We start from the raw sequence: 288,358 nt of genomic DNA on the forward strand, positions 1-288,358 counted from the left end.
TCAACATTTCATGCTTAATACTTTAGCTAGTAATGTCGTTTTACCATATCTTGGTCAACATTTCATGTTTAATACTTTAGCTAGTAATGTCGTTTTACCATATCTTGGTCAACATTTCACACTTAATACTTTAGCTAGTAATGTCATCTTACCATATCTTGGTCAACATTTCATGTTTAATACTTTAGCTAGTAATGTCGTTTTACCATATCTTGGTCAACATTTCATGCTTAATACTTTAGCTAGTAATGTCGTTTTACCATATCTTGGTCAACATTTCATGCTTAATACTTTAGCTAGTAATGTCGTTTTACCATATCTTGGTCAACATTTCATGTGTAATACTTTAGCTAGTAATGTCATTTTATCATATCTTGGTCAACATTTCATGCTTAATACTTTAGCTAGTAATGTCGTTTTACCATATCTTGGTCAACATTTCATGCTTAATACTTTAGCTAGTAATGTCGTTTTACCATATCTTGGTCAACATTTCATGCTTAATACTTTAGCTAGTAATGTCGTCTTACCATATCTTGGTCAACATTTCATGCTTAATACTTTAGCTAGTAATGTCGTTTTACCATATCTTGGTCAACATTTCATGTTTAATACTTTAGCTAGTAATGTCGTTTTACCATATCTTGGTCAACATTTCACACTTAATACTTTAGCTAGTAATGTCATCTTACCATATCTTGGTCAACATTTCATGTTTAATACTTTAGCTAGTAATGTCGTTTTACCATATCTTGGTCAACATTTCATGCTTAATATTTTAGCTAGTAATGTCGTTTTACCATATCTTGGTCAACATTTCATGTGTAATACTTTAGCTAGAAATGTCGTTTTACCATATCTTGGTCAACATTTCATGTGTAATACTTTAGCTAGTAATGTCGTTTTACCATATCTTGGTCAACATTTCATGTGTAATACTTTAGCTAGTAATGTCATTTTACCATATCTTGGTCAACATTTCACACTTAATACTTTAGCTAGTAATGTCGTTTTACCATATCTTGGTCAACATTTCATGTTTAATACTTTAGCTAGTAATGTCGTTTTACCATATCTTGGTCAACATTTCATGTGTAATACTTTAGCTAGTAATGTCGTTTTACCATATCTTGGTCAACATTTCATGTGTAATACTTTAGCTAGTAATGTCATTTTACCATATCTTGGTCAACATTTCATGTTTAATACTTTAGCTAGTAATGTCGTTTTACCATATCTTGGTCAACATTTCATGTGTAATACTTTAGCTAGTAATGTCGTTTTACCATATCTTGGTCAACATTTCATGTGTAATACTTTAGCTAGTAATGTCGTTTTACCATATCTTGGTCAAGATTTCATGTTTAATACTTTAGCGAGTAATGTCATTTTACCATATCTTGGTCAAGATTTCATGTTTAATACCGGTACTCTAGCTAGTAATGTCATTTTACCATATCTTGGTCAAGATTTCATGCTTAATACTTAATGTCGTTTTACCTTAGTTTAGGTAGCATTTCATGTTTAATATTTTAGCTAGTAATGTCATTTTACCAAATCTCGGGCCGCTCCTACCCGGGGTCTGCAGAAAATGTAATTTTTCTGCCACTTTCCTCAACAGCCCGAAAAGGTTGATCCATTTTTTTTGTAGCCAGGACGCTCCTCAAGAATCTAAAAAGTTTGTGTGTGTGGGTGTGTGGGGGGGGGGGGGTGTGAGGGTAAAAAAAATTCGAAACAATTTTTTTCATTAGTGGGCCTAGGCCTAACCGCAGGCTACAAATTTTACATTTACACCAAGTGCAAACTTTTTAGGTAGAGGGCCTATAGTTTTTCATTTTTAAAACCTTTTCAATTCTTTTTTCAGCCCTTTTTCATCAATAATTCTTCCTGCCGCCCCATCTGCCCCGCTTTTTTTTCTTTGATAATTCTTCTTTATAGTCCTACCGCTCCTTTTCTCTGGCTTCTTTTTCCGCCACGGGTTCCGCCACCCTTACCTTTTTCCCCGACCCTGCATTTACACCAAACACCCCCCCCTCCCCACCTAAAAAAAAACGCTTCCGAAAATGTGCATCTATCTTTTTTATTTTCTAGTAATGTCGTTGTTCCATATCCTGGTCAACCAAAAAAAGGCCTAGTAATCTTGGCTTTCACTGATTGGTGTTGTGCGCCCTTAAACTCATAGCCAGCTGTCGCCCAGAGGAATCAGGCTGTGGATACCGGTTCAAATTTTCGAAGATCGGAAATTGGAAAAATACTGAAAAATACTGTCAAGAAACATAGTAAGTTTGATACTTGAACACGTTATACATCATAATGGTTGCTTTGAGTGGAAGTAACGTTTAGTAACAATTAGCTAACTAGTTCTAGGTTATGAGTCATTTATTTTTATGCCAATTTTGGTTCATCAATTAAAAATCTGTTGACTATGAGATTTGACTGTCTGTCATGTCTGTGTTGTATATCTGGTTCCATACAGCAATACGCAGTATTGCTGTCTGGTAAGCAGGTACGAATTGAGACGTCGTGAATTGAGACGTCGGAGCCGGTCAAACACAGAGGACTAGCCTACATCCCGTATCCTACTATCACTCAAACAAGCAAATCTCTTCACGAATTCACTCACCTTGCGATCCTACATCATCAGTTGAAACAAACATCTAAGTTTCCAAAAACAACTTTGTCATTCCTCAAAACTACAAGTAACTTCATTAATAAAAATTGAAATCATACTATTACCCGTTATTGAAAATTTTGTTCGATTTATGTGAACCAAAAGAACGCACGAGTCGAGTTCAGTTTACCAAAATGGTAGCTCCTGCCTCCTGGTCACCTCAGATATGACGTCAGTATCAAGCTGCTTATTAAACGGTGTCGGTGGATCGGATTGGTTGAAATCAACGCCACGTTTTGACCTTACAGGGGTCAGAGATATGCATATATTCATGTATGAAAACAGCGATGCGGATATCATCAGACATCACCGGAACTGAGAATTGCGACATTTTCGATGTTTGTACCGGGGAATTTCAGACACGGAGACTCCGCGGAAATTTCGAAAAATTCGTCCAAAGGTAACCAAAGGGTTGGGGATCGCATTTTTAACTATCACTAAATGTTTCGGAATTGAGGTCGGCTAAAAAGTAGACAGTTTCGGGGACTGTAATTGGTGTAGATGTCACATTTTGAACAGTGAGCGATAAGTGACCAATTTGATGCTCAGCACAAGTGACTATCTTTACTCAAGGTAGTCTGTGTTGTATTCTAAAGCTTAAAATTAAAAATCCAGTTCCAGAACAAAATACATCACTTTTTTAATACAGTACTGTACTACTGATGATGACATAGTCGTGTTTTGGGCCTGAAACGTTTTGCTTCTAAATATTGATGGCAAACTGGACAAAAGAAACAGACACATGGAAATTTAGCCTGAGGTAAAAAGTTCTATTCAGATTTCCTTACAAATTAAGCGTACTGCTAGCCGTCCAGCGCGTATTATTTGCACAAGGTCCAATGCACATGCTTGACGTCATGCACGCGCACATATACGAAGGTTAAGCTGTCGAAGGAAATATACTTTACTCGCACCTCCGTCACTACGATTTCCACTGTCCTTCTCCGTACGAAGGTCTGAGATGTCCACTTTTTCTCATAAAAATACCACTTCCTACTATTCCTCACGTGAAGATGAGACTTAAACAAAACATATTTGGTGCATGTTCGTAAATTTTGAGCATATTTGAGGATGTAAAAGACCAGACTTGTGACTGTTCTTCCTATAAATAGCAGCACCGTCAATCACCGCGACATGAGTTCAGGGTGCCCCGTTTCTACGTCGTACAGCATTCATGGCCCTATGGTGAGGAAGGAATAACTAAGCCTAGGGCCATGATGTTTCGGGCTAATGGAAATTAATGCTTGCACTTCACAGCTTTTTATTTTTAATGTGCAGCCAGGGGGGTGTACTATGGTTGAAATGAAATTCTGACCCGGTAAGAGCCATTACGGGCCCGGGGTAAAATGTTCGCCCGGGACCTCTTTTTACGGCCCCCCTGAGGTCACTTTTCTTTGCTTTTATGGGCCAAACTTTAAATTTTCGGGCTTCCAGGACCCCGGGCCCGGGGGTACACACAACCTTAACCCCCCTTGTCGGCAGCACTGGGTCTTTCAGGTAGATATGTGTACCGTATGTAGTATTCTCAGCATAGAAAACACCAATTTACTATAAATTCCTTGAAATAAATGTATTATTGGGAGTTTTCCCCTGGTTAGAAATCAAACTTTTGAATTGTTTCACCATATTTTATACATGTACATACATAAATACCGGTAACATGTTTTGCATGTCCCCACCCCCATTGAGCTGCTGAGACGAGTGCAGTGGAAATTACTGTTCTTGTGTTCCCTTCGTGTTGTCTCGAGATTCTTCAAATTTGCAGACAAATAGTTAAACGCATTCAATGCTAGAGTATGTTGCTATCGTTTTTCGGTCCGACAGCGTTGACATTTTTTGCAACGGATGTTATTTATTCTGTTGATGTTGAAATTTGGATGATTCAAGAATGAGTTAACTGTATCCTGGCCAAAACAACAATGGGATGAAGCTTAGTGATCTATCTCGAGCGACCTCATGCCAACCAACCGAACCCTTCATTATACATAATACTTCAGGTACTGAGCATGCTGATATAACAGCTAATAACCGGAACAGCTTGACAGGTGTTTAGTCTACATGTACCTCCAAGTTGTAAACTGCAGGACAATTGTACATACTCCTTGCCAAATTGGAAAGGGTAGGCCTACAGTGTACACCCCTAAAGAAGCTTTTAAAAGCTGACATTTCTCTCGGTCAGAGTTTCATCAATGATACTACCCATTTCTTATGCAGGCCTGTCATGCCTGTCAAAGGGAACACCTCGCGAAATGCATATTGGTTTGTACCTGAGCAGTAGCGTAGCCAGCAAGGGAGGGTAGAGTGCCACCCTGACAAAAAATTAAAGAAAAAAGTGCCCCTCTGACAAAAAAATGAAAAGAAAATCTGGAGGGCAAAGGAAAAGAAAAGGGCAATGAGCCCCCTTTTCACCAAAATTCAACCAGATCATGGGCCAAAATGGTGTAAAATACAAAACTTTTGCGTGTTATGCGCGTGCACATCGTCCCCATAAAGCATTTTTGGAAGCTCCAAGACATATACAGTCTCTCTAAAAAACAAAACCGGTTTATGTATGTTGCAATTTTTTTTTCTGTGCCCTCGAAATTTTATTTTGCCACCACTGACCAAGAAAGCTGGCTACGCCCCTGTACATGTACCTGGGGCCTTTCAGTCCCAGTCAATTTTCTCCACATGGAAAATCCCAATTGCCATTTCTTTTGTAATTATTGGTATATTACCAATTCGGTATCGCATTCATTTCAAACTCCTTCTCACCTGAAAAGCGCTCCATGACATGGCACCTTCTTATATCAGTGAACTTATCAATTTAATCCATCACGTAAACTTACATGTAGATCATCGGATAAGCATCTTCTTTTAGTTCCACAGACTTCTTCTTCATTTGGCGACCGGGCCTTCTATGCTTGTGCACGGTCTGCACTTTGGAACTTGCTTCCTTTAAATCTGCGTATTTGTGATTCACTTGATATTTTCAAAAAGACTTTAAATACTCATCTGTTTAAGATTGCTTAAATGACAATTGACTTCTATATGTGACTGTTTTTATAATTATGTGTTAATTTGTAATTGTTCAATGTTTGCGCCTCGGAATAGGTTGTCTAGATTATAAATGCATTATTATTATTGTTGTTGTTGTTGTTGTTGTTGTTGTTGTTGTTGTTGTTGTTGTTGTTGTTGTTGTTGTTGTTGTTATTATTATATTGTAATAACGGCATTTTTCGCTAGAGGCCAAAATCCAAAATGGCCGCCGCCACCATTTTGAAAATTTAAGTTTTGAACCAGAGCACCTATAATAATGCACAAAGACACTTTTTCGGATATGTCGAGTACAAGGATTCCGATTCTGACATTAGTTTGACATTACGGCATCATTTTCACCCAGAAATCCAAGATGGTGGCCGGCACCATCTTGAAAAATTTAGTTTTGAACAAGAGGACCTAAAATCGTGTACAAGACACTTTTTTGGATAAGTCGACCACAAGGATTCCAAATTTGACTTTACTTTGACATTATGAACTCATATTTACCCAGAAATCCAAGATGGTGGCTGCGCGCCATCTTGAAAAAAAATAAGTTTTGAACCAGATTACCTAAAATCGTGTACAAAGACACTTTTTCCGGTAAGTCGACCTCAAGAAATCCGAATTTGACATTAATTTGATGTTACAAAATAATTTTTGCCCAGAAATCCAAGATGGCCCCCATTTGGTAGAGCGTAAATGTGATTTTTGAATGAGAGCAGAAGCATAAGTGTGTCATTTCCGCCTTATCTGGGGTTCATGTCTCTATATGGGGTTTAAACTGCCTTATCTTGGGTTTACATCCCTTATCTAGGGATAAGGCGCCTTATCTGTGGTATAGACGGCCTTATCCTGGGTTTACGTTCCTTACCTGTGGCTAAGATGCCTTAACCTTAGCATATCGCAGTCTAAACCCAGATAAGGCATATAAACCCCAGATAATGCGCCAGTAACCCCAGATAAGCAACGAGACCCCAGATAAAGCAGTCTAAACCCCAAATAAGGCGCCTTAACCCTAAATAAACATAAACCCCAGAAAAGGCATCTACACCCCACATAAGGTGCCTTAACTCTAGATAAGGGTTGTTAACCCCAGATAAGTGTCGTAAACCTCAGATAAGGCATCTAAACCCAAGATAAGGCGCCTTAACCCCAGATAAGAGACGTAAACTCAGATATGGCAGTCTAAGGCTAATGGAACTCGATTGTTAGTTTCCTATTGACCGCCCGCATCACTTTTTCAATTTGACCAAAACTTTCATTATTTTCATAAAAAAGTCAAGTATCTGAACATTGAAATGGAAATAATCAAAATTGAAACTCTCAAAATGTCTGACATCCCCTGCTGATCATAATCAGCACTTTTTCTTAGTTGTAGGGGTAGAGGATGTAGTAAATAATGGAAATTTAAGGATTACCTCATCATGTTTCTAGTGATTACAAAAATTGCTAATTTCTTTTCATTTTTATGAAAACAAATTCAAATCTTTAAATCTGTAAAGATGATCTAAGCATACTAATACCTCTTTTGCAGCGTCTTAGCTTGCTAGCCACCCGTCTGGCCGTCATTTTAGACGGCCAGTTTGCTCCTGGGACGGGCAAAATTAATGCCTTTGACAGATGCTATATTATAAATTGTATGTTTTGAGAAGCTAATTGCCCTTTTTAGTAGACCCAATTTGTAGAACAAGGTCATATCAGCACATATATTTGAACTCTTTGAACCCCCAATGGGCTATAGATGTCTGGTAAATATTGTAAAGGTCAAATTAGGACAGGCAATTTTATTCAAATGACGGGCAACCCTCAATTTCTAGCTAAGACCCTGCTCTTTTGAGATGGTCTTTCATCAACAATATATACTTTGGTACTGGTGGGGTACCTAAATTTGGAGAAAGCTGTTCATAAAATCATTGATTTTGTTGACATAATGGATAATGAAAAGAGACCGAATAATGAATAATGAAATAGCGACCTCGTCCTTTTTTTTAAACATCCAATCGGAAACTAATAATCGAGTTCCATTGGCCTAAACCCCATATAAGGCGCCGTCTGGGGTTTACTTCTCTTATCTTATGTTTATGTTCCTTATTTAGGGTTAAGACACCTTATTTGGGGTTGAGACTGGTTTATCTGAGGTGTACGTCCCTTATCTGGGGTTACGGCGCCTTATCGGGGTTTAGACTGCCATATCTGAGTTTACGTCTCTTATCTGGGGTTAAGGCACCTTATCTTGGGTTTAGCTGTCTTATCTGATGTTTACGACCCTTATCTGGGGTTAACAACCCTTATCTAGAGTTAGGGCACCTTATGTGGGGTTTAGATGCCTTTTCTGGGGTTCATGTTCCTTATTTAGGGTTAAAATGCCTTATTTGGGGTTTAGACTGCTTTGTCTGGGGTCTACATCGCTTATCTGGGGTTACGGCGCATTATCTGGGGTTTATATACCTTATCTGGGTTTAGACTGCGATATGCTAAGGTTAAGGCATCTTAGCCACATGTAAGGAACGTAAATCCAGGATAAGGCCGTCTAAACCACAGGTAAGGCGCCTTATCCCTAGAAAAGGGATGTAAACCCAAGATAAGACAGTTTAAACCCCATATAAGGGACATGACCCCAGATAAGGCGGAAATGACACACTTATGCTTCTGCTCTCATTCAAAAATCACATTACGCTCTACCAAATGGGGGCCATCTTGGATTTCTGGGCAAAAATTATTTTGTAACGTCAAATTAATGTCAGATTCGGATTTCTTGAGGTCGACTTACCGGAAAAAGTGTCTTTGTACCAGTGTTGTAGTCAAGACCTCTATGTCCGAGACCGAGACCTGCCCATCCGAGACCGAGACCGAGACCAAACCTTCCGAGACCAAGACCATCCCTTCCGAGACCGAGACCTCTAAGTTCCGAGACCGAGATCGAGACCGAGACCTTTGTTTAATCATGAACTGATATCGGAAGCTCGCATCTGATCCTGAACATGACCACTTTATTGATCCATTTATTGTTAACTCATCATACACGTTATTATCATATGATTTCTGTATCTTTATTCTTAACAATTATGTTTACTCTTTATGAAACTCAACTTCCACGTAAGAATTCCGCTGTTGCATCAGCCCCAGACATTCTCTGGTTCAATCTGAAGTTGAACCTATAGTAGATTTTATTTTAAATCACTAAAAGCAACAACGAAAGTGACAAACTGTTTTGCACTCAAGGCATTAGCCAGAGGGGTGTCCACTGTCAGTGTCCAGGTGTCATTTGGACGCGCTGTTTTCAATTTGGACACCCTAAAATTTTGATTTTCATAATGGAGTGAATAGGAAGTGGCCACCCTGATTTTGTAGAACAAGGTATTTTTGACACCCTAAAGACACCCCTCTCTGGCTATTGCTTTGATTGCATTAAAATATCACTGATAACTTAAACTGGTAAATTTAACCATAGGGCCTATATGATACTGTATAATGCAGTTCTGAACATGAACAGTACTTATTCAAGTTGAGTGTATTTCAATACAATGATTATTTTCAACATTCAATGAAATTTTGGTACAAAATAAGTTATAAAGAACAACAGAAAATTATATTTTTTCTTCAGGTCTCGACAGGTCTCGAACTTAAAATCATCCGAGACCGAGACTTTTGATGTCCGAGACCGAGACCAGACCGAGACCGAGACCTTGACATCCGAGACCCGAGACCTACAAAATCAGGTCTCGAGATGGTCTCGAGACCGAGACCTGGTCTCGAGACCTACAACACTGCTTTGTACACGATTTTAGGTAATCTGGTTCAAAACTTATTTTTTTCAAGATGGCGCCGCAGCCACCATCTTGGATTTCTGGGTAAATATGAGTTCGTAATGTCAAAGTAATGTCAAATTTGAAATCCTTGTGGTCGACTTATCCAAAAAAGTGTCTTTGTACACGATTTTAGGTCCTCTTGTTCAAAACTAAATTTTTCAAGATGGTGCCGGCCACCATCTTGGATTTCTGGGTGAAAATGATGCCGTAATGTCAAACTAATGTCAGAATCGAATCCTTGTGCTCGACATATCCGAAAAAGTGTCTTTGTGCATGATTATAGGTGCTCTGGTTCAAAACTTAAATTTTCAAAATGGTGGCGGCGGCCATTTTGGATTTTGGCCTCTAGCGAAAAATGCCGGGATTTTCGCGAGGGACATGGTGGCTATTTTTTTTCTAAATGGTCCATAGAAGTCGAATCAATCGTCAAACCTTACTAGCCAGAGAGTGGTCACCAGATTGAACTTTTTCACCTAACTAGGTGTATTGCACGAGTTCAACCAGAAGTACAAAGTATGTACTACTGTATAAGTGATAATTTTCATGAGGGTTTTATTTTTGTGAATTTTGCGATTAGAGCTCCAACCGCGAAAATAACACTACACAAATGTATGCAATAATGTATTACAAGTATAGGGAAGGACTGGGCAATTGCGAAAAATAACAATCTTGAAAATGTGCCTCTCACTCCAAATCGCGAAAATAACTATACATGGAAATTACCACTTAAGCGGGCTTCAGACTCCGTATTGTACGTACAATATTGTATGTACAATACTTTTCGTGACGTCAAAAAGTATTACACATGCAATAAATATACGTGCCACGCACGAGTTGAATCAGATTAAATAACGCGCTATAACCCTGACGGTTCATTGTTTGCTAAATCCAAGCGAGGTCACCAGAAAATCTATGCAAGAGAAATTTCTACTGTTGCTGATGAAAAATCCTAGAGTGCGTTTGGAGGTTTTTCTGCACTTTACCAGCAGGCCTAATAAATTCATAAAAAAATCAAAATCAAATAAAGATTTAGGGCGAATGTTTTTACTCACTGCTCATCTGATCCACTTTCCCAGGAAACTAAATACCGAATACTCCTTAGTTTTCCCCTGACTTTCCAGACATAATTATGAGTAAACATCAAATTTAATGTTTACAAAACAATCAAATATATATACATTCGTTTGCATTTTGTACATAAATATTAATATTAATAATGTACAAACATTAAAAAAGGGGGCCTAAGAGTATGTCTATTTTTAATCATATACTAATTCCGCCATGCCCAAACATATTTTATATATATGAAATCGTGTAATGGAACCCAAATTCCAATCAAAAATAAAAACAATTTTGCCCGGCAATTTTGTTATCAAATACACTAGGCCTATACATTGTATTACAGGAATTTAATAGATGGTGCATTTTAATAAATAAATAGATTAACACGGGTAATGGGCTAGAAATATTTGGCAATACCGGATTTACCACAGAGCCAGTGGATAAAGAAATTAATTAAAATTAAAACAAATTAAATGAGAAAATGAAAGCAAGGACATTTGGTGAAGTATTGTTTTAGAATTCGAAGGAGTCCTAAAGTTATCCTGGCCCATGACACTGATTAAATTCGACCCATAGTTATTTTATCAACTTTTGCCAGCATTCAACTGTTCAATGTGATTTATGCCTATTTTAAATAAAATTCCAAAATCTGACGTATCAATGTTGTATCGTGCACAAATTATGATTCGAGACTATTTCATTTGACACGGTTGTATGGATTTCAAAAGATCGGTCCTATAATAGATATCGATTAGAGAATTACAGCAAGAGGCTTTGAGGATGCCGTAATCCTCTTGACAATCAACCAATCAGAGAGACATATTTCAGAAATATATTTGTAGAGCTGAAACTCTTTCAACTCTGAAATATATATTTCAAGTAATCTCGCTTCACATTTAGCAGCACTTTGGCTTGCAATAAAGCCACGAAGGGGCGGTAATGCTAAATATACGATTTCAGTCAAATATTGGTGCAAATATACGATTTCGGTCAACCATTTGGCTATCCTTTGCCCAAAATTATGAAATGTTTATTAGTAACAACAACTCTTAGGAGGGTTTTCGAGTAATTTTAGCGAAATAATGAGGTAAAATAAAAGAAAACCTACTTACAATTTTGGACGCTTAACTGTGGTGTTCTAGGTGAATTAAAATATCACAATTAACATGTTTAATTCAAAATCGTTGTCCTACAAGCACATGTTAAATGGCTCGATTCATATTAGGTATAAGTTGGGACATTGTCAGATTGTGTGAACATTACAAATACAAACAATAAGGTTGAAAAAAAAATAGCCATTTAAAAATGATTTTGAAAGATCGTCTATTTTGTAGCTTTATGACACTGAATAGACCAAATATTTGCCTCTGACGAAAAAAAAATGTTTTCCATGCTGATTTGTTTTTGTAACAAGTACCGTATGTCATTTCAAAAAGAAAAAAAAAAAGGCGGATATTACTTTTTAAAAACTCGACGCATTACTATTAATACGCTTATTATTAATGAAAAAGTATAGAAGGCTTTGCATCCGGTTCTGATGAGGGGGGAGGGGCACAAGCCGTTTTCGGCAGTTTTCCTATGGAATTTTCTAAAATTTCAGATCAATGGGGGGTGGGGGGGGGCTTCCGTGCCCCTATAACGCTATGGTTACTGCATTAACACGTTTATGGATGTATTGTGATGATCATAAGTAGGCCTATAACATACACCATCATAACATGCCTCAACGATATCAATATGTAAAAAAGTGTTGCAAATTCATAACACAGCGTGTTATAATGTAACGAATGCTAGGCCTATGCCATTTATATTATTATTACAATTTTAATATTATTAATATTAGTATTAATATTATTAACTTTAAAAAGGTGCCCATTGATTATATAATAATTCAAGTACAGTTGAATACAAGAAGACATTAAAAGATGTTCATCATTCCGTGCACTCACTAAATTTACCACTCTTAGAAATTTGGCAACTCCGTATCAATAGCAACCAATGATTGTAGCAAAATATATATTTTCCCGGTACATACTATTTATTGCACGTGTAATACTTTTTGACGTCACAAAAAATATTGTACATACAATATTGTACGTACAATACGGAGTCTGAAGCGCGCTTTATAAAGTATATGTACAATGTAGGCCTACTACCTGTAAGGTGATTGCATAAAAGGTCATTAGTTCAAATCATCCTCCAGAAGACATGTATGCAAATGCATGGAGTACAAAAGAATCAATACCACTTTAACAGGTAATTGGTATTGTCTTCTGAAGGACGATTTGAACTAATGACCTTCCGTGCAACTGCCCTATACGACACCAGGATGGGGCATTGTTATGCACATTTTTGCTTCTCATATCAAAACCGCTGCCAGAGCAATATTAGTAGTAGTAGGCCTCAATGTAAGATAGAATAAAGAACATGAAAAAATTGGACTGGTCAATTGATCGCATCCCTTTTTTTTTCAGAATACCAGTATGACTAAGAATGACAAATAACCATGCACACATACCATCATGAGTGGTCCACTAAGACGAGTAGCAACACGTAAGAGATCATCTGGTCCTTATTCCAGAGAAGTTGACAAAAGAGCCCGGAGTGATGATGTAACAAACCAATCCCTGATGACAGTCAGCCAAAGGTGTGATGTGACAGACCAATCACTGGTAACAGTCAGCCAGAGGTGTGATGATGTGGATGAATTAGGTGCTGGGTTTAGGTGCCAAGGATCTTCTCAGTGGGTAAGTCAATTTAACCCCATGAGAACTACATGTACCTGCCGATTGACCAAATAAATATTGTGTCCAATTTTGAACCAATCAAGGAGGGTATTAATAAGATCATCTGCAAATGCAAGTTTGACCATAAATAGTTTAAAAGCTTAGTCATAATTGGCAATTGAAATGAGCATTTCAAGTTATTGACCAATCAGAAACAGGGTTTTCTTTAAGCATTTTGCTGAAGGGGTATTTTCAAATTTTTTGGACCCTTTCAATTGTGAATTTTTCCACTGAAGGGGTCCAAAACATTGGCCAAGGGATATTTTATTTTTATTTTATAAAACGTTTTTAACAATATTGGGTGTTTATATTCAAATCTTGTAACATTTGAATGCGTACGTTTTCAAGATTTTGTACGTGTTGGACTTTGAAATTTGGATTTGAAGGGGTCTGCAAAGTGTGTGAATGCTTAAATATGTGTATTTTATGCGTTAAAGTAAACCTGATCAGAAATGCTGTTAGAGGACCAGTAGTGGCTAGAGGGTTAACATAATCTGGTCCATGGAGGCCAAGGGCGGCATATTTGAAATTGAGATAAAGACAAAAAATATGCAAAAAAAAACACTAAAAAAATGTATAAGAAAAAAGACATCACAATTAAAACTTTATAATTAAACCAAGTATGCTACATGTATAATAGTCCAGTAATACCTTTGGTATTTTCAGTATGATAGCCTACATGTAATGTTTTTATAAGCTAGGTAATCCTTATAGTAACTCAATTTTCAATAATAAGGTCGAATACAGCATATATTTTGTATGTTAATCCCATTGTTACAAAACTTAGCACAACCGGTATATCATGTATATTGAGCCAATCAGAGATGGGGTGAGAATAGTCAGTGAACTGATGAGCGATGAAGTGGATTCAGAGCTTTAAATTGCTAAGAAATCTAAAACCTCTATTTTGATGGTTTTATCATGTAATTAAACAATTGTTTAACCAAACCGAGGCATATAAAGATAGGTAGTAGTGCCTGGCCATGATGAGGTTAAGTCAATTAAGACCAATTTATGCAATTCTATATTAAACCCTTTTTGTCCCCCAATGCAAGCCTCCATGAAATTTGTAGCTAAAGTAATCACCAAAAATAGATTATGCATCTTGATCACTTTCCATAGGACAAACCAACCCAAAGCAGTCCAGGAACCACACCAACAAAGATTTACAGTCAGCACAGAAACATCCCAAATATACCAAACAAGCGCCCTCTATTCCGACCACTGAAGAAGACCAACGTCATACACACACAGTCACCTTTGACATCGAGTGGACTAGTAACGGCAACACAAAGAGATGATGAAGGAGGATGGATAGAGAGCACTCGGCATCCACAAGGTGATCCCAATCCTACAGGTGGATTTACAGATGATATAGAGGAGTGGGCTGAGGATGAATTCAGAGCTGATGATGATCTATTTAGTATTACATCAACACCTTCTACTTCATCTCATGTTGAGGTATGAGTCCATTGCTGAAACTTTCATAACACTTTTATGTGTATGAAGAAAAGGTTTTAGGGAAGGTAATTCTAATGCTGGATTCATACATGTATACTATGATCAGCTCGTAATAGGCGAGAATTATTCGGTTTTTGTTACTGTGCAAGCCAATTAAGTCCCAACTTATGCCTACGTAAAATCACAAAAGCGTGTGTCAGTCACACAATACGCAACGCGCAGTTCGTGTAGGTACTTCACCCAGCTGCGTGTGCGCCATTCTATATCAATCCACGATGTTATGAGGTCAGCCTAAATACGAGCTGATCAGAGTATAGTGTCTTGCTTGCTGCCAGGGCTGTCAACTCTCACACATTGAGTGCAAGACAAGCATATTCTGGCACTTTCTCATTAATTTAGCTTTCATCAGAAGCACGCTATATGCTTTATAGACGAGGTTTTATGGTGTGCCTCTAAATTCATGACTGTTTTTTATTGAAAGAGACAAAAGGACGACAGACAGTCAGACACCCTTCACAAAAACATTATTGTAGTTTGAGCAACTATATTCTTGATGTATGCATCGGCTGTACAAATATGAATTATTGTAAGACCAATCTATTGTAATGTTTTTGTGGAGGGTATCTGCCTTTCATCTCTTTCAAATCAACCAAAATCAAAAAACAAAAAACACTCATTTTATACATGCTTGTAGATGGAATTCTAAGGTTTGTTAGTTCACCCGAGTTTTTCTTTCTATTTTCATTACAAATATTCTAACAGGTGATTCAACCGGAGACAGTGTGCAACAATTTAAGTCCTGTTGTGAACAAACATCTACACCAGAAAAACATCGCAGGTACGGTACAGCTGGACAACTACAGGGTAAACAGTGTGACAGGTACAACAGACACGAGATGCGTTGCTAAGGAGACAGAAGATGACTGGGATGGGGAGGATTCACTGTTTGAGAAGATTGACTTGAGCAGAATTGTCGCCGAATCTCAGAAACTTGGCAAGAGGGATGGACTCCAGAATGATGTAGCTCAAACTGCTGGATCTAGGGGTGGTTGCCAACAAGCCAATGATGAGCCTGACAATGTGGGAATTCATTTACGTGGGGAAACGGGTTCAGTTAGTATATCAAATTTGAATAAAAATGTTGATGTGGAATTTGATGTCAATAATCGGAATAGTAATCCTTTAAACAAGTGTAGTGTATCTGAGACAACTGTTGCAATTGGTAACAGTGGTAAATCTAGTAGTGGTCATCGTGGAGAAACAAGAAATGATAATGTGCAATCTGTATCCGGTGCTCAGTCATCTACCTCTGTAACACCCGCCCAAGAAAAGTGGTTCAGTCACATCGGACAATATGAAGACAATTCATCAATGCATGCAGGGACTTCAGAGAGAACTCCAAAGCAACTTGCATCAAATACAAATTTGAATGCAAGAAATACTGAAGCTATGGCACCATCAACAAGTAGGTCAACTGTATCAAATACAGGCAATAGTACTATGCAAAGAACTGCACCACATGCAAAGTCATTAACACCAAATCACAGTAGTAAAGGAGTCAGTAGACAACCTTGTGAGACTCCTCAAACTTCCATCGCTAATAGACTAAAACAGAGACTGCACAATAATGCAAAGGTAGTTACTCCAGTACAGAACAGGGCTGCACAGTTAAGGAAGGCCTCCATTGATGTCGCTATGAGTGAAGCTATGGAGGTGCAGAATAGAGTAATGGACAAAGATGTGGGGCCATTTTATGGACTGCCGAGTAAGGTTCAGGAACTGCTGAAAGGTCATCGAGGAATTGACCAATTATATGGTAAGTATTTCAAGAAAGTTGTTGACTTTGAAAATTGTTGGTTTGAAAATGGCACAAATGTGGATCAGTAAAACATAACAATTTTTCTGTGTTAAAATGTCTGGAGAAATTTCCAAACATTTAAAACATTATCATCATAGTTTTCTTCAATGAACAATCCGTATGAATACCACATCGGGTTAAAGTTTATGCGTTATCTAGATAATAATAATCTATTTTGAGGTCATTGTGTAGCTGAAATTAGATGAAATATACAGAGGCCAAAAACAAAACCCAACAATTGCAGAAAATTAACTCGAAGCAGTTGGTGCAATGTTATTTCTGCCATAAAATGCTGTTAAATGTAAAAAGTTTTAATTATTATTATAACTTACCCAACAAAAAAATCGATCAGGGATACGTGCAAGAGCTACCAATCACAGAAGCGCGATGGCATTGTTGGGCGTGGGCCGTGTACTGTGACTTGACTACCCTGTTTTCTCCATACATTTGTACCTCTTCATCTCATAGATTGGCAGCATTCGTGTCTGACCCTACCAGCCATCCAGGAAGGTCATAATCTCATCTACTCATTACCAACCAGTGGAGGGAAGACACTTGTAGCAGAGATCCTCATTATGCAGCAGCTATTGGGCCATAAGAAAGATGCAATTTTAGTTGTGCCATATGTAGCCATTGTCCAAGAAAAGGTAGGGTTTCAAGATTTCAATAACATCTTATAGAAAGCAAGGTTTAAATATGTGATGAAATCAACAGCTATATCTTCCACAGACGGTGTCTGGATTTCAACTAGAATAGCCCATTATCCAAGAGAAGGCTATTCCATTTGAAAGCCATACACCCCTGTTAAATCCAACCATAATACCATAATAGAAAAGTGATTATTAGCTTGGTGTCAATTCAAAAAGGAATTGTGCTCAGCTATTGGCCTGCTTGCTTCACCAGCACCTAGTGAGATTCACAATTGAAAACAGATCAAGTGATTTGTTTTGATATCATACTAGCTGTGTACACATGCCAGGTAAGACCTGTGTAGGTCATATGTGACCATCCACCACAAAGTGGTAGTAAAGTCGGCTCTAGATCATTTTCTGTTTATTGCAGATTTTGAAAGAATTCACTTTCAGCTTCACACCTCAACCAGCTTCATCGGACATCTGGAAGTGAAGTTATAGTTCATCAAAGGTCAAATTCGTAGTATATTCAACATACAAATCCAATTACTGTTTTTGATTGTATCTCAAAATGGAAAATGCAGACTTTACGACCAGTTTGTGGTGGATGGGCACATATGTGTACATACTACAATGTACATCAAACAAGAAAATATCTTGACAACTTAATGTATCATCTATTGTACTGACCCCACCTTTTCATCCTGTTGCATTTTAATTTGATGTCATGACGCAAACTACAACTGCTATATTTTGATGTGATGGTTCACATATATCATATATGTGACATGATCAAGGGGAATGAGTCACATGTCGACCCTGGTCAAAAATGAGTTTTACACATGTTTCTAAAGAGGACATTTAGAGCTTTCTGAAACTGAAAATTCCATGTTGATACGACTTTTCATTGCAAAGTCACATCAATTTATTACCGTACTGACGCGAGTATAGTCCCACCTTCGAGTAAAGTCCCACCCCCAACTTTTCGAAAAATTTCAGAAATTAAAAAAAAAATTTTTTTTTTGTTTTTTTTGATTTTATTTGTTTTTAAGTTATTTTTTTTTCAGCTTTGGAGTGTCCCAGGACCTAGACCTAAATGCTAATAAGATAATTAATAAAAAAAAAAAAAAAAAAAAATTCAAGATGTTTTGTATTTTTAATATGAAAATTGATACTTGGTATTCATGTCATAATCTATTCATGATTTCAAAATGCATTCAAATTCAATGCATTTTGAAATCATTAATAGACTATGACATGAATACAAATTATCAATTTTCATATTAAAATACAAAATATCTTGAATTTTTTTTTTTTTTTTTTTTTTTTTTTAGGTCAACCATGAATGATCCTAGCATTTAGGTCCAGGTCTAGGGACACTACAAAACCGAAAAAATAAAAACTTTAAAAAAAATAATTTTTTTTTTTTTTTTTTTTTTTTTGAATTCGAGTATAGTCCCACCCCCAATTTTGAAAAATGTTCACCCAAAAACGGGGTGGGACTATACTCGCGTCAGTACGGTAATAGCTGAAAACAATATAAAACAAAAGAATTTTAACACTTGCTTTGCAAATATCTCAAAATCAATATTAGCGACATCCGACTCATTTCCTTTGATCGTGTCACATATGATTAGTGCTGCCGCTGTCCTCAACATGCCTCATGTTAACATTATGTGGACATAACAAATAACCCAACATGTCAACATAAATTTGGAGATGTCAGAAAAAACGTGGGATTAAGTACCAAAAAACCCTCGACCTGCAGTACTGTTTAGTATTTGTTGTCTGCTTAATTTTGGCCCAGTAAAAATTATATTTGGCGCACAATTTGGAATTTTGTATTATAATTAGTCAGTTTTAGGAATTTTTAAGCCCAATTGGGGGAAAATATGTCTTCATTTGGTGCACAAATTTTGAGAGGGTTTACAAACACTGGACACCACCTAACATCAAAAATTCATCTTGACAACGGCACTTCATATGATGTTGTTCTCTTGTTTCTTCTCAGGTAACCAACCTGTCTGTGTTTGCAGTAGAACTAGGTTTCCTAGTGGAGGAATATGCAGGGAGTAAAGGGGCAATACCACCAAGGAAACGTCGTAAGAAGAGGACATTGTACATAGCAACCATAGAGAAAGCACACAGCCTGGTCAATAGTCTGATTCAAGAACAGAGGATTGCTGATGTTGGCTTGGTGGTGGTAGATGAGGTAATGGAGTGTACTGTACTCTGCATTCTGATCATAGGCTTCATCATATGAAGTCCTAGTTTTCCAAAATATCAAGAGTTATCTCAAGAACTACTGAACCAATACTAGGCTTGTTTGTACTCATTTTGATGCATTTTTCATGCTGATTCCAAATATGGTCATGAAAATGTACAATTCTGAAATTTCTCAATTAAAAAAAATGAAATTTGTTGTCTACAGCTGACTTGCCAAGTACAAAAATCTTGTACAAAAAACGCTTGTAAAGTCCAATGATCTTGCCTAATTGTGCTTTATATCTGTTGCATTTTTATAGCTGCATATGTTAGGTGACGGCCGACGTGGCGCAACGCTAGAGATGTGCTTATCCAAATTAATATACACTAATACAGCTCAAGTCATTGGGATGAGTGCTACACTTAGTAACATACAAGACCTGTGTGCATTCATGAAGGCAGAGTTGTACACCAGTGACTTCAGACCAGTAAGTTGATCACAAATCAGATTTGTGGTTTGTTGATAGAAGTATTTATCAAGTGGTCAGTGACACAAAGATGTAACTCCATAAAGGAGTTACGTCTTTGTGTCACTGACCCCTCGATATAGGTGTGCTAACATTAGGCCTGTATTGGCACTGTTTTTCATGTTGGCATGTGTGGAAAAAAAAACAACGTCGACAAGATGTTGACAAAGTCAAAGTTGAAAAGTCTCAATTAAAATGCACATGCAATTTGGTTCAAAGTGTACCCAATTTGGCAGGTCTGCATAGCTCTGATCTTTTTCGCTCCATTAAAAGTTGATACATAACTAATTAAGTATAGGACTACATGAAAAAACACTATTGCTTTAAAAAGGAAAAAAGAATAAACTTTTTCATTTATCTTACAAGCAGCTAAAATTCCTTGCATAAACAAGTTAACCCCATAAGAACTACCTGCCGATTGGTTAGAATGGATGTTGTTTCATTTATTGAACCAATCAGTGATCTTTTAAGAATAATGCCAACTTTTTAAATGAATGCGGTGAAATATTTTCAAAACTGTATTCTTATTGGCTATTCAACTGAATATTTCTTGTCAGCAACCAATCAAAGTTGTTGTTAGAAAGGCAGTAGTGCTCAGGGGGTTAACATGTAAATTGTTAGTGCAGATTGAACTTTCTCCTGCATTGCACTGTGACTCCTTGTTGACTGTATCCCTTTTTGTCACCAAGAATTATTCAGTGTTGTGAAACATTTTTTTGTCAACAAGACTTTGTCAATGATGGCTCTACACAATTTATGTCAAGTAGGTTTTAGTAGGAGTATGTAACTTTATATAAATATATATGTGTGTGTGTTATTTTTGTGCCTGTATGCCCACTTGTAAAATGTGGAAAAGTAAACCTAGTTATCCATGTCCAACTTAGTTTCATCAGCAGACATTGATCATACTGACACTTGTTTAACAGAATACTATTCACTAAGTTGGACAATAAGCAGTCGTGAAACATGTAGTGGATCATGATGGTCCCAGAAAGTTTATCCGCACAGCATGTTATGACTACGGGCTGGAGCCAACTTGACACAGAGAACCTGCTAGTTTTGTTTGGGGTCCAAAATGTACACAACAAATTCCCACCGTAGCGAGATAGACACCCATATGATAAAGGACGCAACGGTGGGATATTTCTCACTAAGTAAACCCCTCATGAAAATATTAGCATATACAGTACCCTGAAGGTGTTATGACCAAAAGCTGATTAAGAATAACATTTTTACATCCTAGGTGGTCAAAGGTGGTGTATCTATAGGGCACAGCCAAATGGACTTCATTTAGTATTGCTTGTTTAACTTTGTCCCCACTCTGTCTTGCAGGTTGAATTACGGGAGTATGTCAAAGTGGAGGACAACATATTTGAGGTGAAGCCTGGCAGTGGACTGGGTCCGGATGAGAAGTTTGTTCATGCAAGGACGGTGACATTTCCTGTAAGTGAAGAGTTCGGATACAAAATGTGATTAATTGCTGCCTTCTGTATTTTTGTATTAATATTGTTATGCAATGAAATATTTCCCTATTGAATGCTTGTGATCATTATAAGAAATTAGGGATGTGATTCTTAAGGATTTTTCCTGATTTCAGGATTTTTTGTAGCCAAAATTTATGCATTTTTGTTGATTTTAGCACAAATTCATGCTGTTTTTGGAATTTTGATATTTCACAAGCTTTGAATCACCTCCCTGTTAGAAATGAACACTAAAATAATTATATAATAACAGTATCAATAACAATATTGCTTATAAAAAGGCATAAGGCAGCAGTTGTGAATGAAGTGTTTTAGGTCGCCTATTTCTACACATCTTATTCACACACACTTTCTAATACTCTCTTTTGTGCTCCTAAATTTATATTGATCAATAACAATTTTCTTCTTTTCAGTATTCCAAAGGGTTACTCAAGACAGACCCTGATCATATTTCTACACATCTCTTTCACACACACTCTAACTCTCATGCTTCATGCTCCCAGTAACCCAATCTGATATAATTGATCAATAACAATCTTCTTTTCAGTACTCCAAAGGGTTACTCAAGACAGACCCTGATCATCTGATAGGCTTGGCCCTGGAAGTCATCCCAGATTTCTCTTGCCTCATCTTTTGTGCTACTAAGAAGAATTGCCAGAATGTAGCAGAGATTATATGTAAACATATGCCAAGGTAGGCATGCTGTTCAATCTTTCTCACTGTCAATAATTTAGGCCTAAAATATTGTTTGATTGGCCTAACATAAATAATTAGGGTAGGTAGGTAGGTAGGTAGGGATTTTTTTAATTTTATTTTTTTACACACACTTTTAAAGCTGTAAATTGTGTTTGATATAGAGGCCTTGGAACTTTTTGTTCGGACCTACTTTCGGGGTCGATCGGGTTACGCCAATTAAACAATTGTTTTTAGGACTTACTAGCAACAATGCAGTCATACAAGCTAGAATAGCCTATGTTATTGAAGAATTTGCCTGATCAATATCTAAGAGATATCTTGATCAATTAAATATTATATTATTAAATCATTTCTATAATATCGTTACGAATACGGCAGAGTGACGAATCCGCAAAATCGCTGTTCTGAGTAAACGGCGTTTGAAAATATTGGAACCATTCTATCGGCCCTTCTAAAATATGAGAACATTCGTGAGCACTCATTTGAAATGTATATTATAGAAGTGAATGTTCACTAATTATTTGCAATACTTATATGTTCTGAAACAATCGATATATCCCTCAAAACAGGTATAATTTACAGTTATTCGGCTTTTTGCTAAATCCAAAAAGTGTCAACTGCTGCGCAAAGAGTTACATACGGGGACGAATCCGCATTCAACTACGTGTAAACTATAGCACTCATCCTTGATTTGGGGATTTTATGTAAAAATTGCTGGTTGTCCTAAGGCTATAGATTCTAAACTTGGTATACAAGTTATAATTTGTCATCTCCGTAATATTTAGTGAAAACTCCGGTTGAAATCAAGGATTTTAGAGTAGATATAACAATATTGGCCTATATTTTGTGTATAATTTTCTGTGATTTCCCAATTTTGTGACGGCGCTCTGACATAATTACGCCATAGCGATATCGTGTGGGGAATGTTTGTACTTATTTTGGCATCACTGGATAGAAGATACCTATAGCTACCCATTGGTATCAAAAATAACTGTATATGACATGTAATATAGAAAATTCGGAGTTTCCAGCTATACTATACAATTTATCAACCTGATTTGTACAGCTAAGTATACGATTAGTCTTTTGGTCAAATTCATTAATCGCACTTAGGCGCGATTAAGTCCTAATCACAATTTCAATATCTACGTCGGGAAGTAAGATTTATCGTTAATTTTTGGTGGAAATGAAAGATCGCCTGATACATAATCACAAGCATACAATAACTCAATTTGCTCAAAATGCTCGATTCGTCACTCTGCCGAATTCATAACGATATCATTATTGTGCTTCCACCATGCAGGGAATTTGCCAAGAAAATTATGGCGCACAAAACTAAAGAGAAGAAAGAACTATTGCTGTCCTTGAGAAGAGAATGTGACAACCATCTCTGCCCAACTCTGAAGAAGACGGTACCATATGGATTAGCATATCATCACAGTGGCTTGACTATGGATGAGAGAAAGCTTGTGGAAGATGCTTATTCAGAGGGGACGCTATGCATGTTGACGTGCACCTCTACTCTAGCAGCAGGGGTTAACTTGCCTGCCAAGAGGTTGGTTAGATTTAAATAAAAGGGGGATATGTACTGCACTTTGTTTATCCTTGATTGTGGTAGTCACAGTGTTTATGCAGTTGTGTCACAAGCGAGCAGACAAACATTCCTTGTACATGGGTGTATACGGCTATACGCTCTGCAGGGTTTGGTTAGCATGCACGATATGATACAGCATGCGCACCTATGTCACAACTGAACTAGAGATTGAACAAAGTATATGTAATCACAAATATTAATGGTCTATGAATGCAAACGACTAAATCAGTAACAGTAAAGCCAAGCGTTAATGCATATGTGTGTGCCAGTCCTGTGAAGAAGCAGTGTCAACCCTGCATGAGCATGACGCACATTCTAAGAAGCACAGCATCAAAATATTATGTGGTGTATATTGTTCACAAATATGTAAGACCATATCTCAAAATTATTAGAAGGGGGTAGGTTAAATGTCCTGAAGATGATACTTGTAACTATTACTTGTTTACCCTGTATTGTACGGTCATTCTAAGGAGTCCATATATAGCCAAGGACCTGTTGGCCAGTAGTCGATACAAGCAGATGGCAGGCAGAACAGACATTGATACTTCACTATTTACTTGTTTACCCTGTATTGTAGGGTCATTCTAAGGAGTCCATATATATGCCAAGGACCTGTTGACAAGTAGCCGTTAGGCCGTGTAAAATTAATATTTTGGTTCTCGTCCCTCCCTCCTCAATTACTGGGATTTGTCAGATTTTTTTTTTTTTTTTTTAGATTTTTCAATTTTGTAGACTTTGGAATGATTTATGAAATCTTCATACATACAAATGTATAAATAAGTTTATTAGAGAACAAGCATCACTTCCAAGTCTTTTGTGGTACTCTAGGGGTTTATCCTCAGAATCTCACATTTGAAAAAAAAAAAAAAAAGGCCTCATCGCTTCCTCGAGCACTGTTGGAGAAGACCGAAAACTACTGACAATGCTAATTTTACATTGAAAAAAAAAAAAAAAAAAAAAACACCTCCCTCCCTCATCAATTCATGAAAATCCTCTGGACGAGAACCAAAACATTAATTTTATACGGCCTTATGTAGGCAGAGCAGGCAATGATACTTTACTATTACTTGTTCACCCTGTATTAGAGTCATTCTAAGGAGTCCATATATAGCCAAGGACCTGTTGACCAGTAGTCGTTACAAAGCAGATGGTAGGCCGAGCAGGCAGAGCTGGCATTGATACTTTACTATTTACTTGTTTACCCTGTATTAGAGTCATTCTAAGGAGTCCATATATAGCCAAGGACCTGTTGACCAGTAGCCGTTACAAGCAGATGGTAGGCCGAGCAGGCAGAGCTGGCATTGATACTTCTGTTTGTTCAACAACTTTTCCTATACCTTATGTACAGGATGAATCCGTGATGAATCCACACTTTGCCAGTAGCGTATACGCGAACGCAAGTTAATGGAAGTGCGTATACGCGAATACGCGTCAGAAATTTGCCATAACTGGAACTTGTGTGCGCTACATGTTGTTATTGGAGGAAGCGGCTAAATACTGCTCTTTTATTCTGTAGTTCTTTTGCTGCTGTCAACAGGAAAGCATCTATTTTCTTGTGTTTAGTGGCATTGACTAAACTGGTCATTCATCACGAATTAATTGTGTGAATTAAACGATATTTAGCTTGTTTTCGCTGTTGAAAGGGATTCGACCATGTTTCGCCGTTGTTCATCATCAATTAACAACGATGCGTCTGCGTCGTCTGCATGATTTACTTCGCGAGGGCAGCTAAAGCTAGATTTAAATAAAAGGGGGATATGTACTGCACTTTGTTTATCCTTGATTGTGGTAGTCACAGTGTTTATGCAGTTGTGTCACAAGCGAGCAGACAAACATTCCTTGTACATGGGTGTATACGGCTATACGCTCTGCAGGGTTTGGTTAGCATGCACGATATGATACAGCATGCGCACCTATGTCACAACTGAACTAGAGATTGAACAAAGTATATGTAATCACAAATATTAATGGTCTATGAATGCAAACGACTAAATCAGTAACAGTAAAGCCAAGCGTTAATGCATATGTGTGTGCCAGTCCTGTGAAGAAGCAGTGTCAACCCTGCATGAGCATGACGCACATTCTAAGAAGCACAGCATCAAAATATTATGTGGTGTATATTGTTCACAAATATGTAAGACCATATCTCAAAATTATTAGAAGGGGTAGGTTAAATGTCCTGAAGATGATACTTGTAACTATTACTTGTTTACCCTGTATTGTACGGTCATTCTAAGGAGTCCATATATAGCCAAGGACCTGTTGGCCAGTATCGATACAAGCAGATGGCAGGCAGAACAGACATTGATACTTCACCATTTACTTGTTTACCCTGTATTGTAGGGTCATTCTAAGGAGTCCATATATATGCCAAGGACCTGTTGACAAGTAGCCGTTATGTAGGCAGAGCAGGCAATGATACTTTACTATTACTTGTTCACCCTGTATTAGAGTCATTCTAAGGAGTCCATATATAGCCAAGGACCTGTTGACCAGTAGTCGTTACAAGCAGATGGTAGGCCGAGCAGGCAGAGCTGGCATTGATACTTTACTATTTACTTGTTTACCCTGTATTAGAGTCATTCTAAGGAGTCCATATATAGCCAAGGACCTGTTGACCAGTAGCCGTTACAAGCAGATGGTAGGCCGAGCAGGCAGAGCTGGCATTGATACTTCTGGAGAGAGCATCATGATCATAAAGCCTCAGGAAAAACCACAGGTAAGTAAGTCAGTTCAGGTTTTTTGTGTGTTTACAATGTATGCTTGTATGAATTTACATACTGTTCCTTCTAAGGCCACATGATGCTCAATTGGGCAATTCCAGTTAAAATCTATACACCCCCTTATGGAAGATATGACCTTAATCTCCAACACAGGGAGTATGAATTTCAAATGGGGTTACCTGAATGGGTTACTCCGTTTGTAAAGATTAAGGTCATTTCTTTCATACGGTGTGTATGGATTTCAAGTGGAATAGCCCATTGGCCAGCAAGGTGTAAATTGGCCCAGATGAATTTGAAAAAAACAAAACAAAGAAAGTGATATAACATTGATTTTTGACAGCAATTGGGTCAGATATTAGCCAAATGACCAAATTAGCCCATGATGAAATATTCTTGAAGGAACACTAGAAAACACTACTTTTACACAATTAGTCATATGTACACATAGTTAATAAAATGATGTCAGATCTAGGTCCTTCAGAGGAGAGTGTGACTTAGCAGTGTTTGCACTCAAATATTGAGACAAATAAGTAAAGTGGATACACAAGAGGAATGGTATGGTTTCTATTGAGGATATTTCAAGGCTTGATTGATACAAGGGGTGGCATTTCCGTCCATTCTCGGGTGTTGGAAAATGCCTATACAGTATTTAGTCAAATAAACGCCCCGGTTATGCTTACATTTTCCCAAGGGGGGGCGTTTATTAGAGGTCATTTTAGCATGACAATTCCGTTAAAATCATTAGGTAAGCTTAAAAGTCACACTAAAATGACGAACTATGAACTTTTGACACTGACTTTTGGTTCACTTCCGGGTTTCTGATACAGATTTTCGCCATTTATTGCTGCTATTACCGACCGTGTGAGCAACTTGGTAAGCTTACTACACAAGATAGCATGGAAATATCGAATTTTTAAACATCTTGGTTGAAAAAAGTGGTGGGGGGCGTTTATTTGAGGGGGGGCGACTATTTGACGAAATACAGTAAATGCGATTACTGGCTTCCTTGACTCATTTTGTATAAGATAAATGTATTTATATTAAGAAATACACTCCAGTTTTTTTTTAGTTAAACAGCTAAAACTGGAAAAACTGCCATCCCTCTTGCATTAAGGCAGTATAAAAACAATGAAATGGATATGTTTTCACATTGCATGATTTTCCCATTTTGTCTGAAATCCCTCTAGGTTACAGACATGTTAAGTGGTCCATTGGAAGGTTGCTATAGCAGTTTAATGCATGATGATGGGAAAGGACTTAGAGGACTTGTACTCACACTAGTAGCATTAAAGGTAAGTCGGTATTTGATTATACCCTTCATTTTTTGGCCCCCACATATATGTGGGACTTATATCGCCCAGACAGTTGTTTGCTTCTTTGTTTGTTTCTTTGTTTGTTTGGCTGTCCAGGCGGAAGCAAATTCATTAATCCACTATGCAGCTCCAACGCAATGGCCGATCAACTTCATTATTATGTCTTCAGAATCTTGCATCCCATACCTTTGTACATAACCTAGCTGTCCGATAAATTTGTGTATCGGTCTGTAACCTCTTCATAGAGTGCACAGTTCATATACTTTATATGCAAAAGTCACCATGTATATCTCTTTTGGTGTGATTTTTTTGCTATGCCATGACCAAAAATCACATTTTTGAGCAGAAATCACAATTTCAAGCAAAGTCACGTTTTTGACCAAAAAATATTTTCTGCTAAAAATTGTGTTTTTTTACTAAAAATCATGTTTTTAAACAAAAAAGATTCTGAAGACTGAATAATAATGATAAAATTGGACAGATACTTTCACATGATACCTGAATTTATCGATCTAGCTCGAATTTATGTATCATGCTCAATCCGTCCAATTTTATATCAAACTTGGTACAATCATAGTATATGGTGGCCTAAAGTGCTGTATACTTTTGTGTCACATTATTTGCATATTTATGAATATTAATGAGCTCATTAGCATATTTTGCCTACATTGTCATTAATCCACTCTGTAGCTTAAACGCAATTGCAGATTAACTTCAAACTTGGTATGGTGATAGTATATGGTGGCCTCATGTGCTGTATACTTTTATGCCATGTTATTTACATATTTATGAATATCAATGAGTTCATTTGCATATTTGGCCTACATTGTCATAAATCCACTCTGCAGCTTAAACGCAATCACCGATTAGCTTCATTATTATGTTTTCAGGGTTATTAGGAGTTAAGAAAACCTAATAATGATAATATTGGATGGCTTATTTCGCATGATACCATAACATATCAGATTCGTCATACAAATATCGAACTCGCCGTTGGCTCGTCCGATATTTTTATATGACTCATCCGATATGTTATGGTATCATGCTCAGCCATCCAATATTATATCAAACTTGGTACGGTGATAGGATATGGTTGCCTGATGTGCTGAATAGTTTTGTGTCATTTTATTTGCATATTTTTTAATATTAATGAGCTCATTTGCATATTTTGGGTTCATTTCCATTAATCCACTCTCCTGCTTAAACGCAATCACCGATCAACTTCAAAGTTGGTCTTGTGAGAGTATTCTTTATATTTACCTACCATTGTTGTGGGGGCCACCTTAATTACGAACCGCGTAATTCTAATTTTTCAATTTCATGTCTGAACTATGCAAGGCCTTAACAGCTGCTATCAGTGTGATAGTGTGATCAGTGTGATATGTTGTTAACATGCCGTTTGAAGCTTATTAGCCGATTGTGGATGGAGGTAATTGAATCAAGTAGAGCATTCCATAAGTGAGGCGAGGATGGAAGGAATGATCTCTGGTGGCTGATCAGGTTGGATTTTGGAATTCTGACAGCATAGGCATGGGATAAAAATAATATAATATAATAATAAGCATCATTTATTGAGTGCCTTTTCATGTACAAAGGGCTTTACAACACAAATTGTACATAAAATTAACAAAAATATCATTACATGGCAAGAAAAAAGAAATCCAACAATTTAGGAAGAGATACAATATAATAAAAGTTTTTAAATACATAGCGAGAAAAGTTTAAAATACATAGCAAGACCAGCTCAATATTTAAAAGAGCAGGAAATCATGCAAACAGTATAAATCTGATCAAAATGAAACGTAGCTAGGCATGGCTGGGATCTCATGGAACACCACAGATGAGTATCAATGATGATGATCATCATCAGTCAGCTGTGGAGCAGGCAACTACAAGCTTCTCCACGACGCACCGCAAGAGTGCTGGCAAGCCGCACTTGTAAGCATAATATAATTGTATACGCTCTGCAGGGTTAGGTTGCCATGCACAATCAAATTGATTTAAATCGTGCCAACCCTGATATTAACCACACTTTGATTTTGCATCTCTGCAGATAACCAAGGATCGACAGTCACTAGTTGATTTCATGCAACTCACATTACTTGGTGTACAGACTCAGGAATCAGAGGAAGACCTGGCTGAACTCACTCATATTGCATTGCAGCAAATCATAGAGCTGAAATTGGTGAAAGAGAAACAAGATGATGATGGCAAGATGGTGTTGGAGGTTACCAAGCTTGGACATGCTGCTTTCAAAGGTGAACTAAATAGTTGGGTTTTTTTTTTCAAAAATTAAAATTATGAATTGTTATGTACAAAATTTGAATGTGTGTTTGTAAACATGGGCAAATATGGACACACACACATACACATGAGAAATCTATTTAAAGCCATATTGTACGATCTTATAATATGAAATTGGTTAATTTTTCAAACCTGATTTTTTTGGCATATTTGTAATGTTTATGCATGTCCCAACTTGCACCAAAATGAATCCGCCAAATTTGTTGTTTTCGTAGGTCAACAGAGCAAAGTTAGACATGAAGTCATAGAACTGCATGTTAAATGACCAAGATAACCAGTAGAGTTTTTTTCACCTTACCTTGTTATTTCAGCTCAAAATGGACGGAAACCCTTCCCGACCATTATTACATGTACTAGTTATATTTCAGCATTTGAGTATAGAATAACAAATTTAAAATTGAAGGAAATCATACAATGTACATAATTAAAAGCATGGTTCCTTTATTGGTGCAACCTATAGCATTTTTAAGCCAACTTCATTTTGGAGTACAGAGCAGCATGCTTTCGTATGGGTGTTGAGGGTTTTAGGATATAGATCAGCACACTACAGGAGTCACACCTGCAAATGAGGAACCATGACTAACCATGATCTGCCTGTATGTTCCCTTTCCATTTGTAATGAACTAGAAACACTGTAAAAATGCAGAATGACAGGGGCTTTGTTATTTCATGTTTTTACAATTTCTACACAATGCTCACAGGATGTTGATTGACTATATCACCATCCACACTTGCATAGTCCTAAAAATGTACATCATCTGTGATTAGAACTGAAAAAAATATATAGGTGTGTGTACGAATGGGGTACACATGTGCATATGCTTACCATTAAACTCCATATATATCTGTTACTATTTCTGTAGGTTCAATTGATATCGATCTGTGTTCCACGGTATACAAGGACTTGAAGTTTGCCTGTGATCAAGGCTTAGTTCTGGCCAATGCATTACATCTGTTATACTTAGTTACCCCATATGATCAGGTAGAGAACACACAACCAAACTGGATCATCTATGATAGGCAGGTTAGTAATTTAGAGATTTCTTATTCCTATCTTATGCTAGCAATCCATATCTCAAGTTGACAATCTGAGCATGTTAACTTTGGACATATCTCTAATGCCCCCGTCAGACTTTCCTGCCGCTGCGGCATGACATATCAACCAATGACAAGCCTTCATTGTGTCCATTTGTCTGCAATGCGTGTCCGCCACGCCGCTCAGCAGCAAGCGGCAGGGTAGTATGAAACCAGCATAAATCATAATTTCTCAACTTAATCCGGGTTCCGTGGGAGCAGGTCTCATTTGATTACCCTGCCATGATGCACCTTGATTTTGGCTTTCTGCAAGTCCCAGCAGCTCAGTTTCAGATAGTTCCAATAATTCCTGACAATTGGTGCATTGCTTTGCTTTGTGCATATTAAAAATGCTGATAGAAGAGTTAAAATTGAAAAGAAACATCTCGTACAGAGGGAGTAGGATTTTGAAATGGAATTGGCTAGGGTTACTTAGTTTAAAACTCATAATCTGTCAGTACATGGCTTTACCTATATTTTCTGCAACTGGGGTGAGTATTTCAAACGGAAGTTACCCAATTGTCTATTTGAAACCCACACTCCCTCTTTGCAAGACTTATGTTAAATCTTCCACAGGTGGAGTGTGGATTTCAAATGGAATAGCCCATTATTTTGATGAATAGAACACATGGATGGTGCTGTATTGGGATGTGACTCCCATTAGGCTATTCCAGTTGAAATCCACACACCCCATGGAAGACATGACCTTACTCTTCTACACAGGGAATGTGCATTTCAAATGGGGTTACCTGAATGGGTGACTCTATTTACAATCTACACCTGTGTGGGAGATGTCTTCCATAGGTGGTGTATGATTTAAACTGGAATAGCCCATACAATATTAACAACAAGAACACGGATGTACTGTATGGATGATCTAGGTGACATACATTCCAACATTTCTTTTTTTGTTTTGTATTTTGTTTGTTTGCAGCATTCAAGACTAGGTGAATGTGAGCGCAAGGTATCTGACATGATAGGAGTGACTGAGTTGTATCTAAGTTGTAAGATTACAGGCAAGAGAGTTAGAGCTGTGAGTACATCATTATATAGGTTATTACTTTTATCAAATATGGGAATAATGTGATATAAGGAAACCATTTTGTATGGTGTGTATCATCAGAAGAAAATCTTTTACTGTATCTCATGTATGTGTTCATCACAAACCCAGTGTAAAGTTGGCAGTGCTTATTTATAGAGGTTAATAATTGGGCATCGGTTATTTGGAGGGCATTGTGAAAAATCTTAACTGAGAATGCGCCCGACGGATATTCCAAGGTAAAAACCAAAGTGTTTAGATTTTTCACAATGCCCGACATATTACCGATTCAAAGCTACTAACCTCATTCATAAACGTCACTTTCATCTCTTCACTTTACAAAATATCACACAATTTTCCTCAAAAATAAACAATTTTTATGTTTTGCCTTTCCAAATATCGATCAGGCTAAAACAGAACGACCAATAACAGAAGTGCGAATCACACTCTGTGCAAATATGGTAGTGCGCAATCCAAATACTGTGGCCAGCGCTCTCGCAATTTGTTTAACGCACAACACGGCGCACGCGGAGGTTACTAATATTTACACTGACAGCACGTAGGTCCACTGTCAAATATTGGTAACCTCGTTCAGCGTTTGCATTTTGGTAAATAAAAATGATTAGATCGCAATGCATCGCATATATTAATGAGGTTATGAATCGGATATATTGGCCAATAAAGGTTACAAAATCAATATGAGCACCTATTCAATTATGAAAAGTAATCTATTTTAAATCTTGTTTTAAAAAGATTTCAACTGTCCACAGAGGGAGTATGAATTGAAATGAACACATTAGGCAGTTCCATTTGAATTTCATACATCCTCTGAAAAAGATTCAACTTGAATCTTCTACAAAGGGAGGGTGAGTTTCAAATGGAGCTGCCTAATGTGGTCATCCCATTTGAAATTCACACTCCCACTGTAGAAGATATTTCCAAGATCTTCAACAGGGGCAGTGTGGATTTTAAATGGAATAGTTCAATATATTTGTGTGTTGTTATTTTTGTGGTAGCTGCATAGAATACAAAAAGCGTGAAAATAAGTGTAGTGTGAAAATGTCCACTTAAACACTTTTACAGTAAGAGATCATTGATTTGATTTTCAGGATGATGACACCCACTTCCGAGTGCAGCGTTTCTATCTCACATTAATCTTATGGAGTCTACTCAACCAGAAGAGTATATGGGATGTATCGTCAAGATTTGAGGTACCCAGAGGTTTCATACAGAACTTGTTTTCATCTGCTGCAAGTTTTGCCTCCAGTGTACAAAGATTTTGTGAGGTAAGGGACTAGCTAATATTTACACCAGGGGGGGATGATAATAATAATATAGTAGATCCAGTAGGAGTCACAAACATAACTATAGCACTAATTGAAGGCAAGTGGCAGTTCCTATCATATATGGAATAGGAATGGTTGAGTCTACTGAACCAGAAGAGTATATGGGATGTGTCATCAAGATTTAAGGTGCCCAGAGGCTGCAAGTTTTGTCTCCAGTATACAAAGATTTTGTGAGGTAAGGGACTAGCTTATATGAAGGTAGTGAGAATGGTGGGGTCTACTGAACCAGAAGAGCATATGGGTTGTGTTGTCAAGATATGAAGTGCCCAGAGGTTTCATACAAATCTAAGTTTTGCTGCGAGTTTTGCCTCCAGTGTACAAAGATTTTGTGAGGTAAGGGACTAGCTAATATTTATGCTGATGGGAGGATTGTGGTGTCTACTGAGCCTGAAGAGCATATGTGACCTGCTACCACGAACTCAGCGTAAAGTCACCACGACTTTATACTCATTTTGTTGAGTTTGTAGTTCGAGATATTTGGTCCGACTAAGTGATGTTCTTTGTTTGCCGCCACCTGTACAAGCCAGTAGTATTATCCTTTGTGAATGGCCCATTGTGCCCCATTCACAAAGGACATACAGACATACTTAGTGGCTTTAACAGGTGAGTGAACACCAACACAATAGTCAGGGCGTTTTGTGTGACTAACACCTTGCGACTTTACGCTGATTTCATGGTAGCAGGTCACATATGGGATGTTTTGTCAATATGGAGGTCGCAGGTGCCCAGAGGGTTTGTACAGAACTTGTTTTCATCTGCTGCAAGTTTCGCCTAGAAATACAAAGATTTTGTGAGGTAAGGGACTAGCCAATATTTACGCTGATGGGGGATTATGGTGTCTACTGAACCAGAAGAGCATACAGGATGTTTTGTCAATATTTGAGGTCACAGGTGCCCAGAGGGTTTGTACAGAACTTGTTTTCATCTGCTGCAAGTTTCGCCTCCAGTATACAAAGATTTTGAAAGGTAAAGGACTGGTTAATATGGGGAATGGTGGAATCTATTGAACCATGGCACCACTGAATACATTCATCAGGTTTTTAGGTAAACTGAATAAATGTGACCCGATCAAAACCGACCACTTCGTGGCTGACTTCATTGGCAGATAACAATGAAAGAAGATGAGAAAATATAAAGAAAATAAATAGAAATTTGAGCTTGTTTTGCCTCATAAAAACATTTTTACTGTATCTGATTTCAACAAGTAAGGTGTCATTTTAAAGCTAAAAAACAGCAGTTTATCCTCGTGTTTAAATCTCAATTTTCATTTCTGCCGCAAGGTGGTTGGTTTTGATGTGATGGGTCACAAATTTCTTTCTTTTACACAAAAAAGAATTTTACTCATGATTAACGATTTAGCCCATTATGGGCGATGTACATCTTCAGGATAACGATGTTCGATCCTTACTTCCGGTGTGCACAATTAGTCTAATCTCTTTTATTTATCTTTCTTTTATTTCATCATTATTATTTCAGGATTTGCCAGAGTTTTGGGCATTTCAACAGCTCCTTGCCAAGGTTGTATATGACCTCACCTACCTAGCTACTCCAGATCTGGTCGCCTTGCTGGAAATTCCTGGTGTCAAACAGGTAAGATAAGAGATAAGATAAGATAAACTTTTGAGACCGCAAACCGGTCTCACCCCACTCAAATCTGGTAGATATTTACAAAATAAATAGTGAATATTTACAAACAAATTATACAGTATTTACTGAAGTGGAATTGATACATTGTATCTGCGTCCCAACACCAGTTAGTCCCACTCTGGCTGCAGTAGTTCATTGAAAACCAGAGTGGGGCTTATTGGTGAGTAGATGACTATACCAGATTGGAGTGGGTGGCCTCATAGAGTGAGCATGGTAAGGTTGGTTTGTGCTCTTATACCATATTCACATTCTTAAATATCAATAACCTAAGAGATTCTAGGAGGTTTATGAGACCTGCGCTTTAACCGCTTGGCCACAGGAGCTTCTTGATTAGGCAGACTGGAAATTCAACACATAAACAGTTACGCAACCCTACCTCCTTAGTTCAAATCATCCCATAGTATCTAGGGCTTGAATTGACAAGTGTAAATATCATGGTTCAATTCCCTCCCAGACGGGAACACATTTCCTGTTTCCTCTTTCAAGAATTGCTTGCTGGCGAACTTATAAAATTTCATCATAGTTTGCTTATTCCTGTTGAAAAAGCCACTGTTTTCATGTTACGTTCTTGAGGACGGCTCAATTGATGCTTGTTGAAGCCCTAGATACTGTGGGATGGCTTGCACAAAGGAGGTATGGTTGAGTGACTGCTTATAAGTTAATTTCCAGTCTGCTTAATCATGAAGCTTAATTCTGTGGCCAAGTTGTTAAGCTTCAGGTCTCATAAACCTGAGGATCTGGGTTCATCCAATTCCCAGGCAGGATCACTTTTCATGTTTCATCCTTCAATAATTGCTCGGCAGGGAACTTATAAAATATCATCATAGTTTGCGTATTCCCGTCGAAAAAGCAACCATGTTTCATGTTCCTCTACTGTGAACACGGTTCAAATTATGCTTGTTTTTTTTTATGTTTCCTCCTTTCATAGTTTGCTTATTTCCATCAAAAAAAAGACACTGTTTTTCAACTTTTTATATGTTCATTTTCTTATCAAACTGTGTAGACTCTCATTCATCTGGGTACACATGTATATGTTGAAATTAAGATTTAATTTAAAACTGAAGGTTTCAGTCGCAGAGTCGGTTCAACCGTCAAAAATAGGTATGTCTGGTTGACCAGATTTAAATTAAATCTTAATTTCATTTTCTTATGTTTGTTTGCTCCTTGTTTTTGCCTATATCTCAGTTTCAATATTTGGTCTGATCAGACCAGACTGTGTCACCTATAATTAAAGACAGAATTAAAAAGACTAGTTTGCGTCTAATGTCATCTGTCAATCAGACTCGAGCAAGGTTTGTTTACAAGTGTTGTGATGATGAATTGTCTTTTTAATTATGTCTTTAATTATAGTGACAGATTTGTTTACGGCAGGTATGTTTTATTTGTACTTTCAGGGTCGTGCTAAACAGTTGGTGAAGGCGGGTTACAAGACGCTGCGGCACCTAGCACATGCCGATATTAATACACTAGTACAGGAAGTGGAACACATGCCTCGCAAAATGGCTCTCCAAATTGTGTCTGCAGCCAAGGTATGTTGAAAACGTTCTGGCATTGATGCCAACGTTCATCTTTTGCTCCCGAATTAGACTACTTGAAGATCACTTGGCGAGGCTCAGAAAACCATGATATGACTTGACTTAATTTGGGTTACATTTGCAATGTTCAGGCAACGGTATTATTTTTGATTTAGTGTCCTTTTAAGCTGATTTTTAAATAATTTTGAGTCTGCATAAACTGCCCCTATGGAATGACTGCTGCCACCCAAGCTGAGATAAGTAGGTGTAAAGTTGTGAAAATTATTCGTTTTTTATTACTGCACAAGTTCATAAAGTCCCAACTCACACAATTTCACATATAAATGTGCGTCAGTCACACATTACACAACGCGTAACTGGCATCAGTGCGGTGTGCACACCTTTTATATCAATACACAATGCTATAAGTCATATCCAGGGCATAGCCAGGGGGAGCCGGGGGCAAACTGCCCCCACATAAAAAATTTTTAGGGGTACAATGGGAATAGAAAGAGTAAAGTTTTTTAAAATGACTAAAAATGGGACAACAAATTGACAAATGGGAATGAAAATTTGGCTTTGCCCCTAACACTAAAATCCTGGCTATGCTACTGTACAAGTCATATTTTTTTCGCCAATTATATGCTGAACAAATTTTAGTGCCTCATTGTGGCATGTATAGGGTGTGCGATTCTTAGCTGCAAGTCCCTTGCAATCATATGGTGCATCTGGGGCCAAAGTGGACAGTGAATTCCTGTAAAGTGTGCTGAGGCTTGTGGGCATGCCTACACTGCACAATCACTGCACTTTTTTCTTTGTATTTAGGATTAGGGTTGGCATGTGAGTTGGGGTTGCAATTATGAATAGGATTCCGGTTGAGGGTGGCAACTGCTTTTCTAATTTTGCTCTGAAAAGTCATCTCTTGTTCTTTTGATATGGACTTATATTTTGTTTGTTTTTGTTATTTTTAGATGGAATTGTCCGAGCGGGCAGAAGCTTTGAGGGAAGAAGCAGAAGAAATGGCCAGTAAACCAATGCTCAATACTACTCAATGAGTCATCCATAGTACAGATGGCATGGACTAACCCTCTCCATGGGTGTCGATTGCAGACAACAAATTTCCAATTTTCTTTAAAATTCAAAAATTTTAGAATTGCATATTTCAATGACCATATTTGAAATCAGTATGACAAATGCATTAAAATGAGTACAAACAAGCCTAGTATTGGTTCAGTGGTTCTTGAGAAAGCACTTGATATTTTGAGAAAATATTTCAGAACTTGGGAGTTTTAATGTTGAAGACGTATGCAGAGCATTAATGGTACTGATTACATGTGAGGAAAAGATCATATGCCATCTCCCACATGTGATGCTGAATGATTATGAAAAGATAGCCAGAAAACCAATGTTTAATACTAGTCAATGAGTCCATCCATGGTACAGATGCCGTCATGGAATTGAAATTGCTCCTTCGCATAGAATATGCATGCTGAGGTTATTAACTGTTGTTTATTAGTAACGGCACAGTTTTGGCAAATATACAAGTTTGATTTGGTCTTGTGAATCATGTATATTCAGGTTATGAATATTTATTAAACAATGAAGACATGTGCGATGGAGATATGTATTGTAGGTGAAATTAGATTGGAATATTATTATGCCATATTATTGTAATGATTTACTCAGGGTGTGGTATATGGATGATGCGTGATTTCCTGATAAATAACTCAGAGAACGGAAAATATGGAGCAAAACGACAATGGAAGTACAATCACAAAATAACACGATTTATTAATAAAACACGAATCCTAACCATACAGAGACTGCCGCTTATATTGAAAGTCATGTCTCTAAACAAATGGTCAAGCCGTCTTTGCACAGAAACAAATGCACGTGTTAACTCAACAAGCTCCAAATCATAAGTGAAGGTGCATCGGATGACTGGCCCACGCCAAGCACGCTCATGGCACGCTCCTCTCACATGCCAGTCGACCCAGCAACAGCACCAACCAATCAGGGCACGGCGACGTAAAAGTGCGACGCAAAAGTGCGTCGACATAGTCGCCATAGCGCCGCATCTCTCCGTCCCCATTGCAGAAATGCGTCTACCTTCCGCTGCATAATGCATACCACAAATGCAGACGCATCCACAATAACGAGGAAGACAAGTGATGGGCCAACTTATAAGCAACTGGCGTCAATTAATTAACAAAAGGAATAATTTGGGTTTCATTTAATATGAAAGTCCAAAATACATAAACAATCAGGAATGTGCGCCTTGTGCAAATACAGCAAGTAAACAAGTCAACAAACTCTCCTGGGTCAATGTCCGTTCGTCAGTCAGTCGAAGGCGGACAAAAATTACATCGCCAAAGTCATTATATTTGATGAAAGTTTCATACACAAGAAAAAAGGTAAAGCCTGAAAAAGATAGAGAGACAAACGTAGGCTCAGGGCATTTCACTCTCCAAACCTATAAAAAAAGATTTGTACTCAAATCTTGTACAATAAATCGAATTTCAAAGATGCATTTAAAAATTAATTTTTCCACAGAAACAAGTATTTACATTAAAAGCAATAATTTTGGTAGCTCACACAGTGGCCAAAATGTAATTCAATATTTCATTTTAATCAAAAATACAGCGGCGGCAAAGCCCCGCAAATTTGCGTCTACTGATACTAAATTTGTTACTGTCATTCAATTTCAACATGTTCAAACAAAGTGCATATAAAAACAACATAATGCCGAAAACATTTCAAGAAAAACGGGCCTAAATTTGGGGTGCCTACAAATTTGGAATTTTCAATTAAAAATCTTAAAATTACGCCCTAAACTCAACCTAAAGGCCTAACGTTGAGTTGTGTCAAGTCAGCGGTGCCTAAAGATTTGGATAGGTGTAACTCGCTAGCTGTTGTTCACGGGTAAACAGATGAGACTTCGTCTTCGGATACAATTTCACGAACATGACCAATTTTATGTGGACGCATAAATGCGTCTACTCGGGGAATGAAAACAACAACAGCCGCGCCTAGGGGAAAATACAACAATAATTAATTCAAAAAGGGGAGCGAGTTACACTTACCCTACATACAACTTTATACACTAGTCGTCATAATAATTAATTTCAATCTGGTAAAATCCAGTCCGAAGAGTTCAAAAACATATAATAATCGGCGATCGTTGTCGTTGAACGTGGCATGGCGATGCTAGCCTAGGGCTTCGACAGTCATGACAGTCAATGTTCGTTGCATGCATCGTGCATGCATGCAAATTCACAACTTCAAGTTCATCGGTAGAAATACAAATCATTGTCCAAAGGCGGTGAAAGGTAGTTCAGCTTCAGGAGATTATATAAAAATTCCACGGCACTTCGTCGATATATCCATAGAGAGAAACTTACAAGCTCACGCCAGTAAGCTTGTATTTAAAAGTTCCCATCAGTCATGCAAGTTCAATGGCAATTTTGCGTCTCCATTAATGTCCATGTAAATGAATAGCAAATGTTCAAAATCCAATTGAAGCCACAGAAACCATCATCACAGCAGCGTCAGCATTTACCATAGTCATTCAGGGTCTTGTAGCCTCGGTGTCCGCACTTTTGCGTCGACATTTTCGTCAAGTTCTTCATCACAAGTTGTTGTTTTCCACGGCGACATGCAGCTGTTGTCATCAATGTTGCAAACTCGCTCTGCATCGCCAAATTTCGCGGTACAGGAGCTGTTTGCTTCCGGGGTGACATTACTGAAAATGCGTAATTTCGCATGTAGACAGCTTTTGGTGCCTTTTTCTATAAACTTCATAGAAAACTTCAAAACTTCTTGTGCGTTTTGGTTATGCATGTACAGCATGTAGGTTATTAAAACATCTTGATTTGGCTTCAACTTTTCAATTTCAAATTCACATCTTCTCGCTTGAATGACTAGACAAACCAAACTTGCATTATCAATCAATTAGATTTCTTTTAAGTTCTCTTATAAAACTCGACCAGCAAGTTCAGAACTTTTAATTAAATCTGATGAACATACATTGCATATGGCATCCAGAACATTTGCGCGCTTGCTCTGAATGCCAATTTCAGCAATACCTTAAGGCTTTCAAGTTCATCATAACAATCATATAGGCCACAACCCATTTCACTACAAGTTGGTTGTCATCTTCAATCGTTTTCATTCAATCAAGCAACTTTATCATGCGTTAAAGCCAACATCAATTTTCATATACATGCATAGACCTACAGGCCTAAAAATTATATTCCGACTTGTTTTCACGGAATAATCAAACATCCACGCACATGAAGGGTCTTCAAAGACTTCAATTCAACCCCACAAAATGGGTATAGGCCCTATGGAGAAATTTTTATCTCCATTCTTCATGTTCTACAGCTGTCTTTCTTTTATTCTCACGGGTGGCCTATTTTAGGCCTTTTTGTGTCAAACCCGGTTTCTTGTAATTGTCATGAGATCGACTTTTTTGGCGATCAATTTATGCCATTATTTTAAACTTAAGATAATAGGCCTACTTTTGTAACGTGCAGGCTACTGTATAATGACACGATTTTTGCTATATTAATTTATATGCGACAACTTCCTCTTCCTGTTCTGGAAGGGCATGGTCCACGAAGGATCCATTTTTGATTCATTGTCACAATTAGGCAAAAATGGCATAATGGCATCAATTATAAATTGACGTTCAAGCGGTAGTTCATCATTGTGATATCTACTTTTTGTGGGTTTTCTGGCATATAACTCGCACTTTTTACTAATGCGTTTCACATCTGTAAGCCATTTCACCCACCAATACCGCTTGCCAATAATTTTCATTATTTTCTGGGTACCTTCAGAGTGTTCTTGGTGTTTATTTGTATCTTCAAACACCTTCATACGCAAATGCTGTGGAACTACAAGTTTCATTGAAACTTTGTCTCCACAGTCTGAGTCGCAGCGTTTGTAAAGAACACCATTGGCAATTTCAAATTGGTCCCAAAATTACCAATATGTTTTCAGAGTTAGATTTTCTTGTGAAATGTCTTCCCATTTCGGGCGATCACAATCTAACTCTTTCCAAGACATAATTTGGTTCAGGACTTGGTCTTCCATCTGTTCCTTCCTCAGGTCTTTATCAGACCATTGATAGAATTTTTACGGGTATCTTTGTCCTGGTCTTGACAATTTTGACTGTTGCACATGAATTCATCATGTTTCACATGATTTACATAAATGGATTTTTCAGAGTCATCCATTTCTTTTGGTTCCTCTGCACTTGTCAGTTCATCAAGGCCATTGCAACTGAACTGCCAAAAATCTATAAGATTTTCAGGATCATTTTCACTCAGTTCTACTGGTTGCTTAGTCCCGTGAACATCGTGCATCAAGTTGTCATCATGACTGTATTGTAAGCCTACAGTCTTCATTTCTTCCACGTCCGTGTTTTCCTTGACCACGTTATTAGGCATGTTAGACAGCACCATTTTCACGTTTGACACTCGTTTTGAGTTGTCATCATGATCATGTTCATCGGACGTGTTTGACAAAGTTGGAGATGTCGTCGAGTTTATAGGCCTACTCACTTTGCAGTGTCTTTGGAAGTGACCAACTTCTCCACATTTAAAACAGATCAGATCTTTTCTGTGTCTTTTGTTGTCATAGTTACCATGGTTACGGCGTTGGTTTTCGTAACTTTGGTCATTATTTTGCACAGACTCGATCTTCTGGAGAATTACCCTGAGAATTTCCAGCAGGGACTGTAAGACTATTTGGTCCTTCGACATGAGCGAGTCAACTTGTTCAGATGACTCCAATTTGTCCGACTGTAGGTCTAGGCCTACTTCAAGATTGCTCACAGATCTGACGTATTGACATGACCTCTGATTTTCGGCCAATTTGAAGGCCTCACACTCGATAGCAACATCAAGTGCTTCATCCAGGGTCTTAGGCCTGGTTTGAAATATGCTCCATCTCATATCAGGGTCCAATGCGTCTAAGAACTGATCTTTAGCCAGAATGTCTTGCATACTCCTAGGTACATTTGGGTATGCATATTTGGTTAATCTACGCAAATTTTGTGCCAGCTCTGGAAGTGACTCGCCCTTTTCACGGGTTCTGTTCTTTAATAGCGTCTTATTCAACTCTGCTTTATTTTCAGAGTTGAAACGCCTTTCCAGTGCGTTTATCAACGCTGGATAGTGATACCTGGAATGTTCTTCCAAATCACTCAGAACCGCAAGAGCAGCCCCTCTAAGGCTGGTAGCCAAAAATGCTGCTTTGACATCATCAGGCCAAGCATTTAATTCACACACAATTTCAAAGTGTGCCAAATAATCCTGTAGCGGTGTTGAGCCGTCATATTCTGATGGCTTCATCAATGGTTTTGTCATTGATGTGCACCTCGTCTCATCAGGACTTACAGGCAACATCGTACATGTTTTGTACAGGTACGGCCTCCTTGTTTTACACAAGGGACTTTGTTGTGTGCTCCTTCTAAATCGGAGAGCCTCGGCAGTTTCGCCGGTTCACTTTCAGACTCAAAGTCAAAATCAAAATAAGCTGTCCCTGTAGGTCTAGTAGGCCTACTACCACAAGCGTAGTCGCTCGTATACGAGACACTGTTACGGCTTTTTATTTCTTGCAGCCGGACTTTGGTCTGTTCCAGAAAATCACGCATATTTAATTCATCCTTACCAGTGGGTTCACTAACGATTTCAGAAGTCATATCGAAATCGCACCGCTGCTCACCAATGTAATGATTTACTCAGGGTGTGGTATATGGATGATGCGTGATTTCCTGATAAATAACTCAGAGAACGGAAAATATGGAGCAAAACGACAATGGAAGTACAATCACAAAATAACACGATTTATTAATAAAACACGAATCCTAACCATACAGAGACTGCCGCTTATATTGAAAGTCATGTCTCTAAACAAATGGTCAAGCCGTCTTTGCACAGAAACAAATGCACGTGTTAACTCAACAAGCTCCAAATCATAAGTGAAGGTGCATCGGATGACTGGCCCACGCGCACGCTCATGGCACGCTCCTCTCACATGCCAGTCGACCCAGCAACAGCACCAACCAATCAGGGAACGGCGACGTAAAAGTGCGACGCAAAAGTGCGTCGACATAGCGACGCAAAAGTGCGTCGACATAGTCGCCGCATCTCTCCGTCCCCATTGCAGAAATGCGTCTACCTTCCGCTGCATAATGCATACCACAAATGCAGACGCATCCACAATAACGAGGAAGAGAAGTGATGGGACAATTAATATGCAATTAGCGTCAATTAATTAACAAAAGGAATAATTTGGGTTTCATTTAATATGAAAGTCCGAAAATACGCAAACAATCAGGAATGTGCGCCTTGTGCAAATACAGCAAGTAAACAAGTCAACAAACTCTCCTGGGTCAATGTCCGTTCGTCAGTCGAAGGCGACGCAAAATTACATCGCCGAAGTCATTATATTTGATGAAAGTTTCATACACAAGAAAAAGGTAAAGCCTGAAAAAGATAGGGAGACACCCGTAGGCTCAGGGCATTTCATTATGAAGAAAAAATATTTATTACTAAACTTTGTTCAACCTATAAGTTTTACATTTGTGTAAATTCAAAAAGGGTGCGCTAGACGCACATTATGAAAAGCACACTGAGCATAGGTGCTAACAGCATACACATCATTCTATATCAGTCCATGATGTTATATCTTGCTACTTATAGGCTGAACATACAATGTAGTATGCCAGTAAGATATTATGGAATTTATTATTATTATTATTACAATTATCTATATATCTGAAAAAATTTAAACAACCCTAGTATTTAAGTCTTGTTTAATTAACCAGTGCCTTAGCTGGCTACCCATCCACCTGTCATGGGTGATATTTATCTCAGAGATGTGTAAATTAATGCTTTTGACAGATGTGGATTTATATTATGAGTTTGTCAGAATACTGAATAGCGATTCATCACTTTGTTAAATTAGGGATTCAATCATGTTTTACAGTTGTTCATCACTGTTTAACAACGATGCGGCCGGACGCGAGTTGTTAAACGGTGATGAACAGTGGTGAAACATAATTGAAAGATTGTATAATTCACATGATTATTTTATGAGGAATGTCAGTTAATCATTGCCACTCAGCCTTACAAAAGAATTCTCTGTTGATATCAGCAATAAATCTACAGAACAAAACTGCAATGTTTAGCCGCCATGCTTGTGCACAGGTTCTAGGCATGACAAATTTTACACGCTCACGCTTAACGCGTAGTCTGGCTCACGTTCGCGTATATGCTACAGTAAAAGTATGGATTAATCACGGATTAACAACGGTTGATCCTGTACAAAGATATAGGAACAGTTGTTGAATTCATGTTTAAGCATGTTGAATTCTCTTGATATAAAACGTTAGAGAATCAAGAGGGCAGCATTTCAGTTGTTTAAAGTGATTCAGTGTGGGAAATGATTGAAAGAGGATGGCATGGCCAATGGCATGTAGGGTTAGTCAACTGTACATTGCTGTAGTGGCTGATCAGTGGCCTATAATTCAAGAGAAGTCATAGTTGTGAATTTAACAAAGAGATGAATTAATATTTGGCTTTCTGCTAAACTTTTGACAATATAATTTATTATGATTATAATTATTTATATTTCTGAATGTAAGTTAAAACTATTTTATTGGTCGATTTATTTCATTTGGCTATTAACCAGTGCCTTAAGGGAAGGGGTATGAACGTTTGGACAGTATTTATTGTGGGACATTAGAGCACATCAGACATATCGAATTGCATTCTGAATACGAAGAATGTCCTTCTGATATCAAATAATTTTGATTTTTGAAATTCGCAATGTAATACATATTTTATGGCAAATGATTAAAAATTGATATTTTTGATATTTAACAGTACTCAAAGTAAACTTTATAAATCTGATGATTTATACTTAACGTGTATGTAGGTGGGATGAAAAGCTGACGATCAATTGAAAATTTTGACCTTTCGTATTGAACGATATGGATTTTTTTCCCAAAACACCTAAAAAAATTAGGTGTTTTTGAAAAAAATCCATATCTTCAATATGAAAGGTCAAAATTTTCAATTGATTGTCGGCTTTTCCTCCCAGCTACACACACTTTAAGAATATAATCATTAGATTTATAAAATTTACTTCGAGGACTGTTATATATCAAAAATTTGAAAAATATCAATTTTTATAATTTGTCATAAAATTTGTATTATATCGTGATTTTCAAAAATGAAAATTATTTGATATCAGAAAGCCATTCTTCATATTCAGAATGCAGTTCGATATGTCTGATGTGCTCTCCTGTCCCACAAAAAATACTGTCGAAACGCTCATTCTAGATCCCTTAACCACCTGTCCTGCACCTGTTATTTTGGACATACTGCTGAGAGGTGCTAATGTAAAGGAAGTGCATGACAATCACAACATTATGTCTCATATGTGACATGATCAAGGGGAATGAGTCACATGTCGAAAATGAGTTTTACACATGTTTCTAAAGAGGACATGCAGGGCTTTCAGAAACTGAAAACCCCATGTTGATACGAATTTTCTTTGTGAAGTTACGTCAATTTATCAATCGCTAAAAACAATATAAAACAAAAGAATTTTAACGCTTTCTTTGCCAATATATCAAAATTAATATTATCGACATCCGACTCATTTCCCTTGATCGTGTCACATATGTTATAATAATTATCAAGCACGAATCACATGGTTTTATTTGAATTAAACTCATATTGACCATGAAAACAGCCAGCTCTCAACACGCTATATTCAAAATTCCTGTGCCAAAATTGTCTAGAGCAATGACGTCATGGTTATTTGTGCTCATTTGTCGTCAGCCTTCATTGTATTATTGGGTTGACAATTTTGGTGCTGGAATTTTGAATATCATGTGTTGAGAGATGGCTGTTTTTATAGTTAATGAGTTTCTTTTAAACTCAAACCATGTGATTCACTTTGGCCAAAAAAGTCAAAAGTTAAAAAAACATAAACAAAAATGTAAAATAGGGTCGGTCAGGCATGTAGCATGGTATCTTTTGTTGTCACTGCTATAGACCTTTTCAAACTGAGTCATTCCGATAAAACCCGAAGCATGAAATAATTTCCCCTATCGCGTGCACAAAAGTACCTCTTCAGCATCATGTATAGTACAAAGTTCCAATGTGTGACACGCATCATAAACAACGACGAACTTTCAACGGTCAATTTATGGACGAGAGAGGTACTTTTGCCAAGGATACTCGGATTTCAAATGGAGTCATCCATTCAGGTAAACCCATTTGAAATTCACAATCCTTGTGTGGAAGATTAAGGTCATGTCGTCCATATGGTGTGTATGGGTTTATCAATTGAAGACTGCAGTGGCAAAAATGCTCAATTTATATTTCTAGGGGAAGACGGTTCAATTCAGAAGACACCTTCTGATTGAACCATCCAGAAGGTATGAAACATACAGGCCTATCACCCCTCACCCTCCGGGTCCAGGGTGATAGACCCGTCATGGGCCTGGAGTGACAGGCCTGTAGCCAGTGCCGAGAGAACAAACAGTTTGCGCTATTTCCCCTCTAACTAACCATGTAGTATTTGTAGTATATTATCTGAAGCCAAGAATGTAAAAAATAGATGCCTACCAAAAAACATTATGTGGTGCTACTTTGTATAAAATGATAATGTCTTTATACCTCTTAATGTGAGGGCAGCAAGAATGCAATTATATTACACAATAAATCACAAATGCAACAAAAAATGATAAAACTGTGTGATAGCTAATATAGCTGTGTGTTTCTTTCATGTCTTTATAATAATGTGACACAGAAAACAACAATGTAAATCAAGTCATGCTATACTTATACTGAAGATGAATAAAACTAATGCTGCTTTCTGGCACTGATATCTACTGAAGATAACATGAATCAAATGGTACTGCTATCTACTGAAGATAGCATGAATCAAATGGTGCTGTTATCTACTGAAGATAGCATGAATCAAATGGTGTTGCTATCTACTGAAGATAGCATGAATCAATAGTGTTGCTATCTACTGAAGATAGCATGAATCAAATGGTGCTACTATTTACTGAAGATAGCATGAATCAAATGTTGCTGCTATCTACTGAAGATAGCATGAATCGCATGGTGTTGCTATCTACCGGTACTGAAGATAGCATGAATCAAATGGTGTTGCTATCTACTGATGATAGCATGAATCAAATGGCGATTCTATCTACTGAAGATAGCATGAATCAAATGGCGCTGTTATCTACTGAAGATTTGAATCAAATGGTGTTGCTATCTACTGAAGATAGCATGAATCAATTGGTGCTGCTATCTACTAAAGATAGGATGAATGAAACGATGGTGCTATCTACTGAAAATATTATTCAAATGGTGCTGCTATCTACTGAAGAAAGCATGAATGAAATGGTGCTGCTATCTATTGAAGATAGCATAAATCAAATGGTGCTGCCATCTACTGATGATAGCATAAATGGTGCTGCTATCTACTGATGATAGCATGAATCAAATGGTGCTGCTATCTACTGAAGATAACGCGAATCGATGTTGTTGTTATCTACTGAAGATAGCATGAATCAAATGGTGTTGCTATCTACTGAAGATAGCATGAATCAAATGGTGCTGCTATCTACTGAAGATAACGCGAATCGATGTTGTTGTTATCTACTGAAGCTAGCATGAATCAAATGGTGTTGCTATCTACTGAAGATAGCATGAATCAAATGGTGTTTCTATCTACTGAAGATAGCATGAATCAAATGGTGTTGCTATCTACTGATGATAGCATGAATCAAATGGCGATTCTATGTACTGAAGATAGCATGAATCAAATGGCGCTGTTATCTACTGAAGATTTGAATCAAATGGTGTTGCTATCTACTGAAGATAGCATGAATCGGTGCTGCTCTCTACTAAAGATAGGATGAATTAAACGATGGTGCTATCTACTGAAGATATTATTCAAATGGTGCTGCTATCTACTGAAGAAAGCATGAATGAAATGGTGCTGCTATCTATTGAAGATAGCATAAATCAAATGGGGCTGCTATCTACTGATGATAGCATTAATCAAATGGTGCTGCTATCTACTGAAGATAACGTGAATCTATGTTGTTGTTATCTACTAAAGATAGGATGAATGAAACGATGGTGCTATCTACTGAAGATATTCAAATGGTGCTGCTATCTACTGAAGAAAGCATGAATGAAATGGTGCTGCTATCTACTGAAGATAGCATAAATCAAATGGTGCTGCTATCTACTGATGATAGCATTAATCAAATGGTGCTGTTATCTACAGAAGATAACGCAAATCGATGTTGTTGTTATCTACTGAAGATAGCATGAATCAAATGGTGTTGCTATCTACTGAAGATAGCATGAATCAAATGGTGCTGCTATCTACTGAAGATAGCATGAATCAAATGGTGCTGTTATCTACTGAAGATAGCATGATTTAAATGGTGCTGCTATCTACTGAAGATAGCATGAATCAAACGGCGCTGCTATCTGCTGAAGATGGCATGAATCAAATGGTAGGCCAACCGCTCTCCTTTTTTGGTCCTTGGGGAACGAGGACTAAGGTTGAGGGGTTAAAATCTAAACACAGTTTTGAATTTAAAGAAGACGTGCCAAGAGGTACCATACCGTATTACATTTTGTTATCATTTAATCACCGGCCACTTTTGCAAAATATAACTTTGAGCTAACTTGGGCTGAGAATAAGCGAGTAGAAACACAGAGACCGTAAAAAGGGACGTAAAATACCAATTAGTGTTGTCTTTGGGGGATTCTCTCCTGTTACTCGAGTAGTACGAGTCGAAATCAAACAATCACTGAAAATTCACTATTTGGCAGGGGCGTAGCCAACTTTCTTGGTCAGAAGGGGCAAAATAATTTGCAAAATAATTTTTTTGGGGCACAGACGGAAAAAAATGCAGTTGCATCATACAATACGGTACATAGGCCTATACCGGTTTTGTTTTTTAGAGAGACTGTACTCTTTGAGATTCCAAATAATAAGGCTTTAAATATTGTGACGATAGTGCGAGCGTAGCGCGCAAAAAAATTACATTATATATTTTGGCCAATGATCGTGGTGAATTTTGGTGGAAAAGGGTTCCTTGCCCTTTTCTTTTCCAGTTTGCACTCCAGATTTTCTCTTTCATTTTTTGTCAGAGGGGCACTTTTTTTCTTTCATTTTTGTCAGCCGGGCCGCGGGCACTCTGCCACCCCGCTAGCTACGATACTGTAGGCGATTTGGGGGTAACCAGGCAAATGGTCAGATTTCCCAATTCATGAAATTTACTTTTCCCCGCGGGTATCTCTCCGAGTAGGCTACGGTATGCTTCCTCGACTTTTTACGCCAAACATTACAACTTCTGTCTATAGGCCTAGGCCTAATATTCCGCCGTATTAGTGACCTTTATGCAAAATTCCATTATTTATTTAAAAATAGGCCTATATATATTTTTAGTTAATCTTTTAGAGACCGGATATTGTGATCATTGGTCTCGGGTTATTGAATGATGAAGGTTGAATAAAACGTCGGCTATTCAGCACCCGGGGGGGGGGGGGGGTTCTTCGAAAAAAATTTTACGGGGATGTGCCACGCAGACTTTCGGATGCTGACTTTCTCTATACCTACTTTTTGTTGTTTTTGCCACCCATCAGTATACCAATTTTCCACAAAAAGCACCCAAATTTGCCATAATTGGGTGCTTTTAGGGGCACTTTTGCCCAAATGCGCCCAATTGGGCGCATTGGTCTCCACTGAAAACCCACCCATCGATATACCAAAATTGCTGAAAAGATACCCCAAAACCGTGGCACATCCCCGTATACCTACTACGGTGTCTGATCTCCGCCAAACTCCCCCTTTTATAATTCATATCCCCAAATTTTTAGTTTTCCCCCTTTTTGCGAAATGCTTTCCCCCTTTTCAAATATTTCCCCCTTTTTAACTTTCCCCGTTTTCAAATAGTTCCCCCTTTTCGACTTTCCCCCTTTTCAAATAGTTTCCCCCTTTTCGACTTGCCCCCTTTTCCCCCTTTTCGACTTTCCCCCTTTTCAAATAGTTTACCCTTTTTAACTTTCCCCGTTTTCAAACTATAGTTTCCCCTTTTCGACTTTCCCCCTTTTCTTATCTTTCCCCCCTTTTCGACTTTCCCCCTTTTCAAATAGTTTCCCCCTTTTCGACTTGCCCCCTTTTCAAATAGTTTCTCCCTTTTCGACTTTCCCCCTTTTCAAATAGTTTCCCCCTTTTCGACTTTCCCCCTTTTCATATAGTTTCCCTTTTCGAATCCCCCTTTTCAAATAATGCCCCTTTTATTTTCACCCATTTTGTAAAATTAATAGTTCCCCTTTTACAAATAATCCCTTTAACTTTCCTCCCGCTTTTCACAAATAGGTTCCCATTTTAAATAGTTTCTCCTTTTTAAATAATACTCCCTTTTGGGTGGGTGCGGCGTGCCGCACCCACCCTGTATTCTCTGACTATTGACCTACTTTTTCACATGCCGCAGTGTTGAGAAAATATTCGTGCCGGTTATATCCCAAACACCCACAGTGGTGATAGTTTACGGCGAGTTTTGTAATTATTACTTGATTTTGATATGTAAGTAATACGATAAAGTCGTCATAGGCAGTAATGTGTTTGTATTAAAAGAAATAACAAAAATAATTATTTATGTAATAGAAATACTATTTGGAAATTGCAGCAAGATTTGCAGATGTTTTTATTTGAACAGTACCAGTTCACCAGTTTTGCTAGTTTTCCTAATCTTTGGGCTAAATTAATAGCATCGTGAAGGTCATATATATCATTTTATACTGACAGCTTTGGCATGTAGGCCTACTTAAATACAGCTTGTATGTGCATTGTGTTCAGTGTGTACATAGGCTATTTACTTTTCAAATCTTTGATGCTTGTATAAGGTATTATAGACAAATTATTAGAATGCATGTGCACCAGTAGAAATGGCCCAGGTTGAATAAAATAAATAAACATATGAATGAATATTTTATTCCCTGGATTATTTTTGTTGGGACAAAATAATGATATAGTTTGACGCTTTGAAATACAGTTATGTTAATCATGATAAAGTTACAAAGTTAAAAATAATATCGAAATATTGTAAAATCAAACATTTCCCCTCATAAGTTGCAATACAACATATTGAGGAAATTGATATGACAGATTTTTAAACTTTGATATGGAAAGATACCCCAGCCCTGTTGTCTCACCAGAGAAGATGAGCAGAAGTCTTTCTATCTGATGATTAAAAAAAACTCAAGGTATGATTACGAAAATGTTTTAAATAACTATTATCTACAAAAGTTTTATAACCATGTTTTATATAAAATGTTAACATAAAACGTCTTGTGTTATGATGTGAAGGGTTAATATAAAAACAGGGAAAATCTGTTCCAACTGACCAGCAGAGAACAAAGGATAAGCAATAGATCAGATTAAAATCAGGGAAAATATGACACAACCTCCAATGGGGGAATAACAAACGTATAAACGTATAAGGTTAAAAACTCTTGTAACTTTGTTTATACGTTTTGTGTAATTCCCCTATTGGAAATCGATGTTGTGTCATATTTTCTGTTTTTAATTGTGAACTTGACTTACTCATTCTTTCATTTCTCTTGACAATTTTTCATTTGCCCACCCTATTCCTTTTAAAGGAATTTTTATTGTTTTTAATACTCCCTTTTTGTTTGGGTACTCCCCGTTTTCCGTGCGTAGGCTTTACCAGTAAGCCTGGACCCTGGAGAGTACCGTGCACTCACTAGAGCTCATTTCGCTACATCCATTATTGGAAAGGCGTTCTACATGAATTTGGATACCAACGTAGGTAGATTTATAGCCTGTTGTGCAAGCGCCGCTAAATTCAATGGGTCCGTCAACTTTTATGCACGTTTATGGAGGGGCTGTACAAAGAGCAAATCCGATATGATTGATAAACCAAATGATGTTCAGAATGTTAAACGGGTGAAATGGCATGCATAAATATTTATGCTGGTCAAATTCATAGCAATGATGTTTGAAAGTCTGTGAAGAACTTGTCTATAAACAGGGATATGTCAGAGACAACAAACAACTGGCTGCCATTGTTACAGAAGCCTAGATAATAAGAATTGTTTGTGCTATATAATTATTCAAAAGTTTTTTTCTAAAGTTAGCACCAAAGTTTAAAACAAGCGGTCTTAACAGTGAAATGACAATAAAAGCATACATTTATAAAACGGGCCTGGACAAAATGGGCATTGCATATTTATGACAAGTGTGGCTGTGTGATTTTATGCAACTTTATTTTTAAGCCAGTTCCGAGTAATTTTCTCTATTCTTTGTTTGTCAACAATCCCGTTAACAATAAAAATGTGCTTTCTAATCAAAGGCTCTATGGCGTATATTCAATTGACCAGACAAATGAACCAGGGACTTCGGTCAGTGGTGCACGCCTCAAAAATCCAAAAAGAATTAGTAGGCCCTATATGTTAGATGAAGAATTAAGTAGCAATTAAGGGGGTACCGTAAAATGTGGTAACTTCGGTCAGCGGGGTAACTTTGGTCGGTCATATCTTTAAATGGTCATATTTTCGTACAGCAATATTGTTTTTAGTCATATTTGGTGTCAATTTGTTAAGAAATATGTTTGGAAGAAATAATAGTCGCTCATGTGTAATTTCCTTGAAATTTATGAAAAAAGCGGGATTTTTGACCAAAAATCAGCATTTTTTTACATTTTTTTCAGAAAAAATTAAAATCGATATTTGTGAGCAAGGATGTGTGTTTGATTAATTTTGCAAGGTGTCAAATGTCGCAAAAAACAACAACTTGCCCATATTCAGCGAAGATCAATTTTTTTGATTTTTTTCCTTCATGGAATGTAATACTGTGACCAAAGTTGCCCCAAAGGCGGGGTAACTTTGGTCAGGTCAATTTTAACCCCTAGGGCACCCTTACAAAATTATTAAAAATCTTTTTCAACTTCAAGGTGTAGAAGGGAACCCTAATGTCACAAAAAAGAGTTAATTAGAAATATAATTGGTTTTGTTTGGAAGCAGTGGTTTAAAAACTCTGAAAAGTGCCCATTTTACGGTACTACACCCTGCCCAATTTTGTGCCTATTTTTGCATTTTCTCAAAAATTATGGCGCATTAGGGACAAGTAAGATATGTATATTATAGGGGCAAGGACTACAACTACTGCACTGGAAATTTTATTTCAGCACAGCCAACAGTTGTGGAGTTACAGTCAAAAATGAGGGAAAACCAATATTTGATCAATAAATCAATAACTACTTGCTTTGTGTTGCTGTATTTTCAGTACAGTAGTTGTATAGCCCTTGCCCCTATAATATACATATCTTACTTTACACCAATGTGCTATAATTTTTGAGAAAATTGCAAAAATAGGCGCAAAATTTTAAAGTCGAGACAAGTCCAAAATAATAACGATTAATAAGCCAATCTAATTGATTCGAATTCCAATCTCCGGCTCCTGGCCTTTTCCTGGGTCTTTATTTAGTTGCATGATATAATTCAGATTATGATTTTTCTTAAATGTAGATCTATATCCTATAGAATTCATAAATTACATAATAAGTATCATTTTATTCATTTTATTTAGCTCAAGAATTTGTATCAGACAATCACGTGCTTTCAACGTGTAGGCCGGACCTATTTCAATATCGAAGTACATGGGACGTGAATGCACGGTACTATAGATGGTCCGTGCCTACGCATCGTGAAAAGGGGAATAAAAAAAAAGGGGTAAAAAAAAGGGAATAAAAAATAAGGGAGAAACTATTTTAATGGGGGAAAAATCTGTAAAATGGTATTATGTAAAAGGTGAAAAGAAAATTCGAAAAGGGGAAACTATATGAAAAGGGGGAAACTATATGAAAAGGGGAAATTCGAAAAGGGGATACTAGGCCTATATGAAAAGGGGTAATTCGAAAAGGGGAACTATATGAAAAGGGGGAAATTCGAAAAGGGGGAAACTATATGAAAAGGGGGAAATTCGAAAAGGGGGGAAACTATATGAAAAGGGGAAATTCGAAAAGGGGAAACTATATGAAAAGGGGAAATTCGAAAAGGGGAAACTATATGAAAAGGGGAAATTCGAAAATGGGGAAACTATATGAAAAGGGGAACTATTTGAAAAGGGGAAAGTCGAAAGGGGAAACTATATGAAAAGGGGAAATTCGAAAAGGGGAAACTATAGGAAAAGGGGAAACTATATGAAAAGGGGGAAATTCGAAAAGGGGGAAATTCGAATAGGGGAAACTAGGCTATATGAAAAGGGGGAAATTCGAAAATGGGGAAACTATATGAAAAGGGGGAAATTCGAAAAAGGGGAACTTTGAAAAGGGGGAAAGACGAAAAGGGGGAACTATTTGAAAAGGGGGAAAGTCGAAAAGGGGGAACTATTTGAAAAGGGGAAAGTTAAAAGGGAAATATTTGAAAAAGGGGAAAGCAGTTTCGCAAAAAGGGGAAAACTGAAAATTTGGGGAGATGAATTATAAAAGGGGGAGTTTGGCGGAGATCAGACACCGTAACCTTCAACCAGGGAGAACCCCCTCCGGGATTCAGCATTGATCATTGATCAAATTCTTACAAACAAAATGTATAGGCCTACGAGGAAACTTATTCAGGCGTTTTAACAGTCGGTTTTTAAAAAAAATTAATTTATAAACTCAAATAAGGTCAAGCTACCTAAAATAAGTTTCAATATTTACCAACAACGTGCTTGCCAAGTATTTTTTTAAATTATAGTCTCGGCGTGATTATAATAGTTAGTAGGCCTATTGGGGTTTATTGAGTGTCCAGCTATTTCTGGCGGAAAATTGACGACTTTACCCCCTCTAGCGGTCACACCGAGTTATTTCACAAGCAAACATGGCTTCTCAACTGGAAGGATTCGTGAACTCTGTTGTCACACTTTCAACAGAAGGTAGGCGATAATTACGTGCTTAATATATTTTACATAGCAATTAATCAAAACCTTATATGTTTGAAAATAAGTAAGTGTATATTTGATAGCAAAGTCGTGTTTGCATTCGTTGTAAGCAGCGATATAATACCGGAGTGTTCGGACTCGGAGACTCCGTCTCCGTCAGTCGGGGCTGTTCCATCTATTGCACTTTCCCACTCACTGCACTTCTCACATCTTGTCAAAGGGGACACCCTCTCGAAATCTATTGGTTTGTACTGGGCCTTTAAGTTCAAGTTAATTTTCTCAGCACAGAAAATGCAAATTTGCCTTATCTAAAGTAATTAAAGAAAGATGTTGAAATTCCATTCATCGATGTTAAATAATACATACATGTATGCCCAGCGAGGTCACGTCACACTTGGTGTGACGTGCCCTGAACTCCAAATAACTTTCGCAAGCGACAGACAAATTGCAGGAAAGCGTGCCAATTTAAGCTTCTTGTAATATCTATTGCACATATAACATACGAAGTCACAAACTTACAAACTTCAATATGCACTTCAAATACAGTCAGACCAGCTGTTAATTATTACCGATCCTGGAGAATAACTTGCCATCTTCAATTTCATGGAATCCCGTTGCTCAGAATTGCAAATGTCATTTTTATCTGTCAAATGCGCTGTGGATGTGCTCAGAGGTTTTATGATATGCTCCATAAATCACAGGTGTGAAACTGACTTTATACCACTCGCTCGCTTTCGCAGGAAAAAACCTCCGGCTACCTCGTGGCATGACGTCATCATGGACATGTACAAAATTTCCGATGGGCGCCTTATTTATTTATAACCCGTTTTGTGATTGGTTGCAAACACCATTCATTGCAATCGTAAGCCAATCAATGAACGCGACGGCCTTTTACGGTATGAATTAATGTGACCCGCCAGTAAAGTACGTCTAACCTGATTGGTTTACAAAACTACTTTGATAATTGCTAAGCCAGTCAGCGTGCTCGATGCTTAACAACCTGGTCGTAGAGATTTTTCACAATGCCCAAAGTTACAAAGTTATTAACCTCATTCATAACTGTCACTTTAATCTCTTCACCTTACAAAATAACACAAAATTTTGCTCAAAAGTTTATAAAAATAGATGATTTTCACATCTTCCCTTTCCAAAAATCGACCAGGCTAAAACAGGACGACCAATAACAAAAGTGTGTATCAATTCACAATCTGTGCAAATATGGTAGCGCATAATCCAAATCTGACGCAGCCAGCGCAAGCATGCAGTTTGTTCGACGCTTTACAAAAACAAGCAAACACCGGTCAATTGTAAAGCGACATTGGAACAATTACAGTTTGCTTGGTCGATTATTTTGTAGGGTAGGTTATAACATTAAGGGGGTACTACACCCCTGTGGTAAATTTGTGACTATTTTTGCATTTTTCTCAAAAAATAACAACACTGGTAACAAAAGTTATGTATATTTATATTGGGGCAAGGAATCCAATTACTACACTGAAATGTAAAAACGTTACATGCACAAGCAAAAATCTACACACTTGTGCATGTGTGCACTTGGGTAAATCGAGCCCTGATTGTGTGCAAATTCGAAGCTAGATAGTCTAGTTCTTGAGTAATCGACAGAATGCAATGTATTTATAATATGAATGTCAATGTCTTGTGGGGTGAGTGTGTTTGTGTGTTTTTTAGTGTGTATCTAAGTGTAATTCCAATCAAATGAGGTTGAAAACACCTCAGTCTCACACATTGCTGCTAGTGCCAGCTGTACCGTACACTAAATAAAAAATTCCTTTAAAAAGGAATGGGTCGCCCAATTTGAGATTGGATGTGATGTGGTGAATTCCATGGTGTTTAGATTTGGTATTAAAAAAAAAGAATGATTTTTTTCTAGGGAAGAGGGGGAGATGATTAAATGCAAAAGATATGTGTTTGAGTGGAGGAGGTGTATGACAGGAGTGGACCGTTTTGGATTGAAATAAATTGTATGAATGGTACCGTACACAAAGTTTCTGTGTCAATTTGTGATCATGTGGGGTGGAGGAGTTGTGTATTTTATTACATGCAGTAGTGAGGATATTGCATTGGATCAGGGACTGCCTTTTGAGGAGAGCAAGAGCAATATTATTGCTCTCTTTAAATATGATATAGGAGAGTGATTTTTAGCTCTCCTTAGTTGACCATTCTTTCCTTATACATATTATTACATTCTATTGTAAATGCTCTAAACAGCTCTCCTTGAAGGTTCCAGAAGAGCTATTTTATGCTCTCCTGCAAATTCCAAAAGGCAATCCCTGATTGGATATTGAATATTGGTGAATTTCATTTAAAAGCAAGGGTAAGACTGTTGTGATTGATAGTATTAGCATATATACATGTAGGTAGCTATGGGTATACAATGTTGTCTAAAAAACGTTGGAAGTTTTTATGAACGTTTATGTTTATTTGTAACTGTAGTAAATATAAGTTATTATATACGGTACCTCATATAAAGATTCCTGTCATCTGATTGGTTGAAAGTGCAGTCATTGAATTAACTATGCCCGCAAAATGAACTATGGACCGGTCCATGGAAATGAACTATGGACCGGTCACGTGCGTCCACGATCAAACTGCGCGCTTTTTCCCAGCGTAAATGATATTACGCCGCCAAGCGTTAATGTTTTCACGCGCTATAATTACGCAGAAAGCGCAGATTGTAATCTGTGTGCCGCTTCGCATTGAAACTATTAATTTCTCTTCCCAAAATCGATGCTTTTAACCAAACAGATGACAAGAATCTTAAGATTTGGATATAAAACAAATATTGACTGCTTTTTATTGGGGCATGGTTAAAATTATAGGCCGTGGTGATCTCAAAACCATGACTATGCCCCTCGGCTACGCCTCGGGCATAGTCATGGTTTTGAGATCACCTTGGGCCTATAATTTTAACCATGCCCCTCATAGCAGTCAATATTTGTATACAATATTTTCGCTGCCATGAATCCTCATTGCACCCTAAGAAACTTGCTCATGCACCCAAAAGATTAAAAGGGACCCGCTCAACACCACAGAGGTTGTTTATTCCATTCCATGCAAGAACTGTAATGATACATGGACAAACAGTGGCATGATCGACGTGAATTATAGAAATAGACATAATTTTTCACCAGGTTCGCCGTCGCAATTAATAAAGGAGACAAGTAGATAAAGTGGTCCCGCCTGGGAATCGAACCCATAAGTGGTCACTTAAACTGTCTCTTCCCCGCAAATAGCCCATAGTAGCTACCCCGGTACATGTAGGACCATAAATGCAAGAAATAAATTGCCATCCTCCCTCTGAGGAAATATAACACTTTATCTACTTGTCTCCTTTATTATTTGCGCCAGTGAACCTGGTGAAAAACAAATCATGTTTATTTATATAATTCATGTTGATCATGCTACTGTTTTTTCATGTAATTCATCTCAAGCAACTAAAATCTCTTGCCAAGTTTCAGCACATAGAGCGTGTTTCTACAGGCGCACCGCTAAGTTACCGCTAAATGGATAACGCTATCTTACCGTTATCTTACCGTTTAACCTGCTGTTTCCACAGACAGGTTTTTGCCGCTATGTGTTCATACCGTTTAATCTGAATGACAAACATGTTTTAAAAGTGTATTTTGTCTTACCTTTTACGGTAGTATGGCCAAAATCTTGCATCGTAGGCCTAGAATTAATGCTAGAATGGATTGTTTAATGGTTGATTATTGCTAAATAATCATTTTGTTGTTGTTATATTTTGCAAAAAGTTTTACATTTTACACAGTTTTTCACTATTTTGTAGCATTTACAAATTTCCGTGAGCAAACCCCGAATTCCGTGAGTTTTTTCTGTTTTTCCGTATCACAGAGAAATTGTGGCTTTACATAATAGTTTGGACTTGTTAATGTTGCCCAGGCTGTTATTAACGTTTTTGTCATGTCGTCTGTCCAATTAACATGTTGATTAACAGCCATTTTGTTTGATTTTGCTCAATAATCGGCAAGTTACCGCTTAGGTCTGTTTCCACAGAAAATCTACTCGCTTTGTCAACGGCAAAAACCTACTCCAACGAGGTTTCCGTTGGCGATGAAAAGGCGTCGCAAAAAGGCGTTGGAGGCTGTTTCCACAGGAGTGATTAACGGTTCCATACCGTTTCCAAAACGGTATTTGGCTCTGTAGAAACACGCTCATAAAGTATTAGTCCATATGAAAAACTAATTCTCCTACATGTACATGTGTGCCAACTTGACTGAATTGAATTGAACTTGACTTGATTGAATAATTAGGTATTTTAAATGCTATATTATTATAGACCTATTTATATTCATATATATAACAAGTATTGTTTTTCAGGTGACTAACTTTAATTTGGAATTAAAAGTGCTCAAACCCATTACAGGTGAGCGTAAGAAACAAAATCAAAGTATAGACCTCTGGAAAAGGCAACCGTTACTACTAGTTTCACAGCATACCCTCACTTACGATCATTGGGTATACCGATCATCAGACGGATAATTTGTCATGGTTTCAACTTAACAGAAATGCATATACAAGTATATACATTCTGTGGTGTCAGAACCATGACAAAGCCACTTCCCAGCACAGTCTTTACTCCAAAAGTAGTCGAAAGTGCTCAACCACTATAAATAGTGGGGGCGTAATATAACAAGTATTGTTTTTCAGGTGACTAACTTTGGAATTAAAAGTGCTCAAACCCATTACAGGTGAGCGTAAGAAACAAATTCAAAGTATAGACCTCTGGAAAAGGCAACCGTTACTACTAGTTTCACAGCATACCCTCACTTACGATCATTGGGTATACCGATCATCAGACGGATAATTTGTCACACATGTACATGTAGGAGAATTAGTTTTTCATATGTATGATGTGAATAAAGGTGAAAATAATTTAAACTAAATTTTCTTATTATACATCTCATTGGGGATTTTGCTCATCCGTCCTTAAGATGGGTTGATGGTTTTACCACCCGTCTACTTTTGAAGTTGGCCGTCCAAAAGGCGGGTGGACGGCTCTGTGGCTAACACCTATATGAATAAATAAACATTGCCAGCTGATTGCTGCCATAGTTTCATTGATAAAAACATTTTTGTGGAAATTGCATGAGGAATCTAAATATTGTATTTAAAAAAAAGTTGTTGGAGCTAATATAGAACAATTATTGCCACTTTTGCAAAATGACTACTTGGAAAATTAAGTTGTTAACCCTAACCATACCTGTCTTTTTTTTGCTATCGGAGGGAAAGAAGAAATGAAAAAGGAGAGAAGGTGAAGAAAGAATTCACTTGGTACCCCCGGGATTCGAACCCGGGACCCCTTGCATGCCACGCACACGATCACCGACCTGTAGCTACCGATGTTAGGCTGCCCGGGCAGTAATTCTCTGGGTATATATATGACTTAGGCTGATTGTATCATCAAGTCACGTGGAATGCGTGCACGTAGAGTGGTTTTAATAGTGAGCTTTAGTGAGACTTAGTTGGGTAATCGGAGCTGGTTTTCAAAAATTTGTTTCATGAACTAAGTTAGTGTATTATAGTGTAGAGAACATTAAATAGTGTAGAGAACATGTTCTGATGCTAAAATTGATAAAAAACCTCATTACAAACTTGTTTAAATTTGAAACTTTTATGATTAGGGTCCAATTTAAGGAAAATGCATACTGCACAGTCTGTGTACATGTTAATTGACTGTTGTAACAAAAACGCAACATATTTTCGGGTTAAATTTTTCGTCAGTGAAAAAAAAAAAACAGGTGCCATATCCTACAAAATAATCAAAAAAATTATTTTTGATGATATTTTACCATGTTCTGGAAATTGGACCACCTTATGACATGCGACCATGTAGCAAAAAATTGGTTTTAACAAGCTGGAAGATCCATCTACACAGGCAAAGGTGATTATAGTCAACTTGCTCGGACATGTAATATATACACTGCAAATGAAACAGTTATAAGCAGCGCTTTGCAAGGATATTTACATTTGCGTCTGGTGTATTGTACCATATATACATAGTTAGGTTTCATTAGATTCTATCTCTGGCTTCGTGATGCCCCCAGGCTAACCATTGGTGTATAGACACCACACAAATTTTGCTTAATATCAAGGGCCAAGCGGGATTCACTAATTAATATGATACGTATACAGACATAGAAAAATGTGTGTATTAGGAAGGCTGGTATTAACCCATTCAGGGCGGTGGGGTAGTTTTCAGAGTAGTGGTAAAATCTTGCAGTGTGTTTCTAGATTGACTGTGAATTTATATGTGATTTAAACATCAACAGAATAATGTAACATCCATCAAAATAATATAAAAAGGGACAGTTAGGCATGTTATATCGGCAACGTCCTGCAAATTCTGAATAGCTGACTTTCATGTTTGGCAAGAGCTTATTTCTGAACTAGCATGTTAGAAATTTTGATAAACAGATCCATGCATTAATTTGGTATGATAACCTATTCAGCAAATTCTAACACACAAGAAAAAAGCTCTTGACTTCAAGTAAAAAAGGACACTTTAGACCTATGTATTTCAAATCTGTGCAGAAAGAAGGATCTAGTCTTTATTGAAAGAGTATAGAAAACAAATGCTCCCTACAATCAGACGTAGAACCATTGCGTATTTGTAGGCCTACGTTGTAATATGACTGTTGAATTATTTTGGAAAACAGGTTGAAGAACAAAGTATAATAATTAATATATCTTGATTTTGGGTCTTTTTTACCAGCCACCATAAATTTCAATCTACTAGAATGCTATAAAATATATAGGCCTTGATGATAAATGTACACAAAAATACTAAATTTATACAATACTGCTTTCTTCTGTACAGTAGATAGCAAACCAATTAAAGTTAAAAGTACCGTAACTGCTATTTTTAGTAGCTAGCAAACCTTGTATTATTATGTTGTAAATAAGCATTGGTGCACTGGTATCTTCAGTAGACAGGGAGTTTGTTTTATGTATAATAATTTGAACACCACACTGCTAGATCTTCAGTATAGAAAACCTTGTAATATAGAGAAAAGCAGCATACTGTAGATAACTGTTTGTTAAAGAACAGTAGCATACTGCATCTTCCTTGATTACCAAGAAAATCAGCATACTGCTTTCTTAGATAGCAAACCTTGTGTTTAAATGAAAAGCATTATACTGAGCACTATCTTCAGTGAATAGTAAACTTGGTAGAGAAATGCAGCATACTGCTATCTTCAGGAGATAGCAAACCTTGTAATATATAGAGTCATACTGCTTTCTTAGATAACAAACCTTGTGTTTAAAATGAAAATCAGCATACTGCTATACTGCATACTGCTATTTTCATTTAATAGCAAACATTGCAATATACTGCTATCTTCAATTCAATAGATAGCAAACGTTGTAAAAAGCAGCATATTGCTATCTTCAGTAGATAGCAAACATTGTAATATAGAGAAATGCAGCATACTGCTATCTTCAGGAGATAGCAAACATTGTAATATAGAGAAATACAGCATACTGCTATCTTCAGTAGATAGCAAACATTGTAATATAGAGAAATACAGCATACTGCTATCTTCAGGAGATAGCAAACATTGTAATATAGAGAAATACAGCATACTGCTATCTTCAGGAGATAGCAAACATTGTAATATAGAGAAATGCAGCATACTGCTATCCAGGGCATAATTTAGTGTCAGAATTTTGCATAGCAAAATTGTGACAATGTTTTATTTGTTATAGCAATAATCATGCATAGCAATGCCGTTAGTTTGTGTGATTGCATAGCAATTTGACTAGATTGTGTAGCAAAATGTGATGTGATACCAGTTATATTATGCCCTGCTGCTATCCTCAGCAGATAACATAAACAAACCTTGTAATATAGAGAAATGCAGCATACTGCTATCTTCAATAGATAGTAAGCCATGTGTTAAAGGAAATCTGTACCATAAACTAATCAATGGCTATATAGTTGCAGTAATAATAAAAACGACAAACAGTAAAAGTCCAAGCTTATTTACGTACAAATAAAGGAGAAATTCTTAATTCCTTACGACGATCAACGGTCATTTTGCAATCCATGGCGGCGGCCATATTGATACCGATGTATTTTATTACGCTGTAACGGTACCCCGATTTTGAAACCAGCGAAATCCGTGCCACCAGCACTCGCGCTCGAGAACTTTGGTGACACGAAGTGAATACTACCAAAGTTTAGATTCAACATTCGTTCAAAAGAAAACGCGACAATTTTTACCCATAAAACTTCAGAAGAACATAAAAAAATGTATTTTAAGTAATATTTATGATCAACAATGTCTTTTGAGAACAAAAAGTAAAAACAGCACTAAAACCAAAATTAAGCTGTGGGGTCGCGAATGCCATAGCAACACTACGCTTTCGGGTCTGTGTGAGAGGTTACACTGTACCGCTTGTGGCAGAAAGGAGCTATCATGGCGGCTTCCATGAATCGCAGAAACGAAGGATTATAAGTGCTTTTTCTTTGTTAGGAATATTCCGAAATTCATATAGACCATCTGGTATGTTTAATTTAGGGGTATATAACTATATTAGCCATTGATTAGTTTATGGTACAGATTTCCTTTAAAGAAAAGCAGTGCACTGTTGTCCTCAGTAGATAGCAAACCATGGGTTAAAGAAAAACAGCATACTGCTATCTTCATTAGATAGCAAATTGTGTGTTTAAAAAGAAAATCAGCTTACTGCTATCTTCAGTAGATATCAAACATTGTAATAGAGAAAATCTGTATACTGCTATCTTCAGTAGATAGCAAACCTTGTAATATAGAGAAAAGCACCGCACTGTTATCTTCAGTAGATAGCAAACTTTGTAATATATAGGGAAACGCATCGCACTGTTATCTTCAGTAGATGGCAAACTTTGTAATATAGGGAAACGCAGCATACTGCTATCTTCAGTAGATAACAAATCTTGTACATGTAAATATAGAGAAAAGAAGCATACTGCTATCAGATAGCATACCGTGTGTTTTAAAAGAAAAGTTACATACTGCTAGAAAAGCAGCACACTGTTATCTTCAGCAGATAGCAAACCATGCATTTTAAAAGAAAAACAGCATACTGCTATGTTCAACTGTAGGTAACAAACCTTGTAGAGCATAGTAATACATCGCCTAGATGGTGACTGTCCTCACACCCAATGTGATGTACCAAGGTCAGAAATGTGCTGCATTTTATGTTTTGCTTTGCTTAGGCTTGTTCTCATTTTAAATAATATGGAGAATGCTCATTGGCTTTTAAGAAGGAAAAGTTCATTTTCTGAAGATCTACACAAAATCAGTCTAATCAGTCACCTGAAACATAGCACACAGACACATCAAATAACTATATACTACTACATAATAATTCAAACTGTATACCGTAGGCTTATACTTGAAAAGGGAAACATTAACTTTAAAAAATACACCTTTAAATGTGGTACATGTTAATATTAGCATGAAGTGCAAGCCAAAACTATGTGATAAGATTCACGATCTAGACATTGCGATTAAAAGCCATGTAGCATTAGGCATGATTTGATGTGATTTTATCGTCTGGTACACCATTAGGAGTCTAGCTGGCTACCATGAGAGAGACACGCATAGATGAAATACCCACATGGCATATTGTGTTCCAGATTGAAGCGGGTTGATTCATTTCAGTAATTTCCACATACAATTTTTAAAATGTAAATAGTGGTGTATGGTATGGATAATGTTATGTTGTGCTTTGGGTCTAAAACAGCTTGCAGTTGTTGGTCACACAAGTTGTTGATGCTCCCCTCCAGCCTCCCGCACCCACACAGACACATTAATAGCAAGTCAGTGCCATAGCCAGGAATTTTTTTTTTGGGGGGGAGGCAAAATTTTATGAAAATTGTCAAAAATTTAAACAAGGTCTAAATACATGTATCTAATATATTGAATGCAGGGTTCGAATTCGTTAAAAAATTTTGTGTAGCAGTTTTTGGCTAATTCATCATAATCAGGATACTTCCATACTAAAGCACTATAAAAAGTGCTATACAAATGCAAAATTGGGTAGCAGTCACTTCAAAATGTGGAGCAAACTGCTATGCGATACAGCCGAATTCGAACCCTGATTGAATGCCTCATATTTTAAGCCAAATGCTATAGAATAAAATAAAAATGCCTTGGATTTGATACTGATCCTTCTACATGTGCCATGCTGTCAAAACAGGAGTGTGACATTTATGTGTTTCCAAGTATTTCTCCCAGGACAAGGTGCAATCCCGGAAAAAATGTGTTCGAACACCCACTGTAATTCCCATGCTCTACTTAGTATAGTGCGCACGCTATATGAGTCACTGGAAACTAAGAATTATAATATAGTTCTCTCAATGTTCATCTTAAGCATATCCCCTCCCCTTGCCCCGCCAATCAATGTTGGGAGAAGATATAGTGTAGATGAGCATATTGGGCATGCCAACATTGTACGGGGGTAGAAGGGGGACCATTTCCAATAAGGCTTTTAAAGTGTTCAAACAATAATTTCTAACATTGTGGTTAATAATAAACCGAGGTTACTACAACATGTTTAACATTTTGCTGTGCTCTCTTTTACTATGGGCAAGTATATATTGTCACAGTTGATAATGATAACAAATTAACTTTATTGCAACTTGGGATCAACCTGTAAAAAAAGGCTGAAAATAGAAAAAAAAAAAAGAATTATCTCACTGTGCATGATCCATATCTTGGAATGCCTATCTGGGACCGCCTATCCCTATTTACAAAAAAAAAAAAAAAGATGGGGTGGCAAAGTTACCTGGTGGTCGAGGCAACTTTCAAAATGCATGTTAGAGCAAGTTCTGCCTCATATTTAGGGGCAGCTTGTCACATTAAAGCTGTCGGGCATTACTATTGTTTAGGACCAGCTCTCGACCATGCGGGCCATTTGATTGCATGACTGTATGAGCCTTGGTTTGATCCACAGCAATCTGGAATAAAAAATAATCATGTGGATTGTACCAGAGATGACTTGGAGAAATGACATGTGCTCACATGTAAGTAGCATGGTAGGGTAGGGTTACGGGCACTTTAAAAACAAGTACAGTAGATGCTTGGTTCTTGATTGGGTTTCTGATGAAAGAAATGCCGTATCATCAACTAGATAATTTGGAGTTCTTTGGTTGCTATGTGTGTGTTTTTTTGTTTACCATTTTGATGATAGGTTCCCTTTTAGGAAGGCGAATTGTGCATATTTAACTAAAGGCATGATTCCTTTTTTGTGTACTGTAATTTTGTGAAGCTTGTGCCACCTGTCAAAATAATATGTGCTGAACCAAGTACTAATCCTTTGAGCAGACACACAGGGGAACACAAACTTGCAGCTGATATTGGAATACATGCAATGGGTTCTTGCTATGGAAATATGCATGTGAAAAAATCTCAGGCTGTATACCGGTTTTAGGCTGATGATTTCAGATTGTAATGTGGCATGGTAAAATATCAAAACGAAGCAAAGAAACAAAAACAGCAGGCTATTTATTTAAAAAGTCAGGAGAAACAATAGAAGTAATGATGCTTTTTTTACTTGAAAGTTACATGTAAGTAAAAAAATAAACCCAACCTTTGCTATATGGTATACCTCATACCAGAGGCACCTTCGAAAATCCCCAAATGTCAGTGACTTCAATGATTAATGTGTTTAGCTGATATTATATAGGTCGATATAGCTGCATGCTGAGTTGGGCTATTCCAGGTGAAATCCATACACCCCCTGGACCCCTATTGCCTTAATCTTCCACACAGGGAGTGTGAATTTCTAATGGGTTACCTGAATGGGTGGCTCCATTTAAAATCTACACCCCTTGTGTGGAAGATTAACATCATGTCTTCCATAGGGGGTGTATGAGTTTCAAATAGAATAGCACTCTTACCACCTTCTCGTTCATTAAATTTGTAAGATTCTAGTAGAAACTGTCTATGATGGCAGACAATAGCGTGAGCAGCTTGTAAATGGTACACATTATAGAATGTGCTGTGTAGTTGATATTGTCAATTTAGTATAGCGTAGTATGGCTATATATTTAATCAATTGACTTGGGCTAGATGGGAGCAGGTGTCTGGTGTTGGCTTGGTAGGAACATCTAAATTGGATTCCACAGGGTGTCTCAAAATCTTGAGGGTAAACTAAAATTCTGTAAATTGTATACTGAATGCTGCAGAGTATTTGGAAATAGAGTAAAATGTGGTGTGAAGAAAATGGTTCATAAATGTACATTAGAGCCCCGTACCCCAACCCCCCCAATTTGATATAGCATTATGTAGCAGTATGATATCAGGATTATACAAGGCTGGATCCATGGGGAGCAGGTGTTAATCTAAATTGCATTGTACACTGTACAGGGTGTCTGGAAAGAGGGGAAAATGTGTGGAATGGGAAATGGTTCAAAGAATGTTATAGATCCCAATATGCAGAGTGCAGAGCAACTTCAGAATAGAGGCTACCACCCTAACCATATCTCCTAACCCTTACCCTGATTGTAATGCTAAAACCTAACCCTAATCCCAATCTCTGTGGGTCCGGGGGAGGGGTGCAGTCATTGAATTCTTGCAACAATCACATATGGTCTTGCGCCGTGAGTTGGGACCCCTTTCGGTAACACATGGAAATTTTGAAAATTACAATGGCTTTCATCTTGCAGCTAAGTAACATCTTATTTGATGAGGCTTGTTTTCCTGAGCATTTTGACACCTTTTTAATGAAAATCGGCCAAGAAATGAGCTGGTGCTGGCCAAAATACCATTTTTAGTTAGGGGGGGGGGTCTCAAAATTTAGTTTTTTCAATAAAATGATGTTAATTTCTTATTTTAAAGCTTTTTATTTCATTTTGGTGTCTATTTGTATGTATTTGGGGTCTGTTAATCCAGAAATTGTGTTTTCATGACACATGGACCATCCCATTTCTTTAAAATTAACTTTTAAAAGTGTGAAAATGGCTCCCTAGCCACCGGCTCCCTAGCCACCACCGCAATCACCAATTCATTAATTAATTAATCCTAATTAAAACTGAAACAATATGAACCAATTTTATTTATTGCTATGAAAAGAGTATAGATTACTCTTTAAAATGACACCAAATTTATTATTGTAAGACAAGTATTATGGAAATTATGACATCATAAACATCACTTAAGGTGGAAAAGTGTTACTCCACCGCCATATTAGGTATCCCAACTCATGGCGCACGACCATATATGATACAGTGCTTTGAAAAAGAAAATGTTTGCAAATAGTGTTTTTAGAGACCAATTGAGAATCTCTCACAGTCTCACTTTTTTTCTGCTGACAGTTTTACTAAATTAAAGCTCTAAGACTTGTGGCTTTTAGTTTGCAATTACCGGTACTTTTATAAGCTTAAAAAGCGTATTGTAAAAGTGGTTTTGATGATTGTTGGGTGCTATGGTTATAATAAAATCAGCTTATCTGGGGAATAAATTGTATGAAAGATAAAACAGTAGAGAACATGATGTTTTCTTTATTTTGTGTACAGGTAACTTTGCTCAACTATGTGAGGAAATCAACAAGAATCTTGAGTTGCTGAGAAAGAATGCAGCTGGTCTTGATGTCGTCTTGGAAACACTAGATCCTCAACTTCATTCTTTAGGGGTACTGGCAATTCTGTAAGTGATTGTAAATAAAGATAATTACAATTTAAATGTGCATTAGATGAAATGTCTCTTATTGTTCACATAGTTTTTTTCACCAGGTTTATATTAGTTGCAGAATGCCCAGGGGGTCACTTGTATACTGTCAGACATATTAAATCCTCAAGCGGGTTCTCACATTTCCTACATACAACACTGACCTACTTCATGTGAAAATACCACCTTCTGTGAAATCAAGGAGGGCTCCCACCAGACCCCCTCAGATTTGCTTTATATTTCACTCATATGTTTTACCTGTAGAAATTTTTAAAACCTGCAAGTTTGAGGTCTGTAAAGATTTTTCTGTGGCAGCCATTTAAAATTGTAGTAGGGGGTCTAAATTTGCCCTTTAAATAAAATTTCATCTTTGGGAGCCTGTAAGAGAGAGCGAGAGAGAGGTCTGAAACCTTGTATACACACTAATTGCACACTCAATTTGTCAAAAGTAAAAAAAAATGTCTGTACATTTTTGTGTGTTGTATCACAGGGTCATTAAATCTGAGGGGTGGGAGCCCTCCTTGATATGGTATGGTCTGACCATTTTAACCTTTTCTCTGACCACTTTTGGGGTGAAAACAAGTTTAATACAGGGTTCGGTTTTTGCCGGCAAAAACCTGTTTTTGCCGTTGCCAGTAGCAAAAACTGGCAAAAACCTGTTTTTGCCAGTTTTTGCCTGGTTTAAACCAGCAAAATGGCAAAAACTCACATATAGGTACTCAAATATTGAAAAGTAACACAGAAAGCTCATAAACAATAGCACACAACTTTTAATGAATAATTCAACATATGTTTTGTCTCATCAAGTCCTTAAAATGAAAAAGTTTGGTAATATGCCACATTTCGGTTAAATACACTTGAGCAATGAAAACACATGCCTTTAATTTCTTAATATGGATACTGATCATTACCAAATCTGGCCTTGTTACACTCAGGAAATTATTTTTGTAACTTAATAATTTGTTTTGAGATGAAAAAACTGAACTATAAATCACTTCTTTAGCTGTGGCAAAAACCTACGAACCCTGGTTTAATACAGCACTATTATTGAATTTCCTACAATAAACAGTGAACGCAGGTCAATTGTAGAATTATCGTTTAGCAAAGGCGTCTGTTATTGGTACCCCAAATGTGATCCATGATGTAGGAATTGCTACTCTTTACAGCTAATTCCTGCTCGAGGATGTAAACACATTGAGTTTGAGTGCCCCCAGGCAGAATGTCAACCTATAGATAATTCATATAATTCTTTTTGTGACACTGACAGTTCCATTTCCTGTGAATTGTAACACAGTACGAGCATGTAGTCAAATATTTCTAGCTTTTTCTGGAAAATATGCAAATTGTTCTGAAATTGTAGATGATGCAAATGATGATAGCAATATGCATTCATTAGATGGCAAACATACTCATCTCCCAGGACATGACCCTCATATATATCTGTATATAGATTGACCTTTGAATGGGTTGGGTACACAAACTCATCTTCTGAGGTTAAATTCTGAGCTGCTAGTGTTGAATGGAAGATTAACTTTGGCAACATTTCTACCAGTACTAGTTTAATAAAATGAATATTAAATCTGTTCATCTGGACTTACTATTTTTGATAGCGACAGTATCGCGTCTCATCCAAGATGCATCATCAGGCTGACTGACCAGGTTGTTGACTATTGACCTGTGACGTACTTGATGGTATGACGTCACAGGGGAGTCGCCGGGGTAGTTTCCGGATTGCTGCGTCGTGAGGTCCTTGACAGGTTGTGGCGAAGTCCCCCTCCTCTGTTGAGCGAAGGTTCCTCCCGCCAGACAGGTATTGCCTCCTTAACTCCTCTTTCAAACCACTTATGTTCTCTGTCGAGCACTAGCACATCCTTGTCCTCAAAAGAATGATTGGCAAATTTGAGGTGCGTATAAACTGCCGAATCGTTCAAACCTGTAGAACTGGGTCTACGGTGCTGATACATACGCTTGTGCAAGGGTTGTTTAGTCTCCCATATAGGAGTCCTCACAGTCAGAGTCTTTACACTGGATGGCATAAACAATATTACTTTGTTTATTGCGGGGGGTTTGTCCTTGGGATGCACTAGTTTCTGTCTCAAAGTATTGCCCGGTTTCAAGGAGACGGGGATGTTGTGTTTCCCGAGACTCAGTACACCGGTCGATCTTACCGTTTCCGATGTTGATTAAGATACTTCTTGCATCGATCCCGAGATGCGGAAAAAACCAATAGTCATTTTGTCCCACATAAATGAATAAATAACAAAACCCCCGATCCCCGAGTGGACTCACCCATTCGGTGACGTCACACACGATAATCACCCCTTATCCTCCTTGGTTTCTAGATGAGATAGACGTGTGGATTTTTCTTTACCAACGCTAAGTATCATTACGAACCAAAGGATGAGATATACAGTTTGTTTGTTACACTGAGGTAAAAACCAACCAGTATAGTCGCTAGGGAGATAGTTTTGACGACATTTTTCGGCAAGAAGAGTGACAAAAACGATCCAAAAACTTAGCTTGTATGTGTGTTTCCGTTCATATACGGGACACACGTTTTCAAAATGGCCGCCCTTAGGGCGCCATTTTATTTTGTTCTCACGTAAAACAACTATAACAGACTAGTAAGTTACAATAGATGTTTGTACAGTACTGTGTATACATGTATGGTGAGTGATTATCGCTATGTTTATGGTGTGCTCTATCGTTATATCTTTCAGTACGCGTCTGATGACGCCTTGAGTTACTGCTAAGAGTTCGGTGGGTTTCGAAGGACCAGCCTGACAAATCTTCCCCAAAAGGTTTTCAGTTTTTCATCCCTTTGTATATATATTTTTATATCATACCACTACATCAGCGTCAGCCACTGTGCGTGTGGGTCTGTTTATTGGGCTTGAGCTTGTGTTCGGGGGTAGTGCTGTACGCTCCCCGATTACTACAATGTCTAGGCCTTGTCAATCATGCCCTTCCCTTGTACCAGAGTGGGACCCGCATCCACTCTGCTACTCCCACAGGGATTGCTCTAAATCAAATAAGTGTGCTTCCTTTTGCATAGGCTTATCGGACATCCACTTGAGGATTTAGAAAGTAGCGCTGTTTAGGTCTTCGACACAGACAGAAGACGAAGACTAAGAAACAGAAGCCTACAGGTAAGATTGATATGGTAGGTACTAGCGAGGCAGGCAAGGGCCACGCTAAGGTAACCTCTGGGGCTCCGGTCCCGGGCAAGCAGGCGGACCCTCCGGGGACCGCTAGCGAGCCCGAAGGCCTAGCAGCCAGCGAAAGCACTGACTTTACGTCTAAGCTAGTAGCAGGCAGGAGGGCGGTACTTGCCCGAACAGGCGAGGACCAGTCTGCCAGTGAGATCTCTAGCGAGCTTCTTGCAGGTGGACACCCGTCTATTGCTGGCGAACGAGCGGTCTAGCACCCGCGAAGTAGCCGGCGACGGACAGTATGCCAAGGGTACCCGGGCTTGCCTGGGTTGAATCTAGCATACAGCGTGCAGCGGACTTGCCTCGGCCGGTCTGTAGCACGCAGCGTGCCAGTGGAACCCGGGCTTGCCTGGGTTGATCCACGGCACGCAGCACGCCTTCGTTCCCGCAAGGGTCGAATGAAAACGCGATGCATGGGTTTAGCAGAGACGATACCGGGCTAACGCTTCAGGTGTAGTCTTAGCAGAACCAACTGGGGTTGTCACACGGCAGCGTTCCATGGTGGGACCGCCGAGTGATTCCCTGGGCCTTGGAATGGCTGCCGGCTGTCCTCCGGGACTGGCTAGCGGCTATACCGGGGGTTGGGCTCGCAGTCTCTCACGGGACAGCGACCCAAGTGCAAACAGTGGCAGCTACCGAGGCGAGCTACGGCTTGACTTCAGTGGTAGCCACTATGCACGCGCCCATAGCTGCCGTGAGTGGTCCGCCACACACAGCGACCTTGGGCGAGGCTCAAGAGGTTAGGGTAGGTAGTTTGAACAGCCTGGCTGATCAACAACCCACTTATGTCCTCGAGAGCCAGCAGAGCGTGGGTGATCCATTACAGTCAATGGGTCAATTACCCTCTTATGATCGATCACTATCTATTCAGCGGAGCATGGCTCCATTGATTGATACTGCCTATTCAGGTAGCGAGGTGACTGATCGAGGGTATACACGCTCAGCTACCCGTGATACTAGGCAAGCTCCTTTTAGCCAAGGGACAGCCAGTATAGCGGGGTACCCATACACACGGCTTGATCCTCTAGCGGGGAACGCTGTGAGGCATGGGTACAGTGGTACGCAGCCCGGAGCCCTACCGGGCACCTACGCTACAACCACGCAGGTACCGCAGTACTGCGTCCTGGTTACCACAGTCTCTGTGGCAACAGGGGGAGGCGGTACTGGTACTACCGTTCCATGGGGTTTCCCTGGTGGCGGATCCTTTCAGGGTCAGCTACCAACAGGGTATGCCCGTGGTATCCGCCGCAGGGTGGTTTCTTCCACGGTCTTCCACCGTGGCAAGTGCCGCCTAGCGTTGGGCAAGCAGTACCACCAGTTGTTACCCAACCCGGGCGGCGAGTGGCTAACCCTGATACAGCGCAGGGTAGGCCGCACACTGCTATGGCTAGGGCGACAGCAGCGAGAGCGTGCGGATCCCGGGGTGCTATAGCTAGCATCTCGGGGTCTAGCGGGAGTACTCCCTCTTCTGCTGGTGTTCAGTTGGCTAGCCACACGGTGGCGACACCTCCCTGTCCACCTTCAGATGCCCGTCATCAGATCTCTTCCTCATCAGAGAGTGAGTCAGAGTCTGAAGGCGAGGGAAAGGAGTCGGAAGATGAAACCAGTAGCGACTCACAGTCTGTTGAGACTGTGCAGCTAGCTTCAGGTATCCTTCCCCGCTTCCCCGTGAGGAACTCGCTAGCAATGGTCTGCCTGCGGACACCGCTGAGGTGATGAGCCGTGTGGCCCAAGGTTTGGGCCTGGCTTTCTCTCAGGAGGAGTCCGTTCAGGAGGACCAGGGCATCTTTCAGTAGGATGCCCAGCTAGCGCGGCCCACACAAGGGTCGCCTGCACTTGCATTCCCGGCGGACCTCAAGGGTAGGTTTCAGTGGGGCTGTCAGGCTCGCTGGAGCTTGACGCCGCGTGCTTGCACGCTTCCACTGCGTGTTTCGCAGGAGGACTCTGAAACCTACCTCAGGGTCCCTGACATGGATCCAGACGCGTTGCCAAGCGCCTGCCGCTGGCGGCCAAGGCGCACGGGTCGTTCTCCCCCAGTGGGAGGAGGAGCTAAAGCTCATCGATGGCGAGCACGCCGCTTATCAGAGTCTCTAGTGTCGCTACCACGCTTGCCGAGCACCTCGGTAGGAAGGTAGCGAACGACCACGGGCAACGCCGAACTCTTCCGCGAGGTTAATCTGTTAGCGGTGCTAACAGCTAACCTCAACGAGAGTTCTATGGGCCTAGCCCATAGGATGTCATCTCGCCGCCCGGAGAATGCCTGTCTGTCCCTCCAGTCAACTTACGGCTCCGACTTTGCTGATGCAATGAAGAAGTCAGATTCGGTGGGACAGGGGCTACTCTTTGGACAGGCCTTTTAAGCTACGGTTGAGGACCGGGCAAAGAAGGCCACCAATGAGAGCACTCTGAAGAAGTCGGAGGCTGCCCTGACCAAGGGGCAGGGCAGTAAGGCGAAGAAGAAGCACAAGAAGAAGAAGTCTTCTAAGCGTCCTTCAGCGCCAGCTCCGGCTTCAGCAGGACGCCAGCACCACAGACTACACCCGAGCCCGAGGCTACTCCAGCACCTCCCAAAAGACTGGGAAGCGCAAGAGTAGTGCTGGACCAGATGGCAAGCCCCTAAGAAGAGCCGTTCTTCTAAGGGTGGCAAACCAGATCGGTCCTGAGGGCACGGCGGTCGACAGTCCATGCCGGCAGGTTTGGACTTCCCACAGGGATTCCCCTGTGGGCGGCCGCTGTGCATTACACGCCCAGAGATGGCATGCCATCTCACCGGGCGCCTGGGTATTGTCAGTGGTCAGTGGGGTTACAGGCTGGAATTTACCAGCCACCCTCGTGCGCCTGCACGATTCAGAGGTCCACGGTAGTGCCGCCAGACGGCCCCCAGCGTCGGGCACTACTATCAGAGATCACTCAGCTTCTCACGAAGCAAGCGATTGTCCCGGTCTACCCCCTTTCACCAAGGGTTTTTGGAGCACTTTTTTTCTGGCTCCAAAGAAGACCGGCGACTGAGGCCATTCTGAACCTCAAGCCGTTGAACGAGTTCATCAGGCCCAAGAGGTTCAGAATGGAGACTCTCGCCGGTGCTAGCCTGCCCCATCAAGGGTATGTGGGCGGCATCGCTAGATCTCTCGGACGCATATCTGCATGTTCCGATCGCACCTCAAGATCAGAGGTTTCTACGCTTCAAGGTACAGGGTCAAACTTACCAGTTTCGATGCCTGCCATTCGCTTGTCCACCTCCCCAGAGTGTTTACACTCCTGGTCAGGCGGTGGCAGCGTACATCTGAAGCGCAGGGGAGTCAACATGTGTTGCTACCTGGACGATTGGTTCATTTACGGACGCACCCACTGGAGACACAGTGTCTCGTGGAGTTAGTAGTCCGTGCGGTGCGGGACCTGGGATTTCTGATCAACGTCAAGAAATCCAATTGGGTCCCGACGCAGACACCACTAGTCTTAGGGGCCCAGATCAACCTCAAGGAGGGGATCGCGGCGCCCTCACCCGAGGGGGTGACGAACATGGCGAGGTGTGCCCGACTCTTGGCCGAGTCAGAGGGAGCACCCGCTGTGGCATGGATGAAGGTTTTGGGCCTTATGGCCAGTATGGTAGACCTCGTAACGTACTGACGCTTTCACATGAGGCCTATACAACTACACCTTCTAGCCTTTTACAGGCCCAGTCGTCACCCAATATCCCTCGCGGTTCCGATGTCGGAGATCGCGCGGGAGGAACTCTGGTGGTGGACCCATCAGCCCAATTTGACTCAAGGTGTCAGGTTCCTGCACCAGCGGTGCGGCCACGTAGTGACGACCGACGCGTCAAAACTGGGCTGGGGGCCACATCCACGGGACTCAGTCTCGGGCCTATGGTCGGCCACGGAGACGGAGTTCCATATCAACCTTCTCGAACTTTGGGCAGTGGAGAGACTCTCCAGCATTTCGAGAAGGTGATCGTGGATCTCATATCGTTGTCCAAGCGGACAACACAACCGTGGTGGCCTACCTCAACAGACAAGGGGGCACAAGGTCACCACGGTTGTGCCTGCACGCACTACGCCTGATAGGGTGGTGCAAGGCCAGGCAGATTACGTTGAGGGCGATGCACATAGCGGGAGTCACCACCATCCCCGCGGACGATCTGTCACGAGGAAAGGTGTCGGGACCTACAGAATGGTCCCTTGCTCCGCCGGTCGCCCAGACGATCTTCGAGGTGATGTACCACCCTCGATAGATTTGTTCGCATCTCATCGCAATCATCAGCTGCCGGTGTACTGCTCGAGGGTCGCAGACCCACAGGCATTCGCCGTGGACGCTCTGTCCGTGAGACTGGGAGGAATGACTGCTTACGCTTTCCCCGATCTCGCTACTCGCAAGGGTGGTGACCAAGATCGGGAGGGAGGATTGCAACGCCATTCTGATAGCACCGTTCTGGCGAAACACCTGTGGTTTCGACCGATGGTGGATCTACTAGCGGCACAGCCGCGAGTACTCCCCGAGTTACCAAATCTACTCCGGATGCCCGGAGGAGAGGTACCAAGTCTACCACTAGAGCACCTGCAGTTAGCTGCATGGCCCTTATCAGGAACGTGGCGGAGGGAGGGAGGCTTTTCATCAGAAGCTGCTTCTTTCATCGCCGGGGGTGGACGAGAGTCTCCGCTCCGTACGTATCGTCAGCGTTTGGCTCCCTACTACGCATGGTGCGATGAGAGAAATACATCTCCCACTAGAGCCTCTGTGCCTCTAGTGGCAGATTTTCTGACAGAAAAGCTCAGGTCAGGACTTCAGCAGGCAACGATAGCCAACTATAAGTCAGCCATTCTCTCGATTCATCGAGGATTCAAGACGGGTCGACTATCAATTCAGATGGGTCCCTAAGTCTTCTTCTCGACGGTATGTTCAACGAGCGCCGCGCCGAAAGGAAGGTGGTCCTCCATGGGACCTCAACACAGTCTTGGAGTATATTAAGGGTCCCCTTTTGAGCCCCTGTCAAAAGCGACCCTTCTTTAAATACGCCACTCTTAAGGCGGCCTTTCTTCTGGCGTTGGCTCGGACGGCGCTGCTCAGAGTTGCACGCAGTCTCAAGTCAGCCTCCGTGATTTACTAACAACGGGCGACGCTGTTTCTTCGCCCGGATTTCCTTGCAAAAATGAGCGGTACATTCCGACACTCGCCCTCTTCCTCCCCAGTATTGGGCAGGGTTCATCAATAGCCGAAGACAGGTTGTGGTGCCCGGTGAGGGCGCTACAGCACTACCTTGGCCGAACACAAACCTTAAGAGGGGCTCATGACCGCTTATTTATCACTCACGCAGAACCGCACGGTCCAGCCGCTAAACAGACTCTGGCACGGTGGCTGGTCCAGGTGTTGGTGGACTCGGGCGGCAAAAGACGCCGCCCCAAGGCCCACTCAACCAGATCTATCTCATCTTCGTGGGCCTACCATAGGGGGGTCCCCATAGAAGAGATTTGTCAGGCTGTGTCTTGGAAGAACCCGTCGTCCTTTTCCACGGTTTACTACAAAAACGTAAACCAACGACCAGGCGATAAGTTCTCCAGGGCTATTCTGCGGAGATAATATGGTGGTTGGGTATCAGGTGTTTTGCGGACAATCAGAATTCCAACATGGTAAGAACCAGTGTTTCTATTCTTAACCACTGAACTTTCAGTTCAGGGTTTTTGTCTGTTCACGTAGTCTTTCTGTTTCCGGCCGTGAGGGGGGGAAATAGTTTGACCTCGCGATTACCATGCTACCCACTCTCCCGATCCTTATCAGATGCTGGCCAATCTTGTACCTCCATCCGTCGGTTACTTGCTAGATCGATCTTTCAGATGTTGATGCAAGAAGTATCTTAATCAACATCGAACGGTAAGATCGACCGGTGTACTGAGTCTAGTCCCAAACAAAAATGTTTGGTAGACTCATAACCGTGCGATCTTACCTTTCCGATGTTGATTATCCCGACCCCGCCGCCTCTACAAGTTTGGCGGTAGGGGCTGCCCAAGTCGGATAAGGGGTGATTATCGTGTGTGACGTCACCGAATGGGTGAGTCCACTCGGGGGCTCGGGGGGGTCTTTGTTATTTATTCATTTATGGGGACAAAATGACTATTGGTTTTTCCGCATCTCGGGATCGATGCAAGAAGTATCTTAATCAACATCGGAAAGGTAAGATCGCACCGTTATGAGTCTACCAAACATTTTTGTTTGGGACTAATATTCGCTTAAGCTTAGAACTCCGAAACCCCAGCAATGTATGGGATGGTGATGTTCCTTGGACGGGTGCTCCTTGTGGCAGAGGAATCAGACGAGATGGATTTTGATTTCTCGCGAGGTTTGAGAGCTTTCTCAAATGTCCAGTTCTGGTACCCACAAGTACCTAACGCAGATTTGAGGTGATTACGTTCTTCCAACTTAGCCTCCTCGGTAGATGGGATTTTTTCTGCACGATGAAATAGGGTTTTAATTACCCCGAGTATGTGAATGAGCGGATGGTGCGAATCGAACAGCAGGTATTGGTCCGTATGAGTGGATTTCCTGTACACTGTGGTATTTAACGAGCCATTGTTCTCAACTGTGACCAAACAATCCAAAAATGGGAGTTTGTTGTCATGTAAACCTTCCTGCGTGAACCTGATGTTCTCGCAACAGCGTTGATGTGTTCAAAGAAGGGGCTTGTTCGCTTTTCTTAAGCTTCACAAGAGTATCGCCCACATAACGAAACCAATGCGTTGGTGGTGTGCCGTTGTAGGACTGTAGTGCTAACCGCTCAAAACGTTCCATGTATAAATTTGCGACGATAGGGGAAACTGGCGAACCCATCGCACAGCCATGTTTCTGTTTGTAATATTTCCTTAATAATTTGTTTTGAGATGAAAAAACTGAACTATAAATCACTTCTTTAGCTGTGGCAAAAACCTACGAACCCTGGTTTAATACAGCACTATTATTGAATTTCCTACAATAAACAGTGAACGCAGGTCAATTGTAGAATTATCGTTTCGCAAAGGCGTCTGTTATTGGTACCCCAAATGTGATCCATGAAGTTTAATCCTCGCGATAAGACGTCCTTTTCCGCGACAGAAAGAGTCCGACTGGAGAGGTTTTTCACCCAGCGTTCCTTAGCTAGCGAATCCTGGTCTAATCCATCATTATCACGCCAATTTTCATCTCTATCCGCCGAGATTTGACAGAAACTAAACGCCAGATTTTTGTTGTTGTCTTGCTTTCGACTTCCTGTGTTGATCAAGTTGACCGCGAGTCGTGAACTCTGACACTTGACCCCATACGTCCACTCGGCAACCGCTTGCTTAGCGACTCGAAATTGCCGAAATTTCCTTTTCAGAACATCGATCGTAAAATTTGTCTGTCTTACACGTTCATTTATCAGATCTTTCTGGGCTTTGGCGACGATTTTATCAGCCCTATGTCCTTTTACTCGTTGCTTAATCCACAAACTTCGCGGTACAGTATCCGAGTGGAGGCACCTCAAATTAAATCGTAGGTGATTGCGATAGTCAGCTAATTTCCTCGACGTTCTCTCATATTTCCTGGTCAAGTCAAGGCAATCCTTGCCAAAATGAGTTCCGATAAATTTGTGAATATTCTCAGTCATCCAGGTAGATAAACATAATAAAATGAATATTAAATCTGTTCATCTGGACTTACTATTTTTGATAGCGACAGTATCGCGTCTCATCCAAGACGCATCATCAGGCTGACTGACCAGGTTGTTGTCTATTGACCTGTGACGTACTTGATGGTATGACGTCACAGGGGAGTCGCCGGGAACCCCCAGGGTCGCGACCTAACTTTTGCAAAGTACAAAGTACAAAGGTCCATACAATTGGGCAGATAAGTAAATTTTGGCAAAGAGATTAGACCCACTTTCAGCTCACTTTTACTATTTAGGCAACTTTTAGAAGGAATTTTGGGTGTCTTAGCTTAAATAGCGTCATTCTATATGTCCCACTATGTTGCTTACTGCATACCTTGCCCATTATGAATTGCATAGTTGTGCCCTCAACACTTTTAGAGAGCACACTTATGACTCCTCTAGTGTGTAACAGGAGAGACAATTAGCATTTAGGAAGAGTTTACATGTAGGTGCAACACATGTGTGCTGCCTTATGTATTTTTTTAATTTAACTCTCTTCACACGGGTGTCGACTGCAGACGACAAGTTTCAAAAAATTTTTAGAAATTCAAAAATTTCAGAAATGTAAATTTTCATGACCATATCTGGAATCAGCATGGAAAATGCATTAAAATGAGTATAAACAAGCCTAGTATTGATTCAGTAGTTCTTAAGATAGCTCTTGATATTTTGAGAAAATATTTCAAAACTTGAACTTTTTCCATGGAGGCGCATGGATAGCACGCAGAGCATTAAAGGTTGGTGCTCTGATTGTAACACATGGTGTTTATTCCCTCACATTGAGTCCCATCACCCAAGTAATTCTTATTCCAAGTTTAGAGTTCAGTTGCTCTAACAGTTTGGATACTAAGCAAATATGTGATGCGATCAAGCAAAATCAGTCGGAACTCTGAAATATTGATTTTGATATACAGCCAAGCAATGGAAATATTTCCTTTTGTTTCCTCTTGTTTTGGAAACTCTTTAATTGTTCATATCTTTGAAACTGGGGTTTTCTGCAAAATCCAGCTCTGTAAATGCTTTTTACTATCCTAGAAGAAACTGAAAATTTTATATTTCCGAGTTCCGACTGATTTTGCTTGATCGCATATGTGTATTACTATGACCTACTATATTTTTGTTCATACCGCCTAAAGTAAACAAAACATCACAAGGTTTTGAATTCAATCTTTTACTGGAACATACTTTTACAACTTGCTACACTGTGTCTGATACCATCAGACTTCATCAGGCAACTGACTTGCTGGGCTGGTCATATGAACAAAACATATTCCAGGACTATAACTTGGGTTTTGAGAAAAAATTTTCACTTTTCACTTTTCACTTGATGATGCCAAAATCATCATTTTGATCATCAAGTGGGATGATTTAAATGGGATGAAATTAAAGGTGAGCAAACTGAGCATTTACCCACATTACTCTTCTTCAGATATTGGATAGCACTGACAGGCTAGGCTAGACCCCACTGCTATATCTTTTATTGTACAAATTTATACAAATCAGTTGCAAAATTTAGGGTGAGTAAAATTTGCCAGTATTCTCAAAATGGGCCAAATAAAAATGGTTACTTGTTTTCAACTAAATTTGATGTCAGTACTCAGTAGCGGTAAAGATATAAGGAGGAAATAAATTCAGGTTCAAAGGAAAGATGGAAGCTAATCATTAAAAATACTAAAACATGCTCATTGTGCTATTCCATTTGAAATCCATACACCCCCTATGGAAGACATGACCTCAATCTTCCACACAGGGAGTGTGAATTTCAAATGGAGTCCCCCCTTCAAATGAAGTCCCCCATTCAGTCTATCCCATTTGAAATTCACACACCCGCTATACATGTAAGGTCATGTCTTCCATAGGGGTTGTATGGATTTCAACCAATAGTCCAATATAATTGGCTCACACAACATTTATTTTTTTAAACCCAGTAGATGTAGGCATTAAATTATGTCAGTACAAATTAATTTGCAAATAGCCCGATAGCATTTATGCACACCGTAGTACTTAATACAGTGGTGGTATAGCAAGGGAGTGGCTGGCTGTGCAGTCAATGTTGGTAGAATCATTTCCATGGTAGAATATAATTATAATCATGGTATATGTGTGCGTCAATCGACTTGCTCACATATTGGCCTGCAGTAAGAGGGGATAACGTCATTTTGTGGTTGCAATTTGTAATTTAAGTATCTAGGCATTCAGGCAAAAAGGGCAATCCAGGATCCAAGTTTTGTATGGCAGAATATGATCTGACTTGGGGTGTATGTATATGTACTGAATATGAATCAAATTTTAAATGTGTACATTAAACACTTTGAAGAAATGTTACATACATGTACATAGCATAGCTGCATGTATTCAGTTCTACAGGAGCTGACAAATAAGTGGAGAAAATCCTGAATCTAATTCATGCATGGACCAAAAAAATTGTGTTGAATTTTTAAAAATGAACAAATGATAGCCTTAGGGATATAATGAACCATTTGATTATCCAGGGGTGTGAGAGTTCAGATTAAAATCTGAATTCAGATTTTTTGATCTTGATTTTATCTCTTTTTCTGCACTTCCTCTGTACAAAAGTATAGAAGCTTTTTCAAATTTCAGACTTTTTCAGATTTTTTTATCTGTTGTCACTTACACCCCTGTTATTGAGAAGAGGGGGGAGGCATGTGATAGAGGATCTATCTAGGCTGGTCCAGTACATGTATTTTTAGTACTGGATGCCAACACACAGCCGGTATCCACTGCAATAAATACTAGTTTATTGAAATACTGTTAATGCCATGAAAACTCCCCTATTTTAAAATGAACAAAACTTGTATTCAACATGATTGTTGCATGTATTATACTGTGGTCCTATTATGCCCCTCGACAAGTTTGTTCTGCAATGACGCCACCACTATCTTCAATTGTGTCATAGAAGATACCAAGCCACTAATGAAATGAAGTACTTACAAGCTAAACTGCTTCAGGGACTGCCTGATGTTGAGGAGAACAATAGCAATCACTCTCTACTGCTTTCCATAAATCTGATATAGGAGAGTGATTTTCAGCTCTCCTTATTTGACCATTTTCTGCTTACATTCTTTTGTAATTATCTCTAAACAGCTCTCTTTGAAGGCCCCAGAAGAGTTATTTCATGCTCTCCTGCAAATTCCAAAAGACAGTCCCTGCTGCATCCACTGGTTAAGAATGTAATGTTGTTAATTTAGTACAAGATTAACCACATCTACTGACCAAGGAATGTAAATGTTTACAATGTATGTTTGTTTACTTGCAGCAATGTGAAGTTTACCCTGCCAGCAGCAGCAGCACCAGACTTTGAAACGTTGTTCTCACAGACACAATTGTTTTATGGCACATGTAATGGTGAACAGGTGCGATTCAGTACAGACAGCTGTAAGTAGAATACTCATGAAAAAGGTTTTCAGGGGTGTGATTTCTTTGTCCCCTAAATTTTATCAGGATGTTTTCTTCTCATTCCCTGTGCAAAAGTATAGGAAAGTGCCAATTTCAAAATATTTCATCGGCTATTTCCAGCTATTTCAGGATTTTCAGAATTTGCTATCACAGCAATGTGAAGTTTTCATGCAGCAATGGGCTATTCCAGAATTGCCTAATGTGTTGCTAGGAAGTTATCGCATCCAGCAGCAGCACTTTGTTCTCACAGATATCTAACAGTGAGTATAAGATCATGCATGAGCAATGCACATAGGCATCTTTTTGTTGTGGCATTTGACCATACATCCCTGTTGTGGATTGTTCATCACTCATCCAATAAAACAAGTCTGTTTTACCTGCCCAGCACGTCTATAGTATGCAGGTACTCATAAGAGAAGTGGTCATAAGTTGTTACACTTGGCATATATTCTATAGACCAGTTTGTTTGTAAACAATTACTTTTGCCTCATCTATGGTTTGTGAGTTGTTCATTGTGTTGTACTAGTAAATTTTATGCCTCTTATGCCTCCACCGCGAGGCATACTGTTTTTGCACTGTCCGTCCTTCCGTGCTTCCGCCCTTCCGTGCTTTCGTCCTTCCGTCCGTCCGGATGCTGTATCTCGGGCATGGATGGGCGGATTGACTTCACATTTACAGGATAGGAGGGTCATGGTCAAAAACCCTGGATACTTTTTTTTGGGTGGGGTTGAATGTCATATACTGAGGTCAAAGGTCATTTGAGGTCAACTTGTAAATTTGGTCTCATATGAACAGTTCAAATCCTATGGGCATGACACTTGGTGGGTATAGTCAACATTTGGAGCCAAATTTTTGGAAGGTTATTTTGGGGTCATATGGGGTCACCCAGGGGTCATCTGAGATCAAATTAGTAAAACTGTCGTATGGGCATGACACTTGGTGGGTATAGTCAACATTTGGAGCCAATTTTTTGGAAGGTTATTTTGGGGTCATCTGGGGTCACCCAGGGGTCATCTGAGGTCAAATTAGTAAAACTGTCGATGGGCATGACACTTGGTGGGTATATTCAACATTTGGAGCCAAATTTTTGGAAGGTTATTTTGGGGTCATCTGGGGTCACCCAGAGGTCATCTGAGGTCAAATTAGTAAAAACTGCCGTATGGGCATGAAACTTGGTGGGTAACATCAACATTGAGGGCTGAATTTTTGGAAGGTCATTTTGGGGTCAGCTGGGGTCACCTAGGGGTCATCTGTAGTCAAATTAGTAAAGACTGTTGTATAATTCCGTATACACTATTTCAACCTCATTTATGTGACTCTTATTTTTGCCCATATTTTTTATGTTTGTTTGTTTACCACTTAGTTGACTTTTAGCGTTATAAGATTTGTACACATTTAAATCGCCCCATGGTGGAGGCATCCCATTCGACGCAAAACACCCACCGAGAACCGCGAATGCTGAGAACCGCGAAAGCCGAGAACCGCTCTAGTTGTGTTTCATATTTTCTTAACTTTCTTTTTCACTCTTCATGTTTTTTCCCTGTATAGATGCATCACTAGCTCACCATCTTACCAGAGCCCTGATTCAGAAGAAACAGTACATACGAGGTGTGGACATACTACATAAAGCTATAACAAAGATACAGATGCACACAGCTCAACTTACATCAATTCATGCAGACTTATGTCAGGTAATAATAAGTGTTGGGACTTGAGTTGAGAACATTGATACAGAAGAAAATTTGTATATATTTAGTACTCTATATGTGACACAATCTGGTCCATGGGGGCAAAAGGCGGCAAATTTGAAACTGAGATAAAGGTAAAAATATGGAGTAAAAAACAATTTAAATACATAAGAAAATAGACATCAAAAAACTTCATAAATTTAGAACCAAGTATGCTAGACCTTTGGTGTTTTCAGTAAATGATGGCCTGTTGTATGCAAACCGCTGTTCGTCTGTGCATATTATAATCCTCATACTTCCCGTGAGTCGTTAGAACAACTTGATCAGTCGCTTGCATACATAAACAATCTCCGTGTTAAACCGAGCACCATCTGGCTTGCAGGGGATTTCAACCTCCGTGATATAGATTGGCCTACAAACTCTGTCAAAGCAGGCAGCCCAATTGCTACTCAGTGTAAAACGTTTTTAGACATGTGCACTACCTATCACTTCCAGCAAATGGTTACTGAACCCACGAGAGGTGATAAAATCCTCGACCTCTTTCTGACAACCAATGAAACTCAGATAACTCAGGTTGAAAATTTACCTGGTATTGGTGTTAGTGACCATATAGCATTGTGAAAGTTATCAGTAACATCAAGCCTGTGCACAAAAAACAGCCTCCAAGAGAAATTTTCTTGTACTCTAAAGCTGACCTACAGTCAATCAAGAAGGATTTAAACTCGCTTTGGAAAAACTTTTATTGAAAACATAGACTCATTCACAGTTCAGGAAAATTGGACTAGTTTGAAGACAAATTTATCTGATTTGATGACAAAGCACATCCCAAAGAAACGTGTTACCACAAGACACAACCTTCCATGGTTTAGTACTAAACTTAAACGCATGCATCGTAAGCTCGGAGACTGTACAATCATCAGAGGAAAACAAAATCTGTTGATGACGAGAAGAAATTTAAAGAATACAGAACTAAATATAAAAAAGAACTGAGGCACGCCCAGATGTCACACATTCACGACTCCATGGGGGAGAACTTAAATGAAAACACAAAGGCTTTTTGGAAGATCGTAAAGTCTAAGCGTGAAGACAACATTGGTGTGCCGCCGCTAAAGACAGGTGACGAAACGACCGATAACAGCTACAAGAAAGCAAACATTTTGAATGATTACTTCAAATCTGTGTATACCAAAGAAAACTCTAGTAGTATTCCATCTATGGAAAGTCAGAGTTTCCCTGACATAGTTGACCTTCAGATAGTCCCGAGGGGATCTACAAGCTTCTTAATGAGACAAAACCAAACAAGGCTTCTGGCCCAGATCAAATCCCTGCCAGGATTTTAAAGTTGTGCGCCATGGAATTGGCACCGATTCTTTCGTCCTTCTTCAATCAGAGCTTGGAGACAGGAGATCTACCAGACGACTGGCTCATGTCCTACATTACCCCTGTTTTTAAAAAAGGCAATCGCAGCTGCCCTTCAAACTACAGACCAATAGCGCTGAAATCGATATGTTGCAAAATTATGGAGCATGTTTTAACTAGCCACATCATGAAACATCTTGACGGGTACAGCATTTTACATGACTCTCAACATGGCTTTCAGAGAAGAAGGGATGTGATACCCAACTTGTTCTCACTACCAATGACATATCTCAATCAATCAACAACAGCAAGCAAGTTGATGCAGTGCTTTTGGATTTTTCAAAAGCTTTTGATCGTGTCCCGCATAAAAGACTTCTCCACAAATATCATCACTATGGTATCAGAGGGAAAATCCATAAATGGATCTCATCATTTTTGACCAAGAGGAAACAGTGTGTTGTGCTAGAAGGAGAAAAATCATCTCCAGTTGACGTTGACTCCAGTGTTCCCCAAGGAACGGTCATCGGCCCGCTGAGTTTTCTCGTATATATTAACGACCTGCCTGATTGTGTCAGTAGCGGCACAAAGACAAGACTTTTTGCTGACGATGCTTTTGTTTACCGTGAAATAAATTCTCCGGAGATGCTACCATCCTCCAACAAGATTTGGACGCCTCACTAAATGGGGTTCTGATTGGTTAATGACATTTAATACTGACAAGTGCTATACCATGCACTTCACGACTAAGAAGACTGTGCTTACTTCTGATTACTCGCTTTGTGGAAACAAACTGGTGTCTACTAAGACCCATCCATACCTTGGTCTCCAATTTGCTGACAATCTGAAGTGGAAAGACCACATCCAAAAAGTGACCAGTAATTGCAGAAGAACCATGGGAGTCATCAGAAGGAATTTCCGTGCTTGTTCAACTGATGTCAAGTCTCGCTTGTACCAATCCTTGATTCAGCCGCAGCTCAATTACGGCACAGCTGCCTGGTACCCGTCAACCAAAGAAGAAAAACATCTCCTTGACATGATCCAGAGATCTTCAGCTCGCCTTTGCTTCAACGACAACTCCCGTGATTCAAGTGTGACTCAGATGCTGACCAATCTTGAGTGGACCAGTTTAGAGACCTGCCGACTGATAACCAGACTCTCCATGATGTACCGTATCACCCACAACTTAGTTGACATCGACTGGCAAGACCATCTGACCAAACCAACCAGACCAACTAGACGCCATCACCCTTCAACCTACATGCAAATTCAAGTTAAAGCAACCAGCTACGAAAACAGTTTCTTCCCTTGGACAATACCTCACTGGAACAGCCTCCCTCACAGCATACTGGACATTACTGACTTCAAGGCCTTCAAGACTGCCATCCGGACCCATTTTACTGAGTTCTCCATGATTATTGTTTGCACCGCACACCAAGCTTAGGATTCAAAGGTCAAAACCTCTGTTGAGATGCAGGTACCTGCTTATACGGAGTAACCAATCCAGATCCAGATCCAGATGCATAATGTAATAATTACATCAACTCAATTTTCAAAAATGCCTCCTTTGGCCCCCATGGACCAGACCGTGTCACATATATGTATTACATAATCGCTTATTTGTTCGCAACTAGTCAACCAAATGATACAAATGCTTATTTCTCAACATATGTTTAAATTGATTCACCCAGTATTTTTTCCTAGGACATACTGTAGATCAGATTTTAAATAGTACTCATGTAGAGTCCTGGACTAATTTCAAAACATTTCTTGTCCCTTTTTACAGCTGTCTTTGTTATCCAAATGTATGAAACCAGCATTACAATTCCTAGATGTTGACATCACAGAAATCAGTAAAGAGGTGAGTGAATATACACATTGTGCTATTCCATTTGAAATCCATACACCCCATATAGAAGCTATGACCTTAATATCCCACACAGGGGGTATGAATTTCAAATTGAGTCGCCTATTCAGTGTTGTCTGCTCCAAAATGGGCAATTCCAATTGAAATCCATGCACCCTTATGGAAGCTATGGTCTTAATATCGCACACAGGGAGTATGAATTTCAAATGGAGTCGCCTATTCAGTGTTGTCTGCTCCAAAATGGGCAATTTCAGTTAAAATCCATACACCCCCCTTGCAAGCTATGACCTTAATCTCCCACAGAGTGAATTTCAAATGGGCTTACCTGAATGGGTGATTCCATCTGAAATCTATACCCCCTATGTGGAAGATTATTCAGGTTGAAGGATTTCAACTTGATTATCCCATTTTCTGTTATCCACAAAATAGGCTAATGGTCTGATCAACAGCGTTTCCCTACATTGATCCCCACACTTAACTGGTGGTGATCAAAATATTGGTGTCAGAAGAAATTTAGCTACTGTTTGTATAATTGACCCTGTGAACTATTAGGGTTGACAGATGTTTAGCTTGGATTTTGTGTAAGGGCCCATACCTAAATACCAGTGTCCACACAGTATTCTGTAGGGTTTTCAAATGCAATGTTTTTGCTCTTGTATCAAAATGGATTGAAATACCAGCATAAAACTCTACAAATGGGGTGTGGGGGTCAAGGCCATTCAATTAAGGGGAAACTTCATGTATATGAAACCGGACTATCCTCCTTTATTTTTCAGTTGGTCAGTTCACCATACATGTACATTTCACACTTTCGGTGTTATTACTATTATGGCAGCATGATTTATGCAGCACTCAACCCGGGGCACTCATATATAAAAGTTGTAAGCATGTGTGTAAATGCACTTCAGAAAAGCTCCCTTAACAAGGACAACATTGTGTCATCAAACTGACATTTAACAAGGATAATGGTTTGTGAACCATGCCCTTAACAAGGACAAAGTTACAAGTGGATTAAAATACAACCCTTAGCAAGGATGCATGATCAATTTTCTCATAATTACCACCTGCATTATTAGGGTAGTATTATCTTATTATGATGATTGCAGGGGTAAGAAAGTGATTGGATTTATCTAACCTAAGCGCGGACACATGGTGTGAAAAAGACACTCTTATTTGCTGTAATCAATGATTTTGAGACCCTTAACACAGGCCCGTATTGCAGTAGAATAAACCCTTTTTAGTCAGTTGACCATACATGCAGTCAGCCACCTGGACAACCGATTCTTTAGAAATGCTTAGTCGCGCTAAAAGTCGATCGATACATGTTAAAATCAGCACAATTCAGAGATACACCTTTTTGCTATGAAATTTTTTTTTTTTTTTTTTTTTTCAGTAATGTCAGTTAAAAACTTGGTGCTTGGATATATATTTTTTTTAAAATCCTGGTGTTAAAATTAAGCATCAAATTGTGTCTTTTAGTGTGATATTTTGATTTTATAGGCCTTGAGTTCGCCTCGAGCTTTTTACGGAATTGTTTTTTTAGCGTCTCAAACTAATATAGTTTGCTAAAGAAAGATATTTCTCACCTCTGTTATGCATATCGTGTGGGTCTATATATTATAGTTTTGTCAGAATTTCCGCTTTTATTTTACCCTTTTTCCTTCATGCTCCGAAAATGTCAAACTCAGTACTTTTATCTTGTGAGCAACCAGCAGAAATAGTCGATATTTTCATTGTTGTCATCCAGGGCAATTTTCCATTGAAAAGCAAATATTGCCCGACCAGCGATTTAGTAGCCCAAATCCCCAATTGGGTTTTCTGGTAAATGAGGTGAATTTTAAAAATTTGCTCCCGTGATAGCCTGCAATTTCAATTTATATGGATTCCATGATTATGAAAACCATTTTGTCTGTCTGTTTGTTTGTTTACCTAGGTCAGTCCGTATTTTCTCTTAAAAGAGACGCGGCACGCTTGAGGTCCATGGGAAAATCCACGGTCCAAACCTAGAAAAATTAGCGTGTTATTATACGGGATTTTAATCTTCTGTCCCTCCTATCTCCAGGTGATCTACCCCCCCATCGCTGGTTGCCATTTTCATTACACCCTTCAGACTTGTGTTCGGGTTTGTTTTAATTTGACATGTAGGCGTATACCTAAATGTATAGCTATGCTATATATTATTATGTAATATCATGTACATGGGTGTTTATATAAATATGGAGGCCAGAGTGTGACATTGGGACCAAATTTTCAAAATGGGTTAATGAGAATTTTGTTTTCATTATTTTACACCTTGAAACCCATATTTCACAAAAAAATAATCCGCTTTCATGAAACATAATCCCTATTTGGACGGCAACACAATAAAGTGAGACATAAGACACAAATTAACACCTGTAACAATGACACCAAATTGTTTATTTGTCTTGGAGCTATAACAAATGTAATGATTTGCTGGTTTTTAACAAATGTTATCGACATATTTACTTTGGGAAAAAAAAAGATCCTTAATCCTTTGACAATACTTATGAAAATGTGAACTTAATGTCCCAATATTTTGTCAAATTACGACCGATTCGGGCAATTATGTTTCAAAATTACTGTAATGTATACCAAAAGTATTATCCTTGCTTTGAAAAGAAGTTTAATAATCAAGGATGCATTCATTAGTGATTGGCAAGATTCAAAAATACTACTACAATGTCATAAATATATCGGGAAATATATCCAATGCTCAATGTTAAAAAACATTAACACCTGTAACGCTGACACTGGTGTCACTGTTACAGAGTGACATCATGAACTACATAAGCTATCTATCTACACTACCTATTATAATAGCAAGTCCAAAACTAAGTAATATTATGTGAGAAATGTGTAACTAAACAATATTATATATTAGTTAACATGCTCAGTAATGTAAAATACAAAAAGTGGCCAGAATTAACTTCTACCTGGGGATGATATAAGTTTCCAAATATTTGTTCTAGTTTCCAAATATTTATTCTACAGATCGATGTACGTTGCACTATTTAACTTTGATTAAATTTCAGAATAGTTGAATACTTCAAAGATTTATTTTCCTCATTGATAAATGTATAGTTATTTTGCTCAGTTTGACTATGGTTCCTCTCAACAAGCCAAGCTATTACATCTTGTGTTATCTTTAATCACACCTGTAACGCTGACACTAAAGTAGTACCGCTGACATAATGTAGTACCACAGAATGCAAGGAAATGCGTAAATCACATCAGGGCGGAATTATTTTCACAAGACTATTTTCTGACTGAGCAACATTATACATAATTTTAACTATTGTATGGTTACTATCATTTCAAGATGTAACACTGACACCAAGCCTTAAATTTAGTGAGGGTTGGCTTGATGTGTCAAAGTTGAAAGACATTTAGAGAAGTTAAAATGTTACAGCATCATGTTACTCAAGATATTATTCAAAGTAGAACTGAATCATTCAGGTGGTTAATAAACTTAATTTTGCTGTTTTCTGCAAGTGACATATCTTGTTAAACATTGTAATGTTGATGTAGAAACAGTTAAAAAAAACAACAGTTTGCTTTATTAGACTAATAAAACACCACATTTGGGTTATCTATAATAACTTGTATGAAATATTTCAACACTTATTTCAAAATAATCATTAACATGGAAAGATAAAATCCACCTAAAACTACTTTAATATAGTTTATACCTTCTGCAGATATTGTAATTTTGGCTTCCAGGAAAAAAAACCCCAAATTTTGCCCAACCGACCCTACTTGAAGTTGAAAGGTCCACCCGCCCATAAAAGTAAAACAGGGTGTTTTTTTTCGTCGCATTATATATCATATTTGTCTAATTAATTAAATAGCTATCCATGTAGCACAATATTGTGCAGTTGTTTACTACAAAAAGTGCAACTTCCACCATGGTGAACACTGAACAGGTATGCAAAGAAAACTAATGGATTTGGAAAGTTGAATTGTCATGAAGCTAAAGGGGGGGGGGGACAAAATGTTAGAAGTTCAAATTGGATTAAAAGAAAAGCAAATATTCTTATTTGAACATAAACATGATAAGTAATAAATATAATTAATAAATAATATCAATAATTATCAATGCTTTGTAAAAAGTGCAGTTTCTATGCACGCAAAACAATTTACCCACCCTATCGCCATGTTTTGACAACAAACACACCCCTCTGCTATCAAATGGTCGAGTCCAAAAACGATATGGGGTCAAGGTTACGGCGTGATAAATAAACTCGGTATTTGTTGAAACTGGGCATTTGGCTAACAGTAAGACAAAATACATTACCCATTTCATTCAATATTAATAATAAAATAGAACGAGAAAGCACTGATACACAAATACAAATATTTATCTACAAAACCACTGTAAAATAGCTCATATCGAACACGCCGTAACTATGAGATTTGTGTTATGCCAATTTCAGTTACGGATGAAGTTTTCTGTTACCAACTAGTCCGTATTCGGCGATGATCTTTCGTACTAAAATGGTGTTTCACATAAATATTCTGCGAGTCGAATCTCATGAGTTATTCGATCTTTATAAAAACAATTATGGAGGGAAATTTCCAAGATTTTTGTTAAGGGGTAGCCCGAGAAAAATTCAGAATGGCCACACCGTAACACTGACACCAAGTTCGTGTGTTGGAATGTGACATCTTTCTGCGATTTTTCTCGAGTAATTTTACTTCCAATGCACTACAACGCTTTTGTTTAAAGTCTTGGAACTAATTAAATTCAAATTTATCACTCGAAACGTCACAAAACAATAAACACACCGGGAAACACACATTAAATGTTGTACACCCCCGTAACACAAACACACCCGTAACGCTTTCGACACGAAGGCAATAAGCGCGGTGAAAAAAAAAAAGGTGTCTCCACGTGGGTATTTTTGCACACGGTCGACGGTCGTAAGAGGTCATCATCCGGGCCTGTGTATCATGTGACTTTCATTCATAAAGAAACAATGTTTACGCTTTACATCGCAATAAAATCTCACTCCGTGAACGAAAGTGAGTGACACCAAAGTTATTAAAATCTCAATTGCTCATTGAATATTTATTGGATTTGGATTACAGGCACATTCCATATGTTGTTTACGTTAAGGTACTGTCATATTTGTTTCAAAACTCAACTTTCACAATACAGAAAGCTTACGCTTTTAAACTGGTGACCGATTGAAAAACTCTTTACACACCCGTAACATTGCTGACACGAAATGTTACGGAGTGGTGTGAAAATCGGCAAAAACAAAAACACAAACTTCGCAACATTTGATAAAATCTTGTTGATAATCATAAAAATGGACCTCTGTTCATGTTTTCATAGCAAACAAGGTAAGGTTTTAATTATTATATGGGGAAATGTGGAATTTAAAATGTCTCTTTTCATGTCACACTGTTTTCACAAAAACATGATGACTCCATTACTTTTCGCCGTAAAATTCTACTATGTCAACAGAAGTAAAAAAAAAAAAGTCTTGATTTATTGTATAAATACATATTAGTTAAATGCAATGAAAAAAAATTAGCAGGCTTTTACATTTTTTCTACAATCTTGAGAAATGCAAAACAAGGCCCATGTTTTACTACTGGCCTCCATATTTATATAAACACCCACATGTAGGCCTATGGGGTGGGGTGGATGCAGAGGTGTGTGAGGTGGGTAGTGGGGGTGTATGTAGGGAAACTTTGGGGTGGTACTCAACACACTTTAACCATGACTTCCAATGCAAGGCTTATTGTTGCCACAAATGTTTTTTTTTTCCTTAAGGTTATAAACTTCCATGTTTAACCTGGTATTGTTTTGGCTGCTTCATTAGGGCATATGACTTTCAGTGGGTTTCCAAAAGCAGTTTCAAACAAACACAAACAAAAGGCACCATACCCAGTCACCTTCGTGACAATTGAAACACTACGTCAAGTATAGTCTTTGTCAAAGACGACTCACGATCCTTGCCGAGGGAGGGGAGCGCGGCGTTAAGCTGACAGCTCGCCGCTCATGCGACCGGCGCAGTGTTGCTAGCTCATGGTAGTAATCAGTTTCCCAGTCTGTAACACAGAGACTACGTCAAGTATTAACATCCAAGTTATTCTGTTTTTAGGCAAGCAATTTTAAATAATTGCTTGAACAGGTTTTTGTTAAAAAACAAAAACCTGTTTAAGTTAACAATGATAATGAATGGTTCTTATAAGGCCCCTGGCAAATTTGCCTATTTGGGCCCCCCGCCCCTAGTGCAAGGAAAAGGAGGAGAAAGAAGAAAAAGAGAGGAGAGAGAGGGGAAGAGAGGGAGAAGAGGGGCAGAGAGATGGAGAATCCATACGATATGCAATACCATACGATTATATTCAATAAGCCTGGCAAAATTGACTATTTGGGCCACCGCCTCCCCCAAGTGCAGGGAAATTTGGTGGATTTGGGCCCCACCCCCATACAGGCTTGCCCCCTTGAAAAAAATCCCAGCTACGCCGGCCTGTGATCAGTTGGAGCGCTATTAGGCCTGGGAATTTCGTTGCTATTGAACTTCTGGCAACACTGTACCCATGCCTGTATTCCTATTAAACCCAGGGATATCGATCCACAATGCTAATATTAGCCTTAGATTTCACACGTTGATTTTGAAAAATTTTCAGGCGGGAGTAAAAAATGGTGAAATCAAAACGGAAATTCTGACAAAACACGTTGATGTGCGTTAGAAAGTTGGGAAAAATCCTTCATTAGCTTAACTATATTACTTTGAAAAGCTAAAAGGTTGATCCAAAAAAAAAAAGGCTCATGGGCAGAGTTTAAGCCTATCAAAATCGAAAATCTTACACTAAATGACTGAATTTTACGCTAAGTTTACCACTAGGATTTGAAAAAAAATACAGTATCAAGCACTACAATTTGACCTGACATTTACTGAAAAAATGAAAATGATTGCTTTTTATTTGGCCGAGAAAATTAATTTTACATTGAAAAGGTGTAACTCAAAATTTAGCTCATTTCAACACCAAATTCGATCGTTTGTATTGCCTCATTAAATGACTGAGTGAGCCTTGCAGAACAAAAGAATCGGTTGTCCAGGTTGCTAACTGCATGTATCTGTATGTTTTGTTCTTATTAGGGAGATCATTAGCCCTTTTTTAGTCAGTTGACCATCTTCTGATATGCATATCTGTCCGTTTTGTTCTTTTAGGGTGGTCATTATGAGGCTACACACTTCCTGTGTTATTACTACTACGGCGGCATGATTTATGCTGCACTCAAAAACTGGGGCAGAGCAGTGTACTTCTTTGAAGTGGTAAGTGTTTTCTTTATCTGTCTTGTAGATTTCTTTTGATCGTACTGCAAGTTGTATGTCACAACAGTGTGAATGAAAAAACCCAACTATCAATCATAAACTTATTCCTCCAGCTGTCTACACTGCGCATGTACTGTGTTATGCTTCGTAGTGATGACTGATTATCTTACAGTTCAAATTGTGGCGGACCCATGCTTGCGACTTTTGTTAATGCGCCATAGCGCGACTGACTAGCGGCACCCGTGTACCGCGCCGTGTGTACTGCGCCGTTGGGACAAGATCACACTCTTATAAAAACAAACTCGGTCTTGAACACAACTGTGCAGTCTCAGTGAAAGTTTGCACCCTGCTTAATATTCATGTGCAACTAGAATCTGGTTGCAAAAGTCCGCCACTTTTTTTCCACATAGTTTTCTCAGTCGTCAATCCAGAAGGTTGATGAATGAGGGCAGGGCTGGGATAATAATCAGCGCTCTTCAGAATTGAGGTGGGGGTGTCAGATTAGGGCACTTGGAAGTCAGTATGAAGATAGTTCTTGTTTATGCTGACTCCCGATTTCAGTGAATACAGCAGTAATTTTTTTGGATTAAAAAAAGCTATTTTGGCTAGTTGGCCAATTTGTGGAAGTAAAGGTGTTTTGGTATATGCTGTGACAATCAAGCCCAAAGACTTTACAGATTTATTTCAGGTTACGTATTCCAATTTTTAGAATTTGTGGCAAATCTAATTTTTGACTGTCATTGTATGAAAACATTTTGGCACATTTGCCGTTAAAAATATTATAATTTAACTGATTGTCATGCAGTACTAATTATAACCAAAGGATTGGAATTTTATCTTTGTTTCATTTGGATAACGGAATAATACTTTTTTAATTAAAAAATATTAGTGCTGTCTTTTGTTGAAATCAGGAGTAGGGTTTGAACAATAGCTGTTTCTGTGAGGCTACTTCCCCTCTCCCATACCATGTGCCAGGCTGCATTCACACCCCCCAACCCCACCGCACCTTGCCGGTTGGGCTTTGAAGCTATCCCTTAACATTACAGCCTGCTTTTGAAGATGAGATGCAATGTTGTTAGAAGTAGAGAAAGGACAATATCTCTGTCCCTTCTACACACTTGATGATCAAATTGTCAACCAACCTATCATGATAATTGATCAGCCAATCAGCGTGCCACTTTTGTGTTCATGAATTGTACTTGTATATGCTTGATGCATGCCCTCTAATTCTGAATCCTGTAAATACCACCTAATTTTGATGATGTCTTTTGTTTTTGTAGGCAATCACCACACCCAGTATGGCCGTGAGTCACATCATGTTAGAAGCTTACAAGAAATTCATCTTAGTATCACTAATACATCATGGGAAGGTCATCAATGTGCCCAAATATACATCACAAGTTGTTAACAGGTTTATCAAGGTATGTTATGCTGTCCCACAATGCATTGCAAGACATTGGTATCACTCACAGAATTAAAGAAAGAGAATCAGGACTCGACCGCCATCTTGATACAGGCATGGAGCAAAAATTGAGGGTATTCGGTTTTCATCCAGGCATCCGTTGTAATGCAAGCGCGACATGTATGAATGGCACATTTGAGAGATGCACTTGATGTGACCTGCACTTGATGCGTACCAAGATGCTTCAGATGAGACACAGAATTGTTTCCGTTCATCTCAGCGCACTGTCGCCAAGGACCCGAATACTGCCAATTTTCTCCCCATAGCTGACGGCGTTATTGTATATATATAGGGAGTTTCAGTTCTCCTTCTCGAATTCTGTGGTTCATCTAATTTAGTTTTTGTCTCGAAATTATTTCTCAGTGGGCTCTCTGAGTATTCAGTCTCTCAAAATAAGGCAATGTTTTCTCCATAGATGAATAAATAAACAGATAGGAATTTTCCATGCCTGTGCCCCCTAGGCGTATTAGAATTCAGCTGATGCCGGTACAGCGTTCAGACCTGGCGACATCGCTTATCTTACGCAGGGATGCAAATTGTGCGGGAGCGGGGAGCACCGCTCCTAGGAAATGAGAGTCAAAATTGAGGAAATAATTCCATGGGAAGAATAAAGAAAGAGAGGAAAAGGAGGAAGAGAGAAGAAAAGAAAAGAAGGGGGGATGAAGGGGGAAAAGAGGAAAGAATAATAGGGGAGGGCTGTGAGGCTGTAAAGCTACTTAATGGAAGAGAGGAAATCTTTAAAGACACTGGTTGTGCAAAATTTGGAGGAATTCACATTATTGTTCAAGAAATAAGAGCAAAGAGAGGAAAGTGTTGGTGTTAGAATTCAGTGGTAATGGGATATGAGGAAATTTACAATTCATCACCATAGGTGGTATTCAATGTAATTTAACAGGAAAAAAAGAAGTTGGATGAAGGCAGGTGGAAACAGGGCACATATCTGAGGAAATTTACAGAGAGGCGGCAATCATATCTGAGGAAATTTATAGAGAGGCAGCAATGAGGATTTTATGGGAACAAAAGTCATGAAGTAACTCAGTGTATCAATACTAATGCCACTGAAAAGAGCCCAAACTGGAAAATATTGAGAAATTTAAAAAGAAGTTGTGCTCCCTCTGACAAAAAATGAAAGAGGAAATGGTGGCCAAAGGAAAATAAAAGGGGAAAGGAGCTTCTGTCCCACCAAAATTGACCCCAAACTAGTGTAAAATACCCATTTTTTTGCACATTGTCCTCGTACAGCCTTTTTTGGAAGTGGATTTTTTTTTCATTCATTCATTTATTTATTTCCACAATTCACATAAAAATACAAAATGCACATTAAAATACCATCAAAGAATCATGGAGGAGATGGCCGAAAGGCTAGAGGTAGCCATCCCCTTTAACAGAAAAGTTACCAAACAGAAAACTCAACAGCAAATAATAGAAATTAAAAACAACAAACAAACAAACAAGAACAAAAAAAAACAAAACTACAATGCTCGTCAATTAATCACATTTTGAAATTAAGTGTCTTTTGTACACGTTCCGGAAATGTTTCACTGAATAAGACGCTCTTAAAGAGTTTTGCAATGAGTTCCATAATATAGGACCAGCTGTACGGACGACAGCGTGATCGGTGAAAACCCTGCTATTTTTAGTCAAGTTATAGTTATTAGCGTTTCTTGTTTGGTAATCATGAATATTAGATCGTAGGGTAAATAAACTGTCAAATAAGCTCGGTAATTCATTAATACTGTACTTATATACATAAAGACTCCCAATTCTAATTTATAGGTGTCATTGTTTGCTAAAATGTTATATTTGGCAAACAAGGGGGCTGTATGACGAAGACTTAACATAGCCTGTATTTTTAGAGCGACTCTATGTTAACATTCTCATCTTTTGAAGTGCAGAATAAAGCTATTTTATGCATGGTATGATTGAGGAAATCTTGAGCCTAAAAACCATGCTCCCGAGGAAGAAATCACAATTTACGCGTGAAGTTTCTTTTATAAGTATGCTCGCGCTGTTTGCGCTATTTTTGAGTTTGCTCACGTGGTACCTGACTTGGCGTCGATCCTCACGGGCAACATGTCATGTTTCCGCGGCATGGTTTTCTCTAATATTTTGTGATATCTGGCACAACCTCTTTGACTAATTCCTATTTTCTTTTGCATATTATTATTTTGCAGCCATTAAGTCAAGCATATCATGAATTATCAACCGCATACGGTACAAATAACCCAACAGAGCTGAGAAACAGTATCCAGAAAAACTCTGAAATATTCACACGGGTAAGTGTATCCATTAAGTCAAGCATTTCATGGGTTAGGCACTGCATACGGTACAAATAACCCATCCGAGCTTAGGAACAGTTTCCAGAAATATTCACAAGGGTAAGAGATCCATTAAATCTGGCATTTCATGGGTTAGGCAAGGTTGGATGGACATCACAGGAGAATAGCCGAGGAACTTTTCTGATAGCTGCATTTAAAATATCTTAATTATTCTTTGTTAAATCACAACTACTGTTTGGCATTTCTTACATCTAAAATTTGAAACAAAAACCAATCTATGGTAATGATATTGTACCTTGCTTGTTATTCACTCTATGATCCGAATATGGGTCTTGTCATACAGGTGATTTCATCTTTGTAAATTTTGTACCTTGATTGTTATTCACTCTATGATCCGAATATGGGTCTTGTTAAACAGGTGATTTCATCTTTGTAAATTAACGATTTTGTACCTTGATTGTTATTTATTCTATGATCCGAATATGGGTCTTGTTAAACAGGTGATTTCATCTTTGTAAATTAACGATTTTGTACCTTGATTGTTATTTATTCTAGGATCAGAATATGGGTCTTGTCAAACAGGTGATTTCATCTTTGTAAATTAACGATTTTGTACCTTGATTGTTATTTATTCTAGGATCAGAATATGGGTCTTGTCAAACAGGTGATTTCATCTTTGTAAATTTTGTACTTTGATTGTAATTTATTCTAGGATCAGAATATGGGTCTTGTCAAACAGGTGATTTCATCTTTGTTCAGGAAAAACATTCAACGGCTCACAAAGGTAAGAATGGTTGGAATAAACTGTATCAAATGTTCAATCATTGTAATAATAATATAAAATACATGCATCAAATTTTAAAACTGAAATAGCAAAAAAAACCCAGTTTTGTTTTCACATTTTGAAGCCTCATTCAGGGGAATTGGCGAATAAAACCAGGGGATCACCTGTTTCAATCAAAAACTCTTTAAATTTTACGGTAATAAAAGGACTTCATGCTTAGTGTTTCACAGGGTATTTAAGTACACCATTGGGTATTGCAATCATGCAAAAAGTAGAAATTAAGAAAAAATTGAGGGCATCCTTGAGAGCAAATCACACATTATTGTTTATCCTTGTTATTTGTTCATTTTTGTTTGCACCAGACATTCTTGACGTTATCACTAAGTGACATCGCAAGGCGGGTACACATAGCAACAGCTAAAGAAGCAGAACTCTATGTACTAAGTATGGTAAGTCTTCAATTAGTGGGAATTTATCTAGTTTTTGTGGATCTATATCAATGTGAACATGGTGCCTCCAACAAGATACAAGCTACAATCCAGGAAAAAAAGAGTTGGCACACTTGCACTAAACAATGGAAATGTGTGCCCTATTAAAATTGGGGAGGTGAGTGAAACATGCATGCAATATGTGTGAAGTACAGACTCCCCCCCCCCTATATCTCACCCTTCCCCACTCCCCATCTGTCAATGTTGGAGGGTCTCACGGACCTGTTGACAACATGGCTTGGTCCAACATTGAATTTGGGGAGCGGGGGCATATCTATACCAAAAGACAGGCAAAGTGTGCCAACCTTTTTTTTGTGGATTGTAGGTAGATTTGCAGTCAATAGTTAGTTCTCAAGACAATTCGAGTAACAATTGCGCCTCTAGTGCCCAGTGTTACGAGTCATACTTGACTCAAGGCCAAAATCACCTTTTACCCGAACTCACACGAATGCACAACACAAATACACTGTTGCAACTTAAGGAACCACAGTTTAAAATGGGCGATTCCAGTTCCCATATGAAAGACACTACCTTAATCGTCTACACATGGAGTGTTAATCTGAAATGGGGTTACCTGAATGGGTGACTCCATTTGAAATCTACACCCCCTGTGTGGAAGATTATGGTCATGACTTCCATATGGGGTGCATGGATTTCAACTGGAATAGCCCATTGGGTGACCCACCTTCAATATTGATATTGTTTATTCCGTCCGCAGTGGTCACACATGTTTATATAATGCTTTGATTGGCAAGTTTGATTGACCAGTAGCTTGGAGCTCCAAAGTTTTGAAAGTAATGTTTTCGTTTGTACTCTATTTTCCAGACATATTCATTACTGGCCCATTGGCATTTCGACTTGATCGTCATTGTTTTTGTATGATTTGTAATTTGATTATGGGAAAAAAGTTGATTGATTGATTGATTGATTGATGTTGTTTGTTTCACAGATTGATGAGGGTGAGATCCATGCTACTATCAACAAGAAAGATGGAATGGTCAGCTTCCATGACAACCCAGAGAAATATGACAATCCATCATTGCTTAGACAGCTGGAAGATGAGGTAGGTCAAAGGCCAATGATAACATTGCAGTTAGAAAAGAGGGGTTTGTAGAGATGGAGGGAGGGCAGGGTGGGTAACAAACAAGTGACACTACTTTGATCTTTGGTACTCATAATCCAACATTTTGGCATACAGATATTTTCACTGTTGCAAGTGTCACTAACATTGGTGCGAGGTAATGATTTTACAGTTCTAGCTCTCGTAGTAACTCAGCTTAGGCATTTTACTTGGCAAAAGCTTGATGGAATCTTAGATGCTTTTTAGTAGTTGAATGCACCCTGGGTATTGTACCAGATTTTGCAGAGCTTTTGTGCTTTGCTTAACCAGTCTTCAGTTTAGAGGAGGTATAATCCCAGGACAAATCTAGCAACTTGTCTGCACAGACAAGTTAGACTGGTCTAACTATGAAGGGGTTTGAAGTTACACAAGTGTATGTAATTAGGATAAGGTTTGTAAATACCAAAAAGTTCTGATCAATCTATCACCTGTGCTCACGTCTAACAAATCACGCACAGCGTTGCATGACTTTGTGTTTATATGATATATCTATGCTGTAACTGGATGGTACAGAGTAGGCATAGTATTTTTGTCTCTCGCACTTCATGGAACATTTGGCCTTCATTAACAGATGATGCTGGACTTTGCCGTTTGGTGCATTGTCTGTTTGTTTTTCTATGGAGTGTTATCACTTCTTGATGTCACAAGTAATCATACAGTTATAATAAAAGTGAGAAATAAAGATACTAGTTTGCATCTGACCATCCTGTCGATCAAACTCCCCATGGCTTGTGAATGGTTAGTAGTGCGTAAAAGGGATGTTGGTCTGAGAAAAGGAATCACTGAAAATGGTGGGTAATGTCGGTACTTTTACAAGCCAAAAAGCAACTTTTCTAAGCATTGTTGACATGATGCCCTCAGGAAAAAAGTTTCCTATCACTAAGAACTAACTTTTGAAACAGTTTGTATGTTTGGGAAGGTGAAAAACTAACAATAAGGCACACTTTTTTCTTCTGTGTTCAGACATTTCAATCATCACAGCAACTCGTAATCAAACGGATTCTGAGTTTGATTGATAGGTGATGTCAGATGCAAACTAATATCTTCTATTCCGACATACATTATAGTTGTATTTGATAAAACAAATCCATATTTTTAATGCTTGACAGATGCGTAAGTGCATATCACTGGATGATAAACTGAGACAGATGGAGCAGGAAATATCAGTCAACCCAACATTTGTACAAAAGGTAAGTGCATATGGAGGGCCCACAGCATGCCATCATTTAATATCCCCAAGCAGGCGATGATTACTTTGATTGTGCATGTATCACATGCAGACGCTACTGTCTTGAGAAAGCCAAATGGACTGTAGGTATCCCGATTCCATGCTCACTCTCGCAGGTTTTCTCCGGGATCTCCGGTTTCCTCCTGCTTTAAAAAATCAGTGATTAGTTGTTTGGTATCAAAAACTTCCTTCACCCAATGGAATTTGGGGAGCTGCACAGTTAATTGGTGAATGTTACAATCTAAGTGTGGATAGGTTTGCGCTGCATCCGGCCGCGGCCTAGTTGATCTGATCTGATTGTGATGATTTACCATGGCAGCGTAATTACAGCACTTTGAGTCCTCTAGGATCTGGAAAAAGGTGCTATATTTAAATCCAAAATTTATTTATTTTTTTTATATTTTTATTTTTATAGGTAACAATTTTGGGTATTATTGCAGAATCTAATTGGAGACGTATTGCAATCTTGTACAAAATATCTGTGAATGTGGCTTTAACTTCTCTGTTTTTTACCCTTCTTTGTTCACAGAGCATGGGAATACGAGAAGATGACGATGTGCCTTCATTTGCAGGCGCCGGTAGCAAGTAAACCCATCAAGAACATTATACCATATCAAACTACTGACCAAATAGGAGACACATATAATAAGTACTATCTACTACTATACTATACACCCACCTGTCATGATACAAAATGGTAGTATAGGCTATACAGGGTTATGTTGATGTGAATACCGCTTATTGATGAGTACCACACAGCTGTAAGCTGTCAACTCGCACACTCCTTTGCTTCATATTGAATACAGAGGGTGATGTTATCAAAAAAATTCCAGTTGCTTTGGTCACTATCCACTTTTGGCGAATCGCCAAAGCTAGTACTTGGGTTATGTATAATATAGAAACAGTTCATCAGTATGCCAAAATGTTCCATTCCAGTTGAAATCCATACACCCCCTATTGAAGACATGACCTTAATCTCCTACACAGGGAATAAGAATTTCATATCTTCCACACAGGGAGTGTGAATTTCAAATGATGTTAGCTGAATGGGTGTCTCTATTTGAAATCTACACTCTCTGTGTGCGAGATTAAGGTTATGTTTTTCATAGGGGGTGTATGGATTTCAACTTTGAATAGCCATAATCACAACTATGTGCAGAGATTGGAAAGACATGGTTGAAAGTCATGGATACCTTTTTTACTAGATGCATGACAAACTTGTGAAATGTGAAGTGCATATAATGTACATGGTTCACATCAAGTTGGTAGTGACGTAGGTGCTCACAGTATCAAATTGTGCACGTAAAATTGTATTAAATTGAATCATGTCAACCAGAAAAAACTCCCTTTGGTTAGATGTTATCACCGACGTTGCAGCCTTACAACTGGGTGGATGATTTAGAGTCATCCGAGGTCAATCGATGAGGAAGTTGCTTGATGACCCGATCCCAACCATGTGACCGATTCACTCTAACGCCCCTGCTCCTGTTATTGCGATTGGTCTGGTTGCAATATAGCATCTGTCAAAGTCATTAAATTTGCCCTCCTTTGGGCACACAAATATGGGTAGATGCCATCATCAATTGACGGTGGAGCAAGCGACTGCAAGTTTCTTTTCACACAGATGACATACAGGAGCACAGCTAAGTCACTGCAGTACTGTTAATTATCAGGTTTTTTGTGTTATTAGAGACACAGTGAGGCACATACCTGTTTGGAGGCATCCGGGCAATATCATTTTTCATTGTAATCATATCAATGTTTATTATTCATTCTAGAAAGTGAAATATATACTTTTTGCATGGTTGGTTCAAAATATTTCATATTCAATTCTGAATTTTGTGTTTAGTCGTAAACCCTGTTAGGTTGAAATAAGGTTCCATAGCTGAGTTTCTTCTACTATTTCAAGCAGGCTCATTTAATTATAATTTTTGTTTTTTAGAAAGTATCAATATTTTAACTATAGGCAAAATACGTAATTCTCGATCATGAGAGCCAACTTGGGTACGCACAGGTATTTGCATTGAGCGTACTATGCAAAGACTGGCGCTTATTAATAGGAGTTCTTATTTATTTTGAGAATGGGCCAATCACACAGTCGTTGCTAGGCAAGGTCAAGGTTCGGCCATGTAGGTCACACGATCATGTTATTCTATGAAAAGTAAGCTGACGCATAAGGTACATCCTCTCATGATCGAGAATTAGTTATTTTGCGTATAAAAACATCAATTTTGAACATACTGGTTCCAAGAAATCAATACCACTGGCTGTACTACTCCCGATTCCAGAAAAATGGAGCACTCATTTTTTGGTATTACAAAAAATATTAGTTTTATTATGAAACAACTCAGTCCTAATCCTTTAGTTGAACTAACTGGCAATGAAAGTCAAATATTATTATTTGGCACATGTTTTCAAAATACATGTAGTGCCAAAAACATGCATTTGTATGTTGCATGTTTTCTTACAATTGCAGTGAGCAAATTTGTGGACTTGACACAAGTCTAACCATTCTGAATCTTGAGCTATAAAACATTACTCTTAATCTGACTATTTTATGTTAAGTTTTAAAATTTTGTTACAAAAGATAACAGGATATTAGACTTTGATTGAAAAAATAACACCTGAAAATGCAAGTTCCAAAAGTGAAGTACAAAATTTCACTTTCGTAAAATAATATTTTGTTAATCCAAAAAATTGACAACTGGAATTGGGAGTAGGCCACAAACACAAGAATAAGTTGAAAACGGCTTATTCAGTTGAAAAAAAATCAAGAAGAGTCTGAGTTAGTTATTTTTCATATTGGTATAGATTTATTACTACAAACTGTAACTCTTTTAGCAGGAGATATATGTGGTCATCCACCAGGAACCTCTCGTAAAGTTGGCCCCCAGGTAAATTTTGTTTTATTTCATATATAGAACGTATATGCCAGACGCTGTAAAATGAAATATCATTTGACTTCATAAGATATTTCAAAGCATTGTTATATGTTTATGGTTGGTTGAATGTTGCATTTCATTCACACATGAGTTCCATTCATATTTTTCACTTTTAACTCAAAATCAAACTTGCCAACTTTAATACTAGAGGGTTGTAGTGGATGGTCACATATTTAATCTGATCAGATCAAGCAAAATTAGGACAATGACGCCAACAATATTTTTGAGTTAAGACTAGAGCTAGAGCTGACTTTCATTTAAATACAGTGCTCTTTGTTGTTTAAATACTCAATGTTTTCAACAATAATCTTGATGGCATTTACATCATATTCAAAGTACTTAATCTGAAAGTTGCATTCATCAGCAATGTCCTCATTTGGCTTGATCGAGTCTCTTATTTATAATCAAAATAGTCAACATAATATTGTATTATTATTGTGATCACAAGAGTTTTCAGATTATAAAAACCAACAGTATCATTGAATTTGCATAATTATGTTACTTTTTGTCATTTTGTGGCACTTGCGATCACAAGAGTTTCTATTTCAGATTATAAAAATCAACAGTATCATAGAATTTGCATTATTATGTTACTTTTTGTCATTTTGTGGCACAAAAACTTTGAATTCAGTAACTATTGTGGTTAGCTATTACGCATTTTATAACTGTACCTACCTTATACAGTAGTTAGCTGCCATTGTGACACCATCTGATCCAATCAGACCAAAGGCAGATATTGTGATACAGGCAAAATGGGAGGAAACAAAACATAGAAAATTGGCATTTGCAACCAAGTTGGAGATGGAAGGAGACCCGCAATAGACCATTTCAAATCAACATCGAAATTAATAATTAGTAAGTTTTAGCGGGTTCGCTGTCAGACAACATTGGAATGAACTTCCATTGTCCAATGGCGAACCCGCTAAAAACCCTGTCGTAAAAGATTATCCCACGATCGGAATTAATTTTGGAAAATAAGGTGCAGTGAGCGTATTCATTCAGTAAGGGGATCAAAAATACAGCTTATTTAGCCAATGTCAACATGGGGTCTTCAGGTAAAATATTGAACTAACACACCCGCTATGTGGAAAGAAAGTGCAAATATTTGTCATTTTTTGGCACTATAGATATCAACAAATTGACATGCACAACATAAACATCAACACAAGACAAATCCCACACTTGATTGGCTTTCATGCAGATTTGATAAGTTGAATAGTTCTGTTTGTGCTTGGTGTTGATGATGCGGATTTAAAAACTAAATCATCTATAAACGAGCTGCCCTTGGAAAACTTTGATTTGAAAAGGTCTATAGTGTGGTTGATTACTGTGAAAGTAGCACTACTTTCGGGCTCTTGCTTTTATAATACTATCCAGAGAGATTGCGCCAGCAACCCTCGAGCTGAAGCACTTCGGTTGAATGCTCGGATGCTCGTGCTATGTGCTCGCTAAGTCCGTGAGGGCTAAGTCCGTGAGGGCCCCAAACTGCGGCTATGTGAAAGTTGATGATAAACTAAGTTTACAAACTTGTCCTCTGGGGCTTGATTGGGTCAGGTTATGTCACATTTTCATTTCTAAGAAATGTTATAGTTTCTTAACAGCAAATTTGGGAGAGAATTATACTCGAAAAATTCAGTTGAGTGATAAATACTGGGGACTCAACCATGACAATACGCACACAGATGTTATGGAACACGGTGCTCAGACATGTGGAATTTTAATTCTCTTCAAAAGAAGTGACATGCTTCATGCCTTGCCTGAACATAAAAATAGTAAACCTGTAATATCTTGCTCATGTCATTTTCATGAGTGCAGAAGGAACTAATTTAAAACCACTCAACCTATCATGGTAGTGCTATACTTATAAATAATTAAGTACAGTGTATAGTGTACATACTTTCAACCATTATTTTGTGTTAAATAAAGTCCTTGGTCAGATAATAGAAACAAGGACAGGTTTGATTTTGATCCCATAAGTTCTTGTGAGTTTGTGGAAGTTGTCATAAATAAATTTATTGCAGCAAAAGATTGAGTGTTGTAGAAAATCATTGATTTGAAAATACTTTATAACCACCCATGCCCCTATAAGAATTATTTCTTGTAAAATTTATCTTCCAGAAAGTCTTCCAAAGGGTATTTAAATGGGAGCTCCGCCCACTTTACCCCCCTCCGCGGCTTTGCAGTGATCCACAAGAGCTAACTCGCTACAGTTCGCATTGGTCAACATGTTTCAGTGTTTTTGGTTTGACCAGTTTTTAGGCTTGCCTTGTCCTAGAATGCTGGCTGTAGTGTTTTTTAGTTTCTTGAGATTTTAAGGGGTGGGGTATGAACGTTTGGACAGTATTTATTGTGGGACATTAGAGCACATCGGACATATCGAATTGCATTCTGAATACGAAGAATGTCCTGCTGATATCAAATAATTTGATTTTTTGAAGTTCGCAATGTAATACACATTTTATGGCAAATGATTAAAAATTGATATTTAACAGTACTCGAAGTAAACTTTATAAATCTGATGATTTATACTTAAAGTGTATGTAGGTGGGATGAAAAGCCGACAATCAATTGAAAATTTTGACCTTTCGTATTGAAGATATGGATTTTTTTTTCCCAGAACACCAAAAAAAATTAGGACTTTTGGGGAAAAAATCCACATCTTCAATATGAAAGGTCAAAATTTTCAATTGATTGTCGGCTTTTCCTTTTCTCCCAGCTACATACACTTTAAGAATGTCATTACATTTATAAAATTTACTTATGTCCCACAAAAATACTGTCGAAACGCTTAAAACACTCCTTCCAGATCCCTTAAGCCTTTTTTTGACCATGTATCATTAAATCCTCCCCCTTGGGTGTCGCCTTCCACCCCACTATATATTGAAAAATGCAGGGGCGATGTAACAATATGTGGATTGTTCACAAATATTAAAATTGAAACAAGGATGTATGTAATTTAACTGGAACAGCCAACCCAAGAGGGGTATGTAATTTAACTGAAATAGTCAGCCTGGATTGGCTGTTCCAGTTACTTAACATACCCCTCTGGACTAGCTGTTCCAGTTAAATTCCACCTGGGTTGGCTGTTCCAGTTAAATTTAATACTCTTTGAGCTGGATGTTCATTCAGAGGGGTGTGTAATTAAATTGGAACAGCCAACCCAGAGGGTGTATGTCAATTAATTGGAACAGCCAACCCAGAGGGGTATGTAAATTAACTGAAAGAGCTAACCCAGTGGGGTATGTAATTTAACTGGAACAGCCAGCCCTACTCTGGGTTGGCTGTTCTAGTAAATTTTCCTACTCTGGGTTACCTGTTCCCGTTAACTTATTTACTCCTGTTTCTGTTAAATTACAAACACCATGGGTTGGCTGTTCCAGCTAAATTGAACACACCCCTGTGGGTTGGTTGTTCCAGTTAAATTACATACCCCTCTTGTGGTCATCCAAGTTCAATGTTAAAGTTGGCCAGATTTGCCCGCTTGGTGCAAAACATCCTTGATATCAAGTTCCCGGATGCAGCGCTGCTGATCAGGTTCTCATAAGACTTTCATTGTTGCCCTCTTAGCCAAACAGAAACACCGTATACATGGTCATTGGCAGACTGTTTGTGTGGAGGGAGCGTAACCAAACTGGCTGCGTAGGAGACTACCTCGATATGAGGGCAACATTAAAAAAATCAATCTGTGGTCATCCGAGATCAGAGGTCAAATTAAAAAAATTTCTCCAATTGGACTCAACATGAAAAACAACAGAGTGATAAATGATCATGTAGAGGTCATCAAAATCGGAAGCCATCACCTGATATTCGTGCTTATTTCAGTTCGGGGACGTCTCTGATATCAAATATTCTTAAACACTTGAGAACGTTCCTGCAATCTTATTGGTTCTTACCCGTGATATGACACGATATCACACGGGTCAGCGCGTGTACACGGACGCGATACGCGTACTCGCTATTTGAACCAATCGGAGGCGCATAGCAACAACGGGACTGATCGATTTTAAGCCCTAGGTAATTCCTTGTAAAATGTAGAGTTTAATTTGATTTAAATTTGTAATACTTATGATATTTTTATTTGAATTGAAGTGTTTAAGAATGAGAATAAAGGTATTGTTTTTTTAGCGCTGTCGTGCATCTATCGTTCATATATACGGGCGACATCATTATTTTTATGAAACAACTCGCCCGCCGTTGTTTTACTTAAAATAATGATGTCTCCCGTGTTATATGAGACGATAGATGCACTCCAGCGGCTAAAAACAATACCTTTATTCTCTAACTCTGGAAGCGTCATGTCACATAACAGTATCATATTTCAGAGACGTCTCATATCACTTACTCCCTAGTTTCAAAACCCAGTCGCAAACGATATTAGTAATTTTGGTGAACGTGCCGGCGCAGTGGGAATAATTTTGTGAGTAGGCCTTATCAGGGTTGTATGTAGCTCAAGCTGAGTGCCTGCTAATTTTACTATCCAATTCATTAATTGAAGTGCAGGCTCAGGTACTGTTGGGATTTTTTTACTTCAAAACATTTGATTTTATCCATTGCAATCTAAGTGTGTTCTGGGACCATTTGTCCGAATTTGCACAGATAGATAGATAATTTTTGCACAGATAGATATAATTTTTGCACAGGTAGATATTTACTAAACATAGGAAAGCTCGAGTGCCCAGCTGTCAACAAAGCTTGACGTATGTGATATCACAGACCCCCGCATGTGAAATCACTGACCCGTCTTTGAAATCAGAGACATCCGTGAATTACGAGTGCCCCCAAACTGATTTAGATATTGAGCGAAACAAATTGTGATATAAATACTAAATGATGACAATCTGTTAACACATTCATTTGAATATACTGTACATTTTTAATGCTTGTGCTCTATAAAAAGATATATACATAAACAATTTAAAAAAATCTTACAAGATATTGCTCAGCAGCTTTCCAAATGAAATACACCATGTAATAATGTATGTACGTACATGGCAAAGATACATTATGTATGATACAAATACAAATATATATTATTAATAAAAACATGACAATATAAAAAAACATTTGCATAGTGAAAAATGTTGCGCTTTAACTTGTGAACAAGGGCCTGGTATTATCATAATATTACAACCACATTATCACAATATTACAACCACTTATACATTTTTATAAAAGAAAGAAGCATGCCAAAATGTAAAATATCAATATGAAATGCAATAATGATAATAAAAATCATGCAAGGCAGCTTTTTAAGAGACAACAGTATGTGATGCAGACGACAATTTGAGCAGTGTTAATTATGCCCTCCATTTATAGGTTCTATAGTTCATTGCTTGGTTAAACGTTTGTTGCATGATCACATATACTATTTGGCCTCCTCTGGTCTTTTTAAATCATACCCAAAAGACTATGTGAACCCAATATAGTACAACCCGCATAGTAAGACTATTTAGAGATTAAACAATATAAATTTTTGTTTTTACTCCAATATTTTGAGTAGTGGATGATGGTCCAACCAGTATGTCCGGTGTGACCTTGTTAGTGAATAATCTTTGATTCAATCAATGAACACAGAATTTATGAATGAAGGATATAAAATAAATATACACTGCTTCTTTTGGGCTCCAGATGAAAACTATTTGCCTGAGGTGACATCAATAGACAGCTCAGACCAATAGTTTTATAAACCAGAGCCTCTCATATATCCAGAGCACATCGCGAAACACCAGCAGTGCATCTGGAACCAATCATACGAGGGTCATTCAAAAAGTTCTACCTCCATCACCACATCTCTGTTATCTTGAGCCAGGCAAATGAAATTATCCATGATTATAACCTTAAATCTAGGCTACAACATAAAAGTTATTTAATGAAAATGTGATTTTTGGTTGTTAACATAATTGGTTAAAGCAAATACAGATTTGGTACATCGGAAATGGTTGAAAACTGAAGCCAAAAGTTTAGTAAGCATCATATTGTAGGTTTGGATAATGTCCATTAAATTTTTTTCAAGATGTGGTTGTCCAACTGCTTATGCAGGATAAATATTTTGTTCCTATTGGAGCTCCCTGACTTGCCTTGGGACTTCAAAACAAAATAAAACATATGTTTTATATGAGAAGAAAACATTGAAGGGTCCCATATTAATCAAATAACTTTTATTTTGTAGCCAAGATATAAGAGTATAACCATGGGTAATGTCAATACCCTGGCACATAAGATAACAGAGATGTGATGATAGAGGTAGAACTTGACCCTTGTACATGATCAAAACATCGTAGCTCCATAAAATGTGAGTACTGGATATGTTTGAAGACCATTGGGCTATTCCAGTTGAAATCCATACACCCCCTCTAGAAGACATAACATAATCTCCCACAGAGGGAGTATAATTTGTAAATGGAATCACCAATTCGGGTAACCCCATTTGAAATTGAGATTAATGGCATGTCTTCCATAGAGGGTGTATGGATTTCAACTGGGATAGACCATTTTTCTTTGTGTGTCTATATCTCACTAGCAATGTACATCATTTAAATACACTATTGGCTGGACCAATGGGCTTGAGAAATTGTCAAAAGTTGTACAAGTCTTGATAAATCCTGGCTATACTTCCAAATGAAATAAGAAATAATGAATTCTAAAATAACAGGCTGTCTTTTGACAAGATGATAGAACACAGAAAAGTATAAAAAGTGGTTAAAACTGCTTTGGTTAATAGCTTTATGTAGAAAAATTACAACATCAACTGCAACATAATAAAACACAATATCAAACAGTATTTTCTGCATATCTCAGCATGTCAAAATGTTTTTGGCCTTAAATAAAAAAAGTTAAGCTTTTGCATCGGATCTCTTCACATTTTCACAGTACCGTATAAATAGTGAGCAAAAGAATTAAGGTACCAGTTATGTTCACCCCTGTACATCCTAAGCAAAGACAAATATGTCAGAATTAAAACAAGCAGCCAATATCTGTACTCTTTAGGACTGATTTAAGACCTCATTTATTGAAATTGGTTGAGAATAAAAAAAAAACAGTGATGTAAAACCTAAGCAAGGAATGAAATCAAAAGTTGCACTTTTATGTTCTTATCATAATCAATGATGCTAGTTTTAATGTGCTAATCAATGGAAAGCATAGCGCTAGTTCTCTTCTTCGAGAACGCTTTGTGTAAAAATCAATAGGGCATGCAATGGAGCAAGCTGCCACTTTTGAATTTGTACCCTTTCTTATACCCGCATGCAGCGCATGCAGGGTATCTTCCCATTCTGTGGTTTCTTCTCCATCTCCTCCTATCAAACACATCATTCTGTCAAGGCTAGCGCTAAAACTACAAGGGCCCCAGGGCCCATATGTGGTACACTTATGGGCCCTACCCCGTAGATGTGCCTTTTGCCCATCTTGGCCCCAGAGGTCAAAGGTCACGGGCCCCAGGGGCCCAAATGTAAAAACACAAACCATGCCGTTTCTCATCAGATGGAGCAACCTCAGGGCCGTGAGTTGGTACACTGATAGCCCCAGGGGTACTCTATAAATACAAATATACATGAGCCCCATATGTTATATATATTATGGGCCCCAGGGGCCCAAATGTTAAAAATAAGGGGCAACAGATTGACAAGCCTAGCTCTAAAGCTACAAGGGCACTAGGGCTCATATGTTGCACATGTATATGCCCTAAATTGTAGATGTGCCTTTTGCCCATTTCGGCCCCAGATGTACAAGGCTAGAGGCCCCAGGGGCCCAAAGGTTAAAACAAAGGGCCGGCCGTTTCTGAGCCAATAAAGTAGCTACAGGGCTCAGATTTGGTACACAGATAGGTCTTCAGTATTATATTGTCATATGTATATATGAACCCCATATGTCACATAATATGGGCCCCTGGGCCCCAAACGCTAAAACATAGGGCCGGCCGTTACTCTGTAAATAAAGCAGCTTTAGGGCTCAGAGTTAGTACACATATTGCATCTTAAAATCACATTGTTATATGTACATGTGAGCCCCATATATTACATTATATGGGCCCCAGGGCCCCAAACGCTAAAACATAGGGCCGGCCGTTACTCAGTAAATAAAGCAGCTACAGTGCCCAGCTTGAGTCTACTGATAGCACTAGAGAATTAAACTTCAACATATGTCCATGGACCTCATAAGTCAAATATTATTGGGCCCATGCCACCACATGTTAGAACAAAGGGCGGGCCGGGAAACAGCAAAGAAAGCAGCGGCCGGGGTCAGAATAAAAAAAAAGTAGCACCCTGAGAATTATATTGTTACTAACACCCCAATACCCCCTCCCCACACATGTAGGACTAAACAGACATATCCGTATTATAATTATTATTATATGCTTCATTAATATATTCTTGTTCATTGATTGGTTAAAAGTGGATCACATGACCTAAAATGGTTCTACCATTAGTACTCCTATCCGTAAATAGTACCTCTAAGCCGTAAATAGTATTTGCAATGTCCCGGATGAGCCGTAAATAGTACCTCCAAGACGTAAATAGTACTTTTGACCATGCCTTCAAGGCGCGCAGCGCATTCGATGCGACGGAACAGTTCACGCACGGGAAACTGCTATAGCGTGATTTCGCTGCTGTAATTGGTTAGCCCGATTTTAGCCTATTCGATTTTTTTGAAGGGCAAAATATAGGTTGTGCTTAAATTGGTCGTGCTGTTCACTCAGGATAGAAGCTGGAGAGTCAAAACGTCAAATAATTTTCTTTTAACCAATCAATGAACAAAGAATATATTAATGAAGTATATAAAACAAATATATACTGCCTTTATTCGAAGTTCTAGTTGAAATATGGTCTCGCTGAGATCAATTAATACTATTTTCCTTCGGGCTGCGCCTCAGGAAAATAGTACTATTGATCTCACCTCGGGCCCATAGTTTTAACTAGAACCTCTCATGGCAGTATATATTTGTATAATATAATAATTGGAAATACCAGAGTGAAGCCTTAAGGCTGTTCCAGTTAAATTACATACCCATTGGCTGTTCCATTTAATTTACATACTCCCTCTGAAATGGTCCCAAAATAGGCTGTTCCGCTTAATTTACATACTCCCTCTGAAATGGCTGTTCCATTTAATTTACATACCCCCTCTGGAAAAATTTTCCCCTAATCATAATGCATAACCTCACTGTGAATAAGAGAGACTGACAACGGCAATCTATGGAGAGACAACTCCCCTGGGAGGGGACTTTTTACAAGTTCTTTATTTGCACGAGAGTGCAGCAAATAAGGACTGTAAGTTTGGGTACACCGATAACATGCGGGGTATAGCCGTATTTGTGTACAAATATATAGCCTTCTAGTTGGGTTTGGGATCATTGTCTTTATTTCTTGAACAATTTCAACAAATGGGGTCTTAAATTTGAGCTAAATGATTCAGCTATTGGCTGCTGTTGGTTATTATGACATACCTATCTTGGTTAAGGATATACAGGAGTGAACATAACTGGTTCCTTAATTGTTTTGGGCATTAGGTGTATTATATCTAACTAGCGCCAACAGGCAATTAAAATCAGTTGCTTGGAGGGAGTGGCTTCAGGGGAGGAGGTGGCTTATTTTATCCTTTTAAAAAAGGATAAAATGAAAGTCAATATACAGCAGTGTATCTGAAATCAAAATCATCCCAACCTAAAGCTGGATAGGTGCATTAAAAAAAAACGGCACTTAACAGTTGCCTCTTGCTAATTCCTTTAGGTGACTTATCAAGGAAGGGGCCTTAATTAGGTCAAATCGGTACATACGAAGTTCCCTCTGTATTTACAGCATTTAACATATTTGTATTTATCACATTAAGGGAAGTGGTATGAATGTTTGGACAGTATTTATTGTGGGACATTAGAGCACATCAGACATATCGAATTGCATTCTGAATACGAAGAATGTCCTTCTGGTATCAAATAATTTTGATTTTTTGAAATTCACAATGTAATACACATTTTATGGCAAATTATTAAAAATTGATATTTTTGATATTTAACACTACTTGAAGTAAACTTTATAAATCTGATGATTTATACTTAAAGTGTATGTAGGTGGGATGAAAAGCCGACGATCAATTGAAAATTTTGACCTTTCGTATTGAAGATATGGATTTTTTTCCCAAAACACCCAAAAAAATTAGGTCTTTTGGGGGAAAAAATCCATATTTTCAATGTGAAAGGTCAAAATTTTCAATTGATCGTCGGCTTTTCCTCCCAGCTACGTACACTTCAAAAGTATATCATTAGATTTATAAAATTTACTTCGAGGACTCTTATATATCAAAAATTTGAAAAATATCAACTATTGTAATTTGTCATAAAATTTGTATTATATCGTGATTTTCAAAAAATGAAAATTATTTGATATCAGAAAGACATGCTTCATATTCAGAATGCAATTTGATACGTCTGAGGTGCTCTCATGTCCCATAAAAAATACTGTCGAAACGCTCAAAACGCTCATTTCAGATCCCTTAAAACATGTAGCAGCTTGAACCTCAAAGTTACAAATTTCAGACAGCTAAAACTCACAAAATTAAAAACAAATATGCTACTTTGAATAGTTTGGTACACTATCTACTTCGTACTGTGCTATTTTAGGCTGTGAAATGAAAGAATAGTTTCACAGCCATCATTTCAGCCTAAAAGTCACAAGACATTTATACTATATACAATATGCCATCTATAAAATTGTGAACATGGTTCTACTATATCTAAAATACGCTGAGTAAAAAATGCATTGAATAGAAAAGTGAAAAATATTATATTCACATAATTTGTGTCTCATTCATTCCACATAATTTCAATAAAATTTCATTAAAAATATATTAAAACCTATATTCCATTATTTTGTACATGCATCTTTCAAACTTTTGATTCATATATGAGTTGCTTTTTTCATCATATTATGTGATACTTTAAAGCATTTTCAATCATGATCTTGGGACTATGGTAAAAGAAGCAACTTACTTCCTTCACACGTCACTTCCTCTTTCCACAGCTTTGGTCAGCTTTTTTCACTTACCCTCACATACTCTTTTTGTTGAAACAATGTTCATTTCAACATTGAGTCAATGTTGATTCAACTTTGAAATATATATAGTATGGGTCATACAGCTAACCAATATGGCAATAGACAGTACCATTGGTTGATCACCTGTATGTTACTTTTTTCCCATGTGAAGTAAATAGAAAAGCTAACCTTTAACATGGCAAAAGAAAGTACAATGTTAGTGGAGTAAATAGACAATACACCATTTTACCATATCATGGCCAATTGCTGCAAACTCCTGTGAGGAATTGCAGATTCTACACACCAGGCAAGTATATTTTTGTCTAATCTAGTCTCTTTAGGTCCCATCATGTTGACTCAGTAAGACTACAGATGTCCTGTCATATCGGAAAAGATACAAGAAAGAGACATCAGTCTATTCCAGTTGATATCCATACAACCCCTTTGGAGATGACCTTAATCTTCCACACAGGGGGTATGAATTTCAAATGAGGCCACCTGATGAGCAACTTCATTTGAAATTCATAATCCCTGTTTGGAAGATTAAGATTATGTCTTCCATAGGAGGTGTATGGATTTTAACAGGAATAAACTATTGCAACTTTTCCTAGTGTAAGTACACGGTCAACAGGCAGTTTTCTCCAATTGGCAATTCTCTGAATCCATGATACAGGTTCTGTAATCATATGACATTTGTGGTTTCTGTCTCATGGGATCCAGATGATGAAATTGAATTGTGACTTATTCCTAGTGTAAACAAAGAGGGTCTATAGGATGCTATCTCCTGTTGCCAATTCTCTGAATCCATAAAGGTTCTGTAATTCCCATCATTTTGACATTTGCCTTTTCCGTCTCATGGAATCCCTCGCCTTCTCTGCCAGTTGCGTTCTTCTGCTGATAAATGCAGACGCTGCAGAGTCTGATGGCCGGCCTTTCAGGATTTCAAATTCCTCTGTGTTGTCTGGTTACAAAAAGAAAAAAAGGTACCATTATTTTTTAACAACATGCTCAAGTTTCACATGTCAATTTTTCCACATCAAAATAAGTATCTATAGATTTTCTTATAAACGTATATACTTCAATTTTAAGCTTTTCCTAAACATTTCAGATATTCCTATGCTTTTATTGGAATCACTGATACTACCTTTTAGTATATGTGACATGATCAAGGGGAATGAGTCACATGTCGACCCTGGTCGAAAATGAGTTTTACATATGTTTCTAAAGAGGACATTTAGAGCTTTCAGAAACTGAAAACCCCATGTTGATATGACTTTTCTTTGTGAAGTTACATCAATTTATCAATCGCTGAAAACAATATGAAACAAAAGAACTTTCTTTGCCAATATCTCAAAATCAATATTAGCGACATCCGACTCATTTCCCTTGATCGTGTCACATATATATTATATTAATCCTAACCAACAGTTAAGTGTATATGATTAAGAACTGTATCATGCAAAATGTCATCAAATATCTCTGAGCAATCTACCAACAGGTTTAGCTGTAGCCAAGGGTGTTCAGGGTGTGCTTAACTATCAGAAGTTTACTTTTGTAGGAATCTCAGCTAATAATCCAAATTTCTTGTGAACATATTTTCTGGTGTGAATATGTTCTACATAAATCCAAACGTCCACTTCTTTTCATGCAAACAGATTTTTTTTCTGAACTAGAAATTTTGCTGTTCTCTATCTCCACTTTGATGTGCATTGTTGTAAAAAATTTATGAACATTTTTTCGAAAACCTTTGAAATAAAATATTTTTGAAAAAAATTAGAATTTTTGTTTTTTGAAAATAAAAAATGTGGAAAATGTTCATTATCATAATAACAAATATGCAAATTAGAACCTCCAAAAGTAGCAGAAGTTTCTAACCTTTACCTACATCAGTGGCGTAGCCAGTGGCCTCCTGCTCATCATGGCCGTCGGTCAACATTTCACAACTTCAGTCAGCAAAAAATATTCCCGTCTGTACATATACAAGATGTGCTCCCATGAAAACCTGGCTACGGCACTGACCAACATGTAGCTATCCTAGAATATCCAAATTCAATTCAACTATCCATTCAAGAGCTTCAGCATCCAGACAGAGGTACAAACACACGGATTGCAAAAACATTATGCTTAACCACCACTCAAAGATATCTTACACTTCCCACAATGCATTTCTTCCATTTCCATTTTCTGTACTGATTTACTATCCAGTACAACATGGATCGATAGTGATAAATTGTACCTCAATGAACAGAGCACATCCAGATCTTGAAAAATGTTTAGTTCATGACTATCGACCCATGTTTAGCCAGTCTATTCTTAAAATGAAAACAAAGGGAACCTGTACAAAGTATGGGAGTATCATTTGATGTAATGAGATGATGCATAATATTGCAAGGGATTCTGGGAAGGGCAAGAGATCTTCTCTGACCACCACTAGTTACATACCTTCTTTTTCAGGTAATCGTATGCATAATGGCATTGGCTCCACACTACCCAAACCCTTATCAAAGTACATATCCACCCCAGTGATGTCTTGCAGCAGTACAAATGCCTCGCCACCTATGTCATTGGCTGTAAATGTGTCGTGGTCATAGAGGGTGAAATGAAGGCATGCACCTCTCATCTTGCAGAATTCCTCTGTTATGGCACTGTGTAATACAACAAATATGTAAATAAGGTCATTTATATTCATATATAAATACAAATATGCAAATAACCTGACACAAAATTATACAGCACAAAAGTTGTAATTTTATACAAAACAATGTTTGTTTTAAATAAATAAAATGTTAATTCCATTGGGATCATGCAAATATACAGTGGGTTCAGATAACAGCCTATAACAATCACATTTTAAACATTTCAGAAATTAGGTACATCTAGGCTAAAAAACAAACAAATATACAGTGAGGAAGCATTCGGACATAGCGCAACTGTAGCTCTCGAATTTTTTGTATGAGTATAACCAGGATTTTAACTGGAATAGCCCATAATGGCAGTAACTCAACTCAACTTAGGCCTGAGGGGATCAGATCAGCTGTATGTAATAACCAAGATTAGCAGTGCTGCCATCTTGATGATGAAATATACAAAAGCATGTATCACAGGCTGTTCCTATCCAGGGGGGGGAGGGTGGAGGAAAAGGGTGAATTTTGATGCCCCTTCAACACCCCAAAAAGTTGACCAAAAAACAAACATAAAACAAACAAAAGCTAGCAACCTAAAAAGTAAAAAAAAATTTGACAATTTCTGCCCTTTTTTTCTTTAATAAAATTCTTTTTGCCCCCCCCCCCTTCTTCTTCTGCCCTTCCTCTTTGCTTCCCCCTACTTTACCGGGGGGGCTCACACCCCACAGCCCCCAATATACGCGCATGTTGTACATACAGAACATAGACCAATAGTTAACTTACAATCTGAATGTTTCATCAAATAATGGATGCAAGGTCTTCTCCTTCACCTTGGTTTTCTGTGTCTGAGGATTCTTGAAGAGGTGTGGTGGCAGCAACTCAATCTCAACAAATGGATCACTTGTGCCTGGATTAAGTAAGATACAATAAAAAATAATATTGGTTCAAAACATCATGATTTTTGCATTTAAATGTCAAAAGGTAGAGTTTCATAATTACAATGTTTCCATTAACTTTTCCTTTCAACATACCACGAATGACAGCAAAAAGTCTCTTAAACTGTCATGCCGCAATGAGCTAGTTTCAAAAGAGGCGGGAAACGGTTTTGAAGTATCTCTAGCTGAAATATTTGAAATTATACTCTTTTCTGTGTGCATTTGGACTGGTGAGTGTCACAATGAACATTCATTTATTGTGGCATAAATGACAGGAATTAACTAATTTCATAGGTTTCAACAAAAACAGGAAAAGTGATCCTCCTGGAGGACCCAAACCCAGGACCTAATGTTTATTATAATCACTCATATTAAGCTGCTCATAGTTACTAGGGTCTAAACAAGCAGTTCCACAGACTAGACTGCTGCCCTCAGTCGTCAACCGTCTGGATTGACGACTGAGAAAACTACGTGGAAAAAAAGTGACGGATTTTGCAACAGGATTCCTGTGGCATAGAGCATGCGCAGTTGTGTCCAAATTGACCTTTTGACCGAGTTTGTTGTTTTTAGAAGTTCAAAGCGATCTTGTCACAGCGGCGCGGTACAGCGACGCTGCACACGGGCGCCGCTAGCATGGTTAGTCAGTCGCGCTTCGGGCGCACAACCAAAGTCGCATTGAATAGTTTTCAGAAGTCCGTCATGATATTGGCTGTAAGATAATCAGTCGTCACTACGAAGCATACACAGTACATGCGAAGTGTAGACGGCTGATTGGAATTAGTCTATCCACAGACATGTAAAATGATGCTCCATATTATGGCCAAGTGGTTTAAATTAAAGACCAAAGTTTACCATTTTACTAAAGTTAAATTCTGTGTTACATTTGACCAATTTTCATTAAAAACCTGTAAAATAATTGTTTCAAGAATTTAAATGATCATACACTACACTACTATACTGTTAGAAATATTTTCATGGGTCTTCTAGCAGGTAAACAACCATGTCTGTTGTTTAAAATCAGGCTTTAGGTAAATAGACACGGCACTTGTTTTATTCTTTATTGTTTTGTTTTTTATATTTCTACAACATTGCTTTTATTATATCTACTACTATTTCAATATATTTAAGATTTCCATTTTCAAAATTTGTGTGATTTTTCCATTTTCCGTAATTGGTCTTGGTATATTGGTGTTTAGGTTTAGTAAGTAAGCTTACCACTGCTGTCCAAAGGCAGTACATTAGCAGCATTCAGCATGTAGACTTCTAATAGTTCTGATTTGGTATTGAAGCATGCTTGTACATTGAGTACACCACACTCATAGGATTTATCCTCCTCCTGGGAAAATAGGCAAAGATACAAAAATGAACAAATATTGCTCAAAGTCAAGTAAACAACAATTGCAGATACTGGTTAACAAAGTTCTTTGTATCTGATCCAGAATGTTCACTTACTTGTGTACATTTCAACAACACCTGTTGAGTCAGGAATGCATCAAAAATGTGAGAGAGTTGGTACTGTCCTTCGTCTCTGTTCATGGTGGTGACCCTCCTCTTTCTTATTTCTATAGCCCCTGAATTCCTGACTCGGGGATCAAGAAAATCCCTTGAAGGAAAACAGACTGGCAACTCTAAGATCAATGCTGGAACTACTTCTAGCATCGGTTGCCAATAGCAGTCACTACCCATCAAGTGTTGATAAAGATAACAGGTGTTGTTGAAACGTACACAAGTAATATAGGTGAACATTCTGGATCAGATATAAAGAACTTTGTTAACCAGTTTACTATACCAATCCTGACGAATCTGTTCAATCAAATTGCAGATAATGTGCTTCTATCTGTGTAAGGCAAATATTTAGCTATGAGAGATTAAAGAGTTTGGAAACTCTAGCTAATTTCTCTGCTTAAAAAAGATATTAGAGTTTCATGCAAAGTGTCCCATCTTGTCTTTAATGCACAGCCTTCAGGCTTAGCAACTCGCAGGCTATGTTAGCACATCTGATGCTTCTAACTAATGTGGAAAGCTGAATTTGGATGATTTTCTGAATGAACAAATTGCTGAACAGGCCTTTAACAAAGCAGATATTGTGTGGGAGAGCAGGAATGTGCTATTGCAATTGAAATCCTTACACCCTTATGGAGGACATGGCCTTAATCTTGGATACAAGATGGGAGATTAAGATCATGTCTTCCATAGGGGGTGTATGGATGTCAACAGTAATAGCCAATGCACCTTATTGGTCATACCTGTTGTTGGAATTTGGCACTGTAGAAGCTTTCAATGAGTTCTTTACTTGATGAGCTATGCCTCTCTAATATCGCGAGTAGATTCACTGGTATTGGCAGTATCTTAATATCAAGTTTCGCCCAACACTAGTTTAATGGGTTTATGTGAATGGGAGACTCTTACCTGCTGTTGGAATTTGGCAATGTAGAAACTTTCAATGAGTTCTTTACTTGATGAGCTATGCCTCTCTAATATCGCCAGTAGATTCTTGTACTCGTTGCATTCTATCTGCTCCAGTGATAACCCTTTACCGTCACCATGGAATAACTCTGCAATAATCTGTGTCAAATGCACAAAAAATTGTGTAAGGGAACGAGAAAAAAACCCCGGTTTTACGAGCGGACGGACTTTCCAAGTAAAGTCGGTTAGTCAGCATTTGCCCCCCATTTTTTAAGGCTAAAGTGCCCTAAAATGTCACTGAAAGCTTGAAAAATCTGGAAAAAGGGTGCATTTTTGCTTTACCCACAATGCATCTTGCTATCTTCTACTTACCGACAATGCTTCTTCAAGTCTGATGAAGAACATGTGATTCTCTAAGTGTTTCTGAAAGAAAAGGAAGGAAAAAGCACTGATTTTGAAATTGTGGTTTAGTTCTTTAAATCATGCTCTAAGGCTATATATTAATATTGTTATCCATTGATGTCAATATGCAAACTATTGGGATGAATCCTCAATTCATTGGGGTCTCATGTTGCAAACTCTTTCCAAGCAGTACAGTGATCCCAACGCCGCGCATTAGACGCACAATTGGACTACTTGGCGATCACTTGCCGCTACTCAAAAAACGTGCCTAAAATTGGGCTACTTTGTGAGAGTCAAGTCGCGGCAGTAGTTTGATGTATTTTCCTTTCAATATAACCCATTAATAAAGTCTCTGAAGCTCCCAAATTCAATTACAAAGGGTTTTGTGACCATTTATTGATAGTTTTTGTGCGTACGTGTTTGCCGACAAACGAGGACACACACAAGATTTTTCACCCTAAACTGTGGACCTACTTCCAACTGAGGACTGTCCTCGGTCTCAAACTGCTGCTAAAGACCTCAAATGCATGCTAGATAGTGATGTGGTCGGCACCGTTTTTTATTGTCGACATGTCGATATAATTCGTATACCGACGTCGACAGTGTGTCGACATAAAAAAAAAAAAAAAAAGATTTTTTTTTTTTTTTTTTAATTTTCAAAAAATATTTTTGGCCAGAAAATCAAGTTATAGGCCCAAACTGACTTGTTATTCAAGGTTGAAACCAGAAATACTGCTACTCAAAAAAAAAAATGCCAATTTTTTTTACAAAGTTGAAAAAGTTGTACATTTGAATTACTTTTGTTTCTATTGAACAGCTAGCAATGCATACTAATTCAATGTGTCCCTGACTGTTCAATAGAAGCAAAGGTAATCAAAATGTACAAGTTCATCCAACTTTGTAAAAAAAATTGGCATTTTTTTTTTTTTTTTTTTTTAGCAGTTTTTTTCTTTTTTCCAATTTTTAATAAAAATTTATTTTTGTTCTATAACTTTCTTTTCTTGCCAAAAAAATTTTTTGAAAACTAAAAAAAAAAAAAAAAAAAAATTTTTTTGTCGACATAATTTTTGATGTCGACATGTCGGCATACGTGCCGACGTCGACATTATGTCGACATAAGGCATGTCGACCACATCACTAATGCTAGATGCTTTAAACGTTATTTGCCTGAAACCGAGGACCACATGTGTAAAAACTACCATCCGCAGGTTGATGGCTAAAATTCCGTTTCGTATTAAACACAAAAAAAATCCGCCATTTTAGTCCACGGTTAGGCGATGAAAACATCATACACACGTCCTCGGTTAGATAGCAAAACACAATGTCCACGTTTGGAGGCAAACACAGACAGGGGTGTGTATGTGTCCACTGTTATTCATGAATGTGTCCATACACACACCTTCCAGTTGTTTACTCACCTTGCCCTCATCTGTAGCCAATGCTTCCAACTCTTCTAGACACACATGGTAAATGTCATCAAGAATTCTGAAAGCAGACAACATACAAAATATGCATTCAAATTATGTAAATCAGCTACTTAATTAGCATATATAGGCATTTAATAAAATCCAATCAGGTCGAGAACCTCTGGCCCTCTTAAAAAGTAACGTCATTGCACCCGATACAGAACCCCAGATATTGGGAAAAAGACAAATATAAATAACCAAACTGGAATATATAAACGCCCACACGTCACCCATACATAAATATATGCACCCCAAATGTAATCGCCTCCAAACATGGACACTGTTGAGAACTATGCAAATGTGGACATCTGAATCCATAGTCAATTGACATACCGAGGACGTTTTCCGCCATTTTGTTTGTGTATTTTTGTGTGTATGGAATTTAACCTAGCAACTGCGGATGTTATATCTCATATAACGATAGAGGTTGTATTTTGCAAATACATTATACATGCATTTGTGGTCGTTTGCAGATCTCCAGATACCAAGGACAGTCCCCCATTGCAGAGTGATCCATGGTTTGATTGTGGAGTGAGAGTGTGTGTCCTACACACCTTTAGAAAATGTATCAATTATGCAAAAATGGTGGCAGTTTTCAAATCGTGAAAATATTTCAAATTAGACGTTTAGAGAATAAACGATAGGAATTTTTATTTTGCCTATCCTCTACCGTGTGATAGACGACAGGCAGGTCCAATATTTTGAGTAGTGGATGCCGGCGTCAGTTAAATATTATTTTAATAACTGTAAACAAATTTTTAAAGCGAAAAATAAGTTACCGTCATAAAAACTCCCCTCATTATAAAATGAACGAAACTTGTTTACAACTTCACGAATTCTGTTGCGCGTATTGCTTGCGCGTTCGCATATTCCGCACTAGTCTATGCATCCAGCGCGATACATACACGCACCTCTACACGCGTGTTACGCATTATCAAGACGCATGATGACGTGGGGTCGCCTACGGCCTGATAGACGGCACCAGAAATCATGCGATTGTCCAATCAGAAATGTGTCTACGAACTAGACCACTCCCACTGACTAAGAATTACCTGTCAAAGTTGGATTTGAGGAGTCCTTTGAGCAGTGTTTCTAGATTGGTGTCCAAGTACTCCATCAATGGTTCTATTGCCTGCAATGATTAATATAAATAAAATGACAAAATAAAAACAGTATAATCTACTGACACATTGTCAAACATATGATTAGAATATTTCAACGGGTACTTGTAGAGTGAGCCAAGATGTGCAAGAAATGCTAAACTATACATTTTTTTAAACACAAACCATCAAATGCACTGGCTTGCTTGTATTGTATTGTTGATACCAGGTCCATTGTGTATACTGTATGTGCACACTACCTAGTACGGATTCATAGTAGGACTATGTTGGGCAACTCCATTGCATGAAAAAGGTAGGACACAAGGTTGGGTTGGTTGGAAATATTAAAGGAAGTCTTCAGCAATCACAACATTATGCCTTATATATTGTAAGAAAAATATTTATCAAGTACCAATCTTATGGTTTTATGTAAAAAAAACTTGTAGTGACCATAAAAACGAACAAAAACATCCATCTCTCAACACGCGACATTCAAAATTCCCGGGCGCCGAAATTGTTGGTTGCAATGACATCCCAGTAATAAGGCTAACGACAATTGACCACAAATAACCATTACGTCATTGCACTTAGACAATTTTGGTGTGGGAATATTGAATATCGCGTGTTGAAAGCCGACTGTTTTTATTCGTTTTCATGGTCAATATGAGTTTTTTAATATAAAACCATGTGATTCGTGATTGATAATTAATTTTATAACATATAAGGCATTAATGTAATGATTGCCGGAGACTCCCTTTAACCTCTTTTCAATCATTCTATTGCTGTTTTATGGGTAAATTGTGATCATAATGTCTGAAAATATTATTTTCAAAATATTAAGAATAATTTGATGGTATGATAAATTTGTTGCTGCATTCAGCGTCAACATGGTATGGGAATTAACATGTACTCACTGCCATACTTCGGCTTCACCCAGTATGACACATCACGCATTGTAACTCCCATAACATGACTCTGCTTCACCCAGTTAACTAATAACACTCACATCTTCCACAGCCTTTCGTTTCTCCTTGACGATCACCTTCATATATTTCCTAATATCCGGCTGCATCCTCTCTCCAACCTTTTGCACCACATGACTGATTACATTGAGCATGTCTTCATCTGCGCTAGCCATCATGGTATCCAGGGTGTTACGGCACTGCTGACCGGCTAGGATGCCGTGTTCCTTCTCCATTGTATCAGCGATGATTTGCCAACCGAGGGACTCCGGCATAGGGGCTAGGGAACGACGCACTTGCTCTATGTTGTTGATGGCTATACAGAGCTGGAGGATGGAAGAATAATTTATATGATTAGTATACCATTTGGAACAACACAACACTATGTTTTCAGATATTTTGGTGTTCTGGCATGGGGGCTAGGGAACAGTACACTTGGTCTATGTAGATGGCTATGCAGAGCTATGGAAAGAAATAATTATTGGAATATTAGCTTATAGGTTTGTGACTGATAACATTCAGCATGTTTTCATTAGCACTATCCATCATGGTCCCCTATGACACTGCTGACTGGCTAGGATGACATGCTCCTTCTCGATTGTATCAGGCGATGATCTACCAACCGAGGGACTCCGGTATAGCAGCTAGGGAACGATCGAGCTACTTGTTCTATGTTGTTGATGGCTATGCAGCGCTGCAGGTAGGAAGATTATTGGATTAGCCAACTTATTTAAGAATAAGATAAAACTACAGTGAAGAGCTATTTTGGGTTCATTTAGAAAGTTTGAGACATTTAAACCAAAAAGGTACTCAAAATGTGCATTCAGTGGGCTATTCATAACCACCCATGGAAGACATGATCTTAATCTCCCACAAAGGTGCAGATTTCAAATGGAGTCTGAATTTTCAAATTTATCGCGTCTGATGTCACTGTCAATTACGATCCTTGATTGGTTTACACAGGTTAATCAGCGCGTAAAAGGAAGACCGATCTATCTGGTGCTGATCGGAGAAAAGGAATAGCAGCAAATGGCGAAAAAGTCAGTACTTTCATTTAGAAAGTTTGAGACATTTAAACCAAAAAGGTACTCAAAATGTGCATTCAGTGGGCTATTCATAACCACCCATGGAAGACATGATCTTAATCTCCCACAAAGGTGCAGATTTCAAATGGAGTCAGTTATTCAGGTATCCCCATTTGACATTCACACTCCCTGTGTGGAAGATTAAGGTCATGTCTTCCAGAGGTGTACGGATTTCAAGTGGAATAGCCAAACTGTTGCTGAGAGTGCATTCCCTTTAGCTGGTGAGGTCATCTTAGAGGTGCTATGCACCTGTTCACTCCAGCCATCCACTGGATGTTTAAATATGTTCCCTTTTATATTAATATTTTTTGATTTTGAGGTATTTTATGCGCAATATATACCGGCCTTTAACATCATCGCTGGGCAGAAAAAAACATAATTGGCAAAACAGGGAACACAAAAAAATGTCATATTTGAAGTATTGTCATTTTGCAGGGGACACAAAAACTGTCAAAGATACCTTCAAAGTTGACATTTTGTATTGTTCCTTTGCCAACTGAGTAGCAGTGAAAATTTACATAGATTTTTCCTGCTAAGCGATATCATGTAATTATGTATAATTTTTCATACCTATAATTAAAGACCGAGATAAAAAGAATTTATCGCGTCTGATGTCACTGTCAATTACGATCCTTAATCAGCGCGTAAAAGGAAGACCGATCTATCTGGTGCTGATCGGAGAAAAGGAATAGCAGCAAATGGCGAAAAAGTCCATACTTTTACAAGGCAAAAAGCAGCTTTTCTAGGCATTGTGGACATGGTGCCTTCACCAAAGAAAGTTTCCTACTATAAAGACCTAACTTTTGAGATGGTTTGCATGTCGAAAGGTGCAAAATTAACAATAAGGCGCCCGCTTATAAATCCGCGTTCAGCAAGTCATCATCCACGACACTTGTAAACAAACCGTGCTTTCGAGTTTGATTGACAGATGACGCCAGACGCGATAAATTCTCTTTATCTTTGTCTTTCATTATATCTATTGTCCCAGTGACAAAGTGTAGTAAATGAAAATAAATAAATTATATAATAAATAAGTGAGTGATCACCTTACCTGATCTGTGACATCAAATTGACCCTCATCGTCATAGTAACCATGCTCCTTGAGTTTGTCATGGATGATGTCTGCATAGTCACGGGCACCTTGACACATATCCTAGTAAATGAATGGCAAATGTAACATTATGGGTGAGCTGACCAATTGGAATCAAGACTGAAGAGGTTCATCAGGTCTGTTGATTAAACAGCTAAGAAAGTATCTTTGCCAAGATCAAAGGAAAAACTTATGTGGGAATCCCAGCCGGATGTTATTGGTTTACCGGAAATAATCCTGTCTCCAACGTTGGTACTTCCAGTAAAACAATAACATCCGGCTGGGATTCCCGCTCCAAGGAGATGGATCAGTAACAACATCAATCACTTTGAGAAAGCCAGGAGGTTTCTGGCGAAACTGTCAGCAGAAAAACATAAGTTTTTCCTTTGGTCTTGACAAAAAATCTTTATTAGCAATTGGAATCAATTATATGTTAAAGCTTTTTGACATTTATTAAAGATTGTACCGTAATTTTATACGTATTTTATATCAAAAACTAAATTAAGAAGAATTGGGAGATCTCCTTCAGAAAGTTTGGTTCATATAAATATAGAACACAATATAATATGATAAACAAGCCTCTTCCATTCTTCTAAGATGAAATACCATTGTGTCCATCTCATTATAAACATAGGAGTCAGTAAATAGTTTTAACTTTTGCATGCCTTTTGAAATTGCAACAAATGCAGAGGCAATATGCAGCAGTGACCAAACCTCAAGAAGTGCAGAATGTGACAAAACCTAAAATGATCTATCATGCTTATACCATGAGGTTGCTTTTCACATTGTCTCACCCAGGGTTTGATTTAACTTGTGTCGCGGAGCAAAATGCTCCCCATTTTGGACAACCTGCTACACAAATATCAGCTTGTATAGCAATACATTTATTTTACAATGTAAACATTATGCTAATATTATAAGAATATCACCCAAATAATATTTTCGCTAAAAATTGCTATGCAAGTTTTTCAAAGTAAATCGAACCTTGGTCTCACCCCAATATTATTTTTGAAAACTACTCACATCAGCCACTTTGGCGACAAAAACATACGACCCGACCACATCAGGCCAGTTGAGATGCTTCCAAAACTCACGGATCTGGAAACAAATACAAACATTGATCAGTTATTAGTTCTAAAATGTTGTGTAAATATATTTTGTTATTTTCAAAGTACTGCAAGTTACAATTAACTATTCCAGTTGAAATCCATATACACCCCCTATGGAAGACATGGCATTAATATCCCACACAGGGGATGTAGATTTCAAATGCAAGTCACCCATTCAGGTAATCCATATGAAATTCACACTCCCTGTGTTGAAGATTTAGGTCTTCCATAGGGGGTGTATGAATTTCACCTGGAATAGCCAATGGTCTCAATTTCTATGGCACAGTTCCTTCACCTCCATGCATAGCCATAGCTCAAAAATTGGAGTATGAGTGTTTGTACCCAACACATTTAAAGGTCAGTCTGTGAATGTATACCAGAATTAGAGAAGGAGAGCCGGAACTTGACCGCCATCTTGAGACAGCCATCGAGTAGAAATTGAGGGTATTCGGTTTCCCTCGGAATGCACTTGAGGCATCGTTGTTATGCAAGAGCGACATGGATGATGGGTGCATTTGAGATACCAAGACGCTAAAGATGAGATGCAGAATTTTTTTTTGTTTGTGTCGGACTGTCCGCGCACCATCGGCAAGGACCCGAATACCCCAAATTTTCACTCCATATAGCTGACCGCACGATTGTATGTGGCAGTGTATGGAGTCCAAGTTGTCCTTGAATTATGTGATGTATACATATATTCAGGTTAAAGAACTATGTCCTGGGGTTGAGACAGTTTGAAATCCTAGCGAAAGACAGTTTAAAACAAGACATTCATGCTGTAACATTTATCATACGTTGACAGTCAAATCTTGTTTGTCTCCTTGAAACATTTTTACATTCGGCTCCCATCAACTTCTCCATCAGTCTTTACATATTATGTAAATCAGGTATGATTTAAAGATCCGGATTAAAATTGTTTTAACCAGCATAAACAGGGTGATATGAACTGATTTTCCTTTTTGTATTTGTGATAATTTAACTTGTGACTCCCTATTCAGTAATAGGTTCTCATTGTTGTCATGCAAAGTGAACCAATATGGCCACCCATATATTCACATGCCTCACTATTTTATATCGCTAACTTGTGTGGTCAATCAAGTGAAAGTAAGTACTCATGTGGCGAGGATTAATCCTCAACATAAAGATCAAAGACCTCAGTTGCAGCAGACTACAAGAACTGACAACAGGATGGACTTATAACCTTAACACCACCACGACTACTGTAAAAACTCGATAGTTAGCGTATATGCTTCCTATCGAGTGCATTTGAAAACATGAAATTGTACAAGTCTGGCTGAGCTAATGGGGTTGAGACACAAATTTGCAGTTTTACTTATTTGTATATAACTATATGTATCGATGATTTGCACAAAACCTTTTACACTTTTGTGGATGGGGCACTTCATGTTTGCATGTTTTAAAAGGGCTCGATAGTAAGCACATATGCTGATTATCAAGTTTTTACAGTATGTAATGTGCATCTTGAAAAAAAATGTTGATGCAGTTCAAGCAAGGTAGCGGCCACACATGACCATGGTTTTCAATCTTTTCTACAAGCATAAAACCTTACCTGCCCAAAGCATGTAGCTACATCAACAGCAGATGTACTGTGTTTCACCATACTATCCATCAATACAAAGCATAAAGCCTTACCTGCCCAAAGCATGTAGCTACATCAACAGCAGATGTACTGTGTTTCACCACACTATCCATCAATACAAAGCATAAAACCTTACCTGCCCAAAGCATGAAGCTACATCAACAGCAGATGTACTGTGTTTCACCATACTATCCATCAATACAAAGCATAAAGCCTTACCTGCCCAAAGCATGTAGCTACATCAACAGCAGATGTACTGTGTTTCACCATACTATCCATCAATACAAAGCATAAAGCCTTACCTGCCCAAAGCATGTATAGCTACATCTACAGCAGATGTACTGTGTTTCACCATACTATCCATCAATACAAAGCATAAAGCCTTACCTGCCCAAAGCATGTAGCTACATCAACAGCAGATGTACTGTGTTTCACCATACTATCCATCAATACAAAGCATAAAGCCTTACCTGCCCAAAGCATGTAGCTACATCTACAGCAGATGTACTGTGTTTCACCATACTATCCATCAATACAAAGCATAAAGCCTTACCTGCCCAAAGCATGTAGCTACATCAACAGCAGATGTACTGTGCTTCACCATACTATCCAACAATACAAAGCATAAAGCCTTACCTGCCCAAAGCATGTAGCTACATCAACAGCAGATGTACTGTGTTTCACCATACTATCCATCAATACAAAGCATAAAGCCTTACCTGCCCAAAGCATGTATAGCTACATCTACAGCAGATGTACTGTGTTTCACCATACTATCCATCAATACAAAGCATAAAGCCTTACCTGCCCAAAGCATGTAGCTACATCAACAGCAGATGTACTGTGTTTCACCATACTATCCATCAATACAAAGCATAAAGCCTTACCTGCCCAAAGCATGTAGCTACATCTACAGCAGATGTACTGTGTTTCACCATACTATCCATCAATACAAAGCATAAAGCCTTACCTGCCCAAAGCATGTAGCTACATCAACAGCAGATGTACTGTGTTTCACCATACTATCCATCAAAGCAATCTACAAAATGGAAAGAAAAAATATTGCACTCATTCCACAATTAGCAAGACACATTCATTCAATTCAAAAACACACACATTTAATCCATTTATAGTTAAGGTTTACTTTAACACAGATTACACATGTTTCAGGGACTACATTTCTACTGCTCTCCTTAAATCTGATATAGGAGAGTGCTTTTAGCTCTCCTTAGTTGGCCTTTCTCTCCTTACATTATATTATAAATGCTCTAAACAGCTCTCCTTGAAGGCTCCAGGAGAGCTATTGCATGCTCTCTTGCAAATTCCAAAAGACAGTCCCTGATGTTTACGAGTTCACAAACTCTCCGTACCCTTCAAATGCGAAGTGAAATGCGTACAAAATCTTGAAAACATACACATTCATATATTCAATGATTTGATATATAAAAACCTGATATTTTCATCTGGTAGTGACAGACAACGAAAATATACCCTTCTTATTGTGAGAATGAACCATGAACCAAGGGATTATGGTCGTAGCTAGTGAGGGCATGAGTCATCAGTAGTAATAAATAGTATTTACTTGAGAAAATTTTTCTTACCTTGTCTAATTCAACAGCTTTCTTTATCCTCGCATAACTCTTCTTCCTTGCAGCTCCCAGCCACTGTTCCACGGCAGGTTTAAACAGCATGTGAAAGTTGACGGTTTCCATCTCGCTCTGGTCCCTGTATTCATCATACGGCAATTCAACAGGAGCAGTTTTAAATACCATGGAGCCAACACTGAACCGGGGAGGGGGTGATCCATTTGATTGGCCAAAGTTGACAAGTTCGCTATGGAGATGAAAATGAATGCAAAGCAAAAGCTGATGAGGATGATGACAGATGACAATGAGCCAAAGACATTAGACCTAAACAGAACAGACTCGGCCATGAGCCAAAGACATTAGACCTAAAGAGGACAGACTCCTCAAACTTTTGCAAAAATACACAAGAATATAAAAACAAGCAGAACACACCAGGAATACCAAGCAGGACTGAAAGAACCCAATAAAATGGCAGAGCAGCGGGAGCAATCACAAACTGATGTGGGGCTGATCTTCGGAGCCCCAGGCCGGCTCCTGCTTAGCATTCCAGATCGTGTAACTAGCTATAGACAGGAGGGCCATTTTACTGAGTTCCTTCATGAATTCCTTGGACAGTTTGAATCTGCCTACAAAATAAAATATCTCGACAATGCGTCCAACATTTTCCTGGGTAATGAGCCCATGTGATCCAACTTCTAAACACATCAAATCACAAGTAAACCCATTATTTGAAATGTCGGACACAATGTCAAGGTACTTTGTTTGTTTTCACTCATGGGCTTTAGATATGTAAGTTTCAAATGGCACAGCAGTTAACTCAACAAGATGGATGGAATTTTCAAGCTTATTTTGGATGACAATTATAGCAATATCAAAAACGTCATACTAACGTTACCACAGCGTTATTGACATCAGCAACATTGCAGTAACGCTGTAATAATGTTATCACATTAAAATTATGTTATAGAAACTTTCATATGCAACCAAAATAGCATGTTAAACCAGCAAGCTCATGAATGCTACAAGATATGTCAAGTTGTACCTTCATCCAAATCTTTTTGCTGCTGTCTGTCTGGTACACTGTATGTCACAGCAATGATTACAACAATTCAGTTATCTTGGGTGCATGTTGTGTTTTCCACTAAGTCCAGCACAGAGATTTGATGCAAAACAACCATCATTCTCAATGACACATTGCAAATTTGTTGGAAAAAATGTTGTCATTTACTTTGAGCATGTGTGAATGTAGCAAGTGCAAGAGTGCTGTGGTTGCATATGACCAATGGTGCATGTTGTGTCTTCACAAAGTCTATTGAATTCATTTAGTATTGTCAATGTACCCACAAGGGTGTAAATATTATTATGATAGCCAATTACTGACCCATCACCATCACCGCTATGTACCACCACCACCATATGCCAATGCAAGATGGACAAGATGCCTAAACACAAAGGGCCAATTCCATTTAAAATCCACACGCCCGCTGTGGAAGATTTCAGTACCATCTCTATTTCAACTGCACCTTTATGTTCAATCCAGTTTTATGTTAAACTCCTGTTGAAAATGATCAAATCTGGTTAGAAATTTGCACAATTTGGCCTAAAAGTTGACAATTTTGTTCGGAATTCTAAAATCATCCACACTTTTCATGGATGTAAATGGTTGGATCCGGAATATTTTAACTGTTGAATTTGGTTGGAATTCCAAAATCTTCCTCAAGAGGGAGTGTGGTTTTCAAATGGAAGAGCCAAATAAACTGACTTAGTGGCTGAAGCAACTGCATAAATTTTGCTGATTTGATACAAAAAATACTTTCCCTTTGATAAAAAAAAATCAACAACTTTGCAGATAAAAAAATACATTCGTGAAAAGCATTCATAGGAAGTGATGTGTGCAACGAAAATAAACTTGATGCAAAAGAATCATCATTCTCAATGATACATTGCAAATTGGTTGGCCCGAAAATGTCATTTTTTTGTAAAAGACTTTGAGCATGTGTGAATGTAGCAAGTGCAGTGGATGCATATGACCAACCCATAATGACAAATGGGCTATTCCAGTTGAAATCCATACACGCCCTATGGAACATATGACCTTAATCTCCTACACAGGGGGTGTAGATTTCAAATCGAGTCATCTATTCAGGTAAACCCATTTGAAATTCACACTCCCTGTGTGGAAGAATAAGGTCATGTCTTCCACTGGGGGGTGTATGGATTTCAACTACAACAGCCCATTCCAGATGTGTGATGTAAGTTGAGTGAAAGATCAAAGCAAGGTCTGTATACTTGAATAATGTAAATAATAACCACTGCATAATCTACTTTTCGCCGTAGAAGTGGCATCATAATCGGATTAACTACCATAGCAATAGAGGAACACAATTTTTTTGAATAGATCATCCTGCACTACAAGCAGAGTGCACTCTAATAACAGGTGTGAGTGATCAGCATAATATGCATATTCTATAGACATGATAGAATTACGATACAGGGTTTTATCCCTGTTCTTTGAAATCTATGGTTCAATGCATAGGTACCGAGTAAACGTTGTAGTGCAGGGCAATATAGTCAAAATTGTATTCCTCTATTGGTATGGTAGTTAATATATCCCAGTAAAAATTTTCTTCAGCAATCAATAGAAGTCCCTTATATGCAAATCATATTTCACAGTGTACTCACTCTTGCTTAATATATTTAGAATTAACAACAAATGAATCAAAGCAAGTTTGAGTGAAATAGCATGGCACCGATCTCTAGTTATGCCATCAAGCAAGTGAAGCCGACTGCAATTCCCATGACGTGTATCAACTGTTACACATTAATTTCTCATTTACTGAACCCTACAAAATCCCCCACCCCGCACTCCCACTGACTGGTACACCCCCCTCCTTCAGCAGAGCAGGAGCAGGCTACAGACAGGGCAGGAATCTCTAACCATGCCACCTGAAGTGGATTAGCACTAAAACATTGGTACCGACTCTTCCTTGCTATAGGCCTATGCCTACATATTTTCAAGGACAGCTGTCATTTGTTTCTGATTACCCAGTTTATAATAATATTCCAGGTCGTTACCCAGGTGTTGGGGACATCACTTATGCTAGTTGCACTTTGCATCATGCGTGTCACTGGCAATCGTTTATGTGATTTTATGTGAGCATAAGGATGCTTAATGCTTTAGCTGTATTACACTGCGTACACATCTAGAGTACATGACTTGGTTTTCCAAACATTTCTGATGTTAATGTGAAAGGCCTATTAACATTGATGACTATCAACACCATCAAACAAGCGTGGAAGACTGCAATTCCCATGTATCCACCGTAACATGGCAATCCCTCCTTAATGCTAACACATTGGTACTCACTCTTGCTATCTCCCATACCCCCTCCCTTCAGCAGGTCAAGAGCATGCAACACATGTCGCACCTCCAATCAATCCATCTGAAGTATATTAATGCTAACACATTGATACTCACTCTTGCTTGATATGTTTAGCATTGGCAACAAAATCCCTCATAGCTAGGTAGAGTTGAAATAGGACCGTACTGATCTCCAGTTGAGATTCCTCGTCTAACGCCTTGGCACACTTTTTACAGTTATTCACACAAACTTTGATGTCGTACATCAGCTGTGAAGAGAAGAGCAGAATGGTTGCCATGTAAATAAATAGAACTGAACCATCTGCAAATGTTTAAAGGATGACTCCGGTAATCACAACATTATGCATTATATGTCAGATAATTAATTATCAAGCACAAATTACTTTTTATTGGTTTTATTTTAAACAAACTCATATTGACCATAAAAACGAATTAAAACAGCCGTCTCTCAACACGCGATATTCAAAATTCTTGGGCGCCAAAATTGTCAAGTGCAATGACGTCCCAGTAATACAATGAAGGCTGACGACAATTGAGCACAAATAACCATTACGTCATTGCACTTAGACAATTTCTGCGCGGGAATTTTGAATATTGCGTGTTGAGAGCCGACTGTTTTTATGGTTAATATGAGTTTGTTTTAAATAAAACCATGTGATTCGTGCTTGATAATTATTTTTCTAACATATAAGGCACAATGCTGTGCTTGCCAGAGAGTCCCTTTAAAGGTGAACCTCATTGAAAATAAAGTTATATATCAATGGAAAGCTTATGATATCAGGATATTAAAAATAATTTTTTCCGATTTTTTTGATGGCCAATAAAACTGAAAAAATAAAAAAAATGAATGAATTTTTGGTCTTTTTTAAGGCGCCCAAAAAGCACCCAAATCAATCGTCTTTGACCTTGAGAATGCTCGTGACGTAAGCTCAGGGTTCGCAGTCACGTGATCCTACTCGAAACATGTAAACAAGACTTGCTTCCTGTACTTTGCAAGCTGCCCGGCAAGTCTGATTTTCACAATAAAGCTTGAAATGAGAAGAATCTTCAAGTTGCTGATTCCTTCTATATATTAAGAAATAATAGAATTATTGTCAACACGAAAATGTTCCGTAAATTTTTGACAAAATCAGTCATAACTGGCTGGGTATAACTGGGTAATTGAGTTTGAATTTCGCTGGGATCAATTCCATGCGCAAATGATTCTGCTACCGTATGCCGTTCATGTCATGGACTGAATAAACATGATCGAATAACAAATTAAATAACTTGTTTGTGACATTCCCTATTCTTGATTCATTTTAAAATATCTGATTTTTAAGAATATCGTCTTGTAGTAATTAAAAATTAATAAAAAAACCCCCGATTTCATCAAATCCAGCCCATAAAGGTTTTCATATTTAGCGCATTGCGGTAATACATTCCCCCGGTACATTCTTTCCACACAATCGCGATTGAAAGAAACAGATACTTTATTATAAAATAAATACAATTTAGGCTTAGTAGACCGTTATTTGATGGAATTCTGAAATCTGAATAAAATTAAAATATTGTCACTTGTGTCACGATTCTTTTAATGATACTGCAATCAGTGTACTGAAAAAGTGAAACATTCATGTTTTATGGATTACCGAACACGATCGTAAATTGCTGCTTTTATGCTGAAGAAATTACAGGCAGCCGCGCCGATCAAGGTGGGCAAACACAGCGACTCGCTTCGTCTCTCCAGAAGCACAAGTTTGCGCCCTGTTTCAGCAGATTTGATCAATCATTCCCTTATATTTCAGTGGAACATTTACAGGAATAAATTTTGCTGATGAAGTAGCAATATTAGTTGGAAATATCAGAATGTGAATATCAAATCGGTCATTTTGTCTGCAAGTACAGTACGTACAGTCGCGGATACGGAACACTCGGCGCCTGACACTCAGTCACAGTCAGTCACTGTACTGAGTTCACCCCGCCCGTATGTATCTACGAGTTACGCCTATCATACATGACCGGTTGTAAAGTTAAGAAATAATTAAAAATCCCATTACATGTACCTTATTCTATTCCTTCATTTTCTCATTGTGATAAGTTCATCTCAACTTGGTGTGACGATCTGAACTGGTAGCACTAGCAGTTATTTTTGCAATCTGTTTTCATTCCGGTTCTTGGCTTAATCTTTTCTCTTCGTGCTTTACTGTAATATTCCCTGCATATCGTGGATGGCTTGGCCTATCCCAAATCACCCGCCAGCACTTTTCCCATTTTTAATCCACACACTTTATTCAGGAACTTCATTCTTGATTTGATCATGATGTTTCCTTCATGTTATTCTTATTTTATTGAAGATATTTTTCATGTAAAGTAAGTTGACAATGACTGCTGAGTTCGTGCATTGGCCTGATGCATGCCAGTAATGCATGGACATTGTGTTTACAATCAAACCGGAAGTAACTGTGTGTCCCGTGCTGGCGTCATCATCGAAAGCGCCCAATTTGAACGATTTCGTTTTTGTATTTTAGGGGGTGCCAATATCCAATCTTTGCATGGAGATTATGTCTATCCTGGTGCGTTAGGCAAATAAAAATATTCTTTTCTGCTTCCTGGCATCATAAGCTTTCCATTGATATATAACTTTATTTTCAATGAGGTTCACCTTTAAACATTTGCAGATGGTTCAGTTCTATTTATTTAATACCATTGAACAGAGGAGTACAGCATGATTATGTTCAGACAATACAAAAAATATCCCTTGTTTGCCTCAAATATACATGTCTACTAAATTAACGATAAATCCAGAAATCCCACTTAATTCTGATAACATCCCATAATACTCACAGCCCTGGCAAGTTCCTGGTATGCTATAGTGAAATAGCTCATGTTGAATACATTCTGATACACTTGGTCCACAGACTTCTTGAGTCTTGCAAGATGTACACTGATTGCATTAGTGAAATCCACCATGGCAGATACCACGGCAACCTCGTTCCAGACAGCCTGTAGGCATTCGGCATGCTTCCTGTTGTACCAATCATGAAGATCTTGCTATATAAGGTTAGAAAAGAGGAAAATTAGTACAAAATACACAAAACTTGAGCATTTGTGGACCAAAAAGTCAGGCACAAAGCTGGTAATTTTGAAAATGGACTTCATCACCATATCCTAAGCTATTTTTAGCTGGTTTTGACTGTTTTTTTTTGCACCATGCTTTTGCCTATACAGTACAGTCCAACCTATTTTGTCTGGATATGATAGGTATGATTATATTTTTGATATATGAGGGCAGGCTTCAGTATAGAAATTGTGTCCCAAAATACTGCCAGTTAAACTGTGTAATCCAACAGGAAAATGGAGATAATTTGGATTTCGACCCCTATAACCCAAAGCTATGTGGCATTTTACTACAAACCATGTCTAATAATCTGATTATATCACACAGTGATATATTGCTGTATTTCATGAAACATGAGCGCATTTGTGTATATATAATGTCCCATAAAGTTGTGAAAATTTAGCCATAAAATGTACACATGTTAAGACACAGGAAGCCATGCTGGGACAATTCAGGTGAGCACATTTTTGCTCATAACATTGCCAATTGTTGGGCTACAGACATGATCAACCCCTCGTGTTTTACGTTAAATGATTCTCTTTTCAATGAAAACAATTTCATGAACATGCCTAGCTATAATGAGATCAAGCATCCACTGGATGAGTGACAAATATAGATCAGGGGAGTAATTCATTGAATGTCCTAAAGTGGTGAATTGGGACACCAAGAAATTATTTCATACAACAAAGACATCCTTCCAATGCTTCAGAGTACGACAATGAGGTATAATGTCTTTGAAAAACCTGTTTTCCTTTTCAAATCACTTAGACAGATAACAGAGTTTGTTTGTACTGAATGGTTTGTAGCAGACTTGTAGTTCCCATACCCGTACTCGTACCAGTACAGGTACTGGAGTCCCAATTTCCGTACCCGTACTCACGGACTGGGACATGTACCCGTACTCATGGCCTGGGACCCGTACCCGTACCAGGTACTCATGGTGGGTCCCAATACTACAAGACTTTGTAGTGCATACCTGTATTAGACTGGTGATGACTGTCTTCAAGTCTGGTTGTAATATCTTGAAGTTCTTGGCAAACTGTAATTCAGACACCTGCTGTAAACACCTGCAAAGTGCAACAAAAATACACATTTACAATAATTGTCAATTATATTTAAGACTGACATTCATTATGCTAGATTTATGCTCTATTTCAACATTGATGTGTGCTTATCTATGTTTTTAACTTATGCTTTTTAATTTGTTCATTCTAGCTGGTCTAGTTTTAATCCTTATTGTTCTCTTGACTCTACAAGATGTTGGTCGGCTGCAATGCTGACTTTACCTGCCATGCAGCTGGCATGCTGTCCCATGTGTTGCTGGGTGCAATGTGGGACAGTTCCCAACCTGGGTAGCTGGATGGATGAAGGGCCCCTCTTCCATCTACAGCTCCGAGATGGTATTCTGCTCCTTGGACCACATTTAGCTTGCAGATATTGCCGCACTGCAGCCGACCAGCACATAGAGTGGAATTATTTTATGTTATGCAATTATTGTTTTGTACATTATTTCTAATGTTTTTTGATGTATTGTCTTTGACCCCTGGAACAACCTGGAAATTAGTATTGATCCCTGTGCTATGTACCCCAGGCAAAACAAGATTTAATAAATAATAAATAAATACTTCAAGAAGATTATTATTCAACCATACTAACAACTTAAAGCTGAATTGCTGTGCAGCTCACAGATATCAAAATACAACAAACAACATGATATAACGGATAAAGAACATGTATAAAAGAACACAAATTCGACCAAACAGGAAAAACTCTCTCCCTGCAACCAAATCCCAAGCTGGAAAAGTCCTCTTTTAAAAGAGAGGACATAAGGACCCGGTGAAAAGTTTGAAAAGAGGGGGTTTGCACCTTGGACAAAAATATTCACATGACCAATGAGTTGGCAAGATCCAGACAAACAAAGCTTGCTAAGTTGGTCATAACAAACTAATATACAGACACACATAAAATCTTACTTCAGTAGGTTTTCTAATCTGATGAGAGCAGGTTTGTTGGTTGCAGGAAACACTTCTTGTTGTTTCTTGATCAAATCCAGACCATACGTCACAAACCTCTGAAACGCTTTCTTTAAATTGGATTCCTGAAAAGAAAATATGTAAAAAGATTTTAAAACAGATTGGCAAGGCCATATTAATTAAATTCTTTGTCTCAAAAGCACATCAGAGGTTCAGAACTCAGGTAATATATCTTCAGTGAATAGATTCATCAAGTTTGTACTTCAAATTAAATAACAGTTTTTGCTTGACAAAACCAGCAAGTTTTTACTTGCTAATATTTTGTCAATCTCATCGCAGAACTTCATCAGATCTGAGCATCTGATCCACTTTCCTGGGAATCTGACTTCAAGCTGTGTGCAGTTTCTTTTAGTTCGTCTCTTTTATTCTGGAAAAGAGACTACACATAACCTATAACTACACATGCTAAGCAGTGCATGGGGGCGAGAAGAAATTCTACAATTATATTCTGTAACTAAGGACGTCCACGGTTGGGGGTGTGTCGTCCTCATTAAGTGATACGTGTATCCATTAAGTGATACGTGTATCCATTAAGTGATACGTGTATCCATTAAGTGATACGTGTATCCATACATAGATCCTTGTATGCAGGTACTTACAAACGCACATCACTCATCAATCACTAACCACATACCGCTTTATCAGATAACTGGACAATATGAGGATGATCCCTAGATGCGTCCGTCACTTACTTATATCAAGAATACCTCACAAGACGTGTCTGTCACTTACTTATTATATCAAGAATACCTCAATCTATGAATGTACACACTCACCCCACCCCCCCATCATATCATAACTGATCATACCTCTTCTTCAGGTAACTGGACAATATGAGGATGATCCCAAGATGCATCTGTCACTTTCTGTGTCAAATCCGAAAATATTCGAAACTCCATCGTCCTTAAAGCACATGGCTGACTGAGGCCATTCCACTGACTGAGGGCAGGATACAATTGACAGTATCTAGATCAAGGGTCTCCCAACACAAGACTACCCAGGAATAAGGTGATGGATGCGATTTTGATTAGGGTCGTGAGTGGTCCACCTTTCAAGAAAGGAGGTTGGAATCCAAAACAGGTGGATTGGGAACCTTTGATCTAGATTGAGTCAATTACCTTGTATATGGTGTAAAGTATCCTCATACCAAAATACCAGCAACCGTGCAATGAAGGGATTTTGCTATTTGATACCAATTCGCTGTTGTAGTGCACGTTAGAATATGTCCGTTGCTAGGTCAACTGGATCACGCTTTCTTTGTTACGAACCACTGATCGAAATGATCACAACACAAAGCCTAAGGCATATCAAAATTCGGAACAGGTGTATGAGCCCAGGCTTGGAGCAATAACCAATGGTTCATAACGTGCACTACGACAGCAAATATACCAGCAACCATGCAATAAGGGCGCACACACTGTTTGATACTACACTACCATCAGCAACCATGAATTAAAGGATTATGCTGTTCAATCTCAATACCAACACCCCAGACATTTTACTTTTTGTGTCCACACACAAACTAATATACCTACCTGACTAATAGGTTTGAGGGAATAACACTCACTACAACAATGCCACCAGCCATGCAATGAAGGGATTATGCTGTCCAATCCAAACTTCTTGTTTCCCTCTACACATATGTGATGCGATCAAGCAAAATCAGTCGGAACTCGGAAATACTGATTTTGAGATATAACCACACAAAGGAAATATTTCCTTTTGTTTCCTCTTGTTTTGGAAACTCTTTAATTGCTCATATCTTCGGAACTGGTTGTTCAATTTCAATGGGGTTTTCTGTAAAATGCAGCTTTGTAAATGCTTTTTACTTTCCTATAAGAAACTGAAAATTTAATATTTCCGAGTTCCGACTGATTTTGCTTGATCGCATCACATATAAGCATACCTACCTCTGTGAAGACTACAGGACTGGGAGACAATAATACTCTTATACAGAAATGCCACAAGCTACACAATGAACCAACTACTATGCTATCCTATCCAATACTTACACACATAAACCCAACATAGAGCTTACACAAAGACATTCCATCCAAACTACCCTCCTATCCACCAACACACCCCCACACAGCATTAGGTTATAATTATTCCAGTTGGAATCTATACAGCCAGTATGTAAGACATGGCTTTAACCTCTCACACAGGGAGTGCAATGTGAACTTCAAAAAGTGCATTCAGGTAACCCCATTTGAAATGCACACTCAAGGCATGGAAGATTAAGGTCATGTCTTCCATAGGGGGTGTATGGATTTCAACTGTAATAGCTTATTACAGTCCAAGCAACTTTCAGAGATCTGTCAAATTGTCAGAATCAGGGAAATATTGACAAAATATGAAGAAAACTGAGATTGTATCCTCCATTGGATTTGCATGGAACTTCCTCATGCCTGGGCATACAGAATAAATAGTAAGCCTCACTTGACATGACAATGTAGTGTCTGGCTTATTTACTGCAGGGGTTAATTACTTCATCAGTAAATATTCTTAACATACACAAAAATTACATGTGAGGGGATTATTTTTGTACTATTGACAGATCTCTGAATGTCCCTTTAACATTAACATGGGTCTGACAACTTTTTTTTTTGTGGCTCACATGTATAAGCAATACCTACCTTTATCTATTTGACTGTGCAAATGGGAATTTCCCTGCAATCAAATTGCAATGAGCTGTGCAATGAACAAATTATGATGCAATCCAAATGCTTCAGCACATACCTTCAGACACAAAGTGAACACACCCCACACTCCAACCAACACTATTTGTGAGTTTACCCTGCTGCTGACAAACACATCCCTACACTATTTCTACTTCTTTCACCGAACCTCATACCTGTCAAACAATGATGCTCTACGCATTCATGTCACAAGTAAATGTCACAACTAAATTAAGGAACTTATTTTTTGTTTGCTTCAAAAAAGCATCCCACTAATATCAGATGTATTTTCTAATGGGCAAGTCCAGTTGAAATCTATACGCTCCTATAGAGATATGACCTTAATCTCAGACACGAGGTGTGTCAATTTCAAATGGAGTCACCCATCCATGAAAATCCTCAATATATTCTGTGCTGAAAACCGCAGTATTTATTCAGTAAGCTAGGGGGTCAAATTGGTGCACAATGAATCAAGCGGAATCACATACCCTTTTGAGTGAAAATACAACGTATTTAGCCAAAATTAACATGAGTCATCACAGAGAATTATATTCTAAAGTTATTGAACTAACACATCCACTATTTGGCACTTCACAATGTGACAGTAAAAGAAAGAAAAATGCAGATGTTTGTCGTCTGCTGCACATTTGATTTGGTCTTCATGTGGTCTTTGCAATATAAATATCAATCTCTTGCACAAGCCATACCCAATGCTTGACCGTGTCTTTCACACAGATTTGTGATCAGACGTAATAGTTGCGTTTGTGTTTATGACCCGGAATTGTAAACGGGTCATCCATAACAAATTTCGGAAAACTTCGATTTGAAAAGGTCTATACAGAAAAGATTACCGACTCAAAACTGCACCATACATATAATTAAAGACCGAGATAAAAAGAATTTATCGCGTCTGATGTCACTGTCAATTACGATCCTTGATTGGTTTACACAGGTTAATCAGCGCGAAAGGAAGACCGATCTATCTGGTGCTGATCGGAGAAAAGGAATAGCAGCAAATGGCGAAAAAGTCCGTACTTTTACAAGGCAAAAAGCAGCTTTTCTAGGCATTGTGGACATGGTGCCTTCACCAAAGAAAGTTTCCTACTATAAAGACCTAACTTTTGAGATGGTTTGTATGTCGAAAGGTGCAAAATTAACAATAAGGCGCCCGGTTATAAATCCGCGTTCAGCAAGTCATCATCACAACACTTGTAAACAAACCGTGCTCGAGTTTGATTGACAGATGACATCAGACGCGATAAATTCTCTTTATCTTTGTCTTTTATTATAGCCCTATGGCAAATCCGCCATCTTGGATTGATGCTCATGGAGGCCATGTAATGTTACCTTCATCATCTATCTCTAAGAGTCCTAAATCAAACAATAACTTGCATCTTTCAGCTTGAGCGTTTGTACATGCAATGCTCAGCACACATACACAACTCAGAATGCAAACAACCACACACTTTGAATCAAAGTTTGCCAGGCACAAACCAAAATAATCCAGAGTCACATTAAGTGACCTCCATGAGCGACACACAAACATGGCAGAGTCGGTACTCTTTGATTCTACCTCATTGGCCAAAACAGTGCATATACACACTCTTAACCGAAGCACAAACATACCTCGCTCGGTTTGAAGGCAAATGGTGACCAATTATTAGCCATAACTTTCCCATGTCTGAATAACGAGTGAAAATCCATAACCGTCAATGCACATTCTTGGCTATAAGCAAGCCAGCGACTGTGTGAGGGATGAAAACAAAATGGTGGCACAAACGCACATTAAAACCATGTTAGTATTGCCGCAATTAGTGCAAAATAACCATATTTACAAAATTTGTCGTCTGCGTCACATACTGTTGTGTCTTAAGCGGCTGCCTTGTGTGATTTTTATTATCATTGTTGTATTTGTGACACGATATGGTCCATGGAGCCCTAAGGCGGCAAATTTGAAATTGAGATAAAGATGGAGTAAAAAACAGTATATGATTGCCTAATGTTTGTATTTATAAGATAATAATTATAGTAACTCAATTTTCAAAAATTGTTAATACCTCAAAATTAATATATAAAATTAATTTTACAGTGTATCTCATCACAATTATATGACGCTAAGAAATTTTTTTATAAAAGGCACTTGAGATACGACAGTATGTGAAGCAGACGACGAATTATCCCTGGCCATTAATTAATCTGTTTTAATTAAATCATCATTATTGAGATATTCCAGTTGAAATCCACACACCCCTATGAAAGATATGATCTTTATCTCCCACACAGGGAGTGTAGTTTTCAAATGGAGTCAACCATTCAGGCAAACCTTGAATGTGTGAGAATGTATGGATTTCAACTGGAATAGTCCAATAACACTAATTAGCACCATCCCCAATTAGCATTTATACTAAGTATCTCATGTCACACTTTTCTGCTAAGCTCAACACAGCTTCCCATGAAAGCACATTGTGCGCATACAATGATTTTTTTTATGTATTGGTCTATGTAAGAAAATTCAAAACCATGAAATTAAAAACAAGTGAAGTTAGTCAAAAATCAGCAAAATGCAAAATATTCCACACATTTACAGGAATTACACACACACATTTACAGGAAAGTTACCACATTTACAGGAATTGTTTCCAATTACTGTTAAGCACAAAAGGTTTGTGTGCATGACAATTTGGCTTATTTTGTGAGTGCAGTTGATTCACAACATTTTCATGCTCACATTTTTCTTCCTATTGATCCTTAGCACGTTCATCTCAAAACAAGGTTCTACCCGCGAGATGTGTATTGTATGTTCTCATGCCTGTCAAACGCATGCTTTAATTACCATGTGTAATTCCTCAGTTGTGTACTTCCTTAATTTTCAGAAATTACCCAAACCAAACATGGGAAGACAGTATACCGTAAAACCCCGTCTACAAGCATATATAGTGTTTTTTATAAAAGCTTCATTAATTCGAACCAAGCGTTAATATACCAATACAATAGATTGGTCTTAAAATAATACTTGTTTGTATATGCTTGAATCCGTAATTTATTTGCTCAAACTCCATAATGGCGACTGGATTAATGTAGCTTTCATCAGAAGCACACTATATGCTTGTAGACGGAGTTTTACGGTATAGCAGCCATTCCCATACTATGGGTCGGGACTCTGCAGGGTTGCAGCCTCTTCCATACCGGGTCGCAGGACTTTAAAAAAAATACATCTCTGTACATGTAAAAACTTTAAAAAAAATTCATCTCTGTGCATTAAACAGCAGGGCACATATGGACAAGTAACCCCATTTTAACCCATTTAGCATTAGAAAATTCCAATTTTCGCACTCTTCACACACATTTGTCTCGCTTAAGTAATTCTGGCAGCCGGTCAGCAGGACTGCTTGGAAATTTTAACTGATATGCCCTGATAAGTTTTGGAAAGTAACAGCATTTGTATAAGCTGTGGGTTGTGACATATTTTTTAATGAAATTTGGGTCACAGGAAAACAAAAGTTTGGGAACACCTGGTATATTAGTATATCCTTTATTAACACCAATGCGATTTACCTTAGACATTGCTGCATATCAGGCATTTCATATTGCACAGCATGCTGGGATAGGATCGCCATGGCAGCCTTAGTCAGGTGACCATTCCAGAAGTTCTTGCTATCTTGTTGTGAAACCTCGTAATGTACAAAATGATACCACAGGATGGAGTGGGCCTTATAGGCTGTCATACCTTGGTCTGGCCTCTTGCCTTCCTACAAAGACAACAAAAAAATTTGATCAGTGTTCAAAAAAATTTAACTTTGTTAGACCCCAGATGTCATCATTTGACATCACACTGATGCGCACATCGTTTAGCGAACATCGTAACTGCGCATTTCAAGTTGCTGTGACGTGAAATGACGATATCTCAGGTCTAACAACAAGGAATTATTCTTTCAATACTGATCTCATGACATTAATCATCCACTCAGGGAATGTGAATCATTTCAAATGAGGTTACCACCATTTAAAATCAACACCTCATGTGTGGGAGATTAAGATCATATCATCCATAAGGGGGTGTATGGATTTCAAGTGGAATAGCCCATTGATTCCCCCCTCCCCATAACCAAACCAATAACAGAAAAGTGTTCTTCTTACCTCATATGCGAGTTTGATATTTACTCTGACCTCTCCCTGTACGCGTGTTTTTGATGACCTGGCCCTTAGTGGTAACCAGGCTTCTAATCCTTCACTGGGTATGGTCTGTCAAAGCAATAAGAAACATAATGCTATTATATAGATGCACATTCCAAATAAGGAAACAAATATAGCTTTATTAATGCACACATTAATCAAGTTTCGCCAATTATATGCCGGACAAACTATAGACATGCAACTCACACCAGTCTGTCAATGTAATGCTAATATTATTGTTGACATGACCTTACATAAGTAAGCATGCAGTATTTATACTAAGTTAAATATTGAAACATCCCATTAACACCACCATTTGGCATATTACCTAACCTGGTTAAGCAGTATTTACGCTAAGCTCAATATTGAAACATTCCACAGACTCCACCATTTGACACATTACCTAAACCTGGTAAGCAGTACTTACACTAAGTTTAATGATTACACATCCCATTGACACATTACCTAAACCTAGTTAAGCAGTACTTACACTAAGTTTAATGTTGACACATCCCATTGACACATTATCTAAACCTAGTTAAGCAGTACTTACACTAAGTTTAATGTTGACACATCCCATTGACATTGACACATTACCTAAACCTGGTTAAGCAGTATTTATACTAAGTTTAATGTTGACACATCCCATTGACACATTACCTAAACCTGGTTAAGCAGTATTTATACTAAATTTAATGTTGACACATCCCATTGACACATTATCTAAACCTAGTTAAGCAGTACTTACACTAAGTTTAATGTTGACACATCCCATTGACACATTATCTAAACCTAGTTAAGCAGTACTTACACTGAGTTTAATGTTGAAACATCCCATTGACACATTACCTAAACATGGTTAAGCAGTACTTACACTAAGTTTAATGTTGACACATGCCATTCTCACATTACCGTAACCAAGTTAAGCAGTACTTACACAAAGTTTAATGTTGACACATCCCATTTACACATTACCTAAACCTGGTTAAGCAGTATTTATACTAAGTTTAATGTTGACACATCCCATTGACACATTACCTAAACCTGGTTAAGCAGTACTTACACTGAGTTTAATGTTGACACATCCCATGTAGTCGGTAGAATCTCCACTATTAGCAGCAGACTGGGCAATCTCTTTGAATAATCTGAGGAGGAAAAGATCACAATATTAATACAATATTCATTTAATTTCAAAATGATATCAATCTTCTATCTACTTCAGGAAAAGATCTTTGCATATCGAAGTTGTCAAAAGACAGCTGTTTGTTTATGACGACCGTGCGTACTAGACGTAATAGTTGCGCTTTGCTTTAAAATGCGTGTCACTGGCAGGCGCTTATGTGAATTTACACAAGTGTGAGGATGCTTGCGTACACTGGTGCACGTGCATTGTTTTCTGAACGTGTCCAATGTTGATTTGAAAAGGTCTATAGGTTCTTTAAATGCAGGAGATAATTATAAAAAAATGCAGTGATTTATAGTGCACTACACACACAGCCATAAACCCAAGGCACAAGCCTCACTTTACAGAAATTCACTATAAACAATTTAGAAACAATCAGGGATTTGCAGCTACAAATTGCACACCCTATAGATACCACACTAACCAATTGCAGCTAGGATAAGTTCCCCGAGTTCTCGTACAGGTAACCTAGCCAAACAAGCAATTAGTTCCTTGTGCAGTTCAATTGTTAACAAGAGCAAACAGAGATATACTATATCCCAGGTAAAGGCTACATTTAGAAGTCAACATTTTAATAAATCAACTTTGACCCCCCTTGGAAGTCATGACCTTAAACTTCCATGCAGGGAGTGTGAATTTCAAATGGGGTTACCTGAATGGGTGACTCCATTTGAAATAAATACCCGCTGTATGGGAGATTAAAGTCATGGATTTCAACTGGAATAATATCTCTTTAACCCCATGAGAACTACATGCCGATTGGCCAAAAAGAAGTTTTCATTATCAATTGGACAAATCAGCAACATTGTTAGAATAATTTCACCATGCAAAATAATGGGGTGAATTATTTGCAAAGCGCCATTCTGATTGGTGATTAAAGTGAATATATCATGTAACTGACCAATCAGAGGCAACGGTAGATCTGCAGGTAGTGCTCAGGGGGTTAACTTACTTGCCAACGCCTTTAATGCTGTTCACATCCGATGCCTTCTGGACAGATTGTAGCACCGTAGCATCAATATCCTCATCCCTAATAGTACAATAGCAAAATCAACATTGAAACACAAAATTAACTACCATCCTGGCAGGGTATATCCACTTGCTCAACTATACATGTCTTGTGATCTGGCAAATAATGTACAGTAAACTGTCAAGCAAAATCGCAATTATATTTTCAATTCGATTTTATAAGAGACTTCAGAGCTTTATTGTGCCAAAAACTCCATCACATTATAGGTTCAAATCCATACTCGCTCTCACAGGTTATCTCGAGTTTCAAATAAACTGCCCAATGCATCTAAATCTGTTTTTTCTTCCCTGTGTAACTGATCTGCCATGTCTCCCGTATTGAATATCATATTGGGAAAATGGACTGAGTAGCTGATAAGCGCCAACAAATCCACGTCCCAACCCCATCACAATTCAGGGCCCACGCAAGGTTTTTGAAAGTGGGGGGAGGGCAAAATTAAAATGGGCACATAAGCACCATCATGCGCACATAAGCACTCGTACAGGGGGTGCCTGAGGAGGGATGTGCCCCCTCAGAAGCTGGAAAATTTTTGATTTTTCAAATGGGATTCATGCAAAAGCAATATTAGCAATTCAACCAGCTCATATAACTTACTCCTAATCACATAGATGCTTGAAAATTGTCACTGATTTGAACATATAGTTATACTCATTTTTTATTTAGTATCATTCAAAATGAAAATTTAAGAATCACTATACTCAGGCATGAGAATGTTTTTTTGATAACTGCATGATTAAGCATGTGATTTCAGCCTTAAAAGGCCACAAAACAGGGCGAAAAATGAAAAAAAAATGTGTAAATTTGGACAACAAAACTGCCTGAATTCAGACAAAATCCCACAAATTCTCATGCCTGTATATTTCCTAATGTGGTTGTAATCTGAATTTTGCTACAGCTTATTAAAGGTTAAATTATTGTATAGTTGAGTTTTAGTTTTGATAATGACACATCCATTTTAGTTCCCATAACACCACCTCTGATTATAAACACTATATCCTAGATTAAACAATACTGATATAATTAGATTCAATAAAATGATTTGTCACTCTGTACTCTTGTACATCTAACCTGTATGAAAATCCTAAATAAACACAAAACTAGGGCTGAGGAAATGAGTCACCTTTTGACAGACTAGATAGATAACAACTAAACAGAGTGATGTTTATCAAATATTGAAATTCATTGAAATCATTTACACTAATAATATTGGTAAGGTCTTGTTTTACTTGTTTACTTTAACAATTTTGTAAAACCAGTATTTGTTGATAATCAAGACATTTCAAGCAATTAACTAAAATGATTATTACCACATTTCACAATTTTTTAACATTTTCTACAATTTTTGCGCCCTTTTTTCTTTAATAATTCTTTTTGCAGTTTTTTCAGGGACACCCTGTACATAACAGTTTCAAAATCATCATACAACTTTCGTTTTCTACTGATCCGCTAACAAGAGTTGGTATTTAACAATTCAACTTCCTTTGTGATACACCCATGCTTTTCAAGGTTACATTCCTGATTCAATGTCATGTACAGATTGAAAATTCTTTTGATTGAAATAAAGATAGCTTATATGTAATGTGACAGCATTGTGCAGCTACCCTAGAAATGCTCCACAAATAAATTCTATGACATTGTAAATTTATACTAGTCTTACCAAAAAGAATAAGGGTAGATTATTTTCATTATTTAAATCAATGTATTATTGAAAAATAACACTTTGATGTTTTGCGAAAGTTCATTCTACAAATCATATACCGTACTGACGCGAGTACAGTCCCACCTTCGAGTAAACTCCCACCCCCAATTTTTCAAAAATTGGGGGGGGGGATGAGACTATACTCGAATTTCAATTTTTTTTTTAAAGTTATTTTTTCGCTTTGAAGTGTCCCTGGACCTAGAGCTAAATGCTAGGATCATTCATGGTTGATTAAAAAAAATAAATGTAGGCCTATGTGTTTTGAATAAATTTGTACTCATGTCATACTCTATTAATGATTTCAAAATGCATTGAATTTGCAATCCAAATACGGCGGCCAGAGCTCTCGCAATTTGTTCGACGCACAACACGGCGGAGGTTACTAATATTTACGCTGACGGCGCGGAGGTCCACTGTTGTTTATTAGTGACCGCGTTCAGCGTTTGCGTTTTGCCAAATAAATATAAATGATTGGATCGCATGTATCGCGCATATTAATGAGGTTATAAATGATATTTATTATATTTTGCTTTTTTTGTATAAATATAATGTAATTTTATCTTTCAATTTTTTGAACAAGTTCATTAGGAATGTTGATATTAACTGTAAATTTGGTTCATTTTGAACAATTCCTACAAAAAACGAAAATGTTTAACTCACGTTTTAGTGGCGTTACACGTACACCACTACACTAGTGGTTTCATCAGACTGGCAACTCATCACATCTGACTGTTTCCTTTTATGGGTAACAGAGCACCAAAAAGAGGTAGAGAAATTTGAATCCAGACCATTTAAATGTGCAAATCGCAAATCTTTTGTCACAGACATTCACAAAGCTGCCATCACCAGGGACAGGCGATATGCGTGGAAAAAAATAGCCAATTGCGCGGAAAAAAGTTCCGCGCACATCACTTGTCCCTGGCCATCACTGATCATGATCATGTGGCCTCTACAAATCACTCCATCAATTGGAGGGTTCTAAAGTTATTAATTGTGAAGCTGATAAGACTACCAGGTGGCTCAAAGAAGCATTTGGATACGCAGAAAAGGACATGGCACTCTAAACAAGGACGAGGGGACCTATGCATTCAATAAAATCTTTGACCATCTCATCACAGGCTACGGTGCCTCCTGTTACCCATAAAAGGAAACAGTCAGATGTGATGAATTGACAGTCTGACAAAGCCACTAGAACGTGAGTTAAACACCTTTGTTTTTTGTAGGAATTGTTCAAATTGTTCAAAATGAACAAAATTAACAGTTTAATACAATTTTAGCATTTTATATTTCAACTGGAATAGCAACTTACCACACTTCTAGCCTCAACCAATCAGAAGCCAAGTCATCTACTGAACTATAAGAAACATAATAAAACTAGAGTCAACAGACGCTGAATACAAGCCGCAATTTGACCCCTATAACTTGACCCCTGGGTTACGGATGGGGTCAACTGCTCTTGCATTGTGCTTAGGATGTCATAAGAAATATTCCTGGTGAATTTCAGCTTAATCGAACTTAAACATGGATTTTGATTTTTTTAAATTTTGGATTGACCTTTTGACCCTCTTAATGACCTTTGACCTCAATGAAAAAAAAAAACTTATGTACACCGACAAAATGCATTGTTCCAATTTTAATTAAAAAATTCTAACATGTTCAGTTCTTGAGATAAAAATTCTTGAAGTTATTCAGCTAAAAACAGGAAGTGACCCCTTAATGACCTTTGACCCCCAAAATAAAAATACCATGCATACATCAGGGAACACTAATTCATGTATGTTGGGTATATTATTCTGGTCGGTTTACATTTTGAAATAAAAATGTTTTGAACATTTTGATAATTTTGGTTTTTGACCGGAAGTAACCCCTTAATGACCTTTGACCCCGAAACTGTAGGCATCCTAAAGACCCTGGCTAATAGCAATGCATGTGTGTTAATGGCGACTCTCTGCTATGTAATTTGTACAGACAGTGATTTTTTGAATATTTTTTACAAATTTTTCAGATTTTGACAGGAAATGACCCCTTAATGACCTTTGACCTCAATTCTTTTTAGGAAGTTTTAAGCACTGCCACATGTTGATTCATATGCATGAGTCACATGATCATTGCATGTAATTTGTGGAAGGAGTAGCATTTTTTGTGAAATCAACATTTTTGACCATAAGGTCAAGGTCAAAGGTCACAGTCAGGTCAAAGTCAAATGTAAGGTTTGGCCTAGTCCAGTGGTCATTTGGCTCAAGTATGGTTGAAATCTGTCGAAGCATAAGAGAGCTAGGGCGAAACGTGGCAAGTCACGCATAAAATGTCACGAGTTGCCAGAAGAAAGAAGAAGAAGAAGAAACTAGAGTCAACAGACGCTGAATACAAGCATAATTTGACCCCTATAACTTGACCCCTGGGTTACGGATGGGGTCAACTGCTCTTGCATTGTGCTTAGGATGTCATAAGAAATATTCCTGGTGAATTTCAGCTTAATCGAACTTATACATGGATTTTGATTTTTGAAAATTTTGATTGACCTTTTGACCCCTTTAATGACCTTTTGACTTCAATGGAAAAAAAAAACATTACGTACACCGACAAAATGCATTGTTCCAATTTTAATTTAAAAATTCTACTATGTTTAGTTGTTGAGATAAAAATTCTTAAAATTATTTAGCTAAAAACAGGAAGTGACCCCTTAATGACCTTTGACCCCCACAATAAAAATACCATGCATACATCAGGGAACACTGATTCATGTGTGATGGTTATATTATTCTGGTCTGTTTATCTTTTGAGATAAAATGTTTTTGAACATTTTGATAATTTTGGTTTTTGACCGGAAGTAACCCCTTAATGACATTTGACCCCAAAACTGTAGACATCCTAAATACCCTGGCTAATAGCAATGCATGTGTGTTAATGGCGACTCTCTGCTATGTAATTTGTACAGACAGTGATTTTTTGAATATTTTTACAAATTTTTCAGACTTTGACCGAAAATGACCCCTTAATGACCTTTGACCTCAATTCTTTTTGATAGGTTTTAAGCACTGCCACATGTTGATTCATATGCATGAGTCACATGATCATTGCATGTAATTTGTGGAAGGAGTAGCATTTTTTGTGAAATCAACATTTTTGACCATAAGGTCAAGGTCAAAGGTCACAGTCAGGTCAAAGTCAAATGTAAGGTTTGGCCTAGTCCAGTGGTCATTTGGCTCAAGTATGGTTGAAATCTGTCGAAGCATAAGAGAGCTAGGGCGAAACGTGGCAAGTCACGCAAAATGTCACGAGTTGCCAGAAGAAAGAAAGAATTGAGAAGAGATAGAACAAGCCGACATCCGTCAGTCGACTTGTAAGAATTGAGAAGAGACAGAACAAGCCGACATCCGTCGTCGGCTTGTAAGAAACTTATCATTAATATATAATAGTTTGTGGGTCAAAGGTTCTTTTCAAGACACATTTTTAACCCAATTTGATTTTCATCACATGGGAAGAGGAAACCCAGACAACGGCTCACACTGGTTTTGTAGTACCCTGTAAAGGTGGATATTGTGTGCTGCATTTATTTTCATGAACCACTTGATTTGAATCACTGAAATTTCAGTGAAGTAATTGGATTCCTTGCCCTTATAATATACATAAATTTTGTTATCAGAGTGTAGTTATTTTTTGAGAAAAATGCAAATTAGTCACAAAATTTATCAGGGGGTGTAGTACCACCTTAAGTAAAACATTCTTCAATATTGTAGTCAATTTAGAAAAGAGAAGAGCGAGTCTCTGACTGTTCAATGTATCGGTTTGGTTACTTTGATTAATAAAATAATAATAGAAATAAAACCAAGAAAATTAAAACAAGAAAAAAGCAAAATAAATACACACACACATACCCTCCACTCAAAATTAAAAATTATAATAAGATTACTAATAAGATATTAAAATAAGAAAAATCCACAATAAATTTAAAATATCAATTTACTTACAATCTATATGTCTCGTCCCATTCTGGGTCTAACGTATGGCTCACAACAGCCGTAGTTCTAAGCTTATCGGGTGGAAGGTGATCTTTTAAAACAACATGTTTAAGAACGTCCTTGGTGAGAGTTCTGTCTTTGCCAGTCTTATCCTTGCCGACCTGCGGGTAGTGACCATTAATCTTCCTATTGCTTGGTATGATGCCTGCTACACAGAAGGGATCACTGAATCCTGCAGAGGGAGTACAACAGCAAGATTCAAGAATGTAATGCCCCATTTGGCTACATGTATTTCAGTTGAAATCCACCCCCCCTCTATGGAAGACATGACCTTGATGCCCAAAGTGGGTTATGAATTTCAAATGGGGTTGCCTAAATAGGTGACTCCACTGAAATTTACACCGCTTGTGTGGGAGATTAAGGTCACGTCTTCCCTAGGGGGTATGAACTTCAACTGGAATAGCCTATTTTTCAACTTCCTCTCACTCAATGACCCCTTTTTTCGTTTTGCTGTCACCCAGTGTCTCCCTTTTTAAATAATGATGAATGGATATTAGATAAGCTCTGCCCATGTCCTTTTTTTTCTCTAAAATGACCAGAATTTTGGAAATCCCCAACTCAAAAAAAAACACCACTTTTTCAACAGTTTACTCAATTCAGACTCCTTTTTTGATAATTTTTGTATTTCCGCACTGTTATTTATAGCCCCAAAATTGGACAGGTCTTACTGAATTAACCTCATTTTTGAGTGCTTCTCACCCAATGAACCTATTTTTTGCATCAAAATCTCCAACTGAGAGACCCTAGTTTTGCTGTCAAATGCCTCCTCCCCTGAGGTGACTGAATGGTATTGTAGAATTATGTATGGTGAATGCTTTTTCTTTCCTTGTCTTATCTTTTAGGTGCTCATAATGGCACTTTAATAATAAATTGTCCTTACCATTAGAATCCATAGCTTCCAAACCTCTTGCTGCTACAATTGTTACTTTTAGTACAGGGGGAGGTTTCTGAAGGAAGAAAACAAGCAAACAAATAAATAAATAAACAAAATTATATACTTCATTAATATATTCTTGTTCATTGATTGGTTAAAAATTGATCACATGACCGAAAATAGTTCTATCATCAGTACTCATATCCGTAAATAGTACCTCTAATCCATAAACAGTATTTTCAATGTCCCGGATGAGCCGTAAATAGTACCTCTAATCCATAAACAGTATTTTCAATGTCCCGGATGAGCCGTAAATAGTACCTCTAATCCATAAACAGTATTTTCAATGTCCCGGATGAGCCGTAAATAGTACCTCTAATCCATAAACAGTATTTTCAATGTCCCGGATGAGCCGTAAATAGTACCTCTAATCCATAAACAGTATTTTCAATGTCCCGGATGAGCCGTAAATAGTACCTCTAATCCATAAACAGTATTTTCAATGTCCTGGATGAGCCGTAAATAGTACCTCTAATCCATAAACAGTATTAAATAATTTCTTTTAACCAATCAATGAACAAAGAATATATTAATGAAGTATATAAAACAAATATATACTGCCTTTATTCAAAGTTCTGGTTAAAACTATGGTCCCTCGTTGAGATCAATTAATACTATTGATCTCACCTCGGGGCCCATATTTTTAACCAGAACCTCTCATGGCAGTATATATTTGTATACTATATAGTTCCATAACTGTACTATCATCAGATCAATTTAGATCAAAATCAACTTTTGGCGTGCTCCGGTCCTTAGTTCCGGCAATGAATAATTTGACTTGAGTCTGACTGGGGGGGGTCATAAATTTTTTGACCCAAGATGGGCGGGGGGTGTCGTAAAAATTGTCTCCAGTCACCGACATATTTGGGACCCCCTTCCGAAGAAAATGCCAGCCCCTAATAAACAATTAACATGGAATTGGGAATTAAATATAACTGATAAACAAAATTTTCCACCAGATTCGCTGTCAAAATAAAAAGCTTGATCCCACCCTCGTAAAAGTGATCCCACCCTCGTAATTAGGGGCTGAACTGCCAAAAACGCTCCCCCCCCCCACCGGCCGAGCCAAAAATCTTTCCCCCCCCTTTTGACGCCCCCAAAAAAACACCTTTCGGTCCCATCCCGAAGCTTCATTATCACAAATGGTGGTGAATCCCATGTTTTTCATAGTTTTATACCAACTTATATCATATCACACTACGTTATCAGGTGACAAATTTTGACTTAGAATGGGCATTTGTTGTTCATGGTTGGCGATTTTCAATGGTCGCACAGATGTTTCGAGTGATACATCAGAACCTCATTGTGGAGACTGGTAAAAATACAAGTAAAATTATGTACATTTTGTGTCATTGTTGTCTCTGTCCGTGTGATATGAACTAAGGTCCAAACGAGCGTGATTAGAAAGCCTAACATGGTATCCCATCAAATGTATAGTGAAGCTTTATAGAGTCCATACCCATCCAGTTATCCAGCCACTGAGGGAAGTCTACCTTTCGTACTCAGTCTGCGATCAGAAGTGTGAGAGTATGATTGACTTGTCTACCGAGATACCAGTTGCCATTACCTCCTCCCTGCCAAGTTGCAATGTTTAGCGAGTCCCATCCCCGAGTTTCATTATCACATATGGTGGAGAATACCATGTTTTGGTATTTTTATACCAATGTTTTGTATATCACACTACGTTATCAGGTGGCAAATTTGGGAACAAAATGTGCACTTATTTTCTTATAGTTAATAGGTGGCTAACCCTTACCATACATTGCATTACACTATTTTGAACCAAATGTCTTCTGTTTTTTACAGTAGATTGCAGTTCATAGCGATCGTAACATGGGTAGTGAATATGAGTTTATCATAAGTATATTATTTCCCAATATTCACAATATTATAATCTAAATTTGACTTGTAGGCTTGTCATTGCATTATGCCGTCTTGTTTCAAATTTTATTTACCTTTTTAGCTTAATTTAACCTGTACCCCGACCAATATAATCCAATTCATTTAATATGACACCCTAACCTAAACCTACCTATAAACCTTATTTATAACTCTAACCCTAGGGAAAAAAAAACACCAATCTGATGAATATTCCAATTCGATAATAAATGTAAAGTCAGTAACTTTTGCATTTCACAGCCATCATGGAGGGCATGTTTACTACAAGTGAACGTGATGTCGACGGCATTGTAATTGTAGCCGATATGGACCTCTTCAAAGATATGCAGAATTGCTCCTTCTACATGGAGAATTCTATCGAAGGAAATTGGCCAGGAGGAATCGGTGATTACGATACTGGAGTACCATATGCGTGTGGCCAGTTAACAGGTGTAAAGGCATATACTCACGAACATTGGAAAGCACAAACTATGTGTTTATATGCGACGTTTCATCGCTGCTTCAAATGCAAGTGACCAACCCCTCAACAATCTCTTCATCAGCACTCTCGATGATCATAATGATATCAGCATCATTCAAACAGGCACAATCACATATTACCGTCAATGGACCATTCTTAATGAGTAAGTGAATTTTCCTTCCCAATAAATTATTTCCTTACATTATGAAAACAATAGTGAAAGATTTACGCAGAAAATTCTCACTAATTCTGTGAGCAATGTTTTCAATTGAAGAGCAGGAATGGATTGATTTCAACTTGCATAACTTCTTCCAATAACATTAGGTTTCTCGTTATACAATAAATGTTGATACGACTCTCTAAATAATTTATTGATTTGCATGATCTTGTATAAAAATCATTAAATACACACTTCAATTTCATTTGAACATTGCCCCTAAAACATTTGTAAAGGCCGTAGTGTCATTCTGAGTGGAAGAAATGTGCAAGAAAACTCAATTTGCAACGATGTTGTTTGTATCAAGACACCTGAAAAAAACTACAACTGATCGAACGGCCCTTTTATACACCATGTACACGGATAATAAGAAAATAAATAGGGCCTTTAAACCTATCATAGAAGTACGTGACGAAGTTTTGTATTTACTGTTTGTTTCAAATCTGCAGAATTTGGTGAATGGGTTAATGCACAGGTGATCAACGATTACGAAGCCAGTGATAATAAATTTGTGAAAGCCCTCTTGATGGAGTACGGGCAGAAGGCACGCTATCAACCTTACATAGCAGGAATATCTAAGTATATAAGCGATGTCGAACTAGACGAAATGCAAGTGCACGTTGGTGTACAACTCAAGGCATGCAAGAAAGACCATATTCTGGTGATTGACTCGAGCTTTGCTGAGGGAGATTCTAAACAGGGTCAATGGTTTCACCCATTGGGCTTGGTAGATCTGAATACATTCAAGTTGTGTTTGGGATCAAAGTTAGCCGAACTTGCTTCAGACTTGAAAAACGAGCACATTAGAGAGCTAAGAGCATACTACCCAAATCTAATGCATTGCCGTCCGCCAAAATTGCGCGTAGGCACAATGCGAGGAATCCATGCAGCCACTCTCCTCCTTGGAAACAGAGTAGACTCCGTCTACAAACAACTGTTCGAACAAGAACTACTGTGGCGTGAGTGTGTAAAGGGGGCAATTCGATACATGCAACAACACTCCCCTGAGTTACGACTAGAGTTTGTAATCTCAGATTCATCTGACTTTGATTTGGATCTACAAACCCTACTGAAGAAGTGGGTTGACCAAGGCTACTTGTACGACACACCTTGCAATCAACTACGCAAAGAAACAATAAACAATATGATGGAAGTACTGATGGACAAAGAAGAGTGCCTTAATTCTGAAAAGAGCGGCGACGGAAGCTTACATAGCATACGCACTTGATGGCGGTACTTTTCGTTGCCTCTATTCTCTTTTGAAGATAGCTTTGGGGGGAAATACAATTCAAGAAAGAGCCGACATCCCGACAAATATGAACCAGGTCCTGCCATGGACAATAGATCTCAGTCACATTAACCACGAAGATGTTGCTGACATTACAAAAACAGATTACGCTGCCCTAGCACATCATCTATATATTCCAGACCATGTGGTACAATGGTTCTTCAGCGAGCTTAATCTGCTATGCTGCCAGCCACCGCCTGAGCCAGAAGACCCGACGTACCCAGACTTGCTCTTCTGGCTAAGATTTATCTTGCATTTGATCAGGACATGGACAGGGCTACACAATCCGGCGCCACATTGTTTTGTATACAATGAGCGAGATACAAACAAAGAGGTTACAGGATGCACTGATTCATCAAGAATTGCCCTGATATACCTCCTGTGGACCAGCAAACTGAGACCATCTTGGTCAGCATGGGAGTCCAAACCTGGCCACACATTCCACCCCTTACAGCGACGAAGAGAAAGAGGTGGTTTATTGTTCTGCCGAAAGGCAGATCACAGCGTCTCAGCTCAGCAATCGGCTAGCTACTGAGTATCATTTCACAGCATCAAGGTGGCCGTGCATGTTACATCTTAGTGTGTGTATGATGACCTGACAAGCAATATGGCAACTATTCTGGAGCATATTGAAAACCGACATGGTAACATCAACATCGACCACATCTGGGCCATTGGCGTCCTCATCCTTGTGACTGAAAAAGAACGCAGAAGGACAAACAGGCCACTACTGTGGCATCCATATATTGAATGGAGCTAGTTTAGGCGTACAATGGGCTATAATCTGGTGACACTACTGACGATATTTCAGGATTTGGGTCTGCTACAACCAAACAGAACAGCCAACCCTTCCTCTTTCTTCGGAGAGCATGTCGTTCCAGAGGAAATCAATTACCTCATCCGGGATAAAGACAGAGAGCTGCACGAAGACAACAGCATTGATGAAGAAGATCTGGCAAGTGACAACCAGGTAAAACAAATTACATAATTACATTAACGGATCCTCTAACAAAAGTTGATAAAAGAGTATTACATACATATCAAAGTATACTTATGTTAATCCCATCTATTTTTTAGAAACTATCACAGCATATGCAAAACTCACAACAGCCAAGAAGCCTGTCCCATCATGCAATACTGTGCATCAGCATGCTCCATAGAAGATTAATGCAGAAAATATGTAAAGGGTCGCTTAGATATTGACAACTATTAATGGTTTCATTACAGTTCAGGGGTCTTATTTTCACTTACAGAAGTCTAAGCGGCTCCTATCTGAATATGGAACAGCCAGTTGAAGCTGAAAATTTTGTGAACATTTTCTATGACATACATATGTGCACCTTTATACCCAAATTGTCTGACCATCCGTGTTCCAACTAGGGAAGGCCTTCGTTCAAATCAAGATCTTACGCGCCTTATCATTCCTAAGACAAACAGACTGATAGGCGATGGATCGTTCAGTGTCTTTGGACCCAGAATTTGGAACAATCTTCCTTCATAGGTCATCTCCCACAGTTACTACTTTCAAACGTAGCCTGAAAACCCATCTTTTTAACCATTGCTGATTTTTTGTTGTTTCTTTTGCATATTTTTGTTTTCTTGTAGTCTTTAGTTGTAGGGCAAGTTTTCTGTAAAGTGCAATGATCATTTCTTTGAAATTGTGCTATATAAATGCCATTGTATGTATGTATGTATAAAATTTATGTTACCAAAATACACCTTCTAAGGCATGATCAGTGATACAGGGTGAGTCAAAAAAACTGCAATAGAGCAAAGAATCGATATTTATGTAAGAACCAAATCGAACTTTCCCAATATTGAAAGATTCTATAAATGCTACACTCAATGGCCACCTTCTGTGAAAATATGAAGTGAATCGCAACTACCGTTTAATTTTGATGGGTCCTGTTGTTGCGATACCCAATTTCGTTATTTGTCCGCGAGGTACCATGTATTTTGAATGAGAGCACACAGTGCGCAGTCAAGGCACCATATCTGAAACTGACTTTAACTTAAATAAGGTTGATTTTTGCGTTATTTTAAATTCTTTTTTTCTGTTCAAACGAACTTTCTAACATTACTTTAAGTCCTTCATACTTCACTCGGCCCCAACTCCGGTTGTTTACTCCCAATATGTCCAACTTGCTGGATATTTTGTAATTCACTCCATTTCAATTTACTTGCGCATTTCATTTTGACATTTGAAAAACTCGCCTGCAAATTTGTATGTTTTTGATAGAGAATAAACATCTTTAAAGTAAAGGTAAAACGAAAATAACAACAAATAATGTTTCTTCTCTTTAAACAAGACAAAGGGCAATAACACTTTGGGTGCTCCATTTTATTTTAATGACAATGAGGTTAAGAAAATGGCAGTTGTTCCAAATCTACCTTACACATAGTGGGCTGACATTCAAATTTTAGATATCTCTTGGACAAACATTAAAATTGGGTAGCGCTATAAAATGTGTTATAAAAACAAAACGGTAAATGCTAATTCCTTAATTTTTACACACAAGGTCAATGATGGATATACTATATATAAAATGTTTTGAAATCTAAAAAGTTTAACTCGGTTCTTAAGTAAAAATGGATTCTTTTCTCTATTGCACTTTTTTTGACTCACCCTGTACAATGTATGTTAAACCAGAAAACATTTCAATACAATTTCTCAAAATTTTGATATCAGAGCTGCCAACATTGGAAAATGTAAATGCAGAACATTTCTGCAAAATGTACAAAAAAGCTTAATGTGGCGCCTTGCGTGGGATCAGTGCCCACGAAAGCTACTGGATGTTAGCTTTTTGAGACCCTTAAAAAATGCCTTTCCAAGGCTATACAACCTTTTTTTTTGCAAAAGGACAGGACACTAGGCATATAATTGATTTTGTTTTGATTTTTTTAGCCAGATGGCAGTAAATGCAGAAGATTTAGCCAGATGGTTTCCAATGCAGAAGATTTAATATGGTGGCCTTAAGGTGGTTCCAAAGGCAACACAGCCAAACAGTGGTTGCACCCCACTATTAAGATCTGGTTCACACAAGTGGTTTTTTTTCCCCGTCGATTATGATCGTGTCATAATTGTATTATGATATGTGTACATCCATATCAAAACGATGCACTTGTCGGGTGCTACATGTGTCTCATTTCACATAATAGCTAGGAATTAATACCAGACTCATCTCAAGTAGAGGTCACTTCAAATCATCCCCAGGTCACATGGTTTAGGAATATGTTCTCAGTATTCCTAAATCAAGTGACTTCGGTATGATTTGAGGTGACCTCCACTTGAGATGAGTCTGGTATTTATTCATAGCTATTATGTAAAATGAGACACATGTAGCAGCCGACAAGTGCATCGTTTTGATATGGATGTACACATATTAGTATCGCGTGTCCGCTCAATGTCATCGGCATACGACAACCATGTCATCATTTATAGCGCATGATGAAAATTTTTCATCATTGGGCCAGTTTGTAGCATGACTGTGTCGTAATTGCCGATGAGTATTACCTGTGTGTACACACTTTGTCGTTTTATTTATATTTACTCTATGGACTTCGATGATGAGGTGCTGACCGTGTGGATGCTCTTATCTTTAATTTATCATAATCATGTAATTACGACACGATCACGAAAATATAATAGTGTGGACTGGGTTGAAGACAAAACCTAACTTGGTGGCTGATAATTATATAAGCTAGCCCTTTTACTCATTTATTATCTGAAGTTACATTGGTTATTTTATAAAAGTTGACTTGGGGCTGTCAGTTTTGGTACATTACCTTTTCGTTTTTAATTGCTAAGAGCATGGCAGTGTGATCATCATCATCCACTTGGAAAACCTGCAAAAAATTAATAGCAGTAAAAGCAGGATAGGCAACAACAACAGTAAGAGTAACGGTCCGTTCATACTACGCCTTAATTGCCGATATATTAATTACTTTTTGCTGCAACTCAACACAACTCATCGCATTTCCAAGTTAAAATGTATATAACTTTATTGCGATACCGCAATGCAGTATTTCGCAGTACGAACAAAGCAATTGCAGCATAGTATGAACGGTGATTATTTTTACCGCCACTGATAAATTGCAGATATCAGAACCAGGGATGGCCGTGGTCTCTCTTTTCTTTTCGAATAGCTTTGACAAGTAACGTGTACAGGGATGATTCTTCCTGGGCACAGCAGGACCAACAACTTTATATGACTTCTGAACCATGAGATGTTGCAATACACTACCTATACCTGCATGTGCTAGGCAATGTACATATATGGGGGTGAGAAAAAATTCTATAGTCTGCAAAGTAACTGAACATACTTGCATGATTCCTGACCTTATTGGAATATTTTGGGATAGGAACAGAATTCTCAACTAAGGCAAGCCCAAGGCTCAAACTCTCGCTCGCAGATCGTATTCTCGACAGCAGTGCAATGACTTCTTAACTGTTCGGCCAATTTGCCCTCACATCTTTCTTTCATTCATTCTTTCTAATTCTGTCAACCCTTTTCTCTTTTTACTCCTTTCTTTCACTTTTCATTAAGTCTTTGTTTAGTTTCATTTATATTATTTTTTCCTTCTTCTGATTGCTTTTCACTCTTCTTTCTTTCACTTCTCTTCCTTCATCTTCCCTCCAGCAAACAAACATACAAACAAACAAATAAGCCAACCAACCAACCTCTTGTAGGTGTCCATACATATCAATATGTGAAGGCACAGGTCCATCTGTGGAGTCAATGTCTGATCCAAGCTTGTGATGAACCAAAGACAAACAGCTTTTATACAGTGCACTAAGCTGAAAAGAAACAAAAACATAGTAAAGCGATAGAGGTGTTATCGACACATGATTTCTAATTCAACACTTCGTCGGGGAGAAAAATACAACAATCGACACATGTTGACATTCGTAATGAGATCTAAAAATGCTGAAAAAAGTAAATCTAGATAAGCTTAAAATCGTGCCGATAATTACGATCGCCGACTTCCGGTGTAAACATACTTTGTGGTTCGTTCTACTTCTGGATTTGGGTCAATTTCAGATAATAAGAAATTAGAATAATAAATATTTTCAAAATAGATAAAAATTGGTAAATGCAATTTGTTGTTGTTGTGCTGCATGCTCAGTCATGTGTTGAGAGAAGCTAGCATAGTGCAAGTAACAAACACTGCACTATTGTAGAATGCCACACAGAAAAATAACAATGGGTTAAACCTTGCTGACCCAGACCAATTGCACTATTGTTGGGATTCTAAATTTGCATTTTAGTAAAGTTCAGTGTGTGTGTGTTCATGTGTCTGGATACTGTAAACCTGTACCTATTCTCATGGTTTGAAGAGTAGATCTATAGCTTAGGCCAAAAATAATTTTTTGCTTGCCCTCCACCAACCGACCCAAAATTGGCCAAAATCAGGGTCCGCCCTTTAAAAAAAAAAATATATTTTTAGTTTTTAGTTCTTAATTTTATGGGTTTTTTATTACTTTTTCTGTGTCTAAATTGAATTTCAAAGCTAAATTTGGCCAACAACATTACTGTAAACTCATTATAACATTTATTACTATCCATTCATGCATCAATGTTTCCAATAAACTTGGTGTTTTATGCCTGTACGTATGCAGTTGTTCTAATTGAATCAATTTCTATGGTGCATCTTGAATATTGAAGGTCTGAAGTGAAGTATTGATGTATCTTTTCACATGACCAATGTTCATTGCCTACAGGCCTACAGTAGTGAGTCAATAAAAAATATACATCTTTGTCCGACCGGCCGACCCACCCACCCCAAAAATCCCACTGGAGGGCAAGCAAACAACGTTTTTCTTGGCCTTATTTGGCTCGGAGCTGTTGTCTTGCTTGCTACCAGTACATTTTCAATTTGAAATTGATTAGTTTTTATGTTAATTTTAAACTTTGATTATAATATCATGTTGGTGCCTGCAGAAGAGCGGTTTATAAATCTGGTCAAAACACCATACTAAATATGTGACTTCAAAAGTAATCTGTAATAAAATGTGGCAATTTAACTTGAAATTTAAGAAAGTTTTAAATCTATGAATGAAAAAAAAGAACCAATTTTGAAACTTGTGTGGCTTACAATGGCCCACACCTCCCAATCACTCTGCAATGTGGATGAGTTCCGGAAAAGCTAAATCTTTTTTGAGGTATTTTGGGCCTTTTTGTGGACTTGTAATCAAAAAGAGAAGCATGTTACAGCTTAACTAAAAGTTTGAGACCTGTATGAATTTGGATTGCCAAAAAAATTTCCTTGAACACAATTTTTGAAAAAAGTAGGCCCTTGGATTGAAAAAATGACCGGAAATAATTTTTCAGGGTAGAACACAGGTTAAAAATGGTACTGTTTACATTAAACAAATGCCATTATCAAACTGAAACTGAAATTAAAATTTGTTAACTTTTGCACAGTACAGACATGATCAATTCAAGTGCTTAATAACTTCTATTTGTGTGTCAATATGGTCATTGCATGAAGGTTTGTGAGCAAACATTGATGCTGAAAGATTGTTGTTATGGTAACAATGCATTCTTATTTGATTATTAATTAGTGCATAATCCAATAGACAAGCATGGTATTTATAAACTGCATTAAATCATCATTATTTAATTTGAAGTTCATGAACACACAACTACAATCCTTGCCAAAATGTGTTAGGGCACTGTACAATATATTAAAAGGCCTTTTTAAAAAATATTTCCATTATTTTTGCTATGCTGAAATGGAGGTTTCTTTGGTGCCAAGCCTAAACCTACACCCCTCCCCACCAACCAATGTTTTGGGTGCCAATAGCCAGGCATGACCAAAAAGTCAGCACAAAAACGTAAAAAAGAACTTGCTTCGGGGTTGCATGACTAGGCTGCCAAGTCATAGTCTATTAGCGATAGTTGCGACTTTCAACTATGACTTCGTGATAATCAACTAAATTAAACATTAAATAAGTCAACCATATAGTTTGGCAAAGTTAAGACCACCATAATATAAAGTTTGGCAAGCTTTTATGCAATTTTATTTGTATGTACATATGTACATTGTAGACCTCTTGTATTTGCCGTCTTGTGATTGTTCCATTTCCGTATTTGCTGGCATGATCAATCCCTCAGTCCATCAAGATCAACCCTTGGGGGGGGGGGGGAGTGGTCACTCCAATTGTGGCCTGTACACCATCCACGATAATAAACTTTTGAAAAGCACCCTAAACAAGGATTTAACCCTTGGCTAAAACGATACCCTAAACAGGTAACATGCGCCTGTTTTCACACCCTAAATTTCATTTCATAAATACCCTAAATAGCAATTGCAATTTTGCTACCCTTTTTTTCCCAATTTTCCATGTTTTTGACTCCCTAAACAGGATATACGCGTATGGTGCCTACCCATGAAAAACTACACTTTTTACGCGTTTTTATTATCGCGGATGGTGTACAGGCCACAATGGGAGTGAACCCCCGGGAGATCAACTCACAGTCATTTGTTTTTCGTCATGTCTGTAACGGCCTAGAAACTCCAACTAGACCGTGGCGCCATTATTTTTTTGGGTTTTTTCCCAGATTGGAGCACTAACAAAATGAAAGTGCTCTTGAGTTTTAACCACAGAATTAGAGAAGGATCGAGAACCGGGACTCAGCCGCCATCTTGATACAGGCATGGAGCAAAAATTGGGGGTATTTGGTTTCCCTCGGAATGCGCTCGAGGCATTCGTTGACATGCAAGCGTGACATTTGAGAGATGCACTTGATGCAACCTGCATGCAAACACCAACACGCTTCAGATGAGACGCAGAATTGTTTTCAATCGTCTCTGCACACTGTCGGCATGGACCCGGATACCCCCAATGTTCTCCCCACAGCTGACGTCACAATTGTACGTGGCGGTGTAGGGAGTCACGGTTCTCCTTCTCTAATTCTGCGTTTTGTCCTCAAATTTCGACCTCCACATAGTCAGCAATAGTCCATCAGTCACGCCTATTTGGTGTCAACAAGTCGGCTGCTAAAAAAGTTGTGCAACCCTAGTCATTACAATTTATACCACCCCAGTTGTGGCTTGCAAATTGTCATATTATCTGAAAAGGCCAAAGTCATATTTGACAGAAAATGTGAGGATTTCAAACACATTATGCACTATTTCTACAGTACTAGTCTCTTACTTCTCTTTTTGTGAGTTGTGGTAAATCATTGCATGTTTCTGAGAATGAGATGGAGACCAAGTTGTCTTCAAATTGATCCTGTGCCTGAGGAGACAAAACAAACAAACATGGAAAAGGTTCAAAAGGTTAAGTTGATTTACTGAAAGATGTGTTTACATCATGTCACAACAACATTAGTTGATTGCAGGGGTGGGTACTAAAATATGTTTGGGTAGGGGTGTGTCGATGAGAATTTGAAAGTGGACCCATTGATAAATACCAATTTTTTGGAACCATCGATATAGCAAAAATCAAAATTTTCAGTCAATTTAATACAAATTGTCTTAGTTCCAATATTTTCCCCAAATTCTGGGAAATTCCCAAAATTTTGGCTATAGTGAGGCAAAATTGCACTATTTTCCAAAAAAAAATGATAAAAGTTTGAAAAACAAACTCATCCATATACCCAAATTAACCTACAGTAGAAGAGGGGTTTCCTGTGGTCCTGTGGTCCATATGAAGGCCAAAGGAGGCATTTTTGAAAATTGAGTTACTATTACACACATTAGGCTATCATATACTGAAATATCAAATGTCTAGCATACTTGGCTATTAAGTTTTGAAGTTTTTGTAATGTTTATTTTCTTATGTATTTCACTGTATTTTTACTCCATTTAACTCCATTTCAAATTTGCCACCTTTGGCCTCCATGGACCAGATCATGTCGCATATACCAAAAGACTGAAAATGCTACCCAATACCCATGTTTGCAGCCATGGTAGCACTAAATTGCGCCATGGGGTCATATAGGCGCATTCTTGCAGCTTTTGGCGCATAAAATTACCATTTAAAGGTTGCTAAAGGGTTATCTGAATCTGAAAATTGTTTTGGATCCATAGTTTCACAAAATTTCTAATTATTGACCCCTTTTTTGAAAACCTAGCGCTACCCCTGTTTGCAGCACGTTCCTGTATGGTCATTTGTACCGAGTATCTATCCCCCTGGGATTTACTGAAGGGTGTGTTTACATCATGCCAGAACAATTAACATACAAAGACAGTCTAAAGCCTACAACTTTGAGACATTAACCTTCTACATGTAGGCTTTGAACCTCAAAATGTATCTAGATATGAAATTGTACTTGTTTAACATAGTGGTAGGCTGTACAGCCCAAAAAATATGAGGGTATGTTTCAAAAAGTTTAGGGTGCCAGCTGATTTGAAGTAGTTTATCCTCCTGAGCATTTTGACACCTTAAGCGAGGGCGCTGTTCAGCCAAAAAGCTGTTACGTATCCAACTACTGAAACACTAAAATTCCCTTAATAACCCTGTTTGGCCTACTGAACATTGTTGTTTCAAATATATATAATATTTATTTTGGGGGTGGGTAGACCTTCTATGAAATTTTTCTTCAAAAGGGCAGATTTAAATGTTTTTTCACGGCAGTGAAATGATGCCACTTTCCCCCACATCTCATATGCACAGTTTATCCCTTACATATCCTGTGTCATGAATAGGTATTGTAGCCCACCAGCCCTGTGGTTAAGAGTCTAGGAAATAATTCCTAATATCTCATACCCTAGTTTGTATGCCTTTATCTAATCTTGCCACACATGACAACTTACTAATTAGCCCTAACCCGGAAAAGAGTCTGTACAGTGTAGGAATTTTTTAGCCTTTTTAGAAACATGTTTGCAATTGGCTTATAGCCATCACATGCTGACAATACACATAACTGATTGGTTAATCAAAACTAGCAGGTCATGGCCAGGCCTAATTACAAAGTAAACATATCATTCTGTATAGAAAACTGTGCAGCAGGCGATTTACTTCAGAAAATTACTACATTGCACAAAACTAAGTCCATTATCTATACCGTAGTTAATTGAATGTTTATTGACTCTTGTAATAACCCATGTGTATAAACCTGTATAATATTGGTGTTCATAAAGACTATAAAGAGACAAATATCCCTGACCCTGACAAAAGCTAGCAAGAGCAAGCTGTGTAATTTGTTTACTTTAGTGATAAGATACAACTTTCTTTGTAGTTATAGCTCAATTTGTTTCCTAGTAGGTGACTTAATAAAAATTCCTTTAAAAAGGAATGGGGCGCCCAATGTGAGCTTGGTCGTGATGTGGTAAATTTCATGGTGTTTAGATTTGGTATTATTATCTCTTGCAAACCCGGTGACACCTCATTATAGACCTGTCGATAGGTTATAAGAGGGGATAGCCTTTTCCAGGCACGAATTGGGCCATATATAAAGAAAGTTTTGCTACTTTGCAATGCAATAAAAACCTAAATGCAAAACGAGATCCTGTAGGTGGCTTAGGTGGATCCTGAGGTGGCTTAAAAAATAAATGCAAAATGAGGTTTTTAAAAATATTGTTTTCCAGAGTCAAGACGCAGGTATCATTATTAAGCCTCATATCACTTATTTATTGTCGAATAAGTGCAGAGTAGGTTAGATATGAATATTGAATGTTAGACCAAAGTAGCTCAAAGTACATGTACTATTATACACCTGATCTGTGAACTTGTCTTTTTTAAAGATAAATTCTTGTTACCATAAAAAGTGGATCTTTTGTGAACCTTTTCATCAAACATCAACATGTACTATACACCTGATCCGTGAACTTGTCTTTTTTAAAGACAAATTCTTGTTACCATAAAAAGTGGATCTTTTGTGAACCTTTTCATCAAATAAAGGCTGATTGTCAAAGTATTTACAGAAAAAAGTGGACTTTTTAATCAGATTGCCATTTTTTATTAAGGGGGGATGTTGGACTCCATGGCTACGGATATGAACACTTACCGTGTGTGCTAACTGTAAATTAGATCCCTGTTTTGATGGAAGAGCAGAAAAATTCTCAAAGAAGTTCCCATCGGCTTCAGCAACTCTGAAAACAAAACAATAGGAAAATTTAAAAACATGTTTCTTGATTCAATATTTCTATCTTCGGTTTTAAAAAGCCTATTACCTTTTTGGAATCAATTGGATGCTTTACACCCAATATTTATTGGTCCTGCTACATCTCATCCAATATTTTAAAACTCATAGCTCAACCAAAAAATATGGGCTCAATTGATCCAATTTTATATCACAGTTTTACAATCAACCCAAATATTCTCTGTGACACTAAGCAAACCACAGGAACCTGAATCATGTCACTTTTAACCCTATTGATTTAGGATATGGATTGTCCAAGCAAAGCTCATGTGTGATTTTTTTTAAAGAAAACAAAATCAATTATGTTTCCACAGTTTAACTTTACTTTTAATTTTCTCAACATTTGCAATAATAATTTTCTCAACATTTACAAGAATCTCGATTTTTTTACTGCCCAAATTTATCTTGGTGGATCACAGGTGCAGAGTATATTATAACAAAAGGTGCAGCAACATAGAAATTTAAGCACAATTAATATTTCGCACTTTGCCAATGTGTAACTTTTTCCCTTGTTTTTCAATTTGCAAAGATTCCTTACATCGACCTATACACAAAAGGAATTATTTGCGCGTTTCTAATTTCACGGTAGAAGTTTGGAATGCGAAAATAAATGTAGAGCAAAAATTTCTACTTTTACAGCCCTAAAGTGAGAGCTGGCACAGAAGAAAACTTGCTTTCAACACTCCCCCTTCAAACAACTAAAAGCACTCTAGCATATCAAACATGCTCATCTATAATGACAGAGTTCCTTAACCCCAATACCCTTGTACATACATAGAATGACCTTTGAAAATGTTGGGTACAAAACTCAAACTCCACAACTTCAGGTCAAATTTTGAGATGTGATGGGTATATAGGGGCCAATGAGCCGTGGTTTTATAAACTGGGCTGTTTTCTGCTCATTTGAAGTGTAGGGGCATATGCTTCAAGTAAGGATGGTAATGACTTTATTACTTGAGGGTGTTTGTGAGATTCCAGTGTGAACTCCCTGCCCCCATATGTTATCCTTTGTACACAACAAGTCACATGTTGTTAACTTTTCAAGGCACACTGTGCATATTAAACCCCCTCAGCCAGAGTGTAGCGAGTCTTTTAGTGTGAGGGGGAAAAGATACATTTTTGTCCCATTTTGTAAATTTTTTGTTCCATATTTATAATTTTAATGACTCTACTCTTTGCCGTTCCCATTTCCATCACTAAAATTTTCAGGGGGGACTTTTTAAACTTATGACGCTTGGCTAGCACACCTAAATTCAGACATTACCATGGTGGTAGAACCAAAGCAGAGACGATATTTTACACTTCCCACAATGCATTTCTTCCATTTCAATTTTCTGTACCATACCGCAGAAACATGGCATGTTGCCTCAGGGGATCGACGCTAAGTCACGTACCGTGTGAGCAAACTCAAAATAGTGCAAACAGCGCGACAGTACACAAAAGAAACTTCTCGCGTAAGATAAGCGATGTCGCCAGGTCTGTACGCTGTACCGGCGTCAGCTGAATTCGAGTACGCTTAGAGGGCACAGACATGGAAAATTCCAATCTGAATAAGAATAAAGTACCTTAATGAACAAAGCACATCCATTTCTTGCAAAATATGGAATTGGATCATTCCTTGCCAACTCAACAATGGGTGTACACCATACCTCATGCATTGTTTTCTTAGTTTGATTATGTTAAGGAGAATACACGAAGAACTGTTGATTCTTGAATAATAATCCACGAGGCGTTAGCCGAGTGGATTATTTTCAAGAATCAACAGTTTTGAGTGTATTCTCTGACTTAAACCATTGCTTTATACTAACAACTTAATATTTTCTAAAACTGTGGATTCGTAAGTTACTAGTAATAATAAATGGAAAAAGCAAACATTACATTGTTCCACTGTAATTTCCTTATCTGTTGATTCGTATTATTGATATATTTCATTTACAAAGTATCTCACACCTGTAATTTCTATATCTGTAGATTCGTACATAATTAGACAATCAATAGTTGTTTATACCATGCACTTCTGATGTATAGTACTGAAGTAGATGCGTTTATTTTGCATAACAAGGAAAATTGCCATAATAGTCACGGGTTCATATCAAATGGCCAATAACACCTGAAGATAGCTAGACCTGTGCTGTGTTCTGTATATTACTACACACGATTTTATTAAAGATGAAGGATGTCCTATCTTCATGATGATTTGGAGTTATTTGCCATATGGAAATTATCGAAAATACTCAGAAGAAAGGATACAAAGCAATGAAACTCTTCTTCCGTAAATCGAGTGTTCGGTTTAGGAACAACCATGCAATTATGGAAATCATTTGTTATCTTCGTTGAAATGCATCCCGTATTCATAGTAATTTGGATAATTGCAATTTTTCGATGGAATCATTCAAAGGATATATTGTTGATAAATGGGATTTGTTTTGAAGATGTCTTTCGAAAAGGGAAAACGACCTAAAACATGATTCTACATTTAGCCGAACAAAGGTAGGCATATCATTTTAAATGTGTAAAGAGAGGAAGAATTCGTTTTATTTGGTTGGTCCTATTAATAATACCTACTGTCACTGAATTTCAGCAGCAGCAAAAAACAAACAAGCAAAACAGAAACCACAACAAAACTTCGCCGCCTTCGACACGGAAAAAAGCCTCGACCCCAACTTCCAGCCCCCTGGAAATCAAATGGAGTGTCCCTATAACAATGCTAACATTATAATATTTAATTATCGGATAGGCCTACTGATCGATACAAGTAAATATTCAAGCGTGCCAAAATACCACCAGATGAAACAAAATGCAGTTTGTACACGAAAGACAAATAAAAATTAAGCAGAAAATAGATCTACGGTGGCTTTTATCATTACTACAAATGTGCAAAACAAACAAATAAATAAACAAATAAATAGGCCTAAATGCATTGATACAGAATGTGTATTATGTAGCAAAGTTTCCTAAATAAAAAACATGTAGCGACTGAAATGAAAAGGAAGAAAAGAAAAAGAACATAAAAGAAAGAAAAACCGACAAAAGATACATTTTAATTAAAATAAGTAGAAAAAACAGAACATATAGGCAGCGACTGCCTTTTGAGGAGAGCAAGAGCAATTAATATCCTAATGGTCTCCTTAAATCTGATATTGGAGAGTGTTTGAGCTCTCCTTAGTGAACCATTCTGTCCCTACATTCTATTATAAATGCTCAGAACAGCTCTCCTTGATGGCCCAGAAAAGCTATTTAATGCTCTCCTGAAAATTTCAAATGCCAGTCCCTGCATAGGCCTAGCTATGCAAATCTTGGTGGAATAATAGATTTATGACACAAATGAAAGTGTAATGGCCAAGTTACACTAAAAATGCCAAATTTGCGTTGTTATTTTACAATACAATTTTTTGTCATGTTTGTAGGCCTATACAAAAGCTCGGTAGGCTATATAATTTTGGAAAACGTAAGATCAGCGCATGTACAAATAATATACCACAGTATTCATTGTATTTTTTAGTGTAAAATGGTTTCATAATTTTTGAATGTCGTTCATTTTATTTTATTTGTTCATGATAATGTTCCTTTTCCTATCACTTAATTTAGAAACAGCAGTAATTCTATTTAATAAACTGTAGATTACATGTTTAGTACGAATCCACACTTCTCTGTACGAATCCACACTTAACTGTAGATTCGTGCAGAAAAGTGTTGATTCGTAGAAAATAATCTACAGTTTATTGAATAGACTGACGTCACAGCAATGGTTTAATGACAGATATTAAATAATGAGAAATGAAAAACCTGAAAATTTGGGTCTGACTAACTCCATTTCGTCAAATCAAATCCATATCTTGCTTCTAAAGTAAGTTATAGGGTCCCAAAAGTAAGAAAAATTTCAGTTGAACCATACTCGGGGGAGGGGGGGGGGCTCTGCCCAGAGACTAAAAACATGTTTACTGTCCAATTTTCAGTTCTTATGATCTATAACAATAACACATTAAGTGGTCTTGTATAGGACTAGATATGTCTTGTATACAACATTGTAATCTAAATTCATATCTCTTTCAGAATTGATTTTAAAAAAAATCACTAAATAACACTTGTTATTTGAAACCAAAATTTTGCATCCCATGCAATACGATTTAACCCCGATTTTACACTTCTCCCACTGCAATAGATGTGCTTTACGTTAGCTAATCTTTCTTTGATTACCATTGTTACAATTGTTAAAAAGAAAATTTGATCCAAACAATTACATTTCGGCAAATCACATCAAAGCTCCGATTGGCCGCCCCATTCCTTTTTAAAGGAATTTTTATTGTAGTAATAGTATAGATGATTTGATTTCTGACATCAATGCCTGGCAGTATGCGCACGCATCATCACAATTTCCATTGTTTTTTGTTTTTTTTGCCTGACAGTATGCGCGTACATCATATTTTGATCAGGGCTTGTGTTTTTAATCCCAGGCCATTGAACTACAGTATGTAGTGGTTGCATGCAATTCACTCAAGCATTATCCATATAGTCCCTTAGTTTGTTGATAAACATTGAGGTCAACTCATCTATATAGTAGTAATTCAATTGATCCATTTTTCTATCAATTTGAACATGCTTTATACTATACTCATATTCATCATCATATGCCTCATAAACATGAATAGATTCCTGTCATCTGATTGGTTGAAAGTGCAGTCATACTATGCCTACAAAATGAACTATGGACCGGTCATGGAAATGAACTATATGGACCGGTCACATGCGTCCCGAATCCCGATCAAACTGCGCAATCGCAACATCCACATATAAAACAAATATTGACTGCTATATTCGGGACATGGTTAAGATCGGCTGTGCCTCAGGTCATAGCATGGTTTTGAGATCACCGCGGACCTATAATCTTAACCATGCCCCTCATTAGTCCGAATAATCAGACCCAGAACAAAATATTAATTTCTGACATGATCGTGTACTGGGTCTGAACTGTTTCCATATGAAATCTTGATGGCAAATTGGACAATAGAAGCACATGGTTCTACGTGACAGCTTTTTAATCCCTATTCATGTTACGTGAATCACGCTATTGTGGACCATCCTTCTGATACTTGAGTGTTTGGACAAGCGGAGCGGTCTTTTGTCTACCTCTCTGTTTGTAAACAAACCAGGAGGTCGAAATCGTCCTCCTCGCCGAATATGAAAGTCAGCGTAATAGTACGGCACTAGCCCCTCATAGCAGTCAATATTTGTATATTATGGCCAAGAAACATACAACTATGTGTGCAGAAAACATACATGTAGTCTATACCTTGGATGGCACTTATCTGGTTTGATTCGGGGTTTGATCCAGCCAAGAGCTTGCTTCAGCCCAGTAACCAGAACTAGCATTGGAGACTGAGGCATAACTGCAAACCTAACCTTAATTGTTTGTTTGTTTAAACGGTCGCTCCGTGTGGAGACACGCTTTTGGTCCTGATGGGACCAGGCTCAAACAAAATGTTCAAGCCAGGCTAAAATCCTATAAGCATGCTGTGTGTATGGAAAGAGAAGTGAGAAACATCCAGATATGAAGACAAAGAACAAGGAAAAGAAGGCCACTCCCAACAATCAAGTTAACAATTTTACTGTCAGCCTTTGGGTCTACATGTATTATTCAATATTGATTGTTGTACAGCTAATCAGCTATGTGTAAAATTACTTTTCAAATAATACTAGTAGTACTATTATACACCCCATTGGAATCACTGAACTGGAAAATTGCTTATTTTCACTGATTTGAAGAGCCCATAATGATACCCATGATTGCTTTTCATTCTAAACCCACCCATGTGTAAAATGTGCCAATGCTGTTTTGTTTTGGGTGTAGTCACTATGGACCACAATGGCCTCATCCCAATGCCATAGTTCAATAACCTCAATTAAGCAACCATAGGGCAAAATTTGACCTCAAGTTGTAGAGTATGAGTTTTAATACCGAAATCGTCAAAGGTCATTGGGGTTATAGAACTGTGCCCTGATAGATGAGCATGTTGTGGATCCTAGTGAGTGTGAAACCAGAGAAGATGAGAATTTCTTCGTATCTTCTCTGGTGAAACCATAGACTGTATGTGAAACTCAGCAGCTTACATTTGATTTTACAAATAATTTGGAAGAAGTTGGAAGGTCTAATTATACAGATTTGTAGGTATGGTGATATTTCAGTTCATAAGTGCATTTTATTGACCTATTTATTCTTAGTGTATTAGCTCAGTGCATTGATCCCAGCTGTCCCGCAGCCAATTTTTGGAAGTTTGGGAAATTATGCAGTTAAAAGTGTAGGCATTTATTATCATATCATCGATGATAAGGAAGTAAAAAAAAGGAACAAATATATAAAATTATGGATGGTATCACTGATCAATCTATGCATGATTATCGTGTTCAAACACCCCTTTACTGTAAATAGATTATTAGTATCCCATCAAAGTTTCGAGTCAAATTCACCTGGACCCAGCATTTTGTTGTAAATCAGTCAAAATTGAATAAAAATAGATATAGACAAATTTTTTTTCATATCTGTACTAAAACTTTCTGTCAGGTCTCAGAGTGTTTAGCAATTTTTGTCAAAGCAAAAACTTTTCGAAATCAATCATAAAAAACTGGTCATCTTAAGTCTGATTTGGATAGACAGCAGATCATCAGACTCCACCTGATAAATGGGGATTAGCTGACACTAAAAGTCACAGGGCAGACATTGTATTTAGAACTAGCTCTAGTTCCTTGGCTGGGATCAAGGCGTGCAGCGCCGAGCAGCGAAGCCGCAGTCCTCGACTGGGATCTATAGTATAGGACTGGTGGATTTTGGAATGTCAGAGAGGGGTTGTCATGGTCCCATACAGGCACTGAACAAGTGCTAATTGTACTGACACAGGAATCAAACCTACAACCTACTGCATGCTACATTAGGCATACATCCAAGTCACTACCATCAGTCTCCTCCTGATAAATGTTGGGGATAAACACAGCTGACATATAACAGCAGTGGTAAACATTTGCCAAACTGGAATGTTACATTTTACAACAAATCTATTCTAAATGCCAGGTTGCCCTTCTGATGAATGCAACATGTTTTCTTAGCAACTGGGGAGATGGTAAAAATTTCAGTTTAAGCACTTGTCATGTTTCTTGTGCTACCAGTCTGATTTTCTCTATTAAAGGAGTATTTCGTGATCCTAGCATCCTCTTTTTATGACATTTTTCAGTAGATATCCACGAAAAAAGATTATTCCCAAAATTTCAGTTGATTCCGATTTTGTGTTTGCGAGTTATGCATGATTTATATTGTGTGTATTTATATACACTGCTCCATAGACAATGTGTTGTAATTTCGTTCTGGCATACCAGAACGTAATTCAAATTTCACGATATTTTTGCTGAACAAATTAATCTGCAAGAATATTTTTGAACATAAACATTATGTAGCCAGAGGTATCCAGTGATATAAAAATCTTAACTTTTTTTGAGAAAAGTGGGGGGATGAGGCTGTGGATCACGAAATGCCCTTTTAATTCACACAATAGCTATAGTGTGAACTCATGGGTTGTGTTGTTATTCGGAAGAACTGTTATTCCAAGACATCACTTTTTTGAAGGGTCATTATTTCAAGGGTAATTACTCCAAATTTAAAATAAGGCTTGTTATTCTGAAGGTTCATTTCACTGGAGATTCATAGTTTCAAACTTCCATAGTTCCAATACTCCGAAGGTTCATTACAGGTACTCATGGCCATTACTCCGAATCTCAGGATAACGCTCCTTAGGAATAACAATCCTTACTGCATAGTGCAAATTTACGTAGTTTTGGGGTTTTTGTCTTAAAAAAGGGGGGGGGGGCAAACTCAATGGGTAAGAAAAATATTGAAAATATTGGGGGGGATGCCACCTCTCCCCCTCCATGTAGTTCTGCCACTGCTTACCATTAATTCATCAGTCATCCCTTCGAAATAACAAGCCTTACTGTAAATTTGGACAAATGATCCTTTCGCCCCCTTTGAAGCAACAAGCCTTTGAAGTATTGACCCTTCAGAATAATGAACCTTTGAAGTATTGACCCTTTGGAAAAAAAACTTTTGGAGTAATCAACCTTCAGAATAATGACCCTTCAGAATAACGAATCGTAACCAAACTCACAAAGCATTTGAGAATCTCCTTGCATATATATTAACATCTTTATGTAACTCATCCTCAAATCTACACAAAGATTTCTCGCCACTTCTCCTTCGTGCCGCTCTAAAAGTCTTGAAATGACGATCATGAGTTCTTTGAAATCCATGTCTCTGATAGTGATATTTCACGGCTCCATGTCTCTGCAATCGGTTTGTAGTCAGTAAAAATAATGGTGCAACTGTGTCTCCAGCCTCGCTCTCGTGCAACGAAGAATCGTCGCCTGTTTCTTCAGAATGACTGAGACTTGTGAGCGGTACATTTATAGCATCCTCATTCTTCTGATGCAAGTCACCATCTGCTAACAGTGTTTGGAACAGGTTTATGAAATCCAAAAACAATAAATCCATTTTTCAAAGCATCCACCTTACATAATGCAAGACATCCAGCAGGAACAAAGTTTTGAACGGTTACCCCTCTGACTGATAGAGATGAATAACGTAGCACAGACACTTGCATTCAGAAGCACAGCCTGCTTTTATCTATTGCCTACTCCTACATATCTACATTTTACTTGAGGCAAAAAAGCCTCTTCTCACTGGCCAACATTCCTTATCACACGTTCACACCTGTTATCTGTGATCTTCGATGATGAGTTTCATACCCAGGATACACATGTCTGAGCTTATGTTTACCAGTTTTGCATATGTTAACTGAACTGTGTCTTTGGTATGAGGTGAGCTGGTGACTGGAATTCTACTAAAATAGGTCATCAGGTCCAGCTTGGCTAATGGAGATATATTAAAGGGATTCTTGGAGCTTTAGGAGAGCTTCAGTTTATACACAGTATAGCACGGTGGCTTGTAATTGGCGGGGTGATTGGCCTCGCAGTGCACAAACACCACGGCTATAAAACCTTTTTTTTTTCTCCTTGGGCAAGGTACATAGAGACAACAAAAGCAAAAGAAGGAGTGGGTTCTTCTAAAAACTTTGTACGGAGATGTGCCATGCAGACTTTCAGATGCTGACTTTCTCTATACCTACTTTTTGCTGTTTTTGCAACCCATCAGTAGGCCTATAACAATTTTTCACAAAAAGCACCAAAATTTGTCCAAATTGGGTATTTTTAAGGGCACATTTGCCTAAATGCACCCAACTGGGCACATTGGTTTCCACTGAAAACCCGGTGCCAAAATCGCTGGAGGAAAGCACTTTTATACTTAAAGAGGAAGCCCCGCCAGAACAGTTCATCTGGGGTGAATTAACCTGCCTGGTTATCAAATTAATCAGTGACAAGGTTATCTCTGAAGTTGACTTAAAGTGCTAATTGATACAATACCATTAAAGCATTAATTAGCATCTGTCAAATTCAGAGATAAACTTGACACTGATTAATTTGATAACCAGGCAGGTTTGGTTCACTCCAGAAGAACTGCTCTGGCGGGGATTCCTCTTTACGTGTTGCCAAAAAGTGACTCCCCAAATTCTGTAAGGTCCATGTTTATAATCGGATATAGGCATACATGTATATGTGACGTGTCATGTCAAAAGGAGACACTTTTGGGCAGGATATGAATTTTGAGTTTTTTACATATCTTAAATAAAGAGATATTTTGCTCCACAACGCCGTTTTCCCCAACGTAATCGGACATTCCTAAGCGAAGATATTGAGTTCGAAAGTTATGGTATTATAAAATTGGAAATTGAGATATCGGCCTTTAAAAATATTATTGACAATGTTGAGAGTAGGAATTAACTTGAAAAATGTCTCAAAAACTACAAGATGCCAGTTATATTCCGGTCTAAAACTATCAGACAATATTTTAGCATTAATAACATCACAAATTCGCAACAGACCTAAATTGTGAAAAAAATCACCCACCGGCAGATTTTTGGCTATTTCTCCATTTATGATCCTGCCCAAAAGTGTCTCCTTTTGACATGACACGTCACATATGTTATTTGTTTGCCTTATAGGCTTTCACTTGGAATCATACTATCTACTCAAATAGCCTATTATGCTACGAATTTGCTAGAATTTAGCTTTGTTTGACTACGTTTAAAAGCAATTAGGCCCTTATACCCCGCAATATACCAGTTTTAATTTCCACCATTGGCCCTATGAGCAATAGCTGCCATGCGTCATGTAGAATATAGAATGCAGATATTGTATGTCTAGTATAAGGCAACTATTGCAGATGGATAGGGCCTTCTGGCACAATAACCCCCGGAGGGGGTTCTCCCTGGTTGAAGGTATACAGGGATGTGCCACGGTTTTGGGGTACCTTTTTAGCAATTTTGGTATATCAATGGGTGGGTTTTCAGTAGAGACTAATGCACCCAATTGGTGCATTTGGGCAAAAGTTCCCCTAAAAGCGCCCAATTAGGGCGAATTTGGGTGCTTCTTGTGAAAAATTGGTATGCTGATGGGTGGCAAAACCAGCAAAAAGTAGGTATAGAGAAGGTCAGCATCCGAAAGTCTACGTGGCACATCCCCGTAGAATCCCCTGGGCAATAACCTCTTAATAAAATAGACTTGTCAACTCACAAAAAATTTGAGAAACTCCGTACTAAAGTATTAGCATCTTCGTGCAACTCGTCCTCATATCTCGATTTCATGCGACTTCTTTCCAATCCTGGCTTCCTGAAAGTCTTGAAACGGTAATTGCATGGGCGCCGGTTAGCATTTCTTTGAAATCCACGCAGTCGCGTCTGCCTCTGATAGCGATGCCAGTGTCTTACTGCTCCGTGTCTCCGCAATCGGCTAGGAGTCCGTAAAGATGCAAGTTTGTCTTCAGCCTCATGGTGTAATGAAGAAATCTCGCCTGCTTCATCACCATGACTACAACAAGGTGGATCAGCATCCTCTTTAATCCCTTGATGCAAATCATCATCTGCTAATACCGACTGGAACAAGTTCATAAAATACTGCAATCGGCTTGGAGCTGGTAAAGAAGATGCAAGTTTGTATCCAGCCTCACTCTCGATCTCAACCAAGGAAGAATTTTCATCTGTTTCCGCATTATGGCTATGAGTTAATTTTACAGTATCTTCCTGAATCCTTTGAAGTGACTCAAACGAGTCATCAACAGTCAACACCAATTGGAACAGGTTTATGAAATATTCCCCAAAGTTTAACTCCATCTTTCAAAACATTCAATAACCAATGTACATAACATACATAGTATGTAATTTGTGTGTGGCATAAGTTTGAACAGGATAACATGTTTGGCCGGATCTGGATCATACAGATGACTTTAAAAGCACAAATGCTTTCCATTCAGCATTTCTGCAAAGATATCTTACACTTCCCATAATGCATTTCTCCCATTTTAATTTCCTGTACTGATTTGCTATCTAGTGCAACATGGGTCTGATAGTGACAAAATGTAGATCGATCAACAGAGCACATCCAGATCTTGCAAAATATTATTTCTTGACTATGGCAAGGACTGACTGTCTTTTAGAATTTGCAGGAGAGCATTAAATAGCTCTTCTGGAGCCTTCAAGGAGAGCTGTTTAGAGCATTTACCCGGGCATTTACCATAGAATGTAAGGAGAGAATGGTCAACTAAGGAGAGCTAAAAATCATTCTCCTATATCAGATTTAAGGAGAGCAGTAGAGAGTGATTACTCTCATGGACATAGGCGTAGATCCGGGGGATGGGGGATTTATCCCCCAATATTTTGCCAGGGGGATGGTCCATACAATCATCCCCCCATGTTGATGCCTGATAATGGGTTTCTAACCAAATTAACCCCATATTTGCCCATTTTAGCCCCAAAAGTGCAACTTTTCACGCGCGCATTTATTCTACTTTTACACCATATTTCATCAGTTTAGCTTCGAAATAGTAAAAATTTTCGGGCGCTTCGCACGCAATTGTACCATAAACTTATTCTGTCGCCAAAAGGCGCTGGATTGACTATATATTGACAACTCCATCCCCCCCCCCCATGTCAAAAAAGAAATCTCGTTAACTGCTCATGGACCCATGTTAGCCAGTGTATTCTCAAAATGAAAACAAAGGTAACCTGTGCAAAGCAATGCGAGTAATAATGTGAGCGGGAATGTGAGTGTGAGTATCATTTGATGAAACAAGGCAATCATGTTGCAAAGGATTCTGGGAGGGCTATAAAGAAATCATTTCTGTATTTGGTAATGACATCATCTGGTCACTTGACTTTGACCTATGGCCTAATAACTTTTTACTTCAGGCAGAAAAGTTCAAAATAACCTCCTCTCACTAGCAAAAGTTCTTTAAACCACACATTCAAAACTATTATCTGTGATCTTACAGCAGATGAGTCTCATACCCGTGATATATCATGTCTGCGCTTATGTTTACCAGTTTTGCACAGAGAGCAAAACTGAACTGAACTGTGTCTGTTGGTATGATGTGGACTGGTTGAATGGACATCCTGCTTTTTACTTTTTATTTAAATAGGTCATCATAGGAACTTGTCAATGGATTAAAGGGATTCTAAGGTCCACTATTTGTAACCTGCATTTTCTAAGCCCATGGTCCATTTCACTAAACTTTACAAAGCTTCTTAAGTCTCAAAATCATTCGTAACATATGACAAGTCCTAAGTTTCATTCCACTAAACATACTTACGAATGCTCCTCTTCGTAAGTAATAGGGATTTACTACAGGAACCCGTTGTATATTTACGTCTAGTATTGGGTATACTTTAGGAATGGTTACCTGAGTTACGAAGGGTTAAAAGTTTAATGAAATGGACCACTGGTAATACCATCATGCTTGCATGGTGGCGCAGAACACAATATTTCATTAGTTTATGAATGATAATAATGCACTAATGGATGACAGTTGAGTTACCATACTACAATTAATTAATTTGGTCACATATTTGAAGACTATATCTTGTCTTTTTGTTCAGGAGCTTCAAAGCTATCCTGCAGATGACTGTCCATGTTAGGCCAGTTGGAACAAATTTGAAAGTGATGCAGCCTAAATTGGGGGTTTCGGGTGAATCCCCAGCAGGATTTGAAGGACAGAGCCCCTCATGGACCGGGTCAAAAGGGGGCGAAGCGCCCTGCAAAACTATGCTTTAAAAAATTTTTGTGTCAATTTGTTTATTTTGTTAATTAGTAGTTTTAAAAAAATGGTGTGGCCATATGGCCGCACCAGCCGCAGCAGTTCCGATGGGCCTGGTCCACGTCTTCAGGGTCTATAGTTTCAAGTGAGAACATGCATATTGGTAACCAAATTTAAAAGTACATTTTGAAAATGAAGTTGCATGGGACATGAAAATTACTCTTCCATGTATGAAAGTATAGTGTTTAGTTGTGCCACATCACATAAGTAACTTTTGGAGTGTTCCTTTATAATGGGGAAACAATGCTAATGTACATGTAATCAGTTACTTAGTATTTTACACCGAAACCTAACTCTCAGTGATGATATGCACGTCACATCCCACATCCTTTAAAATATATAATTTCCTTCAAAACACAAGAGCACAAGTTGTTTTCTTTTCCTGTCAAGTATTTCACGTAGGCCTAAGCATTCATATATGCCTGTTATGTAGACTAGGTTGCCAAATATTTGCAGTCCAAATCACAAGTCAAAACATCGGAAAGTCACCCAATTTTTCTTGGGTGGGGTAGGGGTTTAAGTGGTTCTGCATTGCAATTGGTTTTTGAGGGGGGGGTCTGTCACATATAAGAGCAATACTAGGTCCAATGACTTTGAAATAAACAAAACAGGAAATGGTCAAAATCTTCAAGAGTCACCCAAATGGGCTACCAAATTGCAGGTTTTGGCAACCCTGTTCATAGTGTGTGTGACTCGGCATACTTCATCTACCAATTAACTGAAACATTGCAATGTGAGCTAAATGATCACTCACCATGGGCACAGCCGCACACAATTGAAACCGTCTACTTACCATTCTATAGACCACTTGACATGTGACGTCATTGCCCGGCAGTATGCGCGCAAATTATGGCACTTTCCATTGTTCTTTGCCCTGCAGTGTGCGTCGCATTGTAGTTTGCTCAGGGCACGCGCATTTTAAATCTCCCACCACATTTCATATAGTACAAGAAAGCCATTGAACAGTGAAGCGGTTCGTTCGAGCATATCGACAGACCAATCCCTCGCCTTTGTTGATAAACAATGATGTCAAGTGGTCTATTCCGATTCATCATTAAATAAATTTCGGATTTATGTAGTGCCTTTTTCCATGTTTTCCAGGTCTTGAAGGATTCAAAGCGCTGTAATTTCGCTGCTATAGTGAATCATCACAATCAGATCACATCAACTAGGCCAGTTGCAGCCGAATCTGGCACAGACCTATCCGCACTTAGATTGTAACATCCACCAATTATCTGTGCAGCTCCCCAAATTCCATTGGGTGAAGGAAGTTTTTGATAACCAAACGAAGTTTTTGATAACCAAACAACTAATCACCGAACAACTACTGTATAAGTGGTAATTTTCGCGTACAGTTATTTTCACGATTTGGAGTGAGAGACACATTTTCGCGAAAGTTATTTTTGCGATTGCCCAGTCCTTCCCTATACTTGTAATACATTATTGCATACATTCGCGAGGTGTTATTTTCGCGGTTGGAGCTCTAATCGCGAAATTCGCGAAAATAAAACCCTCGCGAAAATTACCACTTATACAGTAATCACCGGAGGAAACCAGATATCCCAGAAAAAACCTGCGAGAGTAAGCATGGAATTGGGATAAACCAAATGCACATACAGTCTATGGGCCCGCCCTGGTTTGAACCCGGGACCTCAGTGGTGCAAGGAGAGGGAACTATACCGCTTTGCCAACTCGCTCTCCGCAATGTTGTTCCTAAAGTTTGTTCGGCTTATATCAGGCAGAAAAAACACTCTGTACTCATAACACCATGTATTGATATAAAATGGCCATGCATGCAGTTGGGTGCAATACTTATACACTAGTTGTGTGTTGCATAATGCGTGACTGGAGCATACTTATGTGAATTTACACAAGCATGAGTTGGGACTTTATTGATGTGCGCAATAACAAAAGCCAACTAATTTCTGCCTTATATAAGCCGAACAAACTTTAGATCAGTACATTCAGGTAATACAGCTAGCCTTTTTTGGATACTTTGGTAAAAAGACAAGTCAATGGTACAGTCAAAGTCAGTGTGTATAGAAAACTAACACATGTTGACCAATATTTAGCTTTCGACTCACATCATCCACTAGAAGAACATAAGCGTAGTGTCATCCCCTCTTCCACTGCATCGCTCACTGACTCAGAAGACAACAAGAATTCATCAATTATTTCAAATTGGCTCTTAAATGTTGCAGCTTGCAGATTGGAGTTTCAAACATGCTCAAGTCAAGAAATCTAAGAGCGATCAATCTCACAATGTTGCAGACTCCTCTTTTAACAAAGAAAACCTTTAAGTGTTATTCCCCTACGTTGAAGATCAAGTTCAGAAAAAATCAAAGGAGTGTCAGTAACTACAATGTCTCTACTGTCTTCATACCACATCAAACCCTTTATCAAGTTGCACTCAAAGATAAACCATGGAACGATGAATTTTTTTTTGAGTGGTGCATCGCATTCCATGTGGAGATTGCAATAAATTAAATTATACACTGGAGCATGGAATTTAATACTTCCATTGTTGGAGAAACGATGCAAGTTTTAGAAGAACGACTTTAAAAGAACATATTGCTGACACCGCCTTAAATACATCAGCAATAGAAGAGCACACACATGCACAGGACACTATGAGCGTGTTTCTACAGGCGCTCCGCTAAGTTACCGCTAAATGGATAACGCTATCTTACCGTTATCTTACCGTTTAACCTGCTGTTTCCACAGACAGGTTTTTGCCGTTGGCGTGTTCATACCGTTTAATCTGAATGACAAACATGTTTTAAAAGTATGGCCAAAATCTTGCATCGTAGGCCTAGAGTTTTATTTTGCTCAATAATCGGCAAGTTACGCTTAGGTCTGTTTCCACAGAAAATCTACCCGCTTCGTCAACGGCAAAAACCTACTCCAACGAGGTTTCCGTTGGCGATGAAAAGGCGTTACAAAAAGGCGTTGGAGGCTGTTTCCACAGGAGTGATTAACGGTTCCATACCGTTTCCAAAACGGTATTTGGCTCTGTAGAAACACGCTCTATGCTGACACTGACAACGTCGAAGTGCTCTACAGAGAAGAAAAACTTGGCAAGAAAAGTGAGTGAGGCAATTTTCATCAAGAAAGAGACTAAGGGACCATTCACAAAAACTTGTAATGGGGGGAGGGCTGATGCAGAAAGGGGGGGCCCTGAAAATTTGCATCCCTCGGAAGGGAAAAATAACCTTAATTTTTCATGTACATGTAGAACATGAGTTTACGCTATTTCTATGGGGTTGACGTACATTTTTCACAGGGGGGGGCCCTTTAAATAAATTTAGGTCCAAAAGGGGACCTGAAAAAAATATGTGAATTTTTCTTTATGCATCAGGCCCCCCCTTAGAAGTGTTTGTGAATGGTCCCGAATTAACCCTACCCTTCATAGGGAGGGGTGCAGAGAACTTTCCCAAATATATGACACTTCACTTCTACAAACACCTTCCAAAAGGAAAAAAAGACATTGTCAGGAAGTAAAGGTCACACATTAATCATTTACCAGTATCACACCTCTGATGATGACAACAGAGTATGGTTACTTTGAAATTATTCCAACAAAAACATGGATAAATTTTTTTTGCTGAAAAGTGACATGTACATCAATGCCCCCCCAGTATCAATCATCCTAATCCCCAAAGGATGTGCTGTTAGGCTATTATAATTAAACAAACTTGTCGTCCTGGAATTTAGATGTATCGATGGCCAAAAAAACTCGGTTTTTGCAAAAGTAGCTTCAATTTAGAGTGAAATTGAAGTGGGATAGCAAAATGGCATAATAAAGTTGAGAATAATCTAGGTAATTGTTTTTACCATATTCATTTTATCAACCGCCCAAGGCATTTATTACGTCAGTCACCATTCATTACACTACAATTTTTACCCCAAAACATCTTTGATTTCTTTAAATACTTTTTCATTATGATATTAAAAGTGAATTCTCCCAGCCCTCTACATTGTAGGCAAAAACATTATAGGTACCATAACCATACCCTTAAATGTCAAATGATGTTACACACAAATGCACTACTAAAATAGCAATTTACAAGTAGTTACTATCTATTCATCACACTGAATCTTTCATTGAGCCGTTTTCAACATATCACTCGCCATGAAAATCCGATGATGGTTAAAACAGCAATTGACTCTGGAGGTCAAAAATTGGTCTTGCAAGAGCAACTGCTGGGGTGGCACATCATAATTATTCATAATATGTGATGTGATCAAGCAAAATCAGTCGGAAGTCGGAAATATTGATTTTCAGATACAGTCAAACCAGGTGGTGGTCGCATTGCATTCTCTAAATTCAGTAAATTTCCATCATCAACCGTGTAATTGAATGGGATTATTTTGAAATCTTAAAACGCTTGAAATATCACAAACAAATAGGCTTATGTTAATAAATAATATAAATACAAGCTAAAACCGTTGGGGTTCGATAATGAACCCCACAAAACTAACCGAGTATATGGAAAATGCCATACGGCTTTATGGTTTCACAAGTTGCCGGCTCTATCATGCCATTCGCCGCCTGGCCAAACAAAGGAAATAATTTCTTTTGCTGTCTTTTGTTTTGGAAACACTTCAGCTGTTTTATCTTTGGAATTAAATGTTCAATTTCAATGCGGTTTTCTGCAAAATGTAGTTTTGTAAACAATCATGTATGAAAATTGAATATGCCCATGCACATATTGTGAATTGCAAAAATTCTGAAATGAAACTTACAAATGGGGGACCACACTACATGTAGGCCTACAGTACATCTGTACATTTAGGGGCTGTGCAATAATTATGTGTACCCCCAGGGTGGTGAATTCTCAAAGTGGTCTGCCAAAAATCGCTTGCCCCCCCCTTTCAACATGCCAAAAAATCTTTGCCCCCCCCCCTTTTGATGTGCCAAAAAACCTTTGCCCTCCCCTTTCGACGTGCCAAAAAATCTTTGCGCCCCCCCCCTTTACACACAAGATTTTTGGGAACCCTAATTTATAACCTTAAATTGTCTTCACATATATTGCGAGCGTAGCGAGCAGGAAATGTTGCATATTTGAAGGTGTTCCTAATGTTTTCCTACACCTTTTTAGGGTGTAATATAGAAACGATGCCCAAAATATCTGTGCCAAAAATCGCTTGCCCCCCCCTTCGAACTGCCAAAATTACTTGACCCCCCTTTCAACCTGCCAAAAATGCTTGCCCCCCCTTTGGCCTGCCAAAAATCTTTGCCCCCCTATAATTCACCACCCCGGGGTACACATAATTATTGCACCACCCCTTATAGCTCTTATCTGAAGTCAAAATCGTAAAATGATTATAGTGGAATTTAGTTACAAGTACAAGTTGTGCTTAATTTAGACAGACCTGTGTCGAAATTTTGCAACGGGTGCTTTATAGCGGAGATACTAAGTAGATTACGATAATACTGGAGCCCTATACCAGAATCTACTCACGCGAAATTAGAAAACTTTCTCGCCGTTGCCGAGTTAACATTGACTACGCCCTCATCCGCATCTGTCACAAAGCCCCTATTTTTCTGAAACAACCGGAAGTTGTACCCATGTCGACGGCTGTTACCGCGGATCGTACGGAACCTCCGTCTTCCGAACTTTGTGTTGCTTCGTCCCAACTCTGCTTGCTCAATGTCCAATAAATTCAGCAGTTCATGCTCCGAATCGGACCGATTTTCATCGTGCTTTTCGACACCGCTCGGCTGACATATTCCGTTTGGTTCGTCCTGTATATCTAGCGCAGCCTCCTCCTTTCCAACTACAAATTGGTACAAACTCTCCAAAAATTCAGGAAATTGAAAGTTATTGGTCATCTTGCTTGCTGTTGTATGTCTCTGGCCATACAACAAAATTATGCAGCAACAATCCCTTGAATACAAGTATAAGTCTGGTCATGCAGGCAATACCATGCAATATACAGGTACCATTTCAGGCATGCAACAAAAATCACAATAATATTTACTTCTGCCAAACGGAATCAAATTAAAGACCACTATAACACAAGCAGCAGGTAGAGTAATCAACAATACAACATGTACAATGGGGCCAATCAAGGTCACACTTCATTAGGCAAGAAGAAAAACTTTTGGTATCCAGGACAACGAACTTGGCATATTTTCAGCTCTGCGTGACCAATGCTTTCATTTTACTCTCCCTCAAAAGACATGATCACATGGAGCCGTAAACACACAGAACCACACATAGGATATCATTAAAAAAAATACATGCTCATTCATCAGGGCACAGTTCTTAACCCCAATATGCTTCTACATTCATAGAATGACCTTTGAATATTTGGGTACAAAAACTCATACTCTGTAACTTTGAGGTCAAATTTGAAGCTAATGGTTTTATATGAGGTCACTGAACTCTGGCACTGGATTGATACCATTTTGGGTCATATAGTGCAGGGGAAGTTGTTCTTCCTTTGGATGTGTGGTTCACGGTGTCATTTTGGTTCACTAAACCTATTGAGCTATTCCAGTTGAAATATACACTCCCTATGGAAGACATGACCTTAATTCCCACGGGAAAGCTCCCATTCCAAAATTTAAATAAATGCGGTCATGCATTGGATAATCAATTAACAAAAAGGGGCCTACAATACATACCAAATTTCTAAAGTTGACTGAGCTCCCCCCACCCTGAAAATTCATCCCTCTCTTTGTGGATTATTAAGGGGGATCTGGATTGCAACTGGAATGGCCTGGGCATTTTCTGCTTATTGTAGTATCCAGTATAAAAAGAATTTGATCCAGCCATGTAACACAGGAACTCATAGGGTCATCAGATGCTGCCAATAGTGACTTATAGTTTCCTACAGATGTTGATTTGGGCTTAATTAAAGGTAGGCCTACATTATTTTCAATTCTAAGTCATAAACATATTATATCATTCCATCAATTTCAATTGTGTTTCAACAAAGTTTTATTTTAAATTAAATCTCATCAGGGGGCCACATCCGCCCTCAGCGTACACCCCCCTTGCAATGTACAAGCACGATAACCCTCTTGGGCAAGGCAATTGGGCAAGGGGTGAATTTCAGCGAGTGGGTCAAACATTTTTCATCAACTTCTTATCTTGACTAGTGGAAGGCAAAGTGGAAGGCAAAGCCCACTTGAGCATGTTGAGGGATGCCTGGGCGGCCATCATCATCATCAGTCGGCTGCGGAGCAGGCGACTACAAGCTTTCTCCAACTAATGCGATCTTGGGCAAGCGAAACAATTTTGTTTGGCTGCAGCATCCCTTCAGTATCTCCCAGGAGGTGCTGGACATACTGAGTACAGTGTGCGCGGCCGTCCTGGTTTCCTCTTCCCATGTGGACAGTGGTGCAATATAAAGCGCATATTCTTTCACAGGCTCGCCATCTTCAAGACGCAGTATATGGCCGAGAAATTTGAGTTGATGAATCTTGACTCTGGCAACCAGTGGAGTGGTGTTGGTCAGGTTGTAGATGGTTTCATTTGGAATCCGATCCACACGCTTGATGTTTAACATGACTCTGTAGCAAGATGTTGCAAATGCATTGATCTTGTTTTCCATGTCCTGGTAATTACCCATGACTCGCACCCGTACAGAAAGACAGTACACACACGTTGTCTGAAACAGCTTGATTTTTGTTTCGATTGGCAGGGACGGGCTTCTCCAAAGGAGGTCCAGTTTCCACAAAGCTGCCCAGGCTAGTGCTTTTCTTCTTTTTAGGTCTACAACACTAGAGCCCATCTTGGAACCCAAATACTTGAAGTCTGTGACATGGTTGATGGTACTACCATAGACTTCAAGTGCTGGTTGGGCGTTACAGTTTGCAGTCATATATTCTGTCTTAGGTGCGCTGATGACAAGGCCTAGATCTGCTGCTGCAGTTGCAGTCCTGGGCTACTTGACGATCACTTGCCGCTACTCAAAAAAAAACCGTGTCGCTACTTTAAAAGGGTGGCAACATGAAAATTTCAAACCCACCCTGGAATTACTTTTTCTGTTAGGATTGTTCCTTCTGCAAAATGATTTTCAAAACTTTTTGAATCGCCTGAATCGGCCAATCCGTTGCGAAGATACAGCCTTCTAAAGATTCACAAAATTGGCCATCTTTACCCCATTTTTAGGAAAATCCTGATTTTGTCATAAATGTGCATATTACCGGAGCGATAATTGTGGGAATAAAACTAGAGAAGGCGTGAGATGTATTTTTTTTTTTATAGTGTTCTTTATAAACAACTATCAAAAAAAAAAGGAACTGGTTATAATGCTTCTATTTTCAATGTTGAGCTATATTTTGTATTTTTAACTTGCGACATTATTTCACTGAAACTTAATTAAGCCATAGGTAACAGGTTACCACAACCATACTACAGCAATGTTGAAAAAAATTGTATTTCTTGTCACCTATACCACCATATTGGGTAGTTTTCCGTAAGCTTAACTTTTGTGATTTTGGTAACTATTGTATATTTATTTGTGAAATCCATCTCAACTAGGCATTCTAAATTGTACTCACCATTTACATCCCAAGGTATATTAGTATATCCACCTTGCACTTCTCGATATATATATCCAGTTAAAGACAGAATATCAAAATTATGCCTCATTATGATATCACAGACTCTCACATGTGTATTCAAAATTGATGCTTAAATTTGACCTGAACCAATTGACCTATAACCTGACATACAGTGACCTAATAGCCTTTTCTTCTCCTAACAACACATTATAGTATTAAATTGACTAATGACTATGCATCCATTGTATAAGTGTTTATTTAATTTATTCAGTGTTATATTTTGCATGCACCACTAGATTTTCTACAGAGAGTATAACAAAGGATGTATTCTATTCATGTACCCTACTTGAACAGGTTGAATAGAATAAATTATGGTTTGTTATGAAACACAGATCTGAGTTACTAGGATACAGTAAACAAAAAATATATAGGGCTAAAATGACTTACTAAAATGGTTTAAAAGCACTTTGTATGTAGATATATTTTATAAGTTCAGGACATGAGGTGATGAACATATTTATGTAATTCATAAATTTGCAAGAAAAAAAAGAAGAGGGGTACTGATGAAAATCAGGGTATTATTCCCCCTTAAGTTGTGCAAGGGCCTATTTTTTGTGAATGAAGTTTTTGATGTTGAGTAATGTTATGTAATGGTTTCCAAAGAAAGTGAATGAAAGTTTGTTAAACTCACCCCTGGATGTGTAAAGTGTAAATAATTCGCCAAAACTCTATCGTATGAAATGAACAAATGATATAGTTCAAAATAAACATTTTTAGGATGACAAACAAAATGCTCCAGGAGCTCAGAGGAGATGATTTCCATGATCAGTCCACTTTTCAAGATTGACTTTAACAGTGATTACAAGGTTTGTTTCTGCTTAAATTAACCCCTGTAGTAGCAGTATTATTCTACTGTTGTTCTTAAAACTTTTACATACTAATGAACATGTGATTGGCAGTAAGTACCGAAAAAACAAAGTAGATAGCTCTTTCCAATAATTTTTGACACCATTTTTACAAACATCAGTCCATTTTCCAAGATGCTTGTTCAGAGATATTTAACAATGGACCAATAGTCTATTTCTATAGTTAACATGGTTAAGATGTACAGTATTATAGGCCTACAATATATTTCATTAAATTTCTTATTTTAAATGCTGTCATTATGATTTTCTTAAAATGACATTTGAGTTTCAATATCAATTCTAAGGTTTCATGTTAGCAAAAACATAGATTTCTTCATATACGTAGTAGATAAAGGGTGAGAAACAGACCATTACCATAGATAATCGGTGTCTTGTTGAGGTATGGTGAGCATGTTAGTAGGCACCTTCCGAGCGACTTGTTGAGGTATGGTGAGCATGTTAGAAGGCACCTTCCGAGCGACTAACATGCTCACCATACCTCAACAAGACACCGATTATCTATGGTGATGGTCTGTTTTGAACCGCTTATCTTACATATACTGGCGAAGCAAAAATAAACGAATTTGTTGTAAAAGTGTACTCATTTTCCAAAAAAAAAATGGAAAAAACTGATGTATTATTTTGTAAAAGTTGTGGGTTTTTTCCCAAAATAAAAACACCTCGAGATAGTGTAATATTGTTCCCATGTGTCCTGCGTGCGAGTCTATTTAATGCAAGTGATTTAATCAAATCAATACAGAATTGATCTCAATTGACAATTGTATTTGAAGTGGTTTGGTACAAAGAGCTTTTAAATAGAAATAGAGTCGCAATAGATTATATAATCTTTTGTTCTTTTGATGCCGATTAGAAGTTGCGACAGGCTATTCATAAAAGTGGTACCATTGTACAAAGGGCAGTGAATGGGTTCCGCCATTAAATTGGTCACTGATCCGGCATCATATTAACGCTTTACCCAACCGGCGAGTATAAATAAGTGACCACAATACAGTCATGTGTAAGGGCAGTCATGTGTAAAGTGGTACCATTGTATATGTATCCCAAATGTGCGCTTGTGCGGGTCTGAATTCTATAGTGGAGGCTTTAGTTGTCGATATAATTTTTTTATCACCCACCTGACTTTAGACGCTTCATTTAAATAATTGAATGCCCCTGCTGATCGGCTACACATCAGAATGTATTAGCTGCCAGGTTCACATTTCTATAGTATTCTATAATGGTAATCGCTGCGTATACATGTAAGTATAAGTATAGGCCTATAAAGGTTTTTTTCACAAATGTCCATTTGTCTTTTATTTTAAGAAGGCGATTTGCATAGAAATAGCGGCAGTGGAAGGGGGTGGGGGCAGATTCTCCCCTGTGAGAAGTCTTGAGAAGGGGTATGAGGGAAAAAGGGGAGGAGGGATATGGAGAATGAAGGGGCCTACAGGAAGGGAGAAAGAGGACAAATGAAGAGAAAGAAATAATGAGAAGTAAATAAAATAATAGAAAGATAAGGACATATTTATATTGGAATGGCAGGGAGAGTGAGAGAGGACAAAAAGAAAAGAAAGAGGGGGAAGAAGGCAAGAGAGATAAGGATAGTGAGGGTGTGATAAAGTTAGTATAGGCCTAGGAAAAAATAAATACAGAGCAAGAAAAGAAAGGAAAATAAATGTAATAATAATTATTATAAAACTTAACACATAACAGCACTAAGCAGCCATTCGATGACATCAATGCCGTTAGCGTTACGTAATTAATGAGCCCAGTCAGATGTATTTCGCACCTGCCAAGCACAAGTCACCCAATTTGAAAACTGGACGTTGAATGTACACTCTCATGAATATTGATTGGCAACATTTTCCAATATGTCAGCGCTCTAATCGGAAACAATAGAACAATAGACCCTGCAGAGCGTTGGTTTGGTAGGTTATTCACTTGCTTTATTCCACTGGAGTTTATTCACCCCGTGGCCATTGTTATTCAAATGATTAATGAATAATGCAAATTATATAGAGTTGTCAACGTTTGAACTACAATCTGTTTCAACACCATGAAATTTATATCTTAGAAAAATGTGAGTATAAGCAGATATTTGAAAGACCTAGTAACATTGTGTCCAATGGTGCTCCCCATTATGGGTAGGTAACAGCAGGGGGGTGACACTAAATTCACGGCTTTTGTTTATAGCCACGCAAACCTATGGCAAATTTTGTTGGCTTGCTCTCAACAAAGTGAGGCAAGGTATCGATCGGTTATGAATAATTCACATCAACTCTTACTCAGCCCATGTGATTGAGGTCACCACATAAAGGTGTCGTAAGTTTAGCGAATCGAACCTGTTGAAGATAGTAAAAAGCGCCCCCAAGCAAGGTTAGACCGGGCGGAAGTGGGTCAACTACTATGATCCCATCAGGCCACAGTGATTTGTTTCTGCAAGAAAGACTTTTAATTTGATAAGGGAATGTCTTGTTGATATAGTAATGTCGAAATTAAGACTAACTATCGATAATACAAAGGAAATATACGACAAGCATAAGATATGAATACAGTGAGTATTTGAAGTCAAAAAATCATTTGACACTTCACGTGACCTTCCAAATGGCGTCCGCATGCAATAGTATTTGCCATGTGCTTCCTCCCTGTGGAAAAGTATCCCGAAAAATATCAATTTGCACTAATACACTTATTGGTGTAGCCTGCCAGTATGAATTATTGTTGAAAAGTAGAATAGCACCGTAATTTTGACATTTAATTGTATACCGCCACGAATAATCCAAAAATCCGATCTTTATTAGCTTTTATTCATCACGTCCGATTGGCTCATTTTCTTACATTGAACTATTATAGGCACTTCAACATCGATGATAACCAGCGTACACGTACAAGACCCCAGAAAAAAAATCATAGGCTCACGTCAAGCCATCTGTACACCTGTCTTCAATCATATAATAGATTGAATACAATACCGTTCATACCGCTCTTTTCAAAGAGACTAATCTTACAGGTGCAAGTGATTAGCATTTCTTTGACATCTATGGTTCAATGCATCGGTAGATCCTACCGCATATAGTCAAAATTGTATTCATCTATTGCTATGGTAGTTTATCCAATTTAAGTACGTCAGTCGCCAGCGTGCGTATAAACGTATTCTGTTAGGGAGTAGCCTACATTAAACAATTACAATTTCAAACTTTGTGATTGGCAATAGGCCCCTATACCGTAGGCCAACATGCATGGGTGATACCCAGGAGCGATTATAGTATTTGTTTCCTAGCTACATCATATTTTGATTGTTTCCGTTTGCCATAATTTAAAACGGAATAAAAGCAAAACTCACTGAAAAATAACATTTGCTGAAAAATCAACTAAGTTTAGGGAGTGTTCAGAAATACTTGGTGGGGGGAATATATTTTTTCGTGTTACAAATTTTTAACCCCCTATCCCCTCTTCGTGAACCCAAAACTTTGTTGACACCGGTCTCACAAGTTAATTGACCTAATACTGTTATAACCCCCACCCTCATATTAAGTACAAAACTATTTTGCCCCCCCCCCCCACCTGTACCATTGTACATTAAACGATAGAGGAAATAATATTTTTAAATAATAATAAAACTTGTATTCATGTCAGTGTTGTGAGTCGGTAAATTACCGCTTAATTTACATGGTAATTTACCGCCATCTTAATTGACCGTAGTAAAATAGGGTAATTTGTTTTAAATTAAAACTTCAAATAATATTGTTTTTGTTTGTTTGTTTGTTTTAGATGACAATTACAGTTTCATGCAAAAGAGTTATGCAAATACTTTAAAATGTACGTTCGCTCGTCATGGCCTACCCTGCCTGGCAAAGCTAGTCTGGTCGGAATGAGCATAATAATTATGTTTCGCTCGGGTAGCCGATACAAACGGAAACTACTCTGTCCCTTGATCAAGCGTCTATTATATTAACGCCCTCTGGCCAGGTCAGACCATCATTTTAATAACAATATGCTATTAACATATGAATTGGACACATGCAAATTACGAAGTGTCACATCCTGATTTAATAATCCTTGGTAACAGTAAGGCCATGGAATAATTGGTAGGAAACGGCACTATCTCATTAGCATGAGCTGCACTGTTATTTAAATAGCGTATTGTTATTTAAATTTGGCCTCAGAGCGTATAGATGGCGCTAGTCATGGCATGCAGACGGAGCCTGTTCGAACCAGTGGAAGTGTACAGGCATGTTTAATTGATGCATAAATCACCGTTCTGTATATAGGTATAAACTGGTATATTTTGTACACGATTTCTTTATACAACAATGGGGGTGATATTAAATGTATTAAGTTTATAGAGTGTGACATTTACGTGCCTTTTTATTGTCTGTAGTGCAGAGCTCCGCCGACTGAAGCAGCTTGAAGCTATAGATGGTGCCAGCGTGGCCGTCCCTGGCTGCATATGTAGAATTCAATTCCATTAATATTGAATTATATCAGATTCATTTCAAGCAAACACCATTGGTCTGCTTTTAAAAAGAAATGTTAATTCCCAAAGATATATAATCGAGTATAACAATGTCATTATATTATGTCAAAACAGCCGTAGAGCTTAAAATGTTCAAGGACCCTGGTTACGTAATTTCCACACGGCGTTTGGTGATAGAAATATGAATAAGGGATGAAGTGGTCTTCATTTCTGATCGGTCAGATGTGGTGTAAAAGATTTTGACTTAAAATACTACTTGTATTTCATACCTTCTCGAATTTCCATCGCATTATTGACAGCAAGTCCTAATTTCGACATATTGCTATTGTAAAAAGTCATTCCCTTCTCAAATTAGCAGACTTTCAATAAAAAACATATCTCTGGTGCCTAATGGAAATACCAGTCCGCCATTACGGGTTCAGAGGTCAGTGGTCTCAGACCGTATAGCGAAGCGCACTTTCAAGCTTGGTACTTTCGCATTGAACAGACAAAGTTCGCATACTGAATGGCGGCTTTATTTGTCAACCGTAATTTAACATGATCAAAGGGTCGAACATGAATATTCATAACCGATCAATAACTGGACTCATTTTCTACCAAGCAAACCAGCGGGATTTGTCATTGCTTTGCGTGTTTAATAGAACAACCGTGAGTTTAGTGTCACCCCCTTGGTAAGGCTTTGCACCCCAGCCTCTTGACTTGTAATGAGTACCGCAGGTTAGTTTGCGAAGCTCCCCTGGTCGGGTAGTATCCCGGGGGTTCTTGCCTGGCAGCTAATTTGCATGGACCGTTGAGCGTTTTTGGGTTGGGTAAGGATAAAGGCAGATTCCCTTCTAAAAACCAATGGCAAGTTTATATACATGTACTGAGTTTACATTCAACGAAACGGTTACTTTTTATTTATGAATATTTATTTCGTTATGCTAATTAGGAGCCCTCTATAATTTTCTCTTGCCATGTAACATTTGCATTTAAATCGAGCTGTAAATGCATTTTTTCCTAAATGCTATCTGAGACTAGTAACCAACTCAGATTCTACATGTATGTTGTGATCATTTCCATAGTGTTTCTAGAATGTCCATTGTATTCCTTTTGTTTAGCTCGCTGCCCGAGACCGTTATCTTGAACTATTGTGTTGATAACGGTCTCTGGGCAGCTAGCTACCTCCATTACTCTAGGTAATGGTCGAGGCAACGAACCTCAAACAAAAGGAATACAATGGATAATCTGTGAATAGAAAAGGGCTAGACATATATATGTAGATAGGTGGAAAAGCTGAAATTGCAGTGTGCATCTTAGTGTATCTGCATGTATACAAGGTCACACATGCACAATCACAATAGGCATACACAAAAGAATTTGACCATTTCTTTTGTGCTTACCTACACACAAGCAGTGTGTGCTATTTCTTGTTATACTTCTGGTTGTTACACATTTGGTAGGTCTGATCTTGCTTATGACCTCAAGCTGGGGTGTAGATAGCTAAATAGTTGTCCACATGGTCGCATGTCGTGAACTGGGCTATCAAATATGGGGGATACATGTAGGTTTTTAATTACAGAATTACATCACCTAAAGAAGTCAATTTGGTGTCACTTTGTTGCTATTGATCTTCTCTTTCATTTAAAACCATTTATAGCTCATTTGGATTAGTAACAAGCAAGTTAGGGTCAAAATGTCTGAGTATGTTGCAGGGGCGCAGAAACTCCGGAAATGGAGTAACTACGTACCGGTATGAGTTTTGTTATATTATATATAACAAGTCCGCCATGCACATACCATCTTGGTGGAATTTTAGACTGCTCATCCTATTCAAAGAAAATCAATCATGCACCAATACTACTGTACATGTACACATAGGCTATAAATAAACTATTATGTTGGGTGCAAGAGCCTCCCTACACCCATCGAATGTGTGTCATCAGCCCTCAGATCGGCCCTCGGTGACTGTAGGAACCCATGGATTCGATCCATGTAGAGCCTCCCATTTTATCATAACATTGTCACGTACCCCCCGCAACGACAATATCCTAGAAATGGATGGAATCCACGGGATGGAATTTTCAATATTTCACACTTACGTTAGAGGGAGGGGGGTCAGCCTTTTAACGAAAGGACTTTCGTTTATAGGGCTTCATCGAACTTTTGGGTTGCTCCCTAAAAAGAATAAAATTTCGGAGGTTTTAATAATTATTATACACTGTAACATTAGTTTTGATGCGCAAATCTAACAATTTCGGAGGTTTTGCGACCACTGCAGAATATCCGATACCCTATATGTAGGTATGAGAGGGTAACCTCACACAGTATCATCGACCCTATATCTTCATGGCAGGAATCGCCATGGTAGGTTAAATCCACAGCCACGATTAGCCATTTGGTTCAAACCTTTAAAGCTCTTTTAAACTAATAATTAGTCGAGGGACATAACTAAGGCTACTCACAATAGCCGGGTAATCGATCTTGGTTGTGCGTGATTAAGCTTGTATACCCCATTGAGGTCAATAGTCATCGACTTTTATACTGCCTACAGTGAGTGCAGCTGTACTACACGCTGCACGCTGTAGTCCATAACAGGACCAACGCAATATAAAATGGTCAAATTTTGAGTTCAAAGCGCACGGCCAATTTTCAAAGCGCATTCTAGCGACTATCATATCTGTTCAACACGTATTTCCAAGTTTATGAGACCAAATCTGGTTTCTTGAGAAACAAGTACCGTCGGATCCGTAGCGGTCGCTGCGGGACAAGGAATTCAATTTTGCAGTGTTGGTGTCTTTGAAGCAGGTTCAAGTTTGTAAAATTTCAACAACAAAAATTTCGGAAAAAAAAAAAATAGGAAAAAAAAAAATTTCGGAAAAAAAAAAATTAAAAAAAGGAAAATTTCGAAAAAAAAAATTTAAAAAAAAAAAAAATTAAAAAAAAAAATTTAAAAAAAAAAAAATTTCGGAAAAAAAAAATTTCGGAAAAAAAAAAAATTTCAAAAAAAAAAATTTCGAAAAAAATTTCAAAAAAAAATTTTGGAAAAAAAAAAATTTCAATAAAAAAATTTCGAAAAAAAAAGAAAAAAAAATTTCAATTTCCCTTAATTCTCTTCAAAAAAATCCCAATTTCCCTTAATTCTCTTCAATTTCCCTTAACTTCCCTCAATTTCCCTCATTTTCCCAAATTTCGGACGAAACTCTTTTCCAGTATGGGGCGGTATAGGCCCTCCCCTCACCAAGTATCATAGCCATGCGACAAACAATGTAGACGTAACAGCATTTTTTAGCGTTTGTTACTAACGGACTAACGGACGGACGGACGAACAGACGGAGAGACATGGTGACTTATAGAGCTGCTACCCGCAGCTAAAAAATCATGACGGGAGATATTCATCATTTTCTAACCCGGTATCAGAAGATTTTCGTCTGATATCAAAATCGTGCATAGCAATTCACGTGTATCGATCCCGTGTATTCATTTTAGTGTCCCTTCTGCACCAAATAATTATTAGCCAGGCGGTGTCGGTGTGCCTCAGTTAACACATTTGCTAGTCAGCCAAAATGGCCTAAACAGGCAATGCATATTTACATAGAAATTTAAAAGAACTGCTACATGTAGTTCAATGAAACCTAAATGTTGTCTATACTTCACTTGACCCAAATATATGATTTTTAGCTGCGGGTTAGCTGCGGGTAGCAGCTCTATAAGTCACCATGTCTCTCCGTTAGTCCGTCCGTCCGTTAGTCCGTTAGTAACAAACGCTAAAAGATGCTGTTACGTCAACATCGCTTTGTCGTATGGCTATGGTACTTGGTGAGGGGGAGGGCCTACCGGCCCCATACTGGAATTAAGGGAAAATCGTGTGGACATCAAAAGTGTCCGAAATCGGTTACCGAACACTTTCGATGTCAAGGCGCTTTTTTCCGAAAATCGTGTGGACATCAAAAGTGTCCGAAATCGGTTTCCAACACTTTCGATGTCAAGACGCTTTTTTAAAAATCGTTTGGACATCAAAAGTGTCCAAATCGGTTTCGAACACTTTTGATGTCAAGACACCTTTTCCCCGAAAATCGTTTGGACATCAAAAGTGTCCGAAATCGGTTTCCGAACACTTTCGATGTCAAGACGCTTTCTTTCCGAAATTCGTTTGGACATTAAACGTGTCCGAAATTGGTTTCCGAACACTTTCGATGTCAAGACGCTTTTTCCTGAAAATCGTTTGGACATCAAAAGTGTCCGAAATCGGTTTCGAACACTTTTGATGTCAAGACGCTTTTTCCCGAAAATCGTTTGGACATCAAAAGTGTCCGAAATCGGTTTCGAACACTTTTGATGTCAAGCCGCTTTTTTCCCGAAAATCGTTTGGACATCAAAAGTGTCCGGAATCGGTGTCCGAACACTTTCGATGTCAAGACGCTTTTTCCCCGAAAATTGTTTGGAATCAAAAGAGTCCAAAATTGGTTTCCGAACACAATTTTTCAAATTTTGATTTTTTTTTTTTTTTTGTGGATGGAAATACCCTTTCTGTCATTATTTTAAGATGAGCACCCTCAAAGGTTAAGCTCACAGAGGGGTTACAGGTCAAAATAGGGGTCAAACTTAAACCTGCTTCAAAGACACCAACACTGCAAAATTGAATTCCTGGTCTTGAGACACTCGCACATGGAATTTTAGAGGGATTTTGATAGCAGTTCCATTAAAAAAAGCTGCTATCGTCATGAGACTAAGATCTAGAAACACCCCCGAAATGCCGTTTTGGGGAATTTTGCTAGCAAAATTGGTGTAAATACCCATACTTAGAGCTGTTTTAGCGTATACAATAATGCCTGGAAAAAGGAGGAGGCCCTTTTTTATATTGTTGTTCTGAGAGTTACACCCCCTCTCACAAAACCTTCCTAAAGTGTTTCTTGTATCTTAACAAGGCTATAGAATGCATCCCAACTTCCAGCTTCCTAGACATATTTTTTGAAAAGTTATAACTGAATTTCAAAAAATAAAAATATATTTGAGGAAACCTCAAAAAAGGAAGCGGGAGGGGACGTGAAACATGTTTATTTTTTTTATTTGGCCTAATCATTATATCTTGATCTTGATATATAATGCTGATCAGCTCCTATTGGAACAACACTCAGCTTGGAAGAGGTGGATGAGCAGATTAGGGAGCGATCGTTATTTATGGCAGGGGGGGGAATGGGTAAATTTAGGGGGGAACACAAAATTTTTTTGTGGTCTTGACGGGGAACCTGAAATTTTAGTTGAACCAGGAGGGGGGATTGTTAAATTTTAAATGGAGAAAATTGGGAAAACAAGGGGAACGCGAAAATTTTGAGCGGACGCGAGGGGGAACGCGAAATTTTTGTCGATATTTTTGCCAAAACACCCATTCCCCCCCCTGCCGTAAATAACGATCGGTCCCTTATTGACCTTTGAAGGATCTAAGGGCTTCAGTGAATTGTTTAGTCTCGGCAATGTTAGTGATGTGCTGCGGAAGGTCGTTCCAATCATGATTGGTCTGGATGAAGAAAGAGTGCTTGTGGGACTTGATGCTGGTGAAGGGTACCTGAAGGTAGTTTGGTTTTGAACGTCTAGTTATGATTTCTGATTTCCTGGTGACTATTTCTGGAGGTAATTTTACATCCATCTGGCTGTTGATGATTGATCTTGTGAAAGTTGGTGAGGCGTTGATTGTATGTATCTCCTTTCCTCCAGGAAATCATATGGATTATATTATAATATGGATTATAAAACTTACCGTGAATTGCTAAACTTCTTGGAGTTGACGTCAAATTCTTCTCCGCGTTTCGAAGGGCTCAGACATTCATCCAATGCCAAACTTGTTTTCTTCAATGTATATCGACGACCGAATCCCTCCTTGTCACGTATAGCACCTTGACGAGAAACACGGGCTCGAGTGAGCGGTCTCGCCACATGAAAATCATCTCCATTTGCATCCTCGTGAACAGGTGTATTTTGTGATGAAGCATCGCCATTTTCTTTCGGGTTACAACGTTGGAACGGATCCTCCATTTTCCTGCGAACATGAACTTCAGAATTGGCAGAAATCCCAGGTGTTTCAATGTCTAAGTTCATGAACTAATGACAACTTCAACCACCCTTGTGCTTGTTTACATATTACATAAATAACTTTACCGGATTACAACAGGGAAAGATACCTGTAGATTGTATACCAAAGCTATCCGTGGAAGTATCTATCCCCTTTGCAAACACCTGTTGTTGTTTTTTGTTACTAATTTCAAAGCAGTAAAGTGAGATAAAGTTTTATACTACGGATACCCATTTGTAACATACTGTGAATCTTACTATAAATAGGGGAATGTTGTATGTATGTATGTGTGTATGTGGTTTATGTAAAAGGCTCCGTCAGTTTCGATCCACATGTCGCCAAATTCATACGGGAGATCGAGAAATATACGGGAAATTGCCTCGACTTTATTTGGTTGAAATCGGTCAAGAACTGGCTGCAAAAACAGTGAAAATATGGGTAAAAACGGGGTTCAAGTTTGTTATGAAAATCAGTTACCAGCCTGCGCGTCACTGCAGCTGGCAGGCAGCGCGTCGGCGCGCGAGCGTAATGCGCACTACGCCAATGCGCGCGTAAACGGCGCAGAGCCAGCCACGCGACTTGCGAGCCAGAGACCAGTGGACATGATAATACAGAAAGAAGGAAAAATAAATACAAATTAGGCCTAAAGGACAAAAAGGTACATGGACGGGTCACGGGATTATGATAAAGATGAACACGTCCGCATACACGCTCTGAGAGGACGTATACGGGAAAAAATATGTGTGTTGTATAAACAAAATGAAGCGGTAGACCTATACTATAAAGAAAAATGAAATTAAAATGACAAAAGAGGTACGAGTAATTAGGCCAACGGGTTAAATTAACTAAATGAAACGGGAACGAAACAAAGAAGGAAAGAAACTAATCAGGAAATGTAAGAAAAAAAAGAAGCTATAATAATGATAACAGAATTAAATAAAAAATGAAGCTAAAAGGGAAATGTAACAAATAACAGATTTAGAAAAAAATGGGAACGGGTTTTAAAAATAAATAAATAACATGGAAACGGAAAATCAAAATGTATCTTTTCGATGATTCTACCTGTCCAGTAATTCTTCCTGTTATAGTGAACGCTCCCATTTACTCATCTAGCGGGGACCCGCGCGAAGCGCGGGTATCCCGCTAGTCTTACTATAAATAGGGAAATGTTGTATGTGTGTGTGTATGTGGTTATGTAAAAGGCTCCGTCAGTTTCGATCCAAATGTCGCCAAATTCATACGGGAGATCGAGGAATATACGGGAAATTGCCTCGACTTTATTTGGTTGAAATCGGTCAAGAATTGACTGCAAAAACAGTGAAAATATGGGTAAAAACGGGGTTTTTGTTATGAAAATCAGTTACCAGCCTGCGCGTCACTGCAGCTGGCAGGCAGCGCGTCGGCGCGCGAGCGTAATTCGCACTACGCCAATGCGCGCGTAAACGGCGCAGAGCCACGCAACTTGCGAGCCAGAGACCAGTGGACATGATAATACAGAAAGAAGGAAAAATAAATAAAAATTAAAGGACAAAAAGGTACATGGACGGGTCACGGGATTATGATAAAGATGAACACGTCCGCATACACGCTCTGAGAGGACGTATACAGGAAAATATGTGTGTTGTATAAACAAAATGAAGCGGTAGACCTATACTATAAAGAAAAATGAAATTAAAATGACAAAAGAGGTACGAGTAATTAGGCCAACGGGTTAAATTAACTAAATGAAACGGGAACGAAACAAAGAAGGAAAGAAACTAATCAGGAAATGTAAGAAAAAAAAGAAGCTATAATAATGATAACAGAATTAAATAAAAAACATGGAAACGGGAAATCACAAGCAGCAAATAAAAATGAAGCTAAAAGGAAATGTAACAAATAACAGATTTAGAAAAAAATGGGAACGGGTTTAAATAAATAAATAACATGGAAACGGAAAATCAAAATGTATCTTTTCGATGATTCTACCTGTCCAGTAATTCTTCCTGTTATAGTGAACGTTCCCATTTACTCATCTAGCGGGGACCCGCGCGAAGCGCGGGTATCCCGCTAGTAATAATAAATCATTAAAAGCGGGCGTACCGGAAAACGGGGCGGAAAAACAGAAACGTTTACTTATTACTCCTCAGCCAAAGCCTGGAACCAAAAACTAAGGCAAGCAGAGGTCTGAAGTGTTTGTTTGTTTGTTTGTTTTTTTATTTGGCAAGATCATTAGAATACAAAAACAAATTATAGAGACAGAAAAATCATTACAAAGTACATCAATGTGACAAATTATTTAAAGCTTAAATTAATCAGCCACAAAGCTGTGTGGTGCAGTGGATAAAGCACCGGACTCATGATCACAAGGTTGTGAGTTCGAACCCCCACCTCTGTCGCTGCATTCACTTTAATCAATTGATAGGTCCAAGAGTAAAAATCATTCTGACGTCTATACATGGTCAGCCAGCATGACTGATTAACCAAGACGTAAAACGTTTCTCATCAATGTAACTGGTCTAACCAGCTTAGTGTAGATGCAGCTTTGTCTGTGATACTGAGTTTCCCAAGGGAAGTTACCGTAACAGAATTAAACAGAAAACCATTTAGGATCAGGACACACGGACAAAAAAATGACAAGCCGGGATAACCCATTATTATGTTTTCAGGGTTATTAGGAGTTAAGAAAACCTAATAATGATAATATTGGATGGCTTATTTCGCATGATACCATAACATATCGGATTCGTCATACAAATATCGAACTCGCCGTTGGCTCGTCCGATATTTTTATGACTCATCCGATATGTTATGGTATCATGCTCAGCCATCCAATATTATATTATTATTGGCATTAAGCCCGCAGAAAAGGCAAGCTTATTTCTGATGGGGTCTCAAGAAAAGATGAGAGAACAAAAGGGAAACAAAAAAATGCCTACAGTGAAATCAGACATCTCTTGATTGAGAGAGTTGCTGGCTAGATGTTGTTTGACACTTTGTTTAAATGCAGACTTGGTAGGAAATCCCTTGATGTTTGATGGGAGTCATTCCAGTCCAAAATGGCTTTGTAGTAGAATGTGTTTGAGGCACTGACCTTTTCCCTATAATGAAATTGGATTCACTTGATCATCTGGTTCCATAAGAGTGAGCACTTGATGCAATACAAATTATGGTAAAAGTTCTTTCCAATACAAAGGTAGCGTATTATTATGGACTGTTATTTCGAAAGATATTCGTCAAGTCAACTCACTAAGGCACCAGAAACAAATTTGTTCGATCTTTGGATCGACCGTCGATGCTGCTTCGATGCTTGCTATTAATGAACTATCAACTAATTAATCAGAGTTAAAGCTAAATTTATATTGGTCAATATCACTACAGGCACAAATTACTATTTTATCAAAATTAACAATGGTAAATTAATTGATTTCATAATAATAAGGATCGACCAAGCATCGATGGTCGATGGAAAGATCGAACTAATTTGTTTCTATTGCCTAATGCAATTCAAAACGAAACTCAAAGAAGACCTGAAATTGTAGCACAACTAATTCTGCAGCTGATATTCAAATGTTTTTAAATACTTCGTGTTTCTCTTTCAATTATTTTTAATTACAAACACTTGGTTTTCATGCTGTATAATATTTATATAATGTAGGCCTATTTTAATGCTGTGTAATATTTATGTAAGCTCAATTTTTTATGGTTTTTAATAATGTATAATCTACGTGTATTTAATGCTTTTATATGTTTGTCTCAGGGCCCTACTGAAAATCAACATTGTAATATTTGTTGAGTAGGTTACCCTGTTTAAATATGGTAAATAAATAAATAAATAAATAAATAAATAAATAAATAAATAAATAAATAAATAAATAAATAAATAAATAAATAAATAAATAAATAAATAAATAAATAAATAAATATATAAATAAATAACATTTACTCATAGTTAGACTACCGGTATCTTTAAATAAATAAATAAATGTTCTAGTGAATTCTGATTAAAATAAAGTGCACCTTGACAATGGTAGATGTTAAAGACATGGTTAAGCCTCAGCTGTTTCAACTCTGTCACAAATTTTCAAGAGATTCACAAGGTTTAGCTCATGTTGCCCAATGTGATCTCTGGGAGAAAGTTTCAAGATGTAACGAGCAACTTTATTTATGAGTAATTTAAAGTTTATTTTTGTGGTTCTCTGAGTGAGGCCACTTCTATACCAAGATGTGCAACAGTAATCCATGTGGCACTGAATCAATGCAGAACTAAGATTTGCCGTAATTTTGAAACACGTATCATCAAACTGCTATCTGCGATTGTTTTGATTGTTATTAGGCGACAATATTGTCAATGAAACTAGTATCACGTGTGTAATGCGTACGCGTAAACGTAAACCATTTTTTCACTCGCATACCCTGCCCTGACGTCGACGCGCTTGATGATGGCTCACAACAGCATTGCTATCCCTATGATTGCTATTCAGGTGCCATCAAGAAACCGTATTCGCATGTTGACATATTTTGTGTTATCTGTGCTTCTGCAAAATGTAAAATGACGATTTTGTTTGTTTGTTTGTTTGTTTGTTTGAGTGTGTGCCCTATGTCAAGGGGGTGTTGGTTTTATGAGTTGTTTAGATGGTGGATGTTTCCCTACTTTTTTGTCTTTTGGTATATTAAATTTGATGTTACATTCCAATTGTCCAGTAGGCCTAGGACCTGCTCAGAACGCGCTGTTGGATACGATTATTTTCTTCTTCGGCATGTCCATCATATACGGATGCTTTTGTCCAAATGGTCATTATCAACATTTATTTATTTTATTTTATTTTATTTTATTTTATTTTATTTTATTTTATTTTATTTTATTTTATTTTATTTTATTTTATTTTATTTCATTTTATTTTATTTTATTTTATTTTATTTTATTTTATTTATAGGGCCTATAGATCGATTTATTTGATTATATATCATTCATTCATTCATTCATTCATTCATTCATTCATTCATTCATTCATTCATTCATTCATGTATCAGTAATTAATTGTTACTTAATTATTTGCCTTCCACACAAGAGGAACTTGAAACTATTGGCTATCCCACTTTTGGTAAGTAGCCATCCCCCCTGACAAGTTGCACATTTTTGGCCCTGTGGGCACCACTCTTGTCATAAAGGGTACATTGTTGACATTAACATATTCACATCAATTGAGGCTTTGTTAATTGCTCATCTTCCAGGACAGTTCAGATGGATTAATATAAATTTAAGTAGAACACTAGAATAGATTATCCTTGCAGAAGTTGAACAGTATTTAGCATGTTGACAACACCTGTCTGCATTAAAGACATTTCTTGTGTGCACTGAGTTAGAAGAGGTATATGTATGAGCTCTCCCTGACAAGAAACACGCAACTTACCAGGGGGAACAGCTACAAATGTTAGGGTGGGACATTCTATATAATATTTTGTCTACTGCATTTTAGTCCCGTTTTTATTATTAGTAGTAAATGGTTAAATAAAATAAATAAATAAATTTCGGAATTTATATAGCGCTTTTTCCAGAGGATTCAAAGCGCTGTAATTTCGCTGCGTGGTAAATCATCACAACTGATCAGATCGCATCAACTAGGCTAGTTGCAGCCGAACCCGGCGCAAACATATCCGCACTTAGATTGTAACATCCACCCATTTTCTGCAGCTCCCCAAATTCCATTGGGTGAAGGAAGTTTTTGATAACGAAACAACTAATCACCGATTTTGAAAGCAGGAGGAAACCAGAGATCCCGGAGAAAACCTGCGAGAGCGAGCATGGGTCGGGATAAACCAAATGCACATGAGTCCTTGGGCCGCGCCGGGGCTTGAACCCGGGACCTCAGTGGTGCAAAGCGAGGGAGCTACCGCTGCGCTAACTCGCCCTCCCGATATGCACTTGGTTAATTAACAAGTTTATTTTAAATATCAAATAACATTTTATTTCACACATAGACCTACAATTAATGTGAGCAATGCACTACTTCATAGACGCGTGCAAGTAATGTACCGCTAGGCCTACACGTACACGTCATGCGCGTAGCTAATCCGTTGGATGAGCGTAAATTAAAATTAGATTGCACCTGTATGTTTAAAGTCTGTTTTAATTTCAATGGTATGGTCGTTCATATATTATAGCCAATACTTGTGGTGTGTGAGACCAACCGGCTGATTTTTGATGTAATCTGATGTTAATTTGTGCTATCTACTGAAGATAGCTCGAGACAAATGGTACGTAAAATTGCTAGTGAGTGCACACCAGTAAATAGGAATCTCCTATCCTTGTTTGAAAAGTCACAGTGTTTCAAACGAGGAAACTTGCAATACGACTGAATATCGTTATGAATTCGGCAGACGGCCGAATCCGGATTCTGCTTTTGGTAAATTCATTTTACGCATACATGACATTTGAATTAGAGAACAAGGGATCAATGCCCATAAATAGAGGGCAGCATATAATTTTTTAACGGAGATCAGATGATAACAGCATAACAAATTGGAATGACTTTTTTTTAATTTCTTGTGGTGGATTGTTTTTTAAATTATCGTAATTCGATTTGTAAGGAAAAGTAAGTATGTTTTGCCGTTTCAACGAATGAAAACGAGTGAGTATTACCAAAGTTATGTTTGAATTAATTATGACTTCTAGGTATAGGTATACAGCATCATATGGTCAGCAGAAGAAAATTACATCACCAATTCATGAATTATGTCATTTGATAGTGTCCTTGATCCGGGGTCCTTGACCACTGAACAGTGTGATATCATGTTGATAACAAATCAAAGAATCAAAATCTTCATCATATGGACGATATTGATGTCAAAGTAATTATCTATCCTATCCTGTGTCGTTTTATTGATAAAAATGACTCAAAATGTTATTGATGAAATAGTTATCATAAACATCAGTTTTGTCTTTTCAACGTTAAAAATCCGATGCAAAATAAAGATTTTAGGGCCTAGCTATAATATGGGCATAATTTATGCATGTAGGCCTATAGTATTGAACAATGTATCCATTTGACATGCACTTATAGATAAATAAATTGTCTTACTTTTTTAATTTAGGGGCTGTGCAATAATTATGAGCCCCGGCGAGGGTAAAATTGGGGGGGGGCAAGAAATTTTTGGCGAGCCGAAAGGGGGGGGGCAAGCAATTTTTGGTAAGCCGAGAGGGGGGGCAAGCGATTTTTGGCACGCATTCACAGGGCGCCTTTTTAATAAAACGCTCTAAAAAGGCTTAGGAAAACGGTACGGAAACGCTTAAATAAGGCGCTCGCAACATACATCTAGACCATTTAAAGTTTGGAATTTGGGATCCCAAAAATTTGGCATGTTCAAGGGGGGGCAAAGAATTTTTTTTTAGCCGAGAGGGGGGGGGGCAAGCGATTTTTGGCAGGCCGAGAGGGGGGGGCACATTTTTCAAGGTAAGTCCCACTCTCAACATTGTCAATAATATTTTTAAAGGCAGCTTATCTATTATTAATATTAAAGGCCCATTCAGTGATTTGCTCATCCGGACGATCGTAAAAATCATCAAAATTTTGGTACCTTTGTTATTACATAGATAACATAGCCTGCGAATGGTTCAGCCGAAAGCCGTGTAGGCCTATTTAAGACAAAATAAGACATTTTACACGAATCTGTATTTTTAGATACTGACAGTGTCTACATTAGCTACATGTATTTGAATGGTGGGGCTTCAACTTCACCAGTACTGCTGTTTTCTTCGTTTTTTGCCAAAGTTGGCATTTCAAAAATACCAAATGACAATATGAATGACTTATCCTTCTCTTTTAAGCAATTTATAAACACTTTTAATTTTTTACTCTTGCTCTGGAATCACTGAATGGGTCTTTAAGAAATGTGGCGTATCATGTCAAAAACAGACATCTTTTGGGCAGCTTATAAATTTTGAGGCTTTTACATAAAGAGCTATTTTGCTCCACAACGCAGTTTTCCCCAATAAAAATCGGGCATTCCTAAGCGAAGATATTGAGTTCGTAAGTTATGGTATTAAAAAATTGGAAATTGAGATAATAACAATAATGAACAATAATGAATTAAAGAGTTGACAGGAGATTAGGAGTTAATGTTTTCTGCTGTTTCAGTGTACATGTTCTCATCATTGATGGTTTGGTGGACTGTCATGTAACATGGATGTAAGCCGTGATCCTAAAAATGCCTTTCATATTGACCAAAACTAATTACAAGACCTCTTCTGCATTGAGGCTGGCTTTCCCTTTTAAAGGGAGTTTTTATTCAAAATAAAAAATATCGATGTGAATTGCTCAATTCAACACACCTAGCATATTCACAACTGAATTTTTATGATAATTTGCAATTTTAACAATAAAAACAAATCAACAAATTACCAGGCCCCATGTCACATGGGGGAAAATGGTAAATCACATATATTTAGCATTATTTCTCCTCATTTATCACAATTTTGCAGAATTTAGCAGCTTGTTTTAACAGATTTTGTCGTTATTTTAGGAAATCTGGCTGTTTTTGTGTGATCTCCCATTTTCCCCCATGTGACATGGGGCCTAATGATAACACTGTTGTCCGCATATAGCAGTAACTTGTTCTGCACTGAAATCTCCATGTCGTTGCTGTAACACAAATACAACAAGGGGCCCATGCAGGCTGCCCTGAGGGACGCCACAAGTTATAGTTTGGAGAGATGATTTTATTCCATCAATGCAGATATGACTGAAACCAACCAGAGCTGATGCCCATAGCTTCAAGCTTATTACATACTATGGTTGACGCTACTTGCTTTCTGGACATCCAGTAACATCATTCCAACATAATTTCCTTGAGAAATTTGGTATTTGACAAAGTCGGTTAAGTATATAAGGTAAGTCTCTGTTGAAAATCCTGACCTAAAACCAGACTGATACTGATAAATAAGATCTTTATGTGTCAAATAATCCTTAATCTGTACATAAACACTCTTTTCCAAGATCTTTGAAACACAATAATTATTTAGAACACTCACTGGGCGGTAGTTACCAACATCCAGTTTACTTTTCTTTTTGTACAGAGGGGTGATCCTGACAGTCTTGAAATCTTCAGGCACAGTTTCAGTATTGATAGAGAGGTTGACAATATGTGTTATCAGGTGGATGGGGGGCAATTTGAACAGCTCCATCCCTAAAAAATCTGGGGGCTAACTCATCCAAACCCGCACCCTTCAGAACATTCAAACTACGGAGCTCCTTGAGAATAAAATCCTGATCAATTGATCTAAGATTGAATTCACCCTGGGAGACACCTTTATTCTGATAGAACTGAATAAAGGAGTTTGAAGCTGTCTCATATTTGTTCAAGCCAGCAGGAAGTTTCGTAACTAGGACGAAAGCAACTAAAGTGAAACATTTGTTAATATAATCACATACAGACAAGGTATCATATTTTTTATTTTTTATTTTATTTTATTTTACAAATTCGGCTAAAATACATCAAAAAGCAAAGTAAAATTACACAATACATACAAAAGGAAACAAAAGTAAAATAGACCCAATGGGCTAGCCAGGAAGAGTCAGAAGCATCAAGACACTGTCACCAAAAGGTGTGACTCCTCCAACCCATTGGGGCAATTACATAAAAAGATATACTATTGCACTGTTTCAACACATTGTGTGTACATCCACATCACAATAATGCACCCGCCAGCCATCAACACGTGTCTCCCCCACCTACCGGCCAGGAACAAAAACCAGACCCATGCCACGTGGAGGCCACTCCAAATCATCCCCAAGCCACATTGCCTTCATGAAGGAATACAGAAAACATTCCCAAACCAGGCAACCCGGGGACGCCCCCAAGCGACCGGGACCCAGGACGAGTCCGCATCCACCCAAGGCCAACAAATGAAAAGAGACACATGCAGCAGCCGACAAGCCCACCCTCCCGATACGGATGTACACATTATTACATTATTACAAGATGGAAATCTGCTCAGTGACCCCTACCTATCAGACACATGGATTTACCCCCCCCCTCCTCCCCGGCCCACCTGAACCCAACCAACCCACCCACCAACACCCCACTCCCACCCACCATGAAGACGGATAAAGTAGGTCACTGAGCAGAAAACCGAGACAACAAAATTTAAGAGTCCTGCTCTTCAGTACTATTATTTACTAAATAAGTTTTCAAATGTTTTTAAAAGACTTTGTGCCCATGTACAAGATAAAATGATCCTTTACAGAATTTGGCAAACCAGCCCACAGGCGAGGGAAATTTACAGCAATGGTAAATTTGAAACTGTCAGTTTTGGGTGTGATATTGTGATTAAAAACTAAGTTTTCTGAGTGACGTGTGTTTACAGACCAATTGCTGAAACCAAAAGCGTTACAATTTAATATACAAGTACATGCAAAGCAGATAGACACATATTTCCTTCTGTTGTTAAGATCCATGATGTTGAGTTGTTTGAGACGTTCCCCATATGATTGATCCCCCGCCGTTGACCCAATATGAACCTGGTGGCACGACGTTGAATAGTTTCCAGGGTGCTAATGTGATTTTTGCGATAAACAAACCAAACTGGGGAACAGAAATCAATAATAGGTAAAACAAGGGAACGATACAGCGTAAGGAGGATATTTTGATTTTGATTTCCAACCACAGTTCTAAGAAAACCTAACAATCTATTGCACTTTTTGGTTACATAAGATACATGTACATTCCATGTGAGGTCAGAAGAAATCTGAACCCCAAGAAGACGAAGACTGTTAGCTTGAGAAAGCTTAGTATTTGACACAAGATAAATTGGAGAAGGCTTATTTTTACGACGAGTAATACACATAACCTGACACTTTTGGGGATTTAGTTGGAGAGCATTATTCTCTGACCACCAGTGAAGCGTAGTAAGATCATTCTGAAGAATTTCAATATCAGAATCATTGGTAATTGTGCGAAATAAAAAGGTATCATCAGCGTATTGAAAAATCTTGGAGCAGAGGTGAAGATGGAGGTCATTGACATAAATATTAAAAAGCAGTGGCCCCAACACCGACCCTTGGGGCACACCTGAGAGGACAGAAACAAAATTGGACATTTGACCACGGAAAACAACCCTCTGCTTGCGGTTGGTAATGAAGGAAGAGATCCAGCTTAGGAGTGGACCCTAAAACCATAAGTGCGATGCAGCTTTGCCAAAAGAACTGTATGCGAAATAGAGTCAAAAGCGCGACTGTAATCAACTGAAACTAAGTCAATACGCGGTGTCGGTGATGTACGACGATCCAAAATTTTGTTCCACTCACAAACGGCTTCATTTAAAGCAGTGGTACACGATTTCCCAGGAGAAACTCCATGCTGGTCAGTGTAAAGAAGACCGTTATACAAAAGATGATTACGGATGTGGTCAGAAACAATACTCTCCAACATTTTGACAATAATTGATGTAAGTGCAATCGGACGATAATTTTTGAAATCACTCCGATCACCTTTTTTATACACAGGAACAATATTAGCGGTCTTCCAACATGAAGGAAGATTACCAGTTGAAATGGATATGTTAAAAATGCGAGTGAGAACAGGGCAGATGAGGTTTGCACACAATTTGAGCATACGACATGAGATTTCATCAGGACCAACTGCCTTGTCAGGGGAGAGACTCCTGAGTATTTTGAAAACCATGTCATCAGATATTTTAATATGACTTATGGTGGGGACATCAAGAACAGGAGAAGTTACCTCCCTGACATGACTGGAATTGGTAAAATAACTGGCAAATAAGTGATTGAAACCATTTGCAATTTCAGACGGGTTGGATGATTGAATACCATCAATGACAAAAGAACAAGAACCTGGCTCAGCACGTTTAGAGCGAACAAATGACCAGAAACTTTTTAAGTTATCATTTTTGGCAAACTTAACTTCCCAGTGAGAATTGTAGGCTTGTTTCTTAGCATAGGTAAATTCATTATTCAACTTACCTTACGATGAACACAGTTCACCATCAATGTCCAGAACAATTTTACCTTTAGAGTTTGCTTTAGAGCTATAGCCCAAGTTTTTCAGATGAGTCCAAAGCTTTCTTTGATCTCCCATGGATTCTCCCAATTTATTCTTGAAAAATGATGCCTTTGCAGCTTTTACTTCCCTCTGAATTTGATTACGAAAGGTGGTATAGTCATGAAAATCAATACCTGGGGTTTTCAGTTATCAACTTTCTACGAATGTTATCCCTTTTTCTAATGCTTTCAAGAATACTTGGAGTGACCCAGGGTTCGGTTCGTTGTTTTATACTAACCTGACGCTTGGGAGCAACCTGATCAAGTATATTGACAAAGATTTGTTTAAAGTTCTGGCATGCAGTATCAACATTATCACAATTCAAGATAGAAGACTAGTCACAATTTTGCAAGTAGGGATCTGAGTCTATATTGTAGTTCTTAAGAGTTCTTATTTTTATAGTGTTGTGATTGTTGAATTTAACTTTAGTTGCATTTCTACTGTCTGTTCAATTAGCTTAGATTCTTGAATTTTTAAGATATTTGAAAAAATAAAAAATTGTGGTCAAAGTCATCAAAGAAAAGTGTTAGCACAGCCTTAGACCTAACGTGATTTATACTTTTCAAATTCTAAAGTTCAATTTAAAACCCCATTTCTTTTCAATTTTGGTCTTTTCCCCGCGATATTTTTTATAAAAAGCCGTAGAACGTCGGGTACCATAAACTTTTTTGAATCAATCCATTTAGAGCAATGGGGACGATAGTATTTATTCGACCATCCGCATCAGGAAGTATTGTCCAGCAAAGTATTGGCCAGTATGCTTAATTTGTGTTGAAACCCTACATTACGTTATTATTTATGAACTAAGATTTTCTAAAATAGGCCCAGCTTATATTTATACGTTCCTTGCGTATTTATTTATTTATTTATTTATTTATTTATTTATTTATTTATTTATTTATTTATTTATTTATTTATTTATTTATTTATTTATTTATTTATTTATTTATTGTGCGAATGGGTCTGAGAATGGGTCTGAGAAGGTGTAGGCCTATAGGCCTATTATAAAACTACACATTTATTTTCAATTTGTTATTTCGTTTTGTTTGTTGAAACAAACTGACAAAACTGTGAACCAAAACAACTTTTGTACAAGAAAATATTATTTAAAACAATCAGGTTACAAAAAAAAAAACAATTCTTGTAAAGTCACTGTATCTGAAAATGCTGATATTCTTGGGAAGGAATGGTGGTATTAAACAAAACTCAATTTACATTGTAAACCAGTTGAAATAAGAACAAATCCATAATTTTAATGTCATTGTTCAGGAAAAAATAATGCTCAGAATAATGTTATGCATAAAACGTAACCGGTGGACCATCATCACCTATAGAACCTATCCAATAACCGGAACGGTATAACAATTGAAATGGCAGGACAGATTGGTGGACAGATTGTTTTGCTAAATTGGATAGGGTCTATGCCCTAAGTTGAGAATGGACCGTCCCACTCGATTTGTAAAAAGGTCGCGAACCCTTTCGGTGGACCCAAGTAACTGCCTAAAATGAGGCAAAATTGAAAAGAAATGGGGTTTTAAATTAAACTTTGGAATTTGAAAAGTATAAATCACGTTAGGTCTAAGGCTGTGCTAACACTTTTCTTTGATGACTTTGGCCACAAGTTTTTATTTTTTCAAATATCTTAAAAATTCAATCTAAGCTAATTGAACAGACAGTAGCAGTATATGTATGTACGGTACATCGATATCCTTCTCAATCGAAGGATATTGTCGCGAGATATTTGCACTATAAACACACCAGTATAATTATTGTGTGCGGTATTACCGGAAGTAGGAGCTTCTTCATGATGCGTAGGATGCGCGCAGGACATTCGGAACGATTCTCACCCCCAAGAGTTATCAAAACAGAAGCTACATGTTCGCCGCCATGATCATACTGTTGAATTGGCTGTTTATAGCTCGCGCCACAATATTTACACATTTGAGATCGGGGTCATTACAAATGTACGATAATGTCAGTTGGTATATAATTTGTGCGGTAACTGTGTCTCACTATAAACAGCAAGGGTATCGGTATATATCGTTATGAATTCGGCAGAGTGACGAATCGAGCATTTTGAGTAAATTGAGTTATTGTATGCTTGTGATTGTGTTTCAGGCGATCTTCCATTTCCACCAAAAATAATGATAAAATCTTACGTCCCGACTTAGATATTGAAATATGCGATTAATGAATTTGACCAAAAGACGAATCGTATACTTTAGCTGTACAAATCAGGTCGATCTATTGTATAGTATAGCTGGAAATTCCGAATTTTCTATATTACATGTAATATACCGTTATATTTGATACCAATGGGTAGCTATAGGTATCTTCTGTCCAGTGGTACCAAAATAAGGACAAACATTCCCCACACGATATCGCTATGACGTAATTATGTCAGAGCGCCGTTGCAAAATTGGGAAATCACAGAAATTTATACACAAAATATAGGCCAATATTGTTTTTTTTTTCTCAAAATCCTTAATTTCAACTAAATATTATGGTGATGGCTAATTATAACTTATAAACCAAGTTTAGAATCTATAGCCTTAGGACAATCAGAAATCTTTACACAAAAGCCCCAAATCAAAGACGCGTGCTATAGTTTACACGTAGTTGAATGCGGATTCGTCCCATTATGTAACTCTTTGCGCAGCGGTTGACACTTTTTGGATTTACCTGTTTTGAGGGATATATCGATTGTTTCAGAACATGTAAGTATTGCAAATAATTGGTGCACATTCACTTCTATAATATACATTTCAAATGAGTGTTCACGAATGTTCTCAATTTTTAGAATGACCAATGGAATGGTACCAAGATTTTCAAACGCCGTTTACTCAGAACAGCAATTTTGCGTATTCGGCACTCTGCAGTATTCATAACGATATACAAGGATTATCGTATACGGTATACTCAAAATGCGGTACATTCACTATAAACACGCACAGTGTCAACACGCTATATTATAAATATTTTTTTTCATAAAGCTTCATACTCCGTTGGTGATCAATATTCTATTGTTGACGCAGATAAAGAAAGTTTACATATGCATTGTGATATACACGTGTGATCGAATTTTCTATTATACACGCACCTGGATCATAAATGTGTTCCTTTACCGTATATAATTGTAATTCTCAAAATTAAATATATCACAATTTTAACTTTCGATTTAAAAATCGTTACGCCAAAAATGCAGTAAAATGTATCCAGAGCAAACAATGATGGCCACTAATTAGTGTATTTAATTTCAAGTTAGTGTATTTAAAACAAAACCTTGGTTTTACCTCAAAACAAATCGAATTTCCTTGCAATAGCAACACTATCATATGTGACCCGGCAGCACAAACGAGCCGTAAATTCCCTAAATTGTATTCTGTGTTACGGTGTAAAATGTGTACGAAGGTCATATTCATCGGTAACTTAAGCTGGCCCGACATCCGTCTTATTTTGATAGTCAAAACTAATCAATAATCCTATTGTTGAAGTGGATAATAAGCTTCTACCTTAGATGGCCGGCTATAGAACTTTTAATAGCTCTGGTCTTTGTTTGCTTTTGCTAAATCCTGTTCAAGTGGTGGGTTACCAGGCATTGTATTTTGTACAGGTATGCATAACCAACAATTAACAATGAGAGAACTTTCTTAAACCTCGTTGACTTGGGGATGATTTGAAATGACCGCCAATTATGACTGTTTGATGATATTGCCAGCAATGTGGAAAAAGAGACACATGTAAAAACGTAAAAAACTATAATTTTGTTGAAGGAGCAAAGTTTAACAAACCATAACCCCGCTTCTGGATATCGTTTGAAGTCAAATGATATACCATTTTTAAGTTTATGATGTTTATTATTTAAACACGAAATAAAACAAAATTGACCGGGGGAGGAATTTACGGCTCATTCGCCGTGGACGGTCACATATGGAATACTAGAGCATGCGCAAATCGTAATAATGTGTAGAATAGAACTTGATGGTATCTCATAATATGATAGTCGTACTATGCTTAGCCTGAGTCGCTCGGCCTATCTCGAACAAAATCGCCATGCGTAGCTATTGAAAAACGAGAGGATTCGCCGTACTATCACGGCAATTTTTCACGAAGATATAGGGATGATGACGGCACGGTGCGCTGTGTGTCTCACTATAAACAGCAAGGGTATCGGTATATATACAAGGATTATCGTATACGGTATACTCAAAATGCGGTATATTCACTATAAACACGCTGTGTGTCTCACTATAAACAGCAAGGGTATCGGTATATATACAAGGATTATCGTATGCATACTCAATACGGTATATTCACTATAAACATGCTGTCAGAGAGCGTGTTTATAGTGAATATACCGCATTTTGAGCATACCGTATACGATAATCCTTGTATATATACCGATACCCTTGCTGTTTATAGTGAGACACAGTTACCGTACAAATTATATACCAACTAACATTATCGTACATTTGCAATGACACCGAGGTCACACGGGGATTGTGTAAATATTGTGGCGCGAGCTATAAACAGCCTATTCAACAATAACGATCATGGCGGTGAACATGTAGCTTCTGTTTTGATAACTCTTGGGGTGAGAATCGTTCCGAATGTCCTGCGCGCATCCTACGCATCATGAAGAAGCTCCCACTTCCGGTAATACCGCACACAATTTATACTGGTGTGTTTATAGTGGGAATATCTCGCCACAATATCCTTCGGTTTAGAAGGATATCGATATACCGTACATACATATACTGCTAGTGTTTATAGTGGGCAAGTATCCGGATAATCTCTAACCGGGTAGAAATTGTACCGCAATGTACCGCACATCTGCTCCCACTATAAACACGCTCAATGAGACAGTTAATTGTATACTGTATCACGGTCAAGAGCTCCATACATGCTATGAGTACTTCGATCCCCCTGTCCGCCCTATGGTGATAATACTAAAAATTAAGGTATAGGAAATGTATATTACATGTGGGCCTACTTACATTTACCAGTTTAATTTATTCATCATTGCTACGATATTTGCTTTAAGGGTCTGACCCGTGCTACGATATATTTGCTCGCGAGTGTGTTCATGTGTAAATTGAACAAATCATGACTCCGAAACTGCTGGATTAGAAATTATTATGTATTTATTTAGTGTTATTATAGCTGACGAAATCCTTTTTGATAATGGAATTATGAACAGTATACAATTCAGCTTATTTGATTTGTGTGATATAGCCATTTCAAGTATTGATGCTATATTAGCACTATTAATATTGGCATTTAAGCTACGATGTCTCGTGTGATCATGTACAAAAAAAAGCTCCAACCCCTATCGATATCGAGGGGGAGTCTTTATTTCATTTGAGTGCAACTGAAATTCTGAAACTGAGCACAAAATTATACCAAATTTGTGAAAAATAAAACCCCAAAATATAGGTATAGGGGGCCTACTATAATGGTTCGGACTATAAAGATCACCCTACAAGGGGGAAGCTGGATCAATCCACTCAGGTTTTGCATCCGGCATACTAAAAATCTCGTAGTTACACTCAAAAGACTTCAGTAAAATCGGTTATTTTGCAACAACAACATTTCGAATTTTGCAAAGAAAGAAAGAAAGAAAGAAAGAAAGAAAGAAAGAAAGAAAAAGAAAGAAAGAAAGAAAGAAAGAAAGAAAGAAAGAAAGAAAGAAAGAAAGAAAGAAAGAAAGAAAGAAAGAAAGAAAGAAAGAAAGAAAGAAAGAAAGAAAGAAAGAAAGGAAAGAAAGAAAGATAGAAAGCAACTGAAGGAAAGAAAAAATAACATATCTGTTATTTTTTTATCTGTTATCTCATTTTATAATTTTGTGGAAAACCCCAAAACCTACATTTTGTCGGATAACTTACAACAGGGCGTAGACCGATTGTTTTAACTAAAAAAGCGAATCTATTTGAAATATATCGACTGAAATTTACCATGCCGTACCTACTGAATCCCTTTCCAAAACTATTTTAAATGGGATTACATGAAAATGTCGAGCATACAATCATTTACTACAAAACAAGGTTCACCGAACTATGTGATCCGAGATGTAACCATATTATCTCCTTTGGTGCACGAAGTTTCTTTTTAAAGGGAGTTTTATCATGTTTATATTTAGCGGCCAAATCGTATACTTTAGCTGTACAAATCAGGTCGATCTATTGTATAGTATAGCTGGAAACTCCGAATTTTCTATATTACATGTAATATACCGTTATATTTGATACCAATGGGTAGCTATAGGTATCTTCTGTCCAGTGGTACCAAAATAAGTACAAACATTTCCCACATGATATCGCTATGACGTAATTATGTCAGAGCGCCGTTGCAAAATTGGGAAATCACAGAAATTTATACACAAAATATAGGCCAATATTGGTTTTTTTTCTTCTCAAAAATCCTTAATTTCAACTAAATATTATGGTGATGGCTAATTATAACTTATAAACCAAGTTTAGAATCTATAGCCTTAGGACAATCAGAAATCTTTACACAAAAGCCCCAAATCAAAGACGCGTGCTATAGTTTACACGTAGTTGAATGCGGATTCGTCCCATTATGTAACTCTTTGCGCAGCGGTTGACACTTTTGGATTTACCTGTTTTGAGGGATAGGCCTATATCGATTGTTTCAGAACATGCAAGTATTGCAAATAATTGGTGCACATTCACTTCTATAATATACATTTCAAATGAGTGTTCACGAGTGTTCTCAATTTTTAGAATGACCAATGGAATGGTACCAAGATTTTCAAACGCCGTTTACTCAGAACAGCAATTTTGCGTATTCGGCACTCTGCAGTATTCATAACGATATACAAGGATTATCGTATACGGTATACTCAAAATGCGGTACATTCACTATAAACACGCTGCACAGTGTCAACACGCTATATTATAAATATTTTTTTTCATAAAGCTTCATACTCCGTTGGTGATCAGTATTCTATTGTTGACGCAGATAAAGAAAGTTTACATATGCATTGTGATATACACGTGTGATCGAATTTTCTATTATACACGCACCTGGATCATAAATGTGTTCCTTTACCGTATATAATTGTAATTAAATATATCACAATTTTAACTTTCGATTTAAAAATCGTTACGCCAAAAATGCAGTAAAATGTATCCAGAGCAAACAATGATGGCCACTAATTAGTGTATTTAATTTCAAGTTAGTGTATTTAAAACAAAACCTTGGTTTTACCTCAAAACAAATCGAATTTCCTTGCAATAGCAACACTATCATATGGAATACTAGAGCATGCGCAAATCGTAATAATGTGTAGAATAGAACTTGATGGTATCTCATAATATGATAGTCGTACTATGCTTAGCCTGAGTCGCTCGGCCTATCTCGAACAAAATCGCCATGCGTAGCTATTGAAAAACGAGAGGATTCGCCGTACTATCACGGCAATTTTTCACGAAGATATAGGGATGATGACGGCACGGTGCGCTGTGTGTCTCACTATAAACAGCAAGGGTATCGGTATATATACAAGTTTTATCGTATACGGTATACTCAAAATGCGGTATATTCACTATAAACACGCTGTGTGTCTCACTATAAACAGCAAGGGTATCGGTATATATACAAGGATTATCGTGTACGGTATACTCAAAATGCGGTATATTCACTATAAACACGCTGTGTGTCTCACTATAAACAGCAAGGGTATCGGTATATATACAAGGATTATCGTGTACGGTATGCATACTCAATATGCGGTATATTCACTATAAACATGCTGAGAGACAGTTAATTGAATATATGAATACAAAAGCCACCTAAGTCCATACTTTGGCCAAATTGAGTTAAGCATGGGAAATTGTTGCTATACATAGGCCTGTCATATGCATGAAAGAACAACTCAAATTCATTCTCTGTGTCTATTGGGCATGTGAAAAATAACATGTATGAAAGAATCACTCAATTCCATGATTTGAGTCTTGTAACACATTGATTGAAATCCAGTAAAGTCCAAAATTTAAAATGAACCCCACGAAGTCCCTGAAATGCTAATCGTCATACCTAATACAGGTTAATCCACTCATTTGCACGTAAAACTTACCATATTGACCAGGTAAATCTAACTGAAGGAATTAAAATGATACACGGGTTTTTCTCTCAAAATAACTTCGCATGGACTTAGGTGGCTTTTGTATTCATGTATTCAATTGTATACTGTATCACGGTCAAGAGCTCCATACATGCTATGAGTACTTCGATCCCCCTGTCCGCCCTATGGTGATAACACTAAAAAATTAAGGTATAGGAAATGTATATTACATGTGGGCCTACTTACATTTACCAGTTTAATTTATTCATCATTGCTACGATATTTGCTTTAAGGGTCTGATCCGTGCTACGATATATTTGCTCGCGAGTGTGTTCATGTGTAAATTGAACAAATCATGACTCCGAAACTGCTGGATTAGAAATTATTATGTATTTATTTAGTGTTATTATAGCTGACGAAATCCTTTTTGATAATGGAATTATGAACAGTATACAATTCAGCTTATTTGATTTGTGTGATATAGCCATTTCAAGTATTGATGCTATATTAGCAATATTAATATTGGCATTTAAGCTACGATGTCTCGTGTGATCATGTACAAAAAAAAGCTCCAACCCCTATCGATATCGAGGGGGAGTCTTTATTTCATTTGAGTGCAACTGAAATTCTGAAACTGAGCACAAAATTATACCAAATTTGTGAAAAATAAAACCAAAATATAGGTATGAGGGGGCCTACTATAATGGTTCGGACTATAAAGATCACCCTACAAGGGGGAAGCTGGATCAATCCACTCAGGTTTTGCATCCGGCATACTAAAAATCTCGTAGTTACACTCAAAAGACTTCAGTCAAATCGGTTATTTTGCAACAACAACATTTCGAATTTTGCAAAGAAAGAAAGAAAGAAAGAAAGAAAGAAAGAAAGAAAGAAAGAAAGAAAGAAAGAAAGAAAAAGAAAGAAAGAAAGAAAGAAAGAAAGAAAGAAAGAAAGAAAGAAAGAAAGAAAGAAAAAGAAAGAAAGAAAGAAAGAAAGAAAGAAAGAAAGAAAGATAGAAAGCAACTGAAGGAAAGAAAAAATAACATATCTGTTATTTTTTTATCTGTTATCTCATTTTATAATTTTGTGGAAAACCCCAAAACCTACATTTTGTCGGATAACTTTAAATACAACAGGGCGTAGACCGATTGTTTTAACTAAAAAAGCGAATCTATTTGAAATATATCGACTGAAATTTACCATGCCGTACCTACTGAATCCCTTTCCAAAACTATTTTAAATGGGATTACATGAAAATGTCGAGCATACAATCATTTACTACAAAACAAGGTTCACCGAACTATGTGATCCGAGATGTAACCATATTATCTCCTTTGGTGCACGAAGTTTCTTTTTAAAGGGAGTTTTATCATGTTTATATTTAGCGGCCAAATTTGTGCATTAGTAATGTTGAGCGGTATGTTGCTCGCTGGTAGACATCATAGGCCTATTGTACCCCGGAGATTGTACCACGATTTAAAACAGAAGCTGGGAATAAGCAGGAATCACTCAGATAATAGACATTATAATGAAACAATGCAGAATGGTAACAATTTAATGCAGTCATGTTTAAGGATTAGTTTAATTAACGACATGAAAGATGACAGAGCAACCTGATTCCACAACCAGAGTCAATTTCACAGTTGTATACCGTCTTTACGTACATGTTTTCATGTATCAGTCGGCAACATGAATAACGTGGCAAAATCACTTTTCCTACTACTTATTGCATTGCTAATGGTAAGCGAATTTATCAAATTCAATTAGTATTAGATTAACTATGCTGACATTGAAAGAAGTGGAAGAGTTCAGAGAGAGATGTCTAACAACCGCGGGGGTAGGGTGGGAGGGGGGCGGTACTGGTCATTGACTAGAGGGCATCATGCGTGACCAAAATGGTCAGGCACTATTCGTAGAAGAGACGTAATAATCGGATTACCTACCATAACAATAGAGTAATACAATTTGTGAGTAGATCGCCCTGCACTACAAGCAGATTGCCGTGGAAGTGACGTAGTTAATCGGATTAACTACCATAGCAATAGAAGAATACAATTTTCGAGTAGATCGCCCTACACTACAAGCAGATTGCCGACGGTAGAAGTGACGTAGTTAATCGGATTAACTACCATAGCAATAGAGGAATACAATTTTCGAGTAGATCGCCCTGCACCACAAGCAGATTGCCGACGGTAGAAGTGACGTATTTAATCGGATTAACTACCATAGCATAATAGAGGAATACAATTTTGACTATATCGCCCTGCACTACAACGTTCACGCGGTGCCGATGCATTGAACCAGGGAACTTCTATTATTATCGGGAATTGCCTGACACACATGATCGCACACAAGGTCGTAGGCAATCGGTCGGACCTCATCTGCCCAGAACATATTGACCCAGGTCAGCATACCGCCATATCCTTCCCGACATACGGTACTTAGTAGCCAAGTCCGTAGAAGATATACATTTGGCCACATTTTATTACATTATGCAGTTACTGTCCGTTTTTCCTATTCAGTGCACACACAGCGCTCCAATTGATGACCTCTAGCTCACTCACTGTATTGTAGGTATATGCAATAAACTAGTTATAGTGAGCTGGTGGGAAAACCCTTCACCCAATATTAGCCATAGAGGCTCACATGTGAATTATAATATTCATCCATAACATACTACAATTTGAAGTAAAAAATGTCACGGGAAAGCTGTTGTCGAGCTATTTTACCGAAGAGAGAATTTCAAAATTTCATAGCAGTCGGACGCGTGTAATTTCAGTGGCAAATTGTGCTCAACAGCTGACTTGTGATAGCTCCAACTTCGAAGGGACACCGTCGGGTGATTGGTTTGATCAATTTTCGCCATAGAAGCTGTAAAAAAAATCAATTCTTTCCCTCTATGGTCATCTAAATATTATTAAAATGCGATTTTGGGAAGATTGTTGTCGAGCCCTCCCAAATATGGAGTTCTGACTGCCCGATAGGGAGCTAAAAATGAAAAACTTATTTCCAAACCGTGTTAAGTCTAAAACCACATGTTTCTCATTTACTTGTATGATACAATCACAATTACTCTGATAAGTTTGACATAAGTTGTACCATCAACAAGCCTGGTTAACAATACGCAGACTATTGTTCTCATTTGGGAAACAAAGGCCGCGCACAGTATTGTTCTGTGCGTTTGCTTTGTAATGGTGCATCCAACTGAAATCATGATACCTATTTCACCACAGCCCATTGCAATATAAGACAGGTAAATCAGAAACATGTATTTGTGGATTTAACCATGGATATGAGACACATCACTGATTGAACACAGTTGAGCTGTTTTAAATGAGGTTTATGTTGGTTTAATGGGGTTTAAGTCCTGCAAAGGTCGTGGTGAATTCTGCTGTAGACATGACTGCATAATGATACGATAAATACGAATTGATTAAACATGGTAACAAATATTCTCTAGCAAATCGGTTTACGATGGAACTGGTAGGCATATTATAAATTCGGGATATTAAATATCTTCCTGACCAGCCAGATCTGCGCATGGTCAAAGACGAGGATAGACGAGTATCAGACCGACGCAAACTGGCTTAGTCTCCACATCAGCCAGTTTGGTTCCGCCCCTCCACAGGGAGCGTAACCTGTGTAGGAGACTCGGTCGGACCTCATCTCTCCCCATCGATTGTGACCTATAATCCCCGACATTGCCCTTATGAACTCACATCCGCCTGATTGAACCATAGATGTCAAAGAAAATGCTAATCATTCGCACTTGTAAGATGATTATCTTTGAAAAGAGGTACCGCGTGACCGTACTAGTGCAGTGCGATATATTCAAAAATTGTTTTAACCTATTACTACAAATGCGGTTCAAAAGCACAGATTTCAACGTCTTATTTAACGTCAATTATAGAGGACTTCAAAACCACTATGCCTCTAGAAGTCGAACTGAACGCGAAAATCTATAGTGAGCAGTAAATTAGGCTATACACCTCATGCAGTACAAACTTTCAAGTTATATATGATCTAGTTAAGGGAAGGGGTATGAACGTTTGGACAGTATTTATTGTGGGACATTACAGCACATCAGACATATCGAATTGCATTCTGAATACGAAGAATGTCCTTCTGATATCAAATAATTTTGATTATTTGAAATTCGCAATGTAATACACATTTTATGGCAAATCATTAAAAATTGATATTTTTGATATTTAACAGTTCTCGAAGTAAACTTTATAAATCTGATGATTTACACTTAAAGTGTATTTAGGTGGGCTGAAATGCCGACGATCAATTGAAAATTTTAACCTTTCGTATTGAAGATATGGATTTTTTTCACAAAACACCAAAAAAAAAATAGGTCTTTTTTGGGGGAAAAATCCATATCTTCAATATGAAAGGTCAACATTTTCAATTGATCGTCGGCTTTTCCTTCCAGCTACATACACTTTAAGAATATATCATAAGATTTATAAAATTTAATTCGAGGAGCTGTTATATATCAAAAATGTGAAAAATATCAAATTTTAATAATTTGTCATAAAATTTGTATTATATCGTAAATTTCAAAAATGAAAATTATTTGATATCAGAAAGACATTCTTCGTATTCAGAATGCAATTCGATACGTCTGAGGTGCTCTCATGTCCAACAAAATATACTGTCGAAACGCTCAAAACGCTCATTCCAGATCCCTTAACAATCGCACAGATGTTACCCGAAAATGGTAGCTAAACTCGGCATCAGGATGCTGACAGAAATCAGTTGAGATGAAGGTAACATTCAGGGTGAAATAATTCCTCAAAAAGCTTAAGGGAGGTGTTATGAGCGAACCGTGGTTTGGATTCCAGAGTGAGGATGTCTGTAAGAGGCACAGCCATCAGAAAATGAATAACTGAGATCGCTCGCCAAATAAACTTATACTGCAGTAATTTTCCAAGTCTTTAAAAAAAATAGACATAGGTGGGAATCGAAGCCGGCACCTTCCGTTTCTGAATCAACAGATAGTATCACTAAGCCAACTTCCTATCTGAACTAAAACCTGTGATATTAATTCTTGATAATGTTTAACGGAAAAAATCAATACTAATGTACGATGTCATTCAAAATCAAATAAATAAATAAATAAATAAATAAATAAATAAATAAATAAATAAATAAATAAATAAATAAATAAATAAATAAATAAATAAATAAATGTGTCCGTTCTCTCGAGCCCCAAAACGTCATTAAATAAATAAAATAAATAAATAAATAAATAAATAAAATAAATAAATAAATAAATAAATAAATAAATAAATAAATAAATAAATAAATAAATAATACAAAAAGAAATTGTAAATTAGTTTTTCTAGGCCCTACGCTGGAAAAATATAGCAGCATAAGAAAAGTAACAGACGCACGATTTCGAACAAGCGACGCTCAGAACAGCAACGAAGAAACGGGCCACAACGCCTTAGACCGGTCGGCCATAGAAGCACACAGTCATCTCAATGTCAAAAAAATATATTAACCTTTAACGTTACGCAATATTGGCACATGACACGGGCACATGTCTGCGGGTAAAGATACTGCATGATAGAAAGGCGTGCAAAGGGTCTATCCCTGAAGTTAATGGTCATTGACATGTAACCAATTCTTTGTATACCAGCCGTATACCAGCTACAGTCAACCTATACAAAGAAGTATATTATTAGGCGTTGACGCAATCATGAATGCGGGAAGTATAAAACCATAGTCGCCACTCGTGCACTTGTTTGAGTCCACAGGTATTCCGAAAACAGCCTTCAACCCCAAATTCAGAGGTCGAGTTATACATGAAAATACAAACTAATTATATCATGAAAAAACCCACCAAGAGGACTACGATACTTATTCAGAGCCAATCTACATTCTGTTATTTACAAAAGCCGACGATCAACGTAAAATTATAAAAGGAGCAAGACCAGATATCAACGTTAAATCACGGTAAGCTTAAAATCGCATCGAAAACGCCAAAATGCAGTCACAAAATTTATAATATTACTAAATCACCACAACGAATTGTAACGTAGGCCGGGAACGTAGGTATGCAGAAAAGAGTTGTATTAGCAATAACAAAGTATGTGCAAAAAGATTTGTCTTTGGCATGTCGCTTTTTTGAAATATCGCCAAAAATATGAAATTTTGGAAAAACGCCCCAAAATTTAAAACAAACACGAACCTTCCAAAATAAATATGAATAGCACTCGGCGGCCCTGTCACTACCTGTCGCTGTGATTTGGGGTAACTCATTGCTTCCCTTCTCCAGATACCTGTACTTCAAGGTCGCTCATACCCCATGCCTTAAAACGTGTGCTTTTTCGTTGTTTTTTCTTTAGGCCTCTCGACTGACATTACTTGCCTAGGGTAGGCAAACAACCACGTAGTACTTGCTTTGGTCCATTTTACACTAATAAAAAATAAAAAATAAAGACCTTGTAGGCCTATGCGGGTGGTTATGCAACTTGAAATACACGTCCCCTCTGCTTTTTGAAAGTACGTGGTCACGCATGACACCCCTTGTAATAATGACCAGTGGGCCGGCCCCCTAGGCCAACAACATCATAGACGGTAATCTTTTGTCAGCTGATCATACAAAAGATTCCCAAACCAAAGTACGCCATCTCCTTTGTTTCCGCCATACTTCAAAAAGGCTAATGACATGACAGTCCGTTTGATGGACTGATTGTTAGAAGCGTCTATTATCTTTAAATGTGTGTACTTCTTAGAATTCACATACACTTAACTTCACTACCCGGGATTATTGCTTTTATTCCAATTTAATATCATATAGTTTGGACATGTCTATTTATCCTATAAGTCTAATAAAGTATTATTTCGAGGGTTGACAAACAGAAGGCCTTAACTCACAAAGGATTCGTTTGTGAGTTAAGGCCTTCTGTTTGTCAACCCTCGATTTGTTTGTATCTTTGTAATCTCTAATCATCGTAATGTCCATTTTACACTGCAGATTTACTTCATGGTAGCTACATACAATCCTACTCTATTAGACGAGACCCGCCTTGGAATTCAGGAAAGTGATCTAAAACCGTTCGTACGAATATCCCAACATGGTCAAAGTGACCCGGAAAACCCAGCTATTACAATGCCACCTCATAAACGAATGACATCAGCAAAGAGATCTGTTTTCCACGTGCAGAACCAGGATGACATCATACCAGGAGACATCGTAGAAGTTCTCTTAGAAGCTGTTGATGTAGAAGGCATTCCTCAAACAACAGGAGGAGACTTCTGGTTTGCTTTGATGCACAATCCAACATTCAGCACTTCCGGTGCTATCTTCGATAACAAGAACGGCAGTTACAGCATCTACTTTTACGCGGCAATCGCAGGGACTTTTAACATCAACATCACGTTGGTTCACCCACTACAAGCTTTGACTTGGTTAAGAGAAATCTATATTCCAGATGAAGAATCTTTCACCTGGGACGGTCAATTTATTTCAAATGATCTGAAATTGATCCAAAAATGTCAGGTTCGTCATATTCCAGATGATTATGAATTTGACAAAGAGCAGTTCTGTTATTATGGACATGGCCCAGATGGTCTTGGCCATGTGGCATTCGTCTGTGACCATCCGCCTAATAAGACACACTGTGATACACTGGAATATCTCACAGCACATGGAGGCGAGAAAGCTTTGGACTCACCGGTGGATAGACTTTTGAAGGGAAAAGAATATCTATTTAAAGAGTAAGTATGAACTCATGATGACTTTCATTTGACCTTTCGGTATTAGTATATCCCAGAGGCCTTGCCGGTAGACATGTACTACTCCAGGTCGGCCAAATTAAGACTGACATCCTAAGCCAACCGACAGATCCTCTGCCCACGGATCGTGCACCATGTGTGTTCTATACCTTGCAGTTGTGGTGAGCAATACATAGGCCAAACCAAACGACCATTAAAGGTTAGAATATCTGAACACCGAAGAGTTACAAAACAAAAGCAATGGCTGAACATGCTTGCAAAGAAGGCCATGTACCTCCGTAGGATGAAACTACCATACTAGCACAAGTCGTCCACTTGGGGATAAGGTTGACCCGTAAAGCGTTAGAAATCAGAGTTAATGAAACTTCTACCATGAATAAAAATGACGGCAAAGAGATCAGTCGTATGCGGCGCTCTCTATTTTCCAACAACCAATCACAAATCTCTACCACGTCCGCAATGAAGCGATATACGCTCATCGTACATCCAGTCGTTGTAAAATGATCGTCTGACGTCAGTCGATAATCACTGACCTCATAGGCAAGGGCAACATATTCATTTAACAATCACACAAGAGGTACGGGACATGCAACATACCTTGTTGCAAACTCTATGCAGTTTGCGAGGTCATATTCTTCTCTGTTGACAAGGGAGCACTCTTCAGTAAACGGCTCTTTTCAGAGCCATCAAACCTTTTACAGTAGCAGATAGGCAAGGTCTGCTTATTCTCTGTTGAAAAGGGGCAGTCTTCAGTGAACGGCTCTTTTCAGAGCCACCAAACCTTTTACCTCAGCAGATAGACGAGATTTGCTTGTTCTCTGTTGACAAGAGACAGTCTTCAGTTATAGGCTCTTTTCAGAGCCAGCAGTAGGCAAAGGGACGACCTACATGTCTCATTCTTAGGTACTTTGTCCTGAAAAATCAAAGCTACTCCTGACGAAAGCTTGACAGTTCTTAGCGAACCCGCCAAAAACTTGCTTATGAGCTCCCGTCGTAAAAGCCTATCCCACAATTATAATTATTTCCTGGTTGCGAGATTTGCTTTAACCTAAAGTCCTTGTTCTCTTATTTAAAATAATTCATGCGTAAGTAAATCATCATGTTTTTCCTTCCTCTTTCTTTAATTGCAGACCAAATTACATGTCAGAAATGAGTCGAAAGCGTGTGCTGGTTCGCTCAGGTAAGTTTGGCATCAAAATGGGACCATAATATAACTATCGTAATATTGACCAAGATCAACATCAATAAAGTTACACTCGTAAAAAATGTAAAACGTAATTAAATTATAATGATTTGCATGATAATATATCTGGTGATTTCTTTATTGAAATAAAACAATCATGATAGTCAATAGAAATGGACTGATGGAAGTTTGAAAGATCAATCAGTGAATGGAATTTAGAGATGGTTGAACACGGGACCTCCGGTTGCAGTTGGAAGTGTTTGTATTGACCAGGCAGAAAGGGCGAGAGAAAGGGTCGTTTATTTCATTAAATAAAATAATGTATATGTACTTTAATTAACACAGGGTTGGATCTTACATTTTCCGTATTGTTTTTGACATTGTGGTTACCGTATGTAGACTATTATTGTTTTCTTATTTTTTAAATTACCTTGAAGGTTATGATAACCAAAGGCAACGCCGACATCAATCAGAAGGGACACCAATCATATCGACTAAGAATGTCACGGATACCAACATTGAAATGACTGGTGACTGGCTTCATCAATCACGACATGATTCAATTGTAGATCCACTGACCACAGAGATTCCACCGACGTCCACAGATTGGTTGGGCGATGATAAAACCGACCGGAAATCTGGGCGTTACAGTTTATTCGACACAGAGAAAGTCCACAGTGGGTTTGGTACTTTTTTGGACACATCAAAAACCATGCTAAGTTTAGAACAATATGGAACAAAACATCCTGAGACGGTGTTTAATTTGAGCAAACCAATACATTCTGGATATTTATTAGGCAAAAAATCATATGCAGCGAGCTTTCGTTCAGGGTATTGGCTGAAAAACCGTTGGCATTCGTTAGAATATGATGTCAAAATATGGAATTCAAAAATGATAAATGAATGCCTCACCGGATATGACGTCATCATGTTGGGTGATTCTACAATGGCGCAGTGGGTAGATGCTTTAGACACGAGAATAAACTGGGGATACGAAGAAAAGGGAACGTTTTATCAAGTACGACAAACGGATACATTTAATATTACATATCATCGTAATCGATTAACCAAAGTACTCAGTGATGTTGCGCCATTCAAAGGTCCTATGGAACACTTCGAGCCGGAACTTATAAACAGACTGCCAAGAAATAACCAATATTTGATTCTTATAGGTCTAGCAGCACATTATGCAAGTTGGCCGTTAGTCGATTACAAAGATCGCATGCACACCATAAAAAGCGCTGTTCAAAAATTGCGCCAAGAATGTGATGGACAAGTTATAGTAGTTATCAAAAAGGCACAAGCACGCGATCACCCTACTTTCCAAGCACGTGTACACAGTAACAATTGGGTGTTTTATGCGATGAATAAGATCATGGAGGAGGTTTTGGTGATCTTGATGCAATATTTGTAGACATTTGGGATATGGTATTGTCGTATTCGTCCAAACTTGAGATGCATATGCCAATGGAGTGTATAGAAAACGAAGTAGATTTGTTTCTTACGCAAGTGTGTGGTATAATGACGTGAAACATAATAGTCGAAAGAACATAGACCTTTTTCTCTATACCCCATCATGCACTATTCCAGGGGGTCACGTGCTGTCATCTTTGTATATCAGTATGTATAACATCCGAACTCTCATGAGAATTTCAACTGCTGAAACATTCCAAAGAAGGAAGAAAGAAAGAAAGACAGACAGACAGACAGACAGACAGACAGACAGAAAGAAAGAAAGAAAGAACATAATTATCTGATTATCATTTTAAATGTGCACTCGATACTCTTCCACTGTTATCTGTCAGCAACACGATTCCATTTGAAATTTAAATTTAAAGTTCAACTATTATAGTGATAATTCGTTATGAATTCGGCAGAGTGACGAATCGAGAATTTTGAGCAAATTGAGTTTTTGTATGCTTATGATTATGTTTCAGGTTATCTTTTATTTCCACCAAAAATTAATGGTAAATCTTACTCACCGACGTAGTTATTGAAATTTTGATTTGGACGAATCGCGCCTAGGTGCGATAAATGAATTCGGCAGAGAGACGAATCGTATACTTAGCTGTACAAATCATGTTGATCTGTAGTATTGTATAGCGGGAAACCCTGAATTTTCTATATTACATGTCGTATACTGATATATTTGATACCAACGTATAGCTGTAGGTATCTTCTATCCAGTGATACCAACATAAGTACAAACATTTCCCACATTGCTGTGGTTTAATAAAAATCATACGCAAAATATAGGCCAATATTGTTATTTCTGCTTTAAAATCCTCAAGTTTTTGTTAAATATTACAGGAATGACTATTTATAACTTATATAGCAATTTAAGTCTACATAGCCTTAGGACAACCAGTAATTTCTACACAAAAGCCCCAAATCAAGAATGCGTGCTATGGTTTACACGTATTTGAATGCGTATTCGACCTCAATCACTGAGCAGTGGTAGAGACATTTTGGATATAGCATAAATCCGAATAGCTGTTAAAACGCGTTTTGAGGGATATATCGATTGTTTCAGAACATGCAAGTATTGCAAATATTTCGTGTACATTCACTTCTATAATATACATTTCAAATGAGTGCTCATGAATGTTCAAACGCCGTTTACTCAGAACAGCAATTTTGCGGAGTCGGCACTCTGCCGTGTTCATAACGATATGATATCGCTCTAAACTTTTAAACATTTTTGAAAATTCACTCTACGCAACTATAATCAGTCTATAATATCGAATTGATTAATTCGAATTAAACAATTCATTGATGTTAGCACTGGGTAGTAGCCATTACTGCCAGTAGACAGGAAGTCTAGAAAGTTGACCTCAACGCTGTAGGTGGTCTTCCTGTACTTTTGAATGGGACAGCAGTAACCTTGGGCATGTTTTAGACCAAAATTTTGGATTTTTCAGATTTTTTTCTAAGTTTGTGAGAGCATAACAAGACTATCCGTCGATGGATTTTTATTTCCGTTGGTAGATATTTTTAAAATTAAGTTTTTCATAAAATATTAAAAAGGCAGAGACCCGTGATGTATAATAAATTAGCTGGGTAAGTTTTGAGTAACCTTGATGAAAATTATCAAAAAAGTGCCTATTCAATTGTGTGGGTACGGTCCATCACCTGTCACTTGGTAGTCATGTAACATGTCTAATGGCGCTACCCATGGCCACTCGATGAATTGTTTAATTCGAATTAATCAATTCGATATTACAGACTGATAATGTTGCGACCGACTATTTAAAAGGTTATCTTTGTTGGTGCACTCTCATTTTAAAGGAAGTTTTATCATATTTATTTTGCGTCCAAAGTCCATTATCAGTATATGAGTGATGCTTGCCTGATAGACAGCAAATTGCACCGTGTATTAATACAGAAGCTAGGAAGAAGCAGGAACCACTCGGATAATAGACCCAATGCAATAAAATAATGCAGAACGATATAACAATTATTGTATGGATCCATGTAGTTTTATTAAAGATGACAGAATGACTTGGCAAAGTTCGCATTGCATGCCGTCTATACGTGAGAAGATGATGACAATAAAGAGTGGTGTTGTCATGTATTAATCAGTCGGCAATATGAATAACATACATATTGGATTATTAATGGTAAGCAGATTAATTAAATTCACTTAGGATTAGATTTAAGCAGACTTTTGCAAAGCATATCATTCACTATACGTGTTCACACGGTCGGACATAAGTCACTTATTACAGGTAATAAGCCACTTATTAATAAGTCATTATTACCGGTAATAAGTCACTTATTTAATATTGGTAATAAGTCACTTATATCCGACTGTGTGCACACGACTACTGAGTAGTCAAACATGGTGTTGCCCTGCTTCCTAATGGTGATTGCTTCCTCGATCCATCTTTTGTATCTGTTACTCTCTTTGCCTACGATCCTTGCCTACAGATACAAGAGATGGATCAAGGAGGCAATCACCATTAGGAAGCAGGGCAACACCATGAACAGAGACGAGGGGCAATGCAACTTAAGTCACGTATTTGACGATCTGATTTCTGAAGGAAAATCAACTGGCAATTCCGTTGCTAAGCAGCAGAAAACATCAGCTGTACACAGATCGTCATTGCAACAATAGCATCGAAAAAGAAAACTGGTAGTTTTCGAAACGTCTGCATGTAAGTGGAATTCAATTGGACTTGTATGAATTTACAAATAATAATGTTAATTTTAATACACTCCAGATTTACTTCATGGTAGCTACATACAATCCTTTCACATCTGGTAATATCCATTTTACACTTCAGATTTACTTCATGGTAACTACATACAATCCTATTATATTAGACGAGACCCGCCTAATCGGAATTCATGAAAGCGATCTGGAACCATCTATACGAACATCCCAACATGCTAAGCGTGACCAGTGTAACGACATTGCAATGCTACCTCATACACGAATGACATCAGCAAAGAGATCTGTTTTCCATGTGCAGAACCAGGATGACATCATACCAGGAGACATCGTAGAGATTATCTTAGAAGCCTTTGATGTAGAAGGGAATCCGCAAACAACAGGCGGAGACTTCTGGTTTGCTTTGATGCACAATCCAACATTCAGGACTTCAGGTGCTATCTTCGATAACAAGAACGGGAGTTACAGCATCTTCTTTTACGCGGCAATCGCAGGTACCTTTACCATCAACATCACGTTGGTTCACCCACTACAAGCTTTGACTTGGTTAAGAGAAGTCTATATTCCAGACGAAGATTCTTTTACCTGGGACGGTCTATTTATTTCAAATGATCTGAAATTGATCCAACAATGTCAGGTTCGTCATATTCCAGATGATTATGAATTTGACAAAGAGCAGTTCTGTTATTATGGACATGGTCCAGATGGTCTTGGCCATGTGGCATTCGTTTGTGACCATCCTCCTAATAAGACACACTGTGATACACTGGAATATCTAACAGCACATGGAGGCGAGAAAGCTTTGGACTCACCGGTGGATAGGCTTTTGAAAGGAAAAGAATATTTATTTAGGGAGTAAGTATGAACTTTATATGATGCGCTTTAATTTTGACCTTTTCAGTAAACCCCATAAGACAGCGCACCACAATTAATCGCGCCATTGATACACACAGGAAAAGACTTACTTTTGGATCGCGTTTGGGCAATGCAAAAAATATTGCAGGTATAAAGCTTTATATCAAATTAAAGCTGCTCATATGTAAAATATTATTCTTTTCACAGTTTGCTAACCACTTTTTTGGCTATTTTGCCGCACAGAAAAAAGGTGCAAATTTAACCCTTAAAAATCACTCGATTTTTGAAACCGGACGTAGTTCAAATTAACGCCAAAACTCCATCTCTGTAATAAAAAGAAAGGACTTTATCTCAGATTTTTTCATGTAAACAATTGTCAAATAAGCTGAAAATGTGCGAATTTTGACTATACGTTCGGAAAATTAAATCACAAGAAGCTGAAATATGCGGTGGACTATTTTAATCACATAAACGTGGAGTAATTTTGTGATGCGCAGGGTTGCAAATTGTGATTTCTTCCTCAGGAGCAAGGGTTTTAGGCTCAAGATTTCCTTAATCATACCAGACATAAAAATAGCTTTATTCTGCACTTCGAAGGATGAGAATGGTAACATAGCATGTATTTTTAGAGAGACTCTACATGTAAAGTCTTTGAGCTCTCAAAGAGGCTCTTTTGAAACAATGTGCGCACAAATCTGGTATTTTACACTAGTTTGGGTGAATTTTGTTGTTGACACATGCTCCTTTCCCCTTTCCTTTGCCCCCACACTCGCTGACCATTCACTTTAAGAATTAAATTTCTAGATAGAACCGTTTTTGTCCTCTCAGGATAACCCTCCCTCTTATCACCACATTTTGGTGGCCATTTTTCGGTTTTGGAACCAATTGTTGGGTCTTTAGAGGAACTCTAAGGGTTCTCCTGAGAGGACAAACTTTAGAACCTTTTTAGAACCTTTATTTCTTAGAGTGTTGTATCTCAATTTCTGTTACCATGGTTGGTGACTGCCTTTGTTATGTTTACCTCTTAACGTTGGTCTATTTCCTCAAAATATCCTTTACAATTTGTTCAGTGTTTATGGTTCTTTTTAAATTTCCTCAAGATATTTCAGATCGTCAGGCTCTCCTCACTGGCATTAGTATTGAATCAATACACTTAATTCCTTTTTGACTTTCCCCCCCTAAAATCCTCATTGCCGCCTTTTTTTTTTTTTTTTTTTTCTTTCCTCTGTTTCCTTTTTCCCTCTTCCTCTCCTCTTTTCTATTTCTTCTCCTCCCTCTTTTTTCCTCTCTTTCTTTTTTCTTCACAAGGCATTATTTCCTCAATTTAAACTGTCATTTCCTCCAACACAAGTTGCTTCCCTGGATGCGCCTCATGACAATCCGGCGATCAACTAAACTGATAAAGGGCATTGGCTCTTATGAAAGTGGTTCCTTGTTATGCAAATGAGAGAGTTTACGCTCCATAACTTTCACACAGAGATTCGGAGGCTTGCTTTTTGTTATCAGTTAGCAACCTGGACAACCGATTCTTTTGTTCTGCAAGGCTCACTCAGTCATTTAATGAGGCAATACAAACGATCGAATTTGGTGTTGAAATGAGCTAAATTTTGAGTTACACCTTTTCAATGTAAAATTAATTTTCATTTTCATTTTTTCAGTAAATGTCAGGTCAAATTGTAGTGCTTGATACTGCATTTTTTTTTCAAATCCTAGTGTTAAACTTAGGCGTGAAATTCAGTCATTTCGTGTAAGATTTTCGATTTTGATAGGCTTAAACTCTGCCCGCGAGCTTTTTTTTTGGATCAACCTTTTAGCTTTTCAAAGTAATATAGTTCGCTAATGATGGATTTTTCACAACTTTCTAACGCACATCACCGTGAGCGATATATCATAGTTTTGTCAGAATTTCCGTTTTGATTTCACCATTTTTTACTCCCGCCTGAAAATTTTTCAAAATCAACGCGTGAAATCTAAGGCTAATACTAGCATTGTGGATCGATATCCCTGGGTTTAATAGGAATACCGGCATGGGTACAGTGTTGCCAGAACTTCAATATAGCAACGAAATTCCCAGGCCTAATAGCGCTCAACTGATCACAGCGGCGTAGCTGGGATTTTTTTTTCCCAGGGGGGGCAAGCCTGTGTGGGGCGGGGGCCCAAATCCACCAAATTTCCCTGCATTTGGGGAGGGGGGGGCCCAAATAGACAATTTTTGCCAGGCTTATTGAATATAATCGTATGGTATTGCATATCGTATGGATTCTCCATCTCTCTGCCCCTCTTCTCCCTCTCTCCCCCTCTCTCTCGCCTCTTTTTTCTTCTTTCTCCCTCCTTTTTCCTCTTTTTCCTTGCACTAGGGGGCGGGGCCCAAATAGGCAAATTTTGCCAGGGGCAATTGCCCCCCTCCCCCCAGCAGCTACGCCACTAACTGATCATGTTTATAGCATGACGAGGATCTTTCATCACGTGAGTGATTATTTGATTTCATCATCACCGTGATCATCGGACCAATGTGTTGAAATTTGCTTCTCCTCAAAACAACTTTGCCCGACAATCTTACATGCAATTGGGCAATATTTTTAACAAAACTTTCTTTTACAAAACATAATATTACGCTGTATGTTTTATGATCAAGCAAACTGTTTGGAACACACTTCCAAATAACCTTCGTAACGCCCCCAGACTTGGCGTTATTTAAACGCCAGCTTAAAACCAATCTTTATAAATTGATTGTTTTTATGTTTGTTTGTAAATTTCGTGCTTTACGCGCTTTGAGTTCCTCATCAGAGATTGTGCCTTATAAGAACCATTCATTATCATTGTTAACTTAAACAGGTTTTTGTTTTTAACAAAACCTGTTAAAGCAATTATTTAAAATTGCGGCTAAAAACAGAATAACTGGGATGTTAATACTTGACGTAGTGTTTCAATTGTCACGAAGGTGACTGGGTATGGTGCCTTTTGTTTGTGTTTGTTTGAAACTGCTTTTGGAAACCCACCGAAAGTCATAGGCCCTAATGAAGCAGCCAAAACAATACCAGGTTAAACATGGAAGTTTATAAAAACCTATTAAATAACCTTAAGGAAAAAAAAAATTTGTGGCAACAATAAGCCTTGCATTGGAAGTCATGGTTAAAGTGTGTTGAGTACCACCCCAAAGTTTCCCTACATACACCACCACTACCCACCTCACACACCTCTGCACCCACCCCACCCCATAGGCCTACATGCACATGATATTACATAATAATATATAGCATAGCTATACATTTAGGTATACGCCTACATGTCAAATTAAAAACAAACCCGAACACAAGTCTGAAGGGTGTACTGAAAATGGCAACCCGCGATGGGGGAGGGGGGGGGGGTAGGTCATACAAAATTCACCTGGAGATAGGAGGGACAGAAGATTATAATCCCGTATAATAACACGCTAATTTTTCTAGGTTTGGACCGTGGATTTTCCCATGGACCTCAAGCGTGCGTCTCTTTTAAGAGAAAATACGGACTAACCTAGGTAAACAAACAAACAGACAGACAAAATGGTTTTCATAATCATGGAATCCATATAAATTGAAATTGCAGGCTATCACGGGAGCAAATTTTTAAAATTCACCTCATTTACCAGAAAACCCAATTGGGGATTTGGGCTACTAAATCGCTGGTCGGGCAATATGCTTTTCAATGGAAAATTGCCCTGGATGACAACAATGAAAATATCGACTATTTCTGCTGGTTGCTCACGAGATAAAAGTACTGAGTTTGACATTTTCGGAGCGTGAAGGGAAAAAGGGTAAAATAAAAACGGAAATTCTGACAAAACTATAATATATAGACCCACACGATGTGCGTTACAGAGGTGGGAAATATCTTTCTTTAGCAAACTATATTAGTTTGAGACGCTAAAAACCAATTCCGTAAAAAGCTCGCGGGCGAACTCAAGGCCTATAAAAATCCAAAATATCACACTAAAAGACACAATTTGATGCTTAATTTTAACACCAGGATTTAAAAAAAATATATATCCAAGCACCAAGTTTTTAACTGACATTACTGAAGAAAAAAAATATTGCTTTATATTTGACCGAGAAAATTAATTTCATAGCAAAAAGGTGTATCTCTGAATTGTGCTGATTTTAACATGTATCGATCGACTTTTAGCGCGACTAAGCATTTCTAAAGAATCGGTTGTCCAGGTGGCTGACTGTATTTCTCGTGCTCAAGGACATTTCTTTACAGATGAATGAGCTTGAAAAGAGTCTTACGCACGACTATACAGTGCGGAGATATGAGCTGAATTGTTAGTAAAAAAATGTAATGGCCTTTGCGAGTAGACTTGTTATGTCGTTACGCCGAGCCAATGCGCGCATCGTAACTGCACATTTTACAGCTTTGAAATCCGTAGTAACCATGTTCGCTAAACGATGTGTATATTGGCGTGACGTCAAATGACGAGCTCTCAGGTCTACCCGCAAAGGCTTATGGGATTTACTGAAGAGGTCAATTTGCTGAAAGCATAATGTCAATTATGCTATCAAGTTATTCTCGGATTTGTCTCAGAAGATCGAGTGCATTTCATTTTATTTATCCGTCGACAGTCGTCACCCTTTGGCTGTTAGACTTTTGATCATTGTACATTTTTTGCCGAGCCGACTCACCAGCAAAGCCAAGTTGAGTCCAGTGAACATGAAACTTCATCAGAGATTTTTCATCCGAAATGAACTTCATGACCACTCGGTCCTAGGTCTATAGGAAGTGATTAGAGCCTTCTTTATCTGAACTTTATATATCGAATTTTAATGTAATTTTTAGAGTATGGTTTGCAGATTCACTGAAATGTTAATTGTTTTTTGCTTGTAGGTTAAACATGAAATTTGATTTTCATCACTAGAAAATCAAAATTTATTCAAGAATGCGATAGAGTCTACATTAAAAATGATGTGCGGCACCCCATCTACGCCAATGCTGTGTAGTAATTTACGAGTAAATCATTATGTTTTTCCTTCTTTTTTCATTGCAGACCAAATTACATGTCAGAAATCAGTCGAAAGCATGTGCTGGTTCGCTCAGGTAAAGCAGACTTCAAAATGGGATCATCATCATAATGATGATTATCATTATATTGATCAGTAATCATGTGTAGTTCAACATCAAAAAGTTAAACTCATAAAATGTAAAACCTAATTGAATTATAAAGAATTGCATGATAATAGTAATTTATTAATTGAAAGAAAAGCATATTAAAAATGACTTCATCAAAATAGTCAATTAGAGTAGACTGATTTGTCTTCATGGGTGAAGTAAAGACGTGATAGAAGTATAAGGGCTTGAAAGAGCAATCAGTGGGTGGAATTTAAAGATGGATGAACCCGGGACCCCCGATTGCAAGTGTTTGTATTGACCGAAAGAGCAGAAAGGGCAAGAGAAAGGGTAGTTTATGACATTAAATAGTGGACAATACAGTGTTTTACATGCAATACAAGCTGTATCTAAATGATTGGTACCTATCAGTTTTCATCGATAGTGTATGAGCCTCACACATCAAAATTCAACATAAGATCAAAATAATTTGTAGATTATTTGAAAAACAAGGCATAAACTATACATTCTGGACATTTCAAGAGTATCCAATGTTGTATTTGGAAGAGGCAGGCTTTTCAATAGACATCAAAATTGATGGGTACCAACCAATTTGATATACCTAGGCAACATTAGGTACCCAATGGTCATGACGTATGGGTAGGCAGAAGCAATTGACGTGTTTACTAGTATCATGTTCATGGTCGGAAACATACTTGATATACATTCATTATTCTTATTCTTATGTGTATTACCTTGAAGGTTCTGATAGCAAAAGACAACGCCGACATCAATCAGAAGGGACACCAATCATATCGGCTAAGAATGTAACGGATAACAACATTGAGATGACTGGTGACTGGTTTCATCAATCACGACATGATTCAATTGCAGAACCACTGACCGCAGAGTATTCACCGATGTTCATAGATTGGTTGGGCGACGATAAAACGGGCGGGTATTATAGTTTATTTGACACAGAGAAAGTCCACAGTGGCTATGGTAATCTGTTGGACTCGTCAGAGATCATGCTAAAAAGGTTAAAATACGATATATTTAGGCCTATAGAAAATCGAACAAAACATTTTGAGATGTTAAATTTGAGCAAACCGGAACATTCGGGATATTTGTTTGGCAGAAAATCGTCTGCAGCGAGGTTTCTTTCAGGGTATTGGCTGAATAACCTCTGGCATTCGTTCAAACATGACGTCAAAATATGGGATTCAAAAACGATAAATAAATGCCTCACCGGATATGACGTCATCATGATGGGTGATTCTACAATGGCGCAGTGGGTAGATGCTTTAGATACGAGAATAAACTGGGGATACAAAGAAAATGGAACATTTTATCAAGTACGACGAGCAGATACATTTAACATCACGTATCATCGTAATCGATTAACAAAAGTTCTTCGTGGTGCTGCGCCATTCAAAGGCCCAATGGAACACTTCGAGCCGGAACTTATAAACAGATTACCAAGAAGTTACCAATATTTAATTCTTATAGGTCTAGCAGCACATTATGCAAGTTGGCCGTTAGTTGATTATAAAGATCGCATGCACACCATAAAAATCGCTGTTCAAAAATTGCGCCAAGAAAGTAATGGACAAATTATAGTAGTTATCAAAAAGGCGCAAGCACGCGATCACCCTACGTTCCAAGCACGTGTACACAGTAACAATTGGGTGTTTTATGCGATGAATAAGATCATGGAGGAGGTGTTTGGTGATCTTGATGCAATATTTGTAGACATTTGGGATATGGTATTGTCGTATTCGTCCAAACTTGAGATGCATATGCCAATGGAGTGTATACAAAACGAAGTAGATTTGTTTCTTACGCAAGTGTGTGGTATAATCACGTGAGATATAGATGAGTTGACATCGGACGTCAATGCCTAGCAGTTTGCGCACGCATCATCACAATTTCCACAATAAGGCTATTGAACAGTGCAGTGGTTGCATGGGGTTCACTCAAGCATATCGACATACCAGTCCCTTGCCTTTGTTGATAAACATGGAGGTCAGCTCATCTATATAGTAGAACATTTTATTAGCATTAGACATTAGACTAATTCCATCACTGTACGTGTTATGCTTCGTAGCTTTCTTTATATCCCATCATGCACTATCCCAGGGGTCACTAATAAACTTGTAGTATTGGGACCCGTCATGAGTACCGGGACGGGTACGGGTTCCGAGCAAAGATCATCTTGGAATAGCATCCCCTAGATTGAAGTACTGTACATGTTCACGTAATTTCCTTCATTTACATTTACATAATTTTGGATACCAGGATCGTATTCTGATTCGTTGAACCTTCTAATTAGCATACTTTTGGATACCTCAATATTTGGTATTACCTAATTAATTATGAATACATAGTTAATATTTACATAATGACGTCATTAGAGCTGGGCACTTTGTCAAACATCCGACGAACGAACATTTGCACTTTTCTTTCCATTCATATTATATTGTGAAATATCATACAGCTAACGTGTTAGTTCAATATGATAGGAAAATATTTTTGCCGATAACCCATGTTCACATTAACTAAGCTCTATTTTCGCTGGAAAGGGGCCGGTTCTTGTCCGCCATTTTTTTTCGCAAAAGGCATGTTCTTCCTCCTGCGTTAAAGAATTAAACCCGGAAGTGACAGCGCCAAAACGATCTTCATCATTTCTGGATTTCAACCGGGTTGGTTACGTTTACTGCCATGCATCAGTATACGCATTACAGTTTTTTTTAATAGAAGTTCCGTGGTGCCGAGCCATGAGTACGGCACAGTGTCATCGCCCCGATATCTTCATGGCAGAAGTCGCCATGGTAGGTTGAATCCACAGCCACGCATGGCCATTTTGTTCCGACCTTTGAGACGCATAATGATTCGAGGGACCTGACTAAGGCTACTGACAATAGCCGGGTAATTGATTTCTGCTGTGTGTGAGTAAGCTTGTATACGACATTGAGGTCAATGGTCATCGACTTTTATACTGCCTCCACGGGAGTAGTGAATGCAGCTATAGCCTGCGCGCTGTAGTCCATACAGGACCAACGTAATATAAAATCAGAATTTTGGTCAGATTTTGAGTTCAAGACGCACGCTTCTTTCTCAAGACGCTAGCTAACGACTCATATCTGTTCAACACGTATTTTCAAGTGTAAGAAACCAGATCTGGTTTCTTTAGACGAAATCATTTACGGGAGATATTCATCATTTTCTACCCCGGTATCCAAATATTTTCGTCTGATATCAAAATCGTGCATAGCAATTCACGTGTATCGATCCCGGTATTTATTTTAGTATATCTGCTGCACCAAGTAATTATTAGCCAGGCGATGTCGGTGTGTACGGGTAAGGGTGCGGGTCCCAGACCATGGGTATGGGTACGGGTCCCAGGACATGGGTACGACTACGGGTCCCTAGCCATGAGCACGGGTACGGGTACGGGTCCGAACCTCAAATAGGGTGCGAGTACGACTACGGGTCCGGAGCAGTGGGTACGGGTACGGATATGGGTATAGAAATTTGTACTTGAGTACTGGTATGGGTCCCAGTATGAGTACAGGTATGGATATGGAAATTGGGACTCAAGTACTTGTTTGGGTCCTATTATGGGTATGGGCATAAAAAAGCTTTTGTTTATGTGTAAACATTAATTTATTGGCAACATCTTGCTTTATAAATAAACATTCCGCACCAAAAAATTATTATGTCATAATCATAATACAACGTACATTTTAAGTTGTTTTTGTGCCATGAGTTACTGAGACATTTTTATTTGCTAAGAAGTACAGAAAATTGTAGAACTGGTATTGTGGCATTAAACAAGTACAAAAAGAGATGCAATACCGTAAAAACACGTCTAGAAGCATATACCAAAGAAACGCCCTCAATAAAATTATTTGCTTTTTGTATTTGGAGTTTGAGCAACTATAATTATACTGGCACCACCGTGTACTGGCAATAGGTGGCTATAGTATAATACATTCCATCTATGTATTGTAACACCAATCAATAATGTATTGACATAATAACGTGTTTTTCATATGAGTATATAAGAATCATATAGCTCAATTGATAGAGTGTCAGACTTCGGCAGTAAAGAGAGCAATGTCTGGGGACTGGGGATTGGTTTTATGCTCGTTTTGATTAAACTATTTGACATGTTCTTTCTATCTATCTTCAAATCTACCTTTCTTCTTTTAGGATTTCATTTTATTGTTTTGTTTTTTTATTTTTTTGTTTTTTATTTATTTATTTATTTATTTATTTATTTATTTATTTATTTATTTATTTATTTTGTTAAAGAAATTTTGTGGTTTTAAAGAAACTAGTATTAGTAAAAGCATTTATTCTAAACAATATCGAAACCTACGGTTAGAGCAGCCATAGGCCTTTAGGTACATATTCTTGGGAGCAGAAGGTACCCGAATTGGTGTTTTTTGAACATTGACATTCTTGTGGCGAGTGACATGGTCTTTCAATTCGCGCCGAGTGTCCTTGACAGGCTTGACTATACTTCAGTTGTGAAAGAATTCAAAAGATAACCTCTGCCCCAATAATCCCAAGCTATTGTCTGAAACTGCTCCTCTCCATAAGGAAACGCGGAATAATATTGAATTGAAAATATTGACTTGTGATGAACGCTCGTGTACCAAAGTCCGATGCCTTACCAAGTGAGCTATGCTCGTGATATACAAAATGAAAATAAAATAATACATTGTATACCTGCTTGTGTCGGTAATTGATTTGCTCAAATTCCATAATGGTATGATATTGTGGAGGGCGCCTGCATGAATTTCGCTTTCATCACAGGCGCTTCTATATGCTTGTACGGGTTTTTACTAGGGGGGGGGGGGCTAGTATTTTACAAAATTACACTTTTTATTTTTTTACCCTCCTCAAAATATGTACCAACCCTAATAGATAATTAATCAAGAAAAACGAAAAAAAATCCAAACTGCTAACCACCCTGTACATACCCTCTGAAAGTTTCAAATTAAGGTTGCCGAATTCGGCAGACTTGCACTGCTTTTAACACAGGGAATTTGTGACTGACAGATATGCATTGCTATAACATAGGTTATCACAGATGAAATGATAAATTTAGTGTCCACATTATAGTTAGTTTACATTTTGAACAGTTTAGGTAATAAAATATGTATTTTTATAGGGGTGGGTGTCAATATTTCTGGAAGGGGGGGGGGGACATAATAGGCCTACGTGTATTTAAGTTCCTCTGGAAACACGTAAAATTAATAAAATATTGTTTTTCATGTAATCCAATCTTTTTGTCAGGTAAGATATCTACTGCTACATTGAAATCATCAATGCTTACATGATGTAATGTTGTTTCAAATAAAGTTTCATGTTGTTGGGGTGATTGTTGACAATTTTTTTATAATCCTTCAGCAGTCTAAAATATTTTTCGGCATAGGCCTAATGCAGTATTAATGCAGAAGTATACCTTGAGTGTCACCAATTTCAATATGCTTTTGATAGGCCTACTTGTCTTAATCTGCACTTGTATACAGGGTCCACTTATATTTTTGAGTACCGATTGTAACTCCATAATCCTCCTAATATCAACTGCAATGTTTGGGATCCCTTTGGCTTCCATGCTCTCCTTTTAAGGATCTCGATCCTGTTTCATGTTCGAACTTCCAATTATTTTTGGAATATCACATGCATTGTGCAATAATAACACTATGCTGTACTCTTTGAAGGAGCCATGATCTGCACGGCTTTACATCAAGTCTATGGCAAGTATATTGCACAATAGAACAGAAAAACCTGGTTTTTCAAATCGAAAAACCAGGTTTATCAATTCGATTGTCAGAGTTTTTGATAAACTTGGTTTTCGGCTGATAAACCAGGTTTATCAAAACTATGATAATCAATCGATAAACTTGGTTTTTCGATTTGATAAACCTGAGTTTTCAATCGAAAACCAGGTTTTCGAATTTGATTTGAGAAGGAGAGGGAAGAAAAGGGAAGGAAAAAGGAAAGGAGAGGAAGAGGAGGGAAAGGGAAAGAAAGAAAGAGGAGGAGAAGAAAAAGGGGAGAAGGGAGATTTAACCCAAAAATTTCGGCTCACGCGCTACGCACGCTCGTTATTTACCAAATCAAATAGACTCGCGTGCTACGCACACGCGATATTGCGATAAAAAAGAATAGGGACGATAACGACGTTTTATGGACGATAAAGACGTTTGCCCCCTCGGACTGACAATGCTGGCTGCGCGCCTGTTTGTGTATCTATACAGCACCCAAACCGGCTTCACAGATTCGGCGAGCAGGGCGCTCTATCCTTTCTACCTCGTTGGTTGATCACACCATGCCCGCGAGCCATGAAGTGTGTCGCCATTTACTAATGGTTTGGAAATTCCGGTTTTTCGAGGAGCATTCGATTGTCATACAATGTAGTTTTTTGATAAACCTGGTTTTTCGAATTCGATTGTCATAGTTTTTGAAAAACCAGGTTTATCGACCGAGAAACCTGGTTTTCGAATTCGATTGTCGTAGTTTTTGAAAACCAGGTTTATCGACCGAGAAACCTGGTTTTTCGTCGATAAACTTGGTTTTTAAATCGATTGTCATAGTTTTTTGATAAACCTGGTTTTTCGAATTCGATTGTCATAGTTTTTGAAAACCAGGTTTATCGACCGAGAAACCTGGTTTTCGCCGATAAACTTGGTTTTTCAAATCGATTGTCATAGTTTTTTTGATAAACCTGGTTTTTCAATCGAAAACCAGGTTTTTCAAATTCGATTGTCATAGTTTTTGATAAACCAGGTTTATCGACCGATAACCCTGGTTTTTCGCCGATAAACTTGGTTTTTCACTGATAAACCTGGTTTTTCAATCGAAAACCAAGTTTATCGGCGAAAAACCAGGTTTCTCGGCCGAAAAACCTGGTTTTTCACCGAAAAACCAGGTTTCTCGATCGAAAAACAGGTTTTTGATCGAAAACCAGGTTTATCTACGAAAACCAGGTTTTTCTGTTCTATTGTGCAATATACTTGCCATACAAGTCTGCTGATCTACATTTTAAATGTGATGAGCTAGGATGAAACAGACTGGAGTTGATTAGCCCCTTTACCCAAGTTCATAGTTTATGAACCCAGCTTTTCTTTGCTGCTATATGGACTGGTGCCTATTCAAGTTTTGCACTATTCATACTTGAAACGCATGATGATCATTGTCTTCTGCTCCATGAATCCAACTATACCGGTACCTCCTTTTTACCGGAGGAAACCCTTGGCAAGCAGTAGTACATTAGGATCTCCGATTTGTAGGCCCGCGGCCCACACATGACCACATAAACAATAACTAAATAATACTCATCAAATCAAGTAAGTATCAAAACTGCTGACTATGCACACTTAAGTCATGTAGGTCTAAGTTTTAAATAGAAAACAGACCATCATCAGGCTCATAGAGAACAGTGAATTGTACATCATAATAGGCCTATAGGCCTAAGTCTAATAAAGAACTTTGGGAATAGGACTCGCTAAATATTTTAACCGGCGAGGTAGGTACCAGGGAATAATCACACGGCTCGTCTCGGCTAGTCCCTCAGATTGGTATTCGGTTTATCGTCTCTTCATCGTTGATTTGGCATGAGTAGGGGCGCTAATATAAAGTTCTTCATAGAACCAGAGGTTCAACCAGGGACTTATTTAGGCTTTTAGAATCAGCCAAGCACGAATATTATCACACAAACATGAAGACAATCACAACCACAATTTACGGATATTTAAATTATATTTATTACTTACTACATCTTCTTCTTTCGGTATGAAACTTTATATTTAAACTAACAAGTGAACTAGGAGTAGAACAAACTCCATTATCAAGTAATAATTAGCGAGAATTGTTCTCGCCCTAAACTAAGAAGTTGTGTTCAAATCTTGACGCACACGGAGAGTTTATGGAGAGGTGTTAACCTTCTGAGTGAGTGCCACAGACTACAATTAAACATCCGTTTGCGTCGTCCACAAAACCTCTCATTACAAAAGACCATTGTGACGTTTAACGATAGTCTAATCGACATGATACGAGAGAGTGATCTCACTCGGGGTGAATGACACCATAATTTTGAATAAATAAATAAATTAAAATAGAAGGCACAGGATATAAAATAATATATCGCCACAACATAAGGTTTAAAACATGAAACAGCTAGGAGGACAAGGCATTGGAGCTAAAGAGATCACTCAAAACTATGAATAGACCCTTTACAAGTGCAGGTTGTATAGACAAGAAACAAGATAACAGAGAACAGTTAAATAATATTGAAGATGCCAAAAACAAGTGATATTTTCCCCTAGACTGAGGAAACATTATAAAAAACCCGTCAGCAATCACTTATTCACCTTGAAACTTTATTTGAAATGTCACATAAAGGCTGATGATGTAAAACATGATGATATCACAAAACTGCAGTAGATACTACTCGCCATATAGGTTGCTTTAGGCCAACATTTGGAAAATATTACACAGCACCCCCCCCCCTGATTGACACCACCATATGCCACTATATAAAATAAAGTACACATTTCGTTACGCATAAACTGCTCAAATATGTGAACTAACAATTGGGGACACTAAAATTAACATTTCATCAGCGATAAACTATGTTACAGCAATAAAAGTGTGTAGGTCATTGAGTTCCCTGTGTTAAAAGCAGTGCAAGTCTGCCGAATTCGGCAACCTTAATTTCAAACTTTCAGAGGGTATGTACAGGGGGGTTAGAACTTTAAAAAAAAATTTCATTGTTGTTTTCTTGTTTAGATAGGTCATCTACATATTTTAAGATGGGTAAAATAAAAAGTTGGTCCTAATGACCCCCCTATTTTTACGGTATTGGTGGTCTTAGTGAATCTAACCTAAAGACCCATTCAGTGATCCCAGCGCAAGTTAAAATTGTTTATAAATTGCTTAAAAGTGAAGGATAAGTCATTCAAATTGTCATTTGGTATTTTTGAAATTAAAATGTGACAAAAAACGAAGAAATCAGCAGTACTGACGAAGCTGAAGCCCCATTCAAATACATGTAGCTAATTTAGATACTGTCAGTATCTAAATTACAGATTTGTGTAAAATGTTTTATTTTGTGTTAAATACACGGCTTTCGACTGAACCACTCGCAGGCTATTTTAGCACATCTATGACAATGACAAAGGTACCAAAATCTGAATTTGATGATTTTTACGATCGCCCGGATGAGCAAATCACTGAATGGACCTTTAAGGTTAGGTTTAGGTGATTTTTGGTGCCATCTTGGATTTAGGAAAAAATCGAGGTGGCATTTGTTATGACCTATTAACCCAAGCAACATATTTGCCAAGTGTGGTTCTGGTAGGGAAAAGTGTTAGTTTTTTCCTGGGATGCATCTGCCTAATATATAGTAAGCCAAAAAATTAAGGTACCAGTTATGTTCACCCCCTGTATATCCTAAACAAAGACAAATATGTCATAATTGGAACCTGCAGGCAATAGCTGCATCTTTTAGCTCGAATTTAAGACCTCATTTGTTAAAATTGTTCTAGAAATAAAACCACGACGATCCAAATACACAAGGAAGATGCCAATTTAAAAGTTGCAGTTTGCTCCATTGCAAGCCCTATTGATTTGTACACAAAGCGTTCGCGAACAAGAGAACTAACGCCGTGCTTCCATTGATTAGCACGTTAAAACTGGCGTCGTACTTTCATTGATTAGAACACAAAAGTGCAATTTTTGATTTCGTTTCTTCATTAGGTTTCAGATCACCGTTTCTTTAATTTTCAACCAATTTTAACAAATTAGGTCTTAAATCAGAGCTAAAGAGTACATGCATTGGCTGCTTGTTTTAATTTAGTGGCTGTAAATAATTTATACCAGGGATTCGTCCCGTGGTGCGGACATTTCATTATTCGCAAACCACTGGGATTCAATATTCGCTGTAGAAGTGACGTAATAAATAAGATTAACTACCATAGCAATAGATGAATTCAATTTTGATTATATCGCCCTACACTACAAGTAGGTTGCGCTCATCACCTGTGTATGTCTGCAATCATAGATTGAATACAATACTGCTCTTTTCAAAGATACTAATTTTACAGGTGCGAGTGATCAGCGTGATATGGTTCAATGCAGAGGTACCACGTGAACGTTGTAGTGCATGTTGTGATATATGGAAACAGGTCTATACGATGCCTAAACCAATCTATTAACAACGCCAAATTATAATTGAGTTGCAAGTATTTTATAATGATTTAATTCTTCATTCACAGAGTCACAATATTAATACAATATTAAAAACAACATGAAAAGACGTTTTAAAAAGCCTTAATGTACGATTTCCGTCAAATTTTAATTTTGTTATTCTTTATTCAAAATGTTGAAATAATATTAGTAATAACTGCCGGGAAGGGTTGCTGTCCATTTTAAGCTGAAATAACAAGGTAAAGTGAAAGAAGCCCCACTGGTTATTTTGGCCATTTAACATGCAGTTCTATGGGAGGATATAAAGTCATATTTGTTTTTAATTATGACTTTGTGTCGAACTTTGCTTTGTTGACACAAAAAGACAACAAATTTGGTCGATTCCATTTAGGCGCAAAGTTTGGACATGTGTAACATTACAAATATGCAAAAAAAATCAGGTTTGAAAAAAGTTAACCAATTTCACAATTATTATAAGATCGTACATAATGGCTTTAACATTATTTTGGTCTCTAGCGTAGCAAAATTTGACCAGTCGACGTCGAATCGACGTCGATTCCACATTAACGTATTAACTCGTCGATCACTAACCTGATTTCAACTTCACGTTGAAATGTGGTTGAAATCGTGTACATCTTCAACCCACGACCGACCCGTTTTCAACTACATTTCAATTTGACGATATTGAGTCGATGGTCGAAATGCGGTTAAAATTTGAAAGACATCAGGTCGCAAATACGGACGTACATCGACGAATGGCTGTCGATTTGACGTTAACGCATCTTGCATCCTACAGAAATATGACCAATGACTTTTTTGTTTCTTATGATGAGAGGAACTCCATAACTCTTTATAATTCCCTGATCAGGAGTGATCTTGAGTATGGTAGCTGTCTTTGGAGCGGTACATCCAAACATAACATCCAAATGTTGGAAGGAGTTCAAAGACGAGCTACCAAATTAATTTTACATTATCCTGATCAGGATTATAAGGAGAGGCTTACCAATTTGGACTTACTTCCCCTTACTCCTCAGGAGAGACAAAAGAGATCTCTTGTTTTTTTTACAGATGTAGGGAGGGTCACTATGATATTAATGTCAATAATTATGTTAAATTCAGCCAAAGGAATGGAAAGGACCACACATCGTCATCATCCCTATATCTTCGTGTTAAAAATTGCCGTGATAGTACAGCGAATCCTCGCGATTTGTGCATGCTCTAGTACCCAAAAAAATTTGTTTTCAGGTAAAACCAGGGTTTTATTTCCAGTACACTCACTCGACAAGCAGTACACTAATTAGCGGGGCCTTGCAGCTTGCTGTGGATATCTTTTACTGCATTTTTAAAGTAAACAATTTGAAATCCAAAGTAAAAATTGAGATATATTTAATTTTGAGAATGACAATTATAATTTATAGGTATAAAGGAACGCGTTTAGCCCATTCAGTTAAGTTCCAGCTGCACGTCCTATAACACAATGCATATGTAAACTTTCTTTATCTGTGTCAATAATAGAATATTGATTTCAACGAGCTGTATGGAAAAAAATATTTATAATACAGGGTGTTGACACTGTGGACCATCCCACCACTAGACTATCTTCCGATCCCAACTCAACGTTGCAAAACCGAAGCGCACATGACTTTTTATTTTAATCGCATTGTACAGCTTTGGAATCAGCTGCCTTTGTATACAAGGACAGCCGGTTCCTTTTCTTCCTTCAAATCCGGGGTGGTTGAATTTTTGAATTCTCATTTTACTCAAAATTTTTGTTCTTTGAAAACATGCTCTTGGAACTCTTACTGCAGATGCTCGAATTGCAGGCTTATTTAATTTGGGATGGGGCTGTGGTGGGTTTTTTGCCAATAATTTGTTTTCAAAAAGGTGGGATGGTCCTAGAGGTGATTTTGCACCTGTTTGTCCCATTCTTTTCGCTGGCATTTTATTCTTTACTTTGTAATTGTATATGAGCCAGTGATGAAGCATAACAAATAAAATAAATAATAAATAAATAAGGAAGAGTTCGAGGTATCACACAGCATGATCAGAGCAACTTTAACATTTTACATCATTATGACCTTTGACCTAGGCTGGTGACCATATGTGTTTCGCGCAGTACAGGTAAGTCATATTCTGTACAATCGTAGGCCCATTGGGCATTTTCAAGTTTACGGTTTTCCAGCCTAGTGCTTGATCATTTAAATTGTAATTCGTATTGATTTTATTTTCTCGGTGTATTGCACTTCAACCAATAAAATTAACAAAATTGCCGCCAACTTACGAACACCAACATTTCTATGGGCATTTTGATTTCTCGGAGCACCAATGGGTTTTATACCTACTTCAACCCATCAAATTGAACATATCAATGAAATCTGAGACTTAGGCCTAACAACAATGAAACAAATCTATAAGCCGAAACACTTGAAAAGACCCAGTCTGTGAAAACGCTCCACTCAAACTCTTAAAATACGAGTAATACATTTGTAATAGAACGCAATTTTAAAGGGGCGTAACGAGGCTACCGGGCCAGAGGGCAACATTTACAAATCGTTCCACGGACCCGCTGCTAAAGTGACTTTACTTGGACATTTGTGCACGAAACGCTATAGACCCATTCCATGTCAACTCAGGGATGTTTGCACCGCAGCACCTCTTCAATTTTTTCTTTTTTTGTGTGGTGGTCAGATATTGATGAAAAGTAAAATCCTTGTCCAAAATTTGAGCTTCATACTCCATTTCGTTTTCCCGTGGCATCAATTTGAAATTTAGAGGTCATTCATAGAGTTGTACATATTTTGATTTCGCATGTATAATGACTTATGTACAAGTCTATGGAGAATGCAAACCTAACTAATGTGTTGAAGCCATCGAGACCCTTTAATATCTTCAGAAATGTTGTCCAAGACATATTTTCAACATACCTGAAGTTGATGGTGGATCAAATTGTCTGACATTGGTTTTCAGGGGGGTCAAAATGTACAAAAATGTACAATTGGGGTTTTGCATGGGTAATATCTCAGCTAAAAGTATTCTAATAGGCTCAATATTGGATAAGAGTAATGTCCTACCAAAGGGCTAAAAATGGAAAAAAAATGGACAAAAATTTTTTTTTTACTTTTGGAGTTCTGACCCCCCAAAGTTGGTCCTGGATGGACGAAGTTGCATTTTGAGGGCCCTATATCTTTTAAAGTAAAGGAGTTACAAGTTTTCTGATGCCAGATTTGAATTCTACACAAATAAGTATCCCAGGATACATACTTTTCAAAGTTGTAAAGGGTGCCCTTTATACATTTATGGACCTCCAAACGTCGTCTTCGCGTTACGACACATTTTTTATGCTGACCCCCCTAAATTTCAAATTGATGCCACGGGAAAACGAAATGGAGTATGAAGCTCAAATTTTCGGATTTTACTTTCATCAATATCTACCACCACACAGAAAAAAGAAAAAATTGAAGAGGTGCTGCGGTGCACATCCCTGGAGTTGACATGGAATGGGTCTATACAATTAAATGGGCCGCGAAGAGGACAGTATTGGTCCTGGCCCTGTCCTACAGACCCGTATACAATTTTTCAAGAAGAAAGTTTGAATGTTGATTCGAGTAGGGTATGCATAGGTCTTTCAAATTCTACTAGGTGAAAAATTCCAAACCCGGGCAAACTCTGTTTTTGGCCGTTTTTCAAAATGGCCACCAAAATGTACTTATGAACCAGGTATAATGACAATAACTCTGAAACTATTTGACCTAGAGGGGTGATTGAGGTGTCTATACCCACTAAATCAAGACTGTCTGATTGAATGAAGGGGGTTTCATGGTTGTCCGAGGTCTAGGACACCTGAAATGCAAGATGGCCGCCCGTAGCAACCATAATCATCATATTCACCAGATGAAATGACAATAATTCGGAATCTGCTTGACCTACAAGGTTGTCATTAAAGTGTCTATCCCCACTAAATCAAGGCTTTCTGATTGAATAAAGGGGGTTTCATGGTTGTCCGAGGTCTAGGACACCTGAAAACCAAGATGGCCGCCCATAGCAACCAGATAATCATCATATTAGCCAGATGAAATGACAATAATTCGGAATCTGCTTGACCTGCAAGGGCCATTTAGGTCTCTATCCCTATGAAATCAAGACTGTCTAATTGAATGAAGATGGTGTCATGGTTGTCTGATGTCTAGGACACCCACAATCTAATATGGCCGCCCATAGCAACCATATAAATATTCACATTAACCAGGTGAGATGACAATATCTCAATAATTATTTGATCCAGAAGAGCAATTAAGGTGTGTAACTTCGCTAAATCAAGGCTGTTTGATTAAATGATGTGATATCATGGTTGTCTGAAGTCGAAGTCACACCAAATCCAGATGGCAGCCATAGCAACCACTATTAACCAAGTAAAATGTCATCTATTAGAACCTCTGTGACATAGAGGCTGGATTAATGCCGCCAAAATACATTTTATCACTTCAAATGGGTTAGAGTATCATTAAAACAGCATTATAAACATTAAATATTCAAAATAATCAATGAAAATTGGCTTTGAGGGCAGCAAAGTCAACATGTTAAGGCAGCAGAATCATGTCTCCCCAAATTATGTTCCTAATATGTTTTAAATCCAAAATGGCGCCGATTATGAGGTCCAAAATGGCCTCCAAAATACATTTTTTCACTCGAAAAATGGGTTAGAGTGGCATTAAAATAACATTTAACACATTAAATATTAAAACTTATCAATGGTAAATGGCTTTAGAGCCGGGTTACAGCAGAAACCTATTGTTTGGTACGAAATGTTTCTGTTGTAATCCCTAAAACGGTTTACCATTGATTATTTGAATATTTAATGTGTTTAATGCTGTTTTAATACTACTTATGGCTGCTTAAAATGTATTTTTGCGGCCATTTTTGACCTCATAATCGGCACCATTTTGGATTTGAAACATGTTAACAACACAATTTGGGGAGAAATGTTTCTGCTGTAACCCTCAAAGCCATTTACCATTGATAAGTTTGAATATTTAATGTGTTAAATGCTGTTTTAATGCCACTCTAACCCATTTGTTGAGTGAAAAAATGTATTTTGGAGGCCATTTTGGACCTCATAATCGGCGCCATTTTGGATTTAAAACATATTAGCAACATAATTTGGAGAGACATGTTTCTGCTATAACCCTCAAAGCCATTTTTCATTGATTATTTTGAATATTTAATGTTTATAATGCTGTTTTAATGCCACTCTAACCCATTTTTGAGTGAAAAAAAAGTATTCTGGCGGCCATTTTTGACCTCATAATCGGCACCATTTTGGATTTGAAACATGTTAACAACACATTTGGGGAGAAATGTTTCTGCTGTAACCCTCAAAGCCATTTACCATTGATAAGTTTGAATATTTAATGTGTTAAATGCTGTTTTAATGCCACTCTAACCCATTTTTGAGTGAAAAAATGTATTTTGAAGGCCATTTTGGACCTCATAATCGGCGCCATTTTGGATTAAAAACATATTAGCAACATAATTTAGGGAGAAATGTTTCTGCTATAACCCTCAAAGCCATTTTTCATCGATTATTTTGAATATTTAATGTTTATAATGCTGTTTCAATGACACTCTAACCCATCTTGGATTTCAGGTGTCCTAGACCTCGGACAACCATGAAACCCCCTTCATTCAATCAGACTGTCTTGATTTAGTGGGGATAGACACCTCAATCACCCCTCTAGGTCAAATAGTTTCAGAGTTATTGTCATTATACCTGGTTCATAAGTACATTTTGGCGGCCATTTTGAAAAACGGCCATATACAGAGTTTGCCCGGGTTTGGAATTTTCCACCTAGTAGAATTTGAAAGACCTATGCATACCCTACTCGAATCAACATTCAAACTTTCTTCTTGAAAAATTGTATACGGGTCTGTAGGACAGGGCCAGGACTATATGGCCTAAAAGAGTGCCAAAGGAAGATGCATATTACAACATTTGGGGTGGGGGTAGCTTGCCCACCTTCTGTCTTATTGTATGCTTCTGTCTTATTGTAGTAAGTTCCTCTCAATGCCGCACAATTTCTGAAATTATTATGTTTTAAGTGTGTGAAAATATTGTATCCAAAACATAATAATGATAAATTTGGATGCTTTGGTCTCGCTATGAGTTTGAAAATATTGGACTCGACTACGTCTCGTCCAATATTTTAAAACTCATAGCTCGACCAATAAATATGGGCTCAATCAATTTTATATCATAATAGCCCCTGATATGCCAATTTTTCCCTCCCACTTCATACGTTCCTGACTATAATATATTACATCTACAAATGTGTTTACAATTATTTCAAAGATGTGAAGATTTCTTCAAATATTATATTATATCATTTATAATTTTCTGAAAACATTTATGCATACTATAATATTACTATATGCTGTTATTAATTATTATATTATCTATGTAATAAGACGACCTTAGTTGATTATCCTACTGACAAACAATATAATATGTTTTCGTGAATTTTATTATTTTTTAATACTTGATAAGGTGATATTAGTTTACTAAAGCAGCCGTTAACAATGTGAACTTATATAATAATACTAGTACGTACAGGGTGTCCCAAAGGTCTCTTTACCATTTTAAACCATCATACCCCTCACACGTATTATCGTAGGAAAATCCAAATATACCGACGAGTGACATAGCTTTCATGAATCTTTTTATAGAGTGGATAAAGTGCTTTCGTTCAGGAGATATGACATTTTACACAAAGAGTTCCAAACTCCGTTTGGTCCAGATTCCAAACTTAAAAAAAGCACAAGATAGTCAATAAATTGAGCATTTCTTCGCTGAATACGGTACGGGTGGCTACAAAGGTCAATTCTAGTTATTCTGTGGAAAGTTGCTTGGGTTATCTGAGGTACAGGATTATGCCTACAACGTATAAACGGATCTTCAGCAGAACTGCTCTTACTGCTGGAATGTTGACTTTACTCGATTCTTACTGTCCTGTTCCCCCACTATGCAAATTGTTCCAATAATGCTACGTCCTAAAGCATCAATCATACTGTTGCAAGATGTAAGATCCATATTTATACCTCGAGCATAAAATCAATACCAATAAGTATCTTGCTCTCAAACTGTAATCAGTATGCCAAGCTTAATTTAAAGACCACCAATAGGCCTGGGCGATACATTGAAATACGACGAGGAACTATTTGTTTTCATGGCATTCGAAAAGACTGCATTAAAATCGCTGAAATTGATCAAGTTATATAGCCAAAAAAGTACTTTTTAGAGTTTGATGCTTCAAAATGGTACATTTTCTCTCATTATATGACATTTTTGATGTAATAGTACCAAAATTCATACGCACGGCTTCGGTTTTTAGGAAATAGTCGCCCTATCATAGTGTAACCTTCAGCTTCGAGGGCGCACTGTCATTTTAAGGCGTTTACGGTTCAGTGCGTTAAAACAAGAAAAGTCTCAGGTCAACCTATGTTGAATTTTTGATCATTTGGCATCTAAATCATATAGTTTCACCTGATATTGGTGACATTGAACTGTGAGAGTTCTGAATATGAGAAAATTCCACCCGAAATTAGGCATTTTCCCATTGAAACACGTGTAATACATAATTAGTGGTATTTAACCTTAAGGACCAGTTATCTGATCCGCAAACCATGCCGTGTGCCGCAGATGTAGTAGATTTATCAGAGACAGCTATACAGTGCTCAATACCAATTATGAATTTATATTGTATATTTATATTGAGAAGTAGATTTATCAGAGACAGCTATACAGTGCTCAATACCATTGTGAATTTATATTGTATATTTATATTGAGAAGTAGATTTATCAGAGACAACTATACAGTGCTCAATACCAATTGTGAATTTATATTGTATATTTATATTGAGAAGTAGATTTATCAGAGACAGCTATACAGTGCTCAATACCAATTGTGAATTTATATTGTATATTTATATTGAGAAGTTGATTTATCAGAGACAGCTATACAGTGCTCAATACCAATTATGAATTTATATTGTATATTTATATTGAGAAGTAGATTTATCAGAGACAGCTATACAGTGCTCAATACCAATTATGAATTTATATTGTATATTTATATTGAGAAGTAGATTTATCAGAGACAGCTATACAGTGCTCAATACCAATTATGAATTTATATTGTATATTTATATTGAGAAGTAGATTTATCAGAGACAGCTATACAGTGCTCAATACCAATTATGAATTTATATTGCATATTTATATTAAGAAGTAGATTTATCAGAGACAGCTATACAGTGCTCAATACCAATTATGAATTTATATTGTATATTTATATTGAGAAGTTGATTTATCAGAGACAGCTATACAGTGCTCAATACCAATTATGAATTTATATTGTATATTTATATTGAGAAGTAGATTTATCAGAGCCAGCTATACAGTGCTCAATACCAATTATGAATATTATATTGTATATTTATATTGAGAAGTAGATTTATCAGAGACACCTATACAGTGCTCAATACCAATTATGAATATAATATTGTATATTTATATTGAGAAGTAGATTTATCAGAGACACCTATACAGTGCTCAATACCAATTATGAATATATATTGTATATTTATATTGAGAAGTAGATTTATCAAAGACACCTATACAGTGCTCAATACCAATTATGGTAGCGCTATTTTAAATATAAACATAAACGTTGCCCTTAATATGATAAGTAAACCTTTTCGCAAATTAGCGACAAAATTTGCAAGGTAGCGTCAAGTTGGTTGCCATAACAACGAAGTTGAAACAGATTATGAACATTTTACATGTCCATTTAAGGTATCGAGCTGCAACTTTCAGCAACTTTAACATTGATTTTTGAACTTATCATCTGCCTTTTTCCCCCAACTTTTTTTTTTCTCCAAGTGACATCGTGGCCTATATAACAGTAATGTCATACTGTTAATATATATTTGCCTCAGTTTCTTTAGATTCATTTTCAGGATGGTAAAGATGTTCCCGTTTTAGTTGACCACTAGATATAGTTTGTAGTTCTATGTCTTGAGGACTGTGCAGCGGCATATGGGTTTTGAAAACAGGTTGCGTCTGTTTCAAATTTTCATCCGGAGGTGTTTGTCTTACAGGCTTCTGATCCCATGGTCGAGGTAGTTCTCCCTTGTTTTCAACTTGAGCAGTTTTACGCTGTTTGAGCTGTTTGCGATACTTACTGATAAGTGCCGCAATGGTGTACAAATACGGGTTGATAGCAGAATTTACGGGTAAAATAACTGAAACAGACCATGCAAATACCGAAGAGGGTAAATTTATAACGCCACTTTGCACCAATATCCCAAGCACAATAATCGGAGCCCAACAAAAGAAATCTGTAAGAATGATGGCAGAGACTTTGGCAGTCATTTTGATCTGTTGTTTCATACTTAGATCACGTCCTGCTTGTTTTGATGACTTCTTGACAGATCGCACAATCTCTATATAACACACCAGTATAACAATAATGCAGATGCCATTAAGACCTAGAAATATTGCCGACGCATAATACACACCAGGAACATAACCAAGAGATACAGATTTTTCAAAGATATCTAATTGGGTAAAAAAAATTCCCAGCGGAATTATTTTAAATGATGCCTTCTTGATTTCGAATCTTTCAACCTGCGCCAGAGGAAGTCCGATGCACACGTGAGAGTTCTCATAAAATTTGAAGTTTTTCCCTGAGAAAATGGAAGGAACCACTCCTAATGCGAAAGAAATCAGCCAAAGAAATGCAACTGTTACAGCTGATGACCTTTGTCTTAATTTGCGACTAGAGTAAGGAAATCGGATGTTCATGAATCTGTCAAGGCTTATCAATGTCACAAAGAAAACAGAAGCTTCACTGGATAGTATTGCCATTGCGCCAGCTATTCTGCACGTGACACCAGTTCTCCAGGACTCAGCATGCATAGGAAAATAATCACCAAAGTAGATATCAGCGGATGCAATGATAAGCATATAGATTCCTGTAAGTAAATCAGACAGCGCCAGATTGCTTAGCAGAAATGTTTGAATTTTACCTTTTTCCTCTTTTGTTTTTTTCCTAAATAAAACAAACAAATTCCCACCTATGGCATTCAAAGCAATGAGCCACATAAAACCCAACAACACCCTACTAGACAATAATCTATCGCATGTCAAATATGGAGATCTCACCTCTACAGCTTTACAATTATCACTTGGTAGATAACATTCACATATTTCTGCTTGGCTTACCACAATTACAGTATGCGTTGGAAAACCGAAAAATGTATTGTTATCTATAATTGTCAATCTGTTTTGTCGTAAGTCTATGTAGGTAAGATTGCTTAAATGGGTAATATTTGGAATGTTTGTTAACCTGTTATCATTCAATATTAGATGAGTGAGGTTCATCGTGTCTTGAAATATACTGGAATCCAAGATATGTAGCCGATTGAAAGGCAAAAGCAAAATTTGTATATTTCTTAATCCCACAAATGTTCTGTAATGTAAATCAGTCAAATAGGTGCTGTATGCCAGTTTAAGCGTTTCCAAATTAACAAGCTTCGAAAACGATCTATATCCTAGCTTCATCAGGTTGGGAAAATGTAAAAATAACGTCTTTAAATTAAGTAAATCCTCAAAAAATGTATCATCTAATGATGATATTTCATATATTCGGATTATTAGTGTTTGCAAGTTACTAAGTCTGAAGAACAACCCTTTTGGTAAATTTTGCAGGTTGAGGTGCAGTAGAGTCAGTTTACTTGTGTCATTAAACAAATCTGCATCTAACGAAATAATTGGGTTTTCACCAAGGGCCAACTGTTCGAGGTTAATCAACCCTTTGAACAAACATATTGGTAAAATTGTCAACTTGTTTCCAGTTAGATCAAGTTTGCTCAGCCCACTTGTCTCCTTGAACAGATCTTCATCTAATGAAATAATTTGATTTCCACGAAGGTACAACGTTTCAAGGTTACTCAACCCTTTGAACAAACCTTTTGGTAAAATTGTCAACTTGTTTTCTCTCAGATTGAGTATACTCAGCCCACTTGTCTCATTGAACAAATCTCCACCTAATGAAATAATTTGATTTCCATCAAGGTACAACTCATTAAGGTTTATCAACCCTTTGAACAAACATTTTGGTAAAATTGTCAACTTGTTTTCAGACAGAACGAGTATACTCAGCCCACTTGTCTCATTGAACAAATCTCCATCTAATGAAATAATTTGATTTCCATGAAGGTACAACTCATTAAGGTTTATCAACCCTTTGAACAAACCTTTTGGTAAAATTGTCAACTTGTTTTCAGTCAGATTGAGTATACTCAGCCCACTTGTCTCATTGAACAAATCTCCACCTAATGAAATAATTTGATTTCCATGAAGGTACAACTCATTAAGGTTTATCAACCCTTTGAACAAACCTTTTGGTAAAATTGTCAACTTGTTTTCTGCCAGATTGAGTATACTCAGCCCACTTGTCTCATTGAACAAATCTCCACCTAATGAAATAATTTGATTTCCATGAAGGTACAACTCATTAAGGTTTATCAACCCTTTGAACAAACCTTTTGGTAAAATTGTCAACTTGTTTTCTGCCAGATTGAGTATACTCAGCCCACCTGTCTCATTGAACAAATCTCCATCTAATGATATAATTTGATTTCCATGAAGGTACAACTCATTAAGGTTTATCAACCCTTTGAACAAACCTTTTGGTAAAATTGTCAACTTGTTTTCTGCCAGATTGAGTATACTCAGCCCACTTGTCTCATTGAACAAATCTCCATCTAATGAAATAATTTGATTTCCATGAAGGTACAACTCATTAAGGTTTATCAACCCTTTGAACAAACCTTTTGGTAAAATTGTCAACTTGTTTTCAGTCAGATCAAGTATACTCAGGCCACTTGTTTCGTTGAACAAATCTCCATCTAATGAAATAATTTGATTTCCACCAAGGCGCAAATGATTAAGGTTACTCAACCCTTTGAACAACCCTTTTAGTAAAATTGTCAACTTGTTTTCAAACAGAATGAGTACAGTCAGCCTTCTTGTCTCATTGAACAAATCCCCATCTAATGAAATAATTTGATTTTCATCAAGAGACAAGTGATTAAGGTTAATCAACCCTTTGAACAATCCTTTTGGTAAAATTGTCAACTTATTTCCAACCAGATCAAGTAAACTCAACCCACTTGTTTCGTTCAACAAATCTCTGTCTAATGAAATAATTTGATTTCCACGAAGGATCAAGTTTTCAAGGTTAATCAACCCTTTGAATAAACCTTCCGGTAAAATTGTCAAGTTGTTTTTATAGAGGTGGATTGTAATCAATCTACTTGTTTCATTGAACAAATCTCCATCTAATGAAATAATTTGATTTCCGCGAAGGAACAAATGATTAAGGTTAATTAACCCTTTGAACAAACCTTTTGGTAAAATTGTCAACTTGTTTCCAGTCACAATGAGTACACTCAGCCTTCTTGTCTCGTTGAACACATCTCCATCAAATGAAATAATTTGATTTCCATCAAGATACAACTCATTAAGGTTAATCAACCCTTTGAACAAACCTTTTGGTAAAATTGTCAACTTGTTTTCAGATAGAACGAGTATACTCAGCCAACTTGTCTCGTTGAACACATCTCCATTTAATGAAATAATTTGAATTCCATGAAGGGACAACGTTTCAAGGTTAATCAACCCTTTGAACAAACCGTTTGGTAAAATTGCCAACTTGTTGTTATAGAGGAACAATTGGCTAAGGTTTATCAACCCTCTGAACAAACCTTTTGGTAAACTTGTCAACTTGTTTTCATTCAGTTCGAGTATGCTCAGCCCATTTGTCTCGTTGAACAAATCCCCATCTAATGTAGTAATTTCAGATCCATCAAGGTACAACTGATTAAGGTTACTCAACCCTTTGAACAAACCTTTTGGTAAAATTGTCAACTTGTTTTCAGTCAGATTGAGTATACTCAGCTCACTTGTCTCATTGAACAAATCTCCATCTATTGAAATAATCTGATTTCCAGCAAGGGCTAACTGATCAAGGTCACTCAACCCTTTAAACAACCCTTTTGGTAAAATTCTCAACTTGTTGTCAGACAGTAAAAGTGTACTCAGCCCACTTGTCTCATTGAACAAATCTTCATCTAATGAAATAATTTGATTTCCACCAAGGTACAACTCATTAAGGTTAATTAATCCTTTAAACACCCCTTTTGGTAAAATTGTCAACTTGTTTCCATTTAGATCGAGCATAATCAGCCTACTTGTTTCGTTGAACAAATCTCCATCTAATGAAATAATTTGATTTCCACCGAGGAACAAGAGATAAAGGTTTATCAACCCTTTGAACAAACCTTTTGGTAAAATTGTCAACTTGTTTTCAGTCAGATCAAGTATACTCAGCCCACTTGTTTCGTTGAACAAATCTCCATCTAATGAAATAATTTGATTTCCACCAAGGTACAATTGATTAAGGTTAATCAACCCTTTGAACAAACCTTTCGGTAAAATTGTCAACTTGTTTTCAGTCAGATCAAGTATACTCAGCCCACTTGTTTCGTTGAACAAATCTCCATCTAATGAAATAATTTGACTTCCACCAAGGCGCAAATTATTAAGGTTACTCAACCCTTTGAACAAACCTTTTGGTAAAATTGTCAACCTGTTTCCAATCAGATCGAGTATACTCAGCCTTCTTGTCTCATTAAACAAATCTCCATGTAATGAAATAATTTGATTTCGATTGACGAGGAATTTCGTAAGTTTAATCAACCCTTTGAACAAACCTTTTGGTAAAATTGTCAAATTATTTCCAGTCAGATCGAGTTTACTCAGCCTACTTGTCTCATTGAACAAATCTCCATCTAACGAAATAATTTGATTTCCACCAAGGCGCAAATGATTAAGGTTAATCAACCCTTTGAACAAACCTTCTGGTAAAATTGTCAAGTTGTTTTTATGCAGGAAGAGTTTACTCAGCCCACTTGTCTCATTGAATAAATCTCCATCTAATGAAATAATTTGATTTTCCTCAAGGTACAAGTGATTAAGGTTAATCAACCCTAAAAACAATCCTTTTGGTAAAAATATCAACTTGTTTGCATTTAGTGAGAGTAAAGTTAACCTCTTAGTTTCATTGAACAAATCCCCATCCAATGAGATTATTTGATTTCCATGGAGGTACAACTCATCAAGGTTCACCAACCCTCGCTGATTGATAAAGGCAGTACTAGTCACTTGCACTATATTTTGTTCTGACAGATCTAACGTCATGATACCATTTGGATAAATAATCAGAGCTGTGTGACTTGACCGGGAGTTGTGACACGTAAATTCTACGTATCTATTCCCAAGAAAAGCATCACAGTTAGTTGGAAACTCAAACGAACAAATAAAATTAAAGAATGAGGAACATGTAATAGTATGATTGAATTCCTTTGTGGAACATTTGTTTGTATCATATACACCGGAAAGAGCCTGATGTTGTCCATCATTTCCTTCTGAGCACAGATGTAGAGACTGGTTTATTGGTATATTACTAATAAGGACATTGCCAGTACCTTGTAGATATAGTTGCAGATTTGCGTGTTCAAATATAATGTAACAGGATTCATTTGCTGCAACAATAACATATCTGTTCTGACAATTCAAAATATCTCCTGGCTTGTCTACGTACATTAAGGTATCAGTGGGCATTCCATGAGGTACACGTATCAAAGCACCTGTTCCTTCTGATGCTGTTAATTGCAAGCTGCAAGAGTTGAATGGATCTCCACTGAAAGTGAACGTGACTTCATCGATTATTTGTTTTTTATCATTGGTAAGAGAACATGTAAAGCTGTTTCTATCAGCAGTATTCCATAGAGGATCTACTTGCAACCTCGCAACAACATGAAACACCAGATTTAAGAAAATAAGGGGAAACAGGATGGGAGTGGTTTTGATTCGGAATATGGTAAAATATACCATTTTGAAGTTCTTGAAATTAAGAATTTTGTGTTATATATATATAACTATACAACTAGTAATCTAGTAGTTTACGAACACCATGTTGGTGTACACAAATCAGGCGGTACCAAAAGAACTACATACCAATTTCTCTCTACTAGTCTTTGTCACAATCTTGGGAAGTGATTACTATCTGCGAGCCACCAACAACGTCTTTGACAACCAAGCGCTCAAGACGAATGACTGCTTCGATCTGATTTTACTTCCAACGATATGAAAGAACCCTGGATTGAAGTTTGGGGTTGTACAATCCAATAGTTTCTGATTCAGATGGATAACTGAGATGTTCAATCTTTAGATTCTTTCATAACTGACGACGAACTTTTTTCCAATAATAAGGAGAAAGTCAGAGACAAAGTTTAGGTTGGACGATTAATCACATTGAAGTGGTATACTTGCTTTTATAATTTGATCGACTTCCAGTGATGGACAATGGTAGTTTTGACAATACAGTAGATCTCTAGTCTGTTCAGGATCCCGTTCTAATCGTGTACACAGATCTGTTTTAACAACACAAAGATAAAATGGTTAAAAATAAAACGGTGGTTCATATTGGCTATTCCTGAATTTATTTGGCATCCCTTCTAATGAAGTTATTGAAAATGCCTCTTTAGCAGCGTTCCCGGGAAATATTATCATTAACAAGCTGAAAAAGAAGACACATGAATTGCCCACTTCAAAGGGTAAGTTTTCTTTAGGGGCAATGAAAATTCCCACTTTTTCAATAAAATTCGTTTCTGAAATTGTCCACGTAACTTGCAAAAGTATTGTTTTAAATTTAAAACTGAATATATAGCCTGCTACGTCACAATCCTGGAATTGCCGTAATTCCGGAATTGCGACAGTTTTAAGTTTTTGACAGGCTGCATCAAAAAGTTGGGGCGTTGTCAAAATCTTGGAATGATGACTATTCGTGTCATTTTTAGAACACGAAACCGGAACGGAATGACCTCCGTGCGTTTTGTGAAAGAAGCTGGTGATTGGTCCAGACTGTGCCTGTAACTACTGTAAGCCAAAGAATTAAGGTACCAGTTGTGTTCACCCCTGTATATCCTACATAAAGATAATTTGTAGATAGAAAGTTGACGAAACACACATACTTTAACTGGATCTCTAAAGATGCACTCCCGTGAAATATATAACATAAAATAAAACAAACGACGACGGGAAACAGTTGTACAGCAATTTTTCGTTACTGGGCGTACCTTCTTCAGGCTTTATTATAAAATGACACAAGAAAACAATCTAAAAACAAGCAAGAAAATTAATGCGTAACGCGTAAAAAAACGAGCATGAAAAGATCGCGACTTAAAAACAACGCAGTGTGAAGGCGCATCTATAAAACGCGCGCGTGAAAAAGTAGGGGGGGGGGGACCTATTCAATAAGATTAAGGCCTTCGGGTTGAAGGGAATGAAGTTTGTTGATCCAGAATTTCTCGCGCTGCTGACGTCTAAATTTGGATTGGCGACCAAGTGATTCAATGACCGTGACTTTGACATCATCGATGCTATGATTTGGAAGGGAAAAGTGCACGGCAACTGGCTTGTCGACGTGTTTGGCGTGGTGCTTGATGGTACGTGGTTACGCATTCTTTCTCTTATATTATTACCAGTTTCACCCACATACTGAATGTTACATTTGGCGCATTCAATGAGATAAACAACATTATTGGTACTGCAAGTAACTTCTTGTCTTACGGTATAGCATTTGCTCCGATTTTTGTTACTGAAAGTGCTGGTGACTTGCATAAAGGCGCAGTTTTTGCATCGTGGTTTCTGACAAGGTTTGCAGCCATTATCAGTCTTGGGATCTATATTGGAATTTTTGTGAACTTTGGCCTTAACAAGATGTTTTCTCAGGTTGGGTGGTCTCTTGTATGAAATGAGGGGAACTTCGGGAAGGGCTTTGTGTAAGCGAGGATTAGTCTCGATCATGTGCCAGTGTTTCCTGATGATCCCTGACAAATGTGGAAGTTTGGGGGTGATATGTAACCACGAGGGGGACACGTTTGGATTTTGATTTGGTTTTGTATTTAAGAGAATTCTCGCACGTGGTTGAAGCAGCTTTGGTGATTTGGTTAGAAATGTTGTCTTCCTGGTAACCACGATTTATAAGTGTTTAAGGGTTTCAGCTTGGTGCTGGTAAGCACTTTCATCTGAGCAAATGCGACGTAGCCGTAGAGCGAGACTGTAAGGGATATTACGAGTGCAGTGCCTTGGGTGACATGTGGGTAGCAGATAGGTATGCTTGTCTGTGGGTTTGCTGTATAAATCAGTGTGGATCTGTCCCCCTGATAATTTAACAACAACATCCAGGAAATTAACTTGAGAAGGTGAATAATCACTGGTGAACTTGATTGATGGGTGGATTTGGTTGGCATGATTAATAAATAGTTCAAGTTCGTCTTTGGAATGAGTCCATATCATGAATATGTCATCGATGTAGCGATACCAAACAAGTGGTTTAAGCGCAGACGTGTTGAGAAGAGTTCCTTCATGCCATCCCATGAAAATGTTGGCATAAGAAGGAGAGAACTTGGCCCCCATAGCTGTGCCAGAAGTCTGTAGATAATGTTCATCGTTGAAGACAAAGTTGTTTGATTTTAGAGTAAGTTCAAGTAGGTTTATAAGATCATCTGTGGACGGTGTCTTGTTGGTACGGTTATCTAGAGCTTCTTTACATGCCGTTATGCCGTCATCATGAGGGATATTAGTGTATAGGCCTTTAAAATCAAGTGAAACCAAAATACTATCATTAGGAATGTCCTTCAAGCTGTCAAGTTTATTGAGGAAGTCGCCAGTTGCCGTGCACTTTTCCCTTCCAGATCATAGCATCGATGATGTCAAAGTCACGGTCATTGAATCACTTGGTCGCCAATAAAAATTTAGACGTCAGCAGCGCGAGAAATTCTGGATCAACAAACTTCATTCCCTTCAACCAGAAGGCCTTAATCTTATTGAATAGGTCCCCCTACTTTTTCACGCGCGCGTTTTATAGATGCGTCTTCACACTGCGTTGTTTTTAAGTCGCGATCTTTTCATGCTTGTTTTTTTACGCGTTACGCATTAATTTTCTTGCTTGTTTTTAGATTGTTTTCTTGTGTCATTTTATAATAAAGCCTGAAGAAGGTACGCCCAGTACCGAAATTAAAGTCAAAATTAAAACAAGCAGCCAATACCTGTACTTTTTAGCTCTGATTTAAGACATTATTTGTTGAAATTGGTTGAGAATTAAAGAAACCTGGAAACGGTGATCTAAAACTTAATGAACAAATGAAATTAAAAAGCAATCAATAAAAGCACGACGCTAGGTTAAACGTTCGATTTAAAGCTTTCGATTTAAAATATTATCTTCAGTGTGTTATCACTACAGTCTATACTCTACAACAGCAATCATAGCAATGACTGCAATATTGAATCTTACTTGAATGAGCTGGCCTAAAGTCCAGTTTAAAATATAATATACTCCCCCCTCCCACTGTACATTGTTACATTATTATCAGCTGTAGGCGGCAGTAGCCAGTCACTTTTTATGTGTTGATTAAGAAGAAAATAGCATGAACCCGACATTCATAATCTTATTCCAGCTTTTTGACAACTGTCGCAAATCCAGAATTACGACAGTTCCAAAATGTTGACGCACCAAGCCACCAGTAAAGTATGTAAGCTGTTTCTGATCTTAATCCGATTGCGAGACTTTTGTTTTCAAATTTAATAGAATCCGCTGTAATATTTTGTCGGTTTGTTGTTGCTGTTGTCTATTTTGCTTTAATTTGTTTGTTGTTGTTGTTTTTATTTCAATAGCCATTTTGTTAACCCCAAAAGTTAGGAGCGGGTGCAAAAAATGGGCGGTCAAAATTTGGGGACTTGCCATATTTTGGTTAGACCCTCCCTCGGGTCCATGGAGAACGACTGGTATTGTAGATTATATAACATTTGATATATCACATGATACTTATATATATTATGAAAAGTAAGCTAGCTAATCTCGACATAATGGATTTAGGAGCGTAAATTGGATGTTTACGCGTGGTTCTAATGAGAACGAAGCCAAATTTATTCCAAATTCATTCCTAGCGGCAATATAAAATAGACAACAGAATTTCTAAATTTAGGTACCTTACGTATTGTGTTTTTGAAGTAGACTTCATAATTTCATCTTATAGACGAATCCAACGAGCCAAGTCATGGTCAGGATTTGGTCGGCCATATTTGGTACTCGCATGCACCAAACAGGTGTTGTGAGTACCCAATTGGGTGGATTAAACCCCTTAAAATTCGATGTTAGATTCTTTTGTGTTGTAAACTGTCATCATTCTTTTGTCTACGTGTAACACGGGTGATAGAATGCAGTTTATAATACCCTTCAAGGCCGCATCATCCCACATTTTAGGTGGGATAGTTGGGTACCCGTCGCGGCTGATGGCTGCCATTGAGGAGCAGGAATGCGTGAAATTGGAATCGTCTATAGTCGTACGTTACCTTACCATGCTTACGTTGTACTTGTTCTAAAGTCTGCACAAAAAGTAACTCAGCTGTTATAAATACGCCTATAGATTCAGAACTAATAATTGTTTTCACAATATTTCAACATAAAAAGAAGGATGATTTACTTACGCGCATTTTGATACCCCATTTGTCAAATTTCGTTCAATATTGACAATACAGCAGTGTTTTGAGAGAAAAATACCCCCAAATTAAAAGTTGCAGTTATTTGTATTGATTTGAAGTAAGCGCGAAGATAATGGAGGGCTTTACGTGTTTACAGTGCTTGCATTATAACCATTGATCGCTGTAAACTGCAACTTTTAAATTCGGGTATTTTTCTGTAAAAGCACTACTGTGTTGTTAATATTGAACAACATTTGACGAATGGGGTATCAAAATGCGCGTAAATAAATCATGCTTCTCTCTACATGTATGTTGAAATATTGTGAAAACAATTTTTAGTTCTGAATCTATAGGCGTATTTATAACAGCTGAGTTACTTTTTGTGCAGACTTTAGAAACTTGTTCTAGTAAATAATGTTTATAGTATTTAGAACACCGCTATATCTGATATGCAATAGTGTGTTTTTCCTTTGTGAACTTTCTGTAGGTGTGTATTTTTCTTCTTAATCTTCGTCATGAATTTTTAAAACATACTTTTTCCCACATAATTTAGTTTGCTATTAAGATTTCACTTATTCCATAGTGTGATAAAGAAAAGCAACGAATCTTAGCCCCATGAGTACTGATTGGTTACAAGAAGACTATTATGATTGAGCCAATCAGCAACATGGTAAGAATGGACGTAGGGCTAAAGAGATTTAACCTCATGAATACTACCTGCTGATTGGTTACAAGAAGACTATTATGATTAATTGTGCCAATCAGCAACATGGTAAGAATGGTGGTAGGGCTAAAGAGGATTAACCTCATGAATACTACCTGCTGATTGGTTACAAGAAGACTATTATGATTGAGCCAATCAGCAACATGGTAAGAATGGTGGTAGGGCTAAAGAGGATTAACCTCATGAATACTACCTGCTGATTGGTTACAAGAAGACTATTATGATTAATTGAGCCAATCAGCAACATGTTAAGAATGGATGTAGGGCTAAAGAGGACTAACCCCCATGAATACTACCTGCTGATTGGTTACACGGAGACTAGTATTATGATTAATTGTGCCAATCAGCAGCATGGTAAGAATGGATGTAGGGCTAAAGAGGATTAAGCCCATGAATACTACCTGCTGATTGGTTACAAGAAGACTATTATGATTAATTGAGCCAATCAGCAACTTGGTAAGAATGGTGGTAGGGCTAAAGAGAATTAACCCCATGAATACTACCTGCTGATTGGTTACAAGAAGACTATTATGATTAATTGAGCCAATCAGCAACTTGGTAAGAATGGTGGTAGGGCTGAAGAGGATTGACTTAAATATCTAGAAGCTGTATTTTAACTAGCCAGTCACTTTTTATGTGTTGATTAAGAAGAAAATAGCATGAACCCGACATTCATAATCTTATTCCAGCTTTTTGACAACTGTCGCAAATCCAGAATTACGACAGTTCCAAAATGTTGACGCACCAAGCCACCAGTAAAGTATGTAAGCTGTTTCTGATCTTAATCCGATTGCGAGACTTTTGTTTTCAAATTTAATAGAATCCGCTGTAATATTTTGTCGGTTTGTTGTTGCTGTTGTCTATTTTGCTTTAATTTGTTTGTTGTTGTTGTTTTTATTTCAATAGCCATTTTGTTAACCCCAAAAGTTAGGAGCGGGTGCAAAAAATGGGCGGTCAAAATTTGGGGACTTGCCATATTTTGGTTAGACCCTCCCTCGGGTCCATGGAGAACGACTGGTATTGTAGATTATATAACATTTGATATATCACATGATACTTATATATATTATGAAAAGTAAGCTAGCTAATCTCGACATAATGGATTTAGGAGCGTAAATTGGATGTTTACGCGTGGTTCTAATGAGAACGAAGCCACATTTATTCCAAATTCATTCCTAGCGGCAATATAAAATAGACAACAGAATTTCTAAATTTAGGTACCTTACGTATTGTGTTTTTGAAGTAGACTTCATAATTTCATCTTATAGACGAATCCAACGAGCCAAGTCATGGTCAGGATTTGGTCGGCCATATTTGGGTACTCGCATGCACCAAACAGGTGTTGTGAGTACCCAATTGGGTGGATTAAACCCCTTAAAATTCGATGTTAGATTCTTTTGTGTTGTAAACTGTCATCATTCTTTTGTCTACGTGTAACACGGGTGATAGAATGCAGTTTATAATACCCTTCAAAACCGCATCATCCCACATTTTAGGTGGGATAGTTGGGTACCTGTCGCGGCTGATGGCTGCCATTGAGGAGCAGGAATGCGTGAAATTGGAATCGTCTATAGTCGTACGTTACCTTACCATGCTTACGTTGTACTTGTTCTAAAGTCTGCACAAAAAAGTAACTCAGCTGTTATAAATACGCCTATAGATTCAGAACTAATAATTGTTTTCACAATATTTCAACATAAAAAGAAGGATGATTTACTTACGCGCATTTTGATACCCCATTTGTCAAATTTCGTTCAATATTGACAATACAGCAGTGTTTTGAGAGAAAAATACCCCCAAATTAAAAGTTGCAGTTATTTGTATTGATTTGAAGTAAGCGCGAAGATAATGGAGGGCTTTACGTGTTTACAGTGCTTGCATTATAACCATTGATCGCTGTAAACTGCAACTTTTAAATTCGGGTATTTTTCTGTAAAAGCACTACTGTGTTGTTAATATTGAACAACATTTGACGAATGGGGTATCAAAATGCGCGTAAATAAATCATGCTTCTCTCTATGTTGAAATATTGTGAAAACAATTTTTAGTTCTGAATCTATAGGCGTATTTATAACAGCTGAGTTACTTTTTTGTTCTGTCTTTAGAAACTTGTTCTAGTAAATAATGTTTATAGTATTTAGAACACCGCTATATCTGATATGCAATAGTGTGTTTTTCCTTTGTGAACTTTCTGTAGGTGTGTATTTTTCTTCTTAATCTTCGTCATGAATTTTTAAAACATACTTTTTCCCACATAATTTAGTTTGCTATTAAGATTTCACTTATTCCATAGTGTGATAAAGAAAAGCAACGAATCTTAGCCCCATGAGTACTGATTGGTTACAAGAAGACTATTATGATTGAGCCAATCAGCAACATGGTAAGAATGGACGTAGGGCTAAAGAGATTTAACCTCATGAATACTACCTGCTGATTGGTTACAAGAAGACTATTATGATTAATTGTGCCAATCAGCAACATGGTAAGAATGGTGGTAGGGCTAAAGAGGATTAACCTCATGAATACTACCTGCTGATTGGTTACAAGAAGACTATTATGATTGAGCCAATCAGCAACATGGTAAGAATGGTGGTAGGGCTAAAGAGGATTAACCTCATGAATACTACCTGCTGATTGGTTACAAGAAGACTATTATGATTAATTGAGCCAATCAGCAACATGTTAAGAATGGATGTAGGGCTAAAGAGGACTAACCCCGCATACTACCTGCTGATTGGTTACACGGAGACTAGTATTATGATTAATTGTGCCAATCAGCAGCATGGTAAGAATGGATGTAGGGCTAAAGAGGATTAAGCCCATGAATACTACCTGCTGATTGGTTACAAGAAGACTATTATGATTAATTGAGCCAATCAGCAACTTGGTAAGAATGGTGGTAGGGCTAAAGAGAATTAACCCCATGAATACTACCTGCTGATTGGTTACAAGAAGACTATTATGATTAATTGAGCCAATCAGCAACTTGGTAAGAATGGTGGTAGGGCTGAAGAGGATTGACTTAAATATCTAGAAGCTGTATTTTAACTAGCCAGTCACTTTTTATGTGTTGATTAAGAAGAAAATAGCATGAACCCGACATTCATAATCTTATTCCAGTTTTTTGACAACTGTCGCAAATCCAGAATTACGACAGTTCCAAAATGTTGACGCACCAAGCCACCAGTAAAGTATGTAAGCTGTTTCTGATCTTAATCCGATTGCGAGACTTTTGTTTTCAAATTTAATAGAATCCGCTGTAATATTTTGTCGGTTTGTTGTTGCTGTTGTCTATTTTGCTTTAATTTGTTTGTTGTTGTTGTTTTTATTTCAATAGCCATTTTGTTAACCCCAAAAGTTAGGAGCGGGTGCAAAAATGGGCGGTCAAAATTTGGGGACTTGCCATATTTTGGTTAGACCTCCCTCGGGTCCATGGAGAACGACTGGTATTGTAGATTATATAACATTTGATATATCACATGATACTTATATATATTATGAAAAGTAAGCTAGCTAATCTCGACATAATGGATTTAGGAGCGTAAATTGGATGTTTACGCGTGGTTCTAATGAGAACGAAGCCAAATTTATTCCAAATTCATTCCTAGCGGCAATATAAAATAGACAACAGAATTTCTAAATTTAGGTACCTTACGTATTGTGTTTTTGAAGTAGACTTCATAATTTCATCTTATAGACGAATCCAACGAGCCAAGTCATGGTCAGGATTTGGTCGGCCATATTTGGGTACTCGCATGCACCAAACAGGTGTTGTGAGTACCCAATTGGGTGGATTAAACCCCTTAAAATTCGATGTTAGATTCTTTTGTGTTGTAAACTGTCATCATTCTTTTGTCTACGTGTAACACGGGTGATAGAATGCAGTTTATAATACCCTTCAAACCGCATCATCCCACATTTTAGGTGGGATAGTTGGGTACCCGTCGCGGCTGATGGCTGCCATTGAGGAGCAGGAATGCGTGAAATTGGAATCGTCTATAGTCGTACGTTACCTTACCATGCTTACGTTGTACTTGTTCTAAAGTCTGCACAAAAAGTAACTCAGCTGTTATAAATACGCCTATAGATTCAGAACTAATAATTGTTTTCACAATATTTCAACATAAAAAGAAGGATGATTTACTTACGCGCATTTTGATACCCCATTTGTCAAATTTCGTTCAATATTGACAATACAGCAGTGTTTTGAGAGAAAAATACCCCCAAATTAAAAGTTGCAGTTATTTGTATTGATTTGAAGTAAGCGCGAAGATAATGGAGGGCTTTACGTGTTTACAGTGCTTGCATTATAACCATTGATCGCTGTAAACTGCAACTTTTAAATTCGGGTATTTTTCTGTAAAAGCACTACTGTGTTGTTAATATTGAACAACATTTGACGAATGGGGTATCAAAATGCGCGTAAATAAATCATGCTTCTCTATGTTGAAATATTGTGAAAACAATTTTAGTTCTGAATCTATAGGCGTATTTATAACAGCTGAGTTACTTTTTGTGCAGACTTTAGAAACTTGTTCTAGTAAATAATGTTTATAGTATTTAGAACACCGCTATATCTGATATGCAATAGTGTGTTTTTCCTTTGTGAACTTTCTGTAGGTGTGTATTTTTCTTCTTAATCTTCGTCATGAATTTTTAAAACATACTTTTTCCCACATAATTTAGTTTGCTATTAAGATTTCACTTATTCCATAGTGTGATAAAGAAAAGCAACGAATCTTAGCCCCATGAGTACTGATTGGTTACAAGAAGACTATTATGATTGAGCCAATCAGCAACATGGTAAGAATGGACGTAGAGCTAAAGAGATTTAACCTCATGAATACTACCTGCTGATTGGTTACAAGAAGACTATTATGATTAATTGTGCCAATCAGCAACATGGTAAGAATGGTGGTAGGGCTAAAGAGGATTAACCTCATGAATACTACCTGCTGATTGGTTACAAGAAGACTATTATGATTGAGCCAATCAGCAACATGGTAAGAATGGACGTAGGGCTAAAGAGATTTAACCTCATGAATACTACCTGCTGATTGGTTACAAGAAGACTATTATGATTAATTGTGCCAATCAGCAACATGGTAAGAATGGTGGTAGGGCTAAAGAGGATTAACCTCATGAATACTACCTGCTGATTGGTTACAAGAAGACTATTATGATTGAGCCAATCAGCAACATGGTAAGAATGGTGGTAGGGCTAAAGAGGATTAACCTCATGAATACTACCTGCTGATTGGTTACAAGAAGACTATTATGATTAATTGAGCCAATCAGCAACATGTTAAGAATGGATGTAGGGCTAAAGAGGACTAACCCCTATGCATACTACCTGCTGATTGGTTACACGGAGACTAGTATTATGATTAATTGTGCCAATCAGCAGCATGGTAAGAATGGATGTAGGGCTAAAGAGGATTAAGCCCATGAATACTACCTGCTGATTGGTTACAAGAAGACTATTATGATTAATTGAGCCAATCAGCAACTTGGTAAGAATGGTGGTAGGGCTAAAGAGAATTAACCCCATGAATACTACCTGCTGATTGGTTACAAGAAGACTATTATGATTAATTGAGCCAATCAGCAACTTGGTAAGAATGGTGGTAGGGCTGAAGAGGATTGACTTAAATATCTAGAAGCTGTATTTTAACTAGCCAGTCACTTTTTATGTGTTGATTAAGAAGAAAATAGCATGAACCCGACATTCATAATCTTATTCCAGCTTTTTGACAACTGTCGCAAATCCAGAATTACGACAGTTCCAAAATGTTGACGCACCAAGCCACCAGTAAAGTATGTAAGCTGTTTCTGATCTTAATCCGATTGCGAGACTTTTGTTTTCAAATTTAATAGAATCCGCTGTAATATTTTGTCGGTTTGTTGTTGCTGTTGTCTATTTTGCTTTAATTTGTTTGTTGTTGTTGTTTTTATTTCAATAGCCATTTTGTTAACCCCAAAAGTTAGGAGCGGGTGCAAAAGATGGGCGGTCAAAATTTGGGGACTTGCCATATTTTGGTTAGACCCTCCCTCGGGTCCATGGAGAACGACTGGTATTGTAGATTATATAACATTTGATATATCACATGATACTTATATATATTATGAAAAGTAAGCTAGCTAATCTCGACATAATGGATTTAGGAGCGTAAATTGGATGTTTACGCGTGGTTCTAATGAGAACGAAGCCAAATTTATTCCAAATTCATTCCTAGCGGCAATATAAAATAGACAACAGAATTTCTAAATTTAGGTACCTTACGTATTGTGTTTTTGAAGTAGACTTCATAATTTCATCTTATAGACGAATCCAACGAGCCAAGTCATGGTCAGGATTTGGTCGGCCATATTTGGTACTCGCATGCACCAAACAGGTGTTGTGAGTACCCAATTGGGTGGATTAAACCCCTTAAAATTCGATGTTAGATTCTTTTGTGTTGTAAACTGTCATCATTCTTTTGTCTACGTGTAACACGGGTGATAGAATGCAGTTTATAATACCCTTCAAGGCCGCTCATCCCACATTTTAGGTGGGATAGTTGGGTACCCGTCGCGGCTGATGGCTGCCATTGAGGAGCAGGAATGCGTGAAATTGGAATCGTCTATAGTCGTACGTTACCTTACCATGCTTACGTTGTACTTGTTCTAAAGTCTGCACAAAAAGTAACTCAGCTGTTATAAATACGCCTATAGATTCAGAACTAATAATTGTTTTCACAATATTTCAACATAAAAGAAGGATGATTTACTTACGCGCATTTTGATACCCCATTTGTCAAATTTCGTTCAATATTGACAATACAGCAGTGTTTTGAGAGAAAATACCCCAAATTAAAAGTTGCAGTTATTTGTATTGATTTGAAGTAAGCGCGAAGATAATGGAGGGCTTTACGTGTTTACAGTGCTTGCATTATAACCATTGATCGCTGTAAACTGCAACTTTTAAATTCGGGTATTTTTCTGTAAAAGCACTACTGTGTTGTTAATATTGAACAACATTTGACGAATGGGGTATCAAAATGCGCGTAAATAAATCATGCTTCTCTCTATGTTGAAATATTGTGAAAACAATTATTAGTTCTGAATCTATAGGCGTATTTATAACAGCTGAGTTACTTTTTGTGCAGACTTTAGAAACTTGTTCTAGTAAATAATGTTTATAGTATTTAGAACACCGCTATATCTGATATGCAATAGTGTGTTTTTCCTTTGTGAACTTTCTGTAGGTGTGTATTTTTCTTCTTAATCTTCGTCATGAATTTTTAAAACATACTTTTTCCCACATAATTTAGTTTGCTATTAAGATTTCACTTATTCCATAGTGTGATAAAGAAAAGCAACGAATCTTAGCCCCATGAGTACTGATTGGTTACAAGAAGACTATTATGATTGAGCCAATCAGCAACATGGTAAGAATGGACGTAGAGCTAAAGAGATTTAACCTCATGAATACTACCTGCTGATTGGTTACAAGAAGACTATTATGATTAATTGTGCCAATCAGCAACATGGTAAGAATGGTGGTAGGGCTAAAGAGGATTAACCTCATGAATACTACCTGCTGATTGGTTACAAGAAGACTATTATGATTAATTGTGCCAATCAGCAACATGGTAAGAATGGACGTAGGGCTAAAGAGAATTAACCCCATGAATACTACCTGCTGATTGGTTACAAGAAGACTATTATGATTAATTGTGCCAATCAGCAACATGGTAAGAATGGTGGTAGGGCTAAAGAGGATTAACCTCATGAATACTACCTGCTGATTGGTTACAAGAAGACTATTATGATTGAGCCAATCAGCAACATGGTAAGAATGGTGGTAGGGCTAAAGAGGATTAACCTCATGAATACTACCTGCTGATTGGTTACAAGAAGACTATTATGATTAATTGAGCCAATCAGCAACATGTTAAGAATGGATGTAGGGCTAAAGAGGACTAACCCCCATGCATACTACCTGCTGATTGGTTACACGGAGACTAGTATTATGATTAATTGTGCCAATCAGCAGCATGGTAAGAATGGATGTAGGGCTAAAGAGGATTAAGCCCATGAATACTACCTGCTGATTGGTTACAAGAAGACTATTATGATTAATTGAGCCAATCAGCAACTTGGTAAGAATGGTGGTAGGGCTAAAGAGAATTAACCCCATGAATACTACCTGCTGATTGGTTACAAGAAGACTATTATGATTAATTGAGCCAATCAGCAACTTGGTAAGAATGGTGGTAGGGCTGAAGAGGATTGACTTAAATATCTAGAAGCTGTATTTTAACTGGTCACTCAGATGGCTATATAGTGTAATTAACCAATCAGAAACGTTGTACGTAAGGCGGTAGTTCTCAGTGGATTAATTTGTAAGCTTATGCAAAGTAATCACATGAGCTGGGATTTCAACAAGCAGTATTGTAGTAGGATATAATACCACAACAGAAGCGTATAAATTTAGCTTCTACATCGATATACTCTTGTCTGCTTTATGTTTTCGTTTTTTAGATATTTATTTCTTAAAGATGTGCAATCGTCTATGGATTCTCATGCCATAATCTTGTCATTGTGGAATCGATATCTTTTCCATGGTTACCGCTTCTATCATGTCTACCTTATACCATAGCTTATACTCACATGACTATACGTTTTCTTTTCTTGCGTTCAAATTTATTATAGTACCTGAATAAATAATATCACACAAAGTATGGTAGATTGTCTTGTTACGACAATCTATAAGAACACACACAGAGTGGAATTACCAGAATATATCTTACCCACCCCCAATTTTCAATATAAAAATATGTTCTCAGCTACATAGTTATAATTAGTGATTATATTTAGTGATTTATCTAATATTCTTGTACAGGGTGATTCAAAATGAAGTAAACTCATGTTTGTGGTGCTTTTGAACAAAATCTGGAAGGAATCCGCAGTAAATGAAAACATAATTGACAAGAGCAGATTCTGAAGGTCTAAATTAAAAAAAGAATTGTTGTATTTGCTTGCACCAAACCCAAGTTACACTTATTTTAATAAAACCAACCATTTTTGTAGCTGCACACGGTTTCACTTACCATGTGTGTAGTGTACTGATTGGTAGGGCGCTAAATTCAAATGCAAAATCCACGACGGTGTTGCAGTTTGTATGAATACCTCCTCGTATAATCACCATAGCTCTTATAACTATTCATAGTGTGTAGTGTACTGATTGGTAGGGCGCTAAATTCAAATGCAAAGTCCACGACGGTGTTGTATGAATACCTCCTCGTATAATCACCATAACTCTTATAACTATTCATAGTCTCCCGCACGGTCCGACTGAAACTTGCTTAAAAAATGTTGCGAAGGGGTTTCGTCTTGAGCTGTTGATCTTTGGGTCTATTTACAACGCATGCCTAATAACAATGTTGACTTGTGATCTAGCAGTTCGCGGTCTTCCGGATCCTGAAGCTTCAGACTGTTGCATCATTAGAGTCACATGATTCGAAGCTTGTCTACATACTTTTATTGTTTACTTGATATCCGGTCAGCTGTGGGAAACTGGAGACGAAAGAGACGATGAACGTCACGCGGACTCTAGTTTCATGAAACTTTTTCGCCATAAGTGCCATATTGTACTTGGCTCGTTTCTTTGTGTGCAGTGCAAAATGATGAAAATTGAAATTGAACAATTAAAAAAGAACTCTTGAGGACCGTGTTTAAGCCATAATGTAGCCCGCTATGCATTATTGATCGAAACCACTTCTGCCAAACAACTTTATTTTGCATTTGAATATCGCGCTATTCCAGTCAACACGCTACCATGATCATGACTACATGCAAACCCTGTGCAGCTACTAAAATGGGTGGTTTTATTCAAATGAGTATAAATTGGGTTTGCAGAAAGCAAATAAAACAATTCTTGTTTACTTTTAGACGTTCAGAATCTGCTCTTTTCAATGATTTTTTTCATTTACAGCGGATTCCTTCTAGATTTCGTACAAAAGCGCTACAAATTAACTTCAAGTTTACTTCATTTTGACTCACCCTATTTGGCTTAAAGTAATTTTCATTATGTATCTAATTATCTGTAAATTAGATAATGTAGTTTTGAATATCATGATAGTTTATTGCATATTCTTGACCACAAAATGAGGGTGTTTTTGGTTTTTGACAGAGTGTAAAGGATGGGGGGGCTATATATATGTTGACATTTTTGCGGTAAATTTTGTTCTCTTGTTGTATTAAAACATAATTTAGGCCATGGGGCAGTTAATACAGACCATTCGGCCTTCTGAGTACATCCTCATTCAATTTATTTTTGCTGTTGTGTTTTATTATTAAATGAAATAAAGATGAATGAATGAATGAATGAATAAATGAATGAATAGTTCCTCATAAATTGGCTTTCGAACTCAAATTTTGTGTTTCTCTTCTTTGTTGATTGTTGTCGTTTGTTTTTGTCTTTTGTTCTTGTTTATTAGATATGCTAATCGGCGATGCTAGATTTGGGTGTATATTGGTGATTAATATGGATTTATATACTAAACACTCGGCAAAAATGGACGTAGGATTATTGATCGACACCAAGAACACATTTTCGTACCCATGTCATTAAGTTCCATGAACGAGATACCTGCAAGTATCAGTAGCGTAGCCAGCTGGGGGAGGGGGAGGGTTAGGGGTCAGGGGGAGCAGGGAGCAGACTGCCCCCTAGTGCCCCTTGACAAAAAATGAAGAGAAAATCCGGAGGGCAAAGGAAATGAAAAGGGATAAGGAGCCCTTTTTCCACCACGGTTTTTAGCATATTTGACTATGAATAAATCTGACAACGCCCCTGAAAACCTGGCGGTATCAATATTGGCAATATACAAAGTAATGTACATAATCATGTTTAACTCCGATGAGGGGAATGAGGGGAAGGAAAGCTTTCGCATGATGACGCAATCGTATTACTTGGAATACTTGCGCTCGCAGGTTTTTAGCTGTTGTAACTTTTTGTGGATTTTGGTAGGGTTAGGGTTAGTGAACGGCCAGACGAGGGGAAAAGGTATTTTTTCAAGCCATCCAAAGCGGCTAAAACCCAAGAGATTCTTATTATCAGAAAACCGAAAATGTTCATTTTACAAAACGGATTTCTATAATTTTTGCTTCAGACAGAAAAATTCATAGCTCTAATGAGGTTTTTTAAACTCATTAATAATATTTAAAAGTATTTTACACAAATTATTTCGAAACATTGTTTGAGAGAATTAGGTGTTTAAGGTGGTACACCCCTTGATAAATAAAGGGTGACATCCCGCTATCTCTAAGGTTCGCTATCACTAACGTGTAAAGTCTATGGAGATCAGAATCCCGTTATCTCTAATAGAGAAAAGGGTTCACTATACCTAAAAAAAGGTCCGCTACTTCTAAGGTTCGATATCACTAATTTAGAATAAGGTTCGCTAGTTCTAAGGTTCGATATCACTAATTTTAAATAAGGTTCGCTATCACTAATTTAAAATAAGGTTCGCTATCACTAATTTTGAATAAGGTCCGCTATCACTAATTTATTAAAGGTTCGCTTTCTCTAAGGTTCGTTATCACTAATTGCAATAAAGGTCCGCTATACCTAAGGTTCGCTATCACTAATTTTGTTTAGGGTTCGCTATCCCTAATTAATTAAGGTTCGCTATCTCTAAGGTTCGCTATCACTAATTTTGATTAGGGTGCGCTATACCTAAGGTTCGTTATCACTAATCTTAAATAAGGTCCACTATCTCTAATTTTAAATAAGGTCCGCTATCTCTAATTTTAAAAAGGTCCGCTATCTCTAATTTAAAAAAAGGTCCGCTATCTCTAATTTTAAATAAGGTCCGATATCTCTAATTTCAAATAAGGTCCGCTATCTAGACCTTATTTAAAATTAGAGATAGCGAACCTTATTTAAAATTAGAGATAGCGAACCTTATTATAAATTAGAGATAGAGAACCTTGTTTGAAATTAGAGATAGAGATAGCGAACCTTAGAGATAGCGAACCTTAGAGATAGCGAACCTTAGAGATAGCGGACCTTAAATGAAATTAGAGATAGCGAACCTTAGGGACACCGGGATTGTTAAATTTAGAGATAGCGGACCTTATTTTAAATTAGTGATAGCGAACCTTAGAGATAGCGAACCTTCAATAAATTAGTGATAGCGGACCTTATTTAAAATTAGAGATAGCAAACCTGATTTAAAATTAGTGATATCGAACCTTAGGAATACTGAACCTTTTTCAAAATTAGTGATATCGAACCTTAGGTATAGTGGACCCTTTTCGTAATTAGTGATAACGAACCTTAGGGATAGCGAACCTTAGAGATAGCAGTCCTTAGAGATAGCGAACCGTAACCTGATAAAGTTGTGACTATTTTTGCATTTTTCTCATATATAACTCATATTATGTAGCCTATATTATAGGGGCAAAGAATCCAGTTACTACACTGGAAACGGTACGTTATTTGTGGGTACCGCTACATTTAGAATGTACC

At 37.8% G+C, this 288,358-nt stretch overlaps 4 protein-coding genes across 6 annotated transcripts; 3 read left to right on the forward strand and 1 right to left on the reverse strand.

Annotated features, from left to right (window-relative positions):
• The first annotated feature begins 2,205 nt into the window (after positions 1 to 2,205).
• Positions 2,206 to 38,421, forward strand: LOC140143610 (helicase POLQ-like). The gene is made up of 19 exons (XM_072165424.1): positions 2,206 to 2,279; positions 13,038 to 13,310; positions 14,472 to 14,810; positions 15,573 to 16,626; positions 17,137 to 17,315; positions 19,312 to 19,512; positions 19,826 to 19,993; positions 21,365 to 21,475; positions 22,061 to 22,206; positions 23,513 to 23,764; positions 26,381 to 26,522; positions 27,714 to 27,818; positions 29,893 to 30,097; positions 31,007 to 31,167; positions 32,152 to 32,250; positions 33,366 to 33,542; positions 35,079 to 35,192; positions 36,644 to 36,778; positions 37,735 to 38,421. The coding sequence occupies exons 2-19, from the start codon at positions 13,086 to 13,088 to the stop codon at positions 37,816 to 37,818; spliced, it is 3,897 nt and encodes a 1,298-aa protein (XP_072021525.1). The 5' UTR covers positions 2,206 to 2,279; positions 13,038 to 13,085; the 3' UTR covers positions 37,819 to 38,421.
• A 17,285-nt stretch (positions 38,422 to 55,706) lies between these two features.
• Positions 55,707 to 105,302, forward strand: LOC140143622 (COP9 signalosome complex subunit 3-like). Its single transcript, XM_072165439.1, has 13 exons — positions 55,707 to 55,765; positions 69,321 to 69,450; positions 83,615 to 83,733; positions 85,303 to 85,445; positions 88,585 to 88,659; positions 95,874 to 95,978; positions 97,259 to 97,399; positions 99,615 to 99,716; positions 100,432 to 100,503; positions 100,866 to 100,952; positions 101,941 to 102,054; positions 103,221 to 103,301; positions 103,869 to 105,302. The coding sequence occupies exons 1-13, from the start codon at positions 55,711 to 55,713 to the stop codon at positions 103,926 to 103,928; spliced, it is 1,284 nt and encodes a 427-aa protein (XP_072021540.1). The 5' UTR covers positions 55,707 to 55,710; the 3' UTR covers positions 103,929 to 105,302.
• Positions 105,303 to 117,374: 12,072 nt separating this feature from the next.
• Positions 117,375 to 206,103, reverse strand: LOC140143620 (protein unc-13 homolog D-like). Of its 3 annotated transcripts, none has more exons than XM_072165438.1 (30): positions 205,748 to 206,103; positions 172,727 to 172,811; positions 169,930 to 170,013; positions 166,450 to 166,566; positions 165,555 to 165,614; positions 157,851 to 157,917; positions 156,920 to 157,142; positions 154,258 to 154,302; positions 151,172 to 151,249; positions 150,100 to 150,181; positions 149,001 to 149,105; positions 148,419 to 148,612; positions 142,995 to 143,124; positions 142,126 to 142,250; positions 141,129 to 141,219; positions 139,879 to 140,085; positions 137,149 to 137,300; positions 133,686 to 133,917; positions 133,055 to 133,123; positions 130,399 to 130,473; positions 129,337 to 129,438; positions 127,245 to 127,526; positions 126,191 to 126,270; positions 125,091 to 125,157; positions 123,643 to 123,693; positions 123,274 to 123,429; positions 122,080 to 122,200; positions 120,713 to 120,836; positions 119,748 to 119,950; positions 117,375 to 118,266 (listed from the first exon to the last, which is right to left on the reverse strand). In XM_072165438.1, exons 1-30 carry the CDS (start codon positions 206,083 to 206,085, stop codon positions 118,133 to 118,135), a joined length of 3,879 nt encoding a protein of 1,292 aa, XP_072021539.1. In that variant the 5' UTR covers positions 206,086 to 206,103; the 3' UTR covers positions 117,375 to 118,132. The 3 variants fall into 3 exon arrangements, with proteins under 3 accessions (XP_072021539.1, XP_072021537.1, XP_072021538.1); XM_072165436.1 differs by lacking the exon at positions 205,748 to 206,103 and adding an exon at positions 191,573 to 192,030; XM_072165437.1 differs by lacking the exons at positions 142,995 to 143,124; positions 205,748 to 206,103 and adding exons at positions 146,490 to 146,607; positions 191,573 to 192,030.
• A 27,081-nt stretch (positions 206,104 to 233,184) lies between these two features.
• Positions 233,185 to 236,533, forward strand: LOC140143597 (NXPE family member 3-like). The gene is made up of 3 exons (XM_072165409.1): positions 233,185 to 233,918; positions 235,067 to 235,116; positions 235,557 to 236,533. Exons 1-3 carry the CDS (start codon positions 233,185 to 233,187, stop codon positions 236,531 to 236,533), a joined length of 1,761 nt encoding a protein of 586 aa, XP_072021510.1.
• The last annotated feature ends 51,825 nt before the right edge of the window (positions 236,534 to 288,358 follow it).

The sequence above is a fragment of the Amphiura filiformis genome, unplaced genomic scaffold (genome assembly GCF_039555335.1).
Source record: "Amphiura filiformis unplaced genomic scaffold, Afil_fr2py scaffold_24, whole genome shotgun sequence".
NCBI lineage: Eukaryota > Metazoa > Echinodermata > Ophiuroidea > Amphilepidida > Amphiuridae > Amphiura > Amphiura filiformis.

Coding starts and splice junctions, on each gene's coding strand:
- LOC140143610 (XM_072165424.1), top strand. CDS start 13,086: ATGAGTGGTCCACTAAGACGAGTAGCAACACGTAAGAGATCATCTGGT. Junction 16,627..17,136: donor AGGAATTGACCAATTATATG/GTAAGTATTTCA, acceptor TTCATCTCATAG/ATTGGCAGCATTCGTGTCTG. Junction 19,994..21,364: donor ACACCAGTGACTTCAGACCA/GTAAGTTGATCA, acceptor TCTGTCTTGCAG/GTTGAATTACGGGAGTATGT.
- LOC140143622 (XM_072165439.1), top strand. CDS start 55,711: ATGGCTTCTCAACTGGAAGGATTCGTGAACTCTGTTGTCACACTTTCA. Junction 85,446..88,584: donor TTCATGCAGACTTATGTCAG/GTAATAATAAGT, acceptor CCCTTTTTACAG/CTGTCTTTGTTATCCAAATG. Junction 95,979..97,258: donor CAGTGTACTTCTTTGAAGTG/GTAAGTGTTTTC, acceptor TTGTTTTTGTAG/GCAATCACCACACCCAGTAT.
- LOC140143620 (XM_072165436.1), bottom strand. CDS start 191,943: ATGACCAATAACTTTCAATTTCCTGAATTTTTGGAGAGTTTGTACCAA. Junction 123,694..125,090: donor TGGCTACAGATGAGGGCAAG/GTGAGTAAACAA, acceptor CTTTTCTTTCAG/AAACACTTAGAGAATCACAT. Junction 119,951..120,712: donor TTTGATGAAACATTCAGATT/GTAAGTTAACTA, acceptor TGTATTACACAG/TGCCATAACAGAGGAATTCT.
- LOC140143597 (XM_072165409.1), top strand. CDS start 233,185: ATGGTAGCTACATACAATCCTACTCTATTAGACGAGACCCGCCTTGGA. Junction 233,919..235,066: donor AAAGAATATCTATTTAAAGA/GTAAGTATGAAC, acceptor CTTTAATTGCAG/ACCAAATTACATGTCAGAAA. Junction 235,117..235,556: donor GCGTGTGCTGGTTCGCTCAG/GTAAGTTTGGCA, acceptor ATTACCTTGAAG/GTTATGATAACCAAAGGCAA.